Source organism: Balaenoptera ricei, chromosome 13 (assembly GCF_028023285.1).
Source record: "Balaenoptera ricei isolate mBalRic1 chromosome 13, mBalRic1.hap2, whole genome shotgun sequence".
Taxonomy (NCBI): Eukaryota; Metazoa; Chordata; class Mammalia; order Artiodactyla; family Balaenopteridae; genus Balaenoptera; species Balaenoptera ricei.
The window spans coordinates 82,225,249-82,511,876 of record NC_082651.1 but is presented as its reverse complement, the minus strand read 5'-3'; the positions used below and the strand labels follow the sequence as shown (position 1 = coordinate 82,511,876).

The window sequence follows — 286,628 nt, the reverse complement described above, 5'->3', positions numbered from 1 at the left end:
GCCAAAGCCAAAGGCTCCAGCACCCACTTTCAGCGCAGCTTTCTAAGTCTGACTAGAGACTGGTAGGTGGCAATGTCATGAACTATGGACTCAAAAAGAGAAGTCACATTGAGCGAAGGTGCAACAACCTCCTCCTGGTAGAAAACAAGTCTTAAGCCCTATTTAAGTCTGGCCTCCACTTCTGAGTAGGATGTATTATGTCTCATGAGGCCTGTTTTCTTGCTGCAAAACTGGAAAACAAAAAATCAATTGCAAAATCACATTTGTAAAGACACTGGAGAGCTGTGGAAGCAACAAAGGTTATATGAACAGAATTCCAGAGAGGGAAGAGCCTGTCCAATGTGAACTGATGATTGCTGGACATTGTCTTTCCTGGGGGTACATGATGCTTTTGGGCGTGGGCTGAAGATTGGACTTGGCTCAAGCAGAAGGATGCTACTGAGGGAAAGTGAAATGATCAGAGTTTTTGGTGGTCACACAACAAGTCAGTACTAGAAGAAACCAAACGCAAAGCTAGTTTTCCCGCATGGAACATTTGTGAAGTTCTAAGGTGGTGCAAGAGGCTGGAAGCTAGAGTGAAATCTCTTACAGTGTCATAATGTTTAGCACATGCAGTACTTGTATAGAAAAGAGGGACATGCCAAAAACATGCACCTGATTTTTCGCTTGAGGCAGAGCCTGATACCAAACTTGCTGGAGGCAGGAGACAAAGACTCAAAAAAGCCAAAGGCTGTTTTCACACAGCTATGAAAACAGACACCTACCAGGTTCTCAATCAAAAGCTTGTAAGAGCCACAATGGAGCGAGAGGTGGCTGAGGTTGAAAAGCCGATCTTGTGCCGTCTTATGGTGTGTAGGGAACAAAATCCCAGTAGAGGGAGAAGCCTGCAACAATATGCAACCATTCTCCCCCTTAAGACATTTGCCCTACTTTCAGCCTCCATGGAGGAGGAAGAAAATGAACTAAGCCCCAAACTTCTGAATGACAAAAGTGCACAGGGTCCACAAAAGTCATAATGTAATGCTGGAATTATGGAAGAATACTGGAGAGCAGTTGCTACACAAAAGGAGAGCTCCAGAGATCTACAGAGGGGCCCCTTGAAACTCAGGCGAAGTATCATCTGCACATGCATGAAAGGAAACTACCTGAGGCCAGGGAAAGAACCAACATAAAGGCATGAAAAGAAGCAAGAAAAAACATGGCCTAAAGCTAGGAGACAAACTGACCGATAGAAACAGATGCAGAAATGAAAAGATAGGATAAGCAGACACAATGTTAGGAAGGTTACTGTAAATTCATGCCATATGTTAAAGAAGGCAGAGGAAAACAGAAACATAATGAAGAGAAATTGAAGATGTAACAGTGACTCAAATATTACTTCTAAATATGAGAAAAAAACAGTACCTGAAACAAAAAATATAGGCAATTGGATTAATAGCAAATTATACTGTGAAGAAAAAAAGATCAGGAAACTTGAATACATGGCAAGAGAAATATAAACAGACTGAAAAAGAAAAACAGAGCTTCATTTTGGGACAATATCAAGTGATCTAAAATGTGTGAGACTGAAGTCTCAGGAAAGGGGTAGGGGACTAAGGAGACAAAAGACTTGTACTCTGAAAACTATAAGACACTGATGAAAGAAATCAAAGATGACACAAACAGATGGGAAGATATACCATGTTCTTGGATAGGAAGAATCAGTACTGTCAAAATGACTATACTACCCAAGGCAATCTACAGATTCAATGCAATCCCTATCAAATTTTCACAGAACTACAACAAAAAAATCTTACAATTTGTATGGAGACACAAAAGACCCCAAATAGCCAAAGCAATCTTGAGAAAGAAAAACAGAGCTGGAGGAATCAGGCTCCCTAACTTCAGACCATACTACAAAGCTATAATCATCAAAATAGTATGGTTCTGGCACAAAAATAGAAATATAGATCAATAGAACAGGATAGAAAGCCCAGAAATAAACCCACGCACCCATGGTCAATTAATGTACTACAAAGGATGCAAGACTATACAATGGTGGAAAGACAGTCTCTTCAACAAATGGTGCCGGGGAAACTGGACAGTTACATGTAAAAAAAATGAAATTAGAACACTCTTTAACACCATACACAAAAATAAACTCAAAATGGATAAAAGACCCAAATGTAAGACTGGATACTATAAAACTTAGAGTAAAACATAGGCAGAACACTCTTTTACATAAATCACAGTAATATCTTTTCCGATCCATCTCCTAGACTAATGGAAATAAAAACAAAAATAAACAGATGGGACCTAATCAAACTCAAAAACTTTTGCACAGAAAAAGAAACCATAAACAAAACGAAAAAACCCACAGAATGGGAGAAAATATTTGCAAATGATGTGACCGACAAGGGATTAATCTCCAAAATTTACTAACAGCTCATGCGGCTCAATATCAAAAAACCAAACAACCCAATCAAAAAATGGGCAGAAGACCTAAATAGACATTCCTCCAAAGAAGACATACAGATGGCCAAGAGGCACATGAAAAGATGCTCAACATAGCTAATTATTAGAGAAATGCAAATCACGACTACAATGAAATATCATCTCACACCAAGCAGAATGGCCATCATCAAAAAATCTACAAACAATAAATGCTGGAGAGGGTGTGGAGAAAAGGGAACCCTCCTACACTGTTGGCGGGAACGTAAATTGGTACAGCCACTATGGAGAACAGTATGGAGGTTCCTTAAAAAACTAAAAATAGAGTTACCATATGATCCAGCAATCCCATTCCTGGGCATATATCCAGAGAAAACCATGGTTCAAAAGATACATGCACCCCCAGTGTTCACCACAGCACTGTTTATAATAGCCAAGACATGGAAGCAGCCTAAATGTCCATTGACAGATGAATGGATAAAGAAGATGTGGTACATATATACAATGGAATATTACTTAGCCATTTAAAAGAAGGAAATAATGTCATTTGCAACAACATGGGTGGACCTGGAGATTATCACACTAAATGAAGTAAATCAGGGAAAGACAAGTATCATATGATATTGCTTGTATTCAGAATCTAAAAAAAAAAAATTTGATACAAATGAACTTATTTACAAAACAGAAACAGACTCACAGATATAGAGAATGAACTTATGGTTACCAGCGGGGATGGGAGGGTGGGAGGGATAGATGAGGAGTTTGGGATTGACATGTACACACTGCTATATTTAAAATAGATAACCAACAAGGACCTACTGTATAGCACATGGAACCTTGCTCAATATTCTGTAATAACCTAAATGGGAAAAGAATTTGAAAAAGAATAGATACATGTATATGTATAACTGAATCACTTTGCTGTATACCTGAAACTAACACAACATTGTTAATCAACTATATTCCAATATAAAATAAAAATTAAAAAAAAATCACCCTGAACAACAACAACAACAAAGAAAAGAAAAGCAGTAGGGGAGATGGAAAAATATTTAAAGAAACAGCCAAAAAGTTTCCAATTTTGATGAAAACTCCAAGCCCACTATCTAAGAAGCTCAATGAATCCCATGCACAGCAAACATTTAAAACACACACACACACACCAAGGCACATCATAAATAAATTGCTAAAATCAGTAATAAAGGGAAAACCTGAGAGCAGTTTGGGGAGGATTGGGGTAGGAGTGGAGAAGACACATTATATACGGATGACCAAAGATAAAAAATGACAACAGACTTTTCCTCAGAAATTATGCAAGTGACAACACAATGTAGATATCTATAAAGTACCAAAAGGAAAACAATGGAAATCTGGGATTCTATACCTATCAAAAATACCTTTCGAAAATGAAGACTTTTTCAAACAAATCAAAAAGTGAGAGAATTAACTGCCTACACTACACTACACTGACCTACACTATAGAGCATGTTAAAGGAAGTTCTTCAGGTTGGAGGAAAATCAAGCCAGATGGGAACTTGGATCTGTACAAAGAATAAAGAGCACCAAAAATGATAAATATATGAGTAAACAGAAAAGAATCTTGTCTCATTTTTTAAATCTCTTTAAAAGATAATTGTTTAAAACAAAAATAGTAATATGCTAAGGAATGTATAATACATGCAGAAGTATAACAAGAATAGCAACAGAATGGGGGGAAATGAAAGTATACCCTTTTAAGGTTCCTACCTTACATGTGAAATGATATATCAAGAGAGATTACATGTTAAAGATGTATACTGGACTTCCCTGGTGGCACAGTGGTTAAGAATCCGCCTGCCAACGCAGGGGATATGGGTTCAAGCCCTGGTCCGGGAAGATCCCACATGCCGCGGAGCAGCTAAGCCCATGTGCCACAACTACTGAGCCTGCGCTCTAGAGCCCGCGAGCCACAACTACTGAGCCCGTGTGCCACAACTAATGAAGCCCATGCTCTGCAACAAGAGAAGCCACCCCAATGAGAAGCCAGAGCACTGCAACGAACAGTAGCCCCCGCTAGCCACAACAGTAGCCCCAAGCTCGCGCGCAACAACAAAGACCCAACGCAGCCAAAAATAAATAAATAAAAATAAATAAATTAAAAAAAAAAAAGATGTATGCTGTAAACCCTAGAGCAACCATTAAAAGGGTAAAGCAAAGTAAAAGTCCAATAGTGAAGATAAAAAATGATTAATCCGGGGGGAATTCCCTGGCAGTCTCGTGTTTAGGACTCTGCGCTTCCACTGCAGGGCAGATGGGTTCAATCCCTGGTCGGGGAACTAAGATCCCCCATGCCACATGGCACGGCCCAAAAAAAAAAAAAAAAAAAAAGATTAATCCAGAGGAAAGCAGAAAGAAGAAAAAAGGAACAAAGAACAGATGGGACATATAGAAAACAAGCAGTACTGAACGAAGCCGAAATGCCAGAACCATGGTGGTACGGTAGAGGAAATATTAAAAGGCTTAAGGAAACTGGAACGTTAGCGTGGATTTATCATGCTGGACCTGCTCAGCACCCCTGGAAGGGTCAGAGGACACGCCTTTCACCACAACCAAGAGAAATCAATTTAGGAGGGGAGTCCCAGCATCCTTGAAGAGCTCTGTGGTTGCTCCTCTCTGTAGGTCAGAAATTACAGTGGCAACTGCTACCATCAACTAGGATCCCTAAATGCAGTGGGGATAATGGGATTCTGGGGTGGCAGGGGCCAAGGAGCAACACTCAATTGCCGAAAGCAAATGGGGCATGGTTACCAAAATGGATTGCAGAGCCAAAGTAAATAGTAATCAGAATAGTTTGACTTGTGGAGACCTATGGCGTTGGCTAGCTGATCATGGCATTCCTAGGAAAGAAACAGATGATGGGTGGCCCACTGGATTCAGAAGAATTCTAGGTCTAGTAAACGTAAGAATAACGTGAATTACCAAAGAGAGTCATTGGACATCCCTGGTGGCACAGTGGTTAAGAATCCGCCTGCCAATGCAGGGAACATGGGTTCAAGCCCTGGTCCAGGAAGATGCCACATGCCGCGGAGCACCTAAGCCCGTGCGCCACAACTACTGAGCCTGCACTCTAGAGCCTGCGAGCCACATCTACTGAAGCCCGCACGCCTAGAGCCCGTGCTCCTCAACAAGGGAAGCCACCGCAATGAGAAGCCCAAGCACCGCAACAAAGAGTAGCCCCCACTCCCACAACTAGACAAAGCCCGTGCGCAGCAACGAAGACCCAACGCAGCCAAAAATAAATAAAATAAGTAAATTTTGTTTAAAAACGAAAGGAAAGAGAAAGTCGTCGCCCTCATCAATTCTCAGAAATGAGCCAGTTTAAAGACCCAGAACCTCTTGAATAAAGGGGAGGTTGTAGCTCCTTGAGGGAATTATACTGTTAATCTTCCCTAAAGGGACTCTATGGTCATTTACCTTGAGGAAAGGGAAATAATCAGACTTTTGGGGGATTACTGGACACTGGCTCGGAACTGACAGTAATTCCAAAAGACTCAAAATGTTATTGTGATCCACCAGACACGGCAGGGGTTTATAAGGTCATGTGATAAAAGGATTATTAGCTCAGTTCTATCTCAGTGGGCCTAGTGGGTTCCTGAACTCATCCTTTGGTTACTTCCAGAATGCATGATTGAAATAGATATCCTCAGCAACTAGCTCCTTGACCTGTGGAATAAGGACTACTATAGTGGGAGAGGCCAAGTGAAAGCCACTAAAACTGCCTCTACCCAGAAAAATAGTAAAATAAAAGTAATACTGCATTCCTGGAGGGACTACAGAGACTGGTGCCACCATTAAGGACTTGAAAGATGCAGGAGTGGTGATTCCCACTGCATCCTCATTCAATTTACGTATTTTTGGCCTGTGCAGAAACCAGATGGCTCCTGCAGAATGACAGTGGACTACGCTAAACTTAATCAGGTGGTAACGGCAACTGCAGCTGGTATTCCAGATGCAATTTCATTGCTCGAGCAAGTTAACACATCTCCTTTTATCTCTTGTGTATTTGCTGATCTGGAAAGTGCTTTTTTCCTTGATAGCTGGTAGTAAAGACTACCAGAAGCAGTTTGCTTTCAGCTGGAAAGGCCTGCAATATACCCTTACTGTCTTACCTCAGGAGTGATCAATTCTACATCCATAAGTCATAATTTAGCCCACAGGGACCTTGATTGCCTTTTCCTTCCACAAGATACCATGCCAGTTCATTACATTGATGATATTATGCTGAATGGACCTGCTGAGCTGGAAGTACCAACTACTCTAGACATATCCATCTTAGTGAAATTTCTAGGGGTCCAGTGGTATGGGGCATGCTGAGACATTCCTTCTAAGGTGAAGGATAAGTTGTTGCATCTGGCCCCTCCTACCACAAAAAACAGGCACACCTAGTGGATTTTGGAGGCAACATCTTTTTTGGATGTGCTACTCTAGCCCTTTTACTGAGTAACTCGAAGGCTGCTAGTTTTGAGTTGGGCTCAGGACAAGAATAGCTGTTCTGCTCTTTAGACCATACGATTCAGACCTGAAGGCGCTTGAAGCATCAGTGGTAGACAGAGATGCTGCCTGGAGTCGTTGGCAGGCCCTATAGGCGAATCGGAGTACAGATCCTTAGGAATTTGGAGCAAAGCCCTACCATCCTCTGTTAATAATTACTATCCTGCTGAGAAACAGCTTTTGGCTTCCTACTGGGCCTTAGTGGAGACTCTAAGCTTAACCATGGGCCAACAGGTTACTATGTGATCTGAGCTGCCTGTCATGAAATGGATGTTGTCTAACCCACTAAGCCATAAAGTTGGGTGTGTGCAACAGCACTCCATTATCAAATGGAAGTGGTATAAATGAGACTGGGCTTGAGCAGACCCTAAAGGTACAAGCTGCATGAGGAAGTGGCCAAAATACCCTTACTCCTCTTTCTCTCTCTCAGCCTGCACCTATGGCCTCATGGACGTTCCCTATGACCAGCTGACTGGGAAAGAGAAAACTCAGCAAAGAATGTGAAAATATTTGTGTTTTATGTGAATGGTCAACAAGGGGTGATCTCAAAGAGGATTTTAATGATCGAGCGGAAAAGATAACCCATCCTGTGGATACCAGTCAGCCTCTTTCCCCAGTCATCCCTGTCACTGCCCAATGGGCTCATGAACAAAGTGGCCATGATGGCAGGGATGGAAGCTGTGCGTGGGCTTAGCAACAACTACTCACCAAGGCCAACCTGGGTACAATCACTGTTCGGTGCCCAATCAGCAGCAGAGACCAACACTGATTGTCTCATACCAGGATTCTCCCAAGGTGACCAACATTCTGGCAGACTGACTACACTGCACTGCTTTCGTCATGGAAAGGGCAGCACTCTGTTCTTACTGGAATAGACACTTATTGCAGGTATGAATTTGCCTTCCTGGCATGCAATGCATCTGCCAAAACTACCATTTGTGGACTTATGGAATGCCTTATCCACCATCACGGTATCCCACACAACACTGCTTCTGATCAAGCAACTCACCTCACAGTAAATGGAGTGTGGCAATGGGCCATGCTCATGAAATGCACTGATCTCACCATGTGCCCCATCACTGTGAAGCAGTTGGATTGACAGAATGGTGGAATAGACTTTTAAAGACTCAGAGCACTAGGTAGGTGGTAATACTTTGTAAGGCTAGGGCAGTATCATCTAGGATCCTGTATAGGCTCTAAATCAACCTCCAATATACGGTGTCGTTTCTTCCATAGCAAGGATTCACGGGTCCAGGAATCCAGAAGTACATATAGAGATGGCTCTGCTACTACCCCTAGTGATCTACCAACAAAAAATGTGCTTCTGTCCTACAACCTTAGGTTCTGCTGGTCTAGAGGATTTAGTTCCAAAGTCCATCAGGAGACATAACAATGATTCTACTGAACTGGAAGATGAGACTGCCATCTGGCCACTTTGGGCTCTTCATGCCTCTGAAACAGGCAGAGAAGGGATTACTGTACTGGCTGGGGTGATTAATCCTGATTACCAGGGGAAGTTGGGTTGCTACTACAATGAAGGTAAGGGAGAGTATGTCTCAAATATGGGAGACCTCTTGGGGTGTCTCTTAGGGCTACTGTGACCTACAATTAGTTAGTGGAAAATTACAACAACCCAATTCATGCAGGACTGCTAGTGGCCCAGACCTTTTAGGAATGAAGGTCACCCTACCAGACAAAGAACCATGACCAGCTGATGTACTTCCTAAGGGCAAAGGAAATATGGAATGAGTAGTAGAAATAGGTAATTATAAATACCTGTTATGGCCACATGACTATTTGCAGAAATTGAGGGGTCCAGCCCCTAGCCAAAAACCTATGTGATATTTCAGGTCCAAGCATAGGCAATTACAGGCCTCGCAGGCCTCATGGAGAAAGCTGTCCTTCCCATACCAGACTTGGTGCCCAGCCAACGCACTGCAGTCTTTAATGGGAGTTGCAGTCAATGACTCAGGTCTCCCTGACTGGCTATGCTCTTACACACATTTTCATTCCGAGCCCATGTGCCTTCATTCCTAAGTCTCTTTATATGGGACCTTCAACCGAGGTCTTCTTCAGGTACCTCTGCTAAGGCCTCCTTACTGGGGGAGTAAAGAGAAACCTTAAAGACATTTTCCCTCACTCTGACTCAATTCTTTTCCACTCCTAGCTCTCACTATATTAAACAGCAAAATCACAAACAAAAAGCACAAAATGAGGAAAACGTGGCAGTAAATAAACCATGGAAAGGACACTTGGTTGGTTTTATAAAAGCTGAAATGAGAAGGCAGACAGTGCCTTGTTTGACTTCAGCTGGGAACATGTGCGTTGGGAGACTTGAATCTTTTGCCACTCTGTACGTGTCCATGAATGACTGCAAAAGAACCACGAGTATTACTTTTGGGGTTATGACACATGTTAGTGAGTAGGCAAATTCACAGACAGGGAACCTCAAATAATAAGGACCAACTACATACTTTGATCACAGCAGAATTCAACTAGAAATCAATAACAGAAAGATATCTGAAACATCCCCAAATATTTGGAAATTAAACAACACACTTCTAAATTATACATGGGCCAAAGAAGAAATCACTAGAGAAATCTGAAAATATTTGACCTTCATGGAATTGAAAACATAACATTAAAACATGCAGATAAAGCAATGCCAAGAAGAAAATGTATAGTTTTTTTTTTTTTTTTTTTTTTTTGGCTGTGTTGCATGGCTTGCAGGATCTTAGTTTCCCGACCAGGGATTGAACCCAGGCCCCAGCAGTGAAAGCACCAAGTCCTAACACTGAACCGCCACAGAATTCCCAATGTATAGCTTTAATGCTTATGTTAGAAAAGAAGAAAGGCCTAAAATCAATGAAAGAAACTAGAAACTAGTTTCTAGTAAGAAACTAGAAAAAGAAGAGCAAATTAAATCCAAAAGCAAGGAGAAAGAAATAAATAATAAGACAGCTGAAATCAATAAAACAGCAAACAAAACCAATGGAATTAAAAGCTGATTCTTAGAAAAGATCAATAAAACTGATAAATTTCTAGCCAGACTCATCAGGGAAAAAAGAGAAGACACAAATTAGCAATATCAGGAATGAAAGAGGAGCATCATTATAGAGTGTAAAGATATGAAAAGAATAATAATAAAGTGTTATGAACAACTTTTTTTTTTTTTAACTTTTTAAAAAATATTTATTTATTTATTTGGTTGTGCCGGGTCTTAGTTGCAGCAGGCAGGCTCCTTAGTTGTGGCATGCCAACTCTTAGTTGCAGCATGCATGTGGGATCTAGTTCCCTGACTAGGGATCGAACCCAGGCCCCCTGCATTGGGAGTGTGGAGTCTTATCCACTGCGACCCTGAACAACTTTATTGAAATAAATTTGGTAAGTTAAATGAACAACTTTATTGAAATAAATTTGTCAAGTTAAATGAAATGGACAAAATCTTTGCAAAACAAACAACTACAGCTCACTCAAGAAATGGTGAACCTGGGGCTTCCCTGGTGGTGCAGTGGTTAAGAATCTGCCTGCCAATGCAGGGGACATGGGTTCGAGGCCTGGTCCGGGAAGATCTCACATGCCATGGAGCAACTAAGCCCGTGCGCCACAACTACTGCACCTGCGAGCCACAACTACTGAACCCACACGCCACAACTACGGAAGCCCGCACGCCTAGAGCCCGTGATCCACAACAAGAGACGCCACCACAATGAGAGGCCTGGGCACCTCAACGAAGAGTAGCCCCCACTCACTGCAACTAGAGAAAGCCCGTGCGCAGCAACGAAGACCTAACACAGCAAAAAAAATTAATTAAATAAATAAATTTTTTTTTTAAATTAAAAAGAAAAAAATAGAAAAGAAATGGTGAACCTGCACTACTATGTATAGAATGGATAGCTAACAAGGACCTGCTGCTGTGTAGCACAGGGAACTCTACTCAATGCTCTGTGGTGACCTGTATGGGAAGAGAATCTAAAAAAGAGTGCATATAAGTATATGTATGGTGATTTGCTTTGCTGTGCACCCAAAGCTAACACAACATTGTATATCAACTATACTCCAATTAAAAAAAAAAAAAGGGGGCTTCCCTGGTGGCGCAGCGGTTGGGAATCTGCCTGCCGATGCAGGGGACACGGGTTCGAGCCCTGGTCTGGGAAGATCCCACATGCCGTGGAGCAACTGGGCCTGTGAGCCACAGCTGCTGAGCCTGCGCGTCTGGAGCTTGTGCTCTGCAACGAGAGGCCGCGACAGTGAGAGACCCGCGCACCGCGATGAGGAGTGGCCCCCGCTTGCCGCAACTACAGAGAGCCCTCGCACAGAAGCGAAGACCCAACGCAGCCAAAAATAAATATAAATAAATAAAAATTAAAAAAAAGAAAAGAATGGTAATATGTCTCATACAGAATAAGCTCTCAATACATTAAAAAAAAAAAAAAAAAAAGGAAAGAAAGAAAAGAGAAATAGTGAACCTGGGAATTCCCTGGCGGTCCAGTGGTTAGGACTTGGTGATTTCATGGCCAGGGGCCTGGGTTCAATCCCTGGTGAGGGAACTAAGATCCTGCAAGCCGCGTGGCAAGGCCAAAAAGAAAAAAGAAAAAAGAAATAGTCAACCTGAATAGCCTCATATCTACTAAGGAAATTGAATTCATAGGTTATAACCTTCCCAAGAAGCAAAACTCCAAGTCCATATAACTTCACTGGTGAATTTTATCAAGGATTTAAGGAAAAAATAATCCCAATTCTACACAAAATCTTCGAGAAAATTGAAGAGGAAGAAGTATTTCCAACTCATTTTATGAAGTCAGAATTACCCAGATATCAACACCAGGCAAAAATATCACAAGGAAAAAAATATTATCCCTGAGACCATTATCTCTCATGACCAGACATAAAAATCCTTCACAAAATTTTAGCTGATTCAACCGGCACTTTATAAAAAGGATAATACATCACAACCAAGTGAAGTTTATTCCAGGAATGAATTCAATAGTCAAAAATCAATGTAAATGACTTTACTTAATAAACTAAAAGGACAAACCCAAACAATCATCTCATTAGATGCAGAAAAAGCAATATAGTTCTCAGCAAACTATAAATAAGGTACATCTGCAATCTGATAAAGGGTATATATGAAAAACCTACGTAACATTATACACCCTACAGCATCAGTGTGAATGTCTCTCTTAAGATTGGAACAAGTTAATAATATCTGCTTTCACTTCAAATCAATATTGTACTAAAGATCTTAGCCACTGCAGTAAGTCAAGAAAAAGAAACACCAACCAGGTGGGAAAGGAAGAAGCCAAAATGTCTTTATTTGTAGACAACATGATTATTTATGTAGAAAATCCTTAGGAATCTACAGAAAAAGCTAGTAGAACTAATAAATTTAGCAAAATCACAGAATACAAGGTCCACATACGAAAATCATTTGTATCTATATATGTTAGTAATTAATGAGAAATTAAAGTTAAAAAAGTATAATGGTACAAAAGCATGAAATACTTAGGTACAAATTTAACAAAATGTGTGCAAGGTATGTTCAATGAAAAGTATAAAACACTACTGGGAGAAACTAAAGATGACCTAAGTAAACAGAAAGTTATATTATGTTCATAATGAAAACACTCAGTATTTTTAAAATGTCAATTCTCCCCAAATTGATACATTGATTCAATGGAATCCGAATCAAGATCTTAGCAGGGGCTTCCCTGGTGGCGCAGTGGTTAAGAATCTGCCTGCCAGTGCAGGGGACACGGGTTCGAGCCCTGGTCTGGGAAGATCCCACATGCTGCGGAGCTACTAGGCCCATGAGCCACAACTACTGAGCCTGCACGCCTGGAGCCTGTGCTCAGCAACAAGAGAGGCCGCGATAGTGAGAGGCCCGCACACCGCGATGAAGAGTGGCCCCCGCTTGCCGCAACTAGAGAAAGCCCTCGCACAGAAACAAAGACCGAACACAGCCAAAAACAAATTAAAAAAAAAAAAAAAAAAAGGTCTTAGCAGATGTTTTTGTAGGTATGGATGAGATGATTTAAAATTCATATGTAAATGCAAAGAAACTAGAATAGGCAAAATGATATTGAAAGAAGAGAAGCAAGGTGGAGGGTGGGGTCACACTATCTGATATCAAGATTTACTACAAAACACAATATTCAAGACAGTGTGATACTGGCTTAAGTAAAGACATATAAATAATTGGAAATAGGAAACCTAGATATAGACCCAAACACAGAGGGTCAACTAATTTTCCACCAAAGTGTCAAGGTGTCAATGGGAAAGAAGAGTCTTCTCAACAAATTGTGCCAGGACATTTTGGATATTCATAATCACACAACAACAACAACAACAACAACTCAATCTGTACCTCACACCATACATAAACATTAACTTGAAGTAGCACAGACCAAAACGTAAGAGCTAAACTACAAAACTTTCAGAAGAAAGCATAGGAGAAAATCTTTGTAATCTTGTTAGGAAAAGATTTCTAAAACACCAGTACCATGATCCATAAAAGAAGACTTTGATACACTGGACTTCATCAAAATTAAGAATTTCTACTCTTAGATAATGAAAAGACAAGCCACAGACAGGGAGAAAACATTTGCAAATTACAAATCTCATAAAGGACTTATATCCTGATATATAAAGAACTCTGAAAACTCAGTAATAAGAAAAACAGCTAAATCAAACAAAATGGGCAAAACATTTGAACACTTTATCAGAAGATATACAGAAGGCAAATAAATGCATGAAATAAGTTCGGTATCTTTGGTCTTTAGGGAAATACAAATTAAACCCCAATGAGATATTACTACACTCCTATTGAAATGTTTAAAACTAAAAAGACTGAGCGTGCAAAGTGGTTGTAACTAGAACTCTGATACACTGCTGGTAAGAATGTAAAATGGTATAACCGCTTTGGAAAAACAGTTTGACAGGTTCTTAAAAGCTAAGCACATCTATCATATGGTCCAGCCAATCCACTCTTCAGTATTTGTCCAAAAGAAATGAAATATTTGTCCACATAAAGACTTGTCAATGAATGTTCATAGCAGCTTTATTCAGAATAGCCCCAAATTGGAAACACCTCAAATGTCTATCATTTGGTGAATGGATAAACAAATTATGGTTTATCTATACAATGGAATGACATTCAGAAACAAGAAGGAATACATTGCTGACATATAACAACATGGGTGAATCTCAAAAGCAGTATGCTAAATGAAAGACACAAAAAGCTACATACTAGAAATGTTCTATTGTATGATTGTGGTGGTGTTTACATAGCTATATACGATAGTCAAAATGCAAACTGTACGTTAAACACTGGTAAATTTATTATCATCTAAATAACATCTCAATAATGCTGATTTTTAAGAAATGTAAGAGGGTGATGAACATACATCTGGAATAGTGGTTTCCTTGGATGAGAAGAGGCAAGGAAATTGTATGGGAGGAAGCAGCACATTAGTAGATGTCAATTATTAATATCCTTAGGTTGGTTGTTTCATACATGTTTATTATATTATTAAAACAGACACAAAAAACTGAAGAATAGTTATCATGGATAATGATACAGGTAATTTAAGAACCAAAAATAATGACTCGATTCAATCCTGTACTCCTGATGTCCCAATTATAAATAACGTAAAATAGAAATCGGGGTGATGTTGAAAATGATTTCGTATTAGCTATCTTTAGAAAACTTCACTCTTCAGAATAATGACTCATTTCTTAAGTGTTTGGGTTTCACTATAACCAATATTCAAGATATTAACTCTTTAAGAAAATAAATAACTTCATAAGGCTCAATTCTGAAGCATGTTAGCACTTACCCAGCGGTTCCACCAGCTGGTCAACGAGTCCCATTTTCTTTGCTCTGTCTGCACGAATGCCTCTACCAGTCAGCATCATGTCAAAAGCAGCAGGCACACCCACCTAACAAGCAAGGATTAGAGCAAAGGTGGAAAAAAATCAGAGTGGCAATTACAATTTACAAATCATCCAACTGAGCAAAATAAATATTAAAATGAGAAAAGTCAAACCAGATTTTTGTTATATATCCATCAATGAAATTTTATACACTGATACAGATTTAGGTAAAGTTTAGTTTTAGAAACCTCCGCCTGAAGTTAAAAATGTCTTTATATCTCTTCTTTTAATTCAATATGTAGGATTTCTGTCTTATGGATTGATAAAGTGGAGAAAAAAATGTCATGTTTCCTAAAATTGTACATTTATGTCATTCTGAGTTTCTTCTGTATCATTTGTAAAATATTTAAAATTCCTATACTGGAATTAGTAGAGACTGAGAAATCTCATAGTTTTTTTTTTGTTTTTAAATTTTTATTTATTTATTTATCGCTGTGTTGGGTCTTCATTTCTGTGCGAGGGCTTTCTCCAGTTGCAGCAAGCGGGGGCCACTCTTCATCGCGGTGCTTGGGCCTCTCACTATCGCGGCCTCTCCCGTTGCGGAGCACAGGCTCCAGACGCGCAGGCTCAGTAGTTGTGGCCCACGGGCCCAGCCGCTCCATGGCATGTGGGATCCTCCCAGACCAGGGCTCGAACCCCTGTCCCCTGCACTGGCAGGCAGACTCTCAACCACTGCGCCACCAGGGAAGCCCATCTCATAGTTTTGACAATGTCTTTAGAAAGGATCTTAGACTTAACAAAAAGAGAACTCAACTAGGGCTTTGTATGTAGGTGCTAAAAGAACAGCTTCTAGCAACATTCAAGAACCAACTATAACAAAACAAAAGAAACAGCAATATTTTCTATACACATATAGGCTTATTCATTCTTTCAGTAAACCCTCTTGGCAATTCCTATGAAGGAATGCACACTATTTATTATCAGAAAACAAGTACCATAAACTTTCCCGTTTTTCTATGTCCAACTCATATCAACTTCTCTGCAAAGAGTATTTCTGCTGAGTGTTGTTTTCCCTGAAGAATCCACAGTGCCAGAGGCTATGAGGTTTAGAGGGCCCTCAAGTTTGATGTTAAGATTGCTCTGCAGCCTCCAGGTCTGACTGTCCTTCCCTTCTTAAGAATTCAAAAGCCTGACGGGCCCCTTTTGGGTCTATAGAATAAAACAGTGAGATCATCCAAATCAGGGGAAAGGTCTGCCTCTTAACAGTTATCATGAAATAAGATCCAGGGATTTGAAAACGTGGTAAGATCGCACTGTGCAGAGAAGGAACAAATTAAACTGTAAGTTCCAGAAAGCAAGACATGTATCTTATTTATCTCTTCCCTTCTTCAGGGACTAACAAAGGACCCTGATCAATCATTTTGATCACGGAATTGAAAAAATAAATAAAAAGTAGAATTGAAAAAATAAACAAATATCAGGAATAAAATGTTATTTATCCCATATATTCACGTTGTATTTGGTTTCTAAATTTTTTTTAAAAATTTATTTGTTTATTTATTTATTTTTGACTGCGTTGGGACTTTGTTGCTGAGTGCGGGCTTTCTCTAGTTGCAGCGAGCGGGGGCTGCTCTTTGTTGTGGTGCGCAGGCTTCTCACTGCGGTGGCTTCTCTTGTTGCGGAGCACGGGCTCTAGGTGCGCGGGCTTCAGTAGTTGTGGCACGTGGGCTCAGTAGTTGTGACTCGCAGGCTCTAGAGCGCAGGCTCAGTAGTTGTGGCATGCAGGCTTAGTAGTTGTGACTCGCAGGCTCTAGAGTGCAGGCTCAGTAGTTGTGGTGCACGGGCTTAGTTGCTCCGCGGCATGTGGGATCTTCCCGGACCAGGGCTTGAACCTGTGTCCCCTGCACTGGCAGGCAGATTCTTAACCACTGCGCCACCAGGCAAGTCCAGTTTCTAAATTTTACAATGAATACCCATATGATACCTTTTGTACAGAGGAAATAGCTCTACAGGGGCACATAGGACCAAGGTTCTCAAGTTCACAGGGGTATCTTAAACTCACCATTTTGGGTAGCCTTTGTGTGCCTCCCGCTCCTGGTAGGATTCCCAGCAAGACTTCAGGGGAACCCAGTACTGTTTTCTTATCTTTTGTTGCTATTCTGTATTGGCATGAAATGGCAAGCTTCAAACAAATGAAAGAAAATTAGAGTGTTAAAAAATGTAACTTTGTAACATCTTAGGATATGTGAGGGTCTAAAGATTACTCATAAAGCAGGAATGTGCCCCCAGAATAAACTGAAATTCCTTAGGCTGGCATTTGATGCTTTCTACAATTTACCTTTCTGGCCTTACTTCATACCTTTCCCCTAAGTTATTAACCTCTTTTTGGGTTGCAGATCTCCTTGAAAATCTGCTGAAAGGTATGGAAGCTCTCAAAAGAAAAATGCACACACAATTATATATGCACCCCAGGTTAAGAAGCCCTGTACGATGTAAAGACTCTTCAATCAAGCAGGCCTACTTATGGTGCCCTAATTAGGCTTTGTTTATCCTTGTCTTTGCTCACACCATGCCACATGTGGAATGTTTTCCCACTACTTTCTGGTTAATCAAATTCTGCCTATCTTTTAGGACCAGACACTGGTTTCCTTAATTAACACATGTGAAAGTGTCTAGTATAGAACTCAGCATGTGATAAATGTTCAATAAATGTTATTTTCTTTTCCCCTCCTTCTTTCTTACATGCTCCAGTTTGGTAAGCACCTCTTCTCTCAAACCTTGTGTTATTTACCATCTTTACTACTCACAAAACACTTGACATACATTATGTGTTATGTGTCTCAACCAGACTTCAGTAGCTCAAGAGCATGAATCACACTTCTGAATCTTTGCCTTGCAAACTTGAACAAGGTTTTTTAGAATTGATAGGGACCTTAGAGATCTAGTTCAAAATCTTCTCAATTTGTAAAGGAAAACATGACACTTTGGTTCACTTGCTCTGTGCCATGAGACTAAGGATAAAAACCTATCCAGAAATTTGATAACTAAAAACAAAGCTGATTCTCCCTCAACAACTTTTTTTAAGGCAAAATAGTAGCCTAAAGGTTTGCAGCTGGTGAATCCCAACAATGAGCTGGACCGTTGTCTCAATGACTTTGGAATAAATCTGTACCTCAAGTCCTCCTCCTAAGCAGGATCCATTGATGGCAGCCACAATAGGCTTTGTGGACTTCTCAACTTTCTCAAACATTTTCTGTGCTTCCTGTGATATTTGTGTTACCTCTTGAGGGGTCGTGCAAGCAGTTAACATGCTGCAGTAAACATGAGAGAAGAGAACCAAAAAAAAACCAAAGGTAAAACCATAACCTATTTTGTTCAATACTTTATCCACCATATCCTTATCCTATCATATATCAATATTTGGTAGTGAATCTTCAAACACTCAGAAGTTTAAGAATGATTTTGCCTCAGACAGCACTAATATCAGTGACATCATCTCTCTATAAAGAGTGTTAAATTTCTGGATTCAGAGAACATGAAACAAAACATGTTGAATAATTTATGTTTGTTTTGGTAACAAATCATTAGATTACAAAGCTCTGTACATGAGAAAATCATCTTCTGGTAAATATTTTCACAAGCAGATTAAACATTTTCACTATCAGGTAGCTTTCGGATTAAACATCAATCAAAATGACAGAAAAAAAGGCTTCTATTACAATAATGTTGTCCTCAATGTCCTTTAATTTCAGTTTGTTTCTGAACACATTTAAGCTGTGGGTTCTTTACTTTTGACCAAAGATAACTAATTTTCTGTCATTTTATATGCTGGGAGTTGTTCAGCTAGCCTCACACAAGCTATAAGTATTTTCCTATGGATTTAGGTAGCTACTACCAGGTACATCAGTGTCTTACTAGGCTTAAATAACCAAGCTAGAAGAAAAAGCACTTGATGGAGATAACTTTGCTTTTTCTAAAAAATAAACATAAACAAACAGAATATTTATGAATTTCTAATTACTATACATAAAAAAAGAAGGGTATACAATATTGAACAAAGTTTAAAAATATACAAACACCATAAATACAAATTACTAAGCCAATAATGCTGGCTATCATTGCCTAAACTGCAAAGAGTAATATAACAAATATAACAAATACCCATATTTTGACAGAATTAACAACCATTAACATTTTAACCCAGTAAACTAATATTAAGGTATTATCTCTCCTCCTTACTTTTGCTTTAAAGAATTTTAAAGAAGTTATATATATGTACATTATATCACTGAAAAAAAAAAGAAAATATTAGCTGTATTGGTAAAGTAGCCTTTGACCTCCTGAAGTTCTACCAGCCAATTCATTTACCCTGAAACAACCATTTTTGTATGTTTGTAGTGTATTCTTCAAACCAACTACATATTTGTATCCATAAATAATACAGAGAAGTATTTCATGTATGGTTTTAAAATGTTTATATAAACTATATACAGTATCAAACATGCTGCAACTTCCTTTTTTTTTAAACTTAACATTATGTTTTTGAGTTCTACCATTATGCTGTAGATCTAGTTAGTTCCTTTGAATTGTTTCTGTAGTATTTTATCTTGTGAATATTCCACATTTACTTATCTATTTCCCTCATGACTGATGTTTAGCTTGTTTCAAATTCTTCACTATTTTAAACTACACAGGACTGAACATCCCTATGCATGCATGGGTCCTTAAAACCAAAGGGTGGGATTTCTTTAGCATATATACGTAGAAGAGGTATCACTTGATTATATGATACGTGCATTTTCAGTTTTACTAAATTTTATCAAATTACTCTCCAAATTGGCTATACCAATTTGCATTCCTACTAGTAATATTTAACTTTCTAATTTTCCCAAGTCCTTGCTAATATGATATTTTCAAACTTTTAAATGTTTGCTGGTCTGGTGGATGAAAAAAAAGGGCATCTCATTGTTAGTTTATTTTCATTCTACTCAAATATTGCTCCTTGAACTACTACTTCAACTTCTTTAAAGAAAGGCTGTATTCAGTCTTATAAGGTTTAAGCAACAAGTCCCTCTTTTTTATTAACTTTATTATACTCATGAAAATAACTTTAAAAAAACTTGCAGAGAAAATTTACTTCTACCTTCTTTTAAAAAGAGAAATGATTAGGCCTAAAAAATATACCATTAGCCAAGATAAAAGATGACTTCAAATTTCCTAAAACTTACTTGAGATCAGCACCTGCAATGAAGCACCCTGGCTTTGATGAGATAAGGACAGCACTTCTGATTTGATTGCTAGACCAGACTTCATTCATTACTTCTATGAACTCTGAATGCAGTTCTTGACCCAGAGTATTCACCTATCAAAGGGAAATACATATAAATGTAAGGGTTTAAATTCGAAGTAACAGATGTGCAAATCACCATCAAATGCTATTTTGATTATAGGAAATACGTTTATCCAGGAGAAATATACAGTTAAAAGAAAGAGACAGGTGGGCTTCCCTGGTGGCGCAGTGGTTGGGAATCTGCCTGCCAATGCAGGGGACACGGGTTCGAGCCCTGGTCTGGGAAGATCCCACATGCCGCGGAGTGACTGGGCCCGTGAGCCACAACTGCTGAGCCTGCGCGTCTGGAGCCTGCGCTCCGCAACAAGAGAGGCCGCGATACTGAGAGGCCCGCGCACCGCGATGAGGAGTAGCCCCCGCTTGCCGCAACTGGAGAAAGCCCTAGCACAGAAACGAAGACCCAACATAGCAACCAATCAATCAATTAAATAAATAAATCTTTAAAAAAAAAAAAAAAAAAAAAAAAAAAAAAAAAAAAAAAGAAAAAAAAGAAAGAGACAGGGAAACAAACAAACAAACAACCCAGCAGCTGTCTATTCAGGTGCTTTGGCCAACTGTAAGCATCCCTCCCTCTAAAAATAGTTCTACTTAAAGGAGGAACTTGTATTCCTGAGGAGGTCATATTCCTAAGTTTCAATCATATGCAGGCTATAATTAAGTCTACAAACATTTATCAGCATGGAAAAAATTTGTATAATGTTAAGGAAAAAAAGAAATCAAAATTAGACAGATAGTATGATCTTAATTTTTAGAATATTATTTGTTGAAACTGGATTAAATGTTAAAAGTGGTTATCTTTGGGTTTGGAGTATGAATGATTGTTATTCTCCTCTTTATTGCTTTAAAATGTCCTACTATAGGCATGTGTTATTTTTGTGTTCAGGAAAAATGGTCAACTTACAAAAAATATCTTAAGTTTGAATCATTGCTCAGTAAATGCTAAGATTTACTCTAGCGAGGGGGACTGGCTCTTACTTTCCTTAATTTGTGATAGTTGTTAATTGCTTCCATCTAGGTCCTCCTACTTCATTGAGGCCTCTGGTAATAAGATTTCTGAAATATGAAATCTTTACACCAACTTTAGGTGAGGGAAAAGCATGAGCTCCTGCAATAAAGCTCTTCTTGGCAAAAGACTGGATTAATGCTGCATGCTTTTTTGAAGTTGCCAAAAACAAATGAAGTTCCACTTTGAACAGAACTTGATTTCTAACATATGAACTGCACCGAGTCATTCAGGTCCCGTAGGAAACTAAACGACATTTAATCCAGCCAACTTACTATGAATAATGACTTATGTCAGGCAGGTTAAGGAAGCTGATTTAATAACCTCATAGTTAAGATGGGTAGGTCAGTTTTAATTCTTATAAACAAAGCTTATACTTTGCTTCTTATCTAATAAACCACCTTATCATTCTACAGTGTAACAAAAGGCTAGTTTTATTAATCCTTGATGTTAATCTGACACCTAAAGTCAACTAGGAGGAATTCTTAAACAAGGACCTCTGCTGCAGAAAACTGCATTCCTTGGGCAATTTCTCAAACTCTAACTATCAAAACTGTAAGTTCATGTGATAAGATTACTGCCAAATTGGTGGATTTATTTCTTTGCCATTCAGGACTGGATTAATGAATGTAGTGAGTAGAAATAAACTGCAGCAAGTTAAATTAGGTACCTTTGAATTGGGTGAGTTAATTCGAATAACTGCTACGTCCCCTTTGACTCCATAGTTAATATGGGTTCTGGCTAAAAAGAGAAGGAAAATTTATTTATAAACATGTTTATTGCTAAATAAGTATAAAAAGCAATGTAAGCATATCAACGAGAAGTTAAACTTACTCAGCAAAGCAGAGGACTTTGTAAAGTTGCGGCAAATATAACCTGTAAGAAAAAGGTATTTCAAAATTAATTATTTTACAAAACAGAATTTCCATAGTACCTGCTATACATAACAAAGCTGGACTTTATAACAACCACAACAAAACAAAGTGTTCTAAGCCATTATTGTGACCACTGCTGTATCTTTTTGTTTCAATTATCAGGTCAAATGATTATCTGGATACTAAATGTGGTAGGTGGAAGAATGGCCTCTCAAGGATGCCCATGTCCCCAGAAACCGAGTATGTTAGGTTATATGGCAAAGGGAAATAAAGGCTGCAAATGGAATTAAGGTGGCTAATTAACTGACCTTAATACAGGGCGATTAGCCTGGATTATTCAGGTACACCCCATGAAATTACAAAGGAGGAGAAAAGGCAAAAGAACCAGAGATGGCAGCATGAGAACTCATTTTGCTGGCTTTGAAGAAGTCAAGGAATGCAGGCAGCCTCTGGAAGCTAGAAAAGGCAACGAAATGGATTTTCCCTTAGAGCATCCAGAATGAACACAGCCCTGCCAACACCTTTGATTTTAACCCAGTAAGACTCATTTCTGACATCCATAACTGTAAGATAATAAAGTTCTATTGTTTCAATAGTTTGTGGAAATTTAGGGCCACAATAGGAAACAAATACACTAAGAAATAAGTAATCTACATAATGTTAGTTCCAAATGTATTCCAAATATATCTCAAGCATGTTCTCTAGCCAGGTCCTCTTGCATTTCTATGGAGAGATGGACTTTCCAGTGTCATGAAAAATAAAATCAAGGGGCTTTAGAGGCTCCATGTTTCTCTCTATCTTGCAGTTCTTTAAAGGAGGGGAAGCGAAGGCACAGAAAAAAGCAGCTTTATACTGCTTTCAAAGGCAAAACAACATACTATTAAAAAAAAAAAAAACTGTAGATGGCACCAGAACCAGAGTGGGGTGATCGCTGGTTCTGTCTGCATTTTTTTTTCTTTAAGCAGTCCAAGTCAGCCCTCATGGTGCAAAGACAAAGGACCCGAGAGTCCAAAGCCTTGGGTTCGACCACCAAGTTTATTATTTACTAGTTGTATGACCATGTACAAGTCTCTCAGAGCATTTCAGTGTCCTTATAAAGATAGAGTAAAAGTGATGTAATGATTATAAAAGTACCTATAAGTCAAAGTCCTACACCAAAGTAAATTAAGATAAGAGAAGCCAGACATCTCCTCAATCTCCAGTGCCTCTACTTCACTAATGATATACTTCCCTTTGCTTTTCCATCATTTGAGATCTGTGTCATCTGTATTTGTGACTCTTCCTTCTTTATATCTGTATCATGGCTCTACAAAGCCTTATCTTGAGATTCTGTCTACAAGGATCTTTGCCTTCCCTGCCCAAATTTTTATCTTTATTACTCATTGTTTTGTTCTCTAATCGCTGCATCTGTAGCAGGTGTTTCCCCCAACTAAACTGTAATCTCCTCCAACATCATCTTATAGTCATTTATCCCACAACAAAAATCTAGTGTGGCCTAGAGTGAACAGAAAGACAAAAATCCCTGTCTTTGTGGAGGAGGTGAAAACAGGCCTGGCATAGAAAGGAGTTTCCCTATAAAGTAGAAATTCTGTGGGAGGGGAGCCAGATAATAGGCAATTCTAGCTAGAACAGGGTAAACTGAATTAGTGACAAGGAACTGATCAGGAATGCAGGGTGGGAGAAGATGGGGTGGAAAGACAGATAAAAAACAAGAAACATAAATATGGAAATAAATATGTTAGAAGATAAGTGCCTAAGGAAAAAAGAAAACAGAGCAGGTGAAGGGGCTTGGACGTGGGTTGTAATTCTGAAGACCAAATATTTGAGACAACAGGTTTGAGCTCATTAGCTTATAAACCATAAACTCTCATCTACTAACCTACCTTCCCCCCCCCCATATAGACATACACAAAACCTCCTCTAAATCAATAGAGACAAGAAACAAAGAGAAAAACAGCAAATGTACAAACATGTCTGGAAAACAATTTCAAACCACAGTCAACTAAATCAAGTTGAAGTACACGGTAGCTTTGCTTTCGGAATCCAGCCTTACTCACTTCCTAATTAGGAGAGCTTACTTTACAGCAGCGGTCCCAAACCTTTTGGGCACCAGGGACCGGTTTCATGGAAGACAATTTTTCTACCGACTGGTGGGGGCGTGGGGTGGGGGATGGTTCAGGCGGTACCGGCCTGCAGCCCCGGGGGTTGGGGACCCCTGCTGTAGAGCAGCTGGGTGAACTTTAGCCTATGTTTCCTGTGCCAGCAAAAGAGAGAGAAACCTCTGGCCTACTTTGTAATCATTTAAATAATTTAACTTGAGAAGATACTTACAAGACGGAAGACTACAGCAGTGCAGAGAGCTGGATTATGCTAACACAAATTTCAAATATGAAAGTGTTACTTTGGTTGTAACAATCAACAGCTTTTCTCAATATTCAGTACCGGGGGAAGGGACAGGATTAAAGAAGTGAGAGTCAAATTTAAATATACACCGTCTACTAAGGTATTTGTCTCCAGTTCATTTTCTGTGAAATTATTCTACCACTTAGGTAATCAGGAATTTGGATTTAGAGTAAGAGTGGGAATTAAACAAGATATTTTGGTCAAGGTGTGATTTTCATTTGATAGTCATACTAAGAATTATAGCACTCAGGCAGGAATGGGTTAAAACTTCAAGAAATACAAAGCAGCATCAAGAGATTTTAATCATCCATCATTAAACGTCATAATCTCATTAAATGCTTGGCAATGCCGTGGCATAGACTTTCAGTTAGGGGTAGGGTTAGGGTTAGTCTGTTGAGTATAAATGGCAATCCAGGTGTGCAGGTAATTTTAAATTCACTTTCTAGACTTTTTTTCAAAATTTATACATTGCTACTAAAAGGAGCAATAGCTATAATAAGCCATATTTTTTTAATTTTTAAAATTAATTTTTATTGGAGTATAGTTGATTTACCATGTTGTGTTAGTTTCTGCTGTACAGCAAAGTGAATCAGCTATACATATACCTATATCCACTCTTTTTTAGATTCTATTCCCATATAGGTCATTACAGAGTATTGAGTAGACTTTCCCTGTGCTATACAGTAGGTTCTTATTAGTTATCTATTTTATATATGGTAGTGCATATATGTCAATCCCAGTCTCCCAATTTATCCCTCCCTCCCCAAGCCATATTTTCTTATAGGTTAAAACACAATGCAAAATATATACACACATGTGTGTATATATATTTCTATAAAAAAACATAGAAAAACTAGGCTTGTAACCTTTTATGACATGTAAAATGTAAAAATTACTTTAAAAAAGTCTCAGATCTGTATCAATAGAATCATAGTTCTTCAGGGCAGGAAAGAGTTGTAACAGCTAACGTTTATTAACGTTAATAGTAGCACTTACTCCACGAAAAACTGCTTTACACCTAAAATAACTCCTTTAAAGCTCACAAGGTGGTATTATTCCCCATTTCACAAATGAGAAAACAGACATAAATTATTTGCCCAAGGTCACCAAAGGGTAAGGTCACCAGAGGGTAAAAGGCAGAGCTAGATTCAAACCCAGAAGTCAGACTCCAAATTTAATGCTTTTAATTGCATTACCTTAAAATCAATGGAGGGAAAGCTCAAAAATATACATTTGATATTTTTAAAGTGTTAAACCAAAAATGTGGAAAATAGACAAACTGTTAGGTCACATGACCAAATGCTAACAGTAGGTATGTGAGTAGTAAGGGAATGGGTGATTCTTTTTTTCTTAATCCCTGTCCCCAGTCTTTACAGCATTTCAATTTTCTGTAATCTTATGATTGACGCGCGCGCACACACACACAAAGCAGTCCTGTGGAGACTAAAAACACTGGTCGAAATAAGAAAGCAGAAGAGATTCAATCATTCGAAATTAGTCCCTTACAGTAAAGGGAGATTCCAGGCACTCTTCCAAAAACAGCATACGGTATTACCCCGGGGGTTCAGAAGGAGGAAGGCATATTATAAATTATACTTCTAATTAAGTAACCGATATTAAGTACAACATGCAATAAAAAGTCACATTTCACCTTAAAGATTTGAGATGGAAGGAAAATGCTTGATTTTCCAGTCACCCACTTTAACTCTTTCACTGCCAGTTTGAAGACAAAAAGACAATATAGCTAATGCAAGCTAACTGGGTATCGTCAGAAACAAGAGTAGAAATAGTTGTAAAATTATCTAACATCTTGCTCCTTAAGAAAGAGGGTATCTGCGTATTTTTTTAAAAAAATGCTTCTTCTAGCAAATTGCAGAACCTGCCCCTTGAAAATCTATATATTATACGTTCATAGTGGGATTACTGGAACTGCAAGAGTTGCGCTTCCTATTGAAGTGCGGTAATAGGTACAAAAAAAGGTTTTATGGAAAAGGGGCAGGGAATGGCAGTAATTTGCAAGGCTGGTAAATTTCACACAAGAAGGTTTTAAGATGCCTCTTGTTACAGGCAAGGTGCAATGGAGCCACAAAGATGTGACAGACTGGCCTGTCCTAGTCCTCCTACTCCTCCCAATCTCGTAGGAACAGGCTCAAGGCCATCATTAAAGGAAATAAGAGGAGACCAGCGGAAAGTGCCAGACCGGGAGGACAGGGCTCAGAAACGTTAGGGCTTATGGAGCCCGAAATCGCTGCAGGACTCATGAGAGAGGAAATGTCAGTCCCTGCGCCAGGGAACAAGAGACCGGAACCCAGAGCAGCATCCCTCCCCCTTATCCAAGGCTGGGACCCTGGGCCGGGGCAGGGAGGTGGCAGCGATGGGGAGACGAGGCTCCGGGGAAGCTCGGGTCTCCGTAGGAGGTCTGCCCGGGGCTGTTGGGCGCCCTCAACCAGGCCTCACCTGGGCAGCGGAGCATCCTGGAGGGAGTAAAGCGGCTGAGGCTGCCAACTGCCCGGGAGGCCACCATCTTGAGCAGGAAAGGACGAAAGTGGACGGCGCTTCAAGTCGTGGGAGCCAAGCAGAGGACTTTTCTTTCCGTAGCCTGGCTCTGGCCAGGCGCCCGATGTACTGCCTGACTAACACCGCTATGGCGAGCTGCCGCCGGTTCCTTAACCTCGCCCTTCGCTTCTGGCTAACGGGGCGGAAAGGACACCTTCTCCGCGGGGAGGAAGGCAGGCCAGGGAGGAGGGGGACAGAGTTCCGGATTTTCCAGTCAGGCAGCCGGAGGGCAGCCCGGAAGGCCTGCGAAGCCCGCGGAGCCGGTGGGAAGGGTGAAGGGTCCTTTCTAGGCAGGGCCCGCCCCTTGGTCCAGTCGAGTCCAGTCGCTCGGGTCCAAACCTTGCCGGCAGCAGGAGTCTGAGCCCCCGCGAGCTAAGGTGAGGAGGCGCGTGCGCTCGGCTTTCCGCCTGGCCTTTCCCCGGCGAGGTCCGCACTTCCTTTCCCACCTGCTACGCCCGCGGCCGCCTCCTCTCCCTGGGGCAGTGGAGTTCGAGGGAGCGGAAGGAAGCTTCTCGATGGGGGTCTCCCGTACCAGTGCAATTTGGGCAGTAATTTGGCCTAGCCTTCGGTCTGTAGCTCAGAGCAGCGGTGTCGCCTGTGTCTTTTAATTTATCACCGCATGTTAACGAACTGTTGGCTTGTGTTTGTGTCGGTTTAAAGCGCTGGCCTGTGTTCCAGTGTTGTTGTTTCACCTGCTTTGCCTGGAGCCAGGCCGGCGGCAGTAGAGATTCGGTACAGGGCTCGGGGTTTACCCCTTTTATGTTATCGAGGGTGGGTCTCGGTCGTGTGGCTTTTTCGGGACTCGAATGTGGGAGGAGCTGAGACATGCCTGTCTCCCGCTCCGAGATCCAGGGCTCAAGATTATTTTCTAATCCAGAGGGGACCCGGAGATCATCTGGTCATTCATCCCCTTCACTTTATCAGTGAAGCCCATGAATCAGGGTGAGTGAGTTTACCCATGGCCACAGGTGGTAGAAATAGGACTAGAGGTCTGCTAACTTCTAGTCAAGGGCTCTGCATTGCCTGAAAGCTGTTTTTGTGCTGGAAAGGTAGGCTTGAGTCCTGGAAACAAGTGATTGACTACAAAAACTAATGTTGAGGGCCCTCTAGGCCCTTTCACCACCATCTCATTTAATCTTCACGATCCCAAAATTGTTATTTGCATTTTGTAGGTGAAGTTTGGGAGGCTCGGAGATTATGTAAATTTTCTGGTAGGTGGCAGAGCCAGGATTCGGCCATAAATTTAAGTCTCACTGTTCACCAGATTGACTGTTCCGCAGGAGAGGGAGAAGGAAGAGGCAGGGAGAAATGGCAGGGAAGTTGAGACTGAATTGAGGAGTATGGAAAGAAAGAAGAGAGGTTTCTGTTTAAAGTTCAAGTCAAATAGTGAATCCCCCATCACTGTGAGCACCTTAAGCAGAAACTGCATGAGCAGTGATCTCTTAATTTGCAGAAAGGATTCTTGATGACCTCCAAAGGCCCTCCATCTCACAAGGTTTTTACAGTTCAAAGCTTGCCTCCTGCCCACATAATGTTCTTTCTGCATCTAATTCGGTGTAGCACTTACTGTTTAGATCAAGAGTGGCAAACTTTTTCTGTAAAGGGCCAGATAGTAAATAGTTTAGGTTTCACAACCCACATTGATCTCTGTCACATATTCTTTGTTTTGTTTTGCTCTACAACCTTTTAAAAATGTAAAATCTATTGTTAGCTAGAGGCCCATGGGTTGAAGTTTGCCATCCCCTGATTTAGGTCACCCTTTTGGCTCTTGACTTTTTTGTTTCCTGTATTCTGAACAAAATCAAGTTCCATCAAGGGCAGAAATGTTATGCTTCTCACTGTGTCTTACATAAAGGGGAACTAAATACATTTATACCATCACCCACTAGAATTAATAGCAAACACATGTATAACCCTTACTATGTATCAGGCACTGTTCTAAGTGCCATATATATATACACCTCACAACAACCTATGAAGTAGGTACTTTAATTATCTACAGTTTACAGGTTCATCTTACAGATGAATTATTTACATCTCACTCCTAAAACAGAGAAAGAAAATGGCCTTTGGAGGTCATCAGGAATCCTTTTTGCAAGTTAAGTAGCTTGCTTAAGGTCATACAACTAGGGTACAGCCAGGATTTGGATTGGGCGGTTTGCCTTTAGTGTTTGTGCTCTTAAGGATATTGTGGATTGTGTCTTAATGATACTGTAATAATGAGCTGTTAGAGCCACTCCATCTTGCTTTCATTACTTGTTTAGTCCCTTCTTCATGTTACTTGCTCCCAGGTTCCTGCAACTTCATGCATCTTTCTATAGTTTCACACCCTACTCAAGCCTACCCAGGCTCCCCAAATCCTTGAGTCAAAATGTATTTCCTAAAGCTTAAAGCAGATGACAATAACTAGGTCATATTTTGCTTAGTCCTTCTTTCTTTTGAAATCTGTCTCTACTTTTTATTAATTTTTGATGGGATGTATATTCTATTTAATTTTTTTTCCAGAAACTACAGGAAGTCTAAAGAAAATAAACATACCAATAACTCCACCACCCAAAGATAACTACTGTTAACATTTGCTGTGTATTTTTCTGGACTTTTTAAATACATTTTAATGTTTTTATCTATCTATAAAGATATTAGTATAGGCAGATTTTCTATAAAACTAGAATTATACTGTACATTAAAAATAAGATGCTCATTGTAAAAAAAATTTTAAGAAGACAGAAGAATATAAAATGAAAGTCCCTCTTTATCTCTTCCATATATAGATTCAGCTTTATGGATTTTTGTCTCTTTCTGTCATAAAATGGAGTCTTACTGTATATATATTATTCTGCAGCCTGCTTTTTCATTTAGTATATGTTGTGGACATCTTTCCATGTCAGTATATACATGTATGTCGTTATGTTTCATTTTTCTTTACAAACTGCTGAACAGTATTCCATGGTATGTTTGTAATACTATAATTTATTTAACCGTTTCCTGATATGTGCATCTACATCTTGAGTATTTCTATTGGCTAGAGATCTATGATTGCTACATATACAACTTGAATATTTCTGTTGCTTAAAGACCAATAAGAAGAATTACTAGGCTCAGAAATTCATAATTCAGAATCTGAGAGAGAACTAAAAATTGCCTTCCAAAAAGGCCTTACCAATTATACTTTTATCAACTGTACATGGAAGTGCTTAAATAGTTCCATTCTCGCTAGAATTGTGTGCTAACCATATTCTTAATTTTTGCCACTTAATAACCCCAAAATGACCTTGTTTTAATTAAAAAAATTTTTTATTGTTAGTGAGGTTGAACATTTAAATTTTTATTTATTTGACATTTTTATTTCTTCTGCGAATTGCTCATTTGCTCATTTTTCCTTTTGGTCATGTTTCAGGAAGGAGCCTTTCAGCTGCAAATAACAGAAAATTAAACTTAAATTGGCTTAATAAAGGGGATTTGTTGACTCACAGAACAGAAAAGCACAGTGGGAGGGTGGGTTTCAGATATGATTCAATCAGGGCTCTAGTTTCTTTTTTCTGAATTTTCAGCTGTGTCCTCCTTTGAGACCAGCTCTACCTTTACACTAGCTTTTATCATGTTTGCAAACTGCTCTAGCCATGCCAAGCCTCAGAAGGAAAGATGTGTGTTCCATCTGCCATTCCAGGCAGAAGACTTGAATGTCAGACTGACTAAGACCATCCCTAAATCGATACCAGTGGTCAAGGCAATACCATGCACGATTATTTTACGCCTTGGTTGCGTGAACCAAAGAGAATGAGATTATTCTGATTGGCTTAAACCCTGGAGTTGAGCTGGATTCAGTCCCATGTAAACCACATGTGGCAACTGCATAATGGGGTGAAATGGATATTGGGGTGAAAACCACAGATTCCATTATAGATTGTTTCTCTTTTTCCTGTAATTTGTAGAAGTTCTTTATGGAGTATGGGATTTAACCCTTTGTTTTCCATGTTACAAATATTTTCTCTGAATCTATTGTTTGCCTTTTAACTTTAGTGTCTTTTGCTATGTAGATATTTTAAATGCTTCTTTAATCAGTTCTTTTAGTTATTCTTTTCCATTATGGCCTCTGAGTTTTATACCATATGTTGGAAGCCTTTCCCCAAGATTATAAAAATATTCTCTGATATATTCTTGTAGTAAGTTAGAAAAATATATATTTAGATTAATGCATCTGTAATTTGTACTTATAGTGTGAGCTATGGATCTAATTTTTTTTCAAATGGTTAGCCATTTTCCCAACAAATCTATTGAGTAATTCATCTTTCTCCCACTTATTTGAAATGTTATCTTTATTACATACTAAATTCTCATACACATGAGTATGCTTCTGAACTTGCTACATCCTGTTCTGTTGATTAGTTTAATTTATTCCTGTGCCAGATTGAACTGTTTAATTACTGGTACTTTATAGAAAGTTTTGATATCTGTTAGAGCAAGGTCCCCCTTTTTTTCAATCAATATTTTCTTGACTAGTTTCATGAATTTTATTTCAAGAGGAACTTTACTTATGGGGATTTATATTCCAGACTCAAGTGGCATCAAATGTAGCTTCTGGAAAAGTGGTGCCCATTGCATGGGCCAATTTGTGTCTCCCTGGTCAGAGTCCCTTGAGTATACCTAGGCTGGTAAGCCTAGAGGTTGGACTCCTCCATCTCTTTCCAATCCATATATTTGGTAAATGTGATTTTTTTTTTTTCTTTTTGGAAGCCACAGGGCATCTCTTTTTAGTCAACGAAGACCTAAGAAAAGTTAAACAAGGCTTTTATATTGGCTGTTGCTGTGTAACAAATTACTCCAAAATTTAGCAGCTTAAAACAGTAAAAACTTATCTCATACAGTTTCTGAGGGTCAGGAATTTGGGGGCAAATTAGCTGGGTCGTTCTGACCTCGACTTTCTCATGAGGTTGCAGTCAGAATGCTGGCCAGGGCTGTAGTCATCTGAAAGCTTGTCTGTGCTAGAGGATTCACTTCCAAGCTCAGTCACATGGCTGTTGGCAGGAGGCGTCAGTTCCTCATCACCAGAGCCTCTTCATCGGGCTGCTCCTGAGGTGCCAGCTGGCTTCCCCTAGATCGAGTGATGTGAGAGACAGACCAAGACAGGAGCTGCAGGATCTCTTAACAGCCTAATCTCAAAAGTGACATCTCATCATTTCTGATGTATTCTTTTGTTTACACAGACCAACTATATAAATAAGAATTCAGGGAAGTGGAATTACTGATCAAAAGTTAGGTGCAGTTGTAGTTTTTTGACAGTTACAGTAGTTGCCAAATTGCCCTCCATAGTGATGCATCTGTGGAGGTGCATCAATTTACACCCTCAGCAGCAGTATATGAGAGAGCCTGTGTGCGCAGACTACCACATAATGAATATCAGACCTTTAAGTCAAATATTATACCTCTGTGCAGTTTTAATTTGTATTTCCCTTATGAATGAGATTGAACATCTTTTCATGTATCTAAGAGCCATTTGTATTGATATTTCTATTTCTGTGAACAGTTTGTTCATATCCTTTGCCAGTTTTTTTCTTACTGATTTGTAGGAACTCATTTTTGGGAATTTAGGGAAGTATTTAATATATTTTATATATTTTTTAATATAGAGGGGTTTATATTTTTATTATTTTGAAATAATATCAAGCTTATAAAAAAGTAGCAAGTGCAGTGTACAAACTTTTTTCTTACAGCAGTTAAGATGTGATACTGCACTCTCTCTGAATACTTTAGTGTGTATCCCCTTCAAATACAAACATTCCACAAGGCATTCTGCATAATCACAATACAACCATCAAAATCAGGAAGTTCACATTGGTGGCTTCATGATCATGTCCAGCAGTCTCTACTCCTTTGGCCCTAGAGAAAAGCATAAACTCTGGACTAGACTATCTGGCTTCAAATCACAGCTCTGCCTCTTACTAGTCTTTCAATCCCTGTATGCCTCCGTTTCTCATCTCTTACAAAGGGTGTAATAATCATGCGTACTTCATAGGTCCTTGTGAGGACTGGATGGGTTAATGCTTAGATTAGTTGTTTGCATACTATGTCAGTACAGCTATTATATTATTAGAGGAAGGGTAGTTGGTAATAGAGTAAATTTTAAAGTATTTTATAGTAGTCATGGATGAGATATCGGAGATCATAGCCTACACTCTAAGCTACAAATTGTTCAAATAACCCAGAAAGTCTTTTTGTTCTTCTCTTTTTAGATTGAAGAATGACTTCCCTCTTGACTTACACTTTAAAAAATCTTCCCAGTACATCACAATGGGCCCTCAGATTTTGTAAGTTTCATTTGTTCTTTCTTTTTAAGATTAGATTTGGTTGTGTAAGCATCTTGCACAGACATGGAATTGTACTGCTTTTTGTAAACACTTTATTTTGTCTTCCAGCTATGAGACCTCTGAGCTGTTCCTCCCAGTTACGAGCTGCCGCAGGTACAGTAATTTGTAAAAAAAAAAAAAAAAAAAGGTCTGATTTAAGAGTTAGATTCTAGAATCTAAATTTGTGAATTTTGAATAAAAACCAAAACTAGTTTGCTAACTCTCCCTTTTTATGAGCAACATGAACATCACTGTTGCCTTTAAATTAAAACAACATAGGACCAATCAGTAACGATAGTACATGGTGTAGGGTGGGCTCGAGGATGTTGACAGGAGGCTGCTTTCTGGGATGTGGAGCTTGATGGAGTCACGGAGGTTCCATGAACCTTACTGGTCAGTTTAATCAATCAGCTACTGGCTGTCAGTCCTAGAGATGATTAGCTTACAAACACTCTGGAGACTGCTGTGGAGCCAAAAGGTAACTTTTTAAACTTTCAGTGACAGGCTTCTCTGTTAATGAATATCTTCTTAGCCCATGTGCAAGGGGATGCATACATGAAATAGGTGTGACTGTAGAACCAGTTAATAACAGAAGGTTGTTTAGTCAATATGAAATGAAAAAGGAAGGAAATTTGTTGATTTTATATGGTCTTTTAGACCCTTGGTAAAGTCTTCTTCACTGTTGAATACATACTTTTGCAGAACCTACTGTAGGTATGTATCTTCACTGGCCAGTGCTAAAAACGCCCAGACAGGTTCTCCTTGCCTGGGTCCTGTATTGACTATGACTTCTGATTTTGGTTTTATTATGGTGTTTCTACTTGAATAATAACTTAATAGAAAAAGCATCTTACTAGGATTCAGAAGACCTCTGCTCTGTTCCAGTTCTACTTCTTTCTGGGCAGTTTGGCCTTGAACCGATCACTTTACTTCCCTGTGCTTTAGTTTCTTTATCTAAAAAAGAATAATAATTTTAGTCTTGTTAACCTCAAGTAGTTATGAAGATATCTCACAGCACTTTGAAAACTGTAAACTCAATATAAGTACAAGATGGGAATTCCCTGGAGGTCCAATGGTTAGGACTCTCTGCTTCCACTGCAGGGGGTATGGGTTCGGTCTCTGGTTGGGGAATTAAGATCCCACATATCGCGTGGCTCGGCCAAAAAAAAAAAAAAATATATATATATATATATATATGTACAAGATGATATTTTTATATTGTTTTACGTAAGTATATTGTCACAGTCTTGCCTAATCTCACCTAGAAAAGTTTCACGTTGTCATGTCACAAATATATTTTCTGTGGCCTCTAAATTCTAATTAGAATATAGATTTGTATAGGCTCACAAAGAATAATTCCTTTCTATCTCATTTCACCTTTTCCCTAATTCTAATGTTCACCCAGGACTTTGCAGTCAGACAAATAGATCTGATTTTTTGCCAACCGGAAGAAGGTCACATTGAATACCAACAGAGGGAAGGCATTTTTCTGGCATACAGAGTATTCTTCTTTATATTGCTCTTAAAGTGTTTTGTGTTTCTGTCTCCCCAGCTGTGTTGTGAGCCCTTCTGAGACTTAAGCATTTTAGAGTCCCTGGTGTCTAACACTGTCCTAGCGATTTGTGTTAACGTTGATGGTGATAGTGGTGCAAGAGGGCACATGATAAGACAAAGGAATGTGACCAGCTGATTTGAGGGGAGGGAGTGGGAATGTACCCCTGCTGAACAGGTTTTAGGTTGCAATAATTTTGTAACTAATTCCTCTTGAATTTCATGTGAATATGCTTGATGGTGCTGTTAGGATGAAGGAATTAGAATAGAGGGATACAGGTTTATTGATGTTTCCAGTCATCAGATTGACTGGAAATGTGTCTGATGGAAATTTTGACTTATTCAATGGCTATATATACTATGCATCTTCCTTGACTTACAATAGGGTTACATCCTGACAAATCCATCATAAGTTGAAAATATTGTAAGTCAGGACTTCCCTGGTGGCGCAGTGGTTAAGAATCCGCCTGCCAATGCAGGGGACACACGTTTGATCCTTGGTCCGGGAAGATCCCACCTGCCGCAGAGCAGCTAAGCCTGTGCGCCACAACTACTGAGCCTGCGCTCTAGAGCCCGCAAACCACAACTACTGAGCCTGCGTGCCACAACTACTGAAGCCCATGCACCTAGAGCCTGTGCTCTGCAACAAGAGAAGCCACTGCAATGAGAAGCCTGCACACCACAACAAAGAGTAGCCCCCGCTTGTCACTAGAGAAACGCCCATGCTCAGCAACGAAGACCCAATGCAGCCAAAAATAAATAAATAAATGAATAAGATTGTTAAAAAAAAAAAAAAGAATGTATTGTAAGTCAAAAATGCATTTAGTACATCTAATCTACCAAACATCATAGCTTAGCCTAGCCTATCTTAAACGTGCTCAGAACACGTTGGGCAAAATCATCTAACACAGGCCTATTTTATAATAAAGTATTGAATGTCATGTAATTTATTGAATATTGTACTGAAAGTGAAAGACAGAATGGTTGTATGAGTATAGAATGGTTGTAAGTGTATTGGTTGTTTACCCCTGTGATTGTGTGACTGGGAGCTATGGCTCACTGCTGCCCAGCATCATGAGAGAGTATCATACCACTTATTGCAGCCTGGGAAAAAAATGAAAATTCAGAATTCAAAGTATGGTTTCTACTGAATGTGTATTGCTTTTGCACCATCCTAAAGTTAAAAATTCGTAAGTTGAACCATGGAAAGTCAAGGACCATCTGTTTATCTATATATCTATATCCACAGACATATATATATATAAAACAATGGTATAGCACATGGCATGTCTTCTCTCTGCTTTGACTGATTTTTTTTTTTTTTAATGAAGGGTTTTTTTGTTTATTTATTTATTTACTTATTTATTTATGGCTGCGTTGGGTCTTCGTTGCTGTGCGCGGGCTTTTCTCTGGTTGTGGCAAGCGGGGGCTACTCTTCATTGCGGCACGTGGGCTTCTCACTGTGGTGGCTTCTCGTTGCGGAGCACAGGCTCTAGGCACGTGGGCTTCAAAAGTTGTGGCATGTGGGCTCAGTAGTTGTGGCTCACGGGCTCTAAGCGCAGGCCCAGTAGTTGTGGCACACGGGCTTAGTTGCTCCGTGGCATGTGGGATCTTCCTGGGCCAGGGATCGAACCCGTGTCCCCTGCATTGGCAGGCGGATTCTCAACCACTGCGCCACCAGGGAAGCCCTCTGCTTTGATTTTAATTGTGTATGTGAAATACAGAATGTATATGTCAGCCATAGAATCCTAGGTTTGGAGTTGGGAGGAGTGCTTGAGGTCATCTAATCTAGCTCCCATATTTGCAAATAAGAAATTTTTGGCAGAGCAGGGACTAGAACCCAGACATTTTAACCCCCTTTTCAGATTCTTATACTACATTGCTACTGAGTGCCCATAGCACTGTGGAATATATAAAAAAGAGCCTTTGAGAAAATTCTGATGTGATTAGCAGCCAGTGTGCACATGAAACAGAATTAGAGTCCTTTGGGTGACTGTTCAATATATAATGAATATTATTTTTAAATGTGACTTCTAGTATTACTTTAATTACTTTATAATATGCTAAATTGTGTGGCCAATTTTTGCCCCATAGGTTGCCACAGAAGTTAAGAGGCAGGAACTACAGGTAGCTGTAGTTATCAGGGAAGGCTTTATTTAGGAGGTGGAATGTGAACTAGGCCTTAAGGGTAAGTAAGGATTAAATGGACAGAAAGGAGCCACTCAGATGGGAGGGTATATGAATGAAGGCAAGGGGTGTGAAATGAAGTCAAGGCTGTGAGGGTCTGGGGGCTTGCTCATCTTGCTACATGTTGAGAAGTGGTGGAGAACGTTTTTGGATCATTCAGTTGGAACCAAGTAAAGCAAGGAATTTGTTAGAAGAGTTAGGAATTTGAATTTTATCTGAAAGTGTGTAAAAGGAACACGCGGTCAGTTCTTAAAAAGTGGAATGATGGGGCTTCCCTGGTGGCGCAGTGGTTGAGAATCTGCCTGCCAATGCAGGGGACACGGGTTCGTGCCCTGGTCTGGGAAGATCCCACATGCCATGGAGCAACTAGGCCCGTAAGCCACAACTACTGAGCCTGCGTGTCTGGAGCCTGTGCTCCGCAGCAAGAGAGGCCGCGACAGTGAGAGGCCCGCACACCGCGATGAAGAGTGGCTCCTGCTTGCCACAACTAGAGAAAGCCCTCGTACAGAAACGAAGACCCAACACAGCCAAAAATAAATAAATAAATAAATTTATTAAAAAAGTGGAATGATGTGATGGTATGTCATCTGACTTTTCCTCTCATCACTTTATTCTCTCCAAGGTCAGTCACAAGTAATCTGCAGATCTTCAAACTTAGTGGCCTTTTTTCAGTCCTCATTCTCCTTGAGTGTTGAAATATTTGACCATCCTCTGCTCCTTGACACTCTCCTGCCTTTGCTTTCATGCACTGTTTTCTCCTCAGTCTCCTACTACCTCTGAAGTTTACCCTCTGTCCCACATTTTCTCTCTGCCCTCTAAATGTGGGGAGATCACAAAACCAAGTGTCTTTTATTGTGACTAAGGGGCCCACTCAAGTTAAGGATAAGAGGGCTTGAGGACTACAGCTAGGGAGGCATTAGGAACCAAGCAGCTCTAGGGGCAGCCGCTTTGTCTCAGTCATGGCCACATGGTGTGTCACTTTCCTGGCCTTCCTGCTTCTCTTTATATTCTTCTTCACTCCTCTTGCTGGCTTCTTTGCTCACTCAGGGTTTTTGCTGCCCCATAACGCTTACTTAAAAATAATTTCAGTTTATTATCACCCTGGTTCTTCCTCATGGCATCTTTTCAGCTTCAACTAATTGGTATTTTTCTCCATGCTTTGCTTAGATTCCTGTGAGAGAGACTTAGATGCAGCTTATCACTTGTAGGTAGATGACATGGGTTACTGGTTGGCCACTCTATGGATTGACTTCAGGTAGTCAGGTAGTACCCACCCTGAATCTAACCAGCTTTGGGTGTGGGCTTAGGGACATGACGTCTATGATTGCCCCTTTGCAGGGACTCTAAGCAGGGCAGCTCCATTTAGAGGGGGCTATGGGTGAGCAGGCACTGCAAAATATGTCTCTGCTTTTCTTCTGGTTTTTTTTTTTTTTTTTTGAGGGTAGAAAGTGAGATTTATTGAGTACACTGCAAGGGAGCAGCGGGCGAGACCAAGAGGGGGTCTTCCCTGGGGGAAGAGAAACTGGGCTTCTTTTTGGTCCCTTTTGGTCACCCTTGGGTTAATGTTCTACCCATATGGTGGTTAGGGCTGCGTGTGTCATAGCTCAATCTTCCTGGTATACCAACTGCTTGCGACCGTTGGTAATTTCCATTGGGGGAGGGTGTGATTGTCTTATCTTGAAAGGACCTCCCCAGCCTAAGATGGCTGTTCTGTTGTTAAGCTCCACATTTCCCCCTAACAGATCAGCAAAGTCAAATCACTGACATCTGGGTGACAATATCATCTCATGCTACTTCTGCTGAGAAGGGGCGATGTGGGGTCCCGGTTGGCTTTGCTGATCGGCCATGGGGCTGTGGGATAGTGTGTGAATAGAAATTTGGGGAGGCCTGTTCAAGAGTAGTCAACTATATTGATTCTAGAGGTTGGAGTCCTTGTCTTGTCACCATTTGTGGCTTGATGGAATGAAATCGTTTTTGTAGTGACTCACTTGAAGTACCTGGAAATGTTGGTGGATCAGGATGGACGGTCCTCAAGGGAGGATGGAAAGAGAAGGGGAATCTCACAGCATGCCTGGATTCGCCAAGCCGCTGCTGCCGACTGCACCAGGCGTTGGAAGTGAGGAGTACCCAGGCTAGGGCCAAAGGACACTGCCACCCCATTAGGCAGGGACGGTTGGTCGGTATGGGACTGGGTTTTAGGTCCGCTGAAGAGTTGCCTTGGCCAGGATGCGCAATCCCCGAGTCTCCAGGGACCTCAGACCATCGACAGTGTTGAAGAGGAGAAAAGACCATTTCCAGAATGTACCCCTTAGGACGACAGCAAGTTGGAGTCTCGTCCTGGAGGCCTTTGGGTCCCACCAAGGAGTAGACGTGGCCATTTGCCCCGAGTCAGTAGGCCGATCACTACCTGTTGGAAGACGGATCAGAAAACGCAGAGAGAGGAGAGAGCGGTCTGGTCCCTGTACGGGCCATCAAAATGCCACAGAGTGCGGCGATGGGGCTGGCAACATGGGTGGTAAAAGAATTTACCAAGCCAGAAGTGAGGGTAGAAAGCGAGATTTATTGAGTACAACGTAAGGGAGTGGCAGGCAAGACCAAGGGGGCATCTGCCTCTTCTGTATTCTAAAATGCATATATATCATGGCTCTCCCAGCTACACCTCACTTCTCTTTGGAGCTTTAGTTTTGCATTTCTAGCTCTCTGTCAAATGGACATATCCACCTGGGTGTCTCTCCATCACCTCAAAGTTAGCATGTTTAAAATTGAGGTCACTTTTCTTCCAAAACCAGTTCTTACTCTGTGTAGAATAGCTAGGTTTTCTTAGTCTCTAAGCTTCCTTTATAATCCTGTTTTCCTTTCTTTCCATATCTGTTTGGTCACCAAAATACATAGTCTTCCTTTATAAAATCTCTTGTATTGGTCCCTTCCTTTCCATTCACAATGATACTGCCTTTATTTTGGCCGTTAGCACCACATGCTTGTTTTTGCTACAGACTCCTTGATAATCTCCACGTGACTTTATCTCCTTCACCAACCAGTTAGAGCTGTGAGGAGAATCTTTGTACCCCATTTTATCATGACTCTTAGCTTTCACTACTATTTTCTTTAAGTTGGTTGTAGATATTTATCATAAATAGCTCTCTGTGACATAAGTGTGTGTCGTAAGGTGATTGTTAAAATTTTATTCCCAATTCTTTAGGATTTTTCTCTTTCTCTGGTAATGAAGGAGTGATGATAGGAGATGAATTTCAACATTAACAGCAATAAGAAAAGAATGAGACACATGTAGATACAGAGATCTTCCAGCTATATTGTTAAGTCAGAAAAGTAAACATAATACACAAGTGTGTGTATGTACATGCATAAAAAGAAAAAAAGTGGTAAAGTATATACACCAGATTAGCAGTATCTACCTCTGGGAAGGAAATTACATGGCAGCAGAGGACATAAAGAGGGAACTTTAGTTTTACTCTCCATATTTTAGTTATGTTTATTTTTCTTTTAACCACTAGGATATGTTCATGTTTTATTTTTTAATTAAAACATTAGAAAAGTTTGCTCTCTTTTTTAAAAATTTATTTTATATGTTTATTTTTGGCTGCGTTGGGTCTTTGTTGCTGCTCACGGGCTTTCTCTAGTTGCGGTGAGTGGGGGCTACTCTTTGTTGCGGTGCATGGGCTTCTCATTGCGGTGGCTTCTCTTATTGCAGAGCACGGGCTTCAGTAATTGTGGCTTGTGGGCTGTAGGCGCGCGGGCTCAGTAGTTGTGGTGCACGGGCTTAGTTGCTTCGCAGCATGTGAGATCTTCCCGGACCAGGGCTCGAACCCATGTTCCCTGCATTGGCAGGCGGATTCCTAACCACTGCGCCACCAGGGAAGCCCCAAGGTTGCTCTTTTGATGTTAGAAAATAACTAGACAAATTGAGCCAGAATTCAGGAAGCATGCTGGGTTTTTGTAGAATGGCAGTAGTCACCAACCAAATGCCTTTATTTCTACATAGAAAAGCAAGAATATTAAGCTATATGAAGACTAAACGATATCAGTCATTGTAACTTCTAATATTAAGGGCAGACTTAATTGGTTGCTTTCAGTGGAATAGATTGTCAAACATTTGATTAAAAAAAAACAAAAAACAATTTGTTAATGGCATAAACAACCTTATCATTAGGTATAATCTCTGTATTTACCTTAAGTATTTTTTTGAAATTTGTAAATGCTAGTTAATTTCTTAATCCTTTTTTTTTTTTTAGTTCAAGTGGTTTGGTAAATGACAAATGCAGCTTGGCATTGAATGATATAATTCTTCTTAGAATGTCTGTCTTTAAAAATGTAAAAAGTCATTTGTCTTCGTATATTTTATTTTATTTTTTTAAGATTTTTTTGATGTGGACCATTTTTAAAGTGTTTATCAAATTTGTTACAATACTGCTTCTGTTTTATGTTTTTGGTTTTTTTTTGTCCCCGAGGCATGTGGGATCATAGCTCCCTGACCAGGGATCAAACCCGCACCCCCTGCATTGGAAGGTGAAGTCTTAACCACTGGACTGCCAGGGAAATCCCTGACTTCATATATTTTAGTTAATTGTTCTTTGAACTTTCTCTGAAAGCTGTCCAGACGAAATCGAAGCAAACCTTAGCCAAACCCAACGTAAGGAACATTGTGGTGGTGGATGGTGTCCGCACTCCATTTTTGCTGTCAGGCACTTCGTAAGTATGAAATGATTTTGTTACATGTTCTTTCTTTCTGTCTTTTTCTTTTTTCTCTCCAGCTGTATTGAGGTGTGGTTAACAAATAAAAACTGTATATATTTAGGTTGTACACAGTGATTTTTTTTTAAGGTATTCAATGTGATGTTTATATATATATATATATATATATATATATATATATATATATATATATATATACACATACATACATACATATTGTGAAATGATTACCACAGTTGAGTTAACTAACACATCCACCACCCCATGTACTTTATTTATTCCTTTTTTTAAGGCACTTTCAAAAGGGATCTTTGTCAGTATAACCCAGTAGGTAATACTATTGCTAGTGGACTAATATATGAAAAACATTTTCATGAAATTAATACAGAATAAGTCAAGCCAGTGGTGAAATAATGTGACAAAATTTGTTTTTTATTCTTTCTCCTGAGTAAGCCTCATGTAGTGTTAGATTGAACCAGTCATATTTTAAAAACCTAGTGTGGGACCAGATAGTTTGCTTCTAACAGAGATATCCTTTCCTTATCTGAAGATAAGTACTGTATGTTGTTTCTGTGCCTCTTCAGAAGTTTGGATATGGAGAATGTGGGCCCATGGGCATTCTGAAGGGCCTTTAATCTATGGCTTTGGTTTCCTGGAAATTATCAGAATTGGAGTTGATGGACTGGTCCAAACCCTGGTACAGCACAACCCCAAATATATGGAATAAGTGTGATCCTAGGGGGCTTCCCTGGTGGCGCAGTGGTTAAGAATCCGCCTGCCAGTGCAGGGGACACGGGTTCGAGCCCTGGTCTGGGAAGATCCCACATGCCGCGGAGCAACTAAGCCCGTGAGCAACTAAGCCCGTGAGCTACAGCTACTGAGCCTGCGCGTCTGGAGCCTGTGCTCTGCAACGGGAGAGGCCGCGACACTGACAGGCCCGCGCACTGCGATGAAGAGTGGCCCCTGCTCTCCACAACTGGAGAAAACCCTCGCACAGAAATGAAGACCCAACACAACCAAAAATAAATATAATAAATAAATTAATTAATTAATTAAAAAAAAAAAAAAAAAAAGAATGATCCTAGGGCTTCCCTGGTAGTGCAGTGGTTGAGAATCCGCCTGCCAATGCAGGGGACACGGGTTCGAGCCCTGGTCTGGGAAGATCCCACATGCCGCGGAGCAACTAGGCCCGTGAGCCACAACTACTGAGCCTGCACGTCTGGAGCCTGTGCTCCGCAACAAGAGAGGCCGCGATAGTGAGAGGCCCGCGCACCGCGATGAAGAGTGGCCCTCACTCGCCGCAACTAGAGAAAGCCCTCGCACAGAAACGAAGACCCAACATAGCCAAAAATAAATAAATTAATTAATTAATTTAAAAAAAAAAAAAAACATTGCTAGGGAATGTCAGGCATCTGCTAAAAATAACGAGACCTTTCTGTACTAATATGGGAAGAACTTGAAGATATGTTAGGTGTAAAAAGCAAGGTTCAGAGCAGTGTGTATAATGCCACCGTTTGTGGAAGATACAGACCTGTGTGTGTGTGCGCGCGCATACATACACAAACGTTCGTTTTTAAACGATAGTTTAGAACCTAGAGAGTATTTTCTTATATAAGTGAATGCTGGTGAAGTTTCTTCATTCACCCTCTTCTCTCAGTATAGTATTATAACTTTCCTGTACTGACACAACAGCAGTAAGAGTGAGAATCTGAAGCTTTAGCAGCAGAGAAGTGATGAGAGGGGATCCTCCTTGTACTCCGCAGTAACAGGGTAGGAAAAGAAAGTTCCATCAAGAGAAGAAAGTTCTTGGCTAGGAAGACCATTTTTTTGTAAGGGCTGTTTGTATACTGTGTAGAAGTTTGATTCCAACTGTTTTACTAGCTGTTAAAAAAAATATAAACACGCTCAACTATATTATTTACTTACATTATTTAAACATTTGCTTTGATAATTGGTATTTGCGTGAAGTTTGAGATATTCAGCACATTAGCATAGGGTTTATTCCTTTTGTTGTGTTTTATTATTGTGTTTTAGTTTAATTTAGGATCCTAATTGAGAAAGAAGATAAAGTTCATGAGTAATTTAGTGACACAGAGAAGAGCGTTGAGTAATGTAAGAAAATACAGTTAATAGAGAAGAAAGAATAAAAATTTTAAGGCAATATTCATGTATAGAACAAAAGTGACCAAAAAATAATATAGAAGGAAGAATTTATAGAGAAGACAAATAGTTAAGTCATATTATTAATCTTATGATTGAGGCGACAAATGAGTCTTCTATAATAGTAGATCATTTTCTAGGTAGAAAAAGATCTTTTTCTGTTTAATTTGAAGAAGCTTTGCTTTCAACTTGAGTGATATTTGAAAGACCAGGTTTTTCTCAGAGGTAGAAAGCGCTTTGGAAGCACTCCTAGAAGTACTCCAGCAGTGACATTTGGGAGTCTATCAGGCATCCTGGTAGAGAGGGGTATAGGAGCATGAGAATAAAGATTGTAAAATGCTAACTAATTATGGTTCAGACATTTTTTAATTGATACACAACTTTTTCCCAAGTTATTCTGCTCTAAATTTGAGGGAACTGGTTTTACCTGTGAAAGATTTTTAAAAGTACTGATGATTCTTCTGTGATTCAGAGTAAAAATAAAAACATTTTTGGATTTTTTAGGTTATAATTTTTAGGAATTTAAAGAATGAATATTCTTATATAATCCAATGGTTAAATCTTTGACTTAAAGGGAATTTAGTTTTTAAATTTAAATAGACACACAGAGTTCACATCCACATCTTGGTTTCTAAATACTCATTCTTCAGTAGAAGGAACCAGGCTTCCTAGACGAATGACTAGGTCTGGGCCAAAAAAAAATACAAGATGCACCTGGAGCATTTCGGAGTGCCAGAAAGTAAAGAAGTGCTTTAAAAAAATGGAGCATGTCAATAGGACACAGGACTGGGAATTCCCTGGCAGTCCAGTGGTTAGGACTTGGTGCTTCCATTGCCAGGGGCCCGGGTTCAATCCCTGGTCAGGCAACTAAGATCTTGCAAGCCATGCGGCTCCGCCAAAAAAAAAAAAAGAGGACCAACCTAAAATAACTTTCAATGACAAAACCTGGAACAATTTAATTAATAAGTTATGATGGTATTATACCATAACCCAAAGAATACATCAGATATCTGTGAGTTCAATCTGATATAAATAAATGATTGACTAAAAAATAAAAGAGAAAGGACAAATCTTTCTTAAAGAAAAATTTCGGTTAATAAATACAGAAGGAATGAGGAAAATAAATAAATAAATCACCATTAGAACACCACAGGAATAATTGCTGCAACCAAGATCTACGAATGAATGCTAAAATTAGTGGGTGAGAAATGTTAAGAAGAAACAAGATAACTGCATAGCCTCAACTCTCTCCCCTCAAGTATTTATTAACTACTGTGATGATTTTAACATATGTCCATAATTTCTTTGTTACTTTTTCCACTAGGAAGTAGAGCTTAATTCTTCTCCCCTTGAGTAAGGGCCAGAGTAGTGACTCATTTCTAAAAAATTGAGTTCAGAAAACTCAAAATAGTGAAAAATAGTGAAGAAAACCATACTTTAACCAAGTGGTCAAGTTAACATCACCAGTAATAAGTCATGTTGCTGTCACGTACACTCTGATAAGAAGCAATGGGAAGGCACTTTTACCTCTGTGATACACTTCCCTCAAATCCATAACCCCCGTCTTCCAAGTGTCAAGGTCAAGAAAGATAAGGGAAGACTGAGAAACTGTCACTGATTGGAGGAGATTAAGGAAGCATGACAACAAAATGCATAGAAGCATGACAACAAAATGCATAGATTAAGGAAGCATGACAACAAAATGCATAATGCCCTTTTACTGGAACAGACCAGTAAAAGGGCATTAGTGGAAAAACTGGTGAGGTCCAGATAAAGTTAGTAGCTTAGTGAATTGTATTGTGCCAGTATTAATTTCTTAGTTTTGACAAGTACATCATGGTTATGTAAGATTAGCTTTAGAGGAAGCAGGGTAAAGAGTATACAGGAACTCTGTTCTATCTGTCCAATTCTTTGTAAACCTCAAATTACTTCAAAACAAAATTTTCTTAAAAGTCCTAATGTATTGCTCATGTCCCTTGAGACATCACAAAATAAATAATGAATTTTTTAAAAATAAAATAAAGGAGAACTTAAAAGGTGGGGTTTAAATAAAAATATTTTATTAAATAAAATATTAAATGTTAAATATTTAACATGTGTCATGCTGAACAGTAAGACAGTGGGCAAGATTCTTGTTCGTTCTTAGCCAGCTCAAAAGGAGTCAAGGCTTGCCAGATTTTTAAGGATGACAAATAGCAAAGTCACACTATTTCTTCATTTGGAATGATGTTAAGTGCATTTATAGCAGCATATGTTAGATTATTTCTTTAGGTATTTCAAACAGAATGAAAAACATTTTTTATTAAAGCTCTAGGCTTTTGGTTTAAATTATTTTCTTTCCCCAGATATAAAGACCTGATGCCACATGATTTGGCTAGAGCAGCACTTTCGTAAGTAAATGCAGTTTCATTTTAGTTCTTATTTCATTAAAAGTACTTTTCTCCAGTTTTTACACTTGAAATAGCATGTTTAATAGAATTTCCATATCTAAGATATGTTAACTTTTATGTGGTGAGAAAAAACACTTAGTAGATTTTACAAGATTCATTTATTCTTCATTTTAGCCGTATGTGCTACACAAATTCAAGCAGCTGGTGAATGTCAGCGACCTTTATTTTGTAGGCTTGACTATTTCTTGGCATTGACAGTATTCCTTAATGAGTACTGTAGCTAGCTGCCGGTTGTAAACAATGTAGGACTAGGTTGATCAGGCTAGTCCTACATTGATCAGGCTAAATACAATACATATATTTGATGATTATCTTAGAAACGTCATACTGTACGAGGATAGCTGAACAAATTATGTAAATACAGAGGCAGAACCTGTGTATACAGAGGACCAACTGTACTATGCCATTTTATTTAAGGGACATGAGCATCCTCAGATTTTGGTATCCCTGGTGGGATGGGGATGTGGTTATTTATCTAGAAAAAAGCCTAGAATGAGACCTGAAGGTTCCTGTGCAAACCAAATAAAAATGTAAAATTAGATGTGGTTGCATGAGATTGAGATGGAAGAATAATTTGATGAGAGTCAACATGTAAGGCATTATCATTCATTGATGCTTTGCCTTTGTGTCTTCAAGCAGCTACAGGTCTTTCATAGTTTGAAAAAACCCTTCTTTGCACCTTTCTGCCCATCTTGTTCTGTTTGTTCTCTTCCTGCCAGCCTTTAAGAATGAATGAAAGCAGCAGTTGCTTTTCTTTTCTTACTATCCATTTATTCTCCTTAATCCCATAATTGCTTCCATTCCCATTGCTCTACAGTAACTATACTTTGGAATCTTCTCTTAATAATGACTGTGTAATCACTAAATGCACCATTTTTTTCTCAGACCTCAATGACTTTGTCTTCTATAGCATTTGACACTGTCAGCTGTACTTGAAACTGTCTTCCTTTGACTTCATGTTACACCATTACGATTTTCCTTCCATTTTCTGACTGATTCTTTTCTACTTCTTAAAAAACTGGATCCCTTCTTCTATCTCTTTTTTAAAGGTATTTTGTAAGTTTTAGTCCTTAGAACTTTGCATTTCTCTGTATGCATGCTTTTCCCTAAAAATCTCATCTACTTAATCTTTATTTTTTTATGTAGAGGACTTGCAGATCTCTAAATCTGACCTCTTTTCTTAGGTATCTCAAGCTCAGTGTGTAAAAAATAAAAATTATCTTTTCCCTGAAGCCAGCTTACTTTCCTGTTCCTGATAATGGTGCTATTTCTGATTATGGTCCCAGGCTGGAGATTTACAGGTTTTTCCTCAACTTTCTGAATTAAAAAATGTCAACTATACAATAAAATTGAAAGTGAACCCCTAAATACCCCTCACTTAGCATTAATAAGTGTTATCATTTTGCCATGTTTTCTATAGCTTATGGTTTGAAGCATTTGACATTGTTTCAGGCATCTTGATACTTCAGCCTTAAATTCTTCAGCTAGTACTCCTAAGAATGAGGACCTTCTCTGTTATCCACAATACCATTACCATAGCTAGGATGATAATGATTGTATGATAACTTCTAATATCCAGTTCATAGTCACATCCCCCTCACCTGTTCCAAGAATGTCCTTTCTTTTAATTTTTTTTTTTTCCAAACCAGGACCTGGTCAAAGTTCATATTACAAATGAACATGTCTCTTTGGTCTCTTTTAATTTAGGACATCCCTCCACTCCACCCCCGATGACAGTGACTTTTTGAAAAGACCAGGCCAGCTGGCCTGTAGAATGTCCCACATTCTGGGTGTTTCTTCGTAGTAATATTTAACTTTCCTCTGAATTTCCTATAAACTGGAAGTTAGATCTCTAAGCTTGATTAGATTCAGGTTAAACATTTTTTGGTAAGAATGCTTCATAGGTAAAGTGCATGGGTATTGCATCATGTTAAGAGGCGCATGATGTGTAATGTTAAATCTAACCACTCGGTCATGGTGATCAGACCACTAGATCTCTTGATTATAAAGGTGTATTTTTTTCCTTTGCAATTAGTAAGTCACCTGTAAAGTGATATCTTAACAGCATGTAAACATCTTGTTCCCCAACAACCTTTGACCAAATGGTCTTAGCATTCATTGATAATTTTTGCCTGGATTAGCTATTACATTAGAGATTACAAAATTATGACTTTGATCATTCTTTTATTCCTTCTATATTTATTGGTTGGTATTTTTCTGTGAAGATCAGCTTTCCTTTTTTTTTTTTTAAGTGATGTGGACTTACGAATTTTTATTTATTAATTGTGTTAAAGCCAAGCTTGGTCACTGTTCTTTTTGAAGCTCAGATTATCCCATAGTTTATCTGTGGGAGTTCCTTCAAGTTGGCTCCTATGGCCCTTTTGTTTGTTAGTATAATATTGTTTTTTGAGTGTAATTTGCATACAATAAAATGCACATATTTTTAAGTATATAGTTTGATGAATTTTGTCAAATGTGTACACCCTTGTTCCTGTTTTTGCTATGGTCCCACTAATCTTTGAGTGCTTTCTTATTTTTGGCACAAAAAAGATCAGAGAGGTTCATTTTGTACTTTTCTTGCCTTAGACCTGGCCTCAGTCGTTTTTTAAAAAGTTAATACCTTTAGGGCTTCCCTGGTGTCACAGTGGTTAAGAACCCGCCTGCCAATGCAGGGGACACGGGTTCGAGCCCTGGTCCGGGAAGATCCCACATGCTGCGGAGCAACAAGTCTCGTGTGCCACAACTACTGAGTCTGTGCTCTAGAGCCCGCGAGCCACAACTACTGAAGCCCGCGAGCCACAACTACTGAAACCCACGTGCCTAGAGCCCATGCTCTGCAACAAGAGAAGCCACCACAATGAGAAGCCTGCGCACCACAACGAACAGTAGCCCCCGCTCGCCGCAACTAGAGAAAGCCTGCACACAGCAACAGAGACCCAATGCAACCAAAAATAATTAATTAATTAATTTTTTAAAAAAGTTAATACCTTTGCTAGTAAATGGCATTTAGAAACCAAGTCTGAGTTCAAGATGTGCTCATTCCTACTGGAGTGTTATTGCTTCTAGTCTCTATCAGTGATCAGAACTAGAAAAATATATGTTATTTAAATTGTGTTTATATTGATATTTCAAATTTAAATTTAACATAACTGGGATTTTACTCTTTAATTTTCTGTTTGTTTCTCTTTTCTTCTTTTTTTAAAGAAATATATATATTTTTTTAATTAATTAATTAATTTATTTATTTATGGCTGTGTTGGGTCTTCGTTTCTGTGCGAGGGCTCTCTCTAGTTGCGGCGAGCGGGGGCCACTCTTCATTGCGGTGCGCGGGCCTCTCATCGCGGCCTCTCTTGTTGCGGAGCACAGGCTCCAGGCGCACAGGCTCAGTAGTTGTGGCTCACGGGCCTAGTTGCTCCGCGGCATGTGGGATCTTCCCAGACCAGGGCTCGAACCCGTGTCCCCTGCATTGGCAGGCAGATTCTCAACCACTGCGCCACCAGGGAAGCCCAAGAAATATTTTTTTATTTATTTGGTTGCACCAGGTCTTAGTTGCAGCAGGTGGGCTCCTTAGTTGTTGCATGCAAAAACTCTTGGTTGCAGCATGCATGTGGGATCTAGTTCCCTGACCAGGGATCGAACCCGGGCCCGCTGCATTGGGAGCTCGGAGTCCTAACCACTGCACCACCAGGGGAGCCCCCTCTTTGATTTTTGACTGAAAACTTTGGTTTATGTATCTGTTTTATCCTATTTCAAATTTTTTTTTAAATTTTTTTATTGGGGTATAGTTGATTTATAATCTTATATTAGTTTCAGGGGTACAACATAGTGATTTAAAATTTTTATAGATTATATTCCAAATTATTTATGATTCTTCCTATTTAACTTCTCATTGCCAATTGAGCATCAAAGGTTGACTTTTTAAATTAGACTTTAATTTATTTGATAAGGTGCCACATGCTTGTCAAATTAAGGAAAAGATACAATCTCTACTCTTAAATCCAAAGTTAACCTTTTAACCAAAGTTAACTGTAGTGCTTTATGTGATGATCTATGGCACTATCTTGAATGTATGAAATGTTTCTTTGCTTTGGACTTCTGCTGGCAGGGGTTTGTTGCATCGGACCAGTGTCCCAAAGGATGTTGTTGATTATATCATCTTCGGCACAGTTATACAGGAAGTGAAAACAAGCAATGTGGCTAGAGAGGTGAGTAAAACAAACTTTGTATTGTTTAAAGATTGATAGGAGAATCAATTTGAGTTTTAATTAATAAAATTTACTCTTTAAAAGTTTTTAAAATTCATTAAAGTTATATTTGACTTAAATGTGATTTTACTACTTGAATTATTTTATATTTAAAAGAAATATAGTATAAATCAAATGACGTACACTATACTAGAATATATTTATACTATATATCAAATCAATTATTTAAGCTGGTTTGGGATATTTTAGTTTGTTTTCTCTTAGGAAAATAGAGATTATGGCAAAGTATGGCTGATGTGACTTTTAGTAATGCTAGATATTGTGGCCTCTAACTTAAAATTTCAACATTTTACAAAGAACTTATTTCATAACACGGTTTTTATTGGAGGTAGCCTTGCTTATTCATTTGTTCCCTTTGACTAGATGACACATAGGGCAGTTTCTTTTTTAACTATTTCACAGGCGTTTACTTTTACCCTAGTTGGCAAAGCTCCATGTAGTGTTTATTGGGCAGCTGAGATAATGACAGGCGTTGGAACTTCTGCAGCATGTTCTACAGGCATTTCATGATGAATAGTCCAAAAACATTTTCTGGGCTTTGTTTCAATTCAAAAGTGGCTATTTGGGTAAAGTTGGCTCCAAAGCACATTTCATTGTGCTAATAAGCATTTTCTTTATTTCTGGTTTGTGCTTGCCATATTATTGTGTTCAGTATAGTTGGAAGGGCAGTAACTTTCACCACTGTCAGCCAAGAGAAGGGGAAATGAGCAGAACTGAAAGTATTTGTTTTGTCCCCCCTTTTTACTCATCAGTATATGTTAAGACTGCTGAAGGCTTGGTGTTACCGAAGTCCGCCATAATCACCTACTGTATATTGTAGGGAGACAGGAAAGAATTAAGAACAGGAAGAGGGTTTTTTTTCCCGTCCTGATTTTTTTGTTTTTCCCTGGACCTTCACCCTTCTAAATGTATCAAATATGACAATTTCATGAGTATATCAACATTTTCAACTTTTATATTCTGAAAAAAACAAAGTGACTCTTATAAGAGCACTTAAAAAGTAAATATTAAATCTGTTTCAATTTTCTCTATATTTCTATTCTATCCCAACACTAAAGCCATAATTTTTTTTCTGGAAATTTTATATCCGTATGCAAATCTCAGCTATTGATTGACATGTGGTAGATTCCCTCTCCCAGCCCTGTACTAATACTAAAGGCTAAATTGAGGGGATATGTTATAAGTATGTCTCTCTATAGTTGTTTTATAACCTAAAGGCTACTGTGACTTCCAGCTAGAAAACTTTAAGCACCTGTTGTCTGTATTAATAGTGTAATAATGAAATCCTGAAAGGCTTCTGCTGCTGAGTTCCCATGAACCTGACTTCACTGAAGGGCCTCAGCATACTTCCCTGCTCTCCAACTTAACTAAGAGGCATTTTCCTCCTTTCCCCTCATTGTACTATCTAGAGCCTAAGCTTGCCTTGAGAGCTATTCAGACTTTAAATAGAAACATGTAGACAAGGTTCACCAGCAACCACTTCTATTTAAAGTTTCTTCAGTCTTGAGAGTCATCTGGGGCCAGGGGTGTGACACAGGCCAGAGAGGACCACGTGAGGATCAGGCCATTACAACCTCAGTGCCCTTTACACTTGCCCCACTGGGAAGCTCTCCTCCCCTTCCCCTTGGAGACTTGCCTCTCTCTTCCTTTTGGGTTGGTTTACATCGAGAGGCTGAGGTGCAGCTGCCAGCGGGTAGTTTTCAACAAAGTGTTGGGCTCTTAGTATCAGGCCTCACTGGAAAGACCACAGTAAGGTCATGTTGCATGTACACTACTGTAACGCATTTCTGTCCCTATGGATTATGGTGAATGGTGGTAAATGCAGTAACTAGTATAGGTAGTATAAGTATGAAGATAAAAATCAGTTAAGAAACAACACCCTTTAATCTCAGCTTTGGAAAAATGTTAACCTTACCAAATTATGGAAAATCTTGTATTCTGAGGATAAATAGTTTGAGAAAAAGGCCACTAAAAATTAATTCCCTTAATAGGAACCAGAATTTCATAGTAAATGATGGTGGGGGTAAGTATTTTATTTTTGCACCTATGCATTAGTTCTTTACAGAAACAAAAATGGAATCAGGCATTCATTGTTTCTTGGGCAGCATAATTTACTCAATAAATAGTATAATAAAATAATAGATGTCCTTATGTCCATTTTTAGATTAAAGGAGGGCCTCAGTTTTTCTCAAGGCCCCTCAAATTACTCTCTTTTGAAGCACCTCTTGTGTCATCATCCTGACCAGTTTTCTCGTTTCCAGTTGTTAACTGGTCTAACCCTTATTTGTCAGAGGCTCACTTGAGGCTCAGGCAGTTTTCCAAAATTTCTTTCATCAACTTGAACTCTTGCATGTTTGGCGTGTTTTCCAATTCCTCTTTGCGTTGGATCACGGTGTGCTGTCTGAAATATCAGGCAGTCAGTGAAAGTAGAGACGCGTGTGAGCAAGCAGGGACCTGTGTGGGAATCTGTTCATGAGGGGTCAGTTCTTCAGAAATTATTTTCATGTCATGAAATTACTTTCATTTCACTTTGCTTTACTACTAAGCCTTATAACTGCAGGAACATAGGTCATGAGAACCCCACACCATGATATAGGTCATCATTCCCTCAACTGTATGTAGCAGGTTTACTTTAGGTTTACTTGCAAATTTAAACAAGTTAAAATCAAATTACATATTAATGTCCTTAAAGCTCTGAGAAAAGCATTGCTAAGAAATTAGGTGAATTGCGAGACTGTTGTAGGCTTGAATACCACACTAGGAAATGGCTACAAGGAACTTGGCAGAGTGCTTGTCAGTTAATGGCTAGACGAAAAATTAGTAAACCATTTCTGTGATGTGCTTAGTTTTATTTTAAATATTACTCTATGGATTATTGAACTCAAATCCTTTCCTGATTTACCATACAGTGAAGTATTGCTTAAAGCACCATTTACATGTAGCACTGCCTTCATAAGTGATCATTTCATTCACTCTGTTTCCTGAAGGCTGCCCTCGGAGCTGGCTTCTCTGATAAGACTCCTGCTCACACTGTCACCATGGCTTGCATCTCTTCCAACCAAGCCATGACCACAGGTATGTTTTTTTGACCGCAGAAGGTACATGTTGGTTCTCCTTTGTCTTTTATATGATCATTAAAAACTACTCTAAACAGAAATAAATGATCTCTGTGTGTTTCAAAAAATAAGGTAATGTTTAAATTTTTTGATTTTTGACAGTAGTTCTCAGCCCTTTTTCCTGCCCTCCGTACCTGAGGACCACAACCATTCTTGTAGTTTTTCCATTCGTAGTGTGGCTGGCTATCTCAGGGATTATTTGTTGGAGGGATACTTCTAGATTTGAGGCATGAGAAGTTTATAACCTGCTAGATTTTAGTTAGGTGATTCTAATATGATACTCCCCCACGAAGATTGTGGCCTTCCTCCCTCTACCATTGTCACAGTGATAAGTCACTGCTTTAGATGATACAACTCTTTTCCTCTACTTTTCCCTCACATCTAGGCATTTTTTTAATTAGTTAGAAATTCTCCTAAAAAACTTAGCAAATCTATGGGACATTTTGTAGCATCAACCCTTATTGTGAAAAGACAGGAAACGTGAAAGATATGGTCATGATGTGCTCTCTTAGTGACATCAAGGCCAGGTTGCCACCTAAGGGGTGGCAGGGGATGAAGCCAGAGGCAGGGATGGGGGCATTCTCCAGTCCACGCAGCATGGGTCTGGGTAGAGCGACACAGTACTTGCCAGTGGCCATAAAGAGGGAAAGGGGCTGCCTTCTATCTAAAAGCCAGAATTTCTCTAGCTTCTAGTAGAAATTGAAATTCTCTTTATAGGAAAAAAGTCATTATGGAAACTTAAGCTGGGAGCATATAAAATATGCCAAAAGTTCTGGTTTAGAGTACGATTTGTTTGAGAGTTGGTCCAGTGGATACTTCCGAAAGTTGATGTCCGTACAGCCTGAATGAAACTTGTTTTTCTCCAGTGCATTGAATGTATTTTTAGTCATTTAAAAACCTTACCCTAATCCCTCTGAAGAGGTAAAAACCTTAATTACACATGTTGTACAATGCTAGTAACTATCATACAATTTTTAAATCAAGAAGCCTAAATGTAAAAAAAGGAAAAACAGCTTAAATTACCAGTGGCCTGTTTATCTATACAAGAGATGCTCATGTACCTGTGCCCTGTGCCCTGTAGCTGTCAGCTTGATTGCTTCCGGCCAGTGTGATGTGGTTGTGGCAGGCGGTGTAGAGTTAATGTCTGACGTCCCTATTCGCCATTCAAGGAAAATGAGGAAGATGATGCTGGATCTCAGTAAGGCCAAGACTCTGGGTCAGCGACTGTCTTTAATCTCTAAATTCAGATTGAATTTCCTGTCACCCGAGGTGAGACTTGTGAACGCTTACGTAAAGACTTGTGTTGCCGAAGCATCCCATTGCAGAGATTTAGACTTAGGGAAGACAGCATGCGTTCAGTTATGCTCTAGCAGTTGCAGATTCTGTTAGTTACAGGGAGAGGTTAATTATTTGGTCCAGATGGAAAGAAAGAAAAAATAGTGGTTCGAAGATTTGAATTTGTAAGCCCTTTTTAGAGATGCCCTGCTCAGAAAGAACTTCCCTTGTCTTGGTCTTGATTGATAGTAGACTTTAACTTTCCTAAATAACCCTAGGTGTGGTATAGCACCCGTTAACAGTGTGCCTGGTCCTGAATATCTCCTTTCCCAGCTTCCAGCAGTGGCCGAGTTCTCCACCAATGAGACCATGGGCCACTCTGCAGACCGACTGGCTGCCGCCTTCGCTATTTCTCGGCTGGAACAGGATGAGTATGCACTGCGCTCACACAGCCTGGCCAGAAAGGCACAGGATGAAGGACTCCTTTCTGATGTCGTGCCCTTCAAAGTACCAGGTAAAACAGTTTGCTTAACTTTGTAGAGGAGAATGCTCTTAATGCTCTTGATATTTGTTAGGGAGTTCTGAATTTCTTCCAAAACTCCAAAGACCCCGAGTGACTTTCCAGTAAATATGATGGTTCTCTTTCCAAAACACTCAGCCTTTATTCTTAAACATGGACTCAAGTTTCAATCCTTGTTGTAACAGTAGGTAAACATTTTTTTTTTAAAGATTTTATTTTATTATTTACTTAGGTATTTATTTTCGGCTGTGTTGGGTCTTAGTTGCAGCACGCGGGATCTTTGTTGAGGCATGCGGGCTCCTCGTTGCGGCGCGCAGGCTTATCTCTAGTTGTGGCATGTGGGTTTTTTCTCTCTAGTTGTGGTGCACGGGCTCCAGGGTGTGTGGGCTCTGTAGTTGTGGTGCGCGGGTTCCAGAGCGCGTGGGCCCCGTAGTTTGCGGCACACAGGCTCTCTCGTTGAGGCGCGCGAGCTCAGTAGTTGTGGTGCGCAGGCTTAGTTGCCCCAAGGCACGTGGGATCTTAGTTCCCTGACCAGGGCTGGAACGTGCGTCCCCTTCATTAGAAGGTGGATTCTTTACCACTTGACCACCAGGGAAGTCCCTGGTAAAACTTTTAAAAAGAGAAGTTTTTATGTCTCCTTTAGATCTTGCAGATATGTTTTAGTTCTTATGTGCATGCCTGTTTTTAAAATTCTTCATTCATATCTCTTCTGTATAGAAGAGCCAAATGTGAATGAATATCTTAAGAAAATAGGGTATCCTTTCTAATGTTAAATCATTTAGATTATTTCCCAGAAGTCTTAAGAATTTATTTTCAAATTTGGTAATATCTTGATAACTATAAAAGGCTTTCTTTTTAGTGAATATCTGTGGTTTACATTTTATTTGTTCTTGTAATTTTTAAGGTGTATTTCTCTGGAGAAGATATATAATGCTTGTTGTGCCTTAGAGTTAAAAACTTCATATTTTTATAGGAAAAGATACAGTTACTCAAGATAATGGCATTCGTCCTTCCTCCCTGGAGCAAATGGCCAAACTAAAACCTGCATTCGTCAAGCCCTATGGCACAGTGACAGCTGCAAATTCTTCTTTTCTGGTAACTATGTGTGCTATATGTGTTTACTAGTGATCTTTTATATTTGTGTACTCTCAATAGAAAAGCCTGAAATAGAGGTATTTGTGTGTATTATGAATAGAGACTTAAAAATATACTTCCTCATTACAAAGATAATATTAAAATAGAATTATAGCTTTTAAAGCCATAGAAGTCTCCTGACCCAGTCACCATTCTGATACAAAAAGCTGTTCTTTTCAGGCACTTCAGCAGTCAAAAAACTGACTGCCTGTGCTAGGCACTGGAGATAAAAAGAACAGTTTATTGTAATGTAGTGAGAAAGTGCTGTGAAGACTATAAGCATAGGCTCTTGGGGAAGATACATAGATGGGTGAGTCAAAGAGGCTTCTTAGAGGAGGTGACCCTTGCTCAGAGAATCTTGAAGGACGAGTACAAGCCAATTCAAGTAGTGTATGAACGGCATTCTAGGCAAAAGGAAAAGCAAATGCAAAATCAGGAGTTACGAGAGCAAGTACCTCTCTGGGGAAAAGCTTGGTTGGAACATAGGATATGAATTCAGGGAGTCATGTAAGACTTGGCAAGTAGGCAGAGAGAGTGACAAGATACTTCTCCTAGCTCTGATTGTTAGAAAATTATATTTTATGCCGGCCCCCAAATTACTTTCCTATAAGCATCATGGAATAAATCTACCCTCGTTTTCTGTTGTTGTTATTTTACTTATATGCAGGTAGCTTCATGTCCTTGCTTGGGTTTTTTTTCTTCTCCTCAATTGAATGTCCCTGCTGATTCTGCTTCTGCTTGGGAGATGTGGTTTTCCTTCTCCTACTACCTTGGGTGTAGTCTTCTGGATATAGTTCATCTGGTCAATGTTTCTTTTACAGTGTAACTCCTCTATCCAGATATACAGTCTAGAAACATAGGCAAATGTTTGACATATTTGACTTTGGTAAATGATGATTTAATGCCTGCTCTTGAGCTCGGGCAAGGGTGCCTGAAGTGGTTCCAACACGATGGTGTACCACTCTGTAAAGCCTGAGTGGTGAAGGGCTGGTTAGGTGATTATTTCCAAAACCAAGTTGGATGATAGGGCCATATGGTATGGGTTACACTCTTGGCAGATCTGAACCCCCTTGATTACTTGTGGGGTGTGCAAAAGGTTCAGGTTTATTCATCAAAAATCAGAAACACGAATCATCAGAGGTAATGCATCACAAATACATGGATTTTCAGAGATTTTGTTAACGCACCACATTCACTGCAATTTTGCACAACTGCACATTGAATATATTATTGATGTGATATCATTATGTATAGTCACCTGTGTTTCCAGACTTTATGCCCGCCTATCAATAGTGGCTACATAGCCTCTTCAAAATTACTGAGTTATAAAAATATGGTCTGATGTGGTAGAAATTGTTTTGATTTTGCAAATTCTAGAGAGTAGTTTCCTTTCCTTTGGAATTTTGGATTTTTTTTTTTTTTTTGAGCTCTTTCTTTTGAAGCAATGGTAAAGGGCTTCTGTGAGTGGTACTTCTTTGTCCCCCAACTTCTCAGTTGTCAGTTGGAAAAAAGCATGTGGGGTAGGTCCAGAGAGGGAAGGCCATGGTTCTTATGTTCTCAGCTATCTACCTATTTCTTCTTCTCCCATTTTTATAGTCTATAAATAGAAGAAAATCACCTCGAAGCCACAGGCAGGAAGCAGCTGGGAAACAGTCCAGAAAATGTAAAAACAAATCAATAAACAAGAGATTTTTTTGGAGATTGTTTTAATTCATAAAATTCCTTATATTCTGCACTAAAAGCAAAAAACTTTTAGTTTATCATGAACACATATTTCTAGAGTTACCTATTCTCCTCATCCATTTTGATAATTACGGTACTTTCTGAATAGGCTCTTCTACCCTCGTCTTCCAAAAGTGGGTCGGTGTGTGTGTTTGAATTGTGACTTAACGATGGATAAAATGAAAAGGTTTTGTTATATAGAGGCACTGTATAAGTGTCACTGGTTGGTAGATTTAGGAACAGGGCATAGAAGGTGGCTGAAGAAAGACCACCAGAGAGGCTGCAGAATTTAACATTTTTGTTCCGGTCAACATTTCAGACCGATGGTGCATCTGCAGTGCTGATTTTGGCAGAGGAAAAAGCTCTGGCCATGGGTTATAAGCCGAAGGCATATTTGAGGTAAAGTAAGTGTTCAAATAAATTGCCTCTGGTTTCTTTATTTTAGTGCTAGAGCTAACTCCTCTATTTTTTTACCTAGGGATTTCATGTACGTGTCTCAGGATCCAAAAGATCAGCTTTTACTTGGGTAGGTAGCAGTGTATATCCTAGGATTATAATGAAAAATATTTGGTTACCAATGTTTCTTACATAGATTTTAAAGTACATTAAGCCCTGAGTTCATAATTGGCTTGTGAGTTGGGTTTTTAAAATAATAATAATCTTTTATGTTGCTTTATCATTTTATAGTTTTGGAGTCTTTTCTACTTTTTCCTATACTTTTCTACTTATAATTACAATATATATACAATTTTGTGTTCTTGTTTTACATTAAGATGTCATAAGCATTTTTTTCATATTGCCACACACTCTGCAACAGTCTTCAGAATAGCTTTTTATAAAAGCCTCCTAATGTTTAGACTCCTCTCCCTCCCTCACGAGGCTCTACCCTCACTAGCCTCCATTATGTCCTTTAACTAGCCACGCCCCTTCTGATGCTCTGCCTTTTGAACTCTGTGTTCTTCTAGCTCTTCACATTATTAAGTTGTCCTTCTCGTTAATTGTTTACTTGCTTATTATCTATTTCTCTGAGTCCAGAATATCAACTGCAAAGGACAGAGGCCATGTCTGTTCAGTTTAATATTGTATCACCAACACTTAATATTTGTACAGTAGAATCAGTGAGTGAGTGGAAGACACTGATAATTATGTAGAACTCAGTTTGGGGAATATGAAGGAGCTCTCAGGTTAAAAATTAAAGTTTTAATATTGTATCACTTATTTTTTTCTTTTCAGACCAACATATGCTACTCCAAAAGTTTTAGAAAAGGCAGGATTAACAATGAATGATATTGATGCTTTTGAATTTCATGAAGCTTTCTCAGTAAGTCACTTTAAAGACACATATCAAAGGACTATAATCATTTAATATGAGTAAAACAAGAGTGGAGCTTTATATTTGAAGTACTGACTTACACTGCTGGGAGGGGCATGATGGGAGGAACCCAGGGCTACACACACAGTGCTGAAAAACATACCTTTTGAAGCTATCACTTTGAGGCCCTTCAAAAGTACCAGATTGTTTCTTTAGGAAATATTCACTGAAAACTGATTTAAAGATTTGCTTAGCTTTAAAGTTAGACAAACTCAAAGAACGCCTTGAGGGACATTACTAACAAGGTCCTTATTGAGTTATTTTCCTTTCTAGGGTCAGATTTTGGCTAATTTGAAAGCCATGGATTCTGATTGGTTTGCACAAAACTACATGGGTAGAAAAGCCAAGGTAAGTTTCTGGTTAAAAATATGCTCGAGGAACTTCCCTGGTGGTCCAGTGGTTAAGACTCTGCACTTCCACTGCAGGGGGCGCAGGTTCGATCCCTGGTTGGGGAACTAAGATCCTGCAAGCCGTGCAGCATAGCCAAAAAAAAGTTTGAATTTCCAAAGCACTTTAATATTTGGAGCTTTAATACCTGCTAATAAAAATATGAAGAGGAAAACTGCTGCTTCTTATGAAGAATTTTGTGTTTCATTACATATATTTATTTCTTAGTTGAAAAATACCTCCTGGAAATTCTTTAGAAAAAAATAAAAGCAAGGATAAAGAAGATGTGGCACATATATACAATGGAATATTACTCAGCCATAAAAAGAAACAAAATTGAGTTATTTGTAGTGAGGTGGATGGACCTAGAGTCTGTCATACAGAGTGAAGTAAATCAGAAAGAGAAAAACAAATATCATATGCTAACACATACATATGGAATCTGAAAAAAAAAATGGTTCTGAAGAACCTAGGGACAGGACAGGAATAAAGATGCAGGCGTAGAGAATGGACTTGAGGACATGGGGAGGGGAAAGGGTAAGCTGGGACGAAGTGAGAGAGTGGCATGGACATATATACACTACCAAATGTAAAATAGATAGCTAGTGGGAAGCAGCAGCACAGCACAGGGAGATCAGCTCGGTGCTTTGTGTCCACCTAGAGGGGTGGGATAGGGAGGGTGGGAGGGAGACGCAAGAGGGAGGAGATGTGGGGATATATGTATACACAAAGCTGACTCACTTTGTTCTACAGCAGAAACTAACACACCATTGTAAAGCAATTATACTCCAATAAAGATGTTAAAAAACAAAAAATAAAATAAAAGCAAAATTTTAGGTTGTCTTTGTTCATCCATTCTGATGTTAGATGAAAAATAAATGGGCCCTTGGCTTTCAGAATTGATTTAGAATTTCTTTCTTTTGCAGTAAAATAACTTGTGATTTGTCTTTAAGTTAGTTACTTCCCTTTATTGCCATTACTACCTGTTAACTACGAGCCTGGCCTGATTCTTAAGTAAACTCATCTTTATATTTGTGTCTATTTTTGTGGGAGCCAGGTTGGATCGCCTCCTTTGGAGAAGTTTAACATCTGGGGTGGATCACTCTCCCTGGGGCACCCGTTTGGAGCCACTGGCTGTCGGTTGGTCATGGCAGCTGCCAACAGATTACAGAAGGAAGGAGGCCAGTATGGGTTGGTTGCCGCCTGTGCAGCTGGAGGGCAGGTATGTCACAGAAGCTTCATAGGAGCTTCCAGAAAGTCATTTTCTTGGAAACAAAACAAATTCATCCAAGAATGTTTGATTTAGCTTAATTTGAAACAGTCTTAGAGCGATTTTTCTGATGACAGACAACCGGGAAAAAAGCAGCCCATTTTTGTGGGGAGGGAGTACAACTTTAATTCTGATAGTACTTTGAAAGGAAGAATCTATTTAAATCCAAGTTATTTTTTTTCCCTAAAATAATGTTTGTGTTTTTTGTTTATAAAAGTTATATATGCTCCTTATGGAAATTATGAAAATACAAAAAGTATTTAGAAAATAAAATTATAATCACTTATAATCCCCTCATCAGACACTATCATTATTCACACTTTGATATATTTTCTTCTTTAATAATAAAATTTTATTCATTTATCTAGTCACCATGAGACCTTATCCATAAAATCTCTCCAAGTCTTTCTTGAGAACTGAACTATACCTTAATGGAGAATTAATTTGCCTCTGGATAACCCTTTGCTATTTAGCTGAGGAAAATTATGTTTTTCTACAGATTTTTTTTCTATCTGCTTTACTTGTGTTACTGACAAAACTTCCTACCTGCTATAGCATTTCACTGTGGGAATAAAATCCAAAAGGAAGGCTGGTTGTAATCTTTTTTTTTTCCCAACCCTGATGGAAACAGATTTGATTTTTCTCCAGATAACAGAAACTATCTGTTGCCGACCAAGATGAATAAGATATGTAAAAGTATAAACATCTTACATTTAAAAGCCTTTATTTATGGCTTTTTCTCAGAGACTTTGAAAAAGCAAGGAATCAGTTATTTTTAGGTTGGAATATTTTAGACTTCACAATCAGAAGTATTTTCTAATCTGTGTAACTTCATTTACAGAAAACCATGGTAAATCGGGACTGGAGCCCTCCCTCGTACCTTTCTATGCCAAGTTTAAATGAGGGAGGTACCTAGTGCATAGCATTGTACATAGTGCATAGTCCACAGAGGTTAATGTCCTTTGGTTTTGAGTGTTTGTTCCCTAATTTTTTAACCTAGCACATAGAGGATTAATAACACAATACTAGATGCTTTTGTGGATGAACAAAGAATAATATCCAGTATTATTATTTACCTCTAGAAGTTTACAGTATAGTGAAGAAGGAGATGATGCATCTTAGAAACTAGATTAAACTTGGCATTGTTTCTTCAAGAGCCAAATGAGTGTTACAAACATGATTAGATCAAAGGAGGAATCCATCATTGTGGATCAGGATTTCTCAGCTTTGGCACTAGTAACATTTTGGGCCAGATAATTCTTTGTTGGGGGTGAGGGGACTGCGCTGTGTGTTGTAGGGTGTTTAACATGGTCTCTACCCACTAGATAACAGTAGCAAACCACCCCCCTCACTCCCCACCCCCCCCAACCCCCTGCCATGCACACACAGTTGGGACAACCAGAAATATCTCCAGACATTGCTAAATGTCCTCTGGGGAGAGGAGGGAGCAAAATCACTGCCGTTGAGAACCACTGATCTAGTGCAATATAAAAGATTTGGAACATGAAAACAACACAGTTGAAATAAAACAGGAAGAGGAATATTCTACCTTATTATGGGCCCTTCTAGGACAACCCCAAGTCAGTCAAACCTTCCTGTCCATGTTCTTTTGTTTGCTTGTGCCTGTATCAAGGTATTTAGCAGTTTGTTTTGAAGTACAGTGTATATTAGATTGAGGATACAGACCATATAGCAAAACTTCGTACCCACACAGTGTTCAGCTTGGTGCCTTATAAATAATAGTTGCTTAATATTTGTGGGGATTGAATTGAAGCTAGAAGCAGGGAGATTAGTTAGGCTATTAACTAGTTTGATAGCAGTCCAAAAGGTAGAATGACTATGATTATCAGATAGGATTTAGACTCATGAAATCATTAATTTCTATACTAGGTTTAAACTAGGGAGATAACTTGGATATAGCACTGTGCCTAGTACTAGGAAAGGAATTTTCTACCTTTTTACCTTTGTGGGACCTCAAATCATCATCTTGACCTGCATAGAGTAGTAAAGAAGAGACCAGGTTTTGGAATCATCTGGTTTCAAGTCCTGGCCCTGTTACTTAATAGCTTTGTGGATTTGGATGAGTAACTTAACCTCTCAAAGCCTCAGTTTTCTTATCTAGGAGAGAGAGAAGGCTGTTGTTGGAGTCACTGTATTGCGTTTATTTTTATGCAGCTAAAAAAGCCCCTCTGGCTTATTTTAATAGTAACCACTTACAGAGCATCTACTAGGAGTCAGACTCTTCTAGTTAGACTCTGATACACATGTGTATACATGTATGTGTGTGTGTGTGTATACATACACACATTGTATGCTATCTGATGCTCACAAAAACACTTTGAAGTGGGCACCATGAACCCCATTTAGAGAGCAAGTTGAGGTTCAGAATGGCTAATAACTTTCCCAAGATCACACAGTGTTTGAATGGCAGAGCCAGGATTAAGTTCCAAAGCCTATATTTTTCCCATTGTTCTATGCTGCCTCTGTACTGGCTGGATTCATTGCATTTGACTGCTCTAATTGAACTTTTTTTTCCTTTACAGGGCCATGCTATGATAGTGGAAGCTTATCCAAAATAATAGATCAAGAAGAGGTGACCTGGAGTTTCTGTGCAACACTCACCCTAGGCAATGCCATTTCAATGCACTACTCAGTGACATCTATAGTTCCTAGCTCCTCTTAGGAAAACAAAATTTGTGGCCTTCTGTTAAGTACTTTGCAGTTAAGCCTTTCCAGTGTTCTGAGCTTTCCAATAATCACGGCTTATTACTCTTTCAGGAATTTCTTAGTTACCAGAATCTCTCAACAGTGATAAGTTTAAGCAATTGTGTTTGGTCTTTATTTTTATGAAAGACTGAATGAGTGGTTGCAATTTTGGAAAGAATTTAGCTGAGATTTGGAATCACCTTTGTAACATTGGCAAATTATAGCTCATTCCTATTTGTGACCTAAAGATAAATGTTTTCTATAAAATACAAACCAATGTGCCTAAATTTAACTTAATTATGGAAAGGTAATTCAGAATCTAAACATCACTGAAAATTTACAGTAAATGTTTAGATATATAAATACCATGTTGGTTAACCTTAATAAAGTAGAGAAGTATCAGAGAACCATTTGCCTTGTTTTATTAGAGGTAAAAGGTGGTTCTCTTGGCTTAGGGACAGATTTTGCCTTGGATTACTCATTTGTAACTTCTAACCATTTTAGTCAACCATGAAGCTGCTAGGAACATAAAGAAGGTCCTGCTTTAGAATAACACCATTTTTTCCCCAGTGCCCAATTGAAATAAATTTATTTTACTGTTTGGAGATGTTTCTGTTTGCCGGGTTTAATGAAATGTAAAGAAATTTCAAAAATTTGGTCAACATACTAAAAATTCTCTGAGTTTTTTGACAACCAAACTGCATTAAATAACATGTATGGTAGTGCATTGCAGAAGCAAAAGTCTCAGTTGCAACCATTCATGTGAATTTCATTTAGGCCTATGAAAGTTACTGGCAATCAGAATCATACTCTAGTTCAGGGACAGATTGGGCAAGGGAGCAAGTGCTAACCTCTTAAAAGGTTATTTGAGAGTCCCAGCTTTATTTCCCCATGATTTCATTGGTGAATTACACCTAATGTGAGTTTTTAATACTGCAAACCATTATATTTACATATCACAAGTATTAACTCTAGATAAGTTAAATATAAAAGATAAAAAACTTTTTAAAATTTAGAAAAAAAATACCACTATGACCCTTAGGTTGGAGCGGGGAGAATTTCTTAAATAAGACATTTAAAGTGTTATCATAAAAGAAAAGATCTATAAATTTGCCTATGTTGAAATAAGAACCTTTGTTCTTTATATGATAGAGTGGAAAGACAAGCCACAAATGGGGTGAAGATACAGATGTAACTTACAAAGGATGTGCATATATATATCTTTTATATATATGTACATATATATATCTTATCAAAAATATATCTTTTATGTCTCTATCATATCATGCATATGATCAATACCTTACAAGATATATATGATATAGATATATTTTACAAAGGATCCAGGGTGTATACAGAATTCCTGCCAATCAAAAAGAAGAAAGATAGGGACTTCCCTGGTGATCCAGTGGTTAAGACTCTGGGCTTCCACTGCAGGGGGCTCGGGTTCAGTTCCTGGTCAGGGAGCTAAGATCCCACATGCCGTGCGGTGAGGCCAAAAAAAAAAGAAGAAAGATAACTTGGTAAAATATGGCAAAAGATAATAACAGGTATTTTTTTAGAAAATAATGTACAAATGCAGAATAAACATGAAAAGATGCTCATTAGTAATCAAGAAAAACCAAACCAAGATCATGATGAGGTATTATTTTATACCTACTAGACTGACAAAAATGAACAGGACTGAGAATACCAAGCGTTAGTGAGGATGTAGAACAGTAGGAACTTTTTATACACTGCTGGTGAGAATGTAGATTGATACAACCACTTTGGAAAACAGTCTGGCATTATCTTGTACATTTGAATATGACACATGGTTTATAATCCAGCTTTTCCACTCTAGGGTATATTTCCTGGAGAAACTTGTACCTGAGTACCAGAAGACATGTACAAGAGTGTTGATAGCAGCATCGCTCTCTAATAGCAATATATTGTAAATAACGAATGTTCATCCACAGCAAAGTTTTAAAAATAAGCAAAACTAAGCACATTTCTAGGATGCCTACGTACGAGGTGAAAATATTTTCCAAAACAGTTAAGAAAAAAGAGAAATCTTACAGAAGAATGCCAAATAATATGTGTAGACCCCAGGCTCCAGGAGGTGGAACAAGCCCTTCCCCTCTTGAGTGTGGGCTGGACTTAATGACTCAATTTCAGTAAGTAGAGTGTGAAGGCAGAAAACAAGACAACCTCACAGTGGAGAAACCTGGCAAACACTAGTTTAACCAAATGACCAAGGTTGTTATCGGTGCTGTCATGTGGATATCACAGACCTCCTGGTATGAGGTAATCAAAAGGGCCCTTCACCTTAGTGGTATTCTTTCCAAGTACTCATAACCTAGTCGATTCATGAGAAAACGTCAGCAAAACTAAATTGAGGGACATTCTACAAAATACTTGACCAGTACTCAAAACTATCAAAGTCATGAAAAATAAAAGAATACTGAGAAACCGTCACAGACCAGAGGAGGCAAAAGAGACATGAGAACTAAATGTAATGTAGTATCCTGGGTTGGATTCTAAAACAGAATAAGGACACTAATAAAAAAAAAACTGGTGAAATCTGGGGTTTAGTTAATAGTTTAAAAAGGAGCCCAGATGTAAATTCACATACAGTTGAATTATTTTCGAGGAGAGTGCCAAGACTAGTGTGGTAAGGACAGTCTTTTCAACAAATGGTGTTGGGAAAATTGTATATCCACATGCAAAATAATGAAGTTGGACCCCTGCATTACACCATATACAGAAATTAACTCAAAACAGATCAAAGACCTAAACATAAAAGCTAAAATGATAAAACTCTTGGAAGGAAATGGGGAAAGCTTCATGATACTGGATTTGGCAATGATTTCTTGGATATGACACCAAAAGAAAAGGAAAGAGAAAAAAATCGGAGTTCATAAAAATTAAAAACTTCTGTACATCAAAGGACACAGTGAAAACGCATCCTATGGAATTGGGGAAAATATAAATCATATAAGGGGTTAATATCCAGAATATGTAAAGAACTACAACTCAAGAGCTAGAAAACCCAATTTTAAAATGAGCAAAAGGGCTTCCCTGGTGGTGCAGTGGTTGAGGGTCCGCCTGCCAGTGCAGGGGACATGGGTTTGATCCCTGGTCTGGGAGGATCCCACATGCTGCAGAGCAGCTAGGCCCATGCGCCGCAACTGCTGAGCCTGTGCTCTAGGGCCCATGAGCCACAACTACTGAGCTCACGTGCCACAGCTGCTGAAGCCCACATGCCTAGAGCCCGTGCTCCACAACGAGAGGAGCTGCCACAATGAGAAGCCTGTGAACCACAATGAAGAGTGGCCCCCACTCGCCGCAACCAGAGAAAAGCCCACGCGCAGCAACAAAGAGCCAAAGCAGCCAGAAAAAATAAAATAATAAAATAAATTTATTTAAAAAAAAGCAAATAATTTGAATAGATATTTCTCTAAAGAAGATATACAATGACCAATGAGCACATGAAAAGATGTTCAGCATCACTGTTGAGGAAATGCAAATCAAAACTACAGTGAGCTGCTACTTCACACCCAATAGGATGGCTGTTATTAAAAAACCTGAAAATGACAAGTGTTGGTGAGGATATGGAGAAATTGAAACCTTTGTGCACTGTTGATGGGAATGTAAAATTGTGCAGATGTGATGGGAAATAGTATAGCAGGTCCTCAAAAAATTAAAGGCATTGGGTTGGCCAAAAGGTTCGTTCGGTTTTTTTCTGTAAGATGGCTCTAGTAGCACTTAGTTGTCTTTAACTTCATTAAAAACAATTTTGTTAGATTGTACATGACAGCTGTCACATCAGCATGCATTTAAAAAAAGACAATCAAAATCGGTGAATTTTTGTGTAGCCATTTTAGTATTGAAGATAGAAGAAAACAACATTTTCTGCATATTATGCTTATTTCAGGAAAGGTAAAAACACAACTGAAATGCCAAAAAAAAAAAAAAGATTTGTGCAGTGTATGGAGAAGGTGCTGTGACTGATCAAACATGTCAAAAGTGGTTTGAGAAGTTTCGTGCTGGAGTTTCTTGCTGGACGATGCTCCATGGTCGGGTAGACCAGTTGAAGTTGATAGCGATCAAATTGAGACATTAATTAAATCGAGAAATTAATTGAGAACAATCAATACCACGTGGGAGATAGCTGACATACTCAAAATATCCAAATCAAGCGTTGAAAATCATTTGCACAAGTTTGATTATGTTAATCACTTTGATGTTTGGGTGTCACATAAGTTAAGCGAGAAAAACCTTCTTGACCACATTTCCACATGGGATTTTCTACTTAAACGTAATGAAAACATTCTGTTTTCATCAATAAAACAAATTGTGACGAGTTACGAAAAGTGGATACTGTACAATAATATGGAACGGAAGAGATTGTCAGGCAACCAAAATGAACCACCAACAACCACACCAAAGGCCAGTCTTCATCCAAAGAATGAGATGTTGTTTTTATGGTGGGATTGGAAGAGAGTCCTCTATTATGAGCTCCTTCTGGAAAACCAAACGATTAATTCCAACAAGTACTTCTCCCATTTAGACCAACTGAAAACAGCACTTGACAAAAAGCGTCCAGAATTAGTCAACAGAAAACGCATAATCATCCATCAGGGTAATGCAAGACTGCATGTTTCTTTGATGACCAGGCGAAAACTGTTACAGCTTGGCTGGGAAGTTCTGATTCATCCGCTGTATTCACCAGACATTGCACCTTCAGATTTCCATTTATTTCAGTCTTTACAAAATTCTCTTAATGGAAAAAATTTCAATTCCCTGGAAGACTGTAAAAGGCACCTGGAACAGTTCTTTGCTCAAAAAGATAAAAAGTTTTGGGAAGATGGAATTGTGAAGTTGCCTGAAAAATAGCAGAAGGTAGTGGAACAAAAGGGTGAATACGTTGCTCAATAAAGTTCTTGGTGAAAATGAAAAAATGTGTCTTTTATTTTTACTTAAAAACCAAAGACACTTTTTGGCCAACCCAATAGAATTACCATATGATCCAGCAATTCCAGGTCTAGTATATATACAAAAGCATTGAAAGCAGGGTCTCAGAAATATTTATACACCCATGTTCATAACAGCATTATTCACAATAACTAAAACTTGGAAACAACTCAGGTGTTCACTGATGGATCAATGGATAAAATGTGTGTATACATGCAATAGATACTATGTAGCCTTAAAAAGGAAGGAAATCCTGTCACATGCTACAACATGGATGAACCTTGAGGATATTATGCTAAGTAAAACAAGCCAGTCACAAAAAGACAAATACTGTATGATTCTACTTGTCCCAGGTATTTAAAACAGTCAAATTCATAAAGACAGTAGAATGGTGGTTGCCAGGGCTTTGGGGAGGGGGGATGTGGCATTGTTTAATGGATACAGGATTTCTGTTTTGGAAGATGAAAAGAATTCTGAAGATTGGTTGCACTACAATGTGAATGTACTTAACACTACTGAACTGTATACTTAAAAATCATTAAAATGATAACATTTTATGTGTATTTTACCACAATTAAAAAAAATTTTTTTAAGGTAAGGGAAAACGTTCAGAACAGAAGTTACCTCTAGGTAAGGGGCAGTGGAATTGGATTGGAGAGGAGCACACAGGTTAAAGTTATGTACTCTTTCAAAACATTTTATATGTATAGAGAGAGCCACGTTATTTTCATTAGCATGACTGCTACAAAAGATCATCCTTGGCTGTGGTGATTATAGACGCCTTCTTGATGTTTGTTCTTAAATATCTTAAACTGGTTATGTTTTTAAAGATCCCAACTTAAAAGTGTCTCTCTTTTCATTGTAAAACTTTAATTAGACCCTCTGTTCCACCAAATAACCAATTGAGAGTGGAGCCTTTATTTGCCCTCATCTTCTTTCATTCAAACTTCAAAAGGTTGGCTCCCCAACTTCTCCCCCACCCTCTCCCCACCACTCTTCCCTGCCGCTAGCTGTTTGCTTCTCCGCCTGTCTTCTCCCCCATCCTTTCTCAGTTTTGTTTATTTCTCCAGGCCTCTGAAGTTCCGGTCTTTCTTGAGGAGTAAAAGGCAGTAGCAGGGTCTCCCGGGCTTTCTCAGATTTTAATGGATGACTCAGAGTCCTTGTGCCTATATCCGCTGTGGTTTGGGGGGACTCTGAACTGGTTTATTGTGCTTGCTCAATGAAGAGGGATCATTGATGGAGAGGAAATGGGAGAATGTGGGGATTGGAGGACAAAAATAGTGAGTAGACATATTATTCTGAAAATAAATAGATTATTGTGAAAGAGAAGACGCATTTAGACATGTTGGCAGTGTTTGTACTCAATGTCGTACTCAAATTGGAGCCCTTATCCCTTCCACACTTAAAGAACCATCAGTGATCAATTGATTCCCAAAGCAGAACTCCAAATAGGGAGTTCACAGCTTCCCCAGGAATGCCTAATATAGTCTGTCCTTCTGTACAAACTTAAATTCCAGGGCGTATTTTGTTTGTGTTTCTTTGCTTGTCAAGATTCTATTTTTAAATATGCAAAATGTTTAGGAAAAAAAAATTTTTTTTAATTTATTTTATTTTTGGCTGCGTTGGGTCTTCATTGCTGTGCACGGGCTTTCTCTAGTTGCGTCGAGCGGGGGCTACTCTTCGTTGTGGTGCGCAGGCTTCTCATTGCAGTGGTTTCTCTTGTTGTGGAGCATGGGCTCTAGGCACACTGGCTTTAGTAGTTGTGGCACTCGGGCTCAGTAGTTGTGGCTCGCAGGCTCAGTAGTTGTGGCAAACGGGCTTAGTTGCTCCGCGGCATGTGGGATCGTCCCGGACCAGGGCTCGAACCTGTGTCCCCTGCGTTGGCAGGCGGATTCTTAACCACTGTGCCACGAAGAAGCCCCTAGGAAAACTTTTTGAAAACCATTTTTTTTCCAATATAAAAATACATGCTCATCGTAAAAAATTCAAACAATGTAGAGTAGAAGAAGAAAATGAAAAATCAAGTAGAGATACCCACTGTTTATATTTTGATATCTCTCCTTTTTAATGTGTACATATTTATGTGGACATATAGAACATAATTGCCTGGTATAATGGTGTTCTGGAACCCTTTTGTTTTACTTAGCTATGTAGCATTTTTTCATAGTAGTGGGTGTAGCTATATGTCATCATTTTTAATGACCACATAGCATTCCTTTGTATGGATATATCCTAGTTTGTTTTACCAAGTGCCTCTTTTTTGAGGATGTAAACACGCTAGAGTGCACACCCTTTGTACATTTATCTGTTCACTTGTTTACTTATTTCTTTAAGCCTTCTTTTTAGAAATGGAATTGCTGCTATATCTCACCTTCTTGTATTTACCTCCACAGCATTCTTTTTCATTCCTTTTTTTTTTTTTTATGGTGAGAGCCAAGTGAACAAAGGCTTAATGTCATTTCGTTTATCCATTCTCAAGTGTGCTTTTAGCAGCAGAGCATGCACTGAGTATGTGCAGTCATTTGAGAAGGAAAACGAGAACACATATATCTACAGAAGCATACTCAGGAAAGGAATCTGCTGTTTCTATTCTATATTACTTGAATTTTTCAAAAAAAATTTTTATAATTAAAACAAGACTGTAAATTGTTAATAAAATGAAAGTGTATATATACACTAATGTATAAAATAGATAACTAATAAGAACCTGCTGTATAAAAAATAAATTAATTTAATTTAAAAATAAATAAATATCTTAAAAAGTGAAAGTGGCATTGAGACCTGACTCTGTTGCCAGGGAAACCAGCAAGGCAAAGCCCCCTCGGGATTCCAGTAGCTGCTGCTTCCTGTGAGGGCTGGAACAAGTATGAGGCACAGAGACATTGCAGTTGTCCTGGTGAGTTGGTATGTTCTATTTGAAAGCATGATTGAATCCATTTAGAGAAGTACTTGAGCTGATTTATACACAATTAAAATATTCACACAAATCCTTCAGTGGGGATATAGTGTATGTAAGAAAAATATTTTCAGTGGCATGTGGTTAGCATATCACTTTTCTATTTCAAAAGAAAACATCCTCATTCCACTTTATAAAAATATCCATGAATTTTTAAATTAACAAACATTCGTCAGATTTTTTTCATTTATTTAGTTTAAAAAATTTTTAGAGTCCTGTCAGCATCCTCTTGTGGATTCCATAAGATAATTCAGCTAGATATCTTGGTGTCCTCTAAAGGCTTTTCTTAAATATTTCTTCTCTGTATCTAGTCTTAGCTTGATCCTGTCATTTTTTAAATGTCAGTGTTTGTTATCTTTTCTCCTTAATTCTTGGCAGTCTGTGTTATCTTTCTCTCTACTTTAAAATTTATACCGCATTCTTACAAATGTGCTCATATCAGTGACTTTTTGTATGCATGCATACGTCTATGAAACTTACATTTTATAGTAATGTATTTTATAGAGATTAAAGAAAGAGGGACCTATTAACTTCACCTTTTCCTAAATTTTGAAAAGAAATGAATCAAATTCTCCCCTTGGCCTCCAATGTTTAGAAGATCAGAGTTCCTGTCAATTAAGCCATCCTTTCTTTGTAGCTATAGAGAAGAAATAATCAGACAAGAAATCACTGAATAGTTAAAATAAGATCATTTTTATCAAATATATCTGTAACATGAACTGTTGATTAGTTAGAAACTGGTTGAGACAGTTTTACTTGTAATTATTTTGAACTTGGATATCTGTTGATTATTTTTACAGCAAAGGCAGCCTTATTCATTAGGTAGCTTTAGCTAGTTTTTCATACTTTTCTTGCTTGGATAGTCACAGGTGGGGAACAGGTAGGCTGCCAGAGAGATGAGTGTGACTAATGAAAACAGAAGCCTATCTTTCCCAAGGGCTGAGCTCTGGGAGGCAGAAAGAGTTCAGAGGATTGGCCAGGACCCATCCCTGGATTCAAGGACACACCCTCGACACCCTTGAAGGAACACGGCTCTGCCTGTGGGTCACTCAGAGCTTCTGTCTTCCCCGTGAAAAAGCTCGCCCTAAAGCCTCGCCCTAAAGCGTCTGCAAGCTACCCTCTCCTCTGGACACCGGACCCACCAATGGCAGTTCCTTCAAAACAATGGTTTTTCAGGGTAATTAAAAATTCGATAGTGTGAAAAGGAGTTTTCAGAGTGAACTGAGTCAAGGGTTGGTGGTGGTGACACTCCCTTCAGCTTTCTGGGAAAAGCAGTGGGAGCTACACCATCTGCTTTCTGAGGCCTCCACCTTCTTCAGCCCCTCTAGAAATGTCTACTTGGAGAAGTCTTTTTTCCACCCTTTAGGTTGGGACAGGTATATGAAGAGGAGTTTTCTTTTTAGAGCTTTGCTGGAAAGCGCTTTGTACACTCGGCCTCACCCCACGCTGCTCACACTGCTTCCGAGAACGCTTCTTTCTCACCTGGCATCTTAACTTCCTCCTTTGCTGTGTTCTGGGATGTAGGTTTCATTTGTGGCCTAGGAAGGGGTGGAAAGGCCCAACTGCAGGGCAATTATTATTATTGCCAGCTCTCCTTTGACGAGGTTGTATCCATTTTTACATTTTCACCTGCCCTCCTGCCTGAGCAGCAAAAATCCTAGGAACTTTGCTCCCAGCTACAGTGACTCCCATGCATTCCGATCCTACCTTTTCCCTTCAAATGCTAACTGGAGGCAGATTTTCAGGGAGAAACAAGGGACAATCCAGAGTCACAAGAAGTCCAGGTTATAATCAGGAGCCCAAGAACCTGAATGTGTCCTCTGCCTGGGGTGCTTTCTCTGTTGTTGGAGAGCTTGCCCTAAAACCCCAGTCTTCTCTTGGCTTCTAGCTGTGCCCATCTCCTCTGGGGAAGGCTATGGAACATCTACTTCTGACCAGCTCTCAGCGGGGAGAAGTGAGATTTTGAAGCCAGCAACTCACCAGGGAGCTGGGGGGCTGCGTGCGGCAGAAGTGTTTGCGTAATGCCTCTTGCACCTGCAGGAGAGGTGAATGCCGTTATGCCAGCCAGCGTCCCGGCCTTCGGATGCGAGTCAGGCCTGCGGAGGCAGACAGACTCACCTTCCTGTCCATGAGGGAACCAAACAATAAGATGAAGACACCCTGAAAAGAGGGAAATGGGGATCCATTAGTCAAGGAGAAAGGAATCAGCTGAAATCAACTCTTTCCTTCAACATCTGTCCTCTTGTCTAATTCAGATCCTGAGGCTTCCCATCTCAGTTTTTCTGTACATCAGCACCACTTGGCACAAAGGATCCATTTCAGGTGCTTTTTTTTTTTTTTTTTTTTTTAATTTTTACAAGAGATAAATAGAGTGACACCAAGCATTGTACATGGATGACCACAACAAAAGCAACAATGATTGCAATTACCAAACATGAAACACACTCATACTATGTCATAATATTGACATTCAGTCCAGTAATCCTCCACTGTAACAGCTCCTTTACTTTGCAGTGAAAATTGATTTGTATATTCTTTGCCTCTGAGTCCTTGTGGGATTTTTTTTTTTTTTAATTCAAACAGAAAGTCACAAAAATTATACTCATCCTCATCAGTTCACTCAGTCCCATGTAATTAATTATTTTTTTTCATCTTGATCTTTTGTTAGCACTTTTATGAGTTCATCAGTTTTCCATTAGAGTTCTGAAAATGCTTATTCATTCAGTTCAGCAGTACAGTTACCAGAAACCTGTACTTGTCAGAGTCTTTTCCATGAATTTCTTGAAGATGAAACCCTTTTATAGGAACATATTTGCAAAAGCATCAGAGTACATTCAGAACTGTCTGTAAATGACAAAAGACTTAAAAATGACCACAGTTAAAGATTTGATGAAAGTTCATAATAATGCAGTTCACAAGAAAATTAGTTATTTCTGAGATATACATTTTAAAGTAATAACTAGGATTATGACTTATAACATTATACCAGAACATATAAGATTTTTAGAAATTTCATGTAATGTCTGAAACATTTATATTAACATATTTCCATACAAATAACCCAATGAAAGTTTAGTATTAGTTGTTTTGTTTGTTTGTTTTTTTATACTGCAGGTTCTTATTAGTCATCAATTTTATACACATCAGTGTATACATGTCAATCCCAATCGCCCAATTCAGCACACCACCATCCCCACCCCACTGCAGTTTTCCCCCCTTGGTGTCCATATGTCCGTTCTCTACATCTGTGTCTCAACTTCTGCCCTGCAAACTGGCTCATCTGTACCATTTTTCTAGGTTCCACATACATGCGTTAATATACGATATTTGTTTTTCTCTTTGTGACTTACTTCACTCTGTATGACAGTCTCTAGATCCATCCACGTCTCAACAAATGACTCAATTTTGTTCCTTTTTATGGCTGAGTAATATTCCATTGTATATATGTACCACACCGTCTTTATCCATTCGTCTGTTGATGGGCATTTAGGTTGCTTCCATGACCTGGCTATTGTAAATAGTGCTGCAATGAACATTCGGGTGCATGTGTCTTTTTGAATTACGGTTTTCTCTGGGTATATGCCCAGTAGTGGGATTGCTGGGTCATATGGTAATTCTATTTTTAGTTTTTTAAGGAACCTCCATATTGTTCTCCATAGTGGCTGTATCAATTTACATTCCCACCAACAGTGCAAGAGGGTTCCCTTTTCTCCACACCCTCTCCAGCATTTGTTGTTTGTAGATTTTCTGATGATGCCCATTCTAACTGGTGTGAGGTGATACCTCATTGTAGTTTTGATTTGCATTTCTCTAATAATTAGTGATGTTGAGCATCTTTTCATGTGCTTCGTGCCCGTCTGTATGTCTAGAAATGTCTATTTAGGTCTTCTGCCCATTTTTGGGTTGGGGTGTTTGTTTCTTTAATATTGAGCTGCATGAGCTGTTTATATACTTTGGAGATTAATCCTTTGTCCGTTGATTCGTTTGCAAATATTTTCTCCCATTCTGAGGGTTGTCTTTTCGTCTTGTTTATGGTTTCCTTTGCTGTGCAAAAGCTTTGAAGTTTCATTAGGTCCCATTTGTTTATTTTTGTTTTTATTTCCATTACTCTAGGAGGTGGATCAAAAAAGATCTTGCTGTGATTTATGTCAAAGAGTGTTCTTCCTATGTTTTCCTCTAAGAGTTTTATAGTGTCCAGTCTTACATTTAGGTCTCGAATCCATTTTGAGTTTATTTTTGTGTATGGTGTTAGGGAGTATTCTAATTTCATTCTTTTACATGTAGCTGTCCAGTTTTCCCAGCACCACTTATTGAAGAGACTGTCTTTTCTCCATTGTATATCTTTGCCTCCTTTGCCATAGATTAGTTGACCATAGGTGCGTGGGTTAATCTCTGGGCTTTCTATCTTTTCCCATTGATCTATGTTTCTGTTTTTGTGCCAGTACCATATTGTCTTGATTACTGTAGCTTTGTAGTATAGTCTGAAGTCAGGGAGTCTGATTCCTACAGCTCCGTTTTTTTCCCTCAAGACTGCTTTGGCTATTCGGGGTCTTTTGTGTCTCCATACAAATTTTAAGATGATTTGTTCTAGCTCCATAAAAAATGCCATTGGTAATTTGATAGGGATTGCATTGAATTTGTAGATTGCTTTGGGTAGTATAGTCATTTTCACAATGTTGATTCTTCCAATCCAAGAACATGGTATATCTCTCCATCTGTTGGTATCATCTTTAATTTCTTTCATCAGTGTCTTATAGTTTTCTGCATACAGGTCTTTTGTCTCCCTAGGTAGGTTTATTCCTAGGTATTTTATTCTTTTTGTTGCAATGGTAAATGGGAGTATTTCCATCATTTCTCTTTCAGATTTTTCATCATTAGTGTATAGGAATGCAAGAGATTTCTGTGCATTAATTTTGTATCCTCCAACTTTACCATATTCATTAATTAGCTCTAGCAGTTTTCTGGTGGCAGTTTTAGGATTCTCTGTGTATAGTATCATGTCATCTGCAAACAGTGACAGTTTTACTTCTTCTTTTCCAATTTGTATTCCTTTTATTTCTTTTTCTTCTCTGATTGCCGTGGCTAGGACTTCCAGAACTATGTTGAATAGTAGTGGTGAGAGTGGACATCCTTGTCTCGTTCCTGATCTTAGAGGAAATGCTTTCACCATTGAGAATGATGTTTGCTGTGGGTTTGTCATATATGGCCTTTATTATATTGAGGTAGGTTCCCTGTTTGCCCACTTTCTGGAGAGTTTTTATCATAAATGGGTGTTGAATTTTGTCAAAAGCTTTTTCTGCATCTATTGAGACGATCATATGGTTTTTATTCTTCAATTTGTTAATATGGTGTATCACATTGATTGATTTGCGTATATTGAAGAATCCTTGCATCCCTGGGATAAATCCCACTTGATCGTGGTGTATGATCCTTTTAATGTGTTGTTGGATTCTGTTTGCTAGTATTTTGTTGAGGATTTTTGCATCTATATTCATCAGTGATATTGGTCTGTAATTTTCTTTTTTTGTAGTGTCTTTGTCTGGTTTTGGTATCAGGGTGATGGTGGCCTCATAGAATGAGTTTGGGAGTGTTCCTTCCTCTGCAATTTTTTGGAAGAGTTTGAGAAGGATAGGTGTTAGCTCTTCTCTAAATGTTTGGTAGAATTCACCTGTGAAGCCATCTGGTCCTGGACTTTTGTTTGTTGGAAGATTTTTAATCACAGTTTCAATTTCATTACTTGTGATTGGTCTGTTCATATTTTCTGTTTCTTCCTGGTTCAGTCTTGGAAGATTATACCTTTCTAAGAATTTGTCCATTTCTTCCAGGTTGTCCATTTTCTTGGCATAAAGTTGCTTGTAGTAGTCTCTTAGGATGCTTTGTATTTCTACGGTGTCTGTTGTAACTTCTCCTTTTTCATTTCTGATTTTATTGATTTGAGTCCTCTCCCTCTTTTTCTTGATGAGTCTGGCTAATGGCTTATCAATTTTGTTTATCTTCTCAAAGAACCAGCTTTTAGTTTTATTGATCTTTGCTATTGTTTTCTTTGTTTCTATTTCATTTATTTCCGCTCTGATCTTTATGATTTCTTACCTTCTGCTAACTTTGGATTTTGTTTGTTCTTCTTTCTTTAGTTTCTTTAGGTGTAAGGTTAGATTGTTTACTTGAGATTTTTCTTGTTTCTTGAGGTAGGCTTGTATAGCTATAAACTTCCCTCTTAGAACTGCTTTTGCTGCATTCCATAGGTTTTGGGTCGTCGTGTTTTCATTGTCATTTGTCTCTGGGTATTTTTTGATTTCCTCTTTGATTTCTTCAGTGATCTCTTGGTTATTTAGTAACGTATTGTTTAGCCTCCATGTGTTTGTGTTTTTTACGGTTTTTTCCCTGTAATTCATTTCTAATCTCATAGCGTTGTGGTCAGAAAAGATGCTTGATATGATTTCAATTTTCTTAAATTTACTGAGGCTTGATTTGTGACCCAGGATGTGATCTATCCTGGAGAATGTTCCATGCGCACTTGAGGAGAACGTGTAATCTGCTGTTTTTGGATGGAATGTCCTATATATATCAATTAAATCTATCTGGTCTATTGTGTCATTTAAAGCTTCTGTTTCCTTATTTATTTTCATTTTGGATGATCTGTCCATTGGTGTAAGTGAGGTGTTAAAGTCCCCCACTATTATTGTGTTACTGTCAATTTCCTCTTTTATAGCTGTTAGCAGTTGCCTTATGTATTGAGGTGCTCCTGTGTTGGGTGCATATATATTTATAATCGTTATATCTTCTTCTTGGATTGATCCCTTGATCATTATGTAGTGTCCTTCCTTGTCTCTTGTAACATTCTTTATTTTAAAGTCTATTTTATCTGATATGAGTATAGCTACTCCAGCTTTCTTTTGATTTCCATTTGCATGGAATATCTTTTTCCATCCCCTCACTTTCAGTCTGTATGTGTCCCTAGGTCTAAAGTGGGTCTCTTGTAGACAGCATATATATGGGTCTTATTTTTGTATCCATTCAGCAAACCTGTGTCTTTTGATTGGAGCATTTAATCCATTCACGTTTAAGGTAATTATCGATATGTATGTTCCTATGACCATTTTCATAATTGTTTTGGGTTTGTTTTTGTAGGTCCTTTTCTTTTCTTGTGTTTCCCACTTAGAGAAGTTCCTTTAGCATTTGTTGTAGAGCTGGTTTGGTGGTGCTGAATTCTCTTAGCTTTTGCTTGTCTGTAAAGCTTTTGATTTCTCCATCAAATCTAAATGAGATCCTTGCCGGGTAGAGTAATCTTGGTTGTAGGTTCTTCCCTTTCATCACTTTAAGTATATCATGCCACTCCCTTCTGGCTTGTAGAGTTTCTGCTGAGAAATCAGCTGTTAACCTTATGGGAGTTCCCTTGTATGTTATTTGTCGTTTTTCCCTTGCTGCTTTCAATAATTTTTCTTTGTCTTTAATTTTTGCCACTTTGATTACTATGTGCCTCGGCGTGTTTCTCCTTGGGTGTATCCTGTATGGGACTCTCTGCGCTTCCTGGACTTGGGTGGCTATTTCCTTTCCCATGTTAGGGAAGTTTTCAACTATAATCTCTTCAAATATTTTCTCTGGTCCTTTCTCTCTCTCTTCTCCTTCTGGGACCCCTATAATGTGAATGTTGTGGCGTTTAATGTTGTCCCAGAAGTCTCTTAGGCTGTCTTCATTTCTTTTCATTCTTTTTTCTTTAGTCTGTTCCGCAGCAGTGAATTCCACCATTCTGTCTTCCAGGTCACTTATCCGTTCTTCTGCCTCAGTTATTCTGCTATTGATTCCTTCTAGTGTAGTTTTCATTTCAGTTATTGTATTGGTCATTTCTGTTTGTTTGTTCTTTAATTCTTCTAGGTCTTTGTTAATCATTTCTTGCATCTTCTCAATCTTTGCCTCCATTCTTATTCCGAGGTCCTGGATCATCTTCACTATCATTATTCTGAATTCTTTTTCTGGAAGGTTGCCTATCTCCACTTCATTTAGTTGTTTTTCTGGGGTTTTATCTTGTTCCTTCATCTGGTATATAGCCCTCTGCCTTTTCATCTTGTCTATCTTTCTGTAAATGTGGTTTTTGGTCCACAGGCTGCAGGATTGTAGTTTTTCTTGCTTCTGCTGTCTGCCCTCTGGTGGTTGAGGCTATCTAAGAGGCTTGATGGGAGGCTCTGGGGGTGGGTAGAGCTGACTGTTGCTGTGGAGGTCAGAGCTCCATAAAACTTTAATCCACTTGACTGTTGATGGGTGGGGCTGGGTTCCCTCCCTGTTGGTTGTTTTGCCCGAGGCAACCCAACACTGGAGCCTACCTGGGCTCTTTGGTGGGGCTAATGGCAGACTCTGGGAGGGCTCACGCCAAGGAGCACTTCCCAGAACCTCTGCTGCCAGTGTCCTTGTCCCCACGGTGAGCCACAGCCACCCCCCGCCTCTGCAGGAGACCCCCAACACCAGCAGGTAGTTCTGGTTCAGTCTCCCCCAGGGTCACTGCTCCTTCCCCTGGGTCCTGATGCGCACACTACTTTGTGTGTGCCCTCCAAGAGTGGGGTCTCTGTTTCCCCCAGTCCTGTCAAAGTCCTGCAATCAATTCCCACTAGGCTTCAAAGTCTGATTCTCTAGGAATTCCTCCTCCCATTGCCGGACCCCCAGGTTGGGAAGCCTGATGTGGGGCTCAGAACCTTCACTCCAGTGGGTGGACTTCTGTGGTATAAGTGTTCGCCAGTCTGTGAGTCACCCACCCAGCAGTTATGGGATTTGATTTTACTCTGATTGCGCCCCTCCTACTGTCTCACTGTGGCTTCTCCTCTGTCCTTGGACGTGGGGTATCCTCCTTGGTGAAGTCCAGTGTCTTCCTGTCAATGATTGTTCAGCAATTAGTTGTGATTCTGGTGCTCTCACAAGAGGGAGTGAGAGCACGTCCTTCTACTCTGCCATCTTGGTTAATCCTCCAATATCTCAGGTGCTTTTCTTTTTTTTAAAAATTTTTTTCTTTTATTGATTGATTGATTGGCTGTGTTGGGTCTTCATTGCTGCACGCAGGCTCAGTAGTTGTGGCACACGGACTTCGTTGCTCCGTGGCATGTGGGATCTTACCGGACCAGGGATCGAACCTGTGTCCCCTGCATTGGCAGGCGGATTCTTAACCACTGTGCCACCAGGGAAGCCCCTCAGGTGCTTTTCTTACTGGTATGGTTACAAAGCAGATGGATATCAAAGAATAGGGTACTGACAATTCCCTAACTTCAATGGCAAATCCAGATATTTTACAGATAAGAAAGCCAAAACTCAAAGAGGTTTATCCAAAGTTACATAGCTAGTCAGTGGAGGAACTGGGATCCAAACTTAAACCTTTTAAATCCCTGAGCCTATATTTCTTCTGCTCTACCATGACATCTCCTTGAGAAGAGACTGGGAGTGACTTAAGCCGTCTAACAGGGCAAAAAGCACAGCTGCCACCACCTTATCACCCACCTGGGAGGTGCTGAGAACTGTGAAGACGTAGTGAGGGACTATGGAGACTTCCTCTAGCAGAGTGGTCAGACCCAGCCCCCAGGTGAGGCCAAAGATGGGTGTGAGAACGAGCAGAGCTTTGATCACCCCCAGGAGGGCTTGGTGCTTCTCCACCTGGGGTCCCTCTGACAGCAAAGGTCTCAGCAGCTTCAGCACAGCCACGGTGAGTACCAGCCCATTCACACCCACGATGGCCAGCACTGGACCCACGAGGGTGTAGAGCGCTCCTCCCTTCTTGTCCAACCAGCATGCCCCCTCCCCCAGGTATTGCCCTCGGGGTAAGTAGAGGCCCAGGGCGACACCTGCAAACCCCATCGGGTACAGATAGCCAAGGAACACCATCAGGGAGAATCCTTGGTGCTTGGACAGCTGATGGAAGACGAAGAGCAGCTGGTGGGCCAACATCAGGGCCTGAGCCAGCATCCAGAAAAAGGTGGCCAGGTAGAGGAAATGACAGAGGAAGGCAGTGGCCAGGCAGAGCGGACTGTGGGGTCCTGGAGGAAGCAGTGGGGCTCCTAGGAAGCAGGTGTCTGCGGCCAGCAGGCAGAGCACCATGTTGAGCAGGGCCATGTGGCATAAATAGGCAACTTTGTTCCGCACCACGAATCTCCACACCAGCCTGTACACGCCCAGGCACACGAGCAGTGCCAGAATGGAGGCCCCCAAGCCCACTTGACTCAGCATCTCCAGGGTGGGGTTTTTTGGAACCGTGTGTCCAGACATGAGGATGGAGAAGGCAGTGACGTGCCGGCAGATACACTGAGTGGTGGGGCTGGCACTGGCTGCCTGCACCTGGCACCCTGCCTCAGACCAGCCTCCCTTGCCCTGGAAGGGATCATGGTCCCAGAAGACACAGTGGGGACTGCCATCTGTGTCCCCAAAGTCCATGATGACCTCTCCCTGGTTGAAGACCTGGCCACCTGCCATGATGGAGATGGCGAGGACCAGCCCAGGAGTGGCGTAGATGGAGTCCCCCAGCCCTTGTCCATAGTTCGAGGGCAGAAGGTGGTCCAGTTTTCGCAGCACCAGGCTAGTAACACTGACGTTGGTTCCATTATGGCCCAGTGGGGCCAGTGAGTGCCTGGGAATCTGCGCCTGCAGCGGGGGCTGAGTAGGGAAGGAGACTCTGTAGTCGGCAGGAAATGTGGGCCTGAGGAGCTGGCTCTGCAGCTGCACGTTGGGCAAGACGAAGGAGAAGGGCTGATCCTGTGGGCACAGGCTGAGTGCCAGAGTCTCCACAGCCAGCAGGAGATTGGAGCCCACCGAGGGCTTCTGGGCCCAGGCCGGGGTCCACAGAGAACTGGAGTCCATGTCAAGGACCTTATCTGTGGTTTTCAGGAGCGCCTGCAGCACCCAACAGAGAGACGAGGCCTAGCTGCCAGAGCCCGCAGCACTGAGCCAGGGGCACTGGGAACTACAGACCCCAAACCCACCCTTCCTAGTCCAGCACGAGACCCAAGGCTGGGGAGAAAGAGGGAGAGGAAGACAGGCTTGCGAAGGGAGGCTTTCTGGACAGGAAGAATGGAGGGCTGTTCAGCTAACCGCTGGGGCATCTTCAAGTATGTGGCTCCTGACGCACATCCCACCCCTCCGTCTGACGACCCTTCTCTCCCTTCCATCCCTTGAGGCCACCCAGGTCCTAAGGGGACCCCTACAGGTCCGTAAAGCTAGGAATGGTGCCCAGAGGTAGAGGGCACGCGTTCTGAAGTAGAGGGCCACCTGCACGTCTGCACCCCCATGTGATGCATATTCCCAGACACAGAGGGTGTGCAGTGTCATTGTCCCTGATTATTCTTTTGGTTGCAGCTTCTGGGTCACCAACTGATGCCTATACTGAGAGCTGGTTTCGGTGAGTCCAGCAAAGCCAAGTACGTTTGAGTATCTCCACATAGGTACCTTGTGTGTGGGCATGGGGGGATTCACGTCATATCCACATATCTGCATGTGCATGAACGCCTCTTAACTCCTGTCTCCACACCCCTCCCTGCCTTCTCTGACCTCCCATGTGTTCCCAGCATCAGGCCTCCTCCACACACCGTGGCCTTGGAGACTGGTATCCAAGAGGAGAAATGGACCAGAGGAGCAGACACTTGGACTCTAGAAGAGTCTGCCATCTGACAGCCCATGGTGATGTCAGAGGGACAGAAATGCCCAGAGGTGAAGAGCTTCCAACCCACACTACCCAGCTGGCCCCTGATGTGGCTCAAGGATCTCACCTCCAGGGCACTGCCGTTGAGCTGTATTCTGACATCTGCCACCACCTTGGCCAGGATTGTCATGGTGCCCACCAGTGCCAATGAGTCGGTGGGTGAGGTCACCACCACTGCCTGCTCCGGCAGCTGAGCCAAGATCTGTGGCACCTCGTCCACAGGCCAGCCCTGGCCTGCCCTCAGCAGCTGAGACAGATAAGACAGCAGGGGGGTGGGCGTGGGCGAGCCCTCAAGAGGGAGGGGCCACCTCCCCCCAAGTCCAGCTCCTTTCTCCCCACATCCGCGCCCTGTCCCAGGGGAGCAGGAAGCAGAGAGGGGAGCGAGCCATGTGGAAGAAACTGACACCAAGTTTTGTGGAGCAGACCCTTCTTGGGATTAACGATTGGGACCTGCACCCTCCCCACCATGAGAGCGCTGGCCACTCTGAGGGGCCCACACCTGCTTCCTGGCTCTGCCAGGGCTCCAGTTCAGAGAACCTGAATACCCTTCGGGCTGGGTCTCTGGGGGAAAGGACTCTAAAGTTGGGTCCTGAGTGAGGAAGGGATAGGTCATGGAGGATGGGGCACGTGGGCAGCAGGGTCAGAAGCTTTACCTGGGCTCTAAGAAGCAAGGCCAGGAGCCCCGTGTCCGTGCAGCTGCTGTGGATGGGCCCCCAGACCCCCTCAGGCCTACAAGGCCTCTTCACCATGCCCCTCCTCTTCCCGGGACACGGGGCCTGGGCCACATGGCCAGCCTTGGTGACGTTCCAGGCAACAGCTGAAGAGTCCTCAGGGCAGGTGGTGTCTCCATCTGAAAATGACACCAGGGAAGGCTCAGCAACCCCGTCTAGCCCGAGCCTTTCCCTGGGCAGAAACCCATGCAGTGTGTGGGGTCTGGCCCTGTTGCCCAGCGCAGGGAGACATCAGGAAGCAGCTCCCAGGACGAGCAGGTGAGAGGTCAGCCACCTGGACCCCAAGCCCCAAGTACCCTGGATGACGGTGACAGAGACGGCAGCCCTGAGAGGGCTCAGTCCCGGGCTCTGCAGGTCACAAGTGTACGTAGTGTCGGCTGCAGGGCAGCGCTGAACAGCCAGCACAAGGCACTGGGAGCCCGGCGGGTTGAATAAGGAGGCTGAGGGGGAGACAAGGGAAGGGAACGGTCACTGGGCCAGGGACACACCGAGGCCCCAGGGGTCCGAGAGGTGCCTTGGCAGTCTTTCTAGCAATTTCAGAAGCGGATGAAGCAGTGGAGGTGAGCTGAATGGTACGTGGGCATCAAACTACTGAAGGAAGAGCTTGGATTTGGGGGGAAGGGGACCCTGGGCATCTCTTACTAGTTCCAGGCCCTGAAGCCACAGTGAACTCGTTTGTAAAATGGGACCATCATCAAATGAACCTCACAGAATAATATCGTGTGAGTTCACGGAGATCGTGTGAATGAAAGCATTATGCAAAAGTTGTCTACACACGTGTGCTTATTGTTGTATGAACAGAATTGAGGTAAAAACAGATTTGGACTTGGACCCCGAACGCCCAGGTTGAACTGCAGCCTCTGCTTCCAGGGAGCTGGAGAGCCAGCTGCCTGGGGGCAACTAGCTGCCCCCTCTCCCCTGAGCCCTGCCAAGCAGCCCCTTTCCATACCTTCGTTGCCATCTCTGGGGCTCCAGGAAGCTGTGTAGCTCAGGTGGGCACTGGGGATGCAGCAGCGCAGCCGGAAGCCAGGGGAGGTGGCACAGGAGACGGAGAGCTGGTCTGGGAGCCCAGCCACGTCTGTCACCTGCAGGGGCACCCTCACCATCTGGTGCAGCTCCCACCTGAATCCCCGGGCCTCAAAGCAGCATATGTACTCACCTGCAGACACACCTGCTGCACCTCCCGGCCGCTTGGCCCCCACCTGCGCCACAGGGTCTCTGCTGCTTCCCCAGCCACACCCTAGGTCTGCCCTCTTCATCCAGCCTCAGCTTAACCCCAGCAGGAAAGATCCCTGTCCCCCAAAGGATTTCTAGGAGGAAGACGAGTTCCTGACCCTTTGTTATTAGCCTGCAGCCATGCATCCTAAGGTGAACCTCTCTGCCCCCAGTAGATGCCCTTCCTGCACCACCTACTGCCATTTCAACATCGTGAAGAAAAGCCTGCATCTGTTCTCAGTTGAAATTGAGACCACGCTTTCAGCGTTCTCTCATTATAATTCTCCACATCAATGGGCCTCTTAGCCTTAGTTTCCCCAGAGTGAATAAATGGAGATAAGGGAAAAGAAGAGAAGAAAAGACAAGAAGGAAGGAGAGGGAGGAGGAGGAGATGGAGGGGAGCAGAGGAAAAAGGGAAAAAAAGAAGGGGAGGAGAGAGGAGGAGGGAAGGACAGGTGGGCTACCTGCCCATTTATGGGAGATGTTGACAATGCTGAGGACAGCCCAGTCCCGGCTGGAGGTCAAGGACACACGTGTCCCTGCCTGCAGGAGGATGGGGCTGGGGCTCCCTGTGGGCCACAGGAACCAGTTCAGGTTGGTGGTCTCCTGGCTTGTGAGGAGGGTCAGGTTCAGGGTGTCGCCAGGCGTCTGCAGCCAGGAGTTGAGGCTCAGGGCCGCGGGGACTGCAGGAGGCAAAAGATAGGACCCCCGGGGCAGGAACTTGTGGCCCTCGAGGCAGCTAAGCTCTCCCTCCTTCCCCATCTTCTGAAGCCCATCCCTCCTCCCTCCCTCCTCACCTAACATTTTCTGTTCTCTTTTGTCCCTGGAGGAGTGTGGCTGCCGCCATCCAGCCTGGAAGACCCTAACTGCCAGTGGGGAGCAAACGGGGAAGCTTTTTGGCCTAGGTCTCCCCCTCCCCCAGGGAGGGAGCTTCCTCTCTTTGTCCACCTGCCTCGGAGCCCTGTTGTTCATTAGTCTCCCTCCTCCTGTCCCGAGCGCAGGGCCTGTGATCTGCTATGATGCCTGGCATTTTCTCTCACCCAGAGGAGCCACTGGGCTTGGACCAGCTGGCAGAGATACAGGGGTCAGAGAGGAAAAAACAGAGAGGGTTCCTTTCACTCAGGGCCATTTTTTCACGTTCCCAACCCTCCTCACCAGGTGGCAGCAGCTGGCAGTACCCGGCTTCAGCAGGGCCGAAGACAAGGCAGCCACAAGGCTGGTGCTTGAGGGGGGTTTGGCAGGGACGGTGATGGGAGCAGACGCTGGCGTTCCACTGGTACCCAGAGAGGCAAGCACAGTAGCTACACCCCTTGTGGGAGACACTGCACTCTGTGACAGAGGGAAGGGGGATAAGAAGTGAGCAGGCTGTCTGGGAAAGCCCAACGCCTGATGTTTGTGAGGCTGTAAGGCTGGGTATCGGGGACAATCCCAAAGTCACAGGCACTGCCTTCTCAGCCTGAGTTCAAAGCAGCGGCGCGTGTGGGGCAAAGGCATCAGAGGTGGCAGTGGAGAAGCCCGGGCCTGTGGTCATCTGCCCCTTAGGCCTCTGCCAAAGTTTAGAAGATGGGACGTGGAGCAGGAAGGGGAGGTCTGTGTGATGCGAGGTGCTCCTTGCACTCTGAACCCCCTTCCCATGCAAGCAGCTAAGAGCCACTGAGAAGCAGGGGTCAGTAGAATTCCCGCCACCCCACCTGCTGTGAGGCTGAGGCCGGTGAGAGTTACTGGGGCAGAGGAAACCAAGGCGGGGCGGGGAGAGTCAGGGGCCTGGAGAGTGCCGCCGGCCGGTGCTCACTTGAAAAGTACAGCTGTACATAGACGGAGACCGGACCGATTCTGCAGGAGAGAGGGGACAGCTGGAGAGGAGAGGCAGCTACGGGCCTGTGCCCTTTGGGCCCCATACCTCGCTGTCCCCGCCAGGAAGCGGAGCACGTCCCACCTCCCATAGCCTGTCCAGGTGCAGACAGGACCCAGGAAGGTGGTCACTGCTCATGCAGCTACAGTGCCTTCACATGTGCCATCTCATATCACCCTCCCGACGACCCCCTTACCTGGGCAAGACTCTCTAAGAGGAAGGATTTTCTCAAGGCCTCACAGCTAGAGAACTGCGTTCAGACCTGTGTGACCAGCGCTAGACCCAGTCTCTCTCTTAACCCCACTGCCCCCTGGCTGTGCCCTCTTCCAGACCTTTCTTTCTTTCTTTGCCTCGTTCCAGGCTCCCCGTCCCCCTCCCCCCTCCTCCTCCTGTCTCTCCACTCACCACCTGCTCCACTTTCTTGGTCCAATTGCTGCCCTGATTCCCCTCCAGCCTGACCCTGGCCCTGGAACAGAGCACAGGGGAGAGACCTCTGAGGACAGCTGACTCCGCATTTCTCCCGGGGACACCTTCTTCCCCAAGCCGCTCTGGGGCCGGCCTGGCTAATCTGGTAGGACTTGGTCTCTTTGAAGCTCCTCTTTTTTGCCTGGAATCAAGCGGGCACATCAGGAGGGGAAAGCAGGCTTCTGGCAGGAGGTGCAGGGATGCAGCCCCAGGGATCCCGCCCAGGCCTGCAAAGCCCACCTGAACCCAGGAGCCAGGCACAGCCTGGAGAGTCAACATGCTTTGCTTAATTCCTTCCTGAATGTACCCGTCCCCGGGCCTCCAGGCTAATTGAAGCGGCTGGGTCTGGAGCTCCAGAGGGGGGTGGGGGCGCTGGGCAGAGCTGCCTGGGGCCCAGAGGCTTGGGGGCTTTATTCCCTCATAGGCATTGCCATGAGGGTGAACAGCAGGCAATACCTTAGTCTCTGGTGCCTGTAAATTATTTCCTCACCAACTCCTCCCTCTCTCAAAATTCTGGGTGGGTGAGGAGATCAGTGTAAAAACAGATATTGATCTAGATAAGGACGTGGCTAGAGATAGAGATATCCACCTCGGAGAAAACACAAATCATAAAGTGCTAAACTAACTCTGCTGCCTTTCCTCAGATTCTCTCCTGTCCTCTACGCCAATGGTTCCCAAGTTTGGAAAGTTTTTATTTTCATTTTTAAATTGCAAGCCTGACTGGAAGAGCCTTTATCCAAAGTGCAGCAGGCATCGCTGGTGTTCACGGGAATTCAAATGAAGAAACAAAAGCTATCCCCACACCCTGAAAAATAAGGCTGAACTCTCGGAGATCTTATAACAAACCAGCCTCTTTTAAAAATACATTACTTCCTCTCCCTCCAGCCCTCTCGCCTCCACCCATCCTTTCATCCCACATCTTGCTGCCTCTCACACCCAGAGGCCCCTGTCGTTACCTCTGCAGACCTTCCCTCGGTCTTCCCTCACCCCAGTCTTACTCACAGGCTGGGACTCTCGGGCAAGTGGTGACCTCACCAGAGGGAGAGTCATGGCCAGGAGCAGCACAGGGGCAGCGGAGCAGACCATGGCTCAGTGAAGCAGTCTTCAAGAGGCCTCCCGCTGCTGCATGATGCAAATTTCCTCCGAGAAGAGCTGGCAGGGCTGTGCACAGATGGGATGGGAGGGAAGAGTGTAAGGGAGCCAGAGGAATTTACAGAGGAAGTGCTACAGCCTGTGGGACCACCTGGAGCCCACATGCCCCAGTGAGAGCGGCCTGCCCAGGTTCCCTGCTGGAGTCTGGGCCAAGGACTCAGTGAGCAGGAGAGGACTTGGGGGCCCTAGGTCACAACCAATCATGTATCAAGCCAGGTACAGTCACATCCCCAAAGATCTGGGAAATCTGGATTGTTCTGGAACTCCCAGGAAGCTGGGTCATTGATCAAAGAGCCAAGGTTAGAAAAGGCAAATATTAGAGCTGATTGCTATCCTAAAATAATTTCAAGATAGACTGGAGTCTTAAATGTAACAAAGAATCTGGAAAAATACCAGGATAAATTATCAAAATAACTTGAAGTGAGGAAGGCTTTTCTAAACACAACACAAAACCCAGAAGCCAGAAAGGAAATAAATTAGACTGTATACAAAGTTTTAAATTTGGGATGAAAAGAATGTTGGGTTAAAAAGGCAAAAGACAACATATTTGTAGGACGGTGATTGAATAAAGGGCTAATCTTAACACAGGAATTTTTTATCTTACACATCATTGAGAAAATGGGCAAAAATAGGAAAAGGTGTTGCCGAAATATCGGCTTCCCTGTGCACCAAGGCCGAACAGAAATACGGAGACAGGGATTTTGGAGGAAGAGAGAGATGGCTTTATTTTTCTGCCAGGGAGAAGGGAAGACACAGCAGGCTAGCGCGGCTAGGGCCTCAAGAACTGTGCCTCCACTCCTTGGGAAACAGGGAAGATTTTATATGTGGGGCTCGAAGTCCGGAGTATATGATAAGGATCAAAGGTCTTGCATTCTTCCTTCCCTTTGCATTATTTCACAACAGTCATAGCTGGCGTCAGGCTGCCTGGTAATTGGGGTCCGGCAGTCTGGTAATTGTGTCCGTTTGCCTCTGGTTTATCGGCCCGGTGACTTTGTTTCTGCAATGCAAAAACTATAGGGGGTGATTTGTTACCAGGGGCGTATAGAATGTAAGTGCCAGGACATAATAGGGAGTGAGAAGCACGGGATATAACTCACACAGAGTTAGGGGTGATAGGTGCCGAATGTAAATTACATAGTGTCAGGCAGTGAGGTTAGCTTTGTAAAGTACAAATCTAGTTACTACAAATTAGTGACAGTTAAAGTAAACCAAGGAGTGATTAACTCTTTCAGGCCAGGTTATGTTTCCTCCCTAGCCTGTTCAGGGTTCCCTTTATTTTCCTTGTTCTCAGAGGAGGGAAAACTTCATTTCTATTTTTGCTGCAACACAGGCAGTTTACTGAAAAAGAAATATCAATAGTTTGATAAACATATAAAAACATCCAACTTAAGATATAAGAAATGCAAATTGAAATAAGAAAATATTCTTTGTTACCTACCAATTTTCAAAAGACAAGATATTGATAATCTTCAGTGTTGACAAAAGTGTACTTATACAAAATATGTATATAAGGATGTTCAAAGCAGAGTTGTTTGTGATAGCAAATGAGTTAAACAACCCAAATGTCCAAAAGGGATAGGTTAAGTAAATTATGGCATTTCCAAACAACAGAACATTTTTATGGGAAAAAAAGTAAAATAGCTCTATTTGGAGTGAACCCCAATATATATGGTGAAATTTAAAGTGTATATTATACTCTCCTTTATGTAAAAAAAAGGGAATCTATATTAGATACTTGTGCTTTTTTACTTGGAATATTTCTGGAAGAATACATCAGAAATTTGGCAATAGTTGTTGCTTCCGGGGAATGAGACTACGAGTCTGAATGGGTCTGTGTGCTGCTTGATATACACATTTTCTAACCACAGGCGTGCTTTTTTTTTTTTTTTTTTTTTTAAAAAATATTGTTGGATGATAGATGATGCTTCAGTTTTTTTTTTTTTTTTTTTTTTAAAGACTATTTTTCAAGGGGATGATTTTTTTTTTTTTTAATAGCTACTTTATTATTTATTTATTTATTTTTGTTTGTGTTTGGGTCTTCGGTTCGTGCGAGGGCTTTCTCTAGTTGCGGCAAGCGGGGGCCACTCTTCATCGCGGTGCGGGGACCGCTCTTCATTGCGGTGCGCGGGCCTTTTCACTATCGCGGCCCCTCCCGTTGCGGGGCACAGGCTCCAGACGCGCAGGCTCAGTAGTTGTGGCTCACGGGTCCAGCTGCTCCGTGGCATGTGGGATCTTCCCAGACCAGGGCTCGAACCCGTGTCCCCTGCATTAGCAGGCAGATTCTCAACCACTGCGCCACCAGGGAAGCCCGCTTTTTTTTTTTAAATAAAAAAAGAAAGGTGGGAATTCTCTGGTGGTCCAGTGATTAGGACGTGGTGCTTTCACTGTGGGGCCCGGGTTCAATCCCTGGTTGGGGAACTAAGATCACACATGTCACGCAGTGAAGCCAAATTAAAAAAAAAAAAAAAAAAGGGGAAAAAAAAAGAGCTGATTTACACACACACACACACACACACACACACACAAAGCACCTAGGGTAGAAATCTAGCCTCAATACATTTCCACTTTCACCACCACCCCTGGCTAAGGTCACTGCTGAAAGAACAGCAAACAAACATATAGAGCACATGCATGCATGGGAGCAAAGACTCTGTAAATAATTGATTTCCGAAAACATGAAAATGGTGAAGAATCTGTTTTGAGAACCACAGAGAGAAGACACAGGTGCTTGGGGTGGGGCGCCATCAGCAAGTTGGAAACTGTCTACTGCAGCTGCAGGTGGTCTCAGATGGACACCAACAGCATCTGCTACCATCGCCAAAGGGGGTCAGTCAGAGAGCCAAGTGGACCTGGGCAGTGCTCAACAGGGGCTCTTGAGGACCAGGAATGACAGAAGAAAGAGGTGGGATTGAGGCCCCTGGAGGTGAGCTGCTTCTGTGCTGGGCAGAGACTGAGCAGTGGTAGCCTCCAGTTAGGAGACGCAAGGACAGACTGCTTGGAGAGAAGACGCTCCACCTAGAAGCAGAAACACCGAAGGAAAAAGTGACTCAGAGAACATTAGAAAGTTGATGGAGCTGCAGCTGGAGAAACCCCTAAGGATTCTACTCCCAAAACATAATTTTTCTTAATTGATACCCTATTCACCTTAACCCCTTTGAGTTCATGACAAGTGAGAAGAACAAGAGAGATAACATCTTCCTGATTCAATGCAAGTTGAGGTGTCCAAGGTATATAAAACAATGAACAGAACTAAGGAAGTGAGTTTTCTTATACAATATTTTTAGACCTTTCCTGTAACTTTAGAGAAGTTTGAATCGTTTCTGCATGTACAAAAAAATGCCCAGAAAGAGACTGGAAGGAGATGCTGCAGATAAACAAAGTGTCTGTTGTGTTGACCTCAGTGCTCCCCAGGGCCTAGCACCATTCACCACAGGCCTTAAGTAATATTTATATTCAATGAATCAATCAATAGATAAAAGACACCAAGCCATTAACAGTAGTTGTCACTAAATGGTAGGATTTGGTATGTTTTTTCTATTTTTCTGTGTTTTTAAATTTTGTATTCTCTAATGGTAAAATATCTTAATAAAAAAATCAAATCTTACAGTCTCAACTTCTTTCTTATGGACCAACCAGGTACAGAGTCCTTCAGTTTTGCCCAGGTGTCACTGGTTGTCAGGAAGCACCCACAGGCTTAGACCTAGGGTGGGATTCAGACAAACAGATACTTATTGCTGCCACCTGCTTACTCCCAAATCCAAGGTCAACCATAAGGTTATTGGCCTTTATCCCTCTATATACAGAATGATAATTTGAAACTAGGGAAGCCCCCTAGTTTTTTTCCCCCCCCCCTCCAGACTTGATTAAAAACTAACTTGTGAATTTTCTTTTTAAAAACATCTTACCATGGTAACTTGTAGAAGCATGGTGCAGTGGAAAAGTTATTCAACTAGAAGTTTGATGACCTGTTCTCTTATTCCAGTTTTACCATAAACTTTCGGGCAAGTTTTCCCAAAAACTTGCCCAAATGTAATTCTTCTGTTGTTCTGTTCTGTACAATTAGAACAACTACCCAGCCACGGGTGCAGGGTTGTTAGGATGATCTAGTGAGATGTCAAACTGCTTTGAGTTTATGAATATAAGGCTTTATCATTGTTTAAAAATAAAAACCCAATCAGTATCTTTTTACAAGCTTCCTTGGGAAGTCTTGCCTATTTTTATGTCTTTAATAACTTATATTGGAGTTATTAACTATATTAGTCCTTAACTAACTCCCAATTTTCTAGATATCTCCATTTATCTGACTCCGTCTTACTTATGACTAAGTAAAACAGGAATTGTAGGAATTATACCATTTCCCCCACACCCCACCCCAGGTTATATTAGGAAGTTGATAACATTGTTCTAGCACAAATATCTTTTATGATTATCATTCTGGAAGGCAAAAAGCCTGACCTTGAGTGTATGAGATATAGAAGAGAGGAACTTCAATGGATGAGGAGGCAGACCAAGGAAGCAAGCAATAACAAACTGTGCTCAGTATTGTGGTGCAGAAGGAAGAGACAGCATGGGGTATAGAAGGGACTAGCCAGGCCAATATGAAGTGGTCCCTGGCAGCTCTGGGCTGCCTTAGGGATAAATGCGCCCTCGAATGGAATTCAGGAAAGAGGAGACGGAAGGTGATTCACTTGCAAAGGCAAACTTGTTTACACGACAATTTTCTCTTCCTGGGTGAGAGTACCTGGTAAAAGGTACCTGGTAAAAGGATTCACGGGGTTTTGGAAAAATAATATCTTATATTTGTATGGGCTTAATTTAACAGGCTTATGCCATACCACTTCACGTGCTCTATGAAATAACTATAAGGTAGGAGAAGAATTATGAGCACTTAACAGATCAGTTGATTTCACCTTAGAGAAGTTAAATGATATAGTTTAATTAAATTTCAGAGATAAATAGGATCTTAGAGATTTAGTCTAATGCCCACTCTTTAAAAAAGAGAACATGTTATGTGACTTCCCTGGTGGCACAGTGGTCAAGAATCCACCTGCCAATTCAGGGGACACGGGTTCGAGCCCTGGTTCGGGAAGATCCCACATGCCGCGGAGCAACTAAGCCCATGCACCACAACTACTGAGCCTGCGCTCTAGAGCCTGCGAGCCACAACCACTGAAGCCGGCGCGCCTAGAGCCCATGCTCCACAGCAAGAGAAGCCACCACAATGAGAAGCCTGCGCACCGTGACAAAGAGTAGCCCCCACTCGCCGCAACTAGAGAAAGCCCGTGTGCGACAACGAAGACCCAACGCAGCCAATAAATAAATAAATAAATAAATAAATAAATAAATAAATACTCAATGTGATTTAAAAAAAAAAAGAGAGAGAACACATTTAGGTGAAGTAAGCTGTCTAGGATCACACAGCCAGTATGTAACAGATGTCAAAGTATAAACAAAGTTCTGTGTTATGTTTCAGTTTAGAAATTCTCAGACTGACTCATAATTGATTCAAACTTGTTACAATCTTCTGCAGCAGAGAGGCAGCAAATTGTAACTGCTTTCACAAAATTAAAAGCTGCTCTTTTTAAAACACTGCTTTTGAAGAAAATGTTAGAGAGGTAGGAAAAAATTTTACAAAATCAGAAATGTCACTTTGAATTTGCTTACATCTGAAGTGATTAACAATAACTGCAGTTTATGAGCTACTATTAGGTTCATGTACTCAAGTCACATTTTATGGCTTTTCACAATTAACTAAATATCTTTTACAAGTATGAAGTTTATATGCCAGATCCGTAAGCCCAGGTCTTATATTAAAAATCATTTAGGGCTTCCCTGGTGGCGCAGTGGTTAAGAATTCGCCTGCCACTGCAGGCGACAGGGGTTCGAGCTCTGGTCCGGGAAGATCCCACATTCAGCGGAGCAACTAAGCCTGGGCGCCACAACTACTGAGCCTGCGCTCTAGAGCCCGCCTGCCTAGCGCTTGTGTTCCACAACATGAGAGGCCACCGCGATGAGAGGCCCGCACACTGCAACGAAGAGTACCCCCAGCTCCACACAACTAGAGAAGCCTGTGTGCAGCAACAAAGACCCAACGCAGCCAAAAATAAAATAAAGTGGATTTCTATTAAAAAAAATAAATAAATAAAAATCATACTTTTTTTTTTTTTCCTCTTCATATCGATTAAAAGAAACACATAAGGGCTTCCCTGGTGGCGCAGTGGTTGAGAATCTGCCTGCTAATGCAGGGGACACGGGTCCGAGCCCTGGTCTGGGAAGAGCCCACATGCCGCGGAGCAACTGGGCCCGTGAGCCACAATTACTGAGCCTGCGCGTCTGGAGCCTGTGCTCCGCAACGAGAGAGGCCACGATAGTGAGAGGCCCGCGCGCCGCGATGAAGAGTGGCCCCCACTTGCCGCAACTAGAGAAAGCCCTCGCACAGAAACGAAGACCCAACACAGCCAAAAATAAATAAATAAAATTAAAAAAAAAAAAACACATAATAGAGGAAATCTATAGTGTATTACTTGGGAGAACAGCTTCAGTCTGATTAACAGATTTGTCTAAAATTCCAATTCAGTTTTCTTATTAATACACAGAGAGGATTTAAATACAGTACCTGCACAAAGAAAATACTTTTATAAGGAGGTGGTTTCATAGTTTTCCTTTCATTAGAGCCAACTTCCTTCTTAAAGGGAGGTTCGCATTTCCAATGTCCTTCTCAAAGCTGGGCACTTCACAGTGTATCAGAGATCTTTGCTCACTCATTCAACAGAATGTATTGACCATGTACCATTTGCAAGCTGCTAGGCTACGGGACATGGGGAAAATTAGGTTGTATAAGATACAAATCCTCCCCTTAGGGCAAGTGAGGGAAAATAACACCCAAATTTATTGCTCATCTACCATGTACCAAGTATGATGATAGATGTTTTATATCTATTACCTCGTAAGAATCTTTATTTATTTATTTACTTTTGTCTGTGTTGGGTCTTCGTTGCTGTGCGGTCTTTAGTTGCAGCGAGCGGGGGCTGCTTTTTGTTGTGGTGCACGGGCTTAGGTGCTCCGCGGCATGTGGGATCTTCCTGGACAAGGGCTCGAACCCGTGTCCCCTGCATTGGCAGACGGATTCTTAACCACTGCGCCACCAGGGAAGTCCCTACCTCGTGAGAATCTTAAAGTTTAGAAGCTAAGACATATGCAGAAACAATAATATACTTGACATATATTGAGTCCTCAATTAGTATTTGTTGAATGAATGAATGCAAAGAATATGAGATCTCAAAATAATTGCCCTTGTTTCAGAGTCCCAGAGAGACTGAGAGGCTCCCTTATGTGGTGGCTTTCCATACCAGAGAACAAGTTTGGGTTGACCATTTCCGAGCTGTGTAATTAAGTGATCCTGGTCAGGTTAGGTAGTCTGAATTTTGATTTCCTAATCTGCAAAGTGGGTAAAATGCCTTCCGTTTCTCACGGTGTTGTTATAGGGGTTGGTGATAAGCTATGTAAATTTCCCCATCTAGAAGGCGATCAATAAATGGTAGCAACTATTACCATTATTCAATTTTATTATTAGACTGATACACACTAGCCATAGATCTAGTGTTCTTTCTATAATTGTCTCCAGTTATGTAAACTCACTTCTTGCAAATGCATTTAAGGACCCCTTAGAGACTCAGGGATCAGTGTTTCTATCTGGTCGGGAGACACTGGCAATCTTCATTTGGAACAGAGCAATAAATAGAGTGGAGTGTGTCCAAGGTTCACAAACAACGCTGTCCCTAGGAACTTGTCTCCAAAGCTCTTTCACGCCCCTTTACCGACTGCAAAAAGCCTCTCACTGGCTTCTCTACAGCAAATTACGTTCACTAAGCTACTGCGTGCAGCGCACTGTGCCAGGAGCTGGAAGCGGGCTGGGCACAGACGCTTTGTCTGCTTTTACTTCACGGCTTGGGGGAACTAAGCCCTCTTTCCTGAGGTACTGCTGAACTGATTCGCAAGCAATCACTCTACCGCCCCCCCAAGACTAAAAAGGTATCCCCAAATCTCTACACAGGCACAGACGCCACATCACCCCCGGCACACCCCAGAGACGAAGAGCAAGGCCTCCTGGGAAACTGACCTTTCACCTCCCCTCTTGCCTTACCTCAACTCACCAATTTTGACGCTAGCTAATAAAGCGACGAGGAAGCCTAGAAGGCGGAACTTAGTGGCTTCCGATCCACGCTGATTGGACTGCGACGGCGCGAAGGGGGAACCGCGTGAGCCTGCTAGCTACCCACCCTCGGTGGGCGGGGAGAAGTGGGGGCTGCGCTTGCGTGCTGGGAGGCGGCGGAAGTGGCCGGGGTGGCTACGCGTGCGCGGTGGGCGGAGCACGGTTTTTCCAGCTCTTTTGCCAGCCCAGGTCTTCCCAGTTTTGCCAAGCTGGTGCGGTGCTCGTGTTTCCCCATCTCGTCGTGGAGCGTCGCTGCCGAGTGGGCGCTAGTGTTCGCGTCGTCATGGCTGGTTACGAATACGTGAGCCCGGAGCAGCTGGCCGGCTTTGATAAATACAAGGTAGCGCGGGCCCCGCGGACGCCCCTCGCCCTGCTGGTCCCGGCCTCTCCTAGGCGCCTAAGGGGCCGGCGCGGTCCGTGTCACCTTGTGCCGCGTGGCTCCGGGCAGGCTGGCGGGAGTTTCTCCGTGGGTCTTGCCGTGTGCTGGGGCTTTGGGGTCGGGGAGCGTGGGAGCATCCTAGGCCCGCCGCTCCGACTCGGTACCCTCCCGGGGGATTGCCTTTTCCTTAGGAGACCGGTCGACGAGAGTGGAGCGAGAGAATTCCCTTCGCTTCTTTACTTCGTTATTATTATTATTTTTAGTCCCCTGAGAGGTGATGCAGTTCCCTTCTGTGGTGTCTTGTCTTCATTTTAATGAAGAAGTTTCTACTCGGCTCTCTTGCATTCAACTTCGGAGATGGAGAGAATCATTTGGCAGATGAGGCCCGGGGAGGGAGCGTGACTGCTGGGGCCAAACTGCAGATGCGCTCGCTTCCACTCCCAGGAAAGAGGCGCCTGGGCGGCCAGTGAAGTACGTGTGCACAGGCAGGAACTGGAACCGTGTAGTGGAAAGAGCGCGGGCTTTGCAGTACATATAAACCTGATACCGAACCTGATGCCAGAATCTAATTTCTTCTATTGACTTTGGGCCAAATAATAGTCTCTACGGTGCAGAATGATTATGAGCATTGGAGAACCGCCTGGTACATAATGGGCCTCCAGTAAATGCTGGTTGTTCACTTTCCTTCACGTACGGTTCTTCTCTACGACTCCCTTATCAGTGAATGACTCCACTATCCGTCCAGTCAGTTGCCCAAGCCCCACATCTGGGCAGTAACCTTTCATCCTTGCTACCTGTGTCGCTTTCACTACTGAGTCCTCTACCCCACCCACCAGCCGGTGAATCACCAGGTCCTGTATGTTCTGTCATTTTTAGCCTAAAGTAGAAAGATGGTTCCATTACCACTCTCCCCACATATACTTTAATCTTTTAATTTTAGAATGGTTCTAGAATATTTTAGAATAGATTTACAGAAAAATTGTGAAGATCGTACATACAGAGTTCCCATATACTCCACACCCGGTTTTCCCTGTTATTAACATCTTATGGTACGTTTGTCACAATTAATGAACCGATATTTACACATTATTATTAACCTATGCGCATACTTTATTCAGATCGCCTTAGTTTTCACCTAATGTTCTTTTTCTGTTCTGGGATCTCATCCAGAATACCACATCACAGTTACTCATCATGTCTCAAGGCTCCTCTTGGCTATGACAATTTCTCAGACTTTTCTTGTTTTTGATAACCTTGACAGTTTTGAGGAGTTCTGGTCAGGTATTGTGTAGAATGTCCCTCAATTGGGATTTGTCTGATGTTTTTCTCATGATTAGACAAGGGTCATGGGGTTTTGGGAGGAAGACCACAGGGTTGAAGTGCCTTTCTCATTGTAAGAAGAATACATGTCATCATGTCATCGGCATGACTTATCGCTGTTGATGTTGACTTTGATCACCTTGCTGAGGTAGTGTTTGTCAAGTTTCTCTTTGAAAGGAAGTCAGTACGCGCAGCCCTCACTTAAGGAGTGGAGAGTTACGCTTCACCTCCTTGAGGGCAGAGTGTTGACATAATTTATTTGGACTTCTGCGTGGAAGATTTATCTTTTCTTCCCAATGTATATTTATTCAATGATTTATTTATATCAGTATGAATTCATGGATATTTATTTTATACTTTGGGTTATAATCCAATACTACTTGATATGGTTGCTTACACACATCCACTTTTGCCCTTCCAGTTCTTTCTTTATGCTTCGTAGTGATCTTTTAAAAAAATGTGCATCTGGTCACATCACTCCTTTGCTTAAAATCCTCCATTGTCTTCCCTTTGCTCTTGGAATGAAGTCCAAGAATCCAGAACATGATCTGCATGGCTCTGAATGATCTGGCCCTTGTCTGTGTCATCAGCTTCACGTCATGCCACTCACTGTCTACCCCTCCCAACGTTAGTAGCCATCTCTCCCGTCTCCTTTTTTTCAGATCTTCAAGTAATGTTGTTATGTCTGCCAGGAATGTAGCTCCCCATTTATGTTCATCTTCACATCTTAAATATTCCTCAGAGAAGCATTCCCTGAGTATCTCGTTCCCCTTAAGTGTGCTCTCACAGTACCCTCTGCTCCTTTATGGAGTTAGTTCTTTAGGTGTCTCCCCATTAGAACGCAGTAGCCAAGTGGTTAGGCTCGCCTCACGGATCACCATGGCCTGAGCACAGTGCTTCTGTGCATAGGCATCCAGTAGACATTTGTGGAATGAGTGAATAACTGAGAAGAGTCACAGTGGATCTTGTCAAACTGGAATTGGAATAACTGTAAGGGACCTTATAAGGTCACATAGTACATTCCTCTGCTTTCAAGCAATATTGTGCCATACCATTTTGAACTGAGGTGCTGACTTGTCTGAAAATTTTAAGTCGAAATTTAACCCAGTGCAGGGCTTTCACTAAAGAAGGTTATTAACCTAGATACCTCTTGTTTTCCCTTAAGCTCTACCACCTTTCTGTTACCTCTTCTGCACTGTAAATATTGACATATAAACTTTTTCTTCCTTACTAGGATCTGGCTTTCTGATAGGTGCCAATAGACTAGCTGTTTCATTTGCAGCAGTGTCTGTAATAGGGAATCTTCTTTTTTTTTTTTAATAAGCTGTCTTTCCTAGATTTATATTTCCGACTAGATAGGTGTCCTAATTTATAGAAAATTTTAGTGTGATTTTTCCGTTCCTATTTTTCCCTCTTCCGTTATCTGACTCACTTCCTGTGTCTGACAGCAGATTTCCTATCATGTTGGAAAACAAAGGTCAATTTAGCCAGCATCCAACGTTCACTAAAATGTAGTTTATTGATGTTATTTTAGTTATAATGAGGCTTCCTTTAAAAAACTGGGGGTGGGGGGGTGTGGCACAAATTTATAACCTAAACTTCTTCTTGTAGAAGGTTCTTTACTCAGTACTGTGTTCATATTAAAAAAATATGAATCCAAAGGTCCAAAGGAAAAAAGTCTGTGTGGTCAGTTTAACTGGAACATGAATTGCACCTAGAGACCTTTTCTTCCTGAAGATCACCCATTCCCATTATGTGGGCTTCGACAGTGAGTGCTTTGTAAATGCTTATCGCATTAAAATAGCTTTTGAGGAAGATCATCCCATAAATGGGTAAAGACCCAAAACACTCAAAAGAGATTTTTGTTCCCTGATGTGACCCTGTATGTTAAAGCAAAGAGTTGTAGAGAAAAATTGGTACTATAAAAGCAGCTGGTGGAAGAATTACTTTTGAACCAGTTTAATTTCTTTATCTTCCCTAGAGGTACATCTGAGGAGCTACAGTTGGAAACCTGGCAGTTATTCAGAATAACTCCTGAAAGGAGCACACACATAGAGTAGTAATTAGGTTTCTGTAGTAAGAAACTGTTAAGACAATTGATTTTGAGTATAGAAGAAAGCATGGGATGGATTCTGTGTTATATGCTCTCTAAACACTTATGTTTTTCATTGTGTTACCCCAGCCTTATCAAACAGTTGAGTAATTAGTTGAGTGTCTGCCCTCTCTGTTAGGCTATGAGCTCTGGGAGGGCACATCCCACAGCTCTCTTGTTCAATGTGACCAAGGTCTGGCATATGAACAGAGTAGGCATTTGACAAATATTTGTTGAAGGAATGCAAGTGTAAAAGAATAAAAACCATCTTGGAAGTATGGTAAAATGGAGCTGTGCATCTCCTGGAAATTGGAAGGATACTTTTGTATTTTGAATGTGAAGATGTCGAAAGTTTAACTACCATAGTTCTCTGTTGCTTATTAATGTACTTTCAGACAGTTATGTTGAGGGATTTCACTCTCATGAGGCTTATCATTCCTTCTCTCTTCTTATCCTATCTTTAGTTGGAGGATTTTGCCACTTAACTAAGGGTGAAACTTCTATTGTGGTATACCTAATCTGACCTAAGGAAGGCTTAGTTTTAATTGATAGTGTAGCAGCTAGTTTCAAATTGTATCATTTTGCTTTAGAGAGGAAGTGTTCTGTGAAATATCTTGTTTGGTTTCAAGAATATAATTTTATGATGAATTGGTTTCCGCTATTATAGTAGTTAATTAACTTGACTGTCAGCAATAGCCTGATTACAGGAATTGTGATAATTGTGAATTTAGGTGGGAAGGAGAGGCTGCATACATCTTGATGGTAATGCTAAAGAACTGGAATCTGGCCTGCACCCTTACTGATTCATGCAGTTTGATTTTGTTTATTCAGTAAGCATTTACTGAGGGCCTGCTCTGGGTCAGACATGGCACTGGGGCTGCAAAGTTAAGCTAAGCTAGAATTCCTGACTTCAAGGGACTCAGTTTGGTGGCATATGGGCAAGGAAATAAACAAATATAAATAGTTAATAAATACAGTTAGGTAAGTGTTGGGTGCTGTGGGAGAGAAGGAAGCAGCTCCAGGCAGTAAGGGTTAAAGCTGAGAAAGGCTTCAGAGAGGGGATGGAGGGGAAGGCAGAGCTCAGTCTAGAGGATGAAGCTGAGTAGGCCCCAGTTCTTACCGGGTGAACAGGGGAGAAGAGGCATCCCAGAACTGGAGAGCAGTGGGGTGAGTGCACAAGGGTCGAGGCCTGAGAGTATTTTCTGGGAACCATAAGATGTTAGGTGTTGGGACTTGGTGGTGGAGTGTCAAGAGAAGAGACTGGAGAGGGAGGTGGGGTCCCCTCAGAGGGGGATGATTTGATGTAAAGGATTTCTGGATTTTACCCTGTAGATCATTGTTTCTGTGGTCCAAGGACTATTGGCATTAGAATCACCTGGGGAAAGTGTTTAGCCAATTTCTAGGTCCATTTTGGGAGGTTCAGATCGGGTAGGTCGCTGTGATATTCATGTTAGACACATACCTCAGATGGTTCTTAGGTACATGGTAATGCTATAGGTTTGGGGAGCCACTTACAAATTTTAAACAGGATCAGATTTTAATTTTAGGAAGCTCACCCCGGCAACTAGAAAATGAATGGAGAGCAGTGGAGGTGGGGGTGATCTGGAGACCTTTTAGGATCCTCCCGGGTAAAACTAAGTCAGAAATGAGGAAGGCCTGAATCAAAGCGGTGGGGATAGAAGGGGAGATGGGAATCTAAAGAAGGAGGTCAAAACTGGTTAACCTGCCCACTGAATTTGGCCAGCAGATATGTTTAATTTGGCTCACACCTACTTTGTTTCAAAAATTAGTATCTTTCCCATAAAAGCCCAGATTTCTGGATTCTCTTGAAAAACTAAAATAGTGGATAACATAGGCCCTGAACTTCTTCCTGACAAGGATCTCCTGAAGCTGAATAGTGCTTGCCCTCTTCAAAAAGGGTGTTTGCTCTCTAGTGTGCCATTTCCCCACCCGTCCCTGTGCTCCACGCAGGTCTGCTTTGTTCAGTTTACCTGCCTGATCCCTGTGTACATTTGATTGTGATCCTTGATTTAAGATTTTAAATTGACAGGACACGGTAACTGACTAGCTGGAAGGGGTGAAGGTAAAAGATGCGGAGGATCTGGGATGACTCAGGTTCTATAGGATGACTGGGTGGATAGAGGCAGCAGTCACTGAGGTAGGGGTTTTGTGAAGCATTAACTCTTTGGTAATAATGGCACCCAGCATTTGTTGAGTCTAAGAGTTAATCCTCTTGATATTTCAGTGAGGAGGTATTTTATTACTATCTCATCAGTAACCTAACTCATACGAGAATTGGTCCTTACAGAACAGAAGCAAAATTATAATTTAAATGATGAATGATGCTGAATCTGGCAGAATAACAGTAATCTTTTGAACAGGGCACTTCTCTTGGACAGGACAATGGGGTAGACTTCTCTTGGAAGGTGTGGTTTTTGGACTTGGAATTAAAACAAAGAAAATGTCATGTTCTAGAGAAATATCATTTGTGGATGAAATGTCCCCCATTAGAGGACTCTTTCTGTAACGATTTCAAAGACTAGAACACTTTTCCTCCAGAGTCACAGGGTAAACATGAGAAATTCCTGATCTTTTGATTTTCACTTGTTATGACTGCAGGCCGACTACGATATAATGTGTTAATTATGGCATTAGCTAGATATGTTACAGTTAACTCAAGCATAACTTATCTTTAGTTGTGCCTTGGTCTCCTTGAGTAGATGTGGGAAACTGGCCTCTCCCACTTGTAAGTACATTAGTAAGGCTTGAAAAGTATTATAGTCGTCTTAGATATAGATTTACAAATGTCTCATAGAAAGAATTATTTTTGAAGTTGGTAGAGACAGAGGAATCTTTCAGAAGGAGTGAGAGAAAAATGGATGGGAAACTTATGCAGAGTGAGAGAGAGAGCAAGAGAGATTGTTAGGTAGAAGTTTACTCCATTTCTAGGTGCTATTTGGAAGAAACATCTTGAATTGGTTCTTAAACTACTTTCTGAAATATCAGTTCACTGCTGATGGCTTGCTTTTGTAACTGCTGTAATTCTTAAATGTCAAGAACTTCTCCGCTGAGTAAGAATTTGCCCGGTGCATAAGGGAGAGAGGGGAAAGATGTTTCAGTCAGAGAGTCTGATGGGAATCAAGGCACAGAGCCTGGGAGGACCATGCTAAATTAGAGGCACAAGGAAGTGGAAGGTGTGTGAGGGACCAGGCCGAGCCTAGTGAGCTCAATGAGGGGAAGTTGCAATGGCAAGAGCAACGTCATTGTAAATACCCAATAGTGATAATGATAATGATGGCAAACATTTATATAGCATTTACTATATGCCAGGCATTCTTTAAGTGCTTTACATATATTGTCTCATTTAATATTCACAAGTGCTTTGTGAGGTAGAGGTACTATTATTTTCCCCGTTTTACTGAGACACAGTGTTTAAGTAACTTGCTCAAGGTCCCACAGGTGAGATTTGAACCCAGGCATTCTGCGTCTGGAGTCCATGTTCTTCATGCTGTGTTGCCTCTCAATTCTAAGAATGACGTATAAACTCTGCTTTGTAGTTACTGGGTGTTTTGTGCAAAAGATATAAACATTAGAATAAAGACCTTCAGTGACGTGCTTAATTGGATTTGTATCTAATGTTTACAGATGGGGAAAATGTACAGTGAAAAAGGAAGAACTGACTTTGTTTTTTCTTCCCCCAGTTTTAAATTATTCGTAGGGACAAGTGGGCTTGTATTTGCTAGTCTTATATTTAGTTGACTATTAAGAACATTTCATTCACTATTAGCTCTAATTGCAGTAAATGGCTTTTGATTAAATAATTAGCTTTGGGACTGATATTGAGTTAAATAGAACCCACATCCTGGCTTTGCGATCTTGAGCATAACTTAGTCTCTCTAACCAGGTTTCCTCATCTGTGAAATGGGGTAGTACCTGCCTCATAGGATCATTGTCAAAATTGAATGAGTTAATATTTGTAAAGTGCCTGGCACTTAGTGATGTGTTAGTGTTAAGTAAATAAAAAATAAAACTTGACATTTGTGCTTCTCTGCTTGTGAACATTAACTGTCATATAACATATACACACATACTCACACCCGAGGAGGTTATACCAAGAGAAAAAGGATGTTTCAGCAAAGGAAGAGTAAGTAAATTTTTTCAAATACCACTTTGCTATTTATGAATCTGCAGTACTCCCACATATTTATCATGTGTTTGATGTCGAGATTCCTCAGCAAGGATTTCAAGTCCCTTCACTAAATGACCCCTCCTTTTGTCTTATCTTCTCATGTCTCGTTAGTTTATTATATGTTGTTTAAGTCTAGCAAGCAAACGTTTGTCATCAGGACATGCTTGTTCTTGTCTCACTGCTCTAGTTCTTCTCCAGTCGTCTCTCACCACCTTCTCTCCTCTGACGCGTTAGCAGGTATAAATGACAGTATTCACGGAAATGGGATCTCATTGTCCACTGAGTCATGTTCTCTGTGGGTGTAGTTCTTAAAGTCTTGTATTGATTAAAAATACTTTAAGAAACTTTAAATTTCTGTCTTAGGGTTAATATAATGCCCCCCCCTTTATTTTCATTTTCAGTTCGATTTGGTGTTTTTCTTTCTTGGTAGATTATTACTAGCACAGTGCCTTGCCTTTAGTGAATTTTATTATACCTTGTCTCTTGCTCGCAGTGCAGTATTTGAAGTTGCCATCAGGAGGTTTAGGTGTTGACCACTAAGCTGATGGTGCGGCTTTACCTTCAGCTGAGGAGTTTGCAGGTGTCATTCACCTTCGTTTTCACCAGAGCCGTGGCCCTCAGACTTGAGGGTGCCTCAGAATCAACTGGAGCGTTTGTTAAAAGACAGATTGCTGGGCCCTACCCCCAGGCTGTCTGATTCTGTATATTTAGGGTAGGGCCCAAGAATTTGCACTCAGTTTGGCAACTACATTTTGAGAAGCACCTCATCAGAGAAGTATTCCATTATATTGAAGAGCAGTTAATAAAACCAAGAAACGGATGTAAAGAAGTAAGAAGCTATATTACCGTAATGTTCATATATTAGCCCTCAAGTATCAGGTAGTCTTGATTTTGTGGATAGGAGCCTCAAAGTATCTCTTACTAGAAAAGAGGATGATGCAGTGCTTTCAGTATTGGATGTTAGTTTTCTATCGCTGGATAACAAATTACCACAGACTTGGTGCATAAAACAACACACATTTATTGTCTCACAGTTTCTGTGAGTCAGGGCACCAGTTACCTGGCTCCTCTGCTTGAGGTCTCGCCAGCCTGCAGTGAAGGTGTCAGCTGGCTGTGCTCTCATCTGGAGTTTGGGGTCCTCATCCAGGCTCATGTGGTTGTTGGCAGAATTCAGTTCTTTCCAGTTGTAGGGCTGAGGCTCTCGGCTCCTAGTAGTTGCCCACTTTTCTGGCCACATGGCCTTCACCATAGGCAGTTCATAACATTGCTGTTTGCTTCTTCAAGGTCAATGGGAGACTCTTCTCCAAACTGTTAAGATGGAGTCTTAGGTAATGAACTATATCATGGAAGTGACATCTCATCACCTTTGCCGTATAATGTTCTCTCAATCAAGGCAGTGACATCGATCACCTTCACTATATTCTGTTCGTTAGAAGCAAGTTACAGGTTCCACCCTCAGGGGAATGACTGAACCATCAGTAGGAGGGGATTGATTATACAAGGGCTTGACTCACTGGGGATTACCTTAGGATGTGTCCGCCACAAATTGGAAGACAGAAAAATGTGTATTGGAGGATATTATGTTAATAACAATTTCAGTATATTGGATCTAGGTAGCTCATGATTGTATTTGAGCCAGGAGGGGGAAGTCTGGATTAAAGCAAAGTGATCCATTTCACAGAAATGTTCCAAGATGATTCATAAAGGATTTACGGTTTAGACCTTCCTGTTTATTAGCTGTTAATCCCTGAATTTTATAGTTTCTTCATCTGTAAAATAGGGAGGAATAATCTACCTTATCTATTTTACAATATCAAATAAGAGAACAAATGTAATTGTACTTTGGAAACTATAAAACATACAAATGTAGACATGGTGTTATTAATAGGGGGAGAGTAAGAGCAACTTCCCCTTGTGAAGTGAAAAGTTGCTGTAGACTAGTTCCCAGGGGAAAAGAGTTCCTCTCATCAGTGATGGAGTCACTCTATACTGCCATTTAAGTAAACATGCAGAGTAGTTCATGCATTTATTCATTCATATGTGCAAACATTCAGATATGTTTACTGAACTCCTACTATGTGCCAGGTGCAGAAGGGATCAGGTTGGGAAGCTTTCTCCATTTTCTTAACTGCTTCTTTAAATACCAGTGCTCAGTGAGTCCCACGTTTGTATGTGAAGGTAGCTCTTTTTTTTTTTTTTTTTTAAATTTTTATTTATTTATTTATTTATTTTAAGGCTGTGTTGGGTCTTCGTTTCTGTGCGAGGGCTTTCTCTAGTTGCGGCAAGTGGGGTCCACTCTTCATCGCGGTGCGCGGGCCTCTCACTATCGCAGCCTCTCTTGTTGCGGAGCACAGGCTCCAGACGCGCAGGCTCAGTAATTGTGGCTCACGGGCTTAGTTGCTCCGCGGCATGTGGGATCTTCCCAGACCAGGGCTCGAACCCGTGTCCCCTGCATTGGCAGGCAGATTCTCAACCACTGCGCCACCAGGGAAGCCCGAAGGTAGCTCTTTTGACTGCCTTGATATTTGTTGCGTGAATAACAATTTTTAATAATTGGGATCTTTTGTTTTATGTTTTTTGCTTAAGTGACTGGCCCAGAGGCTTGGCATGCCATTGCTAAAGAACTCTTCTCCAGGAGTGGTAGAGCACATGTTGGCCACAACGGATCCTGCCCCTGTAAAGACTTACACCTAAACATGATTGAGTCATGAGACCCGTCAGCAAGGGACTGACCTCCATACCATACCAGTACCACACCAGACACTGAGCTTCACTGTGCAGGGGGAGAGAAGAGAGTTGACCTTTCTTTTCTCTCTCCTGAGTTCTTAAGAAAGGTTGATAATGTATTTCTTTCATTATGTCTGGAAAGTTGGTATGAGCAATAAATAACTTCATACAGTGAACCCAGTTGTGAACTAAAATTGGTTCTTTGTGACTATCCTGCCTTTTATTCCTAAAAACATGGATGATTTGGAACTCAAGAATTTGGGGAATAATTTTTAAAAGTCAGAAACATCATTTTGAGTTTGCTTACATCTGAAATGATTAACAGTAAGTGCTGTTTATAAACTATTATTAGCTTGTACTCAATCCGTACTTTATGGATTTCCGTGGTTAACTAAAATATGTTTTATAAGTGTAAAGTTTATATTTCAAATGGGTAAAGACAGGCTTTGAATTAAAAATCATTTGATAGTTGGAGACTTATCCTCCTTATATTGATTAGAAGACAAAGCAAGGGAAACCTGCATCTGTTTATAGATGTTAGAGTATTACCATCTATATTAGTATTAGATGGGATACTAGCCTCAGTCTAATTAATAAGTTGTCCGAAGCTCTGTATTTAGTGCAAGGGTGTGTCAGTTCAGTCAGTTTTCTTATCAGTATGTAGAAGGGATTTAAAGTACATGTATAAGGGAAATACTTTTAGGTCCAAGGAAGTGCTTCCATAGTTTTCCTTTTGTTAGAGCCAATTTCCTTCTTAAATTAAGAGGAGGCACATTTCTAATGTCCTTCTCAAAAATGGGCACTTTATAGCATATTTTGGAAGTAATTTAGAGTCATTGTACTGCTCCTGGCCTAACCCGTAATCGTCTCTTGCCTGGTATACTGTAACAGTCTCATAACTATTTTGCACTTTTGCCCCCCTCCAGTCCATTTTCTACACTGTAAACAGTGGGATCCTTTAATAATATAAATCAGGATATGCACTGGGCTTACGATAAAATAAAACTCACTGTGGACCTTTGGGTGGTATCTGCCCATGTCTCCAGTGTCATTTCATACCACTCTTCCTTGCTCACTCACTACGCTGTAGCTCCATTGGCCTTCCTCCACTTTGTGGTCCTTCCACATTTTGTTCTCTGCTTAGAAGGCATCTTGGCATGCACGCCCCCCTCCCAACACCTATAAACCACACACACACACACACACACACACGCACACTGCCACACATATATTCTTTATTTTCTTTCTCTTTTTTAAGGTATAAATTATATACAAACGCACAGATCTTAAGTACACAATTTGATGAATTTTGTATATGTATGTAACCACCACCATGATAAAGAATTATTTTTAGCACCTCGGAGGGCCCCCATTTAGTCCCTCTCACCAGACTGCTATTATGACCTCTTTTTGCCATAAATTAATTTTGTCTGATTTTGAACTTCATATAAATGGAATCTCCAACAGCATGTTCTCTTTAGCATCTCCCTTGTTTGACTCACTGTTCTGTCTCGTACATGCTTTACCTGTCTTCTCATCTTGTAGGACTCAGCGTAAGTGTCCCCTCCCCTGAAAAGCTTTCTCCGAGCACCCTGCCTAGGCACATTCCCAGCCCCCTGGTCCTCTGGTACAACACCTTGTTTATTGCCTTCACAGTATTGATCACATCTTGTGATTACGACTTGTTTTCTTGCTTAGCATCCGTCTCACCCTAGACTGGACTTGGTGAACACAGGAAACTTTTTGGTCTTGTTCACCATTCTCTTTCTGGTGGCCTAGCACAGTGCCTGACACAATCATAGGCACTCAGTCACAATTATTTGTTGACTTTACTGAATGAATGAATGAAGAATGAGCTCTGCTTTATTTCCTGACTTGTACTGAAGTTAAAAAAAAAAAAAGTCTTGAAACTTTCTAGTATTTGACAGAGTATTATCTAAGATAATTCTGGATTTCACTAAGACTTTATGAAAATCTTTTCTTGTGGGTGATGTAGACTAATTGCCATAGATGACAGTATGGAATTCTGTACCCCAATAAAAATGATTAATGTATTAATAGCAATCTTGAGGGGAATGTTTAGAAGTTCTACCTTGATCAGCATTTTTACAGAGACTTAGGTGAAGGCATTGCTAGCATGACAGCTTTACATGCTGCGAGTTTGGGGGGCATAGCTGGTACCTTGGATAACTGAGTCTGACCCTGAGGAGATCGGAGGAGATAGAAAGATGAGTGGACTCTAGCAAGATGAAATGTTAAAATGGTAAATGTAGGGTCTTAACACTTAGTTTCTAACAGTCAGCTTCATATTAACGCAGAGAAAGGTGGCTTTGCAGTCTGTATAAGAAAGGCCTGAGGGGGTAAGGTGGCTGTGAAGGTGTGTTAAGTCTGCAGTATGACTTTGTTGCCTCACGACATTAATACTGTGTTGAGCATCTGTTAAGAGAAATAAGTTGTTGAGGAAGAAGAGCTTATAGTCATGTTCTCCTTTGTGCTTATGCACCACTTGAAATGTTCCTTTTGCCCTGGATCACACTTTTATTTTGGTTTAACAACAAAATGGATTGTCTGGAGCACTTGTCGTCAAACTAAAGCCCCCGGACACCTGTTTTGTGAATAAAGTTTTATTGGAACACAGCATGCCTCTTTGTTTTCTTATTTTCTGTGACTTCTTTCTGCTTCAGTGGCAGTGTTGGGTATTGTTACAGAGACCATATGGCCTGCAAAGCCTAAAATATTTGCTCTCTGGCATTTTCCAGAAAAAGCTTTCCAACCTCTGGTCTAGAGAATTAGACCTAGGTGATGAAGAGAGTGAAACTTTGGCAAGAGAGTAACAGCAAAAGGAACATGAGATTTTTTAACCAGGTGAAGAGAAGATTTAGGTGTGACAGGGAGAGCCATCTTCAAATGTTTGAAGCATTATTGTTTGGAAAAAAATTGGACCCTTGTCTGCTTAGCTTTGTTAGGGAAATTCAAAACATGATAGGAAATATGGGGCGAGGGGAAGATTTTGTTAGCATATAGAAAAGTTGTTTTAACATTGGATTGGGCTATTTCTAGAAGTAATGAGTTTTTTGGTAACCAGAGGCATTTAAAAAGAGGCCAGGGGCTTCCCTGGTGGTCGAGTGGTTGGGACTCCACGCTTCCACTGCAGGGCACGCTGGTTTGATCCCTGGTTGGGGAACTAAGATCCGCGTGCGCAGCACAGCCAAAAATTAAAACAATAAATAAATAAAGAGGCCAGGGACTTCCCTCGTGACGCAGTGGTTAAGAATCCGCCTGCCAATGCAGGGGACACGGGTTCGAGCCCTGGTCCGGGAAGATCCCACATGCCACGGAGCAACTAAGCCCGTGCGCCACAACTGCTGGCCTGCGCTCTAGAGCCCGTGAGCCACAACTGCTGAAGCCCGTGTGCCACAACTACTGAGCCCACGTGCCTAGAACCCGTGCTCCACAACAAGAGAAGCCACCACAATGAGAAGCCCGTGCACCGCAACGAAGAGTAGCCCCCACTCGCCGCAACTAGAGAAAGCCCCGCGCACAGCAACAAAGACCCAACGCAGCCAAAAATAAATAAATAAACTAAATTAAAGAAAAAAATAAAGAGGCCAGATGACTGTTTTACCTATTCACATAGGTGAGGGGCAGGCACGTGAGAACTAGATATCTCCTGAACGCTTGTGGTTCTGAGATTTTCCTTGGAATGATTCTCAAACTCAGGTTGTGGTTCTCAAGCCTTTCTCCAGGGCACTGGATTAGTCTGGCCCAACAGATTGTAGATCAAGCAAGTCCTGCAGGCCTTAAACAGGGGATTATTACCTTGTTCAGATATTCTGGTGTATACCAAAACATCATTCCAATAGAAAATAATATATTTAACAGGCATTAACTAAATCTAGTTTAGCTCCTTTAAAAGTTTACATTTTACTTATTTTTTCAGGCATGTGGAAGGTGTGACTCATTCTTCTTTCCTCCTATTGATTCACAAGACAGTTTCAAGTTTCTTTGTTTATACCAAGTGATATGTGACCTTGAAAAATACTCAAGTGTGTAAGGCTAGAGCACAGAGTGCTCTTTAGGTTTACTGTTTGCTACCTTTTGTAATCTCATATTAGATTTCCTTGCTATACTTGAGCTTATCAGCTATTTTTATTAAATGTAAAAAATGCAGTTAGGCAAACTGACCTTTTTGTATTGAGTTCTATAATCTTTTCTTCTTCTACTGGTCTCCTGAAATAGAAATTTAGAGTTAAAACTTCAGAATTTGGGGACTTTCCTGGTGGTGCAGGGGTTAAGAATCCGCCTGCCAATGCAGGGGACACGGGTTCGATCCCTGGTCCAGGAAGATCCCACATGCCACGGAGCAACTAAGCCCGTGCACCACAACTACTGAGCCTGTGCTTTAGAGCCTGCGAGCCACAACTACTGAAGCCCACGCGCCTAGAGCCTGTGCTCCGCAACAAGAGAAGCCTCTGCAATGAGAAGCCTGCGCACCACAACGAAGAGTAGCCCCCGTTCGCCGCAACTAGAGAAAGCCCGCGTGCAACAACGAAGACCCAACACAGCCAAAAAAAAAAAAAAAAAAAAAGGTGAAATGTTATAATAGTGGAAATAAAGAGATTTAAAAAAGAGAAAAAACTTCAGAATTTAAAAAGAGGAGCTTTTCAAATCAAAATACCATGAGTAAGTGATCTTCTTTTAGATCTAAATTCAAATTATGGAAAGCGGCTGAATGAGAGTCATTCAGCAAACATTTGAATTAAGAGCATTGTACCTTGTACATCGAATTAACTATTCGTGTGATGTCTTAAATTGTTTTCTTCTGATTTGGACTTCTTACAACTTTTGTACTTTGCAGTAGATGGTGGACTTGAAATGTGTGGTTTTCCAGTTTATCTGACCTGCTGGCTACGTCATGTGGGTCTGGGTTCAGACTTCGGTGAAATGGAGGAGGCCATGGCCTTCCCGCCTTGTCATTGGCAGCTTTTCAGGGTTCATATTGGTTGCATGTCCTCAGGTCTGAAAACTTAAGTTCAGGCAGTTCTCTCAATTGGGGACTCCTTCATTCTACAGAGGTTCAGGTGTCATGGTATCTGTTATGTGGAAAAGCTTTGCGGGCTGTAGAGAACCATGCACGTAGAAGTTGATTTTAGCGAGAACAGTAATACTCATTTAAGTAGGCTCCAGCTGAGAGTCTGGATGCAGCTGCAGAGCTTCTCACTCTGGCCAGTGTTCTCCTTCGCCATTTTCTTCCCACTGTCTGTCTCAGATCTTTTGTCCAGGATATCGCATTTCGTCAGAATGAGTTGGAGAAACGGAGGCACTCAGACATGGATTCTGTTGAGTAAACATTTGACTTACTAGCTAACTCTCTTTGCTAGCAGTATTTTAAATTATTTCTATTTATTTCCTTTTTTGCTCCATCACATTTTTAAATCTTGAAACACTGATGAGAAATATTTCCTGCATATCCATAAAACATTCAGGAAGAAAATTTGATCTTTAATTATGATTTTTTAAAAAATCAGTTGCTCAGATGCTTACTACTATTTTATTTGGGTTGGCCTTAACGGAAAAACCCGAACGAACTTTTTGGCCAACCCAATATATTCATACTAAACAAATACAAAACACAGTTGAAACTTTTTTCAGGCATTTGACTAGTATGACAGCTTGTTGAATTAGGTAATATTCCCACTCCCTGAGGGTGAGAATTAAGTTGTCCCTTACCCATTTTGTATCCCTTCTTCCCCACACCTAGTGGATGCTTCCTACATGCCAGGCACTCCAGTGTGTGTGTGTGTTTGTGTGTGTGTGTGTGTGTGTGTCTCTGATGAATAAGTCATCAACATGACTCTTAAAGTATTACATAATTACATACAGATATTTTGTTAAAATTTTCTTTGAAGTTTTACTAAATAGCTCAACAATTGGGGAATACACTTGAACACCCTAACCTGTTGTTTTCTGCCTTTGCTTATTTAAGCAATCCATTTTCCAGCTGTAAAGGGATCTGTCATTCCTTTGGTGCTCAAAACACAGTAATGGTACCTAATGCTTATATAGCACTAACTGTGGGCTAGGTACTGCTCTAAGCACTTCCTGTATATTATCAGTTTATCTAATCCTTATGGCAATCCTTTGAGGTAAAGGCTGTGATCCTCATTTTACAGGTGAAGCAACTAAGGCAGAGAGGTTAAGTAACTTACCCAAGGTTGTACCATTAATAAGTGCATTAGTAATGGTGTCAAGGGTAAAACAGCTAGATTCCCATTAGTTGAGAGGGATGAAGGAGGTTGAGAAAGTCAGTGTGTGAATGCACACAGTGTGCTCATTATCCTGCAAATAGGTGAGCACTTGAAAGCAATATAAAATTTTCTGCTGCAACATTGTAATATTATAAAAGTTGATTTGAGTAAAAAATTGTCTGGCTGTGCTTGGCCATCTTTGCCCCATTCATATTGCTTTTCCAGTTCTGTTATTTAGAAGAGGACATCGTATAACTAGATACATTCTCTAGATTTATTTTTACTGTTATTTTCTTTTTAAAAAATATTTATTTATTTATTTTGGGCTGTGTTGGGTCTTCGCTGCTGCATGCGGGCTTTCTCTAGTTGCGGTGAGCGGGGTCTACTCGTTTGTCGCGGTGTGTGGGCTTCTCACTGCGGTGGCTTCTCTTGTTGCGGAGCACAGGCTCTAGGTGCGCAGGCTTCAGTAGTTGTGGCTCGCGGGCTCTAAAGCACAGGCTCAGCAGTTGTGGTGCACGGGCTTAGTTGCTCCGTGGCATGTGGGATCTTCCTGGACCAGGGATCGAACCAGTGTCCCTTGCATTGGCAGGCGGCGGATTCTTAACCACTGCACCACCAGGGAAGTCCTTGTACTATTATTTTCATTTGAGAAATATTGTTCTAAATACTTGCTGGTATGCAAGGATTAACTCTGAATATTTTTTTTCATTTCTTAACAGTACAGTGCTGTGGATACCAATCCACTCTCTCTGTATGTCATGCATCCATTTTGGAACACTGTAGTAAAGGTAAGATGATTAATAAGCATGTACTTAGGTTTTAGTAAGTTTTAAATATTTTAAACTATTTTGTGGAGTATTACAGGCCAACTGTCAGTTCAATAAGACGTTTAGAGAAACTGCCTCTCCCATCCTCCTTTCCTTTAGTCACACCTTTTGATTTATCTCATCGTTGAAGTATAAGCTTATACTCTAGATCTATTATATTTATAAAATGCTTCTTAAATTTTTCTAAAATAAATATAATGTTATGATTATAAAAGTTTGTTGATTATAGAATTATTTAAAATATAGAAAATAGACTTATTTCTATTAACTGATTACGGTTTATAATTTGATATATATAATTCCTGTATATATGGTCTTTCAAATTTATAGTTTTTGTTTTGACAAATTTGCATGTTGTGGTATGTAGTGGACAGAGAGATTTCTCTACTTTAATTATTTTGTAATTATTTTGAAAAAAATAGGTATTTCCTACTTGGCTGGCTCCAAATCTGATAACCTTTTCTGGCTTTCTGCTGGTTGTGTTCAATTTTCTGCTTATGGCATACTTTGATCCTGACTTTTATGCTTCAGGTAAGATTATTACTTTAATATAAAATCTTAAATGTCTAAATAGCAAAAAATGAGATATGGTTATTTTCTGATTCTATTAAGATGCTTGCATTTCTGAAAAATTTTGAATATTAGAAGGGTTGTAAGATGTTAGAATTGGGTGTAAAAGCTAAGTTGTGTTTTCACAATCTGTTATGTATGTTTCTAATAAGTTCTAGAAACCAATTTGGCTATTGAATTTAGATATGCTGTCTAAAAAGCAATGAGGTTTTTGTAAATAAAGAGTAATGGGATTTATAAGAAGACGGAAAATTAGGACTCTGAAGTTTTGCCTGAAAATGAATATAAGCAAGGCCCAGCATACCTACCAGTTCCAGAAATATCCCTTCCCCTTTTCTAGGTATGGAATAAAAATCCCCCTTTTCTAAAGGCAATGTGATCTCTCTTTCCCTCTGCTCTGCCCTTGTACGTACCTTTAATAACTCCCAGTTTCCTCTGAAAATGGTTGTTAGACCTTAGATATTTATTGACAGAAGTCTGGGCCCTTACTGAGGAGGGGAGGCAAAATGCACCTTTGGAGGCAGTTTTCAGCCTATTCCCAACATCTTCTTTCAGACCCACTGCTATCTTACTTCCTCCCACACCCCAGCTTCTGCCCCGGCTGGACAAGAGAATCTGGAGCACATCTGGGATGAGGGGGCATATGTAGGAAACAGTTTATTCTTATTGCTCAGCTGGTGGATGGAGTTGAGAGGAATAGAAAGATGGAGGTAGATGAGTATTTTTTGCATTCTAAGTTAGAAGATATTTTCCAATAAGAATACTTATAAATGATGTAGTCAGGAGTTTTAGTACTATAATTCCGGGGTCCCCAGCCCCTGGGCCGCGGTCCGGTACCGGTCCTCGGCCTGTTAGCAACAGGGCTGCACAGCAGGAGGTGAGCAAAGGTCGGGCAAGCGAAGCTTCATCTGCCGCTCGCCCTGCTCGCATTAACCGCCTGAAACACCAGCACCGCCCCCCTCCCCCGTCCATGGGAAAATTGTCTCCCACGATACCGGTCCCTGGTGCCAAAAAGGTTGGGGACCGCTGCTATAATTCATCTGTGTTGTGGGTTCAGCAGACGTTTGTGCACTGACCTAGAGAAATTAACAATCACTGACAACATTGTTTTTGTAGGAGAATTTGGAGTTTTAAACACTTAATGACTTGATATTATAGGAATTATGAATATTGAAACTCTGCCTATGCCTGACTTTATCAACTGAAAATTTTAGCCATAGCTTCTGTATATGTAATAAAATGGTAATTGAAGATCATTACCATTACCATGCTTAAATTTCATTAAGCATGGTTTTGATATTGTGGGGTTTTTTAAAATTGTATTTTAATCCTCAGAACAGCCTCAAAAGTTTATCTTTGAAACTAGAAATCGTATTTTCTCTGACTAAATAAGACTATTTACTTAGTTACTAAGAGAACTAAAAATACGTAAATATATGTATTTCTCCAAGTCGTACAACTTGAAGGGCCAGATTAACCATCTAGTCCCAGTATACTTGGGGAGTGGAAGCCAGGAAGGTGAAGTGGTATATTCAGGGCCACACTGCTGGTCGGTTACGGAGCCAGGACTAGAACCCAGACCTGAATCTCACTTGTTTTATCTTACGGGGGGGAAAAGTGAGGTCCAAACATTTCAGAACGATTTTGTTGCCAGAATCATCCAGTTGAGGTAATTTACCTATACACACATCAAAAGGTCTTTTGTTCAGCTAATTAATCATTTAGTGAGAGAGTGTAAGTTGAAAGCTTAATACGTGTTTGTAGTATAATCATAAACAACAAGGATCAGATTAAACACAAGCATTTTTTGAATTCCAAAAACATTATTTTTCATTCTAGGCACATAAGTAATTTTCAAGTGAAGATAGTCAGTCTCGAGTTATGATTAAAGCTCAAAACAAATGCCTATTGTTTATGAGGGGTTGGACAGTTACTTTGGTTTTGTCAGAGTTTGCTGATACATTCTAACATTTACCTAGTTCTGCATTCGAGGTATATTGTAAAGTACTTCAGCTTCTATTTAATAAATAGAAACACTTCTCCTTGGCAGTATGGGCTACGGTAAGAACAGTTGTACTTAGACTGTGTTACAATCTGAGTTGCTTTCCTTTACAGCACCAGGTCACACGCACGTACCTGACTGGGTTTGGATTGTAGTGGGCATCCTCAACTTCGTAGCCTACACTCTAGGTAAGAAATTGGCAAATAGTCAGTGCCTGGTGCAGCTGTCAGCAAGGATAGCCACCAAACATTTTCTCCTATGCTGAATTCATTTTAACTAGGGTTTATTAATATCCTGTTCAATTTGATAAATACGTTCTTGAGTTTCTCTGTGAAAAATATTGTCATTTGCTGGGAATTCAAAGAATAAGATAGGAGTTGGCAAACTACCACCTGTACGCCAGATCTGGCCTGTTGCCTGTTGTTGTAAGTGAAGTTTTATTGGAACACAGCTATGCTCATTCCTTTACATGTCTGTGGCTGCTTTCCTACAGCAGAGACATAGTTGAGTAGTTGTAACAGAGGCCATTTGGCCCACAGTGCCTAAACTATTTACAGTTTGGCCCTTTACAAGAAATATTTCCCAACCCTGGAATAAGACATCATTTTTGCCATGAGTTTGGGAAGCAGTACTGACATATCAAATAACTGCAGAATACTGAGAGAGATGCTGTAATAGAGCATAGTGGGAGAACAAATATAGAAGTGATCAATTCTCATTTGGTGGAGGGGGAGTGGTCAGGGAAGTCCACTGGGCCAGGCTACACCGTGTATTCTGCCAAGTGTGCGTTTCGTTGGGATCATCTGCGTGACTTGTCCTGCATTCTCCTATTCTTCCCTGCTTTATTTTTCTCCATAGCACTTAAAACCATATGACCCCCTTGTATGTTGTCTGCTCTAAAATGTAAGTTCCTTGAGGGTGGGTACTTTATCTTGCTCGCTGTGTACCCAGTGTTAAGAACAGTGCCTGCTCCATAGGAGGTACTCAGTATGTGGTTTTTAAATGAATGTGAAGTAGCAGACCCTGACTTTAAGTTGCTTAGGTCTCTTCAGATAAAAATGACTTGTATTCATAAAACCAGGGTAATTTGGTACAGGATTAAATGCTGACGTGGTGGATGACCAGAGCTGCAAGAGTTTGGGGAAGGAAGAGAATGAAATCAAGAAGAATTAGGCAAAAACTTAGTTAAAAGATCTACATTTAGACAGAGGCTTTTGTGCATTTGTTATTAAAGATGAGTTGGTTTTAATGGGACTTCCCTGGAGGTCCAATGGTTGAGACTCCGCGCTTCCACTGCAGCGGGCACGGGAACTAAGATCCCACATGCCGCGCGGTGTGGCCAAAAAAAAAAAAAAAAATTTTTTTTTTGCTATAGGATTTGGTTGCCAAGGACTGCAGGAGGAATAGGGAAAAGGAAAGGGTGGCCTGTGTGCTCTGACTTTTTTTAAATTTTTATTTATTTATTTATTTATGGCTGTGTTGGGTCTTCGTTTCTGTGCGAGGGCCTTCCCCAGTTGCGGCAAGCGGGGGCCACTCTTCATCGCGGTGCGCGGGCCTCTCACTATCGCGGCCTCTCTCGTTGCGGAGCACAGGCTCCAGACGCGCAGGCTCAGTAGTTGTGGCTCACGGGCCTAGTTGCTCCGTGGCATGTGGGATCTTCCCAGACCAGGACCCGAATCCATGTCCCCCGCATTGGCAGGCAGACTCTCAACCACTGCGCCACTAGGGAAGCCCTGTGCTCTGACTTTTAACAGCATGTCGTAAGAGTCTTTTTTATTTATTTATTTATTTATTTATTTATTGGCTGCGTTGGTCTTTGTTGCAGTGCGTGAGCTTCTCACTGAGGTGGCTTCTCTTTTTTTTTAAAATTAATTTATTTTTTAAATTTTTGGCTGCATTGGGTCTTTGTTGCTGCATGCGGGCTTTCTCTAGTTGCGGTGAGCGGGGGCTACTCTTTGTTGCAGTGCGCGGGCTTCTCATTGCGGTGGCTTCTCTTGTTGCGGAGCACAGCCCCTAAGTGCGCAGGCTTCAGCAGTTATGGCACATGGGTTCAGTAGTTGAGGCGCACAGGCTTAGTTGCTCCACAGCATGTGGGATCCTCCGGGACCAGGGCTCGAACCTGTGTCCCCTGCACTGGCAGGTGGATTCCTAACCACTGCACCACCAGGCAAGTCCCGAGGTGGCTTCTCTTGTTGTGGAGCACAGGCTCTAGGTGCACAGGCTTCAGTAGTTGTGGCACACAGGCTCAGTAGTTGTGGCTCGCGGGCTCTAGAGCGCAGGCTCAGTAGTTGTGGCGCATGGGCTTAGTTGCTCCGCGGCATGTGGGATCTTCCCGAACCAGGGCTCAAACCTGTGTCCCCTGCATTGGCAGGCGGATTCTTAACCACTGCACCACTGGGGAAGTCCCCGTAAGAGTCTTTTGAAATACTGTACCATCTACCTGTTTCAGGTCTCCACAATTCTGGCAAAAATCCTGATCTAACCTGAACTGTTTGTTGCAAAACCTGCCTTGAAGCAACAATTTATAATCTTCATTTATACTACTAGTGTGATTATTCTTACACTTTGCTGCAGAAATATCAGTGTGTTTGATCACAGGGTGCTGCTGTAGGTTCTGCTGGTGGTTTTTTCATAATATATAGGTTATGCGCTGAATTGCCTTTCTTACGAAAAAACGTTGTGAGACTTATCTAGACCCCAGACTTATGGGGCTAGAATGGGTTCAGTGAGAAGACGTACAAAACCTAGTTAATATGTAGTTCATGAATATAATATTTGTAATAACTGCACAGAAGTTGCACTGAGAATAGGAAATTAAGTCAGCAAATAATAAGAAAAGACTTTTAGGATATATTTTAACTACTTGGGGGCAGAAAAGTTCCCAATCCTATATAACAGAGATCTACAGTGTTTGGGCAAGAGTTTGAGATTCATCCTTTCATATATTCCTTCAACAATATTTTTAAAGACCCTCTTTGACACAGACTGAGCTAGGCACTGGGGATAATACTGCTGTGAGCAAGATAAACACAGTAATGATAAGGAATTTTTAATTCCTTGAATCTGAATCTTTACAATTAGTCTAATTCTGATGCACTTAATTAACAAAACTGTTTGTTTGGAGGAGGAAGTTTTATAATTCAGACTCTTCTTCCTTTTTAACTAGGTTGTACCATTCTCTCTTCCTCTTCCCCTCTTCTTCCCCGCCCCCGCCCAGGCTCCTCTGTTTTTGCCCCTGTATGAAGGTGTTCCAGTGTGCTTTCTCTTTCTCCTTCCTTATTCCCTTGGTAATCCTGATCCTTAACACTGTTGAGTTGACTCCCGTGTTAGTATCTAGCCCTTATCTATCTTCTGATAGATAGATCAGTAAGTACCCTTAGGCTGAGTTGCTTGACATTACCATGTGGATGTCCTGCCAACACTTCAATTTCAACATCTAAAACTGTACTCAGATCTTTTCTATCCGTCTTGCTCCTTCAGATTTTCTTATTTCTGTTAATACTGCCACTCTCTTAGTTACACAGACGGGAGATTTTGGAGGTGGTCTTCTTGTCCTTCGGCCTCACCTCTCCTCTTTTGTTGCATTGTCATTTTTATTTTCTTAATATCTCTCCCGCCTCCAGCTTTTTATTCCCACTGCATTCCATCTCAATTTAGGCTTACTAATTAGGGTTCCTCTCCCAGCCTGTCCTTCACACTGATTATCAAGTGGATCTTCCTGAAGCACTTCATTGCTTTTACTCTTTGTAATCCTCAGATAATTTTAGTAGCTCCTCAGACTCTCTAATACCTTTAAACTGGCTCAAACCTCCCTTCTAGCCTCTTTAGACTGCCCTCTTCACATACTAGTTTATACTGCCCTCTTCACATACCAGTTTAGACTGCCCTCTTCACATACCAGTTTAGACTGCCCTCTTCACATGCCAGTTTAGACTGCCCTCTTCACATGCCAGTTTAGACTGCCCTCTTCACATGCCAGTTTAGACTGCCCTCTTCACAGGCCAGTTTAGACTGCCCTCTTCACAGGCCAGTTTAGACTGCCCTCTTCACAGGCCAGTTTCTGGTCAAATTAAACTACTTGGCATTCTCTGCACACACATGTGCTTTTCCATCTCGGTGTTTTTGCCGATAGCACTCCCTTCTCTTGAAATGACACACTCCTTTATCTCCTATCTACTGAAATCCAACTCATTCTTTAGGTCCCCACTCAGATTTCATCTTGTCAGGAAAACCAGTCTAGCTTATTTTAGCCTGAAGAGAACTCGTCCCTTTTCTGTACTCTTCTCTGGTTTGTGATACATCATATCTGTAACTGTCATGTTTTGTCTCCTTTCTCAATTGTAAACTCTTTGGGGGCACAAACTTAGTTTATTCTATTCTAAGATTTTTATAGTCTTCACAGCATCAAGAATAGTGCTTCGCAGGGAACTCTCCTCAATACCCTGTAATGACCTATATGGGAAAAGAATCTAAGAAAGAGTGGATATATGTACATGTGTAACTGATTCACTTTGCTGTACAGCAGACTAACACAGCATTGTAAATCAACTATACCCCAATAAAAATTAATTTAAAAAATAGTGCATTGTACAGTTTCAATAAATTTTTTTTGAATATTATTTATTTTTTTATACAGCAGGTTCTTATTAATTATCCATTTTATACATATTAGTGTATATATGTCAATCCCAATCTCCCAATTTATTCAGTAAATTCAATTTATTCAATAAATTTATTCTTATATTTACTCAACACGTACTGTGTTGCAAAGCCTTTTTGGAAAGCACTTAAAATTATGGAGGTGGTCCATCTGTAAAGAAGTAACTGTGATATCAAACAAGATGAAACAGGTGTTATGACTGAAGTAACTGAGTGTATTTGGATCCTAGAGCAAGGAATAGTTAGATAAATTATAATGAACAACTATTGAATATTCTCTGGAGGGTTAAGAATTTGCAGCTAGTGGAATAACTCAGTTAGTTGTTAGGCAGATTTGGAGGAATTCAGAGCCCAACTAGAATGCTTCTTCCTCAGATCTAAAATAGACACCATTCAGTGTGATTTAACATTTTAATTTTTAGATCAAGCTTTGAGAAATTACAGATTTTATTTCTGAAATCCTTGCATTGCAGGAATTAAAGGTTGGATTTTTATAGTACTGTCTGATAGTTATAATTTAGTTAATCAACATTCCTATGATATGCTCGTCTGTTTTGTTTTGTTTCTCTCCATTTTATTAAAGAAGACTTTCTCCAGACTGGTGCAGTTGTTGACCTGTTCCTGTGGTAATGTGTTTTTGTTGCAGATGGTGTGGATGGAAAGCAAGCCCGTAGAACCAATTCCAGCACCCCGTTAGGGGAGCTTTGTGACCATGGCCTGGATAGTTGGTCATGTGTTTACTTCGTTGTAACTGTGTATTCCATTTTTGGACGAGGATCATCTGGTGTCAGTGTTTTTGTTCTTTATCTCCTGCTATGGGTAGTTTTATTTTCTTTCATCCTGTCCCACTGGGAGAAGTATAACACAGGGATTCTTTTCCTGCCATGGGGATATGACGTTAGCCAGGTGGTAAGTATGGGTTCTTCCTTAAATTTTCAACATTGCCATGAATTTTGGGGAAAGTTTTTGTTATTCCTTCTTTATTGACCTTTTACTTTTTTGGTTAGAACTGATGGGTGCTTTAACATTTTTTTCCTTTTTATTTTATATTATTTTTACTTATTTATGGAAAATTTCCAATATGTACAAAAGTAGAGAGAATAGTATAGTGAACCCTTATGTACCTGTTACTTAGCTTGAGCAGTTAACACTTGGCCAGTCTAGTTTCACATGTACTCTTCCTCACCCTCCTTCCAATTACGTTAAAGGAAAATCCTGGCATTATGTGATAAATATTTTGCTATATATCTCTAAGTGGTAAGAGTTCTTTTTAAAAAACATAACTACAATGCCATTATTACACCAAAAAATGAACTGTTTCTTAACAAACATTCATTGAAACTGTTGATTTTATAAAGAAAGTTATGCGCTTATAATTAAATTGTTGGCTTTTTGTCTGCATTGCCAACTTTTCAGTGAGTAGAGAGATTTGTTTTCCTCTTACTTTATAGGCTTGCTATTAACTCTCCCTGCCTTAGAATCCCAGCTTTTTGTGTTGCCATTTTGCCCGTCTACACCTAAGGCTTCAGTAAAGAATCAGAAGTTGGAGTGTGTTTGAAGAAAGTGATTGGGTGGGCAAATTGGAACATCGTGTGGCTAAACCAATTTACGAGGTGCCTTATGAGGCCAGTTGTTTGCATTGTCTAGAAGTTAGTTATTTTATGGTGTTGTTGGCTGAAAAAACTATTTTTAAAGGCAAGAAGACTTGCCACCATATCAAATTTAAGCATACTTCTTGCTTTTACTAAAACTGTTTACTAGACTTAATGCTGCATAAAGCGTGATTGACTCCCTGATCTTTCCAGCTGTTAATGCTCTGTATACTTTTGTCTGCATTTTCCTTCCAGACTATTTCTTTTGTCTACATAGTGACTGCGATTGTGGGAGTTGAGGCCTGGTATGAACCTTTCCTGTTTAATTTCTTATATAGAGACCTATTCACTGCAATGATCATTGGTAAGAAGCTCCATGTTGAAGCCTGTTGTAACATCGCTTTGTTATCAAAGCCAGTGTTTGATTATAACCAGCAGCACCTCCCCGCCCGCCTGCACGCCCTGCAGCAAAAGCAGAACCCCGCAACCCTGCAGGGCTTCAGCCAGACCCTTAAGGAAAATAAGGTTGCTTTGTTTTGCTTTGTTTTTTTTTTTTTTCCACACACACACACACTGTATTTTATTTTTACAAGAGATAAATAGACTGACACCAAGCATTGTACATGGATGACCACAACAAAAGCAACAATGATTGCAATTACCAAACATGAAACACACTCATACTATGTCATAATATTGACATTCAGTCCAGTAATCCTCCACTGTAACAGCTCCTTTACTTTGCAGTGAAAATTGATTTGTATATTCTTTGCCTCTGAGTCCTTGTGGGATTTTTTTTTTTTTTTAAATTCAAACAGAAAGTCACAGAAATTATACTCATCCTCATCAGTTCACTCAGTCCCATGTAATTCATTTTTTTTTTCATCTTGATCTTTTGTTAGCACTTTTATGAGTTCATCAGTTTTCCATTAGAGTTCTGAAAATGCTTATTCATTCAGTTCAGCAGTACAGTCAGTTACCAGAAACCTGTACTTGTCAGAGTCTTTTCCATGAATTTCTTGAAGATGAAACCCTTTTATAGGAACATATTTGCAAAAGCATCAGAGTACACCCAGAACTGTCTGTAAATGACAAAAGACTTAAAAATGACCACGGTTAAAGATTTGATGAAAGTTCATAATAATGCAGTTGACAAGAAAATTAGTTATTTCTGAGATATACATTTTAAAGTAATAACTAGGATTATGACATTATACCAGAACATATAAGATTTTTAGAAATTTCATGTAATGTCTGAAACATTTATATTAACATATTTCCATACAAATAACCCAATGAAAGTTTAGTATTAGTTGTTTTGTTTGTTTGTTTGTTTTGCTTTGTTTTGTTTTTGTTCAGCACCAAGGTATTTCTAATCAGAAGGCAATACCGAAATAGATCACACAAACCCTGTAAACTAACTATTCAAATTAATCTAGACTGTATTGGAGGATCCACGTTTAGTTGGACGTTCGGTATTGATTTCAATACTTATCTCAAAACTGAAGATTGTTAGTTTGAGGAAATAGAATGACGAAACACAGAGTTTACTTTACAATACATCCACTCCAAAAATTGAGCTTCTGTTCCTCTCAGAAACCCTTTTTCTTAAGCCTTTGAATGCTAGGTAAAGGTTTTGATCATGGTAATGTTTCCTTTTTGATTTTAGCCAAAGGGAATATCTACAGGATGATTGAGTGGGGGAGAGTGTTTTTATGGAGAGAGGCAAAGGGGAAGAGGAATCTGGGTTGTTATTTGGGGCACCAGGAGTGACACTAAGACCTTTGTAGTGTAAAAGAAAAAAACTTGTTGGCTGTTGCTCTGTTCTCTTATCTAAAAATTAATCCTCCCTCCGTCTGTCTGTGAACCTTGGTTACAGAACGGGAATTGAAGGCTTAGAAACAGCTGAGAAGATGGTGCATTAAGCACTGGCTTTCAGAAAAGGAGTAGTTTGGGGATTTTCTGTGGCTCTGGACTGCAGATATTTTAGGAACCCTGCTGTAATCTAACAAATGTTCATTTTTGGGTGCCTGTATAAACTGATTTCTTTACCTTGAAAAGGCTAGCTATTTTTCATCTCCAGCTGTCATTCATGAGTGAATCTTTTGATTTATGCACCTTGTCCTGTGGCAGGTTTGCTGCATTTTACATTTAAATGTTTATTTAAAGATAAAATGGAATCTCTGACATAGGAGATATATTTTTGAATGTTAAGTGGGTACTTTAATAGGCATATAAGTTTCTTTGTAATTTATAATTTTTGGCAGCAATACTTATTAGGTAATGGTACTTCCTATTGCATCACATTAGGGGGCACACGATAGCTAGTTGTCTTTCTGTCTGTGGTATCAGTAATGACTAGAGGGATGAGGTATTGTACATCTGTTCCATCTCTTCCCAAGTTCTGCCTCAACTCTTCACCTAGTGGTACTAACAGTCGCTGATGATCATTGCTTAGGAATCCATTCATTCAGTGGATAGCCAGGGAATAAAGTTTGTTTTTTGGTAAAGTACCTCATAAATTCATACTGATAATTCCAAATCATATTTGATGATACAGATCTTTTACTTAACCTAGTTGATCTTATATTTGTATATCCTTTAAACTCTGACAAAAGTCTTTGCTTTCAACGACACAAAATAATTATTCATTTGTGTTATTCCATAAAATACCCACAACAGTCTGAGAATGTAGTTCCAAAATCAGCGACATATGATTACTGGAAATCGTTGAAGATTTTGGTTTTTTGCAGTTCCATTTGCCCTATGGTTTATCCCACTAGAGAATGCCCAGTCAGGTTATTATAGTCTAAAGTTCCCATTCTGTGGTTATGCCACCATCTGTGGATATGTACATTTAAGTTAGTTTCATTTTACTTTTGATATTTATGGATTACTTTTTCTTTTAAAATTTATTTTTCCTTTATAATTATGTAGTGTATTCACATGATTACAAAGTCAAATCTATATATAAAACAAGATATATTCAAAGAAGTCTAGTCTATCACTACCCTAGTCTTTTCTTCCCTCATAGTTAACTATTCTTAGTTTTTAATTTTTTGGTTTATCTTTTCATTGTTTCTTTCTTAATATAAGTAAGTGTGTGGGGGGGGTTTTATCACCCCCTTTCATAGATAAATGGTAGCATACTGTACATATTTTACTACACGTGCTTCTTTTTTTTTTCCCCTCCACATAATAGTATATCTTAGAGATCACTGCATAGTGATGTTTAGGGATCTTCCTCATTTCTTCTTACAGCTGCCTGGTACAGTACTTCATTGTGTGGATGTACCATTGTTTATTCAAACAACCTTCTACTGATGGACATTTGTGTTACTTCCGGTCTTTTGCTGTTGTACAAATTGCTGCAATAAATCGTCTTGTACATATATATGTCTGTTCATATTTTTCCCAGGGTATTTTAGAAGAGATCTCTAGAAGTAGAATTGTTAGTAAGGACAAATGTATGCAATTTCACTAAATATTCCCATATTCCCTTCCATATGTTATCTGATTTTTGAATTCCCATCAGCCATGAAAGTACTTGTTTATTTAGTTTTACCAATGTAGTATGTTGTCAAACTTTTGGATATTTGCCAGTCTGTGATAGGTAAGAAATGATATATCTGTATAGTTTTAATTTGCATTTCTCTTATTATGGATGAACTTTTCTAGTGTTTGAGAGCCATTTATATTTCTTTTTTCTTTGTATCTCGAGTCAATTTTTGCATTACGATTGTTAACCACTTCCTTTACTTTTAGAAGCTCTTTATCTATTAGGTATATTAATCTTTGTTTTGATATAAATGACATTTTCCCCCTTGTTTGTTGTCTTTTTTACTTTCGTGAAAGTATTTTTTGTCTTGTTGGTTTTTATTGAAGTTTTTATTTAAGCCTGGAAATACGAGGAACCAAAATATTTGTTGTGACCATGTTATCCTTGGTGTTCATCTCATTCTGATCAATCCTTTTTTATGAATTCTATTCTGATTTCTCTATAGCTATTGTTTCTTATATTATGAAGTCTAGGCCTTCCTATGGTAATAAGAAAAGCAGGTCTACATATGTAGGGGTTCTATCACTATCATTATATAGAGTTTTAATAGACAAGTATTTAACAATTAAATATTCTTTATAGAAAGTACATGGAGTGTTATTTAGAGGAGAAATAGAAGATACAGTGTTTCTCTTTGGCAACCTATATAGAGCTCAGGCTTTCTACAGTCTTACTGCACTTAATTAAGATAAAGCTATTTTAGGATGTTTTAAACTAAAAAACTCTTGATACCAAATCTTTTGCATGTTTCTCTCAGCCTATTTTCAACACCTCAAAGCTACAGATGATTCTGGGTTAATTCATTTAGCCCTGGCTCCCTAACAGTGTGCTCCCCAGCTTGACATGGAATGAGCTGCTAAAAATTTCTGAGGACATTGAGGACATCTTGTCTTCTCTTCCACTCCCTCTAAGATCTTTTAACTCAGGGAACTTTGTTCCATTTGGGCTTGAAAGTAGTAGAGTAATTCATCTTTTGAGATGAGATTTCTGTTCGGTGAATTCTAGTTTTTTCATCTTTCTTTTAATAAATTTGTTTATTTATTTATTTATTTTTGGCTGCATTGGGTTTTCGTTGCTGCGCACAGGCTTTCTCTAGTTGCGGCAAGCGGGGGCTACTCTTTGTTGTGGCACGCAGGCTTCTCATTGCAGTGGCTTCTGTTGTTGCGGAGCACGGGCTCCAGGCACGCGGGCTTCAGTAGTTGTGGCTCGCAGGCTCTAGAGCGCAGGCTCAGTAGTTGTGGCGCATGGGCTTAGTTGCTCCACGGCATGTGGGACCTTCCCAGAGCAGGGATGGAACCCATGTCCCCTGCATTGGCAGGCAGATTCTTAATGACTATGCCAGCAGGGAAGCCCCTTTTCATCTGTTTTTAGCAAGATGCCTTAGGAATTGTTTTGAAGGAGTGTTCTTCTCTCTTTGATTCTTAAGGTCACAGCTGCATTGACCACTGCCCCCGGCCCCCCAAGCCAAGTTTAGTCACCAGGAGTCCAGAATGGGCTAATATGTTGAGTGACAAGGAAATATCCAAATGAAGTGTCCAGAAAGTTGCCACATATATTGATTTGGAGTTTGAAACAGAGAAAGATTAGAACTTTACATCTCTATAGATCACAGAATCAGATTCAGGGGTCACTAGAAAATCATTTAAACCATCCTCATGGTACAGCTGTGGAATCTGGAGCTCAGAGAGATTGTCTGATTTGCCCAAGAGTACATAATTAGATTTTGGAGTCATCTGCAGGTAGCTTATCGTTAAAGCTGAAGAGAAGATTCTCTGAGGGAGTGTACATGCACAGTCAAACATCCAGTTAGGAATATGCAGGAGGTAGCTTACCAAAAAGGGACACCAAATGTAATGGTTGGATGGCTAACAGGAGTATTGGGTGAATGGAATCACAAAGGCCAAGGGAGGAAAGAATTGCAGTTAGTGGATAGTCAGCGGAGTCATCTTACTTAGAAGTCAGGAATGAAGAAAGGATACTGAATTTGACTATTAGGAGAGCTTGATAAATTTCAAGAAGTACAGTTTCTGCAGAGGGGAGGCAGAATGAATGAGTGCTGAGGAAATGAAGACAACAGGAAAGTTTGGTGAGTGATAGGAAATAGCAGAGTAAGATAAGTAGATAGTAAGAGCAGCAGAAGCAATGGTAAGGCTTCTTGGGAAGGCCGTCCTTTTTAGGTTTCAGGGGAAAGAATTAGTGTATAGGGTAGGGGGAGAAATTAAGAATGCTAGGGAGGTAAAGATAAGTGTAAAGCAAGCAGCAGGATTTATTAATTGTCCCCTCTTCCAATACATAACTTATACTGGCTGTGCAATTTACTATATACCAGGTACTGTTCCAGGTGTCTTTGCATGTAATAACTCATTAAATTCTCAAAACCCTATGGGGTTGATACTACTATTATCTCTATTTTATAAAAGAGGAAACTGAGGCACTGAAAAGTTAATTTGCCTGAAGTCACATGACCAGTTGGTAGCACAGCTGAGATTCATCCCACTCTGGCTCCTTGAGTCTCTGCTCTGAATCACCAAACCGTACTGCCGCTCTTCCAGTTGTAAATGCTGTTCAAAAATGTATTTAATTTCATTACAGAAGTAATCCTGAACCTGAAAATTATCAGGTCTAAAAATATTACATAGTTTGTATGTATTTGATTATTATAAAAATGACTCTTGAATAATAATTCATGATAATTTAAATATTCTTCCCTTTAGGTTGTGCATTATGCGTGACTCTTCCAATGAGTTTATTAAACTTTTTCAGGTAAGTATTTTATTTTTTAATTGGGCAAGAAATATGAAAATCTTTAGAAATTGTTATTTAGGTGAATTTTAGGATTTCTTTCTTTTGGAATCTGGGCATTTTGAAAAGGTCATGAAACCTGTATTTTGAATCTAGAATGAGGTTAGGATAATTTGTCTGTGGTGGCTTGCGTAGTCAGTTCAACCATAGCCCAGAACTACTAGTTTTTTGGTAAGAGTTTTGGGCTCACCAAACAGTCTTCTAATTTGTCATTTTTTTGTGAGTGAATCAGGAGGGAGTATGTTCCTGTCAAATATTGATAGGTTTACGTTCTTTTTAGAAATTGATTATAAGTTTTTAGAAATTGATTATGTGTAAGTTTAGTTAGCATGATCATACAATAAAACTTTTCAACTTGTGTAGTTGAGGACCAAATCCTGGACCTATGCCGCCTCTTCTCAAAGAGCGCCATATGGAATTCCGGCCGGAGGAGTGTGTAGGGGTTGGGAGGGGAGTTGCCCTGGTGGAGTCGCATCTCTGATCTATGCACTTCTCCACTTTGGCTCAGCCACGCTGAGTTCATTTATGTGACCTGAATGCATTTTGTTCTTTCATTCCTCAGTACTTTTGCTCCCTCTCTTTCCTCTACTCCTGTTTCCTCTACTTGGAACACTTTCTTGTACTTCCCACTTCATCCTTCAGTGCTCAAATCTGTCTTGCACAGTCCTATCCATGTCAAGCCAAGCTCTATGAATCTACCCTCTTTACGGCCACTGGCAGTCATTCATAGACGCCATAAAATTTAAAGCTCTGAAGGCCTTAGAGGTGATTTGAGTCATGTCTTCCTCTTCTTCTAAAGTTGAGGTCCTGTCCTGATTGGGCAGTATTTTGCCTAAGGTTATGTAATTAGTGGCAGAACCGGGATGAGGATTGAGGGTTCAGTTCAGATGAGCAAACATATATGAGAGTACCACCTGTGTGCCCAGAGCCACTAAGATATGCTGTAGACCATCTCATTTCAGAGTCTTTCACTCTTAAGTTGTGTATCATAGTAGCACCATGGTATTTATTTTTCCTAGGAAAAATAGGAAATTTTTCCTATTATATTCTAATAGGAAAAATATTTATTTTTCCTATTAGAATATAATCTCATAGGACACAGTCCAAGTTTTATTCATCTTTACATTCCAGAGGGAAAAGTGAGACTAGGGGTCAGAAGACTTCCATTCTAGTCCTGGCCCTGCCACTTGGTAGCAAGTTATGTAAATTTAAATTCTCACATCCTCACTTAACCTGTCTCTAAAATGGGATTAATAATGTTGGTTCTACCTATGCCATGGGGTTATTGTGAATAAAAATAAGAGAATAAGTGTGAAAGTACTTTGAAAACTATGAAATACAAGTACAGTGTTTTTATATGTAATAATGTTCTTTGTATTACTTGATTTTTTTTTCAGAAGCTATAAAAATAACACCTTGAAACACAATTCAGTCTATGAAGCTATGGTTCCCTTCTTTTCTCCATGTTTGCTATTCATTTTGTCTACAGCATGGATCCTCCGGTCACCTTCAGATATTTTAGAGTTACATCCTAGAGTATTCTACTTAATGGTTGGAACAGCCTTTGCCAATATCACAGTAAGATTTTTTCTTTTAAAAATCATCATACATATAAGAAATATTTGACAGAATTCAATAGTTTGAGAAACCTTATATAGTATTAGAATAAGCAGATTTTAATTTAAATATCTTAAATCAGAAATTTGAAAGCATAATAACCTCAAAGACAGAACACGCTGAAAGTTTTTTTTTTTTTTTCACACACACACACACTGTATTTTATTTTTACAAGAGATAAATAGACTGACACCAAGCATTGTACATGGATGACCACAACAAAAGCAACAATGATTGCAATTACCAAACATGAAACACACTCATACTATGTCATAATATTGACATTCAGTCCAGTAATCCTCCACTGTAACAGCTCCTTTACTTTGCAGTGAAAATTGATTTGTATATTCTTTGCCTCTGAGTCCTTGTTGGATTTTTTTTTTTTTTAATTCAGACAGAAAGTTACAAAAATTATACTCATCCTCATCAGTTCACTCAGTCCCATGTAATTAATTTTGAAAGTTATTTTATTTTTTTGTTTGAAACCAATAGGATTTGGGAACTGCTATAGTATTTTGGAACCATGGCATAATTTAAATTTTTTGTTTTGGTTGCCTGTTGAAGAATTCATGGAATAATTCCCTTCAGACTCTAAATATTATTTATAGTGTGGTTGAAATGGCAGCAGATCTAACGATTAATTTAGGGAGCTTGGAAGGGGTTTTTGAGAGAGGAAACATAGACACACACACACACACACACACACACACACACACACGTTTTTTAATCAACTGATTTTTAAATTAATAACATAGAATTAAAAACTTTGTAATAAATACTACATACGTTAAAAAATCCCTTTCTCTGCTATGGCCCAGCAAGAGGGCAGACAGGGAGGAAAGATCAGGAGGACTTGAGAAAAGACCCTGTTAGTCCTGATAGCCAGGAAGCCTGTGCTCTAGCTCAGGCCAGGTCCTTAATAAGTTTTTATTTTTTAACTTAGCCACTGAGTTTATGTTTCCATGTGTGTAACTTGTGTTTACTATCCCAAGTCATATTGATTTCATAGGGTTTAAAGATCTGAAAACATTAATGCATTGTATAAAATGTATCTCTGAAGGAATAAAACTATATTTGAGTAAGGTGTTGAAAGTAAAGAGAGCCAAAGAGGTTCTGAGGTGTTGTATGATAACATGACTGAATTGGAGGTAGCATCTCCTCATCACCATGAAGAAATTTAGGTGTGTGGTACTGTGGGGGGGTTGTTCTGAGAAAATTGTTGTCGTATATCGTAGGATCTTAAAATTGGGAGAAATTTCTTTTATCCAAACTGTTACCCAGTAGAAGAGTGCCTTCTGTAGCATCCTTACTAAGTTATCTTCCAGTCTCTTCTGACACACGGTCTGAGGGTCCACGGGTTTGGAGGTTGGGGTAGAGGTCCAGTTGGGCTCCTGAGCAGTTGAGAATTACTGAACTTGATAATAATGTAATGTACAGGTACTTGAATGCTTTTTAAATGTTGGAGTGACTCGTGCTTTGCTAATTAAATTTTCATTCTCTCTCTCTTTTTTTTTTAATAACTTCAAGTGTCATCTGATTGTTTGTCAAATGAGCAGTACCCGGTGCCCAACTTTGAATTGGTTTCTGGTTCCTCTCTTCTTGGTTGTCATAGTGGTAAATGTAGGAGTAGCCTCTTACATTGAGAGCGTTCTCCTGTTTACATTAACAACTGCTTTCACTCTGGCCCACATCCATTATGGAGTACGAGTGGTGAGTAATCTAGAGCAAAATTGGTTCCATTTGATTCTTAAATAGTGGAACGGAGGTGAGGGAGAATTTCAGAAGAAACTTGCTTATTATAGTAGCTGGAAGAATTTTGGGATATTCTCTAAATTTTGGATAATATCCAGGTATGTGATGCCAAATATCGTTTCTGTAATGAGTATGTCGTAGTAACTACAAATAACTTCAAAGCTAGATAATTATTGTGAGGAATTAGTTCTTGTTTTTAAGTGAGACAAAATGTAAACCATTTTCTTGGTAAAGAATTATAAACTCTTTTGTGCTTTTAATTATATATAGGACAAAATCATCTTATTTGTTGTTTATCTGTTTCTATGCTTGCTTCTTTAGCTTCAGGGGCATTTTTATAAGGGGAAGTATAGAAGAGAGTAGATTTAAGAAGTATTCTGCAAACTTTAATATTCTCTTCTAAAATAAGAAACGGGTTTCAGGACAAATGGACTAAGATAGGTATAATAAAATGAAAATCAGAACCATGCAGTTTAGTTTCTTTTTCCTCACACTGTAACATTCTTTTCTAATTATTTTACATATCTTAGCATGGTCTCATAACTGTGATTTTGAATTGCTGTACAGTATTCCATCGAGGAGATTACTTAATAATTATCAGTTTACTTAACCATGACTCAGTTATTTTAATCATTTAGGTTGTTTCCAGATTTTCACTATTATAAATAAAGTTGAAGTGAACTGTCTAGAATAATATTTTTTTTCCTTCACTTTCTTTTTTTCTGAGGATAATTTCATAGCAATCGGGTCATGTGATAGGGTATTCATATTTCTGTGGCTTTAAAAATACTTCTATTTGGTATGTTTGTTTTGAAAGGAACCCTGCTGTGAATCAGTTTGAGAAACAAAATGTCTTTACTTCTGTATTGTCAGACATGTTTTTAAAACGGAGGCACCTGTCATGCTTGATAACAACTTCTTATACCTTGCATATGTTTCTTGCCTTAGTGTTTCTCCCCAAAGTAGCCCACATTTGTTGGAACAAAATAGATGAAAACAACCATGATAAGTCTATGAATTGTGACATGAAGACATAATCATTTATGTTTTTGTTTGTGCAAATTTAACGTTATATGCTTTATATCAACACTCTGAGGTCTTTATTCTGATATTTCATCAGTCATATGCATGAAGTAGAGCACAGTTACCAGTGTCTTTCATAATTGTTTTAACTTATTATAACCCTCAGAAGCATATCTCTAGAAAACCATATACACACGCCAAACCAAACCAAAACACATTTAAATTACAAAGGCAGTACATTTTCATTGTTAAAAATCTGGAAAATAAATATAAGCTCAGGCTAACTGAAATAAAATTCCAGGAGCGTCTTTTTTTGGTCTGTCTTTTCTGCTCTCTTAACACTTCTACAACTTCTGACCAGAAGGTGAAACTTGCTAGACCACACAAAAACATTCACTTGAACTATTGAAATGTAAATATTAAGAAGAAAAATGGAAATAAGAAGGATTAAATAAACCATATTTGCTAACTGGCACATTACCTTGCTTTTGCCTATCCACTAGGGATACCCTAACTAATATGGCTTAAACTGTCAAAAATTTACAGATATAGTTTTATACTGTTTCATCAGATTAGGAATGATTACCTAGAAGTGTTACAACAAGGTGAGCATTGACTCTAACCATATATGTAAATATTTGACCTGATAGATACTATAAGTCAACTAACCCTATAATTTTTCAGTAGATTTGAATGTAAGGCTGTGTGGTCTGGAGGGTTCTGGAAAGACTAGGTTTTGGAATTGGGCAGACCCAAGTTTAAGTCCTAACTCTCCCAGGGTAGTTCTAGTACTCATTTAGCCAGCTAGCTCTACAGCTATCCTAGTCCAGAAAAACCTCTTCATTTCTGATGATTTTTGCCATGCCAGTAAATTGTTGTCTCCAGAGGGTGAATTCTGTATGCTTTTTAAAAAAAATTACGTATGTATTTGTCATTGCCTCATGTTCTGGTTTTCTATAGGTAAAGCAGCTGAGCAGCCATTTTCAGATTTACCCCTTCTCATTGAGGAAACCAAACTCGGATTGACTAGGAATGGAAGAAAAGAATATTGGCCTGTAATCTACAGAGAGAAGTACTGTAAATAAGATGCTTGTAAATATTTCATCCATCACCATTGAACTAAATTGATCTGCTTAACAGACATGGGAACTCAGTGTGTGTGGTACTTGGACAGCAGGAGTGATACATGTGATCTGAACTTGTGGAATTTTGGACCTACTAACTCCCAGCTTCTTTTATTTTGTTTTTTATAAAGCCATGTGATATTTTGGTTAAACATAATATACGTTAGACCAGCGAAATGTTCCTAGCAATTTTAGCTTCAGGAGTCCGTAATGTTTTGGTTCATACAGAGTTAAAGATGCCTTGGTTTTTATTTTTAAAACCCCCAAATTTGTTTAGGAACACTGATAACATTCAGAAGACCCAATATGTTTTCATATTTGGTACTTAGTAGTAGGTCTTTAGCTGTGGAAGCGATCAGTAGCCCAAATCCAACATAAGGAAAAGATAAGAGCAAGTCACCTTCAGCAAGAGATGCCAAATGATTACAAAACAATATACAGTTGCCAAATACTGGTTTCTCTTTCCCATGGAAATGCCTTTTGTCCTCATGTACTAAGAGAGCTAATATATATATATACATATATATATATATGTATATATATATATATATATATATATATATATATTTAGATTCTCTAGTATTCTGGCTCTCTTTGTTATGGAACGGATCTTGATAAATGGTTTAATTTTCTTTTAAAGAAAAATATTCTCTTGAGACTTAGTAGAGAATGGACTGTAATTGTAGCTCACTCATTGGCATGGTTCATTGTTTAAATGTGGCATTATTTCCCCCTCAGCTGCAAGTCGCTGAGATTTGGTGCCTATGAACTATGATCGTATGAATGCATGTGACAGTCCCAGTCTTACAATAATTACTTGTGAGGAACACAGATAAGCTTCCTTATAAGAAAAATTTTCTTAGGAGTTAGGAATCTCATGAACCTCACTATGAAATTACTACTGTGAACCTCACTACGAAATTAGTTTTCTGATTTAATTTGTCCTTCCTCTCTCCCGCTGTCTTTTTCTGTGGAAGAGAGTGCTGTGTTTTTTATTTCGTACAGGATAAAGAAATAGAAATTCTCTCTTCCCCAACTTGCTCACTTCCCCAGTTGAAGACAATTTTTGATATATATGCCTTACTGAGTATGTGCTCCCTTTATGTGACTTGGAGTAATTTTTGAGGTTTACTGACAAACATAAAAATCTCTTTGACTTTAATATGGTTGTTTTATGATCACACCTTTTTGTGAATGTGGATATTCTATTTCTTTTTTTATTTTGTCTCCATTTAATTTGGTGGTGATGAAATTTACTGGCTGATTTTCTTTTATTTTCCACTGAATGAATTTTGTGCTTGAATGAAGAGTGTATCTTAAACCCTTTTTTTTGGATGGATTGCACTTGGATAAAATAGGCACCACTGTGTTGATATGTAATTAAATCCATAATCATTATTTATCTGTGAATGTGACCTTCGTCAAATTTAATTATAGTGTATTCCTCTTTTGGATTTTAGTCTGTTGCTTTGTAAAAATAACTATGTAATTGATATTTCAGTTTTTAAATTTGTAAAGTCTAATCATTGTCATTCAGGTTATTAGAAATGAGGCATCAAGGAGCTAACACATGGTTCTGTACTCATTTTAAAAAATTGTAAAGGTTGAGGTATATTTGGTGACTTTATCTGAGACAAAAATGAACACTGAAAATAGGTGAGAAATTGATGAAGGGAAATATGGGTAGTGATTTCATGTTTGCTAATAAATTGCCATCATGGAGGTCAGAGAATGAACTAATTAAGTAAAAGTAACTATTTTTTGTATACCTTGTTCTGTGTCATCTGTAAAATTGAACTGGATAAAGTGTTAATTTGGGCCTGGAACAAAGCTTTGTTTTAAGGTTCTGAGCTAATCATTTTATTGTTTTGTTGACCTTGTATACAAAAATGAGGTTAATCTGTATTATAAAAGAACGGATAAATATTTATAAAATGACAGATGTGGACCACAGGCTTTCTTTACCATGTACAGTATAGTAAAAACAACAACAACAACAACAAAACCCTTTACTTCTGGCATAGGGTCATGTCCTGTAATTTTGGGGCTGTTTTACCTCAAAGTGTGTTTCTGCTCTTTTTCTGTTGCATCAGGTTTATTTGAAAATTGTTTTGTGCCTATACGTTATAACATATTTCCCAATGGTGGTTAAGAATTATGCTATAGTCAGTTTTATTGGCATCGTTTGATGAAAGAAAGATGGCTGTCAAGAACATGAAAGATGAAAAGTGAGTAATTAACTGTTTCAGAATACTGTGGACTTGTGAATCTTTAGTGTACTGTTGACTCTTTTTCTTGGTTTAGTCTGCTGTCTTGAAGTGCATCATGAAAGCCCCCATTTGTTATGTAGTGATACAGCAGCCGAAGCAGGACTTCATTACAAAGAGCTCTTGTGAATTTACGTCATTGCCAATTATCATAACATTTCCGAAGTATAAAATATATTTTAGGCTTATGCATGATATTTTGGAGTGCGTTCACACCCCAGCCTTTCTCCCAGCATACACTGAGCTGCCTTTTGGGGAGCAGTGGCATGATTGGTCATACATGCATGTTTTCTGTACATTTCAGAATAGAGTGCCTTAGCCAGGCCAGAGGTTTGCTTTGTGTTTCTTCTGACCAAAATTACCTAGACCTGTAAGAAGTTTCTTTCCAGGTTATGGTATGAAAAATGTCCTTTATGCTTGTCAGAAAGTAATTCCCCTGTATTTGAGGGGGGCATGGGATAGAAAAATCTTAAAAAATACCTGAGTATGTTAATGCTGCCTTTTATGATCCTTCAATAGCATTCATGATCCTAGTGTAACGTACAGTTTAAAATTGCCACAATTTAACCAACATTCCTCCCTTAATGTATAATAGACATAGTTTATGGATTCTAGTCTTAAGGGGAATAGAGTGAATAACTTCCACATAAAGAACTAAATAGTCTTCCCTGGCATTTTAATAATATCATGGTTAAATTACTTTTAATTGTAATTTTAAAAAGAAGGTTCAATGCTGATTATGGCCTAGAATGTTATAGTACTATTACCAACATTTCATTTTTTTTTTAGTATAGAGCTGTTGGGAAGAGGAGTGTATGTCTAGGGTTGCCCAAATTCTAAATAGTTACCAAAAGAATATTGGTCATGACCTAGAGCCTGGGCATTGGGGGAACATGCAAAGGAGAAAGCAGGCATAGTATCCACTTTAAGGGGAAGAAGAGGTCACTTTAGTGCCCAATGATCCTTCTGCAGTGCACAGTTTAAAATTGTCACAACTTAGTCATTCCTCTACTAACTTCAAGTTCAAATGTGAATTTGAAAGACTCCTAAGTGTTCAGTTTTCAAAGAATTATTTTATTTTGTAGTCAGTCCAAAAACATTTGGAATGTACCTTGCTTTCCAAAGCAGACTTTGATTCTCTAAGTTATGGAGGATAAAAAGATAATCTGAAGGTGTTTGAATCAAAGGCTACTTTTCCCCTTTATATTTTAACAAGAAGCCTATTTGTAACTCGTCCTGTTCATTCTTCACCTGGGTTTTTAACTAGCCACTGTCTAGGACAGAGACGCCCACTTGCTCTTTCGCCCCTAGATCTCGCCACATTCACATCTCCTCGATTGCCTTATCTCTCTTGACTAGTCAAGGACTGGGAACATGCCAGAGGGAACAAAGTAAACCTGATGGACTAGAACATTTGATGTCGGGTCCCCAAATAAGCCAAAAACACATACAGACATCTTTGATTGTGTTGATTCTTATGTTCAGAGTGGCCTTTATCTTGACCTCAGTTCTGGACTTGCCTGAGCACTCTATAGGAAATTTGTGAAGTCAGACTAGAATTTTCTTTGTCCTATGAGGTGTCCTTGTAAGGCAGCATGCCCATTCTTGAACACCCTGTGGGTGAATAACCTTAAGTGAGCTGCCAGTACTTGAACCTTCCAGGAAGAATTTTAACTAGTATGCTGCATTCGAAGCACTTTGACATGTACATTTTAAGTGACAGTTTTAACAGTAAAACGGTGTTAAATTAATCACTGTGAAACTTGAAAGTGTGATGCCCTGTACATTTTAGGAAGCTTAAGTAAATTTCTGATTTTCCTTTATTAATTATGTAACCCATGTGATTTGTATATTTTACTTTTCATCTTTGACGGTGGTGCAAATGACTGACTTATTGGCAGGCAGTTACTTTAGGGTATATGGTAAATCATGGTTGTCTAAACTTCCAGAGAAAGTGGCAATGTGTTTACTTTTTCCTTTGTGTGAAGCCATGGGAATTGGATTTACTGGCTAATTTATTTCCAGGGTTTCTACAGTGCAAAATAAATGTAACCTTTTAAACATGCTAGTAATGCTTTTCTTTTTAATAAAAATGCAAGAGATAGTAATCTAGCTGATTGATTGTTTTTAAGCAGAGACCTGCTCTTCTTACAGACAGATCTTAAATGAGCTAATATTTTGGGTAGCAAAAGAAGTTTTGCCATCTGTAGCCTTTTTCACAGGTGGCCTGAGTGAGGGGGTTGTGTTGCATTTGGTCAGAAAGGCCCACTCCCCAGAATTGGCAAATGGCACATGGAGTGATTCTAGAATAATTTAACAAAGCCTTGTCTTGAGGAGAGTCCATTTGGACACAACATAAGTATTGTCTCCCACAGGCCATTCACACTGTCTTGCTCTTCATAGAATCCTTCTTAGAAAGCCAGGTTCAATCAGAGTAGTGTTATTTTGAAAGCATGTGAATTGGATCATGGCCACGGAGCACCTAATGCTACATTGTAATTAGAGACAGTAGTGTAGACACAAGGAGTGGCTAAATGCTGTGGATGCCTTATGGCTCTTAGGCTAAGGGCTTCTCTTGAGAAGTTTCTATGGGTAATAATTAGAATAGGAATTGATTCTGGCTTTTTATTGAAACATACACAATTTACCCTGAATTCTAGATTCTGATATTCTTGAGAAGCACTTTTTAATCTCTGAAGAGTAAGTTCTTGACCAGAAGCATGTTCAGTTTAGTACTTGATGTTACTAATCAGGTTATAGGAGGGTCCTGTTTTATTTTACGAGATCTATGAATGCTGCATTGTGAATCTGTTTGAATTACTGGTATCATTCAGTATCAGACTTAGTTTAATAAGTACTAATTAAGACTGCCCACAATGTGAACATTTTTTGTAGGTTATTTTGTTTATATAACTTATCCCATTAGAGCAGCCATTCAGGAGACAAAGACCCAGCTACATGTAATCATTTCCTCTTTCTGGAATGTGCCAAGAAAGCAGAATTCAGTATTAAACTCCAAATTTCAGTTTTGTTTTTTAAAGTAGCATTTCCTGTGGGTAAAGGGGAAGGCAGCGAACAACTGCTGAGGTGTAAACTCCCTGCTGCCTGCCTTCTCCCTTTCCCTTCCCATCTAACAGAATAGATTAAGTTTGTAACCAGTTGTAGGAAATGAAATCGATACTTTTCTGAGTAAGGTTTCATGCCCTGTGACTAAGAATAGGGGGCAGGAATCCTGGCGGAATCAATTATTGATTTGTTTAGCTTGGTCCTGTTGCAGGTTGCTTTCTGTAGTATTCTGATTCCATCCCTTCTCAGGTACCTAGAAACAATACCACTTAAGTAACTGGAATGTGTTTGCTACAAGTGGAATATATTAGAGAAGATGAAAGGCGTGCGAAGTCTTATTTTCCCTTCCAAGTAGTTTAACTGAACATGTTAGTAACTGGTCTGTCTAGCACTTGCTGTGTTCATAGCAAATAATGTAGCATTTATTTTATCTGGTTATGTGTGGTGTGTGTATATATGCATATTTAATATGTACACATATTCTCTGTGCATATATATGTATGATATATTCGTATATACATGCAGTCTACTCTTGATTATCAGCAAGACGGTAAGCATTCACTAGACTGTTTCTTCATGTTGACTAAATCTGCATGTAGCCCATAACTCCGTGAAGCCTCTTCCTTATCTGGAGCCATAGTCTTTCCTACTTTCCATTCATCTCAGTCCCCAAGAAAGGCCCTTGACATATGTCACTTTCCCCTTCCCTTTCACCAGGGATTGTGTGAGCCAGAAAGCTTTTGAGAAAGATGGTTGCTTCCACCAGAGTTGAGGCTTCTGGGTCTGAATGATGATGGGGCCCATTCCTGGCCAGAAGGCAGCCCCTGGAGCAGTTGTGCTCTTGGGCTTGATGGGGGGAAAAATCTAGCTCTTATGGGAAATGGGGCTTCACAATTTGCTTAAATTCCTTAGCTGGGATGTTGTGAAGTCTTAGATAATTCGATGTGCAACTAGAGTACAACTGTGCATTTCACCATTAGTATTGTGTCGTCGGTGATCCTGTTGCTAGCCCAGATAATCAAGACCTTGACTGTTTCTTGCCACTGGATTCTGGAAGCCTTGCCCTTTCAACTGGATTTGTGTTTATTTCTGCTGCTGTGAAACACAAAAGTAATGCAGTAGGTTTTAACTTAAAATTGTTTAATTCTGTTACTGATAAATATTTATTGTAATAAAAGTAAAGAGAAAATGATTTTTAAATCCTTTTAATTGTTTTCAGATTGTCTTCTTTGTTTTTCCTTGGTAGGTGCAAAAGGGGAGGGGAGCTATGGGGAGAAAAATAACGTCCAGTCACTTGTCTCAGAGAGTCATTGATTAATTTAGAGCAAAATATTAAAAGGTTTTGTTTTGTTTGATCAGCTCCTGGGTGTTCTACAGTCCTGTGACTTGTTTCAGAGAGCAGAGTACCAGGAAGATGGCAGTAACGGCTTTTCATAATATACTGCTCTTGGCTCTCCCAGAACTGGGCACTGGGCAATATTTATTGTTCTCACAGTAACTGGATCACACTTACATTAGCTTGTAAGGTGGTTGTTTCATACTCAAAAACATCTTCCCATAGAAAGAGTGTTAATGTATGCTGTTAATTTTCCAGGCTAATTCCACAAGAACTTAATAATCCACACTTAATACACCTAAACTTTAGTATATGAACAAACCATAAGCTCTTATAAAAACTCATATTTTCTAACATGGCTTCTGAGGAGAATATTTCCTATTGTTTTAACATCAGAATTGGTCTCCCAGTTCTGGCAGTGGGCATTTAAAATTTTTTTCTGTAACAGGTTTAAAGAAGGTGAGGGAGGAAATGTCCCATATTTTAACCCAGGCTAATTCTCTGGCTTATGTGCTCTTAACCCCCTGCTCTCCCAACTTCTTGGTCGCAGTAGCAGTTATCCCCTCCCTTATAAATGCAAACCTCAGACACCTAGCACGGGCCTGACACTCAGCAGGGGTAACCAGCTTGGGTTTAGCTACTGATAAACTTAAAAAAATTACTGATGTAATTTTGACCCCATGGGGCTATAGCCTAGACCTATTATCTCTCAAGGATAGTTCTTTTAAGTGGGAATGCCTACTCAGTGCATATGCTTATTTAAACTATTGCTACTGGCAAACTGTCTTCCTAAAGGGTGTCTTTCCAGCAGTGAATGAGAGTGTCTTTTTTTCCACATCTATGAAAAAGGTTTGTTATTTATATAATTGAGGCTGTCTGTGACAGCAGCAAAGACCTCCCAGCTGGCTGGGAAATGTCTGGAGAGAGCCAGGAAAGGAGGCTGGCCTGGGGTATTGTTATGGTTGGGAGGTAGGGCCAGGATGAGGGTACCCAGCACACACAGTAAGAACCTCCCACCAAAGGAGAGAGCACCCAGGGTTTTTTGTTTTTGTTTTTTTTAAGTCAGCTGCCCAGATGTGGAGCAAAGGGGGAAAAAGGCATGAGGCTTAAAAGCTCAAACAGCAAAAAAGGGAGTCAGATTCCTTATCACAAAAAATGTCTGGCTTTAGGCCAAGCAGCTTATTGATCGCTCTTTATGAGTCTTTATGGTACCTTTGCTCTCTCTCCCATCTCTTGTGTGACAGCCGATTCCCACTGACTTTCTTGTTGTATCCTACTCCCAGCCGTAGACATGCACACACACTTGTACTTGTGTCTCTTCTCACAGGTGGTGGAGACATGAACCAGAACCTAGAGGAGTTAGGGGTCAGAACTATATCTTGCCCCTGATTCCTCAGCCCCTAGGGAAGGTTAAAGCTGGAGGTCACAACTAAAGGAGAGAGATTTGGTAGAGGGCCCTGAGGCCCGAAGCAAACTCGTTCCCCTCCCCCGCCCTCCAGACTCCTCACCCCAGCTAGATATGGGACAAGGATCCAGGCAGGTGTTGGACTCTTGACTGCTCCAAGATTTTGGCACTCCTAAATCTCCCTACCACTTGTACACTTGGAAAAATTTAAAAAAGAAAACTCCGATCCCTCCTCCAGCCCCGCACCGCCCCCCCGTGCCCCGCCCCCAGTCAGACCGCCCACAAACCACCACCGCCTCCCCGGGGCTCTCCGCGCTGGTGGTGACGGGGCCCGTGGCCGTGGCTGCTTTTGCTCTGGGCGCCCGGATATGGGGCCGCCGCCGCTGCCGGAACAGAGACGCAGGGAATCCACTCTACAGCAATGCCCTATACCAGCCCCGGAGGGCCCCAAGGAAGAGTGAGGCATGGCCCGTGGAAGGGAAGGTGCTGGACATCCCCAGCAAGAATCAGAAGGGCCAAAGCTTCTATTCGATCTCTTTCCCCCGGACCCCCACCCCCAAGCGGCATCTGGCTCCCAAATCTTGCCCCAGCCCCAGGCCCAGTCACCCCATCTCTGCAATTGGAGTCTCTCCTGGACCAGGCTCCTCTGGGCAGCCAAGGCCAAGAGGGTTCCTTGAAGTGAGGAGAGGAATCAGAACCCCCAGAGACCCAGAGAGGACCCCCCCCCCCAGCGGCTGCGTAAAGATGTGACTTATTCCAAGAGCATCACGGAGTCCAGCAGTTCATCCTGAGACCCACCCCCCCCCCCTCATTTCTATGAGGCTGCACCTCTCCCTTGCCCCCAGAACACCCAGTAAAGGCTCATGAAGAAAGCAAAAAAGGAAAAAAGAAAAAAAACTCCATTTGCCTCTGGGTAGGTCTTATTCACAACGCGATTATCTTCTTTGGCCTCACAATTGCCTGTGATTTGAGTAGGCAGGCAGTACAGCTGAGAAAACGGTCAAGAAGTTGTGGCATACCTAAGGTTGCAGGGCCGGTCTAGGACTAGGACCTGCATTTTCTTACTACTGCAGTGCCCTTTCCCGGGTTAACCTCAGGCCAGTGGGATAAGATTCTGCCAAATGTTATCCAGCTTGTTTTCGAAAGGATTTTAATTCTCAGTAAGAACACTATGAATTTTTCGCTGGCAATGCGACACACACACAAAAACGCCCAGGAAATAGTGCCTCTCAAGGGACTCCTCAAAAGTTTAATTGTGCTTCTGTGCTCTTAACTTTCACTCCCCCCGACCCCTGCCTTCCGTACCATTTTCCTCTGCTCTCCTTTTCCTCTTTCTGTAAGTATGTGATTGCAAGTGGTGATGGTGGGATTGTCCTAGGTTTCAGCCCTACTGAAAACCGCTACCGAAGACAATTCCTTGATGGATATATTCTAGAGAACATAAGGGCCGAATGCACAAAGTATCAATAGGAGCTCAAAAATGAATGGATGCCGAGTAGATGGATACAGTATACTTTAGTTCAAACTTTCCGAGCGATCCTACTATTCTATCCGCTCCATGAGGAAAGGACAACGCTTGTATCCTCAGCGCTAGCACAGTGATTGGCATAGAGTAGGCACTCAATTATATTTGATGAATATGATTTTGAGGAATATTTATTTGATGAATGAAGAATCAATCATCAGGGTCAGTAAGTGACGAATCACAACTTGGTGCAGCTCTTAAATCTTCCAGCCTCCGTTAATACCCCCGGGCCTTCGTGGGGATTACCCCAATTGCAGGAGAAAGGAATAAAGCACCAAGCTGGGATATAGCTTTCGGAACACCAGTGGGCGGAGCCTGAGGGGATGCGCGCGCAACCACGCCAGCTGCGGATTAGGTGACTGTTTTTCCCTGGCAACGGCTTGTTGTTAGCAACGGCTTGTTGTTAGCAACAAGGCGGTAGTCCGGCTGCGGTCCAGGCAGAGCTGCCTGGGGGCGGGAGGCACCTGCCATGAATCCGCCGGGATCCCTGGGGGTCCTGGAGGAGAAGGAGGAGGAGCATTTAGCCACCCCGGTTATCGGGCCCTCGATACATTCTGATAACCCTCAGGAGAGGATCCAGGCCCGGCGCCTCCGCATCGCGGCGCGCCTGGAAGCTCGGAGGCGGTGAGCTGGGTTTGGGCGGGTCCCGCCAAGGAGCGCCCAGGGTGCGGTGACGCGGTACGGGGATGAGGGGGTGGCTTCTCCGGGCCGGAGCCCCTGCGGTGAGGGGGCGGCGTGCCCTACGTATGAGCCGGCCTTGTTTCTTGATAAGATAGAAAACATTTCTACCAGAAGGTTCAAACAAAGCATGGGATATTAAAACATTGAACACACTAGTAAAGTCAAAGACGGAAATCATAATCCCTCCAGCATGTTCATTGAGAGCCTGCTGCGCCAGGCACTGTGGGCCATACGCTGAAGAGGCGGGCTCCACGACCTGCCCGCCGAGGTCTTTCTTTCCTCCTTGCCTCCCAGCCTGCCTTCCTTCCACAAGTAGTTATGGAGTGGACCTCGGCTATCACTTCTGCTGGTCTCAGTGGCTTATCTGGGTGTGTGACACAAACCCCTTTTCCTGCAGGCTCTGAGGCTGATAACCACGCCGTTCTCAGGCCGGGGTTGCCGCACCTGTCCGTTCACAGACGGAGTGGCCTTGTCTTAAGGGGGTACAAAGGAGAACCTGCGTGACCCCCTGAACACCCTCTCAGTGTGACAGCACTTATACCTGGTCCTGCTGGTCAGGGTCAGCTGCCCTGCCAAGATGGTGCTTCTCTTCTTGTCTGCTGGCCTTTGGACACAAGGGCCCTAAAGTGATGTGGCTGGGTTCCAATAAAACTTTACTAAAAAACACTGAAATCTGAATTTCATATAATGTTCATGTGTCACAAATATCCCTCATATTTAGATCTTTTTTTCCCTAAATTAATAAATTTCATATTTTAGAGCAGTTTTAGGTTCACAGAAAAGTCAAGTGGAAAGTACAGAGATTTCCCATATACCCCCTAGCCCTAACACATGTATAACCTCCTCCACTATCAACCTTCCCCACCAGAGTGGTACATTTGCTACAATTGATGGATCTTGATAGATATATAATGACACGTTTCCACCATTACAGTATTGTACAGAATAGCTTCAGTGCCCTAAAAACCCTCTGCGCTCTGCCTATTCATCTTGATCTTTAAAAAAAAAAAATTTGAAAATGTAAAAATCATTCTTCACTTGTACGCCATACAAAAACAGGTGGGTCAGATTTGACCCATAGGCCAGTGTTTGCCAACCCTGATGTAATAGATCAATGTGCTGTTCTGTGGGATATTCAGATGGTCCTGATCTATTCAGACTATATTTTGACAGATCAGGAGAGTTAACATGGCTCTGTGAGTGAGAGGCCTATGTGAGTATACATTATCTGTTCCATGTAAATGTGAACTTCCTGATCCTTTTTCCTGATTGAGGTAGAAAATAATGCATTTGGCCCAATCAGTGGCTACATTCCATGTACCTAAGGCCACAGTAACCTGCTCTAGCAAAGACACCCGACCTGCATGTCAGCTGCGATTAGGACTGCGGCTTGGGTGAGCTTGCAGTAATTGACAGTTATTATCTTGGATCCATCCAGTTTTTGCAGGGACCAGACCAGTGAATTAAATGGAGATTTGATAGGCACCACCACTCCCAAATCCTTGAGATCCTTAAGGGTGACACTAATCCCCACCATCCCCCCCGGTTGACAATAGTGCTTTTTTATGCACTTGGGTGAAGTTTCGGCATGTCCATTTGACCTTCCACATGGTGATAGCTCTTACCCACAGGCCAAGGACCTAGTGTGAGAATTTCTCAAATTTCTAAGTATGTTAAGTTCACTCTGGTTGCTCTTTGGGGAATGGTTTGGAGGAGCCAGAAGTGAAAGTAAGGAGTCCAGTTAGGAAGCAGTTGTATTTGTCCAGGTGAGAGATGAAGTTGGTCTGAACTAGTTAGTGGCAGTGGTTTGAAGAGAAAGCAGATGCACTCCAGACATATTTTGGAATTGAAATTGACTGGATTTACTGATTGATTGGACATGCTGATGAAAGGCAGGGGAGAAGCTAGAATGGCTTGAACAGCTGGGTAGATAGATGGTAGTACCTTTTATTGAGATGGTAAAGACAGTGATGGGGGCAGTAAGGCAGGAGTTGAAAATCAAAGGTTTGGTTTTGTCCATATTAAGGGAAGTCGAATTTTGTAAGACATTAAAATTGAGATGTCCACTAGGCAGTTGGGTATGGGTCTTAAACTCAGAAGAGATCTGGATTAGAGGTACCAGTGCAAAGAGTCAGCAGCGTTATGATTGTATTTTAAACCATAGGAATGAATTAAATTACACTGGGAAAGAGGATTAAAACGGATGAGAAAAGCATTCATGGCTAAGTCCTAAGGAAGCCCAGCATTTAGAAGTTGATGGAAGAGGAAACGCTGACAAGGAGAATAAGATAGAATGGCCAGTTGAGGCTGGTGGAAAAACAAACAAGTGAGGTGCAGTAGCGTACCTAATGAATTTTTTTTTTTTTAATTCACGTTCGTATTTATTTATTTATTTATTTATGACTGTGTTGGGTCTTCGTTTCTGTGCGAGGGCTCTCTCTAGTTGTGGCAAGTGGGGAGCACTCTTCATCGCGGTGCGCAGGCCTCTCACCATCGCGGCCTCTCTTGTTGTGGAGCACAGGCTCCAGACGCGCAGGCTCAGTAATTGTGGCTCACGGGCCCAGTTGCTCCGCGGCATGTGGGATCTTCCCAGACCAGGGCTCGAACCCGTGTCCCCTGCATTGGCAGGCAGATTCTCAACCACTGCGCCACCAGGGAAGCCCCGTACCTAATGAATTTGACGCCTGGAGCAGGTAATTTCTAAAACACAGATAATAACAATAGCCTGAAAAGAAAAGCAGAAAGTGAACATTTTCTTTTATTGAACTTTGTTATATTACCATGCCAGTAATTTTTAAAAAATAAAATTTACAATGCAAAATGAGAAAGAAGTAATGGATGAATACTTTTATATATGTTTTTAAAAATTATTTATTTATTTTTGGCTGCGTTGGGTCTTCGTTGCGGTGGGCAGGCTTCTCATTGCGGTGGCTTCTCTTGCTGCAGAGCTCGGGCTCTAGGCGCGTGGGCTTCAATAGTTGTGGCTTGTGGGCTCTAGAGCACAGGCTCAGTAGTTGTGGCACACGGGCTTAGTTGCTCCGTGGCATGTGGGATCGTCCCGGATCAGGGCTCGAACCCGTGTCCCCTGCGTTGGCAGGTTGATTCTTAACCACTGCCCCACGAGGGAAGTCCCAATGAATACTTTTAAATTACATGTGGGGAATTCCCTGGTGGTCCAGTGGTTAGGACTCTGCGCTTTCACTGCCGAGGGCCTGGGTTCGATCCCTGGTTGGGGAACTAAGATCCCACAACATGGCCAAAAGAAAAATTACATGTGTTTTGGGGAAAAAAAGGAAGAAAAAAGCATATGAAGAAATGTTCCCAAAGGAGTGAATTCGCAAGACTTAGAGAACGAGTTGTGTATAGAATGACAGAATAGAAGTAACTCAGGTTCAGTTTCTTCATGTTTCTAATAACTGGGCTAGTGTTGTTTATGTCAAATCCCTAATCTGCTGGGATATATAGTACCTGGGGGGTTGTGGACGTGCCCTGCGCTGAAGTGAGCTGGGACAGTTCTGAACCATTTCAAATGTGCTCTCAAAACACATGCACGTAGCTGAGTCTGTGTGTCAGAGACCAACTGTATAATTGCAAGTTCTACAAATTAACTTCCTTCTTCAAGGATAAGAAATAGAAAGGTGCTATATTGACGCTTACATATATATTATTAAAAAACAACAGTAGGGATTTCCCTGGTGGCACAGTGGTTAAGAATCCGCCTGCCAATGCAGGGGGCACGGGTTCAATCCCTGGTCCGGGAAGATCCCACATGCAGCAGAGCAACTAAGCCCGTGTGCCACAACTACTGGGCCTGTGCTCTAGAGCCCACGTGCTGCAACTACTGAGCCCACATGCCACAACTACTGAAGCCCGCATTCCTAAAGCCTGTGCCCTGCAACAAGAGAAACCACTGCTCGCCACAACTAGAGAAAGCCCGAGTGCAGCAACTAAGACCCAATGCAGCCAAAAATAAATAAAAAATTTTTAAAAACCCACATAAATTAAAAAAAAAAAGATTTAAAAATCAACAGTACTGCAGCAATTTTTTGGAACTTAGATTAACAAAAGATTTTTCAGAAAGGAGTGTTTTACGAATTGTTTTGTTGCTGGCACAGGGTGATAATAAAAAACAGACTGACTTTAGTCAGTTGTGTTGTTTTAAAATTAGCCTTGGGCTCCTTGATTGCCTATGGTGCCCACCGCCCTAACTGCCTAGGCCTTGGTGGGTCAATGAGGTGTAGTTTTAGAGGGGAAGCTGTTAACAGAATCAAATGTCATATGAAGATAAAGAATAAGATTAATGGCTAAAGCACCCAAAACTCTCAATCTCTAGTTTTTCAGTTGACATTTCAAATTCCTGAGAGATGTCACTTCTGAGTCAAGATGGTGGATAGAACACATGCATTTACCTAGGATCTCTATCAAAAATGAGATTTCAAGGGATTAAGTAAAAATGATATAAACCCACAAAGTCAAGCAAAACAGGGGGACTCAATAGCAACAACATTTTGGAAGCTGGGACGTATATAGACAGATGGTAAATGGCTTAGCAGATTCAAGAATATGGAAATATAAACTAGTAGTGAGGAAAACTGAGAGCCCCCTTGATTTCCTCTGCAATAAATCTCCAAAAGGCAGCATCAGGTTTATCTGGATAGGGGTGAAGAGGGAACTAAAATAAGGAGAATTGATTGGAAAATTAATAGATGTCAAGAACCTTTCTCCCACTTTGCACAGTTGACCGGAGGTTTGGAGAAAGTAAAATGGAGGATGCATGATTTGGGGGATGCTGGCAGAGAGGAGGCAAGGACATGGTACTAAAAGCAAGGGGATTCCATGGACACGTGCACAGTGGAGCTGAGCGCCTCCACCTCCCCGTTCCTGGAATGCGGGCAGGACCTGCCCGTTGCAGGCAGGAGACTGGAGAAATCTCTCTGCAGAATCTGACCGGCCCAGAAGGAGGGACTTAAAGACACTGAAATCAAGTTTGCCCAGGAAATGGTTCAGGTAGATTGTCCTGCACTGAAGTTCACAGCTGTTATACCACACCCTTGCACTCAGCACTTTCATAAGATTTTTCGTCTTAGCATGGAAAGGTAGCCAAGGATTTCGAGATGTCTGAAGAAAGTCTTTACGGTGAAAGGTAGACACCAAAATGAATAAACAGAAAAAAGCAACTTAGAGGAAATTGAGACCATGTAGGAAGAAAACAACAAAACACAACGAAAAGACTATCTTTAAGTACACTTGAAACTTATATAATGTTATATACCAATTTTACTTCAATTAAAAAAGAAAGACAGGGACTTCTGTGGCAGTCCAGTGGTTAAGACTCCACGCTTCCAATGCAGGGTTCGATCCCTGGTCGGGGAACTAAGATCTCGCATGCTGTGCAGCACCGCCGAAAAATTTAAAAAAAGAGAAAAGAAAGAAAAAAGGAAAAAATGACAGTCATTAAGATCCTCAGAAGAAGATATACAGATCACCAACAAACACATGAAAGAATGCTCAACATCGCTAATCATTAGAGAAATGCAAATCAAAACTACAATGAGGTACACCTCACACCAGTCAGAATGGCCGTCATCAAAAAATCTACAAACAATAAATGCTGGAGAGGGTGTGGAGAAAAGGGAACCCTCTTGCACTGTTGGTGGGAATGTAAATTGATACAGCCACTATGGAGAACAGTATGGAGGTTCCTTAAAAAACTAAAAATAGAACTACCATACTACCCAGCAATCCCACTACTGGGCATACACCCTGAGAAAACCATAATTCAAAAAGAGTCATGTACCACAATGTTCATTGCAGCTCTATTTACAAGAGCCAGGACATGGAAGCAACCTAAGTGTCCATCGACAGATGAATGGATAAAGAAGATGTGGCCTATATATACAATGGAATATTACTCAGCCATAAAAGGAAATGAAACTGAGTTATTTGTAGTGAGGTGGATGGACCTTGAGTCTGTCATACAGAGTGAAGTAAGTCAGAAAGAGAAAAACAAATACTGTATGCTAACACATATGTATAGAATCTTAAAAAAAAAAAAAAATGGTTCTGAAGAACCTAGGAGCAGGACAGGAATAAAGATGCCGGCGTAGATAATGGACTTGAGGACATGGGGAGGGGGAAGGGTAAGCTGGGACGAAGTGAGAGAGTGGCATTGACATATATACACTACCAAATGTGAAATAGCTAGCTAGTGGGAAGCAGCTGCATAGCACAGGGAGATCAGCTTGGTGCTTTGTGACCACTTAGAGGGGTGGGACAGGGAGAGAGGGAGGGAGATGCAAGAGGCAGAGGATATGGGGATATATGTATATGTATAGCTGATTCACTTTGTTATACAGCAGAAACTAACACAACAATGTAAAGCAATTATACTCCAATAAAGATGTTAAAAAAAGAAAAAAAGAATCCGCCTGTTAATGCGGTAGACACAGGTTCGATCCCTGGTCCGGGAAGATCCCACATGCCGTGGAGCAACTAAGCCTGTGTGCCACAACTACTGAGCCTGTGCTCTAGAGCCCGTGCACCACAACTACTGAAGCCTGCGCACCTAGAGCCTGTGCTCCGCAACAAGAGAAGCCACCGGAATGAGAAGCCCGCACACCGCAATGAAGACCCAACGCAGCCAAAAATAAATAAAATTAAAAAAAAAAAAGGATCCTCAGAGAAAAAAGAAAAGATAATTGCAAACTTGAAACAAGAATAGGATGCTATTAAAATAATCTAGAGATCAAAACAGAGCTCTTGGAAATTAAAAATAAGGTCGAAATGGGAAACAGTAGAAGGGTTGGGAAGTAAAGATAATGGAATTGCCTGGGAGATAGAACAAAAAGGAAAAAAGATAGAAACTAGTAGAGAAAAAGATTTTTTAAAAATTAGAGGACTAGTCCAGGAGATCTAGTATCTCCTTTCTAGATCCAGAAAGAAAGGAGAGAGTAAACAGAAGGGTGGAAATGATCACTGAAAGAATTTAAGAACATTTCTCAGAACTGAAGATCATGAGTACCCTGGTTGAAAGGGACCACCTGCCAGCACAATGAATGAAAGTAGACCCACCCCAGGCACACCACTGAGCATGTTCAGAACACCAAGAACCAAAAGAAGGGCCCTACAAGCTTCCAGAGTGAACAACGATGCCAACAGTAATGACAACTCTCACGTACAAAGAAAGAATTAAGAAACAGGATGACATCTGGTTTCGTAAATAGCCACAGTGGACACCAGAAGACAATGAGCAATGCCCTCAAAGTTCTGAAGAAAAATGATTTTCAACCTGGAGCTCTAAACCCAGCCAAACAATCAATTACGTTTCAATTTTGTAAGTCCTGAGAAAGGTCTCTGACTTGTCTGGAGGTATGGTTATTCAAGATGGCAGCTCCCATTGAGACCATATGGGTGGCAGTGGTGGGGAAGCAGTTTCCCAAAAGAGGGATCCAGCTCAAACCTGAGGAGAGAGAAGTCTGGGATGGCAACTTTAGGGAATATGATAGGTCAGCACCGACCAAGAGAAATACAATACATAAATTAGCATCCACATTAAAAAAATAGAACAGGTGAAATTAAATTTTGTAATTTATTTTGTTGAACTCACTATATAAAAATATTATTTTAACATGTAATCAGTATAAATCATATTGAGATATTTTGCATTTTTTTGTTGAAAGTCTTCAAAATCCATCTAGTTCATATTTTACACTCATAGCACATTTCAGTTTGGATCAGCCACATTTCAAGTGCTCAGTAGCCACATGTGGTTAGTGGCTATTGGACAGTGCGGTGCTAGGCAGTCAGAAATGATCAGTAAAAGGCAGCAATGGGATTAAAGCTGAAACTAGATGATAAGAATGTGTAGCATAGTTATTTTTCTTTCTGAAGCACAGGTCTTTGCTCCCGGAAGTAGTTGGAAGGATTATTTAGACAGAGGTGGTAATTAATTGGTGGTCAAAGTAGAAAGTCAGGTGAATGAGTGTGTTTTGGATGGTGATGAGAACCATTAGCTTGGCAATATCTGAAGCCCTGAGTAGAATGAAACAAATCGTTTTCTCGGTAAGGGCAATGAGTAGGTTCAATAAGAGTATGGAAGTGAATGAAATGACAAGAAAAAAGAGTTTCAGTTGGACTGGGAGTGGGGTGAGGGGTGCTAACTCAATTCCAGCTCTCAAAAATGGTGTAGCACGATGTAGGGCTGTGCTGACCTTTAAACAAAGGGAAGGGAGATGGAAGTCAGGGAGAGAAAAAGTCAAGAAAGAATGAAGAGTCAAGAAAGCGATTTGCTTGTTTCACCATGGTTGAAGCCATAAGATGACGGTTTCATTTTTCTTAAGGCAGAACTGGGAATCCTCATGGCCGCTGTGTGCCAGAGGAGAGAGCGGACCTCCACGATGTAAGTGGGGTGGGTATTGGTGGGGTCATTCCCCCATGCCTCCTCCAAAGAAGCCCAGAATCTGGAACCTTATCTTTCCCCCGTCATCTTTGGTCTTATTTTCTGATTAACACATACACACATATGTGCTATTTATAAAATTCATGCAATAGAAAAATGTAGAAACTATAAGTCCTCAGTAAAGTTCTCTTTCCTTAAATAATTACTGTCATCTGTTTGTCATAAATCCTTCCAAGATTTTTCCTGTGCATATGTATATAAGCCTATTTTAAGAAGAAAATCTATATTATACTTTACATATTGTTCTACAGCTGGCTCTTTTTACTTACATATTGTGGACATCTTTCTGTGCTGCTAGATAGCACATCATTTTTTTTTTTAATAGGCTACAATATATTTTCTTGTGTTGTTGTCTCACAAGTTATTTAAACAGGCAACTATTAATATGTATGTAGAATGTTTCCACATTCCTGCTAGTAGAGAGAGTGCTGCAGTAATCATTCTTGTGCATATTTCTTTGTGAACTTGTGAAAGCTTTCTGTGGAAAGTTCGTAAAGGTTCAGTCAGACAGGAGGCCCGTGTAAGTTTTGGAAAAGTCTTGGCCAAATTACCTTTTGGATGGGTTGTGACCTTTCACATTCCCAACCATGGAGTATGAACCAATGGTCACCCACACCCTCTGCCCCACCAGATACTATCAACTTTTAAATCTTTTCTCTTGATAGGAGAATGAGGATACCTCACAGGGTTTTCAATTTCATTTCTCTGGTAATATGTGAAGTTGAACATATCTTCAAATGTCTATTGCCATTTGTATTTCTTCTGTAAACTGCTTGTTCACATCCTTTGCCAATTTTCCTATTTGGTATTTTGTCTTTTAAAAAAATTAATTTAACTTTTCAAAATTTAAGTATAGTTGATTTACAATGTTGTGTTAATGGTATTTTGTCTTTTCTGTACGGATTTGAAGGATCCCATTCTATTTTAGAGCAGAAGTTTGTCAAATATCTTTTACCAGTTTATCCCTTGACTTTCAAGGATAAAATGTTTAATTTTTTTTGGCCACAACACATGGCTTGTGGGATCTTAGTTCCCCCACCAGGGATTGAACCGCAGCCCAAGGCAGTGAAAGGGCTGAGTCCTAACCATTGGACCACCAGGGAACTCCCAAAATGTTTAAATTTTAGGAAGTAAAACCTTTCACTCTTTTTTTTTTTCTAACTTTGATCTTACTCTAATAGAGGTTCTCGCCTGTATTTAATTCTAGTGTTTTTACGATTGTGTTTTTTTAGTATTCAAATTTTTATCCATATAGAACATATTTTTGTATATACTGTGATGTACTATGAAATTTTAAAATATAGACTCTAAGTACTAGAAGTAACTTCAGTTTCTCTACTGTTTTCCATCACAGGGAAGCGCTTGGAGAATATTTAGACGGCAAGGAGAGTGAGGAAGATCAAAGCAAGAGCTACAAACAGAAAGAAGAAAGCAGACTGGTAGGAACTGGGGAGTAAATGGGTCGCGAGTGTCCTGTAGGACTGGGGCTTTGCTCTTCCTGTGCTGTGCTTTTGGGGGGCTGCAATGCCAAGCCCCGCCCCTCCCCTCTTCTTCCCTCCTGTCCTCTCCCCTCCCCCTTTCCCCTCTCCTTTCCTCAGGCTGCCTTCACAGACTTCAAGACCATCTCACGTCCCAACTCTTCCACGAATTCCTCCTCGGTGCAGGTTGAACTCTTTAACTTCCCGTCTGTACCATTCATTTCATTTTAGATACTTTTCTGCCTTGTATGACTTTTCGAAGATGTGTGTGCGTGCGGTGTCCTCAGTGGAACTGTAAGTTCTAGAAGAGCGAGGGCCTCTTGGTGTAGCTGTGGAGTAGGGCAGAGCTTGTACCCAATAAACTCTAAAAGGAAGTCTTTGATCGCTCTCCCGTGGCGATGACAGGGCTCCTGAGACATGAATAAAGGACTTGGAGCGAGAGGCGCAGGAGGGATAAACAGTAGTTCAAAGCAGCGCGCCGGAACTGGCACAGTGCCGCGTTTACTTAATTAATTGCATGCACAGTGACACCGTGGGCGTTGAGATATGGGAAGGAGCTCACGGAGACGGCCTGGTCAGGGAAGGTTCCACGGAGAAAAGTGGGATTTGAGCTGGGTCTTAGAAAAGTTAAATGGGATTTATAGAAGTGGAGAAGAGAGATCACTGCTAGCAGAAATTGAAGTGTATTTACTGGGAGAAAAAAATATTCAAATTACTGAAATATTATTATAGAGCATAGAGGTATCTAGCAATAATTGAATAACCTGTGCTGTACTGGATCAAGGATAAAATATTTTATTGTAGTGGAAAGAATATTGAACTATTATGGATTCTTGTTCCAGATCACCTCTTTATACTTAGGGTACTTCATCTAAAGGTTGGTGATCTCTGAGTGTTTCTGTGTAGGATAAAAAGGGTATTATATAAAATCTTGAAAAGACTGTTGTAGTAGATACTGCTATAATCCTGAAAATACTGATATACAGTTCATTATATTTTCAATTTTAGAGTGTAAAATTGAGTGTAAAACCAGAGAGATAATGTTGTTTTCATCAGCAGCTTTCCCAGGTTCCTTTCACTTAGGACTTAAATCGGGAAGAGTGTTGGCATTGAAGAGAAATGTATAAAGAAAATGCTACCTTTCTCAATATCAAGGTATTAACAACCAGTTCTGCCCTAAGACCTGGGCAGGAGGGGCCCCTGTCCTGAACCTTATCAATCATTTTTTAAAATGATAATTCTTTTTGTTTCCTGTTTAATCTTGATCTACTCCAACTTTATAAAGATATTCTTCCATGTTTTCTTCTAGAAGCCTCATCGTTCTACTGTTTACATTTTGGTCTACAATCTAGACCAAAATGGATCTGGAATCCATTTTTGTGTGTGGTGTAAAAGTAGGGCTCAAGGTTCATTGTTTTCTAAATGGATCTTTAATTAACCCAGCACCATTTAGAGAGATCATCCTTTCCCCTTTGCTTTGCAATGCACCTTTGTTGCAAATCAGGTGAGCATACTTGTTTGTTTCTAGATTCTCTATTCTGTTCCATTGGTCAGTTGTCTTTATGCCAATTCCACACTATTTTAATTACTGTAGCTGCATGACAGGCCTTGATATCTGGTAGGGTAAGTCCTCCAACTTTGTGCTTCTTCAAGATGATCTTGGCTGTTCTTGACCCTTTGTATTTCCATATAAATTTTAGAATTAGCTTCTCAATTTTCACCAAAAAAAAGCAGCTGGGATTTTAATTGAGATTGGATTGAATCTATAGATCAATTTGGGAAAAAATTAATATCTTACCAATATAGAGATTTATAATCTGTGAGGATAAATTATCCCTCCTTTTATTTAAGTATTCTTTAATTTCCCTCAGCAATGTTTTATACTTTTTCTTTTTTTAATTATTATTTATTTTTGGCTGCATTGGGTCTTCACTGCTGCGTGCGGGCTTTCTCTAGTTGCAGTGAGCGGGGTCTACTCTTCGTTGTGGTGCCTGGGCTTCTCATTGCGGTGGCTTCTTGTTGCGGAGTACAGGCCCTAGGGAGTGCGGGCTTCAGTAGTTGTGGCACGAGGGCTCAGTAGTTGTGGCGCATGGGCTTAGTTGCTCCGTGGCATGTGGGATCTTCCTGGACCAGGGATCGAACCCTTGTCCCTGTGTTGGCAGGCGGATTCTTTTTTTTTTTTTAATCAGTCACCAATTTTATACACATCACTGTATACATGTCAATCCCAATCGCCCAATTCAGCACACCACCATCCCCACCCCACCGCAGTTTTCCCCCCTTGGTGTCCATACGTTTGTTCTCTACATCTGTGTCTCAACTTCTGCCCTGCAACCCGGTTCATCTGTACCATTTTTCTAGGTTCCACATACATGCGTTAATATACGATATTTGTTTTTCTCTTTCTGACTTACTTCACTCTGTATGACAGTCTCTAGATCCAACCACGTCTCAACAAATGACTCAATTTCATTCCTTTTTATGGCTGAGTAATATTCCATTGTATATATGTACCACAACTTCTTTATCCATTCGTCTGTCAATGGGCATTTAGGTTGCTTCCATGACCTGGCTATTGTAAATAGTGCTGCAATGAACATCGGGGTGCATGTGTCTTTTTGAATTACGGTTTTCTCTGGGTATATGCCCAGCAGTGGGATTGCTGGGTCATATGGTAATTCTATTTTTAGTTTTTTAAGGAACCTCCATATTGTTCTCCATAGTGGCTGTATCAATTTACATTCCCACCAACAGTGCAAGAAGGTTCCCTTTTCTCCACACCCTCTCCAGCATTTGTTGTTTGTAGATTTTCTGATGATGTGGCAGGCGGATTCTTAACCACTGCACCACCAGGGAAGTCCCTATACTTCTTCTTGAAGTTATAATTGTTCATTGTTGATTATATAAAAGTACAATTGGTTTTTATATATTGATCTGATATCCAGCAACCTGGTCAAATTCATTTGTTAATTCTAATAGTTTACCTGTAGGTTATTTTTGTTTGTTTGTTTGTTTTACATATATAATCATCTGAAAATGACAGTTTTATCTTTTCCTGTTCAATTTTGATACCTTAAAATTTTTTTTCTTGCCTTATTGCACTAGATAGGCCCTCTAGCCCATTGAATAAAAGTGGTAATGAGGAGGGTCCTGTGTCTTGTTCTGGCCCTCCTCTGGATGCACCCCCTCAAGTGGACTTGCCTCAAGTCTACTCAGAGCCCAAGTGCCCCCATTAGATCACTCTCTGAGTGTCACAGAACTCCAAATTCCCTGCCCAAATAGTTCTGAACCCACTTTCAAGGCCTGCATGGGCCTCTTCCCAGGGTCTGTCCTGCTCAGGGCAAACAAGGCCTCAGGGATGACCAGGGGTTTAGACGGAGCTCACACGTGTGGTCTGGGAAATTCACATGACTGCATCTGAAGGACGGAGCTAGGAGTGTGAAGAGAATGGGGTGGGCTCCAGGCTGGTGGCCAGAGACTGGCTGTCCCTTAGCCACCAAGTTCTGAAAGGAACTCTGATATGTAGTCTGAATTCAAACTAGGACCTATAAATTGTTATGAAGGTGCCAAGGTAGGTGGATAGAACATATTTAGTGGTTTATTACACTGAATTATATTTTTAAATATTTCAATATATGGTATGTGGACCTTCACTTAAACTCTCACCCTGGGTCTCAAAAATGTTAGGGGTGTGTCTGTTAATCTGATGGTAACATTTTCAGTTTTACTTTGAGACTTAAATACTTGATTCCGAAATTTCTGATGTTCGCGTTGTCTGAGTAGAAAATAGAAAATTGCTCAAAACTACAGGAAAGCCATTGCTTCCTTATGCATGTAAAACCGTTTGGCACAAGTGATAAAGCTGCAGCTGTTTAAAAAAAGCCTGGAGTACCCTGGATAGCTGGGTGGAGGTTCAGTTCTGTATTCATTAAAACTGTATTTCAAAATTTCCTTAGAAGAATGAGATGAAATAGAGACTCTGATCATTTCAGTGACTCCCTGGAGCAGAGATATTTATAAGTTCCTAGCTCAGAAATGATTTGAGAGTTGAAAAATTTGTAAATTCCAAAACAGACTTGGAAAAACTCAGGCATAACCTAAGGATACTTGAACTTTTTTTGAGAGGGTTTATCATCTTGAAATCATGATATCACCAAAAGTTCAGGAGGGAAGGTACTGCATGTGATATTTACGAAGAGGAATTGAGAAGGGGGGGTACCAGTAGCAAAATTCCTGGGCCTTTGAGGGAGGGGGCAGTGCAGTCGGCTACCTTTCTCTCCTGTATTAGAACACCTATAGCAAGAGGTTCCACGTAACATTAGCTTAAACAAGGTAGAAGCTTATTTCTCTGGTTCACTTAATAAATAGTTCAGAGCAGAAATAGTCCAGGGCTGGTATGGGGGTTCCTTTGAGGTTGGGAAACTCACCTCCTTCCACCCTTGCTTAGGTTGCCTTCGTCTGCTCACCACATCATACTTTAGCATCACATGCCAGCCTGGGAGACAGAGAAAAAGGGGGCAGCAGAGGGCACACCTTTCCCCTTCAAGGCACAATTCAGAAGTGGCACATACACTTCTGCTCATGTGTTATTGGTCAGATTGCATTCTAGCTGCAAGGGAGGTTGGGAGATGTATCTATTTTGGGAGGTCAAATGCCTAGCTAAAATTTGGGTGTTCTGTTATTAAAAGAAGAGGGGGAAGTGGACATTGGAGGACAACTATTATTATGTGTCTCACATCCCCAACTGAGATTCTTAGAAAGGACCCTGGCAGTGTCAGTCACTTGGAGGCCTGCTGGGGAAAGTGCTGAGATGTACCCAGAGCGGATGCCCACGTACTCATAGGCTGGTCCCTCCTTTAACGAGAATAAACTGAAGTACATCCAGAATTGCAGAGTGCTATTGAATTGTAAGCTGTAACATCACATCACAAGTGTCCTGATGGAAACAGGTTGCTAAGTAGATGTTATGCTTTAAAGTCTTAAGGTAGTTTTTTTTTAATCTTTATTTTTTATTTTTATTTTTTAATTTATTTATTTTTGCCTGTGTCAGGTCTTAGTTGCGGCACGTGGGCTTCTCTCTAGTTGTGGCATGTGGGTTTTCTCTCTTTAGCTGTGGTGCGGGCTCCAGAGCGCATGGGCTCTGTAGTTTGCAGCACGCGGGCTCTCTAGTTCAGGCGCACGAGCTTAGTTTCTCTGCGGCATGTGGGATCTCAGTTCCCCGATCGGGGATCGAACCCACGTCCCCAGTGTTGGAAGGCAGATTCTTTACCACTGGACCACCAGGGAAGTCCCTTAAGGTAGCTTTTAATTCCTGCTTGGTTGGTTTGAACACCTACAGACAGTTGTGCAAATGTTTCTAACTTTATAAATTCTTATTTGTTTTGAGAAATTGGCTAAACTGCTGCTCTGTGGCACTGAGTTGGTGACAAATATCCAGGTAGCTGCAGATATCAGAGAGATCCACAGGAGAGTCGAGGAAGAGGAGATAAAGCGTCAGAGGTGAGGACCCCCCTGGCTCTGCAGTGAAGTATCTCCTCTCTGGGTCCTCAAATTCTCCCTGTCTTTGTCAAACCTAGTCTAGTAGAATCCACTTCTTGCCCCTTACGAATCCTCCCTCCTTCTTTCTTTCCTTCCCTCCCTCCCTCCCTCATTGCTTCCCTCCTCCTTCCTCAAGTATTACCTTCCTAATGTGTACCAAGCCCTTTGGGTACAAAGAGGAGTGGACACGGCCTCTGCTCTTGATGTTCACAGTCTAGTAGAGCCAGATGTGCAAACGCCCAACCATGATTTGTGTTAAAGGTATGTATAAGAGTCGTGGAAACACATATGAGGAGGCCTTTAATTCTCTCTGGAGAGATTAGAGAAAACTTTCCAGGCAAAGTGATATTTGAATTGGGCCATAAGGGATGAAGAGGAGTTGGAGTCAAGGAATGGGCATTTTAGGAGCAACTTGGGCAGAGGCCTGAGATTGCATGATGTTTGGGAATGGCATGAGAGTGAGGGATGTATGGGGGGTGGTGGAAGAAAAGAGACGAGGCTGAGGAGGTACATTAGGCTGTTCTGGGTTTAAGTTAATCATAGCAACCAGACCCATAAACACTACGTACAAATGTAACAGCGTGTTAAAGAATGGTAAAGACTCCATGCCTGGAAGGACAGAGGGTCAGAGGGACGATGGGGTCCCATGGCTGACCCTCAGCTCCAGGCCTTGGCAGGCAGGCTGTGGGCGCACCCATCTCCTAGGGCTCAGCTTGCCCGACGGAGGCAGGCGTAAGCTGCTTAGCAGTCAACTTCTAAGTTTTGTTTGCCCACAGAGGACCGATAGCAGCAGGAACAGAGGTTCTCATGTAATCTCTTCCTTTGGCTTGTTCTTCAATTAATTTCCTACCTATAGTCCAATTACAAGAACAGCCCATGGGGCCATTTTGCTCATCTCAGTAGGTACATACACAGTACAATTTTTTTTTGATTGATTGATTTTTATTTATGTATTTTTGGCTGCCTTGGTTCTTCGTTGCGGTGCGCAGGCTTCTCACTGAGGTGGCTTCTCTTGTCACGAAGCACGGGCTCTAGGCGTGCAGGCTTCAGTAGTTGTAGCATGCGGGCTCAGTAGTTGTGGCTCACGGGCTCTAGAGCGCAGGCTCAGTAGTTGCGGCGCTCAGGCTTAGTTGCTCCGCAGCATGTGGGATCTCCCCGGACCAGGGCTCGAACCCGTGTCCCCTGCATTGGCAGGTAGATTCTTAACCACTGCGCCACCAGAGAAGTCCCCACAGTACAATTTTAACAACAATATTTTCAGTTGTTCAACATAAGTAGTTCTCCCCACCAGCAACCTTACCAGTGTCACCAAGATATAATTTATTCTTGAAACTTCCCACTGCCTGTCATGGCCTGAACCAGGGACTGAATTGGCAGGGACAGCTGCAGAAACTCCCTGAGGGCCCCGTTGAGGAGTTAGGCTTCTCCTGCAGCCACTGAGGAAAAATGGAAGGTCGCGAGTGGCAGAGTTACAAGATAAATGTGGGTTCTGGAAAGATAATCTGACAGCTGTTTCTCATTTTTTAGAAAAAAAAGTTAATTGAATTATAAGATGTACTATGTGCCCTAGCTTGGAAGGTGGGAAGGAGAGAGGGGATCATAAGATAATTGTGTTGTGATTCTTGTCCTTAAGGGAGTTTGAACCCTCGTTTGGAGACAGTCTCATAGAAGGACAGTCTGTTAAAGTTGGGAGAGGGTCGCAGGCATATGTCCTGGCCCCTGTTCTCAGAAGGGGCCTCACATCTCAGCCTTAATACCTCCTTCTATCCAGCCCCATCCTCAGTGTTCTCCATCACATGGTTTCTTTGGAATTTCTGGAATTCTGGGAGATCATCTCTATTTTCCATTACTAATGGTGGAGTTTTCCTTTTTGTATGTTCCACTGGTCATTTATTGATAATTTGGGAGAGGAATGGCCAGACAGTTGAGGTCATGTCAACAGTAAAAAATAATGAGTGCCATTTGTTAAGTGACTACTGTGCTGGGAATAATTTTATTTAATCCTGACAACAGCCATAGGAAGGTAGTGATAAGTGGAATATTTATAAATGGAATGGAATATTTATAAATGGAATATTTCCTGCCATATCAATAAACAAAGGATGTCACAGTCATCAACGATTGCAGCCCTCCAGCGTAAGCCAGTGAGCCCTGAGGAGACTCAGGGTTGAAAAGAATACCTGCCATCTAGCAGCCATCAGACTGCAGCCACTCCCTGCAGTGAGCCCTGAGGAAACTCAGGATGTGAAAATACAGGATACTGGCCCCAGATAGCTGAGGTGCATATCAAAGGAATGATTTGAGTGAGCCCAGACTCTTGCATCTTCCCATACATAGAAAAGCGCTAAATACCTTAACTTGAGATATCTGGTTTCCTTTAACAATAATCTTTTGACATTCCCAACTACCTGCAAAACTCCTGTTTATCCTGGCTCCTCCCAGCGCCTCCTCGGAGCAGTTTCTCAGAGTTATCTGAAACTCTGTCTCCCGGGCTGCAGTCCTCATTTTGCCCCAAATAAAACTTAACTCGCAACTCTCACGTTGTGCATTTTTTAAAGTCAACAGTTGATCCTTTCATCCTCTCTATTCTACAGATGAGAAAAATGGGGCCTGCAGAAGTTAAGCAATTTCTCTAAAGTTGAGAGCCAAGTAGCAAAATCAGTATTTGAACACAAGCTATGGGACTTGTGACCAAGTGCTTAACTATTGTGTGTCACCATCTTACTCAGAAGTATGTGACAAATTGACTCTTGATCTGTGTGTGTGTGTGTGTGTGTGTGTGTGTGTGTACAGCCTTAATGTTGATCCATTTTTGTTATGTGTCACTTTGTTTATTCGGTCTCAGTTACTTAGAGTCAAGCATTAAACTAAAAGAAGATTTCTCAGAGCCCGGTTTGGTTTTCAGGCAGAGCTGGGTACCCGGGCCTGTTTTACAGACCCTAGAGAACCAGCCTGCTTTCTTGGAAGGCAGCCTCAGGAACTGGGCTGTTTGTATTTGCAGACTTGAAAAGCTGGAGAACGAGGTCAAGACCAGTCAGGACAAATTTGAAGAGATCACCATGAAGTGGGAGGAGGGCAAACAGAAGAGAATCCCCCAGGAGCTGTGGGAAATGCTCAACGCCCAGCAGGTGCACTGCGCTGGGCTGATAGAAGATAAGAACAAGCTGATCAGCGAGTTACAGCAGGCAAGAGCCTGGCCCCCGGTCCTGGCTGCCGGGGATGGAGCTGGGGGATGTTAGCTTCTCCTGAATGGAGAAAGGCGGAGGCTTTACTTCATTACCCAGAATGCGATATAGCTCAGGCAATACACTTTTTTTTTTTTTAAGAATGGAGATTTCCTTTTTTTTTTTTTTTAAATTTTATTTATTTATTTATTTATTTATGGCTGTGTTGGGTCTTCGTTTCTGTGCGAGGGCTTTCTCTAGTTGCAGCAAGTGGGGGCCACTCTTCATCGCGGTGCGTGGGCCTCTCACTATCGCGGCCTCTCTTGTTGCGGAGCACGGGCTCCAGACGCTCAGGCTCAGTAGCTGTGGCTCACGGGCCTAGTTGCTCCGCGGCATGTGGGATCCTCCCAGACCAGGGCTCGAACCCGCGTCCCCTGCATTGGCAGGCAGACTCTCAACCACTGTGCCACCAGGGAAGCCCCAATACACTTTTTCAAAATTTATTTTTTATTGAAGTATGGTTGAATTACAATGTTGTGTTAATTACTGCTGTACAGCAAAGTGACTCAGTTATACATATATATACATTCTCTTTCATGTTCTTTTCCATTATGGCTTATCACAGGATATTGAATATAGTTCCCCGTGCTATACAGTAGGACCTTGTTGTGTCAGGCAATACACTTTTAACCAGAAGAAAAAGCTTTGTACTCATTTTAGAATTATTGGCTACCTAATAGAAAGATGTCTTGTCGTAGCAAATGCTGTTTCAGGTTTTATGTGCTTAGTCAAGGAATGGAACTTAGGCTGCAGTAGATGTTTTCCCATGTTGGAACACGGGAAATTCATTGCTTGGCTGGAGCACCCTGGGCTTTCTGGGAGGCTGCAGGGAGATTTGCAGCAAGTAGTCATCGAGGGGTCTGATCCTGTGCTGCTCGTTGAGGCTTTGCCCCGAGCTGAGCCCATGGCCTCCAGACACCGTGCTTCTCCCAGGCCCTCCCAGCCTTTCCCAAGCACCTTCCCTTTGTGCAGTTATAATTCCTAGTGCGTGATGCTGATGGGAGGGGTCCCCCCCACCCCGGGGTGAGGCGTGGCTGGCAACTTCTGGCTTCTGTCTCAGTTGATGACCAACGTTTGACATGCTCTTCTCTAGGAGTTAAAAGCCAAAGATGACCAGTACGTGAAGGATTTGAAGAAACAGTCGGGTGACATCTGCCTGCTCCTGGAGAGGATGGAAGAACAGGTGAAAAATGTGATGAAAACCTTTCGCCAGGAGCTCCAACACATCGAGGTGATGGCATGCGAGAGAGCTGCCCTCTGCCCCTGGGAGGCCCCTGGGAGGAGTCCCCTGGGAGGTGGCTGCCTGTGGCCTAACCACCCAGGGAGGGCCCCCAGACGTCTTGGTCCTCTCATTGCTGTCTCTGCTGTAGCGTTTCATTCACTTACTTATTGATACATTCACTCCTCCAACAAATATGCAAGTGTCTACTAAATGGCAAGCACTGTGCCAGGGGCTGGTGATACAACCACGGACAAAGTCCTGGATGAAGCCTGTTTTCTAGCAGGAGACAGCTAGACAATAGAGATAAATTACTAAGTATATAATTTGACAGGTGTGATAAGCACTTGGAAAGAAAATAAAAGAGGGGTAAGAGGTGTGGAGGAGGGAGATTAGTGCTCCAGAAGCAACAGGCATTTGTGAGCCATTTATTTGATGTGTTTACGACAGTCAGGGATGGAGGGAGAGGAAAGGGGCGTGCGAAACAGGATCCAGGAACCAATATTCTGGATTTGAATGAAATGTTAAGGATTGAGATCGAGACAGACATTTCCAAAATGGAAGAGAGCCAAGAGGTGGGGGCCTGTCTCTTTGGAGTATTACAGACTCATTTCTGCATTCCTGAGTCTACCCCATCCCCTGTTCTGTGAGCTCCATGCTGCCTTTGCTTCATGGGAACCCCAGCCATAGCAATGCTCTAACCCGACTCCCGGCTGAAGACATGCCGGGGTTGGCCCTGTGACTGCAAGACGCTGACCTTTCCTCAGCTTCCTGCTTCGCTTATCCAGTTGACACAGGACAGCTGGCACGTTTCCTCTTACAGTCTGTGTGAAGCATAGATTTCATAACACTTTCCATGCAACTCATTCCACAGTCCTTTGGTTGCATGAAACTTGGCAAGTCTGCATTTGGATTTGACTTTGTGGGTGGCAATGTGGCGCTGGTGCTGTTGTCTGAGATTTCTTTGATGCTGTGGGACCTGCCTAATTAAAACAGACACAAGAGCCTTTTTCCTTCTTGATCGCAGAAAGCATTTGAGGTGGAGCGAGAGGAGCTGCTGACCAACAATAAGAAGAAATGGGAGCAGGCCCTGCAGGCTCACAATGCCAAAGAGGTCAAGGGGCGGCCGATGGGGGAGGCGGTGGGGTGTCAAGGGTGGTCCATAGGGTCTGGGGTGATTCCTCTTGTGGCTGAATTTGCTAGCCTTTTTGGACCTTGGGGAGGATTGCCGTGGCCAACATCCCTGACTGCACCTGCCAGTTAACCAGTGGGGACTGCAGATGGCGCCCTCTTGTGGTGGTGGTCAGTACCACCCGTGCAGCCCGCTGTGGTTTCCACAGTCCTCCCACTCTCTACTTCATTTCCTGGGTATCTCCCCCAACCATGGCTATTTGCTGCCCACAAAGCTGTTTTAAGACACATTTTAAAGGGTGTGGGGTTATCGCTTTGTTTCAGAGATGTAAAGAACAAAGAAATAATATGACCAAGATCCACTGGGTATTTTTTTTTTAGAAATACAAATGTCTGACTGCAGGGTCTGCCTTCCTCTTAGAGTTTCTGGAGTAGAACCCCGTTAGGCAATACAAGCCATAGCCTGGGAGTTCAAAGCCTTGGGGCACAGGGGTTCTGAGGGCAGACAGACTCCCTCCAGAGTCGGAACAGGGATGGGACCTGCCTTTCCCCTTGTCTCCCTGTGCCTTCAGCTGGAGTATCTTATGAACCGCATCAAGAAAGTGGAGGACCACGAGAAGCAGCTCAACGAGCAGAGGATCTGGGACTGCGAAGAGTACAACACGATCAAGATCAAGCTGGAGCAGGACGTGCAGGTGTGACTTGTTCCTCCCCCAGAGCATCTGGGCTGCTCAGCAGATGGAGAGCACCTGTGACTGTCTCTCCCTTAGCCTCCACCCATAATATTCTAGAGCTAGTCCAACCACCCATAATATTCTAGAGCTAGTCCAACCACCCATAATATTCTAGAGCTAGTCCAACCACCCATAATATTCTAGAGCTAGTCCAACCACCCATAATATTCTAGAGCTAGTCCAACCACCCATAATATTCTAGAGCTAGTCCAACCACCCATAATATTCTAGAGCTAGTCCATTGAACCAGTACTTACATGTTATCTGCTCTCTTTTAAATGATTGTATTTGAAGGAGCTCATGTACAGGATACACGTGGAGGAATGCTTTCTTTAATAAACCAGTGGAAAACTGCCAAGATGCTGAAGGGGTCTGGAAACCATGGCACGTGAGGGATCATTGAGAGAATTGTGCATTTTCGCGGGGTGAAGGGAAAATGTCCCTAGGGTCAGGTAGGCCACATGTGTCACATGGCCAGTGCTAGGACAGCCACCATCCAATGGATGTCTACCGTCTCCCAGACACTTAACACACAGTATCTCTAATCCTCACAGTCACGTGAAGGGGAGAAATCACTAATGGCATTTTATACACAAGGAAACTGAGGCTCAGAGACAAGGCTACTTATCTGGTAAATGGTAAGCCCTGGATTGAAACCCAGTTCTGTGTGCCTCAGTAGCCTGTATCCTTCCCAACATTCCAAACAGCCCCGTGACTGATGGTTGAACGTAGCAGTAAGGCAGGTTCTGACTCACCATCAGAAGGAACCTCCTCAGAGTTAGAACTGTCTAATACAGAAAAGGGTCATCCCACAGAACAAAGAGTCCTTTATCTCATAAAGTATTCAGAGGCTGAATGACTATGTCTGTCTTCAGTGTAGAAGAAGGATTCCTGCAGTGGGAAGGAGGTTAGATTTTTCTGGTTTCTAAAGTTCTTTCCAAACCTAGGATTCTGTATTTCAACATCGGTTAAAAAAAAGAAAAATCATCCCTAATTATATTTAGATGTAATGTAATTGTGTCTTAATATTCAAGCATGTTCATGTTCTATTCATTTCAGTCTTTATCTAAAAAAACATGTTAGATTAAAGCTTTTCCACATAGCCTTTGGTAGAATTTCAGGTCTTAACTCGTCCTGTAGCTTTATATAACGAGGTTAAATTAAAAAACCCCGTTAGCGAATTCCCTGGCTGTCCAGTGGTTAGGACTTGGCACTCTCACTGCCGTGGCCTTGGGTTCAGTCCCTGGTCGGGGAACCAGGATCCCGCAAGCCACAAGGCAAGGCCTAAAAAAAAACAACCCCCACCCCCAAACCCTATTAGATTACAAATATTTTTCCAGTTGAGAATTTTCTTGAGCCTTTCTTATATTAATGTCATGGAGCTGAGCATTAGACAAAGAACAGTAGAAGTCTGTAAGAAAGCAGCAGTTATCTTGATTCTACGATCATTTATATAACAAAAGTACATAGTGTTGGCCTCAAACAGTGAAATAATGGAACCTCATGTTCTTTTTTGTTTTGTTTTTCCTTTTGTGGTAAAGACCTTTAATACAAGATCTACCCTCGTAGCAAATTTTTAAATATACAGTACAGTATTGTTAATCATAAGCCCTCTGTTGTACATTTCCAGAATTCATTCATCTTGCATAACTGAAACTTTGTACCCTTTGACCAATACCTCCTCGTCTTCCCTTCCTCCAGCCCCTGGCAGCCCCTCCTAGCAAATTCTACTCTCTGCTTCTAGGAGTTTGATTATTTTAGATCCTACATGTAAGTGAGATCATGCAATATTTGTCTTTCTGTGTCTGGCTTATTTCACTTAACATAACGTCCTGCATGTCCATTTATGTTACTACAAATGGCAGGATTTCCTTTTTCTTTGAAAGGCTGAATAATATGCCATTGTATATATATACCACTTTTTAAAAATCCATTAGTCCTTCATTGGACATTTAGGTTGTTTCTATATCTTGGCTACTGTGAATAATGCTACAGTGAATGTGGGAGTGCAGATACCTCTTCAAGATCAATTTTTTTGGGTATATATCCAGAAGTGGGATTACTGGATTAAATGGTAGTTCTATTTTTAATTTTTTGAGGAACCTCCGTATTGTTTCCATAGCAGCTGCACCAATTTGCATTCCCACCAGCAGCACAGAAGGGTTCTCTTTTCTCCACATCCTTGCCAACACTTGCTGTCCTTTGTTTTTTGATAAACAGCCATGCTAATAGGTGTGAGGTGATATCTCACTGTGGTTTTGATTTGCATTTCCCTGATGATTAGTGATGAGCATCTTTTCATGTGCCTGTTGGCCACCTGCATGTCTTCTTTGGAGAAATGGCTATTCAGGTCCTTTGCCCATTTTCTCACTGAGTATTTTTTTGCTATTGAGCTGTAGGAGTGGAACCTCATGTTCTTAATCCAATGTTCAAATGCTTGAACGAAGCCAAAATATTCTGGGACATGGGGAGATTATAGAGGTTAGGGGGTAAGACCAGGGAGGTGAGGGGCAGAGAGGCAGGTAGCCTGGGAGACCTGGCTTTCCTGGCTCCCCCTGTGTGGATGGACTAACAGTGGAGTGTGGGTATGCAGGAGGCTGGCAGATGGAGATTCTCAGAGTGGGAAAGCGTGTGCTGTTCCTCTGTGTAACAGTTCCTTCCTGTGTTAGAGTTGAGTATACTGTACCACACTCCACCCTTTAGCTGGGAAAAGGTAATCAAATCAGGGATCACCCATATTGCAATATGTGGAATATTTTAGTAGACTGAACTTTATCATAGTGCCTTTGAGCTGTATTCACTAGATAGTGAAGTTAAATAACGTCGATTTTTGTCAAAAAGATAACGGCATGCAGCTCAATTCCTAACACTAATTCATAGCACTGTGTCAGTTCTAAAATATGGAACTAAAATTTTTGCAAACCACAAAAATACAAAGGATCCAATACACATAGATATGGTTTGATAGGTGAAGCATAAGAAGTAAAAATAAGGAGATGCACTTTTCAAGTGCTTACTGCTAGCAAGGTCACACTAGCAATGAATGAAGATTTTACCACTGCTGCCCACCACCCCAAAATAAAACTGCTAGAAACACTTAGTTCTTGATGCAGGAAGCAAATGGTTTTTATTTTTAGGCCTTACCTGCTCATTTAAAATTGTGAAATGGTTTAGTTCAACTTTAATACCAGAATATTCATCACAAAAAGTTAAATACAAGTTATTTATTTAACAAGTATTGTGAACTTACATGGTGCAAAGCATAAAAATAAATAAGATACAATTTCTGTCCTTAAGGAATTTACAATCTTTTGAGCAAGAAAGCAAGCTACATAAATAGTATAAATGGTATAAAAGAGTGAGCAACAGGGAAGAAAAGGGTAAGCAAGAGTGTGGGATGGAGAGTCTGCAGTTCCAAATGGAATCCAGGGGTTCCCTCCCATCCCCACGGGGTTGAGATCGGTGATAAAGAGGCTCAGTGGCGTCTTTAGAATCAGCTGAGAAGGCCAGAGGGAAAGGCTGTTCTAAATTTCCATTCTGCTGGGGCAGTACTGGCTACCGGGGGCATCAGCCTGGGGTAGGAGATGGCTCCGGAAAGCAGCTTCCTTGCTCCTACTGCCCCAGGAAAAAGAGGGGAAGGGAGGTGCGATCAACACCTGGAGTACCTGAAACTTTGAAGGATTTTCGTGGCAGGTTAGATTGTAATCTTTATAAATTTTCCCCCCAAACTAACCATGGTGTTTTGCCATTAGTCTTGGGAACACGGAGTACAACTTTGCAAAATACCTTTGGATAATTGAATAATAAGCACAAGCATTTAACAAGATCGATTACAATTTTTCTGGTATTAAAAATATCTAAACTTTATTTTATTTAACATCTTTATTGGAGTATAATTGCTTTACATTGTTGTGTTAGTTTCTGCTGTATAACAAAGTGTATCAGCTATACATATACATATATCCCCATATCTCCTCCCTCTTGCGTCTCCCTCCCTCCCATCCTCCCTATCCCACCCCTCTAGGTGGTCACAGAGCACCGAGCTGATCTCCCCGTGCGATGCAGCTGCTTCCCACTAGCTCTCTATTTTACATTTGGTAGTGTATATATGTCCATGCTACTCTCTCACTTCAGATTACAATTTTTTAATATGAAACTATATTCAGTGTATGACAATCAATCAAGGACAGCTACATATTGAGACTAAAACCTGTGACAATTAACAATAGAGTCACCGGTACTAAAATTATCACGAGCAGAAGGTGTTGCAAACAAATAACGAGTAACAGAATTCGTGTAATCGCCTGGTGTAGACGCTGAACTGCAAGAGGCAGGAGACTGCGATTAGTTCTGTAAATTCATCAACTGCACTGCCAGTCACCCCTAAGTGGCATCAGGAACGTGAAGCCCCCTGTGGTGGTCTTGGGACAGAGCGGAGGTGAAGGGAGGGCTGATCTGTGATCTGTGTGTACGTTGCATTGCTCGTTCCTCCGGGCGTCAGTTCCCTAAGAGCATTAGCAAATGTTTTCAACAAGAGGAAATAAAATCGGCGAATAAAATTCAACTGCGCGCACAAGCAGAACGCTGTGAATTAAAACAGTCAGGTGACGGATTATAATTATTATATATATATTTGTCTATAAAATCAGCTCAGCTTTAAGGTCTTTCTTTCAGGCCACATCGAGTGGCTGGTTAGCTCAGTTGGTTAGGGTGTGGTGCTAATAAGTTCCTTCAGGTCACAAAGAAAAAGACATGGCCTAATCACTTTTGTTCAGAGTTTTGTAAACTGTGTTCAGCTAGGTGAAATATTGGTGGTGGTTTCACAAAACCAACAAAAAAAGTGATGCCAGTGATATTTTTTTCCTTTCAAGATGTGTTATGTAGGAAAAATAGAGTCCATTTACATAATTCTTATTATGTAATAATCTGCCTTTCGAATGAATTTGACACGAGAATTCATATGGTAGGGCTCGCATTTATAACTCATGTGCTCTTGCTGTGTTATAAGTATAAAAACTGTTCTATGGCCCAGTAAGTTTGGGAAATTCTGTCTTAGTGACAGGGGCTGGTTGCAAAGCTCTAGGAAGAAGGAGGTCCCCGGACACGGTCAGAGCAGGCACTCAGGCACTCAGGGTCATGGGGCTCCTGGGTGCCTCCGTCCCAGCAAAGCCTAGAACTCATTTACTGTCATTCCAAATCCAGAGCAGCTCTGGAGACCCTCCTTCTCTGTGAGTGTTCACCCTTTCTCAGATTGTCGCCATCCAACAAGGAGCTTTTCTATTGGACTTCTGTGCCAAGCCACGTTGACCAGTGGCCTCCCTGGTGTCCAGGGCTGGTCACACTTGAAGCAGTGGGCTGGTTTCGTTTGGAGCATGGTGGCATAAATCATCATGACTTTGTAGGAAGAATTGCTGAGAGTCCCTTTCCCCACTTGGCACTCACAGTCATCCCTAGAAGGGTCCAGGGCCCAGAGCAGTGGCTCAGGCTGTGACCACCCCAGATAATTGCACTTGAGCTGAGGCTGTGCCTTCAGAACCTTCCATAGGCTCTTTGGGATAATATTCAAGTCAGGAATTTCTTTTTTTTAAAATTTTATTTATTTATTTATTTATCCATTTATGGCTGTGTTGGGTCTTCGTTTCTGTGCGAGGGCTTTCTCTAGTTGCGGCAAGCGGGGGCCACTCTTCATCGCGGTGCGCGGGCCTCTCACTATCGCGGCCTCTCTTGTTGCGGAGCACAGGCTCCAGACGCGCAGGCTCAGCAATTGTGACTCACGGGCCTAGTCTCTCCGCAGCATGTGAGATTTTCCCAGACCAGTGCTCCAACCCATGTCCCCTGCGTTGGCAGGCAGATTCTCAACAACTGTGCCACCAGGGAAGCCCTCAAGTCAGGAATCTCTAAATTAAACTTTAATCATGCTCAGGAGGAGTGGGGTGCGGCTCCCGACAGCTCCCTGCCCAAGGGCTGGGCCTGCCCTGCACGGTGCTGAGAGCTGATGGGGCGGGGAAGCGGGCACTTGCACACGGCCAGCGGGGCGTGAACTGTTAATTGCTTTGTGGAGAGCCTTTGAACTTCACTTCTGAGAACCTACCTTAAGGAAATAAACAAAATACCCCCAAAATTTTAAATGTAATTCTTCCCACCATTATTTTGTAATATTGAAGATTATCAAAACAATATAAATGTATTTATACATTTATAAATGTATATACTGTAGGGAAATGGTAAAACATTGTGGTATATGGTAAACATAAATATTTCCTATAGGGTAAATTAAAATATAAAAATATGCACCATTAAAATTATATTAATAAAACTTGATTGGCATGGAAAATTCTTAAGTTGTAATATTAAAGGAGAAAAGTGGGATATAAAATTGTAGGTATAGTTGAATCTCAATTATGTAAGGAACACTGGAAAGAAACAGGCCAATATGTCAACAGAAATTGCCTTTGGGAGGTGGAATTATGGGTAGTTTTTCTTTCCCCTTCTCCTATGTCTCCTTCTTTATCCTTTACTGTACTTTCTGTGTTTCCTACAATGAGCAAATATTACTTTGACAATGAGGAAAAGTTTTTACAAAGAAAAGCATGTAACTAGAAAAAAGTAAATAAAAATTTGCCTGAAAGTAGAGAAATTGAGAGGTACAATCAGTTATCATCCTGGTGACCGAGATGGTTCTTCACTGACCACCTGTTAAAGAAGAGATAGAACAGGCCTTCTGTTCTGAAGGAGATGTTCAATTCTTGTCCCATAATGGAAATTTAAAAATCTCTGGGGTAGCTAAGCAGATCCTCGTGACTAATTCCCTCAGTTACAGTGTGGGGATCACCGACTCCACATGGAAGGTGGGAATGACTCACCCTCTGATGGTGGGTGATCGCCTTTGTTCTCCTGTTTATCACCTCCTGGCCACTTCTGCTCCTTGAGGATGACCCAGAGCAGTCTGGAATCTCTTCCTTCCTCTGCTGATTCCTTGGCGAGGGTCTGTAGTCGAGTGGAGGGAGATGGGAAGGAGGCCTGAAACAGTGTGGTATGTGGCATGTCACATGGCTGCCTTACCCAGATCTGATTGTACTTAATTGCATCTTCCATTCCTGCACCTCCATTCGAGAAAGGCAGGAGCGAGCCAATGTGTATTTGCCCTGTTCCAGCCTTGCCCCTCCCTAATCCTTTTCACCAGCTGCGGAAGGATCTTTCTACCCTGAGCAACTAGTAATTCCACTCTTCCCCCTAACGTCTTAGTGGCGCTCCTTTGCCTTCAAGGATAAAGCGATAGATTCCTAGCTCTGTCAGGCCCCTGCTGCTCTGTCAGCCTCATCTCTACCATTCCCTCCCTGCTTCATACCTCATGTCCTAAACTGCTTGTGGTTTCCCCAAAGCACCTGGCTTTCCCTTGCCTCTCTAGACCTCTCTCCCCTCCACCCGAGTAACTCCTACTCATTCCCCAGGCCTCAGACACGCGAATGCCATCTTTTCAGGGACGCCTGCCCTGCCCTCAAGGCCCGGGAGAACCCTCCTCTCATTGGTCCCACACCTGTGCTTACCCTGATCTTGCTTCTTGTCACCAGTGCTTGTTCATCTGTCCCTCTCCTAGGCAGGGAAGGACTGGGCCTTTTTCACCAGTGTTCTCCCAGCAACACCTAGAAAAGCATCAGACATATAATAGGCACTCAATAAATATTTGCTGAATGAATGAATACAACTAATGATGATCCAAATAGTAAGGGTGGTTACCTCTATCCTCCTTTAAAATGAACACGGTTTGCTAAACACTGACATTGACAACCGGAAGGTCAGAGCGGGGACATTGCAGTTTTTTTGTGGCCATGTTAACTTTTATGGTTTTTCTAGTGGGGCTGCTTGTTCTCTAAAGGGTCTGGAGCAGAGCATGAGAGGTAGCTGTACTTGAACTGGGCTCTAACTCTGATCTCTCTTAGACTTTATGCAGGTAGGCTTTAGCTTGCACTTGAATGATTTGTATTTTTTCTGGTTGACCTTTAGTTTGCCTCTAATGATACATTTTCTAAGAATTCAGGTGGAGACACTTGTCCCTAAGGTTCCTCTGGTACGACTCCAGAACAAACGGCCAGGGACCCTCATGCATAATAAATTGTACCAGGGCCAATTAGGATTATTTCTTTAAACTTTAACTTTAGATTCTTGAGCAACAGCTTCAGCAAATGAAAGCAACATATCAGCTAAACCAAGAGAAGTTAGAGTACAACTTCCAGGTGCTGAAGAAGAGAGATGAAGAAAGCACAGTGATTAAATCCCAGCAGAAGAGGAAGATCAACTGGTAAGCTAGCATGCAGAGCGTCTTCGTTCTGGGCCCTTCTGTGCTGAAAAGAGGGATGGGTATGTACTCTTTCGTAGGAGTAGAAACTGTTAAAAATATAACCAATTCTTATTAAAAGAATTTTTTTTTTTTTGGGAAAACAGAATACATTCAACTGGTTCTACCCTCACCCCACCCCAAAAAGAGTTTACAGCAAAAAGTCTGTCTCCCATCCCTCCTTTATCTGGGTCCTCTGTCCCACCTCTGTGACCATTATTCATTTCTTTTGTTTTGTCCAGAATTTCCTCACGCACGTACAAGCAAACACAAATAGTCTCATCCCCTTCTGCTTTTACACAAATGATAGCATTCTATGCACACTGTTCTATGTCTTGAAGATGTTTCCATACCAGTTCGTAGAGAAGGTTCACATTATTTCTTAAGCTGCCTCGTATTCCGCTGCATAGACATGCTAGGATTTACTTGACCAGTCCCACACTGATGCACATTTCGATGGCTTCTAATCTCTTGCTGTTGCAAATAATGCCAACATAAGTACTTATGTCAATGTGTCACTTCTCATGTGTGCCCGGTTATCTGGATAATAAATTCTCAACTTGTAATTACAGAAGCAGTACATGTGCATTATAGAAAATTAGAAAATACCACAAATGAAAGTGAGATAAAAACATAAAAATACCATATTCCTCCTACCAGAGATCAAGTGTATCTCTTTATCTCCCTCTCTCTCTCTATATAGATAGATATAGATATGACATCATACTGCAACTATTGTTTTGCAATCTGCCTTTTTTTAAAGTCAGTAACCTCTACCTTTCCATTTCAGTAAATTTCATTTCATCGAAATATCTGGATCACATTCATATTTCCCTAGTTGTCCAAAGATATCCTTTACAGTAGGTTTATCCAAATTAGCATCTCATCTAGGTCCAGGCATTGCATCAGGTTGTTAAACTAAGTTCCTTAAGTCTCTCTGATCTATGAGATCCCCCGATCTCTCCACCTGCCAACCTCCTTTTTACATGATACTTATATACTTATTGTATCCTCTTCTCTTGATGTATGTGTGTGTGTGTGTGGTGTGGAGCCAGTTATTTGCTCAAACGTCTGAGCCAGTTATCTTACAGAATGTCTCATTTTCTGGATATGAAAATAGGGATGATCAGTGAGTTTTAGAAACCTTCTTATTATTTCAGAATAATGCCTAAGAGGGGAATTTTTATTTTTATTTATTTGGCCGCGTTGGGTCTTCATTGCTGCACGCAGGCTTTCTCTAGCTGCGGCGAGCGGGGGCTACTCTTCATTGCGGTGTGCGGGCTTCTCATTGCGGTGGCTTCTCTTGTTGAGGAGCACGGGCTCTAGGCACACGGGCTTCAGTAGTTGCAGCATGTGGGCTCAGTATTTGCGGCATGTGGGCCCTAGAGAGCTCAGGCTCCAGTAGTTGTGGCTCGTGGGCTCTAAAGTGCAGGCTTAGTAGTCGTGGTGCATGGGCTTACTTGTCCCACAGCCTGTGGGATCTTCCCGGACCAGGATCGAACCCGTGTCCCCTGAACTGGCAGGCGGATTCTTAACCTCTGCGCCACCAGGGAAGTCCCTAGAATTTTTAAACTGAAACTTTGTCAGTCCTCAAACCTTCCTGTTCCTGTGTAAGTGAGGCACTGACATAAGATGTCTGTTGAGGAGCGCAAAGTCTGAAGTCTGTTCTTGGGTCTAAAAACCATGCCTGTGTATTTCACGGGACAAGTTTCTATATACAGAGCTCCTATTAGCAGTGAGCCAGGCATTGGTGGCCTGATTGTGTTCATGGTGCTCTGGGCAGGTCATAGCTGTCTCTCCTGGTGCTGGAACCTTTAACCACTCCCCACTCCTGCAAGCCAGGTTCCCCTGGCACCCTGTGTGAAACTCTTCTGTAGCACTATTCACACAGTTCTGTAATTAATGTTTGTCTTTGTCTCTGGCTGGACTGATAGTGCTTTGGACTCAGACATATCCTTGTATTCATCTTGGTATTCAAACATATCCTTGGCACAAAAGAGACCTTTCATGTTTGATGAATGAATGAGTGAATGAATGAATGAGTTATTGGACTCGTTAACAGTATCAGCTCTTTCGGGATGGGGGACTCATATATCATAGGCTTGTGATGCAGTTTTACTTTTTTCCTTTCTGTTTTCCTTGTTTCAGAAGTTGAGGTAGGTTATTTAAATCTGTGAGTCAGCAGTAGGTGTGGACCCTGACAAGTGCTGTGCCCAGGAAGATTCAGTCACATTGTTGAATAAGAGGCTACCTCTTGGTGGGTTTGGGCTTATGGATTGTTTTAAATGCATTTAGTTCTGGATGATCCCATTACCTCCTGTTGTTTGCGTTTCCTTGATCACAGCTGGAGCTGTGTTTGGGGAAATATCTGGGAGGGTTCCCCCCCCTCCCGCCCCTCCCGCACCTTCCACAAGTCTGAGCCTAGATTTAGATAGTAGATAAGAGGAACATACACTGCAGCTTCTATTCAGCTGCAGACTAACTTTTTTTTTCCTCTTCAACCCAGCCTTCATGATGTACTTAACAATCTGAGATCAAAATATAACAAGCAGGTGAAGCAGTTTCAGGAGGAGAACCAGTCCCTAACCTCAGACTACAAACGCCTTGTGATGCAATTCAAGGAGATGCAGAAAGCCATGAGGTATTTCAGGGACGTGGGTCCCAAGGCTTGTGCCCTAGGATAGAGGTTGCAGGGGTAGAGCTGGTAGTGGCGGTGATTTCACCAGACTTTGATATCACCTGCTTCTTGGGAGCTGGACCAGGGCATCAGAGAATCCTTTGTGCTGTCTTTCCTGTCCCTTTACTTGCGTGTCACCTGCCTTGTTCTCACAGGTGAGAATCAGGGGCTCAGGGATTGGGCCAGGCCCAGGATTTCCCACAGCTCTGCCTCGGTTCTTGCCCTGCTGCTAATTGGGGGTGGGGACGGGGGCTGGGCTGGCACTGGAATCAGCTGGCCACGGTCAATAACTCTCCTTCACAGGCATTTCGCTCTCATTGATGACAAGCAGTTTCGGGAGATTTGGCTGATGAATGAAGAGGAGGTAAAAGATCTGATAAACAGAGCCTTTGATGTAGACAGGATCATCCATACCCATCACCTGGGGCTCCCCTGGACAGCACCTGACTTCTGGTTCCTGAAGAATGTGGGACCAATTTCTCAGCAGCAGCAGAAGTCGGCCACACAAATCTTAGAGGAAGTGCTGATGGAAGCAGGTGACTGGAACAGAGTCATAGCATCTTCGAGCTGGAGTGGAGGGGCCCTCTGAGAACATTGGGTCAACGCATTCCTTTTACAGATAAGGGAACTGAAGGCAGTTCCCTTATCTGGGGGATAAGATTTCATAGCTTAAGAGGTCCAGAGAGCATGATTGGTTGATATGACTTTTAAGTTTCCTCTAATTTATAGCTTTACCTTCTCCCCTGTATTATAAACTGGTAGTTAGATCTAGAAGCTTGATCAGATTCAAGTTCACTTTATTTTTGCTATATACACTGTTGCCTACCTCCATTGGGATAAACTGATGCCAAGTTGTCTCCCTTTGTGATGTTAGCAACCATTGATAACCATTGTCTAAGATCCATTAACTGCATTAGGGATTGCAAAACGGAGTTCTAAGTTCTATCATTCTGCCTTCATTTATTAGCTGGAACCCTTCTGAAAAGAGAATCTTCTACCCATCAGCTATTTGCTACCCTGAGATGCAGTTTGTACAGGAAAAGCAGGATAGTGCTTAGTCTTTTTTCTGTTTACTAGTCTTCAGAATAAATAGGTTAGGGCTCTAGCATCTTCTAAAGGTGACCAATGAGGTTTTATTTAAAATTTTCCTTATGAACACATGGGTTTAAACAAATGTGATGTTTCGGTTTACTACAGATATCATCCTTACTAATGCTCAACTTATTCCATCTTTGGCCAGTGGGAGTCTTTTCATGTCGGCTTCTGGGTCCTTTCGACACAACCCCAGCAGTCTTTGATAGCTTCATGGCTTTCCAGAATGACCAGATGTTCCAGGCTCACATTATGCTTTTCCTGCTTCAAGTCTGGAATCAGCCGTTCCTCCAAGGAGACTTGGTCCTTTTAAATAGGGAATGGCATTTTGAGACCATAGTCTGGGTGCTGGAGGGCTCACTGTTTTGATTGGTCATTGTTTCCAGGCCTTCTCAGTGGATGAGCCGAGGGTATAGGATTATGTTTTAAAGATAAACATAAAATAAATCATGTATTTATGATACATGATTTATTTTCTCTTTAAAACATAATCCTAATACTTCCTAATCATCAGGATGCCAGAATTTTTTACTTAACCTTATCAAAGTGTATCTCCTTTCTCCTAACTTGAAAATCCTGGTACTCAGTGCCTTCAAAATAATTACTCATATACTTTTTTACAGGACCACAAAATCGTCTCAGAATAAAAGAGCAACCCTACCACTAACAAATGATTACTAAAAAGAGTTTAAACTTTTTTTGCAGTTCTTTTTGTTCTTAGGATACAACCTACTAGGGATGTACAGACAGATTACTGTCTTTTAAAATCACTTGGAATGGTTTCTATGTGGTTATGTGGTTTCACACTTAGGTCTTTTTGTTTCATTTTAGTTTTGATTGTTAGTGATTGCTCTTTTACAATTTAATTTTGTTTTATAATTATGTAAAATATTTACATGTTTCCAAAGTCAAATGTACAAAACAAGTTATACTCAATAAAGTATAGCTTTTATCCTCTTTTGTCCCTCTCCTATAGGTAACTATTTAATAATTTATGGTTTATCCTTCTGTTACTTTTTAAAATTATAAACAAATGTGTATATCTTTATATAAACCCATTTTTAGGTAAATGAGAACATATGCTTTTCTCCACCTTGCTTTCCTCACATACAGTATATCCTGGAGATGAGTCTATACTAGGAAGAAGAAATACTCTTCATTGCTTTTTTATCTGGTGCTCTATTGTGTGGTTGGGCTATAATTATTCAAATAGTCCTCTGTTGATGGTTATTTGGGATATTTCAAGTTTTCTTTGCGTTTTTGCTATTATAATATTGCTGTAATACATAGCTTTGTGCATTTGTGTTTTCATGTTTTTGCCTGTGAATTGTTGGGATATTTCCCTAGAAGTAGGATCACTGGATCAAAGGGTAGATGCCTCTGTAATTTTTCTGGGTATTGCTCTATAGGGATGGTACCATTTTGCATTCCACCTGCAATTTGCTATCTTGTACTTTTCAAAATCTTTTCATATATATTATCTTGTTTTACCTTTTGAGCAAGTAGTAAAACCTGGGCAGTACAATGATTTTTATTACTATTTTCAGATGAGGGATGTATAGCATAAAACACTTAAAATTTTAATTAAGAAAAATTTTGGCTCTTGCTATCAGCTGCCAGTTCTTGTTGATATTATTATTCTGTGAGGCAGCTACTTTTCCTGCATTTTCATGGGCTGCTTCTAATCTTCTACAGGTTTAGAAACCATATGGTGGATGTGTTAGATTTATCTCCAAAATAATAAATAGGTTCATGGTCTCCCTACCACTTCCTGGTCAAGGCTGGATTTTGAGTATGATGTTTCCAGGTAGATGAAATTGGTAAGAGTGAGGCTTTATAAGCTGGCCAAGAGCGGCAGAATTCTCCAGATAGTCTCTTATTTCGACCCCCAACCTCCCTTTTTGTTTTCCCCGCATGATAGGCTTTCTTCAGCTAAAGAAACTTGCTAGTGCCTTAAAGAGGCCTTTTAAGGCATAAATTTTCTCAAGGAAAGCCGTTTGACTGTTCCTCAAAGTGAACCAGGCCAAAGAGTCACCTTCTCTTTCTCTCTCTCTCTCTCTCCTCTCTATGCCCCTCTGCAGAAGAGGAGGGGGCAGAGGAGGCCGCCTCAGAACCAGAGTCTTACCTGGACCTGCCGAAGCAAGTTTCAGCGAAAACTACCAGGAAGATCCTGATGCTCCTGTGTGACGAGTCGGTGAGCCTGGGCTCCTGGAGGGTGGCTTTGCCCACTTTCTGCCCGTCTCGAGGGCTGCTTTTGATGACACTGGACGGGCCAGAGGTGGTCTGGAGGCAGGAGTGGACCGGCCCTCAGGATGGTGCTGGGGGCGGCCCCTGGGCTTCGTGGGGTCGCGGAGAGGCTGTCGTGCTCCTGAGCTGGCCTGGCTGGTCAACAGGTCCTACCTTAGTGGTCAGCAAGCCCGTCCCAGGCCAGCCAACGGGCTCCTGCTGATTAAAAAAAAAAAGCCAAACAATTGCTCATCTGCGAGAGAAAGGGCCCCAGTCTCGCCTACGTGCATCCACCTGACGAGTAGCGTGGCCACAACCGACGGTGACCTTTCTCTGGGAGCTGAGTCTGCAATTACTCTGGGGATGTTAGGCCTTGGATATCTTCACTGTATATTAGCAAAACCCACTGGGCTTGGTGTAAAGGCCTCGTTGGAGCTGGTTCAGCTAGAAGTCTTATTGTACCCAAACAGAATTGGTGTTTATGCAGATTTTCATTTCCGAGATGGGAAGGAGGTGGCACGAAGATTGGCAGGCTCCAGTCTACTTGGGACAGTTGGGACAGTTCTTGGGCACGAGGGGGGGCTCCTGCCACCGAGGGCAGCTCCAGCTGAAGGCGGCGGCTGGCGGGTGCTCCCCTCCGTCCGCAGGCTTGCTGCCAGTGGCCACCCCTCCAAGGAGCCCTCCCCCCGGCGTTGTTCCCACTCCGAGCGGGCACCCAGTCTTCTCCCCCCTCACCCCCCCACTTGACGTGCACCGTGTTCTGCTCTGGTGTCTCCATCTCCCCCCGGCCCTCCTCTCCTCCAGCTCACTGCCTGCCACTGTGTCCGGTAGATGTCTGGGGACTAGCGTTTGCGTGAAGCGACGTGGGCGGGGGGGAACGGGACTGGATCGCGTCTGGACTGCGGCGGGGAGCTCAGGTGTTCGCCCCATGGCTTGCGGGCGAGGTGAGTCCGCACCCGTCTGCAGTGCGGGGAACTCAGTCCACCGTGAGGATCGGCTTTGTCTCTGGGAAGGGCTCTTAGGCATCCCGGGAAGGCCTTCCTCCGAGGGCCCTGCTGCCCAGTGTGTCAGCCCTGGGCTTCTGCTCTGTGGAGTCGTCCCTGGCTAGTTACCCAGACGGGGGATGCGGGGCCTGGGACTTGTCCTGAACCCTGTCTCTGACTGGAGATGTCATCTCCCTTCTCCTCAGGGTTTCCTCGTAGAGCGCAAGCTGCTGAGCCTTCTCCTGCCTCTGGATAAGAGCGAGTGTTACCTGCTGAAGCTGGACGCCATCTTCTCAGTGAGTCCCCCCAGGGCTGGGTGGGTGAGGGTCCTGGGGTAAAGACAGCCCCCTGGCTTTTCCAGCATTGCCTCAGCCCAGGAGTAGATGCGGGGCTCCCGGGGCTTCCCCGGCTCCCTGTCACATCCTTCCCTTCACCTGTTTTCCATGCATGAATTGGCCTCAGAGTTGCATCGATGTCTCCCATCCCACCCCTTCCTCTGTCAGTTCCTCTCTCATGGCCCGGCTCTCAGCCGTAGGCTCTCCCCTCCGCCCCTCAACTTGATGTGGGTTCAGCCCCGTTAGCATTCTCGTGCCCGCCAGGCCTGTATGGAGCTGTTCCTGACCTGACGTTGGTCCTCTGTTCTGATGTGCATGTCCAGATTCACTGAGCTTTCCGGGCTTGAATGGCCTGTACTCTGGGCCATGGCAGGCGCTGGGGCTGCTGAGGGGAGCGAGGCCCCTGCTCTCGGAGCTGAGGGCCTGTTGACTCCTGGAGCCATGGGCGGAGGGGGTGCTTTTTGACGTGGTATTTGAGCAATCATTCTATTTTTCCCTCAGGCCCTTGGAATTGAAAGTGAGGATGACTTGTACAAACTGGTAAACTTCTTCCTCAAATACCAAGCTCATCATTCACCTCCCAGCCAGGTAAGGTGACGTGTAATAAAAAAGAGAGCATTTAAAATTCTCCTGGAAGCCCCCAGAGGGCATTGCTGCCTTTGAATAATACTTCTGGAGAAATAGTGAGGGTTTTGTGTCAAGGATAGCTAACTCAGCATTTCCCTTGTTAGTATTACTTTTTGTCTTTGTAAAGGGAGGGCTGGCTGGCGATGAGATGCTGTTCTTCTACTGAGGCCCAAGGAGTCTCTTCCAGGGCCTTCCCTCAAAGCCAGGCCTCAGTCACATGAGACCTGGGCTCACCAAGTTCTGAATATTTTGATCCGTAGCACTTTCCTGCAAAGCAGGGCCCATTTTTAATACCTATCTTGATTGTAATTGACTATTTTGAGGAAGTCATCATGTTAAAAATATTATAAAATTTTAATATAAAAATTAAAACTTGAAATAAAAAATGTTTTTAGTATTGTTAGCCCCAGGGTGAGTATCCTGATATGCTTCCAGAAAGAGTTGGCTGAGTGGACAAAACACAGAAGCCATTTAAAAAAAAAAAGGACATATTTGACTGCATTAAAAAAATTCTGTAGAGCAAAAAATCACTATAAGCATAGTTAAGATACAGATGACAGTGGGGGGAAATATTTTTAATTCATATCACAGTTAAGGGCTAATTTCCTTACTATATAAAGAACTCTCATAAACCAATAAGAAAACGACCCACAAGTCAATGGAACAGACAAGGGATATGAACGAACACCTCCTAGAAGAGGCAATAAGGTAACTTTTAGGGACTAGGGCCGCGGCAGCCATCGCTCTTTGCAGTTCAGTGTCAGAGTGAGTAGGGCCAACGCCAAGCAAGGAATTGTGTTCTCTCCAATCGCAGACCCTATAAGATTTGGCTATGTCCTTCATATTTGACTGGATTTACAGTGGTTTCATCAGTATGCTACAGTTTTTAGGATTATATAAGAAAACTGGTAAATTGGTATTTCTTGGATTGAATAATGTGGGAAAAACAACATTGCTACACATGCTAAAAGATGACGGACTTGGACAACATGTCCCAAAGTTACATCCCACTTCAGAAGAACTAACCATTGCTGGCATGACCTTTACAACTTTTGATCTGGGTGGACATGTTCAAACTCGAAGAGTGTGGAAAAACTACCTTCCTGCTATCAACGGCATTGTATTTCTGGTAGATTGTGTAGACCATGAAAGGCTGTTAGAATCAAAAGAAGAACTTGATTCACTAATGACAGATGAAACTGTTGCTAATGTGCCTATACTGATTCTTGGGAATAAGATTGACAGACCTGAAGCCATCAGTGAAGAGAGGTTGTGAGAGATGTTTGGTTTATATGGTCAGACAACAGGAAAGGGCAATGTGTCTCTGAAAGAACTGAATGCCCGGCCCTTTGAAGTTTTCATGTGTAGTGTGCTCAAAAGACAAGGAAAAAAAAAAAAAAAAAAGACAAGGCTATGGAGAAGGCTTCCGCTGGATGGCGCAGTACATTGATTAACACCAGCCCTCATCGGTTCAGGGTCTCACCATTCAAGCCTACTCAGAGATTTGATCACTCAACATGCATAACATGAATTCGATAGACTTTTGTTGGTTAGAAAACAGATGTTTTTTAGATTATTAATATTTTATCAACCTAATTTGAGTTAGAATTGAAAACTGATTCTAGTAAGCTTGAATATCACAATGTTAGCTTTCTAATTCCATAAAAATAATTAGTTTCTACAGTTTATAATCTGACATTACCCCCAGCACCATTTTTAAAGAACAACTTTCCAGACTACATTTGAAGCATTTTTTACCAATATGAAACTACAAATGTAAACCATATTTAAAAGTTCATCATGTTTAATTTTTTATGTACTTTTTTGGAACTAGTTTTTAAATTTTAGATTATGTGTCCATCTATCTTAAGTGAACAGATAATAATTAGCTTATTGATGATTGCATGATGCCTTACAATTTTCATTATTTTTTCTTATGCAAACGTCATGCAATAAAGCAAACCCTAATATGTGGCATCCTTGTTGGGCAAATGTTTCATTTTAATGTGCCTTATCTGGCTAGTATGCTCTGAAATTTTGCATGTTTAATATAATCTATATGAGGGGGTATCTGGGAAAGGAGATTGCTTCAGAATATTTAGAACAATGTCTAAGTTCCTAGAGGCTTTTGCATTTTCCAGGAGACAAGTTGTGTTTGGTTGTACCTTATACCACATTTATCTCTGAATCATGTGTATTTTTATCTGTAACACTACCATTACCAGTGCTGATGGGGTCCATGTCCTAGGCCCTGTGGGATCGGCCTTCTGCAGAAAAACACAGCTTCTGGTACGACCCAAGGTTAATTTTTGGTTTGATAGGCCCATTCCAGTTGTCTGATTCTGAAGTGCTCCGGCTTACTGGCGCCCGGTTTGGCGTTCTGTGCCTCTTCACCAAAAGTAGTGACAGGCAGCAGTCTCCCCACATTTAGAGGTACTCCCCAGTCTCTTTATACTTAATGGTACTCTCCAGGGCAAACGACAAGTAGGGTCTTGTGCGCAGTTTCATCGTGGAGACCTGCATCTGAGGAAAAAGAGCCTATTCTGCTTCATTTGTCACTGAGATGTTTGGGGATTTTGCTCCTATCCTACAGCTCTTTTGCATTTTTGGCATATTTTATTTCTTGGTGGAAAGAAAATGAATCCATATATTTAATTTTATTTTTTTTTAGTTATTCTCAGCTAGCTCTCACTTTATAGCACGAAAGGCTTTTGTTTTTAGACACAGTGCTTGCCACGTGATAGTGTCTGCAAGCCTCATTGATAGACTTTCTAATAAGATTTTAGTTAGCTTTTTGAAGCATTTTAATTTCCTAAGAAATTGAGTTCTTTTTTTCCATATGTCGGAGATTCCCATAATTAGCTGAAAGACAAGTGCCAAATATTTATTTTTAAAGACTGTCAAGCTTAAGATTTCCTCTCTTTGTCATAAACCAAGGTTTTATAGTATATTTAACCAATTCCATTGAGAATAGATTGCTCCAATTCCATCAAGAGTGATTTTAATATCAGAATTAGTGTTTTCTCTAGCTACTGTCCAAATCAGAGTTACTGTAGTCCCTTCTGTCATCAATAATGTAATATATGAAGCAAATAAGGATTGAAGGACATGCCTGGAAGCAATTACCAGTTAGCTAAACCAACAAGGTCATTTCACCATGACATTTGGTTTTAGGAATTCACCTGGTCTATTTCACTTTCAGCTTCCTTCTAAACGAAAATAAAAAAGCTTTCTCCCTGCCTAGAAACATCAGTAGCACCATGGGAAAAGTAGCAAATGATATTTCAGCCTCTTGGTTTATTCTGCCAGATATGTTTAAAGTACTCATTTTTAATGTCTTGCCTAAACAGAATTAAGCCTTATTAAAAGTAACTGCTTCTTGTAGTTGGTATCTTTTCAATATTTACAGGGACATGCCTTTCTTCAAGTATTTCCTAGTATCTATTGTGATAATTGAGAAGTTAATTATTTGTGTTATAAATTGGTATAAAGGAAAAAGCTTACTGGTTTCTCTAGAGGGGATTTGCTTTCTGGTACAAAATATCTTGTTTCAGAACTCTCATTCTAGGTCTGTCAGTGGGATCAAAGGAACAAAGTCACCTTGTGGACCACAGCTAAACTGTGGATATTTTCCCAATGATGTAAGAGTCTTATGGCCTGAACCTCTGGAAATGAATCTGTACTTTCCTGCCAGCTTGAGGGAGATGGGCCTCAGTGTTCCCCAGCCATTGGGCTTACCATCTAGCTCTGAGATCTCCTCAGAGCATATACACTGAGTCACTGCTTCCTTCAGAAGAAGCAAGTTAAGAGAATACCAAGAAGCAGTAAAAGCACATGGGGAAAACATATACTCCGTATGTGCCTGTGCAAGTGTGTACATTTGCTGAGTATTTTTTGGGTAAATGGTAGTATTGGGGACATAGGTTAATTTTGTTCCTCCCACTGTAAAGTGTGAAAATGTAATTAACACTATTGTATACAAGCTAAGATTGGATTCCATATAAATCAGGAAGTGTTCAAAAGATGTTTTAAAATCTTAAGTCCAAAACTCTAAAAATAGAGGGCCTCAGCTGGCTTTTATATTTTTAAAGAAGAGATTCTTAACCTCACACCTGTTTCAATGACTGCTGTTAATTATAGTTTTGTGTAACTGTTTAAATTGATGGATTCCAGTTTATCTTCGTGAATTTTTAGATCGAAGATTATAGCATTTTTAAAAATTGGGGCACAGATATTTCCTAAAGCATATGAAAAAATATTCTTCACCATTGGCTTAGTTGACCCAGTATCCTTGAGTGCCAAAGAAGTATGAATTCAGATATTGCCTGCATAGATCTAAATTTTAGTTTTGTGTGCCTGTGTACATATACAGATTTACTGTGGTTTACAACGTATACACAGAACGTTGTTTCTTTTCTTTAGTTTTCAACTGGCTCACACTTCTGTGTGGTGCTTTCCAGCACATAAGCTACTTATAAATCATTAAAATAGAGTAATAGCTGTGATAATAGTGTTTCTTGCCTTCTGCAAAATGATTTGATTAACCCAACATTTTCACAAGTTCCATCGTTAAAAACAGAATACCTCTAGTTGACATGATTTGAGAGTTTCAGGAGACAGGTTTACATTTTCTGAAACTGTACTTGGCATGTGACTCAACGTGGCATTTCAGTCTTATTAGTCACTTACATGACTGAAGTTTGCAAGGCTTCTATTGCCAAATAAATTTTGACCAGAGTACATTGAAAATAGCTAATATAAAAGGAAGTCTCTCAGAAAATCTTGTGTTGATTTTATTTAGAGTATATTGTTTGGATTTTTTTTTTTCTGGCCATGCCATGCGGCATGCGGGATCTTAGTTCCCCGACCAGGAATCACCATGTCCCCTGCGTTGGAATCATGGAGACTGCCAGGGAAGTCCCTGTTTGGATCATTTGAAACATATGTAAAAGTTGGTGAAGCTTCAAAAAGTCTCCAAGAGAGCATGAGAAAAATAGAGATTAGCAGATATAAATTTCTGGGTGCAAAATTAATAGGGAATTAAAGGTTTTCTATAAAACTTTAAATTTTTTTTTTTTTTTTTTTTTGGTAATAGTTAAGAGTTCAGAAAACAGTATATCTTCAATTAAGGACTAAATTCTCAAAGCTCCATATTGATGTTTCTGGTCATTTCCATCATTGTCCTTTTGAAATGCAAATTAGTGCTTTTAACCAAAAAAAAAAAAAGAAAGAAAGAAAGAAAGAAAGAAAGAAAGATAAAGAGAAAAAAGAAAAGAAAGAGAACAAGCTCTTAGAAATATAGGACTGTGCCTCTATGTAAAGTGATTGGGATTTTGTTAAAACCATGTTTCTACTCCTGAACCCTGTAACCATTCCCCCTCACATACCCCCAGCCCACACCTGGATAAAAATATCCCTGAGTATAAAGGGAATCTACAGAGTCTACTGAAGATGCAGTTTTGAACTAGCTAATTTTTGTCCTCATAATTTAGAACATTAAGTAGCTAATATATTTAATACCTCTGATTGATTGTTCCAGGCTTTGACCACACTTTCAAACAGAATCCAAAGTAATCACAGTAAAGTAAGCAAATTTATTCAAAGTAAACTTTGTTTCAGGAGTGCCCCCACCCCAAATAGATTTTAGGACAGAAATGGGAAAGGTTTTTGAGTTATTTCATGCAGAATTATTATCTGTGGAAAAGCCGCACTGGAGTGGATGAATTCTTCTTCAGCGTGTATTTTAAATGAAGCAGGGGAATTAGATTTAATTTTAGTTTTAAATATTTGGGGGAAAAGGGAGGTGACAGTTCTACGGTTTTTGACATACAAGTTGTCCTTGAAATTGTTTTCATTATCAAGTATAAAGATTCACATCAGAATGGCCAACTTCACATGGGTTTCTGGATTCCCTGGAGCTGCTCCTATCCTGGACTCGTAATCAGTTGCCATACTGAGGCAAGAGCACTCAGGGTGAATGTAGTCACATAACTTTAAAAGTGATCAAAGTGTTTTCCGTGGTGAGGCCTTCAGCATTTGAGTGAATGCAGAGTATGTTGAAGTGGTAAGTCGGTGATAAGTTTTTCATCACTAACTTTGTTTGCACTTTTGTGCACCACTGCTTGCACTAGTATCTTAGTGTGAATTTTAACAATTGTTTTACAGTGTATACAGATTGTTAAGCATTAATTTATATAAAGATGTTTCTGTTTACTTTTATGTATTTTACAAAGAACAGCTATAGTAGTTGGTTAAATGTTCTTGAATTGTGTTTGTGTGTTATTTTGATTATGTTCTATTGTCTTTTCACCCCCTATGAATTTGAGTGTCAGGAATAGAAAAATAAAATGATTACCTGGTCTTTGAAAAAAAAAACTTTTAAACATATGAAAATATAATCAGGCTTTCTTGTATTAAGAGAAATACAAATTAAAAGTGCTCAAATTCCATTTTCATCTGTCAGGTTGGCAAAAATCTGCAAGTTTGATAACACATAGTGATGGCTGAGATTTGGGGAACAGTCATGCTCATAATTTGCTGGTGTGAGTGTAAATTGTTGCAGACTCTGTGGAGGACAGCTTGGCAGGATTGATTACAAAACCGTATAGTACACTTCACCCTGTGATTCCTCTTCTAGGATGTTAGTCTATTGATATACTCGATACAGTTGAAACGATGTGTTTATCATAGCTTATTCATCGCAGCACTGTTTGAAATGACAAAAGATTGGAAATGACCTAAATTTTCATCATTAAGGAATTGATTAATATATGGTGCATCTACACAATGGAATACTATGCAGCTGTAAAAAAAAGAACAAGAAAGTTATGTATTTATGTGAAAAGCTAAGGTTTATTGGTATGTGGAACTCTACTATGTATGTAGTAGAGTATCATTCATGTAAAAATGGGAAGAAAAAGTGAAAGTGTGTGTGTGCTTATATGTATATATATTTCTTTGGAAGGATACGTAAGAAACTGATAACATTGGTTTGCGCGTGGGAAGTAAACTGAATGAACTGCAAGGCAGGAGTAGGAGGACTTTTTAAAATTAAAAAGTTAAAATTTAATTTGTATTATGAGTCAAGAGGATATTTTTATCATATAAGCTTTATGAATATCGATAAAATGAACACCTGTTAACTGAATTTAGAAATAGAACATTATCACTGTTGTGTGTGTGTGTTTTTTTTTTTTTTTAATTCTGCTGCATCACATGGCATGCAGGATCTTAGTTCCCTGACCAGGGATCGAACCAGGGTCCCCGCAGTGAAAGCACTGAGTCCTAACCACTGGACCACCAGGGAATTCCCACATTATCACTGTTTTGAAGCTCCCTATGTGCCTCTCCCTGGTCCCATCTTCCTTCTTCCCCATTCTTTTTCCTCACTATTTCTTTCTTTGTGTAAATGCCTCCCTCTGCATCTTTTCCTTAACTTCTGTAACTTTCTGTAAACTTTTCTCCTTTTTTCCTCTTTCTGTCCTCATACACTCATGCTTGCGTACCTCCAGCCATGGTTACCCTTGCACCTTTGTCCAGATCAACCCCTGGCATCTGTGTCTCCCCTACAGGAGCGAACAAGCCTCGTATCACCACTGGAGAAGCTGGACACCCAGGGAGAGAAGGAGGGAAGCCTTGTGGACCGAGAGCCACAGGAGAAGCAGCCCCCGCCTTCTCCCCGGCTCATCCACCCCAACGATGTTCTCAAGATTCTGGAGGCCTTTGTCACGGGTCTGAGGAAACCCAGGTGGGCTCTGTTGCTGGAGGGCTTGCCTGAGAACTGGGGAAGCTGGATGGGATGGGGGCCCAACAGATGCCAGGGATGGGAGAAGAGGCTGCTGAGCCAGAACTTGGGGGGAGTGAGTAGAAGGATGTCTGGAAGGAGGGTGAGAGGAATCCACGGACATTACAATGAAAGAAGTGGGTGTAGAAGCGATTTGCATGTTTTCAGTCATCATTCATTCATTCAACGAACATCTGTTGGGATCTGCTGTGTGTGAAGGCCCCGTGGGGAGAACACTTTGTGATCAGAGCAATGGTCAAAGCATATGGAGGTGTCATGTTGCTCAGGAGAAGTGGTCACCTCCATCTGGCATATCAGAGAGGGCTTTAGGAGGAAATGGCACCAGAACTGGGTTTTCCTCGGTGGACAAAGTGGGTGGCGAAGGGCATTTTAGGATGTCACAGCACAGGGAAAGGCCTGGTTCAAGAATCATGACAAAGAGGTATGGCTGGAGTGTCAAGGATCTGAGGAGTGGGACCGGCTTGGGTCGAGGAGCCAGGCCAGATCTTGAGAGCCTTAGCCAAATTGCCCAAGGTCTTGGTCTTTACCCTGTAGTGGACCGGAGCCAGAAAAGGATCTTAAGCCATGGGGGAGCCCTGAGTAGACTTGCATTTTAGAAAGATCACGTTGGCGGCAGGGAGGGGGCTGCTGCTGGATGCAAGGACAGGGGTAGGAAGGTTTGTCCAGGTGGGAGGGAACAGCCTGGATAAAGCCTATCCTAGAGGGGATGGAGAGGAGATACATTTTGAGAGCTGCTTTGCTACATTTGTGGAAGAAATAGGCAGAGTAATAAGCTATAAAGCCAGTGAGGTAAACTGATGGAGAGAAAGCGGGTGGATGAAACTCCAGTGATGCTTTCACAAAGGTGACAATGGCACCAGGAATCAGGAACATTGATGATAAGCGCGTGTTCTTTCTGAGAATCTTCCACGAGCTGATGAACTTGTATAGCTGGGTGGGAAGGTGACAGGTGGAAAGGCAGTAGGTCTGTGAGGTGCAGGCACTGTGATGGGCCCTGCTTGGGGGCCTGGATGATGCCAGGCGGAGAGGATGGTACCAGCGCTCTCAACCTTCAGGGACTTTCGGGCACCAGTGAAGCTGCTGAAGGTTGTGCGAGACGACTCAAAGGACTCCGAGTACTGGAAGGCCCTGACCACGGTTATCCCTGCCACCACCCTGAACCTCTGGGATGCTCTCTACACAGCCTTGGAGAAGTACCAGTACGTGTGTATGTCATGGCCCAGGAGGAGGAGGGAGCCGGGCAGACAGGTAGGAGAAGGATGCTGCTTGGAGCGGCCACATTTGGCGCCTCCCTGTCCCGTGAACTCTTGGAGAGAAAAGCTGCCAAAGGGCAACTCCTGTCAGGGGGCGGTAGTGTTGGGGGAGGAGCCCTCTGGCCCCGCCCTCCCTGTTCTGTTCCCGCTGGCCTGGCTCGTTCAGGGCGGGAGGGCTGCTCTGGTGGGCGAGACTTCTGGGGTCCTCTTCCACCTCCAACCAGATAGAAATGCAGAGCCCCTGGCCCTTACTTGATAGAGCATGGAGGATTCAATGGGCCGCTAACCGATTTTTCTGCCCAAAGCCTCGTTCTGACCCAGAGGGCCGAGCTGCTGATAGAAAACAGTTCTCTGGAGCGGCAGAACACAGAGCTCCAGCAGCTGCTGCAACAGTATCTAGATTCCAAGGTGGGTGACGAGCCCCTCCAGGGAGGCGAGGCGGGACGCTGGGAGAGGCCCTGGGACAGGAGGAGATACTAGGAAGTGAGGCGTCACCCCTGCCCCCACCCTGCCGCGAGGCGTGGGAGCTTTGAGATGCGGGCTGTACTAGTGTCCCTTTGATGCCCATCGTTTTCAGCACCGGCTGCTTGCTGGACGGCTCTTAGAGGCAGTGCTGGCCTCCCAGCTTACAGAGCCCTTCCACATGAATTTCCTTCTTTGGTCCCTAACAACCAGTCTGTGAGGCAGATAGGGCGGAAGTGATTCTCCCCCTTTTTCACAAAAAGGAGAATCGAAACTCAGCGCCTCTGTAACTTGCCCAGAGGGCAGACTCTTCCCTCTCTGCCAGCCCTGGGTGTCTGGCCTAGGATGTGACATGGGGAGGGGAGGTTCCAACTGGGGCAGATATGCACTGGCCCCCACTCGTGCCTGCTCCAGTGACAGTCGGGGCAACTTCCCCATGGCTTGGCAGGAGGAAGGATCTCCCCGTCCGCTCCACAGGGAAGAGTCCATTGGCAACACAGTTGCTGGCTCTGCTCTGCTCCTGTGGGATCCTCCACATGGTGCTTAAGGTCGTAACACGGGGCTGAGCGCAGGTCCTCCGTCGTCAGCCCAGGCCAGCCACACGCCCACGCACTGGGGATGTGTGGCCCGTGAGGTCTCAGGCCCCAGGCCACACCTGAGGGGGGGATGTGGTGAGCTGGGGGGTCACGATGGCCTCTTGGCCCGAGACAGGACTCAGATGTTTGGGAACCGTATGGTCCATACTTCCTTCAAGGCGACTGTGGGCAAGAGGATGGGGAGGAGGGGGGAAGCACAGGGCCAGACTGGGGCTAGGGTGGGCAGGTGAAGAGGGGAGGGGAGGGTTCAAGAGAATGGATCAGAGGGGAAGGTTAAGAACATTACCGGAGCCTGACGAGCTGGAGCAGAAGCCAGACGAGGAGCCCAGGTCTTGGCTTTGGAGGAAGGCAGGCTGCGGGCTTTCCCAGGCAGCCAGAAGTGTTTGGGGGAGGAGGTGCTCCCAGGGATTTGGAGGCCTGTGGCAGGGGGACCCTGGGGGAATTGTCATGACCTTTACTCTTTTCCAGATAAACTCTGAACTGCAAGTTCCTCCGACTCAGGTGTTCCGAGTCCCCACAAAATAGAGCCAGACCTCGAAAGGCTGTCATGTTAGGGCCGACACTGGTATTGGCGTTGGTGCCAGAGGTGGCATCTCCTGGGGAGCTGCCTGGGCCCACTCCCTGGGTTTTCCAGAGCTGCTGTTGTCGGGCCTGTCAAGATAAGGTGACAAGGAGAGTTACTTGTATCCTGCAGGCATGATTAAAGCCTTTAAAAAGTTGTGTCTGAATCTCTTTAAAGAGGTCAGGTGAGACACGGGCCCCTATCCCCACCTCTGTGTCACGAGGGGACTTTGTCCCCAGCCTCAGATTGTGGTTTGACAACAGGCTTGTAGCTGTGGGACAGGGCCCGTGGCACGGGGCTCCCTTCTTGCTTTTGGGGGAAGTTGGTGTCTGCAGGTGGTGGCTGGAGCTTTGGGCCATTTCGGGGTCTGTGCCTGCAGACTGTCCTTGGGCCTGCAGGACCCTTTAGTGAGCTTTTGGGGCCCCTGGGTCCAGCCTGCGGTGCTCCCTGGGCTGTGGTGTGAGGCTCTTCCTGTGGGCAGCCTGGGCAGACGGCCCTGTACCTTAGGCCCACCTTGAACCCTGGGCCACAAGGCCCCCCAAAGGGTTAGGGGCCCATCCTGTACTGAGTTTGCCAGCCAACCCTGCACCCCGGCCCCCATCAGTCCCCCCACTTGGACAACTGCAGCCTTGTCAGCTCAGTGTTTGATTTCTTTTATTAAGAGAAAAATCACCACTCGAGAAAGGAAAAACAGCCAAGAGAAACCCAGCTCACGCAGGCAGGGGGGCAGCACTTCAAGCAAACTCCAGGCAGCCCCTGGAGGGCTGGAAGGGTGAGCCCTGAAGGGGCCAGGCGGGTAAGGGGGCACGGGCGTCCAGGCGTGGACGTCCAGGCTTGCGAGCGCTAGCCTGGGCTGAGGAAGCTCTGGAAAGCCATCAGGACCCACAGGCTGGGCAGGGACTGGGCTTGTGCACCCAGGGCTGTGGCTGCCTGGGCCGAGTGGAGCGGCCGGGAAAGCAGCCAGCCCGCAGGATTAGTGCGAAGGATCTGGCGCACTTCTGCAGAGCCAAGACTGCTAGTGTCGGCTGCCCTTGCAAGATTATGTCTGGGGGAGGGGAGGGTGATACTTTTTGCTCATTAACTCTTTTGAAAGCCCTGGGCACTGGCCCATGACGTGATTCTCGATTCTCAGTTAATTTTGTTAACGCTTTCAAGCTCTACTGGAAGGCCTGGGGGGGATTTGGGGTGGCTTCCTCTGGAGCCTCAGCAAGGTGGGGCAGGCCCCCACCCCTTCCCACACTCCCCACCCTGCAGGCAGGGACCAGAGGGGAGGGACCCGGCCAGCAGCAGACTTGAGGTGGTGAGGACAGGCAGGGAGGGGGGGTGTCACCAGCCCAGACAGCAGGACGAAGGCCCCTGGGACCTGAGGCCTCCATGCCAGAGGAGGGGCAAACGCCCAGGCCCAGGAGGGGAGCGCAGGGAGGCCCCGGGGCCTTTACGCCCCTAGGAGCTTCTTGACCATGTAGCCGGGGAGGCTGTAGAGGAAGAGGGCCAGCATGAGCAGCCCCAGCAGTGCCAGCACGATCTTGATGATGAGCCACTTGTACCGCGTGCAGATGAGGTACTTGATGGACTTGAGGGGGTTGAGGAACCAGACAAAGGCCGTGTCGGGCCGGCTGGGGGAGGGAGAGTCTTGGTCAGTTGGTGGCATCTCCAAGGCACCCCATCCCCTCAGCCCTACTAGACCCCAAGAGTACTGAGTCCCCAAAGTACTGAGTGCTGGAGGGAGGGTTTGAGCCCACCTCTGAGCACCAGGTTTGCTGCCTGCATTCCCTGTCCTCTTTGCAGGACCCTCTGGTGCCCCATCTCCTCCCGCGGCCTAGACGGCATTTCTGGCAGCTGGGCAGCTATCACACCTCCCGCACCCTCGCAGTGATGGCAGGTCAATGCTTGAAGAGGCGGCCGCGGCACTGCAGGCAGTTCCGATTATTAGAAAGCTCCCCTATTGAGCGGTTCCTTGTATACAGTTCAGTGCTGCCCCATGTTCTCAGTGAGATCGGTGTTTCTCAACCTCTCCCCCTTTCTGCTTCTGTCCCCACCAGGTCCTGCCAGGGGTGTGAGGGGCCCCGGTGGGGCGTACACCACCCTCACCCCGACCTGCCCACCGTCAGGGCTGGATCGCTATTCTACCTTCTGCAGGGCCGCCTAGCCCAGAAGGGCTTGTTGAGCTTACATTCTGTTGACTGTGTTACAAAAACAACAGGTTCTATAAAATGTCAAGATGGAAAATCAAAGTATTGAATATGCTTCTTCAAATTCTTCCTGCTCCTGGAGGACATGGACCACACCCTCCAGAGCCTTTCAGCGCAGATGGGGCTGCAGAACAGGGGTGTGGGCGCAGGGCACCTGGTCTCTGGTCCCAGCGGTGACAGGCAAGTTAGGCACCTCTTCGAGCCTCAGATTCCTCACTTGTGCCACGGGGTTAATAGTAGACCCCCACCTCCGGGGTTGGTAAAAGGGTGACATGAGAAAGTGCATGGGATGCTCTCAGCCCAGCGCCTGGCACCGAGCTGTGCTCCTCATGTGCTTGTTACTAAGATGTTTGAATGGGATGGAGATACTCACTGTCCTGCAGGGCAGGAAAGGGCTCGGGGTTGGGAGGAGGATACTGGCAGACACTATTCAGGACTTGGTGGCTAATCCCAGCCAAAGCCTTTCCCCTTTCCCGTCCATAGCTCAACTTCTTTCTGCCAGTGGAACTGGGTTAGAGTCTGTCCCGATTGTCGCTGGGAGAGGGAGTGGTGTAGTGCGAAGGACACTGGATTGGCAGTTTGAAAACTGAGGCTGAATCCTAGCTCTACCCTGATGGCTAGGTGACCTTGGGCAATTTACTTTTCCTCTCTGGCCTAATACGTGAACATGCAAGACAGTTATTTGCAGTTCTGAGTCTATGATACTGTTTGAAAGCTTAAAAGTTGCTGTCTGTATCCTTATGTGTGCACTTGTGGGCATACTTGTGTGTGCACTTGAGTGTGTGTGTGTGTGTGTGTTCCACATGCTGCCCAGCTCATAAGCCCTAGGTCCAGGAGGAAGGGAGGAGTACCAGACCCAGTAGGATGCTGGGCTCAGGCCCCAAGGGTCTTCTTGGCCAGGTAGCCAGGCACAGAGTAGAGGAAAAGGGCGACGAGGAGGAGCCGCAGTGCGGGCAGCAGCAGGTTGAGGAGCAGCCAGCGACACATGGGCCGCAGGAAGAAGTGGGCACACGTGAGAGGGTTCAAGCACCAGAAGAAACTCGTGTCGGGCCGGCTGGAGCAGCAAGGGGAGCAGAGGCAGCACGGAGGAAGGACACAGAAGATGAGGGCTGGGGTGTGGTGAGGGCCCCGGCCAAGATGGGGGCCGACCCTTGGCTGAGTTCCTAGTTCCAGGCACCCCACCAGCCATGAAGGCTGCCTGGGGCCCCAGAGTCCACCACTGCAGCTGTTTGTCTTTGGCAAAAACGAGGAAGAGCGTTTGACTCAGCTAAGTGGGGCCTTCCCTGGGAGAGGTGCCGCTTTCCCGTACTCGTAGCCCATGCTCTGGCTCAGAGGGAGGTGTGGATTTTGGGGAGAAGGGGAGGAGGAAGGAAGCTCCCCTGCAATGAGGCTGTGGCCTAGGAAGGGACGGAGAGGGCAGAGGTGCCCTCAGAGTGGAGGGCAAGAAGACCAGAAGGTTCTGGCACCTCCTTCCTGTTCCAGTGCCCCTAGGGACTAGCGTGGCAGGGGCCTGGCCGGCAGAGCACTCACTTGGGTTTCTCCAGGGGGTCAGGTTCATTGCGGGCCAGGCCCACTGGATTCTTCTCCGCCTCCTCGGCAGTGAGTAGATGCAACTCTGCCTCCACCTTGCCCTGCAGAGAGGAACAGAATGGTCCCGGTGCCCGGGTTAGGTGCCAGGCCCCCAGCGCCCTGGCCTGGCCCAGCCCTGCCCCCTGCCCAGCAGTAGTGGTGCCCACCGTGAGCTCAAACTCATCATTCTCATTGCGGGCCAGGAGGGGCCACCAGCCTTTGACACGCTTCTGCTTGAAGATGGAAACCAGGGGCACGTCCACCTCCCCCGTGGCCATCTCCATGCTGCACTGCTTGGCCGTCTTCGCGCCCCGCGGGAACCGGTTCAGGTCCAGCTCGATGGCCCCTGTGGCGACCTGAGAGTCAGCTCTGACATCCGGTACTATTGACCGCACCCCCAAACCTGGGCCGGGCTCACCCTGCCCCTGCCTCCCCCTCCCCTGCCCGCTCTGCTCCGGTCCCAGCCTTGCACCCAGGAAGTCGTCGGCGGAGAAGTGGTCGGCGTCCCAGATCTGCAGGGTGAGCCGCGCGGGGATTTTGTATTCAGTCTCGTCCCAGGAGAACATGGACTCCTTCTTGGAGATGACAATCTTTTCCTCGGCAGCCAGGTAGTCGAAGGGGAACAGGTAGCGCCAGTTGAAGTTGCCCTCGCCCGTGAGGGAGTGGTAGTGGACGTCCGTGTCCTGCTTGTCCTCCTGCTGGCCCTTCAGCCACCTGTGGAGCATCGTCGCCTGCTCCAGACTTGTGGCCACACCTGGGGGGGCTCTCTCCACCCACAGCCCCCCTGTCCTCTCCCTCCTCTCCTGCCTCGCAGGAAGGTGGGCTCACCCAGCTCAGCCCCCTCCCAGCCGGGGAACCGCTCACCCACCCCCGCACGAAAATGTCACTGGACTTCTCCCCAGTGAAAAAGTCATCATCCTCCAGGACCACTTCATCTGTGTTCCACACGATGACCCGTAGCTCGTACCTGGGCAGGGGGAGGGGCTGATTAGCAGCCTGCGGGGGGGTTTCTCCAGGGTCTTGGGGCTAGGATGGGGCTGGAGATGAGACGACAGGGACAAGTCCTGGGGACTTGGGGTGGGCATGGGGCCTGGGTCAGGCTGGGGCTGAGGGAGCAGATGTGGGGAGAAGCTGAGGGGATGGGGAGACATGGGGGCACCTGGCTGAGAGAAGAGGGTCCCCCAGCCAGCATGGCTCTTATGAGGAGAGCCGGGTTGGGGGAGAGCCAGTTGGGCTGGAATGCCAGGGCCCAGAGCACACTCTGGGCAGGGAGGCGGACTCAGGCCTCGGAAAGGCTGCCCAGGCTGCAGGCGAGGGCGTGGGGGGTGCAGGGGGGTGCGGGCGTGGCTGAAGTGAGGCTTGGAGAGTCAAGAGCAAGATCCCCCATCTCCAGGGGCCGGAAGCTCCACTCCAGCTCTAATAAAAGTTCACACTTAAGCCCAGCAGCTGGCTGTGGACCACCGTGGAACCTGATTTCCTTTACATCCTTGTCCCCAAAGGGGATTTTCCCCTTGAAGTGTAATTGTCATGATAAATGAGGTAGTTATGTCTCAACCTTTAGGAGTGAGGTTGAGTCAGCTACTAAAAATTGACTGGATTGTGGCTCTTGGAGTTCTGTCCTAGACTGCAAGTCCTGGAGACATAACGGGTTGGGGTGTCCCCTGGTGGCGGGCCCTGGAACAGCAGACTCAGGGTCCCACCTGGAGACTATGCCAGCTAGAATGGGCTGTATAATTTGCGGGGTCCAGTGCAAAATGGAAACGTGGGTCCTTTGTTAAAAATCATTAAGAATTTTAAGACTGCCGTCTTGAAATAAGCGTGGGGTCCTGTGCAACTTCATAGGCCTATGCACTTGGCCCTGATTGCAGGCGCTGAGGCCAGTGCTGGCAGTGACTGCAGCCACTTTACAGATGGGAAAACTGAGGACCAGGCAGGCAAAGTGACCTGGCCAGTGTCAACTAGGAGAGACAGGTGGCATAGCTCCTGACCCAGTACTCCCCACTATCCCACCCTCCCGCCTCTTCCGGGCACTCGCCCTGTGCATCTCATCAGCAGATGCTTTAAATAAAACTTGGTAGAGCTGAATAACAGCCTGGAGTGGGGACTGTCAGGGAGCAGAGCAGGCTCTCAGGGCTTCTGTGTCTTGTGGGTGTGTGTGTGGGAACCCACGGGGACGCTGTGTGTGTGCACGCACGTGGAGGAGTGGGTCTGTGAGGACAAAGTCTGCCGGAGCGTGCCGGTGTGAACTCATGGCCCTCGCTGACTTTGCCATGGAGGTGTGGCCCCTGCTGCAGCAAAGGGGGCCTGGCCAGGGCAGGCCCCACAGCCCTCTTGATGGGTTGCTCTGTTCCCCCAACAAGGCCACACGGGACTGACTAGGGAGACCTGGGCCTGGAGCCTCCTACAGGAAGGATGCCTTTGGGGAGCAGGGAGGCAGGGGTGCTGGGCCCGAGCAGCTCACTTCTTGGGCTTCCGGGGGGAGATGTCCAGAGGCGTCCCGGGGGCCGGCATGTCCATGGGAAACATGTCCACCCACAGCTCCAGGCGGCCCTGAGGAGGGAGGTGTGGCAGGTCTCACGGACTCCTCCCTCTGCCCAGCAAGGCCAGCTCTCCTCTCCCTCCCAACCTTTGTTCTGTCAGGACCCATTTCATCAGTTTTCATCCTTGGATGCCAGCAGTTCTTATGACATCACCAATAGCCAGTGGCAGCTTCTGAGGGAGATACCCTAGGTCTCCATCTGAGCTGATGTAATTCTCACACAAAGTTAAGACTTGAACCCTGGAAGTTATGGCAAAGGGCCATGGTGTGTGCATATGAGGGGAACGCAGTGAATAGCATGAGGATCTGTTTTTACGGACCCAGGTTGGGACTCCCTGATCCCAAATACCAAAGAACCTCAGATCCCGGCCAGGCCAGTCACCTGCTCGATGCCCGGCTTGTCAGGGTTGAGCAGCGGCCGTGTCTCCACATGTTCCGGCACCAGGCGGCAGCCCACGCGGGGGATGTCCTCCCAGTACCTCAGGGCCAACAGTGCCACGTGCTCTTCCGTGGGCTTCCTCTGCCCTGTGGGTACCGGTGGAGAGCTCACACACGAGCTCAGCAGAACAAGAGACCTGTGCTGGGCCAGGGACTCAGGGGCACAGAGAGGCCCCATCTCCAGTTTACTGTTGGGAAACTGAGGCACAGAGGGAGATGTGGATTGCCCAAGCTCTCAGCTGCCTCATGGGCCCAGAAAAGCCTGTGTCCTTGGGTTTCCTCTGCTTGGGAGAACTTGACCAGAGAATTCTGGGCTATGAGGTCAGGGAAGAGAAAAACCTACATCCTGTCCCAGCACCCTGGAGATGGTTGGCACTGGTTTCCTCGCAGAGATACCTGCTGATTTTCTGGGAGATGCCAGGGGGCCAAAAGTGTGGGGAGAGCCAGACCGACCTGGGTCTATGCCCTCACTCTGCCTTGTAAGAACTGAGTGGCCTTGGGCCAGTCACTGAAACCCTTTGGGTCTCGATTTCCTCATCTGCAGAATGGGGAGAACCTCCCTACCCTACAGGGATGCTGGGGGAGAGAGTGAAGGGGACAAATGGGCAAGCGCTGTGTGGGATGGGGAGAAAGGGTGGAGGCTGGGCAGACAGGAGGGGGACACTGGGGTGATGAGCGGATGGGTGGTCCCACCACAGGGAAGTGTGGGTCCTTCCTTGGCCTCTGACACCCCCGTAGCTTTGTCCAGCATCCTGTTACCGTTCTCGTCCTCGATCTCGGAGGGCCCTGTGAAGACGCGGTTGGACACCTTCACTCTCCCAGGGGGCCCGAAGTGGGGGCCGTCCACTTTGCCCTCCTTGCAGAGGCGGCTCAGGATCTGGCTGGGCTTCATGGGGTCCCGCCAGATATTGTAGCCGTGTCTGTTGGAGGAGACACATGGGCTGGGTGGGGCTCAGGGTGCGGCTGGACCATCCCCAGGTGGTAGATGGTCCTGGCCAGTTTTCTTAGGTTGGCCGTTGCTCCGTGTCAGCAAGTGAGCCCTGCCCTGCGCTCTAGGATCAGCTGACACACCAGGGCTGCTGCAGGCTGATCCCTCCTGCCCTGGGCTCCGGCCCACGTCTTCAGTGTCCCAGGGATGAGTATCCAGTCTCCCCCAGGGCAGCCCGCACCATGCCCCCACTGTGTCCACTCCAACGGAACTTCAAAGACTCCCTGAGGAAACTGATAACACAAGAGGCTAAGGGGCTTGCCCAGGGTCACGCAGCCTGGCAGTGGCACAGGGCGGCCAGATCCTCAGCGCACTCTTCCTAGTGCACTTCTGCCTCTCCTCCCAGCCTGCTTTTCTCTCCTCATCCTGCTTCCTCTGTCCTGGAATCCCCTGTCTCTCTCCCTGTCTTGCAATCTGCAGTCCTGGCCCCTGAAGGCTGAGCCCAGAACCTGTCGGGGTGGAGGCCTGGCTGGGACAGAAACCATAATATGTCCACCTTCCCGAATCCCACGGTCTGCATCTTGTTCTTGGAGTCAAGGTGCAGTAGGTGTGCCCTGCCCCGCCCTGCCCCACGCACGTGGAGTAGGTCTGGGCGATGCCACAGGTGGCGCGGTGCTTGCTGTAGAAGCGGTTCTCCAGGTCGATCTTGGTTTCCCCAATGAGGTCATCGGTGCCTACCAGATCCCAGTCGTATACGGCTACCGTCAGCAAGGATTCCATGGGGAAGGAGGCCTCAATGTCAAAGGACCTTGTGGGACAGGGTTGGGAGAAGGGTTGAGGGTTGGGCTGGGGTAGGGTGGAGTAGGAGGTGGTCTGCTCTGGGGAAGTCGGGGCAGGGTGGAAGTGGGACACCAGGAGGCCTTACTTCCCAAAGACGGGGTTGAGCTGCTTGGAGATGTAGTTCTCCTTGTCACGGATGTCAGTCTTGCCTAGCCGGATGGCGATGTAGGGGTCGGCTTTGCCATTGATGTCTGCGGGGTGCAGGTCCGTGGCCTGGGATGGGAGGGGTGCTCCTGAGCAGGGTCTGGGCACCTTCATCTTCCAGTGTCCCTGTCCCTCTCCCTGATGGTCTCATGACAGTGAGGGGCAGGAGCACGGACCAGAGACTTGCTGTGTGACCCTGGGCAAGTCCCTGACCCTCTCTGGGCCTTGGCTTCCTCCTCTATAAAGGATGGCACTAGACCAGCTGACCTCCCTGGTGTCTTCCAGTTGGGGGCTGTCAGTCTGTAGCTGCTTCAGCCCTTCCTGGGCAGGAGGACTGGGAGCCTGGGGAAAGGATGTGAGGGGACTCTCACCCGGACCACGTAGACCCGGACCAGCACGTTGATGGGGTCATTGCTGGGGATGCCCTGGAACATGCCATAGGTGGGGTCATAGCCGGCTTCCCGGGACACATCCTCTGGGAGTGGCACTTTGTACACGCAGAGGGAGCCCTGGGGCGAGGCAAGCGTGGGTCAGGGTGCAGGTTCCCATGGCACAGGCGGGAGTGGCATTCAAAATAGCACTGAGGGTCTGCACCCTGCTGCGGTGGGGCCTTAACCCTTTAGTTGCTGGGGTACAGAGAGTCAGGGATTCTGCAGGGAGTGGCCAGAGTGGGGGGGGCAACTCTGAGGGGGGTGGAGTGGGGAAGTGGGTTTAGGGCAGATGATCTTTATCAATCAGCATGGAAGTATTTTCATACTTTATCAACCGGGTTGGCTGACAGTTCCACCTGGCTGTCAGCCCCGGGCTTGGGGTGGGGAGAAGAGCTGGTGGTGGGGCTCAGGACTTAGGGCCCACTTGTGCTCCCTGCCTGACCTTGAAGCGGCCCACGATGCGCTCCTCCTCAGTCGCGCCATCCTCGTCGTCCCCCGTCTTGCCCCGAAGCAGGTTGAACGTGTACAGCCAGTCCTCGAAGCTGTCGAACTCTGACTCCAGCGCCTTGGGGTACACCTGAGCCAGGCCGGGCTGTCAGGGGGCGAGGCCGGTCCACTGGCCTCTGTCTTGCCCCCGGTGTGACCCTACCTTCTGGCTAGGTCTGCTCCCAGACCCTCACCTTGAGTTCATCAATCTTGGGTTTCTTCTTCTCAGGGGCCTCAGACCCTTGGCCTGGGCCTGGGCTCTGGGTTCTCTTCTTCCTCTCCTCCTTTGCAGCCCTTGCCTTCTCCTTGCCCTTCATCGGCCCCTTCAGGCCTGGCCAGAAACAGACAAGGAGGCAGAAATGATCTGGCAGGAAGGCCTGGGTTGGAGACCCAGCTCTGTCGCTTTGCTAATTTAACTTGCAGGTCTCTGTGTGCTCATCTGTAGAAAATGCAGACAATGCTCCCTGGCATGCCCGCCTCACGTGGGAGCAGGGCACCAGTCTGCCAGGAATGTGCAAAGACTGTTGTGTGCCCTTTGACAGAGAGGGGCATGGAAGGAGCTTGGGTCTGGTGCCAGCTCACTGTGCTCTCTGGCCTCAGTCTACTTGTCTTTAACATTAAGAGGATTGTTCTGTACCAGCATTTCCCAAACAGCATTCAATGGAACACTAGGTGTAGGTGTTCTTGGAATGCTTTAAAAGAAAAGATATATATATATATATATATATATGTAAAATAAGCTGGGGAAATATTTTATTATGTCTTCCTTCTAGAGATTTATAATAGCATTTGTATATTAAAGGCACTGAAAAGTCCTGCACCAAGGGACCTGTTTAACCCATTTGACCCCAGAACACTCTTCCCTTCAGAAGACCCATTAATAGTGTTCCATGGAAAAGGTCTGGAAAATGCTGAATGGGGTGAGCTCTGAGATCCCTTCCAGCTCTGATGTTCTGTGACTCTAAATGTCTGTCCCTCACTGTGGCTACTGAACTGGTCAGAGTAAAAGCCACTCTAGATAAGGGTCTCAGCCTGCTCTCTGGTGCCCAGGGATGCCTGGTGATATCTGCTGTTGGCTGCTGCAGCTGGGAGGGCCCATGGGAAGGGGAAAGAGAAGCAGCTGGTGTGACAAGCAGGGGAGCCACCCATCCAGGGGGCCAGGAGGGAGAGGCAGAGATCCAGGGCTCCAGGGCTCACCCTCAGTGTTGTCCATCTCCTCCTTCTCCTCCAAATCAGTTCCTGAGGCCTCTTGCTGTCGAAGTTGCTGCCAAAAGATGAGGTGAGGAGGAGGGAAGGTGGGTTTCCTAGGGAGGGGTTTGTTGAACCCACGCTGTGGTCTTAGACCAGTCTTAAATGCTTAGAGGCAGAAACTCTTTTCCATTGGGTTTCAAACCCATGATGTGCTTAAGTGGGTTAAAAAAAAGTTTATGATGTGTACAATGTGACTTAACTGTACTTAGGGGTTATGATTCTTTAATTGTGTATGATTGAAAAATATGTGCTCTTTAATGTTGCTTCTTAGTGGTATTATTATTTTAATGTAGAAAAGTATAACTGAATAAGATAATGTGCCTTATTTTCTTCAGTCAGTACACACTGTACACTAAATCATCAGGTTTCACCCAAGGTGTCACCGCCACCTGTTGGCAGCCTGTGCAAATTACAGGAATAGACTTGAGGAGACAATGGGCAGCCTCTTGGAGCTCCAGCCTGGCCAACTTGAATTCAGGAGGTGTTGGTGGGAGAAGATACTACTAGGTGTCCCCCAGTTATCTGCTCTCCTGCTCTCTAAAAGTTTTTGGCACACAGCTACCTAGCTAAAGATTACATTTCCCAGCCCCCCTTGCAGCTAAGTGTGGCTATGGGACTAGATTCTAGCCAGTGTGAGCTGAAGTGATATGTGCAGCTTCTAGGCTGGACCCTTAAAAGGAAAGGAGTATGCGTCCCCTTCTTCTCTTTACCCTTCCCGTGGACTAGTATTAGGACGTGATGGCAAGCCATCTCTAACCACACAGATGCCAGTAACAAGATGGCAGGGTCTTGGTCCCTGACCCCACTGAATCACCATACCAACCTTCTTCTTGTTCACATCAATCTAACTTGCTACAGCAGTTTAACCTGTGCTCTAACATGGATGGTAAACATCACACACAACTCGGGTCATAGAAAGGGCCTGGGGAGAGAATGTGGCTGGATCAGCTTGCTTGAGGAAACACAACCATGGGCACACGTCCATCCTGGTCAGTCGGTCAGTCAAGAAGTGCCCTGAGCTAGGCTGGCAGTGTGGAGGGAGAGAGACAAACAAGGAAGAGGAGACATGAGCCTTCTGGAACTTGCAATCTGGCTCAGCAGACAGAACCCATGTGCACACAATAGGGGAAGAACATTTCACAGCCACAGTGACGGAGGCATGTAAAATAAAACAGCTGTGTATTATTATGTAAAATAATAGTAGCTGTGCAAATACTCCTGAGAAGTTGTTGTTCTCTTTGGCGTCTGAGCGCATATTTCTCCTCTTCCTCAAAGGTCACCTCCTCTGTGAAGCCTTTCCTGATGCCCCCAGGCACTGAATTGCCTTTGTTATCACATGGTAGTGTATCTGCTTACGTGTCCATTTCGCATGTCCAGTAAATACTCAGGGCAGGTAGCCAATCTTATCTTTTGGCTCCTGTAGCCCCTAGGTTGGTGTCTGACTCATCATATATACTCAAGAGATATTTGTGGAAGAAATGAATGAGGACTAGAGAAAACCAAGGCAGGGAAGGTAGACTGGACCTCCATCCTGGAAAAGGGTGAGCTAGAACTTCGAGGCTGTGAGACAGCCTGCCACAAGCTCATGTCGATGGAGTGGGGGAGCCAGCTCTGGTGTGGGTGGGGAAGAAGCTGGATAGGAGGGTCTGATGTGGAGCTGGGGTCCCCTCTCCCAGCCCAGTCCCTCCTTGGCCCCCTGCCCAGGCCGAGGCCTCACCTCTTTCATGGTATCGATGGAGGCAAAGTACTTGGACCACCAGTCCAGCATGCTCTCATCTGGCTCCTCCTCCTCCGGTTCTTCCGAGCTGCCCTTCTTCTTCTTCTTCTTCCTCTCTTTCTCCTCATCAGCCTGCAGGGTTGGCTAGGTCTAGAGTCCTGCATACATCCCCGCACCCTGGCCATTCCCGGAGCCCTGAACAATCCGGGGGTCCCCCATTCATTCCGACCATCTGCTCCAGGAAAGCCCTGGGCTCCAGGAGGCTCTGTGGGGCTACCGACATCAAAGGGGCAGGGCCTTGTTTTATGGATGTCACGGCCCAGAGAGGGTCATGACCAGCCAGCATGAGCCCCCAGCCAAGGCAGGATTGTCTCTCAGGGGCCCTGCAGCCCAAACAGCTCTCTCCCTCTGCCTCTTTGGAGGGGTGAGATGGCCGGGGCATCAGGGGCTACGGGGTGGCTCGGTCCCTGATGCTGTCTTCCTTGGCCTGATACCCTATGTAGTATAGGGTCTTCTCTCCCCAGAGCCCCCCGCTGGTCCCTACACTCACCACATCCACCTTGATGACGGCATCAGAAGTCTGCAGAAAGGAACCAAGGAGACAGGGACAGACTTAGTCACTGGGGCCGGAAGTGGTAGGTAGCGGCTGGCCAGGGAGGGTGGAGGAGAGGGTGCTCACGCAGGGATGTTCCCTGTGTCGTGAGCGCTGTGCTCACATGGCCAGTTCTGGGTCTGTGGAAGGTCTGCCTCGAAGATGTGTCCTCAGACCTTCCAGGGTGGTGGTCTGCAAACTTGGCTGCACGTTAGAATTACTGGGGGCTTTTAAAAATCATCAGTTGCAGGGCTCCACTGAGTCCAAATGGGGGTACTGGGCACCAGGAGAGTTGTAAACTCCCCAGATGACTGCAGTGGGCAGTCAGAGTCAAGAGGGGAGGCTGACACGGCATGAGGCTGGAGGTCAGTAATGTTGGCTGGATGAAGGACAAGTGCCTTAAAAAGTAAGTGGACACAAAATTACACAGCTGAAGAGGAACCTGGTGAAAAGGGCCCCACCAGAGTCCAGGGCCTGTGGGATGATGGGGCAGCTCAGGTCTGTGCCGCCCTCTTGGTTCGCTGATGGCCTGAAACCAGGGGGCTTCCCTACCCCGCCCCTGCCTCCAGGAGGAACAGGCTTCTCAGGGAGGAGCTCAGGAAGCTGGGAGCCCAGGGGGATGTGGCATCTCCCGGTGTAGCCCCAGAGCCCCTGGCAGTGCCATCCCAGGCCTGCAGGCCAGGCCCCGGGCCTCGACTCCTCCCCTTTTCCATGAGCCACGCCCCGTGCTAACTCAGCCTGCTGGCTGGGACTCTCTGGGGACCAGGATGGTGAGGTAAGGAAGGATCCTTTCAGACCCGACTCAGATCTCAGAGGCTAGGAGACGCCCCTGGGTCGTGTGAACCACATGCAGTCAGGAACGGGACTTGGAGAATGTGCTGGGAAGGAAGCCTGCTTCCCGCCCCTCTGTCCTGTCTGGATTCAGGATGGCCTGTTCCAGGCCAGCCTCCATCCCGCCGTCCCCTGCTGACGCCATGTCCGCATCCGAACACCGAGGTGACAGGTCTCCCTCTGGCAGACAAAGAGTCCCAGTCCCAAAGCCAGGAGGAATAAGGCGCTTCCACCTGGAAATCCTGCCCCAACCCATGCCTTGGGAGAGTTGTTTGTAAATGGCTGGGAGGGAAAACCAGGGACCCTCTGGAGAGAACACTGGTGCTTGCACAAGGAATCCATTGCCTATGGTGTTGTTTGTTGGAATAAAAATAATTGCAGGCTATTACTTCACACGGTTACTGCTCTGTCTCTCATACGTGTGTACCACGTGTTCATGCACATGTGCACACACACACGCAAAACTGAGAGTCTCGCCTTACAGGACAGTATAGGATGGGGCTGTGTGCACATGCAGTCAGGGTTAGCCCTGGCCCATCGCACGCCAAAGGAGGAGCGACTTAATGTGTCGTCTTGTGTGTGGGGTGGCCCGGCTCTGGGGAAGTGCCACCCGCAGTTGCACGTCCCCAGCCAGCGTGGGGCTGACCCCAGGCGCCTTACCGCATCCAGCTTCACCACGGTCTCCAGCTTCTTGACAGGCACCTCTGGCTCCATGTTCACCACGACCTCCCCTGTGGGGTGAGAAGAGGGGCCCGCACTGTACAGCACACGGCGGCCCTGGAGGAGCCTTCCTGGACAGAGAGATGGACAGACAGACAAGGAGGAGCAGCAGTAACGGTGAGAGTCAGGGCTGGCTGGAAGGACCGGAGGCCTAAAGCTGATTCTAGAGCTTTCCGAGGGAGAGGGAGGGATAAGATGGGCATAAGGAGAGGGAGGAGGTGAGCCAGAGAGGAGGGTGAGCCGTGCTGAGTGACACAGTGGAGGCCGGGGGGCGGGGGAATCGGGGGGTTGGGACGGGGAGGGCCTGGGTCTTCTCCAGGAACCGGCTGAGGACCATCTGCCCTCAGGCCCTCTAAGGACCCCTGGGCTCTGGCCTTTCTGGCGCTAGAGCTGGGGGCCACCCTGTGCAGCCTTCCTTGGTGCCCAGGGCGGGACCTCCCTCCTGGCCTCCCCCGCCCACTTAGGGATGGCCCAGGAGGAAACCAGGTGGGCTGGATTGTGAGCTGGAGGCCCTGCCCTGGGCCCAGAAGCGCCATACCCGAGGTGTTCCAGCTGGGGGCTGAGCGGTCCGGGGGCCGGTAGATGAAGCGCCGCAGGGAGCTGACGGTGTGGGAGCCGACCAGGGTGTAGCGGCCGAAGGCCCGGCAGTCCACCACGCGGATGTTCAAGGGCGGGTGCAGGAGCTCGTTCTCCGGGAGGTCCTGGGGGTGGGGCAGGGACCCCGAGCTCAGAGAAGGGGCAGAGGCACCCAGCTCTGCCCAGGCAGGTCCCGGCCCACACTCACCACTTCAAACCACTTGACGAGGGTGTTGAAGTTGGGGTTCTTCTTGTAATTGTGGATCAGGGACGACTGCACTCCCTTCCCCGCGCACTCGATGTCTACCCGCGGCCGGTCCACCTGGGCCAGGTTCACCCGCTTCAGGTCCCGCAGGCCCCAGAACAGCACCTGCGTGGGGGTGCGGTGGGGGGGAGAGGACAGCCCCTCAGTCAAGGGCACCAGCTGCGGGCGGGCAGGGCCACCTGAGGAAGAACCGGGCTGTGGGTGGACCGTGCGTCAGGAGGGGCAGGGCTGGGAGAGCCGAGGAGGGGCAGGTGTCCTGAAGGCGCTGTGGGGTGAGGGTGGGTGTGGGGGGCCGATGGGAGGGCCGGGAAGGGTCCTGGACCGTGGCAGTGTGACTCAGCACAAAAGGGGCAGGCGCCGGATGGTCGTGAGCCTGGGTCTGCTACTGGCCCCTGGGTGTGAAGTTGGGCCAGTCACTTCCCCTCCTGGGCCTTCAGTGTCCTTATTTGAAAAACGGAGCGTGGCCTGAGGTTGCTGAAGACCCCTGGAGTTTGATGCCAACAGTGTAATGCACGCATACGACCCTCATGGAGAGAGAGTGAGGGGGGCCAGGGAGCAGAGCACAGCAGGGCCTGTTCAGGGCGGGGCTGGGAGGGGCCGGATGCGGTCCTCACACACCTCTATCCGGTACTTGCTGAGCACGGGCCGGATGCCCATAGGCACAGGCATGATGGGACCTCGGTCCACGTCCACTGGGCCATTGATGGGCGGCAGGTCGGCCTTCCCTGCTGGTCCAATCTGGGGAATGGGGGACATAGTGTCACACCCTGGGGAGCCCGGGGAGAGGGCTCTCTCTCCCCATGAGTTATTTGGCATGTGATCTGGGGAGACAGGGAAGGCTGAACAGCCCAGGTCCCCAAGAACCACACCCCCAGCTTCCTGTCCGACTGGCCTCACAGCAGGATGGGGAGGAGGAAGGCCCCTGGCCCAGCCCCCTCTTTCCAGCAGCCCCACCTGCAGCAGCTCGAAGGCGGCCAGCAGGTCCCCGGCCGTGGCGTTGCCGCGGTAGATCTGGTAGTACTCGAGCTGGGGCGGGAAGCGGGGCGGGCAGTATGCCTCGTCGGCCATCTTCACCAGGGGCTTGGCAAAGGTCCGGCCTATGAAGTCGGCTTTGCCCTGACGTGACAAACAGCCAAGGTGGCCTCTTGGTGCTTGAACTGACCAAGCATGTTCACACCTGGGATCTCATTCAGTCCTCACCATGGTCCCATGTAGTTGCAGGTGTGATCACCCCATTTTACAGATGGGGGAAACCAAGTCTCGGGCTAGCTCCAGGCCATGCTGGCAATGAATGGCAGATGCAGGACTCAGGACTAGAAACAGCTGCTCCTACCCCTAGTCCAGAGCTCACTCGGGGCACCCCGGTAGCTGAGGTGGCTTGTAGTAAGCGGCTCCCCATCTCTGGAGGGGTCACCCTAATCCCCCACTCCCTTACTCCAGAGCTCCCATGGAGAGCTATGAGGCTGTTACTGACTGTGGTAGGTGTGGGCAGGGGTTGGGGGGCCCCTCAAATGGGGGAAGGCTGGGGACAGCAGGCTTTCCTGGCACATCTGGGTCTGAGCTTTGCTGGGAGGTGGGACGCCCTGGCCTGTCTCCTCCCTGAGGCCCCAGAGGCCCAAAGCATTGGGAAGGGGTCAGGCTGCAGTGACAGGGCAGGAGACACCCGGGGTCTCCTGGAGGGGCTGGTCAGCTGCCCAGACTCCCAGCTTCCCCGGCAAGCACCCTGGCCAAGGGGCTCTGCGGGTGGGCTGTGGAGGTGGCCGCTAATGCAGGTAGAGTGCGGGGGAGGAGGCGTGGTCCCTGGTGCCAGAGCCCACCCATACCATGGTGTCCTGGTCGTAGATTTCGATGACAATGATGGGGGGGTCGTCCCGCAACTCATGAGCTTCGCCATAGAGCTCCAGGTTGTCGAACACCAGCATCTGGTCCCAGGTGGGGCACAGGGTCTCATTCAGCACCTGCAGCATGGGGGGGGCACAGGTAAGTGATGGTGGGTGGGCAACACCTGAAGAGGAGTCACCCCCAGTCACTGTGGTTTCCAGGGGACGTGGGAGCAGGAGTGCCATGCTCCTTGACTCTTCTGGGAATCTCAAAATGAAGGCTGATATGAGGCCTGCTCCTGACCCTCTCTCCCAGCTGCCCGCCAGTGTCTTCCCTGTCTTCTGTGTGGAATGTGACTGCGATTAAAGCCTTCACCAGTGTGGCCTGGGCCTGCAGTCATCTGCCAGGCTTTCCTCTAAGGATCTGGGGTACTGGCTGGTCTGTTTCTCCAGGTCCCATAGGCTCACAGGCCCCCTCCGGTGCTCTCAAAGCCAGAGCCACGCCCTCCTACCCCAGGGCCCTCACCTCTGTGCACTGACTCTGGTTGATGAAGAAGACACGGGCGAAGGGGTCCGAGAGGCCACTGCTGTCGGCGGCAAAGAGGCTGCGCGCCTGGTACATGTGGGCACGGAGCTGGAAGGCCTGCTTCTCTGTGGGGGGAGCAGGCTGAGGCTCAGGGAACAGGCCACCCGCCGGTGCCCTCCCGCCCAGGCCCGGGAGTCCTCGCTCACTGGTGTAGAGCAGGCTGATGGGTGGGAAGGCGTGCAGGCCCGGGCTCTGGGCCGCCCTGACCTCCTCGAAGCCGCAGGGCAGGCCGCACAGAAAGTCCTTGCGCTGCTTGCTGAGGCCCAGCCACAGGTAGAGCTCCAGCTTGGCCTGCACCGTCCAGCCCGCCGAGCCGAAGCCCCGCTTCCCTGGCAGCTGCGGGTGGGTGCAGGGTCAGCTGCTGGAGCCCACGGCATGAGGAAGGGGCAGGAGGCTGGAGGAGGCTATGGGCGGAGGGGCTCTTGCCTTCCGCAGCCGTCCCGCTGGGCTGTGTGGTGCGGAACACAGTGCAGAGGGGCATGGGGGGGACCCCCCCACCCCTTTCCTATTCTCTCCAGCTCTTCTTTGAGCACCCTGTCAGCTCTGGCCAGCCAGACCCAGGGGTGGGGGTACTGCTCCCTCCAAGGGGAGTTTGACCCCTTGAAAAAGCGCCGACCCCAGCCCCTCCACCCCCAATCTTGCTCCCCTTCCAGCACCTTGAGGAAGAGCGTCTTGACCTTGGCGCAGTCCTTGCCCAGCTCCTCTTCCACGGTGGAGAAGAGCAGGTCCTTGGAGGGCACCCGGGCGTAGGCGATGCGCTTGTTGTTGCTCATCATCCAGATGAAGACGTCGGGGACGCTGTGCTGAGGCTGGGGTGGGGGCAGAGTGGTGGCCAGTAAGGGAGAGATCCTGCCTCTTGGCTCGGCCTGAACCCACAGAGGAAAGGACCCCGGCGCTGGGTCCTTCTCCTCCCACCGATCCAGCGGGAAGAACACGGGACAGGGTGAAAGGCTTGGTCTCTCCTATCCCCCAATGGCTGTCAGAATGGGAGGGGCCTCCTGGATGGTCTGGCCCAACCCCTCCTGTGCAGCCCCCCTTCCGCCACCTTGGGTCACTCTGGTTTGGGGCTGGCAGGGGGCACACCTCGTCTGCCAGGAAGCGCAGCTTGTGCAGGAAGTTCTGGCACAGCCTCAGCTTGTCCCGCACCGTGTGCCACTTCACCTGTGCCCGCAGGGTCTTGGCCTGCTGCCCCATGCTCTCCTGCCAGGGTCGGGGGTGTAAGTGGGGCTCAGGTCATGACGCATGATGGAGGGTCTGGCCCTGGGGGCTGTGACCTCAGAGACAGATGTCCCCCACCTCGGGTTCCCTTTTCACCTCCAGACCCTCCCTCCGTCCCCGGTGTGGTCCAGCCGCGTCCTCACCAGCTCCTGCATGCAGGACTTGAGGCGCTCCCGGTCCAGCCTGGTGCGGGACCAGTGGCCCTGGTCCTTGTCCGCGAGGGAGAGGAAACGGCTGGGAGGGGGAGAAGCAGGGCTTAGCAGAGCCCACCCGCCAGCAGGAGGCCTGCAGATGCCTCCTTCTCTGCAAACCCCCCACTTCTGACCCCCGACTGGCAGCCCTGCCACTTACTAGCAGCCACAGCTCAGCTCCTCCAGGACGCCCCGCAGTCGGCGCTCAGGGTAGGACTTTTCCGTTTTGATCATCTCCTGCACATCATTCAGGCCTTCTTCCTGTGAACCAGGGGTGTGAGCCACAGCCCCCCCTCAGCCTCCCCAAATGTTTCCCCCGTTCATCAGGGGGATGAGGGGCTAGCGCCCTAGGACCTCCCACGAGCGCCATCTCCGGACTGTCTCGCCATCACAAGGAAACCCAAATTTTCCAGGTTCTGTTTTCAGAACCTGAAGGAAGAAGCCACCTCTGGGCCATGAGTCTGTGGTCCTGGTGGACCCACAGGGGTCGGACAGAACTCAGGGCTAGATGTAGGGGGTGGGGGAGTGCAGGCCAGAGACAGAGGGGTTGGCCAGTCACCTCCAGGGAAACCCGGGGCTGGATGGGCCAGGGTTCCCAGACTCCACTCCGGGCCGCCCTCAGGCTCTCCACCGCTGCTGGGACTTGGGCGGGGACAGGAGCACAGGTTCTACTGGGGCCACTCTGCTGTTCCTCCCCCAACCCCACGGCGTGCTGCGGGGCAGACAGGACTCGCGTGTTGCCGGGCAGCTGTCCAAGCTGGGCGAGGCCCTCTGAAGCACACGCCCTCCGCCTTTCCCCTCCCCGCCGTGGCCTGGCCCTGACCAGCTTGTCTGCGACGTGGTCCATGATGTTGGCATTGTAGAGGCGGCGGCGCTGGTCCGGCCACCAGCTCTTGATGTAGATGCAGGGCTTGCGCTCCAAGTAGGGCAGATGGAAGTAGTTCCTGGGGCGGGAGCAGGTGGGAGGTTGAGGACTGGACACCCAGGGAGGCGGTGGTGGGGCGGGGCCAGGCCATGAGAGGATGGGAGGCAGCGGGCAGGGCTCCCAGGACCCTCTGTCCTGGCCGGCTCACCTGTCGGTGATCTGGGGCCGCATGGGTGGGCTGGAGGAGACTGAGGGCAGGTCCCCACCCTCGTCAGTCTCGTCGTCACTCGACTTCTGGATCAGATCCACTTCCTCCTCGTCCCCAGGCTCCTTCCGAGGCCGAGGCCGAGACCGCTGGGGTCGAGACAGGCCATCGACTTCGTTCCCATAGTTGCCTGGAGGCAGAAGGGGGCACCGAGGGCCTAGAGTCCTTTCCCCACCAGGCCCCACCCTGCCCTCCAGTCCAGGGGTCTGTGGGAGGGAAGAGGGAGAGTCAGGGAATGGGGCTGGTGCTCACAGGTCTGTGCCAGCTCAGACACGATAGAACACTGGCCAGAGGAAGGGGCCATGTCCTACACTCCTGCAGAGGTCTCACTAGGAGCCCTGATGACCGCTGAGCTCAAGGTCCAGCCCAGGACGTGTATTCCCACTCTCTCCTCTCCAGTCCCATGAGGGCCTCGCTCCCTTCTGCAGGGAGGGCTTCTTTCCTCCTCGTGTCCCTAACACAGCCTAGCCCTTAGGTGGAGCTAAGGCCGACCCTGTGGGGCGCATGTTCTCAGGTGCAGTCGCTGTATGTGGTGTGGGTGCCTGAGGACACACGAGGGAAGTGGTCAAAGTGGTCAAAGTTCCCCGCCCCGCCCCCCCCCCCCCCCGGGCTGTGGAGCGGGGCCTGGCAGTTACCACCCAGCAGCCCCCCGTCCTGCGAGCCCAGCTCTCACCTATAGTGACCTCAAAGGTGATGGGCTTGTCTCCGTTTTTCCGGTCGATCATTGAGGCCTCCAGGAGGGCTCCAAATAGAAAGAATTCTTCCATTTTCCCCACGCAGCTCTGTGGAGAAGGCGGTTCAAACCCTCCGGAAAGCTTAACGGGGTGGGGGCTGGGCCTGGGGCCAGGCCTCCTCCTACGTCTTACAGACAGGCCCTTGGGGCTAATGGTGGGGACATCCTACCCGGCTGTGGAGCTAGGAGCCCCGACACTGAAGGCCCAGTTCCTGCGGCCCTCCAGCCTGTCCCTGGAGGAAGGGCTGCTATGTCCAGCGCAAGGACAGCCTTGGCCAGGAACAAGGCAGAGACAAGGCTCCACCTTGGGACCTCCGGGGAGAGCACAGGCACAGGCAGTGGAAGGGGACAGAGGTCCTACTGCTTTCTGGGGAGGGAGGCCCCATCCCAAGGTCTGGGCCCCTGAGGCAGGCAGGAGGGACACTGGCAGAGGCCAGGCGCAGGCTGCCGTGGTGGGAAGGGGGTTGAGCACAGCGCCCTGGGGCCTCACCTCGGAGACGGGTGTGGCCTGTTCCACCTGCACCTCCGTGGAGCTGGTGAGCTCAGGGTTGGAAGTGTCCAGGATCTCCACCGCCAGGCCCAGCATGAGGCGGGCGCGGAAAGACACGCCCTCCCCCAGGCCCTCGTTCAGGTCCTGGTGCTCGTCCAGCAGCGTGTAGTTGCGTGTGGAGCCATACATGTTCACCCAGGCGGGGCCCAGCGTGGGCAGGAAGCCTGCGGGCCGGGGGCAGAGGGTCGAGGGGCTCACTCGAGTGGAGGGACCTATTTTGGGGGCTCCTGGCCTGTACCTCCTGGTTGCTGAGCTGAGGACCTCGTGTCTCGCTCGGGGAAATGTCTGAGGCGGCAGAGGGCCTGCGGGCAGCGAGGCTCACCGGGGCTGTGGGGAGAGCGGTGTCTGCTGCGCGGGGCTGGCTGTGGGGTGGCCTTGTCACTTGCATGGGGCACTTCTGTGTGTCTGCTTATTCTCTGCGGGAGCCTGAGCTGGCCGTGCCGCTCCGCATACACACACGTCCATTTCTGTGGAGCAAGACCACGCCCCCTGCTTCCCGGTGCCTGTGGCGGGGGCCGTCTATGACCTACTTGAAGGACCGATGCCCCAGCTCCTCAGCAAGGCCTTTGCCTTCTGTGCAGACCTGTGTGCCACTAGGGTCCCACCTGCCTCTGCAGACCCCTGCCCTCTCTCCGAAGGCCCTTACTCTTCGCCTGTGCCTGTTAAACGCTCTTCCTCCACGAAGTACCCCCAATTCCTAGTCCCAACTATTTTTTCTCCCATTAGGATTTGTTATGTCTCATGTGTAGCACGGATTCAATTCTGCCTTATGAGTTTTGTTTGGTTTCTGTTCTGCCTAGTTTATAAAGAACATTATAGCATTTAAAAAACTGAGATATTCTTCCTATAACATAAAATTCACCATTTTAAAGTATGCATTTCAGTGGTTTTTCGTGCATTCACTATGTTGTGCCACCATCCAGGACATTTCCATCCTCCTCAGAAGAAACCCCATACCTTTCAGTGGTTCGTCCCAGTTCCCCTTCCCCCCAGCTCCTGGCAACCACTCGTCTACTTCCTGTCTCTATGCATTTGCCTATTCCGGACATTTCATACAAATGGAATCATACAATCTGTAGTCTTTTGTGTCTTCTGTCTCAGGTTTTGAGCATTTGGTAGCACACCCGTCTCCCTCATCCCCAGGGGAGCACCATGAAGACCGGATGCATTCCTCCTTGTTCTGTATCCCTGGTACTCAGCTCAGTGCTCTGGTCCTACAAGTCTGTAGATAGGTACTATGGCAGCAGTACATGCATATATGTAATACGTATGTATATATACACGTATATAATTACTATTATTCTCATTTTACAGATGGGAAAACAGGTATGAAGGTCACGCAGCTTCTAACTGTCAGAGCTGGAGTTCAAATCCAGGCAGCTTGGCTCAGGCGGGCCCAGGCACCTCTGTGCAGACATGAACCATGAGTTTCCACCCTTCCCTGGAGGCAGGGGCTGTTGGCAATGCCCTGACCATGCCTGGCACCTTTCAGGCAGAGGTACGGGATGGTGGTGGTGTATGGGGGGTGGTCTCATTTACGCTACCCCTTTAGCCCCACGTCCCACCCCCAGTCTCCTGCTGCTGACCTTTGTCTCCGTCGTTGGAAATCTTGCGCAGGTCAATGAAGTGGGTGCCGATGGCCACGTCGTTGACCTTGTCTGAGTCCCGGATCTGTACCTTCATGCGCTTGCAGAGCGGGGGGAACAGGTCTGTAAAGACCACCTGCTCATTCCACAGTGGCTCATAGCTGCTCTTCTGCACTGAAGTCTTGCCCTGGTGGGAGGGAGCGAGGGTTAGGGTTTGTGTACGTGCATGAGTGTGCATGTGTGTCTGTGTGTGAGTGTGTATATGTGTGCTATGTGTGTGCATGTGGTGTGTGTGTGTGTACTTATCTCCTCATCCTTCCCCACCCCAGCCTCTCTGGCTCTTCTCCCTCTCAGTGCCCCCCTCCCCTCAGCTCTTGGTGACCTGGGGGCAGTGAGGAATCCCTAAGGCCCAGCCTGGCCTCACCCCCCAGCCCCTCTGAGCTAGAGCTCCCCTCATCTCTCTCTCCTCACTTCTAGAGGTGACTCACCAAGGTGATCAAAGGCCAGTCTCGCGGCTTCTGATTTTGCCTCACGTCCGTCCCCAGGATCCCACACCCAACCCCTTGCACCTCTGGTGCCTGTCACCCCAAGCCCCAGCCTCCTGCACCCCAATACCTTCTGGCCGGCAAAGAAGACTTGCACGTAGGGGTCGACCAGGTCCTTGTTCTCACCAATGAAAGCCTTCTTCATGTTGGCCATGAGGCTTGTGTTCATGCGGGGCAGCCCCTCTGCTCGGTAAATCTTCACGTAGAACCGGGCCCACTGGCGTTCGGGGGGCACCCCCTCAGGGAGCAGCAAGTTCCTGCCGGCACATACAGCTAGGGCTGGGCACCCCGACTCCTGCCCCAGCATCTACATACCCCTGGGGGCCGGGACAACAGGTGAAGGACGGCTGAGAAGGCCCACACTAGGACTAAAGATGCTGGAGTTTAGGGCACCTGCTCTCTCGTGATCCTGGGCAAACCTCCCCATCTCTCTGAGCCTCAGTTTACTCACCTTTAAGATGGGAATAATATGGTATTCCCTCTCAGAATATGATAAGGCTCAAATAGGTTAAAATATATGAGTACTTTATAAACTGTAGTGTGGGAGACCACTCTTAATAATATTATCCAGTTTTCTCAGCTGTGTGTCACATCTTTCATCTCCTACACAAAAACCTCACAACTGGCCCCCACTCTCCCTCCTTGGCCCATGGAAGGCATGATTCATTGGATCCTGCACTTTTTCTCACTGAATCCAGATGAGGTCCCAGAATATTTCTCAACAACCACTGTCAGCTGCCTGGAATTGGTACAGAAAACAAATCTCTTTGCTCTCCTGGGTGTAGACTCAAGACCCAGCAGCTCTGGGACTCCGCTCTTTTCTTCCAAGTTTCTCACAGTCAGAAGCCTGGATGTCAAATGACTGTCACTCTTGACTGTCCTCTGTGAACCCCTGCCTGCCCTGCCTCAGTCCTTTCTGCCCCATGAGGAGAGTCCCCGGACACCGAGGCTGGCCGGGCCTCAGTCCTTCCAGGGAGAGATGGGCCATCTGGGCATGGGGGTAGGGAGATGGAGGGTGAGATGCACCCTGGGGGCTCCCTTGGTGTTCCAGGAAGGGCTGGGCCGGGTCTCCAGGGGCTGGGGGAGGATGGGAGCCTCACCCCTCAATGTCATCCTCGTCCGTCTCGTTGGCCTTGTGGGGCGTCTTGATGTTGTCCCCCTTTCCCATCACAGCGACGTCGCACTTCACGTAGCCCTTCAGCCCCGCGGAGATGTCGTCGGGGTCCGACAGGATGGCCCACTTGTGGTGGAACTGGTGCTCTGCAGTGGCGAGGAGCAGGGGCTGCACCTGCTGGCCTACCCAGGGTGGCACCTGTCCTTGGGGCAGGCCTCGGAGCCCAGGTCATCAGGTCTCGGGGCCCTGGGGCCACAGCTTTGCCTGCCTCTCGGCCAGGGAGACAGAGGTCCCCGAGCAAGGGTGGCTGAGGCAAGGCCCCGCCCCTGGTCATGCACCCAGGCGTGTGGTGTGGCTTTGGAGGAGCCTCCTAATTGGTTTCTCTGCCTGCAGCCCTCCTGCCCCCAACCCATGCAGTCAACCACCATGCAGCTGCCAGACAGAGGCCTCAGAGAGGCCCTCCCTCTCTCACTCCCCATTTCAAACCCACCTGAGGCTCCCCAGTACTTGGGGGAAAGACCACAGACCTCAGCATCCCCTGTAGGGTCTCCTGATACAGCTCTCCCCAGCTCGCAGTGTTCACCCTCTGCCCGCCCCCCCGTGCTCCTGCAAGCAAAGCTGTTTACCCCTCTCTGAATAATTCATATTGCTGTTTCATACCCCCATGCCTTTGTGGCTGCTGTTCTTTGAGCTTGGAATGCCCCCATCCCTTCTGTCCCCCACCCCAACCCTCCACCTCCCTATTCACACTTCTAATCATTTTGTTCATGTGTCTCCTCTTCCATGCAGCCTTCCCTGACTTCCTCAGAAGAGCTGATCCTGGCCCCTTTCCATATGCACATCTCCTAACTCACTATCACTGTGATTATCTACTTATTGTCTGTCTCCAATTTCAGCCTGAAAGCCTCCTAGAGACAGGGACCGGTAGTGTCACCCCAATACTCCCAGGAATTAGGACAGTGTGGAGGAAAGGACAGATGTCAAGAGAGCAGGCCACTCTAGGACGGATCTGCCCCTTCAGGTTGACTTTAAAGCTGATTGTAGGCGTAGCCTGCACGAAGGGCACATCTTCTTCCTTGATTTTGTGTGGACACTGGAATCTCCAGGGACTCAGAAGTTTCCTCTTCCCCTCCCTCCTCTTTCAACTTCTACTATAGTTCAGGCCTGTTGCCAGCAAGCCTCTCTGTCCCCATTCGGTTCTGTGAGATGTGTTCAGGACTGTGTGCAGAAATCAGCCTGTTTGGGGATAGGCCAGGCCAACTGTGTCTCCGGAGAGATAATGCCATTGCAGAGTCCAAAGAGACAGACTGGGACGGTGAGAGGGGAGTAAGCCATGTGTGTGAGGGGTCACTGGAGGCCGTCAGCTGAACTGGCGCATCTCAGGAGGAGGGGGCCATGTCCTAGGCTACCCCAGAGCTTCAAGGGTCTTGCCAGAGTGGATGTTTGTGGGATGGATACATGAACAGATAGATAGCCAGATGGCTGGATGGGGAGTTGGATAGTAGAAGACGGGTGGTAGGGTGCCTGGCTGGCCTAAAAGCTAGATGGATAGAGGGATGGATGGATGGCAGATGGATAAATGGATAGAAGGATGGATTAACATACAGACAGGCGAGTAGGTAGATATGTGGGTGGGTGAAAGAATGTATGTGTGGATGGACAGATGTGTGAATGAATAGTTAGATGAACTGGGGAAATTTAGTAAGGAAAGAGAATAAGACTCAGGAGGGACATAAAATTTGTCTTCAGAGTTAAAGGCTATTTGAAGAGGGAATGGATTTCTTCTTTCTGTTCCTTCAGAGAGAGATTGGACTAGATGTTTTTAAGGTCTCTTCAAGCTTGAATGATCTATGATTTTGTGATTTTTATGTGTATAATCTTGGGTTTTCAGCTTAGATTTTCCGGTCTGAGTCATAGTTATAATGTGCACCAGCCAAGTGTCTACTAGGTTGAACATAAGGAATCGCCAATTTGTTCAACCTAATAGTTTAGTGGCACCTCTGAGACACAACTTCTTTTAGCCTCATTTATCTCGTCTGTAGAATGGGAAGGAATGCTAATGTCTCCCTCACTGTTTTGTGAGGGTCAAATGTGATTGTCTGGGTGAAATTGTATTGTCACTGTCAGAGGGGCTAATGGGGTCCTTACTGCACCCAAGTGGCGGGTTCACTTCAGGGCATGGGTGGGGCCCAGTGCCAGCTTGTCTGCCCGTGGTTCCCAAGCTGGCCCTGTGGTGAGTGTTGTCTGTCAGGCTGAGGCACCTTCTCTGTCTGGTCCAACCCTCACCAGCCCTCTGGGCCACGCCTTGGGATTCCCTCACTAACCCCACGCAGTGCTGGCTTATGGGTTCCCCCAGAGCTGCTGAGCAGATAGCCCACGCGGCTGTTCTCAGGCAGCCTGGGTCCCTGGACGGATGGTCAGTGAAGGTGTTTTCAGGGCACAGAGTCCCTCAGAGACTGCCCCCCGCACTGGGTGTTGGGAACAGCGTGGCTCAGTAGGGACTCTGGAGTCACACGGCCTGACCTCACTGTAGACCAGCTGGGTGACCAGGGAAGCCCCGGCGCTCCTCTGGCGCCCAGGCCTCCCAGCTGTAAAAGGGGGCCATGCTGCCGCCTCTGCAGGCCTCCCGTGAGCCCCGCCGACTGGGCGCAGGTGGTCACTGCGACTGATGCAGGCTGGGCACCCCATCGCTCTGCATACCTGAAGACTGTGTGCACTCACAGCCTCACCTGAGCCCAGCAGCCTGGCCAGGCTGAGCCCAGGGCCCGCCAGGGTGGGAGGGACCGCGTGTCCCGGGCTCCCGGAGCTGACAGGCTGTGCAGCTACTCACCCGGTTGGGAGTACACGGTCCCCACGTCCATCTTGAAGGAACCCACCAGGGTGCCACTGCGCAGCAGGTTCTTGGAGTGAATCACCTTCCAGGCAGAACCACCAGTCACCAGTCAGGCGGCATGGGGCTGAGGCTTTCCGTGGGGCGGGGAAGGGCTGACTGATAGTGGTGCCATGTCACTCTTTCTGGGGATGTGAGCTTCAGGTGAAGCAGGAGGGCGTCTGGCAGGGCAGGACAGCCTCTCTGAGGCTTAGTATCAGCCTCTTCTGCCTCGCCTGTGCTTTGCTGGCCTCCAGGTACGGGTGAGCTGGTTGTACACTATACAGAAGGATCTGGCTAATGGGGTGAGAGGGGCCCACATCCAGCCTGTGCCCCACTTGCCCAGCTGTGTGTCTGGGTGCGGTCTGCCTTTTTATGGTTGGCCCGCCCAGAGGGGGTGCCCTTTTCAAGTCTGCACAAAGGTGCAGTTTGATCTAAGAGCCCCGCCTGCCAGGGACTGCTCCCCACTCACCGAGATCTTGATGATCTTGTCGAACATGACGTCAGGAGAGACATGGAAGTCGAAGACGAAGTACTGGAGGGGGGAAGGACCCAGACTTGCTGTCACTTGGAGGGCAGAGGCTAAATGCCGGGCACCTCCCTCCTGAAAGTGCCTGTCTGCACCCCGGCCATTTCCCTTGAGCCCCAAAGTTTGGACGAGCAGGAGGGGCAACCACTGGTCCCCCCTGACCCCGGAGAAGCTGGGAGTCGTGTGGTCTTGAGCAACACATCTTCTGAACCTCAGCTTCCTGAGCTGTCAAACGGGGGTAATGATGCCCCCCCTTAGAGTCTTGTTATGAGGCTTGATGAGATACGTGTAAGATACTGTAAGATGCGCTGTGGTTATATGGGTCCCACAGACATCACCATTAAACCACAATGCTGCCTAGAAGATGCACCCCAAGTTTGGAGGTGTTTAAATGTAAACTAAGCTGAGCCTTAGAATTTAGAACTGATGAACTTAATCTGCTGTAAATGTAACTGCCGTGGGCGCGAGCTGTCCTCTCTGCCTGGGAGCTGCCACTCACAGCTGCAGCGCCCACCCATCTGTCCCGGCCTTGGTGTGCGGGTGCTGGGAGAGAGGGTGCAGACGGTGAGCAGAAGGGCCACTGTTTTGGTGAACTTGTGGGCAGGGAGATGGAGAAAGGTTGCCGAAGAGCTTGGAGCAAATGAGAATCTGCTCCTGGCTGCTGGAGGCTCACACTAGAGCATTGTGGGTAACAGTGCCAGCTTTAGAGCCAGGAAGACTGAGCTTTCACTGTTGCTCCAATCACCTCCCTTCCTGAGCCTCAGTTTACACCTCTGTGACGTGGGGATAACGAGCCAGGGCCGCCATGTGGAACTGCTCCGGGGTAGCATTCACGGGGTTGCTGGGAGGCGTGGTTCGGAATCTAAATGAGATGACCCGGGTCAAGCATTCAACCCAGGCATGCACACGGCCATTGCACAATAAATACCAACTGCTACGGAGCACTATGCCCGGATGATGCTGGTCACGGGGGACTGAAGCTCTGGAGAGGTGGGTGGTACAGGCATCTAGACACGCAGATGGTAACCGATGCCTTGAGGCTGGGGAGATACCCAGGGAGAGAAGGAAGGAGAATAGGAAAGAAGCAGGCCCAGGACAGGGCTCCAAGAAGCAGCAGCACTTCAGCAGTGGGCACAGGGAGTGATGCCAAGAAAGGCAGTGAGGAGAGGAGCTGGAGAGAGGGGAAGGCAGGAGAGTGGCAGGAGAGGTCCCCAGGACAGGGGGCGGCGAGAGGATGGAAGGACCGGGGCAGTCAAGGGAGAGGGAGCAATGGTGGATGTTGAACTTAGGGACAGTGAGGTCCTTGATGTCTGGAAAAGGGCAGTTTCAGGAAAGATGGGGGGCAGAAATGACTGCAGAGATTAAGGTGAGGAAGTGGTGGTCACTAGGAGGTATGTGGGACTGAGGAAAGGCATAGCTAGTTGGATAGATAGATAGATGGATGCATGGATAGGTAGATGGATAGATAGATGATAGGCTTCTAGTTCCTGTCCTTGATCATAATGGTTCTTCATAGTTGTGCTTAGAATATGCTAGAGTGAAATGCCTTATAGACAAAAGAGGAGCCAAAAGAAAAGCAAAGGCAGAGGTGGTGATGTTGAGTGGATGATATAATGGTAGATTCTTTGGGATGCAGAAAGAGAAGGATTCAAGGCAATGGGGAGAGGTGGTTTTAGGCAGAAGGAAGATGACGGTGTCTGGGACCGGATGTACCGAGAAGAGGTCTTGGCCTGGTCTGTGGATTGTCAGGTTGTTCTGGGGACAGGGGTGATGGTTATGAGCCTCCCTTCATAGGAAGACAAGTCCAGAGCCAGGCAGGAGGGTCAAGGTCAAGGCCAGGTGCCGCAGAGCTGTGTCAGCCCCAGGAGAGCGAGCTAACTAAGCTAGAACTCTGAGCTGTCTGTGGTCATATTCCTTGTATTTCCTGAACATATTTCCCTTTTGTAATTACTTAGAAATCTAAGTGATGTTGGTTGTTCTCACTTCCCTTTATTGTGTTTAGTGGAACCAAAGGTAGGTTCCCATCAACTCAGAGGATTAGCGGAAAGCAGCACACCCCTGGGACCAGGGGGATAGTATAAAAGGAAGAGAAGAAAAGGGAAAGAAAATTCTAGCTTTGGGGCTGGGACGAATCATGGGAAGATAGTTTAGAGCACCGGTTCTCAACCGGGGGCGAGTTTAACCCTCGGGAGGCATTTGACAATGTCTAGAAACCTTCTTGGTTGCTACATCTGGGTGGAGGATTGCTATTGGAGGGTTGCTTCTATCTAGTGGGTAGAGGCCAGGGATGCTGCTCAATACCCTACAAGGCACAGGACAGTCGCCTACAACAAAGAATCACCTGGTCCAAAGTAGCCACAGGGCTGAGTCTGAGAAACTCTGGTTTAGAGGAAACAGAAATCGAATAAATCAGAATTACTTGGGTTTGTGAAAAAGAACAAAAATATGATCAGGTGTAAATTTAAGATGATCCAAAGATGAGTGGAATAAATAGTTTTAGTGGCTATAAATGTAGAGTTTGGAAAATGGAACTATTAAGTGTGCTGTTTGCACCCGCTCTGTGGCCAGGCTTGAGCTTGGTGCAGAGCAGATGCCCAGCGGATGTCTGTTTCTTCGTTTGGGTAAGTATCCATTCAGCAAAGTGTTACCAAAGCCCTCTAGGTACATGGCAGGCCCTGGGCTGGGCTACAGAGATGCAGGAGACTGGGAGCCTCCCAGGTTAGATGTGAAGAACCAACTGCAACTTGGGGTTGTCATTGTCAGAGAGAGGAATGCCCTGACCTCTGACCTAGAGAGTGCAGGGAAGGCTACTCAGTGCAAGGACATTTGAGCTGGGCTCTGCAGGGTGAGTAGGAGTTTGCTGAGGAGCCACAAAGTGGGGAGAACAGCTCTGTTTCCTTGGGAAGGAGGAAACCATTTGAATGAAACATGAGGCATTTGGCCCTGCTGCAAGGTGAGCCCTCCCATCAGGCAAACATGGCTTCACCACTATCAAATAACTGTGGAAGGCCATGGGGGCCCTGTCTCCACATCTGTTAGGGAAAAATAGACGTTATCTAGGCCGGAGGTTTTTCCAGTCAGGGATGTGTCCTGACATAAGGTCAGAGGTGTCGAGCCTGAATTTCCTGACTCCTGGGACGGTTGCCGCATGGAGCTGAGGGGGGTCCTGAACAGCAGTGTCCCAGCCCTGTGGCCCTGCAGGAAACCAGCTGTGAGAATGGGGTCCATTTGTGGTCATTGAGGAGACCTCGGCCAGGCTCTGGCTTTAGCCTGGGTCTCTGTGAAGGGCAGAGGTGTGCCTGGGTTTTCCTCCTGAAGGCCCACGACTGGGGCCGCCCACAGTTTCCCAAGCGATGCCCTCCCCCAAGCAGCAGACAGCACCCTCAGCCCTCACCACCCCCAGGACGGACACCGAAACACAGGATGCAGATGCCGCGTTTGGCCAGGGTGCCCAGCTGACTTCTGGCTTAGTCTGATGTGTGCTCAGGGACCTGAGGGGCATCCTTCCCCAGAGCTGATTAAGATGGGTCCCTCCCTGGAGCCCAGAGTCACGATGCTGTGTCTGGGGTGGCCATCCAAGGTGGCAGACAGAGCGCTGGGCAGAGGCAGGGCAGTCTGGGCCCTGCTCTGTCTACAGTACTCTCTATGATCTTGGCCCTTTTCATATTGTGGCCTCAGTCTCCTCCTCTGTAAGATGGAGAGATTGAACTAGAAGGTCTCTGAGGTCCTTTAACCTCGATGTGGCCTCAAACAGCTGCAACAAACAGTGGGTACCGGGCCTTTTATCCCTCACTCCCCAAGCATCACGGCCAGTGGTCTGGAAGGACCCCGAAGAGGTTCAGGCGCCCATGACGGCAGCTGAGCAGAGAGCGTGCGCACAGAGAACCCGACTCTGGCACGTAGCACCCGGGCCAGGTCTTTCTCCAGGAGCTTCAGTGTCCCTTGTGTAAGATGGGATTGATGGTGACAACTTCTGACAGTGTGAGAGTCAGAAGAGATGATGCACCAAAAACGTTTACAAGAGTGCCCGGCATGCAGCAAGTGCTCATTAATGGTGCCAGTGCCACCACGGGCTGGGGCTGGAAGGAGGTGGCCCTGCCCCGGGGCTCTGGCCTGGGAAGCATCTGGGACCAGGCCTCAAGGGGTGCGAGGTTCACTCACAGGCACTGCTGCGAGCAGCACAGGAGGACCTGGGGTGCTATTCCTTTCACAGGGTGGCCCCTGGCCAGACCTGAGTCTGGCTGGGATCTGGACTGGGGTTCAGAGGGGGCAGCACTGCATGTCATCAGGCTGGGGGTTGTAACGGGCGGGCCAAGGTCACGCTGGCTGGTAGCCCTTTGTGTCCCTTGCCTCCCAGCTTCTCCTGTTGGGCCCCATGGGGCCGGGGCCCAGCCTCTGCCACAGTTCGGAGGCCCCTTCCCCACCTGGGGCCCCGGGCGCTGACCTCGTTGTAGTAGGGGCAGTTAGTGGACTCCTTCATGGAGGTGAACTTCTTGTCGTCGCCCACCTCCACGCACACCACGGGGTCCATGTTCAAGCCCACCAGCTGCCGAGCCTCGATCACCGTGACGCTGACCTGCGGGCAGGCAAGAGGGGGAACGAGCAGGAAAGCGGGTGAGGTTGGATCTGGTCCTGCAGGAATCGGGGCCTGGGCAGCGGGCTGGAAGGTGCCGGGAGCCAGCACCGGATTTGGGTGCCAGTCTGCCTGCCGCACATCCGCTGGTGATCCTGGGCTCTTTCCCCCACAAAGCCTCGCTGTCCTCATTTACAAAGAAGGGACGTGGCTAGATCACCTCCAAGTAGGTGTGCAGCAGAATTACCAGGTGGGAGGGGAAGGATGGTGGGTAAAGACCCTGAGGCCCCTGGCCACACTCCAGACCAACCCAGTCCAGTCTTGGGGGAGGGGTGGAAGGAGTGGCGTCCAGCATCCATATTTTTAAAGCTCCCGGGTGATTCCACGTGCTTCAAGTTCTCCCCGGCATCAATGGCCCTGCCTCACCGAGGGCTGCAAACCTACCTCCCAGGTTTTGTGCACTCCGGGATTAAGCTTTCTAAGTCTCCATTAACATGCATTTAATTTTCTGCTCCAGCATTTCTCATTTTAAGCCTGCAGGCCTCTGACATCTTTTTTATTTCTGGAATTTGGCACCCTTTCTACATTCCTGGCTCCTCTTCTTTTGTTTAATTTCTTTGAATGCCCAGTGGGGCTTTGGTGCCCACCTGAGCACACCTTTTTTGCCTTGATACTTGCATGTTGTGTGCATTCTGTATCTTTTTCAGTGGCGTCCACCTTTCTGGAATCTTATTTCTATACTGGGAAGCCCTTTTTCAGTTGTTTATCCATTCAACAAAAATTTGCATATATATGTATATATATATATATATATAGAGAGAGAGAGAGAGGTAGAGACGTGCGTGTGTGTGTGTGTGTTCGTGTATGTGTTTGTGCACATACTTTTCCTGAACTCTCATTGTAAGCCATCAGTTCTTGCTTTGGATCTGGAGGTGTCAGTGGCCATGGGGGGGCCATGATAAATAGGAAGAGGCACAGACTCGGGGTTGCTGGAATGACATTGAGCCTCAGTTTTCTCAGCTATGAGTGGAAGACACTACCTGTCTGTAAGTTTGTGTGAGGGTTGAATGAGATAGTGTGCATAAAAGTGCTTCATAAACAGTAGACAGGTCTAGGAAATGTGAGCTCTTGTTATAAATGGCTTCTCAAATAGAATTTACTTTCAGTTAAGTGGCTGGTGTCCCAAACAGATAGGGTCGTGTGTGACGTTTAATATTGTTTCATTTAAGTCTCTTGAACTTGCATTTTAACAAAATAGCTTATGTTGAGCTAGTATTAGCATTTGCCTCAGCACTCTTCTTATGAAACTGTATGAGTTGCTTTTTACCATTCTCATCTTGGAGAGTTGGTATTTTAATTGCTGTGCTTTGATGCAACTACTAAATATGATTTTACTCAAGAGAATCATTCTCCCTTTTCATGAAAAAGAATAGCCATGAAAATTATCATCCACTGCGTCCATCAGATATTTATATATCTTATAAATATCCGGAAGGCCAAGAAAAATCCACACAACAAAACTAGCGATGTTAAAAAAATAAAAACCCTGATGACAACGAGAACATTACCAAGCAAGTATATAGAACCGGAAACTGAACATTTACTAATTGAAGTAATACTTGAACTATGAAAACAAGCATTTCTATGTGGAATGAGGTTCCAAAGGGAACGGAACTGAGAATCTGGAGCTCTGAAGGAGTTCAATAATCACTGTTTCTTCAGGGAGCTAAAAGGGAAATAGAGCCAGCTCTGAGAAGTTTACTGTGAAGAGAGTAAACAGACACTAGAAGTCCTTCCAGAACATTCTTTGCGTAGTAGTTTATAGAGCTTTAAGCTCTATGAAACTTTATACCAAAGATTTTTTTAAGAGCTAATTTTTTCCCCAAAGCTAACCCATCCCTTTTCCTCCATTAAAAAAAAAAAAAAAAGATTTTCTGTAAATCAAGACTGGGAAGTAGACAAACACAGTTTTGGCATAATAAGGTAGTAAAGATATGCCATCAGGAGATTAACTTTTGCAGTGTGAGAGGTTGGCTGGTTTTTATGTTTTTCACCTAGAGACTCAGTCGTAATGATAACCTTTTTGCCCCCTGCTCCTTTTCAGGACCCAGAGTTCCCACCTTCTTCCACTGAGCAGAGCCAGTAATGGTGGACGACCCTAGCTGGAAGCTCTGACACCAGGCAGGAAGCAGGTAGGGAGGGGAGGACACAGGGCTGAAAGGAGAAAGGGGTGGGGCAAGGGGAGGAGGCTCCAGTGCGTGCTCTTTGCAGGCTGAAGGGTGGCCTGAGGGGTACCCTGGGAGTGCACAAAGGAGGTCGCGGCCTGGCGTTGGTGGGGGAGGGGAATGCCAGTCCTGATCCCGCCCCCCCCCCACCCCCCCGGTGCTCTATGGAGGAGAATGTATCATTTGGACTTGAAATTTAAAAAAACAAAACAATAAACTCTGAAGAAGAGGATTTCAGTCATCAGCAGAGGACTCCATCTTTCCATGATGGAAGAGGGGGAGGCAAATAGAGCCACTAAGGGACCAACTGACCAGCTGACCAGGGAAACTCTTTTGGTGACTGACTATTCCATCTTCTCCTTCCAAGATAAGGGACATAATCCTCAGGTGACTTCATGAAACTCATCGCAAGGAACACTGCTGAGTGTAAATCTATACCTCTGTCCTGGGAGAACCCAAGAGTCATGGTGCTTTGTGACCTGCTTCTAAGGGGTCTGATTGGGCTGCAAGAACATTGCTGGGAGCTGGAGGTGAGAGGTGGTGGACCCCTTAGTACTGCTCTTCTGAAACATCCTTTATGTTCCCTCGTCTCCAGGTGACAGAGATGTGACATGACCAGTTGTGCATTTTGAGAATATCACTCCAGTGGTGGTGTAGAGCATGGAGTGGAGGGGGCAATATGAGAGCAGGGAGATCAGATAGGAAGTGGCCGCCATATTGCACTTGAGCTGGATAAATGACGTGGAGGTGAAAACTGGAGAGATGTTTGGAGGTGAAAATGTATATGGTCTTGGTGGCAGGAAGAGAGGGTAGAGGAGAGACTCAAGACTCTGTGACCCGCCAAGAACATCCCTGCCAAGTGCCAAGCTCCAAGCTTTGCCCACTCTGATGGGGAAACTGCATATTCACAGGGAGGAAGCTGCAGCTTCTTGCTTTTGAGATGCCAATAATCAGGAAAGGGTTTTCGCATTACATGCATTCTAAACAGAAGAAACAAAGGGCCTGAGTACACCATGGTCTTTTCACCTTGGGACCTCCTTTCAGTGCTACCCAATCTTTAGGATGGTTCTGAGCCCTGAGGATCCTTCCTGAATCTGAGTTCAGCTAAGTGCCTCTGGCTGAGGTCTTTCTAACTCAGCAAAGCCAAGTTCTCCAAGAGAGTGAAGTCCTTCTGATAGGTTTTCTTGCTTTATACGTTGTACTTATTGAAAGCAAGAATAATTCCACATTTGCATCCTCACAACTCTCTCTCCAAGTGTGTTAACACTTACAGTTGAGATGTGAATCAACCTGTCAGGGAATACTGTGTTACCAGGTCCAATACAACTGTTTTGTTCAGTTCAGAATGTTTACAAAGTCTTTGGAGGCTGACTGTCTGGTCCATTTAATAAAAGTCTCTGTTAGGAAGCGGTTTGAAAGAGCTTTTGAAAACATGCAGTAGGTAGTAAGCTAAAGATGAACAGGGACCAGAGGGAGAGACTGTTCAAAAGGCTTAATTAGAAAGAAATTAGTTGCTCTGATTATGCGGTAGGACACCCTCAAGTTTGAACCCTGTTTCTAGCTTTGAATAACTGTGTGACCTGGGGCAAGCTCCTTACCCACCCTGGGCCTCAGTTTCTCGCCTATGAAATACAGTAATACTTATATTTGAGTGGTTGTTAAGATTACATTAACTTAAGTGGAAAACATACCTACCTAGTCTAGTGCCTGGCACATAGTAAACCTTCAAAAAAATAACAGTTACATTAGCAGCAACAATAACGATGGCACCATTTTCTATGTGTCTTTACATGGCGGGCTCGTGACACTGCAGATTGAACGGTATCTGACTATGGGGTCTTTGTTCTTTGGAAGTTTTTCTCTTCTCAGAACACAGAGGAGCAAAGCCTTGAGCCGAGCGTCCTGGAAAAGCCCTCAGAAGTGTTAGGACATTCTGTGCTTGGGTTTTGGCAGAGAGGTGAGGAGGTGACATTCCCAAACCTCCAAGGAGCCCAGTGGTGTGAGGTTGTCTGAAACCACAGGGGCAGGTCCGCTTGACACTGCCTGGGGCTATTTTTCAAGCCCCTGGGAAGATGGTCACCGACTGGATGAAAACAAACCGAAGCAAGGATTCAGAGAGACAAGGTGCATCCTTGAGGAAATATGACCAGATGTACCTGATACAAAGAAAGCTGGTGTCAAGTCCTCAATATTATCACCTGAGTGAGGTGAGGTGGGCTGTCCTTAAAGAAGGGAGCATGGGGCCTGGGAAATGGGTATCAAAGATAAAGCCCTAACCCGGGAGAGGGGTTTGCTCTGATTCTGGGGCCTGGCGCTGGACCTAGGCAGGAAGTGCAGTGGCAGTCAGGTGAGGTCTCCTGAAGGCTCTGCCCTCCCGACCAGCCAGCACACTCACTCAATCCTAGGAACGCCCAGCAGTCTTTTCACCTACATCTGGGTCTTGATAGCTCCTAATGAAGGGTCCAGAGGAATTCGTGGTCCTTGGGCCCTTCTTGTTCGCAGTTTATAAATAAGTACTAGGTACTTCCGGCTTGTACATTAGCCTATCGTGAGTTATGTTAGTGTAACTCAGTCTCTCAGGCTCCGATCAACTCTGGGAAAAGAGACAAAATTGAGGGTGTGGCCCTGCAAAGCTGAGGATGAGGCCCCAGGCTGGGAGGGCTGCACTGGGTCCTGCTGTTCACGTGGCCCTCTCCCCGCAGTTCCCAGCCATGCTCATGCCCCATCCTGCCTGCACTGTGGCCACATTAGCAATCTTATAGCTGCAAATCTCTCCCTATCTCAGCCATTTGGTCTCCAGTTTTAGAAACATACAAATAAAAAAATTAAGTGTTAATCTCAGAAAATACAGAGAAGCAAAAAGAAGAAAAAAACACCCATATTCTCAGCATCTATAGATAGCCAGGATTGACATTTCTTCCAGCATCAAAATAATACAAAGCAACAATTTAAAAAAACACACCAAAATATCTTTCTTCAGAGACACTTATTTAAAAAAAGTTTTTTTTGGATGCTCTTTGGTCTTTTTATGGTTTTTCCAGGTCCCTCTCACTTTATAAAGATGGTTACAAAATCCTAGGAGCGCTTTGACCAGCATAAGCAGAGTTCTCAAGCTGCTCTTTGGGTTTGTACTTCTCTACTTATGACACTGCTGTGAGTGCTTTCCAGGAACAAGCTTACTTTGGTAACATATATTCAGCTTGTGGTTCTCTATGACCCTCAGATCCATGCCTTCAGAGTCTATAACGCACATCTGGCCAGAACCCCCCACTAGAGAGAGTCGGAAAGGCATGAGGCCTCTAGCTGCCCCACCTACCTGGTAATCCATGGGCCGCCCGGCACTTGGCTCCATCTTAATGTCTGGCTTGGATCTGAGGAGGGGAATGTACTGTCAGGCTGGGCGTAAGGGGACTGTTTGCAGGGGAGGAGGGCACTGGCAGTGGTTAGACCTTGGAGAAGGGCAGAAGGACAGAATCATGATCTTCAAACACTCCAGGACTGCCAAACAGAATGGGGATCAGTTGGTCTCAGAGGCTCCAATACAGAGGACTAACCAATGGCAGAAGTGATAGGTAGACAGACATTAGGTCAACAGGTTCAAGTGTGGGCTGGGCAGCTCCGTGATTTCCCTTTGCCCGGATGTGTTTAATGATCTGGGAACAGGCTCCTGCCTTTGCAGGGTGAGAGGTGAGGGAGACATCCAGGAAAAGAAGAAAGGGGCAGGGTTAGGAAGGAGCTGTCCATGGGCCCTGATTCTTCCCCACCCAAATTCCAAACATAGCAAGCTGGGTCCTGCCTGACCTGGTGAAGGTAACTGGGGCTGTGGGGTTCCTGCCAACTCACCGCTTGTTGGAGACGTTGGTGGTGAGAGCTGTGACGGAAGCTAGTGACATGGAGTCAGGATCCAGCCCATCCCCCAGCCGAATGGCCAGACGGTCAAGGTTCTCCATCTCCAGTACTGCCGGTTCATCTGGGGAAGAGGGAGGGCCAGTTAGGTGGGCTGGATGGTGGGAGAGTGACTGTATTTCCCTTTCTGCTTTGCCATCCAGGGAGCTGAGTCAAATTCCAGGTTTACTTGGTAGCATCTGCTTAGAATGTTATGGTCTGCATATCTGCGGTGTTTCTGGCCTAATCGTGATCTCTGATTTTAACTGAAATTGCACCTGGTCTTGCTTTTTACTTTTAATTGAATGTAACTCACTTATGCAAGCACTGAATATCCTTCGTGGAAGAAGGTCAGGAATAAAATAATCCATACTTATGTACCTCCTGTGCCAGTAGCTACCATTTACTGAGTGGCTATTATGTGCCAGGCACAATGCCAGGCACGTTATACATATATCTTTAGTCCTCATAATCCTCATAGTCACAGCCTGGCAAGATAGGCACTATTCTCATGTAACCAGATGAAGAAACTGAGGCTTAGGAAGGAACTTATCCATGTAAAACAGCTGATGGAATTCAGAACCTAACCCTGTACTGATGTGTATTAATCCAATGAGATGAAGGAATGACGATTCTGAGAAGCCACCCAAGGATGGTGGGTTTGAGTCTCAGCCGGCAGCTCTACCCTCTCCAATCGAGGAAGGCAAAAGGCACAGCTGGAATTCGCATGGGGGCAAAAGACAAAGAGAGAGATTCTGGGGCCAGTGGGCCACACAGGGGATGCTGGGAGGGAAGCCAGGAGCCCTGAGGATGGGTGTGTGATCTACAGACCTGGGTTAGAAAGCTACACACAGCTCCCCTAATACACTCCATTTCTCCCCTGTCTTCCAACTGTACTCCCTGCCTCCTCTTAAATAGCTGTCTTGCGCCCTCCCCAGCCTGCTGCTCCGGTGGCACCAGTGCCACAGGCCACTCCAGTCTTCCAAGACCCACCCTGCCTGTCCCCCCCAGGGCCGTCCCTGCAGCCTCGTGAGAGGTCACGGGGAAAAGGCAGGAGAGCGAGTCCTGCCACGGAGCAAGCATTCTCAGGACTCTGATTTTCCCCCAGAAACAGGGAATTGGCCAAATAACTTTCTTTTTTTTTTTTTTGTTATTCCCGCCTCTAATTAAAAATCTCTATGCTTCTGTGCGGAGAAGAAAGAATGAGAGCAAAGACGGCAGGATGAGCCCAATAGACTGAGGGGCTCTGCTGCTCAGTTCTAGACTGCAGGAAATGCGCTACCCACCTTCAGCCCTCGGAGCGCCCCCTTCCGGAGGACCACTCTCAGAACCCGGCTTCTCCGTCAGCCAATGAGAGGCCAGGCCCCTCCCAGGTGGATCCGCCGGCCAATAGCAGGAGAGCCCGTTGGGGCGCTGCCCGCGGAGAGGAGGGGTTTGGTCACCGGAGGGGAGAGAGGGGCCGCCTGGACCGTGGGCAGGGGCACGCGTCCATACCTTGTCTTTGGGGTTCCTCTTTGTGAGGCCGGTTCTTGCCGAGCTTCATGGCGGAAAACACGCTCCTCCCGGCTCTGTGAGAGGGCCGCCAGAATGAGGTGGAAGGAGATAGACGCCGGGAGGAAGACACACAGACATAGAAGAGCAAAACCCGAAAGAACACGTAAGGGAAAGGGAGATCCAAGCTCCAGCCCCTCACCTGCCGGTTCCAAGATATATTGGGGGCCAAATTTCCCAAGTTGGGAGCCGTGAGGGGGAATTGGGGCAGAGGGAACCCCACCACTTCCTCCTTCCCCATGTCTTCACACCACTCAGGAGCAGGTCGGGGTCGGCGACCAGTAAAGGCGGCCTTCAGGTGGAAAGAACCGTTTCAACTGGAGCCCCTCGGGGTCCTGATCCCAGCCCCCTCAGTCCAGTCTTAGAGCTCTGAGCTCTGCCAGTGCCGCCAAGTTCATCCTCCCCGACCGTGCACCCCACCTCGGCTGAGTGGAAAGAAAACCAGACAACCAGAGAGAAAGCGTCAGAACAGAAGGGCAGAAACGGGACTCAGAGGCGCAGAGGCTGGTGAGCAGGTAGGAAGTGCGGTTGAAACTAGCTGCTTAGTTCTCAGATGGCTCTGGTGCTCGAAGCCGGCCTTGTCTTTCCCAACCTCTCTGTGCCTTTGGATTCTCCTTGGTCCCCAGTGAAAAGAAGGAGATGGGCCCTTTCCCGTCTCTATCTTTGGTCCTGGCTTTGCCCCTTCTACCTGTCCCCTCTCACCACAGAACCTCCCCCCCAACCAACCCCCAGGAACGTATGGCAGACTCCATAGTTCCTACCTCTTCCTCTGGTTGGTGTTGCCTTGTGCCCCCAGGAGAAGGGCCTTGCAGTCAGGGGGGCTGAGGGAAGGGGGCAGGGGGTCCTCACTGTCCCCTCAGTGATGTCCCCGCAGCTGAGCTTGTGATCCCTGGTCCAGGAGGGACCAGGAGTAGGATTAACAGGCAGTAAAGTGCAGTATTCCATTACCCCATCAATACTGCATGAGCTGGACACCTGACTCCGTCCACTTCCCATTCTCCCTCCTCCTGGCTGTGCCCCTGTCATCCTGGGCCCCATCCCTAGGCGGGGTGGGGTGCAGATTCCAACCCTGAGCTCACCTACAGCAGCAGAGCCCACCCATCTTTGGGTCAGGCATCTCCTTGTGGAGGTTTGGCTATGGTTCCCCGAGAACACCTGCTCTTTTTTTTTTTTTAACATATTTAAAAAATAATTTAATCTCCACAGCAAGCTTTGAGGAGGATACTATTGATCACAGTTTAGAGTTGAGGTTTGAAGCAGTTAGAAAAGCTTTATTCCATTGACCACATCTTATTATCTGTAATGAAGAACCCCTGTTCTTTATGCTGGGTCATGTGAGATTGGAGAAAACCTTTCTGTCCTTGTAGAGATGGCCTAGAAATCTCAAGCCCCTCCTCCCCTCAACCTGGCCCTATCCTAGCTCTAGGCCTTTTCTTTACTCTTCATATACCTGGCAAGACATGAAGAGGAATGTGTCTGTGTCCCAGTGAGAGAGCGACTGAGGACCACCTCTTTCATGTGGCACCAGCTCACAGTTTAAGAAACACTGGCATCTTCATGATTTCCTAAAAAGGCACGAGGCGGATGAAAGAAGGCTGATCTCTTCACACTATCCAGCATCATGTTATCCAGGACATATCAACAGGAGGAAAGGGAAAGAAGGCACTCTAAAAAAAGAAAACTGATGCCTTTGGAGTTATCTTTAAAAGTTTCTCCCCAACAAGAGATTATATAACCTTTCTTGAGCCACTAATCTGGGCCAAAGTCTTTTCCAGATGTTTGCTCATTTCATCTTCATAGCAGTCCTGGGAGGGACATATGCTTCTCCTCGTTCAACCCATGAAAAACCTGAGGTTCAGAGAGCTGGGATTGAAGCTACCACCTCCCAGGCTGGCAATACTTCCACTGCATCCTCGCTGCTGTGGGATTGCACTTCTCTGGGGGTGTGAATCCCGTCCTGACCATTTGGAACTTTGGCAGAAAGTCTCCATGGGGCCAGCGCAACTTGCAGATGGGGACGTCATCTGTGAAGAGTCCCATGGACCGGGCCCATACTTACAGAGAGGAGGCTCATTCAAAGTAATGTAAGCATCAAGCCATTTTGGGAAGAGAAGGCTACAAATATTAAATTACTGGTGACCTAACACTGCACCAATCAATGAGCCCATTAAAAACAGTCGTATGGTGGTGAGAAAGGAACCATCCCACCTGGCTTACAACGAACCATCCTGTGAGATTTCTCCCTGCTTGGTGGCCTTGAGGGCAGGGGTGCCGGCCATACTCTGACTCTTGCAACAGGAAGTGAGCCTAGTGTGGGCCCTCCCTCTGCTTCCTGTCCAAGCGTTTGGGTTTCCTTTCCTCCCAGCCTTGCTGCTCTCCTGCCTTACCCAGGAGGGCCCTGTGCTGACCGTGTACAATCACTTCTCAGCCATTCCTGGGCTGTGTCATCCTTAGAGTCCCCAGCCCCAGTCCGTGTGTGACTTACACGCTGCCATCACACAGTCTGTTCCAGCCACACAACCCCAGTCCCATCCCACCCATCCCCCCCCCCCCCCCCCAATGTCCCTGAGGAAAGTGCTCTGAGATGGTAGGTCAAAGCCATGTATGGGGTCAGAGCAGGCCCTGCCTGCAGAAGCCAGCCACTCTGCATTCTGATACTGGATCTGGTCCTGCTGCCTGAGGCCCAGAGGGGGTTTGGGTAGCAGGGAATTGCGGATTTCTGATGCTGGTCCCAAGGACCCATCCAAGTGGAAAATGGCCTGGGGCTTCCCTTGGGCAGTTATGGCCCTTGAATTTGAAAGTCACTCTAGTCCTTAAAACAAACATATTTGGAAGCAAAGATTGAGACTTTAAAAAATCAATACTTATCTGACCATTGTCTACCAGACCCTGAAGCAATTCAAAGGAGAAACCTCTCTCCCCAGACCCTGCGTGATTTTAACCATCTCAAGTGGATAAGTTCATTGGTGGGATTCCTGTGTGCCTGGGATTATCTCAGAATGGTGACATCCCTTTATAGAAAAATGCATACTATGTAGGGCAAGTGTAATTCCCAGAATTCTTACTGTAGGCTCTGCACCTATTCATTTCTCTTCAGAGGCTAGCTCTTCATTCCTGTGAACTGTGGGCAGCAGAGCATGATGTCATCGGCTATCACTGCCCTTTGTAATTTTCTACTTGATGACACATCAGAATTCACTGCGCATCAGTTGCCCATCATGCCTGCTTCTCTTGGCAAAGGGTAAAGGTTATTTCTGAAATAAATGTTAACTTAATCAGGGAATTTTGAAGATTATCCACTTGTATTAAAGACTTAGATTTCAAAAAAGGTAAATTGTTGATTAGGTTACTGATGTACTGATGTTTCTTTGTTTTAAATTCTGCATTTGGTCTAGATGGTTCTCCAGTTACTAAAGGTATAATATGGACAGAAACAGACAAAGAAAACAAGCCAATAATCAACTTGGTGAAAAACCACTTTGCAACCAAGTGGCTCCGTATTCGTGGCTGTCTGAAAGCCTGAGAAGCCGGAGCCGGGGAGGTGGGCCGCTCAGGACCCTCTGAGGGCTTATGATCACATTTGGGCTTCCCCATTGCTGGATTCATGACAGTCAGAATGATATGCACACACAATTTAGATAGCTATTTCTCTCTAGAGAGAAGTCTAGTTAGTTCACTCATTTTAAACTCTTTTTTCATTTATGGACCTAACGATTTCTTTGCTGGTTCCATGGCTAAGAATGTCTTTGTGGTTGGGTAATGCACCTGGGGTCCTAGGGGAGAGCTTGGAACTATCCAATGATGACTTGGAAACATTCGCCAAATTAAATTTAGTGAGCTGGGTCTCAGTCAGGTCTCTGTGTTACTGTGGAGGTTGTGACTTAGAGGGGTGGGACTGGAAATGAACCGCAGGCCATGGCTGCCTGGGGCTTCTGCCCTCCAACTGCCTGCAGTGGAAACTGTCACGGCTCATTAGCTCAGGCCTCAGGTAATTGGGAGAAACAAACTCCTACCTAAGAGACACAGGGTTTATGGTTCTCTCTTTCCTCTTGTTTCTCCTCAGGAGAGCTAGAAACTAACCAGTTTTGTCCCACAATAACCCTTCAGAGATTTAAAACTGCTCCCACAGCCTTTCTTCTTCAGGCTAAAGAATTTCAGCTTGTTTAATCTCTTCTTAGAAATCCCATTTTCCTACCCTTTCAATCATCCTAAGGCTCTACACATTAAAATAAGAATGAATGCCAGTTTACTCATCTCATCTGTGAATTGGACATGGCAGGACATTAGGATGGGTTTGTGCAAGGGAACCAGCATTTACTGTGGGCCTACTACATGCTCGCACTGTGAGGCACCCCTTAGTACAGTTGTGTCCAAAGGGATCAGGCCAGCCTGAATCCCTTGGGGGTCTGGCCCAGGACAGACTGGGGAGCTGGAAATCAAGAAGGGTCTTAGAGCATCACCGATCTCAGACAGAGAGCCTGGGAGACCGGCAGGTTGGTTGTGTCTCATACGGGCCTTTTATGTCTAACTGTCCATGCAAAAACCTGACCCTGAGCCCTCTCCCTAAGTGGGACCCCCAGCTCAGCAGTCTGATGTCATCTCCCACACCCCCCAAGATCCTGTTCCCTGGCTCCCTCTCCAAGTCCGGCACATGCTCTCTGCCTGAGGCTTCTTCCCTTGCTTGTAACCTGGCAAACTCTCCGATCCTGCAGGTCTCTGGGCCCGAATTTCCCCTCACGGTGCCATTGCCTTGTTGTCATGCTTTTTGCTCGTGTATAACAAGCGGGAGCTGGAACTCAATATGCTGTTGTTAAACGAGACTGGGAGTCCCCGGGATCTTAATGCAAGCAGATGCCCCAAGCCCACACCAGTGCGCATCACTTCAGACCCCTATACAAATAATCCTGCTGTCGCCGTGATATTGTCTTGTCGACTAATTTTTAACTTATTGGGACCACAGTTTTGAGCAAATCTCTTAACATCTCTGGGGCTCAGTTTCCCTATCTGGAAAATAAAGACCACATTCCTGGCTTTTCAGCTCTTGTTGATGTGTTCGGAGAATTAAATTTAGAATATAGTCAAGTGCTGTAAACTTACTGGGCCTATTGGAAACCCTGGGTTGGGAGTTAAATTCTCTGGGTTTTAGTCCCAGCTCTGCTCCTCTTCTGGAGTCGCTTGCTTCTGGGGCTCAGCTTTGTCATCTGTAAGAATGGGTGTTGGAGCAGAGGCCGCTCCAGTGTGGTCAGCCCTGACTGCCACTGCCCTTGTGAATTCCCTGTGATGCTAGAAGGTCCTTGAGATGATGCAAGCTCTGGGGAGGCTGAAAGACGCACTTGTCACCCCCCGACCTTGAGACTTTCCAATACCTTGTGGCGGCCCCTCCCATCTGGAGTCCCCTGGGGAATGGAGATGGTGAAGACCACCAGAGAGGGGTCATCTCTCCTTAGCTTTCTGGGCTCCATGCTCCGGCCACATCCTGTGGCCACCCGGTGCCCACAGTTTGTCCTTCTTGGGCCTCCAGCACTGTGTGTCCACCAGCCCAGCCCTGCCTTGGCTCTGTGGGAGAGCCATTGGCATCTTGGGCCGTCCCCACTCCCTCCCTCACAGGGAAAGCTCGGGGCCTGCCCACAGGCATGGGGGATGGAACAGGGAAGTGGAGGAGGAATCAAGACACTGAAAGGAGGGAGGAGGGAGTGGAAACCAGAAGGCCTGCACCCACCCTGACACCTCCCCGTGCCTCGCCCCCATGGCCAGATGGAGAGACCTCCCTCGCCCTGCCATCACCCGGTGCTGGCTCCACCACTGCTCCGGGCCCCCCGCCATCTGTACCCTGTGCTGAGGACCCTTCCCTCTCACGAGCTGCATGGGCTCCACCCTGGCCTCGGCCACCTACTTGTGCTCGCCATCTCTGCCTCCCTTGGTCTTCTGTCTGCCTTTGCTGAGTCGGGGGAAGAAATGAGGAGACAAGGGGATGTGTGTGAGAGGGTGTGAACCAGAGACACTCGCAGACTTAGCCCCTGGCCCTGCTGACCCCCACGCTCCCCAGGGGCCTCCTTGTCCCGGAGAGCCCTCACCCCACAGCCTCTCACTTAAGCAAGCCTAAGCCTGCTGGGTAGGGGCCCTATGGCCCAGGCTCTGCCCTGGGGAGGAGGGGAACTGTGGTCCTGATTCTTGGGGAGGAGCTCACAGGAGTGGGGCTGGTGGCCACTGTCTCACTGACCCCAAGCCTAGGAGAACCTGGGGCCCTGGGGAGGGAGGAGGCCTCAGGGTCCCCGTTGATCTTCTCCCCCAGGTTAGGGTCTGGTGATTTCTGAATGTGGGTTGCAGGTTCCACAGGGAACACAGGGTTAGATGAGCCTGGCTACCGTCCAGGCCTGGGCCACCCTGCTCTCCTTGCCACGCCTGATCCCCTCCAATAGAGTGGGGGGCTCCCAGCTCTGAGGGCCTCGGAGAAGAAAGGTGGGCCAGGGAGGTTCTGGGCCTGTAGTTGTAAGTGAGCTACTGCTCCAGGGCTCAGAGCAGGGCTCCTCCTCCTCCTTAGGGAGGCTTCCAGAAAGCCCTTCTGGAATGTTCTCTCAGTGCTTCCCTGATGCTGTGGCAATGAGGATGAGGGAAAGGAAGTGAATAACAATTAGCAATTTTTTCCTCTCCTCACACCCTGTCCTGGCACAGACCTTGCCCAGGTAGGCATGCCTCCAATCCCTCACAGCTCAGGTCCTGAAGGCCCAGTGGATCACAGCTGTCCTTTCCATCTGGCCAGCTGGCCAGTTTGTACTTCCTTTCGAAGGAGTTAACATCAGCGAGGTCTCTGGCTACCGCAATTGGCTGAGACCACCGAGCAGAGAACAGAGAAGGGGAGACTGTCTCAGCAGCCCTGCTCTGGCCCCGGGCCTGGCTGGGGGTCTGGCCAGGCCTGGGACCCCACTGGGACCCGCTGAGAGCTGCGTGGGCTCCAATGATCTTTCGAGAATGAAGGCCGAACGGGAGATTTACTGGCCCCAACCCCACATGAATCCAAGTGGGGCTGCCTTTCTCTGAATTATTGATCCAGGTTTCGAGGGAAATTTGTTTTTTTGTCTATTATTTTTTAAAGAACTGGGTGACCCTGAAAAGTTTGAAAATCTTTGCAGTAGAGGAACTGGAAGGGGAAGTGTATCACCTGAGAGTGGGCAAGGGTGGGTCAGGAAGGTGGAATTTGTGTATCTAAATGATAACATCTGACCCTTTTTCTCTTTCCCTTTGGGGGTTTGCTCTGAAATGGCAGAGAGGTGTCAGGTTGGCCCAGCGGGGGCCCCCTCGGGCACACAGCAGGCCAGAGAACAGTGTGTACCTGCAACCTGGCAGCCAGCGCCTGGCACACGCGTGCCCTACCCCTCCTCACGCGCTCCAGGCCCCTGGGCCGGCTAAGAGGCTGCACACAGGTCCACACACTCAGTGTGGAAATGCAAAAGGGAAAAGACCCTCTTTCTGTGAAAAAATAATACTCTTGTGATTTTACTACAAGCACTGTTATGACTGCAACTAACATTAATAACTGCACAGCCCTGCGGTGAGAACTTAAACATGCCTTGACATATTGATGCCAGCCGTCTCACAAGGTGGTATCATTATCCTATTTTCCAAACGGGGGAGCTGAGACTCTGCCTGCCCTTAGTCACTCAGCCGCAAGGGGTGGGGATGAGAGGTTTGACCTCACGGTCATCCTTGTTGCTAGGGGACCTCTCCGTGAAGCCCTGGTTGGGCCTGACTTTCCTCCTAGAGTCTACATTGTGTTTTTAAGTGTCCCAGCCTGGCCAGGTAAGTTCTGTTCCTCAGCCAACACACACACACACACACACACACACACACACACACACACACCCATACATACACTCTCTCTCTCTCTCTCTGCCACAGTTTCACTCACCTCTTCCTCAAGCTCCCACCCCCATCACTCTGTGTGCACGGTTAGAAGGAGCCATGGAGGCTGGCGGGGGGTGTGTGTGTGAACGAATCAATATGGCAGCCTCTGGGGGACTGAGGGTTTTCCGGGATCTTAGTGCTTCACGGCGTGAGGCCTCACTTGAGCACTCAGACCCGGGCAGGGGGTGAAGAGGACCCCCACCTCAGGTGAAGCGGCTGAGTTTGGGAGGAGTCTCCTGAGCACTGCTTCACCCCAGATCTCAGCATGGCCTTGACCCCGGCTCCTGCAGGCTGCTTGGGAGCGGCTGAAGCTCTGGAGCTCAGCCTGGTGGAGGGAGGTGGGGGAGGGTCTGTGGGCACCCCGCACTCTGGGGGTGAGGCTGGGTGTGTTGACCCCATACACCACGTCTCTGCATACCCCAGGGCACATGCCCCATGCACATCTCTGTCAGAGCCCCCAGGCATGCACACAAGCCCGTCTGTCCCCTGGCCCCAGGCATAGGAGGGAGGTACCTTCTTCTATGGGTCTCCACTGGAGTAGAAGAATGATCCAGAAGGAGAACAAGAAATGTGGCCCGCTCCCTCCCTTCCCCCAGGATGAGACCCCGCAGAGAGAAGCCCAGCAGGGACACCAGGAAGGGGGTTTGGGCAGAAGGAGGGCTGGAGGGCCAGGCAGGTGGAGAAAATGAGGAGGAGAGTCGCGGAATACAGGGAGTGGAATACAGGGAATCCGAGAAGCCCAAAGTCTCTGAAGTGCAGTTGTGAGATTAAGGCTGGGTTCCCTTGTTTGTCCTTTCTAACAGGGGGTCCTTTGCCCAGAACCTGGTGGTGTGTGCAGCTCCCTGGTGTCATGGAGCGAGAGAACGTATGTGCAGGTAAGCGTGAGAAACCCCCCCGGGCATGTGTGTGTGTTCAGGGCCAAAGTCTCCTCTCTCTTCAGACAACAGGGCAGATGTACACTGACACGCAGGGACCCGGAACCCTGATTTTGTGCTTCTGAGAGCAAAGTGCGCACGGGGTTAGTAGTTCATTCCTTCTCTGCAACACTGACAGCTGGGGGGGCGAGGGAGTCCTGTGAGCGAGTGAGACCCCAGCCCGGGCCCGAGCGGCAGTGAAGCTCCGGCTGTGGGCAGCTTTGTTGGCAGAGCCCTTGGAGTAGGGTGGGGTGGGCCAGAGCTGAGAGGGATCTTGGGCCAAAAGGTCAGATGCTGCTCAGGGTAGAACAGGTTGTGGTGGGGTAACATGGAGACTGCGGAGAGGGAGAAGGAAGGAAGGGGACACTGGCTGAGCACCGGCCACGGGCCAGCACTGTGGTGGGCAGCTCACGTGTATTATCTCATTTGACCCTAACACTCCTGTGAGGCATCAGCACCCCCATCTTACAGGTGGTAAAGTGGGGCTCCAAAGGGCAGAGCTGGGATTTGAGCCCTGTGCTCTCCATGGCACCGCACTGCCTCCTGGGGCACTCCTGGGCATATTGTGCAAAGAGCCGGCTGAAATCAGAGGCTGCTGATTTGGAGGCAGGGCCTACAGAAGCAGCCAGAGTGGCTCAGAGGGCCTGACTAGGGCCTGGCCCTGCTGGAACCATGGGAGGAGACCGGCCAGGGCCTGGGCCTGATGGAACCATGGGAGGAGACCGACCAGGGCCTGGGCCTGATGGAACCATGAGAGGAGAGGGTTAATGGGAGGGTGGGTGGTGGTGGGTTGGGGGCTGGGGGACTGCTCAGGCAGAGCTGCCAGTAGACATTCCCTGAGGTCCAATGGGAGGAACTTCCGGGAAGATACTTAAGGCCTTGGAAGTGTAGAGGAATGTCTGCAGAGCCCCTTCCAGGGGGTGGTGAGGGCAGATGGCAGGAGCCCAGCCGGGGGGACCTAGGCCCTGCAGGGAGACCTCCCCACATCAGCCTCCTCTGCCCTGCACGGAATGGATGCCTCATGCCACCAGTCCTGCGCCTGAGGCTGCTTCCTGCCCCTCACTCCACCAGCCCCCCGACCCCTCCAGCAAGCACCCCACCCAGCCACATCACACAGGGAGGAATGGATTCCCACACCAGATGCCTGTGGATCCAGAAAAGCAGGTGAGAGACCGTTGCTTACTAGCAATGAAGTTTTCTTGTTGGGAAAACAACACAGAGGCACCCTGTAGATTGGGCACCTTGACCTACAAAGCGATGTGCCTTCCCAGGAGGGGCTGGAGGGCAGGGAGCAGATGTGGGCGAAGGAGGACTTGACTTGGAGTCAGAGCCTGGGCACATCCAACCCTTCCTTCTCCCTGTTCCTTCATTGGCCAAATGTTTTCTGGAGGGCCCTCTGGCCCAGAAGACAATGGCTTCCTCCCAGACCCCAGAGCTGACGGGCCTGGCTGGCTGGCACTTACGTGAGGAGGGTGAGACATAACACCTATGGCTGCGAGGCCAAATCCGGGTTCCCCTTGGAACCGTGCATTCCTTGACCCAGAACTCATTGGCCCATGAAGGCAGCTAGAATTAAACCACAGGAGAAGCCCAGATTCTCTAAACCAGCTCTACCTTCTCCTCACCCCTCTGCCCTCCCCCCGCCCCCAGCCTGCTGGGTGCATGGCCAGGCCTGGCCAGAGAACGTGTGGCAGTGGCACCACCCCGAGGCGCTCTCAGGGTCTGGGTTGGCAGCCCCAGCGCAGCTGGGAATCTGCGCACACACCCACCCAGCCCCTCCAAAGCAGGCCGTGGACCCCGGAAGACAAGGAGCTCTGACTGCGGTCGTCATCCTCTCCCCATTCCCAAACCCTGGGATAAAACTTCTCCTGCTCCTGCTTCCTGCTGCTGCTGGGGAGGTGGGAAAGCCAGGCTATAATGTGAGGGAGGATAGAGGCACCCTCTCCATCTCCGTATTCCTGGGGCCCAGGACGGTCTGCAGGTCCAGGACCAAAGCCCCTCATGCTTGACTGCATCGTCTCACTGTTCCCTCCATCAACACCCTGGCCCACTTGTGTGGGATGAGAGAGAGGACCTGGCTGGGCATTGCCTGAGCTGCAGCGACCCCAGACAGGGCTGCCCTCTTGGCTTCCATAGCTCCAGAGAGCTGTTCTCCACGCGTGCTACCCACGGGACCTGGAGAATCCCTGGGTCCCTCAGGATGTCAGAGTTGGAGGGCAACCAGGATGCTCAACCCATTCCTGTTACTAACCCGGAGGGGCTAATGACTTTTCCAAAGTCAGTTAGTTAGTGGCAGTCAGGATGCGACTTAATGGGACTTAGCTCTCCTGATTTGGAGCCAGCGTTCCTTTCCCTGCAATTGATGGCTCTCACATGGCGTCCAATCTGTCCCCAGAAAGCCCTTTCTTAAAGCCCACGTGTAGCGCAGACAAGCTCTTTTCTCTACGGGGACAGAGGATGGGGACCAGATGGTACCCTTAGTGCCAGCATCCCCACACTCCCCACTGCGTCCCCGCTCCTCTTTTCACCATTTCCAGCCCGATTCCTAACCCTCTGCATTGTCCAAGAGCCTGTTCATCACCAGCCCTTACGTGGGGTAGTACTTGGCACCCCAGTTACAGCCTGACCCTCCATTATCCCTCAGCTTTCCCGGCAGCAGGGTGGGGGTTCCCATTTTCCTGAGCCCCCTTGTAAGGGTAGGAGTGACTGGCCAAGGGTCACGAGGCTGGTAAGAGGCAGAACTGGGACTCAGACCTGTGTCTCCTGAGGCCAGATTACACGCTGTCTCTATGATACCCAGCCTGGAGTCTAAGGAGAACGGTCTCCAAGCTGGCCTGGGCGATGCCACCCACCTCACGGCTGACCTGGAGTCACAGGTCCGGCAAAATTTGCCACAGGCATGGTTCCTTTGGATTTACTATGATTACTCCCCACCTGGCTCCCAGGGTCTGAAGCTTGTATATGTCTGGGGGGGGGGGGGGCGGAGGGGGGCGGGAGTGGTTCAAGGGCAAAGAAGGAAAATATATTTATACAATAAAAGTATAAAATTCAGTTACCCTAATTTAGCATCTATGTTTTTTCAGAACAAGTACTGAATCAATTTTACTTGGAAAGGACAGGGTGGAAGGAGATGGGAGGGAGATGTTTCCAATGGGAGGGGAGCATACCCCCCTCTCCAAACCCACCCCCATCCTTCAGATGCACCGCTGACTTACCTGTGTTTTACACATTATTCTCAGTGACCTAAGAACCTGCGGACAGTGTTTTACCTAGAGTTTGTCTCTCTGGGCTCTGAGAGTAATACAGTTGCGTTTCCTTTTTTTGTAAAAATAGTGCATTTGGAACAAGTAGGCCTGGACACAGCATCCTGTCCTCTGTGTGTGACTGGACAGTTGAAGGTGTGAATCCTGGACACCTAGGGTGTTGGGATGCGGTCTTCTCAACAGAATAGAGGCCAGGTCCCGACCAGGACCGTTGGCTTCACTCTGGCAGGAAGCAGCCTCCCTCTCTTGGGCCTTCCCCGGCTGCCTGGGGCTGGTCTGGCACTGCTGGGTCTTGGGCCAGAGAGATCAGGGCCTCCTCCTGTCTGCTCTTCCCATTCTTTGAGGAGGCAGGAGGTCTAGCCTCTTCCACCCATGTTAGAGCCCACCCTCCCAGAACTTTGCCTCCCTCCGGGTAGCGGGGAGGCCTGGCCCCTCAGCCTGATCGCAGACACCCTGCTGCCTCCCCAGTGAGTTCTGGAGTCGGGGTGCAGGGGATGCTGCAGAAACACTTCCCCTCCTCGCGTATGTCTCTCCAGCAACTCAGGTCTGTGCTCCGAGCCCAGGCCTCGAGGGGCCTTCCAGGGGAGCAGGCCCCAGGCATCCTCCCTGTGTCTTTGGGGGCAGAGGGCCCAGCCCGTTACCTCCGGAAGCTCTTCTCGCCCGGCGGCCGAGAACTGGGGCGGGAGCCAGGGAGCAGCCCATCTGTCTCCTGGCTGTCCTTCTCTTCCTCGTGAAGGGACTCATCCCCCAGGAAGTCCCCATCATCCCAGGAGCCCACCGTGCCGTCTGTGGCCTGATACCGGACCTCCACGCACAGGCTGGTCTGGAGGGAGAGATGGGCGGTGAGCGGCTGGGACGGCAATAACAGTCATAATCCCGTGTCCTCCGCTGCTCTGTGATTTTACAAGGTGCTTTCACGCCCTTAACTTACTGGAGGAAGGCAAGCTGGGTACTATCCTCCCCCCACTTTCCCGTTTTGCAGATGAGAAAACAGAGGCTCAGAAAGACTGACAACTGAATGGGCTGTGGCTCCAGATCCTGCTGCACGTGGCTCTCCTCCTCCCTGGTGCCCGAGGTGGGGGGCCCACCTCGGGCAGCTGAGCCTGGGCTGGGGGTGGGCCGAGTCCACTGGACACATAATCAAGAGCATCCTCCAGTGTCCCCGTGGTGTAGGTCACTCTCTCGTCCTCAGAACCAGGGCTGCCTGCGGGGACCAGGGGTGGCCTGTCTGAAATCAGCTGACTTCCCCTCGCTCCTGATGCTCTCTCGGGATTTGATGACATGAGCTGAGAATGTCCTTCAGGAGAGGAGCCCAGGCCCTGGACACCCTCAAAGGCGTGAGGTCAGCACTTCTTCCTGCTCACCTGACACCCACCCTCCTAATCTGGAGAGGATGGGAGCTCGAGGTCACCATGGGATTTTCTCTGTGTCCTTGGGCCACAAAGCAAGAAGCCTTCTCTTAGCTCTAGCTTCTCCCCAGTGCGCAGAGAAGACTCATCCTAGTCCCTTCCTCAGCCCGTGTGGGTGCTAGGAAATCTTCTAGACATGCTTTCCCTTCCTCCAGGTCAGGGGTTGGCTTGCTCCAGGACCACTAGGCATGTGGTCCTCTGAATGCCCAGGCTTCGATTTCCCCAGGGAAGAAGTGTCTTGAGCCACCAAGGCACCGTGGGAATTTCTGCCCCACCCTTGGCACTCCTCAGAGAGGGTTCCTTCCATTCTGGCTCCCTGTGGCTGCAGTCCTGCTTCTGAGGCTATTCTGCTGGCTACTACATAGGGTCATATGCGGGCCCAGGGTTGGGGAATCATGGTACAGCCCCATTTTACATATGGATAAACTGAGGCCAGGAAATAATAGCTACTGATCTTACTTTATATATTTATTGAGCACTTACTATATGCTTAACTGTTGCAAGCACTTTCTGTGCATTCCCATTTAATCCTCAGAGCAGTCCTGTGAAGTCGATACTGTAATTTTGCTCACTTTGCAGATGGTATGCAGCCAGCCCACAGTTAGTGGGTGGCCTAATGAATGTTTGTACCCAAGGGCTGTGTTCCTCACCACTAGGCTCAACTGCCCAGTGGTGGGCATCGATGAGCTCATGGGGACAGATGCGTCAGAGCAGAGCCTGGGGTCTGGGCGTCCCGATTGGTTTATTTCCTTCCTTTGTTTGAACATGTATTAAATGCCTACAGACTGTGCGTCATTAGTACATGTGTGTTCCTGTTGGAAGTGCTGGGATGGGATGTGACAGATGAAATAGAAAGAGGGTCCCTGCCTTCACAGAAAGGCTAGTCTTAGATGCCAAGGCAGGCATGCAGAGTGAAGGTCATGCCCAGGAGTGGCCAGCAGGGCTCAGACTGGCTTTCAGATGACGAGAGACAGGTCTTTAGTGATTCCTGAGCTGGGTCCAGATGGAAAGGCCCCTGGGGAGAGAAGGGAGGGCATCCCCCCATCGCCTTCTCTTGTACTCTCACTGCAGGAAGGACTGCAGTGTCCACCTTGGGGCCCTGTCACGCCCCAAGGGCTCTGGCCATGGCTGCCAGGCTGAGGGGCTCCAGCAGAGTCTGACCTGAGTCTCCTCCTCACACCTCATCTCCCCGCCCACAAGGAGTGCTCCCCAGACCACACTATGTGCCGGGGCAGGGAGGCCAGCAGGCCCCCAGGTGACCCGTAATAGGCAGGCCCAGGGACTCTCTGGGCACCCTCACCTGGATGATCGCATTGTTGTCGTCAATCAGCATGTCGGTCACCTCCACGTGGCCCTCCTCCACCACCTTCTGCAGCACCATGCGGAAGGTCCCGATCAGCCTGTGAACGGCAGAGGGGGCGTGGTCTTCATGGTTTCACATGAAGAGGCCAGAACGAGGGGCAAGGCTGACATCCCGAGAGGCTGTGACTGGCCGGCAAGGGGACGAGAGGGCTGGCTCAGGCTCCCGGCTGGGGGTGGAGAAGGTGGCCCAGGAGCTGGGGCTGGCCAGGGTGGCATGTCCAGGAGGGTCTGTGGCCCCCAACAACTGTGTGTGGTTGTACGTAGGACAGCCGTTTCCCTGGGAGAGCTTGAGGGCAGTGAGCACCCGGGGGGACGTTCACAGACGGGTCAGTGTGTCCTGGGGAACCTCGTGCTCCTCGGGTACAGGCGGTTGGGGTTGCGGAGCCCCTGCGGAGCAGCTTCCAGATGCCCAGCATGGAGGCTGTGGGGAAGGACCAGAGGCTCCCGGACACACAGATAGCTCCTCCCCCTTCCGCCTCCCTAATCACTACCGAGGTCTCTACCCCTCACCGGCACCACTGGCTCGTTCGTCCTCTGTTGAGTCGTAGTGGTGCCCACACACACCTGCATTCTGCAGGCTCCTTGGGCAAGAACCCATCTGACTGTGGGATCCCCATCCGCCCAGCTGCCTAGAGGGGATCAGCAGGGCAGTGTTGCGACGAGCACAGACCTGGAGTCGGAGAGACGGGATCGGAAACCCAGCCCGGACACTTTCTAGAGGGTTACCTGCTTCCCGGGCAGCTGACCTGGGCTCTCTCAGTCCCAGATTTCTCCTAAGATGAGCTAATAACCCCTGCTTCACAGAGTAGCTGTTTAGAGGACTAACAGAGATCCTCTGTGCCAAGTTCTTAGCAGAGCGCCTAGCACATAGTCAGCACTCCAGGAGCTGTCTGGTCGTTATCAAGGGGGTGACGTTATAGCCTGAGCCTTTCCAGGGAAGCAGCTGTTTCCTATTTCCAGACTCTATTTGATATTTCTGGCTCACAGGAGGTCTCACAATCTACTGGCTGAATTAATGAACAACAGTGGGGGCCCCATAAATGCTGACTGAGTTGACCTGCATGCCGTTTCATCCCATGGTTTGAAGGTTATTGCTCTAGGAGAGAACAGGGTACTGAGAGGTTCTCACACGGTGATTCCACATGGGGTAGATCGAAACATACACACCACTTCTGGTTGAAGGGACAAAAGCAGAGGGGGGCATTCACGGGGTGTGAGACAGGAGGGGACCTTGGGATCATCTGGTGTTGCCCTTGGCTTATAGGGGAGGAAGGTGAGGCCGAGAAAACAGGAAGGGATGCAGTTAATTTAATGGCCGCTCCGGATGAGGTGAGGTATCAGGTGGATTCTGACTTTACCGGACATGTTTGATGTCTGCATCCTCCTGAGGGCCATGGAGGGCAGACACTGTTTTTAAAAAGCCTCCCGTCTGTGTGAGGGGAGAAAGTGGTGGGAGCAGCCACAGTGAATGAATGCTTCTCTCCGGGGTTCAGAGCTCCATCTGTCAGCTCGCCCCATCCTCCCTATGGGTGAAACTGTTCATACCATTCCTCCACTCTAAAGCCTACCCTACCTAGGCTTCCAGGCTCTTCTCAGACTAGCCCCTTGGAAGCTGCCTCCCCCGCTGCATCCTGCCCTCTCCCCAGCTTGGGCTGAAGTGCTGGGCTGCGGTCAGGAGACCTAGAGCCGCTGCCCCTGGGTGTCAACTTTGTCTTTATAAAATGAGGGTGGTGGGCTCTTAGCTTCTGTCCTGTGTAGCCCTTCTAACAGTAGACTCTAGGCATGAACGTATATACTGGGTTTTTTGCAGCTTCATCTCTTTAGGGTCTAAATCTGTGGTTCTAAACTTCAGCATGAACAGAATCAGTGGGAGGGCCTGCTAAAACACAGATGACTGGGACCCACCCACCCACCGTTGTGCTGGCAACTGTTTAACAGCTGGCTGGGGGAGGGGAAGGGCAGTCCTGACTTGCAGCTTTTGCTCATTTCCATGGTGTAAATACCCCCACCAAGGCCAATTTCAAGCTTCCAGTGTGAAGCCACTGAGCACGGAGTTGGGAGAGATGTGTACCATCTGCTCTTGGGAGCCGGCCCCCGCCCCAGGGGGTCTGACTCAGCAGGCGAGGTGGGGCCCCAGAATGGGTATTTCTGACGAGTGTCCAGGTGATGCTGATGATGGTGCTTGGGGAGCACACTTTGAGAATCCCTGTTCTACCACGGCCCCTTGCTGACTGGAACTTCAGGCCCTTTTAGCTCCACTAAGGCCTGTTGAGCACCTGCTGAGCCCTGGGTGCGCGGGCACAACTTTCCCTAGAAGATACCCAGGGATCAGTAGAGATGCTGCAGTGTGACAAGACACCCCCAGGGGGCAGGATGGAGCTATTCCCCAACAAGTGCTCAGAGAAGGCTCTGGCCACCTTCCAGGCTTAAACAAGTTTTCAGACCTTTAGACTTGCGAGGGTTCTAAGAGGAAAGCTTGTCCAGCATTCCGTCAAGGAGAAGTCCCTTAGTATAGCTGATTCACTTTGTTATAAAGCAGAAACTGACACACCGTTGTAAAGCAATTATACTGCAATAAAGATGTTAAATTAAAAAAAAAAAAAGAAGTCCCTTAAACCTCCTCCCTGACACACACTCCCAGCTCCTGCTAGACGCCAGGTGATGGGGACCTCACTACACCCCGGCTGCTGTCACTGCCCACCCATCCACCTCTGCTTCAATCACACAGTAAGCTGAGATCCGCCTTCTGGCAAATTCCCCCCTCCTCATGCCCTGGTCCAAGCCCTGTTCACACACAGACTAAATGCCATCCCTAATGGGAGGCAATGTAGACAGCAGAAAGAGCCTGGGCTCTGGAGTCAGACAGAGGTGGGTTTGCCCAGCAGGGTCTTAGAGGGTTTCTACCACCTGGCAGCTGTGTGACTTGGGCTGGTTCTCCAACCTCTCTGAGCCTTGCTTTTTTTCCACCTCCGCAAAGGAGGTGATACCACTTGCTTCACTGGGTGGTGGTGAGTACACTCAAGTGAAAGTCCTCTAATACCGCCACACTCAGATGTCACATGTCGCAGTGGGGCACGGGGTGGGGCGGTGTTTGCCATCTGGAGGGCCCATACAGCACTGGTCTCCTGCACAGCGTGGGCTCTGGGGGCAGATGCGCAGCCTCACAGAGCCAGAGCAAGCCTGCGGCCCAGAAGATGGGGCTGGGGTCCTGGGAGCTAGCAAGGCCAGAGGACTGAATTCACCATACCCACAGGGGGTGGCTTGTGGGGCTTTAACTCTTAATAGTTACCCGCTGCTTCCCCCAAACAAAAATAAAAAATAGTGTTCTTTGAAATGGACAACAGATGTGATCTCAGTCTTATGTTAAGGATAAAGAAAAACATCCGTCAACAGAGGAATGGATAAAGAAGATTTGGTACATATATACAATGGAATATTACTCAGCCATAAAAAGAACAAAATAATGCCATTTGCAGCAACATGGATGGACCTAGAGATTGTCATACTGAGTGAAGTAAGTCAGACACAGAAGGACAGATATCATATGATATCGCTTACACGTGGAATCTAAAAAAAAAAGGGTACAGGGCTTCCCTGGTGGCGCAGTGGTTGAGAATCTGCCTGCCAATGCAGGGGACACGGGTTCGAGCCCTGGTCTGGGAAGATCCCACATGCCGCAGAGCGGCTGGGCCCGTGAGCCACAATTACTGAGCCTGCGCATCTGGAGCCTGTGCTCCGCAACAAGAGAGGCCGCGATAGTGAGGGGCCCGCGCACCGCAGTGAAGAGTGACCCCTGCTCGCCGCAACTGGAGAAAGCCCTCGCACAGAAACGAAGACCCAAGACAGCCATAAATAAATAAATAAATAAATAAAATTAAAAAAAAAAAAAAAAAGGGTACAAATGAACTTATTTACAAAAGAGAAGTAGAGTCATGGATGTAGAAAACAAACTTACAGTTACCAGGGGATAAGGTGGGGGGAGGGATAAATTGGCAGATTGGGATTGACATATACACACTCCTCTGTATAAAATATATAACGAATAAGAACCTACTGTATGGCACAGAGAACTCTACTCAATACTCTGTAATGGCCTATATGGGAAAAGAATCTAAGAAAAAAAAAAAGAGTGGCTATATGTATATATATAAAACTGACTCACTTTGCTGTACACCTGAACCTAACACAACATTGTAAATCAATTGTACTCCAATAAAAACTTTAAAAAAATAAAGAAAAACATTTTTTATAAAACTTTACCCTTTTTGCACATCTGTAACGTACCGTCTAAGCAAAACCAGGGTGCTTGCTATGAAAACACAACTTCAAAACAAGTGCCCGCATGCTGCTTCCAACAGAGCGTTGCCCCTCAACCCCCTTCCATAGATGTTCTCTGGGGAAGGAGCTGGTGCAGGAAGGAAGGAAGCCTTGGGTCTGGCCTGCCTGGTGACCCCGGAGACCACGTCCTGCCCCGATCCCAGCTGCCCTTTGTCCAGCCTGGCTGGAAGCTCAGCGGGCTCTGCCTATTGCCCCTGCTCCTCCCAGTGGGTCAGCGTGGAGGAGCTGCCTGGGAGGTGGGCCCTCCGGATGGCAACCCCCGACTCTGGAGGCTGCGCTGGCCCCCACGGAGCGGCTGGGCAGGCTGAGTAGGGGCAGGATTCTCGGGTAGTTAGCCAGCAGCGAGGGGGGCCCACAGACTGACCACAGTAGAGCTGCAACCCGGCACCAGGGCCTGTCAATAATTCATTGCTTTCCTCTGGGAGCTGGTGTCAAGTGCCTGAGGCCTCACCAGGCCTCCACTGCTCTCCTGGCTCCTGAATTATTCAGGAGCCCCAGGAGACTGGTGCCTGGGTCAGGCCAGCCCCCATGAAGGGTCCTGGACAGGCAGAGGGGGTGGCACAAGATCCTCTGGACCCAACACCACGTCCTCACAGGGAAGCCCAAGGCTCTTGAAAAAAGGACCTCATTCAAGGTGGGCGGAGCAGACCTGGGGTCTCCTGGCCTGGGTGAGGGGTCAGCTTCTATGCTGCCCTCTGCTTCTAGAATAAGTCCCTTTCTCTGCGGTGGGTGGTGGTGGGATCAGGCCCACAGGCTCTAAATCTCACGCCAGCCTCCTTTACCTCAGTTTCCCCAAATGTACCAGTCATGTGACTGGGTTCCTGGAGAGCCCTGAGCTCTTCAGAGAAGAAGGGCCACTCGAACTCCTGTGCCCAGATCCTCCTACCCTGTACGCCCTCTCCTCCTGACATTTACTCATTCACTCATTCCACAAAGTAAGGGGGGGCCTGCTGGGTGCCGGCCACTGTCCCGAGCAGCGGGTGTGGCTTTGCTGGTTGCCGTGCCCGGTGCAGCCCCCAAAGGCTCCCCAGAGGCTCAGCTGCCCCATCAGAAGGAGCCTGGTGACTGAGCTGGGCCATGGTGGGGACAGAGGGAAAACACTAGGTGACCCTTTTCTTTGGCTCTGGGAAATAGAGCCCAGACTCCAGGGTGGGAGACTGAGGCCCACCTGACTCCAAGCACCTGCCCTCCCTTTCCGACCCCTGAGCTGGCCTGTGTCAGGTGGGCCCTGCGTTGTCCACGAGACCACCACTCCTCCCCACCCCAGCTCTGCAGCCAACTGTGCCCTGGACCTTCTCCAGGCTTCCAAGGAAACAGCAGGACCCACTTCCACCAGGTCCAGGTCTCCCCTTGTGGGGTTTCCTGCCTTTTCCTGGGTTGGGGCAGGGAGGGCCGGGAGAGAGAAAGAAGGAGTATCAGAGTAGGGAATCCCCTCTTCTGTCTCCTTCTTGCTGGCATTTTAGAACAACTCATCGAAGCCTTATATTCCAGCATACTCACTGTTACCGTAGTTGATTTCCTAAACAATTTACCAGATACTTCTGATTTGTTTATAGCACGAGTTTTGATGTTTTCAAGCATTTTAGGGATTGGTCCAGCAGCTTTCATTTAAATGATTTAGCAATCTCTTCCACATCCTTGGTTTCCTCCATCACTGTTCACATAGCCTGGTTTCTGGGAGTTTGAGGATTAGGAAGGGGAGAAAGGAGACCAGGCTCCATGAAGGTGGGCACCTCGCCATCACAGTAGGCATTTAGTAAACATGGGGATTGAATGAATGAATGAACATCTATCTCATTTAATTTTCACAGCTTCCCTTTGAGGTAAGTACTTATCTTCTTTACACATGCAAACATTGAACTCAGAGAGGTCATGCAACCTGCCCAGGGTCACACAGTAGATGACTGAGCTGGGATCTGAGAGCAGGCTCTCCTGACTCCTAAACCACTGCACCAAACTGCCTCGGAGCTGCCAGTCCTCCACAGGTGTGACAAGTTCACTCTCAAGGCTACAGATAGATGATCTGTTGGTGGGTATTACCACCTTCTCTGATGGGTAACTGTTGCCCAGCGTGGTGTAAGGGGGAAAACTTGAGGAAGGAAACAGGAAGCTGTGCTGGGACTGGGGACAGAGAGAGTGAACTTGGCCAACAAGGATTGGGAGGGCTAGGGGATTCTGAGGGCAACATGAGGGAGCGGGGGTTTGGGGGGGGTTGGGGGCAGGTCTTTGAAGGGCAATCCAGGCCCGAGTGCGGGTCCCCTTTTAAACTCAAAGGAGGGGGCAGCCCAAGGAACAGGGCAGGGCCCCCCGCCCCTCGGGGCCCCGCCTCTCGTGCCCCGCCCCTCACTTACTTGTTGCTGAAGACTTTGCTGTAGTTGAAGATCTGAATCTCGAGCATCTCATTGCTGTCGATGCTGCTGGCCACCTGCCACCGGAAGGTCTGGGGAGAGAGGGACAGCTGTGGCCTTGGGTGGAAATGACAGGGAGGGGTGTGGGGAGTGGGAGGGGGACCCCTGGTAAGATAGCCCCTCACATCAGCCCAATGCTTCACAGGAATTGGAAGACCAGACGGAAACCTGGTGGAGCAATAAACCCTTCTGGACTGGACTTTGAATAACCGAAAATAACCAGAAAGCTCTGGGGTCTGCTCAAGATGCCGCTGAGAGATGCTAAACAAGGGGGATTTGACAGAGCAGGTGGAAGGCAGTGACTTTTTAAGTTTCATTTATATACCCCACCAAATTCAGAATGCACAAGAGGCTAGTAATAAATAATAACAATAGTAATAGTAATAATAGCTGCCATTTGTGGGTCTGAACTTTTCATTATGTGGGTCTGAATACTTCAGATGCATTAATTCGTTTAGTCTTTACAACCACCCAAGAGGCTGGTAACGTGGTCTCCGTTCTAGAGACAGAGGAACTAGGGTTCAGGGAAGTAACAGGACGCTGTTTTTAGTGGCCCAGCAGGTGCTGGGGAGGCTTCTGAGGGCCCACGCGGCAAGCGTGCTGCTTCAGAGCAATTCTTCATTCTCCACTGAGGACTTGGGGGCTGCGGGAGCACCGAGCCAGCCTGGAAGATCACGGCCGAGTGTGGGCAGGGCCTGTCATGGCCTTCATGTCCCCTCTCTCTGGGGCTGGCCAAGGCCCAGGGGGAACACTGACACCTCCACGGTCAGCTGGAGCGGGCAGGTGAGGGGGGAAGAAGCAGAGGAGGGAGGGGGGCCTGGGGTGCGGAGGGAGAGGGCTTTGAGAGGGGCGTGGGGGGGGACTTTGGAGGCCTTGGACGCAGAAGGAAGAAGAGGGGGAGGGGGGCCTGGGAGGCAGCCTGGCCACCCACAGGCCCCATTAAGCTGCTCTGTTCCTGCCATCTGGAGGTCTCCAGCTCAGCAAGGGTATGGTTTTCTTAATGAAGTTGCCATTATCGGGCTGAAGGGAAATAAACTAGCGTGCGAAGGGCGAACTCATTAGCCACCGTGCAGAGGGAGGAGGGTCTGGGGGGGGCACCAAGATTTCGGTTTTCTTAGAACCAAGGGGAAAGGGGTGTTTGAGCCACCTGAGGGTCTGTGCGTGGGATTTTGGCACTTGAAGGAGGGAAGGAGTAGGAGAAAAAGGAGCTGTGGAAATGGCACAGTTAGAGGCGGGTGGTGTTGAAGAGTGACATAATTAGGTGAACACAAAGGAACCGGGAAACGCGAAGTCCTTTCGAGGAAAAGGGGCCCAGAGAGGGAAGCGGCTTGTGGTCTCTTCTTGCCCATCGCCAGGCCCTCCTGACTTGCCCAGTGGTCGGGGTGCAGTTTACTGGGTCACCAGGGCCGACAGGATAAGAAGGCCACCGTCATGGACCAGTTTACTGAGCAGAGAGGAGGGGAGTCAGCAAGGGCTGGGAGGGGCACCTGGGGGGGCCCTGACTGGGGATGAGACTCCAGAGGAAGCCCACACGGGGGCGCCCTTTCAGAAATTTTTCAGCTGAGGGAGCACATTTAGCATTTCCAGGAAGGAGCCTCAGTCGAGCCCAGCCAACCCACAGAAGCATGAGAAACACGAAAACGTTGATAATTTGTCAGTGAGCTTTGGGGTGGTTTGTTACGCAGCCCTAGATGACTGTGACAGTCCTCCGTGCTACCTGTGTCTCTCCCTAGGAGTCAGCCGCATGTCAGGGAGGCCTGTCATCAGTGGCAGAGCTGGCTCCCTGCCCAGCCCTTGCCTCTCCACATACCAGCCCCCTCCCTTCCCGCTGTCCCCAGAACTCCTGGGATAGCTTGCCTGTCCCACTCAGCAGTTCGGAGCCTGAGCAGAGCCGACAGGCCCAGTCTCGTCTTGTTTACTGGGGTCTCCCTGCACCCAGCACGGGGCCTGCCACGTGGTAGGCACTCAGCAAATCGACCTCCAATGGTTGCCTCCACTGCAGTGCTGCTCTTTGCTGGCCTGATGGCGAGGCCGAGCTGATTCCCCTCTCCACACTCCTCCTCCTCCTCTGGAAAGCGAGGGTGACGTCACAGTACTGCTTCTTGGGGTTATCGCGAGGCTGGTGAAGCACTAGCGCAGAACCCAGCGCAAGTAAGAGCCTGATCAACATGGCGCTTTATTACAGTGAATTCTACTGCGTTGCTGTTATTTCCAGGAGCCGGGGCAAGGTCTGGCATCCTTGGGGATGGACACTGAAGGGATTGCAGGGGGCTGCTGGGGACAGAGAGCCTCTCTCCAGCCTGAGGCAGCACCAGCATGATTCTCTTCCTGCAGCCACAGCAGCTGAGGGTTGTGTCTTCTGCCTCTGGAGATGCCCTGAAATCAGTGGCCTAGCGATCGGGCCAAGGGATCCCGCACATCATCTAGGATCCCGCCCCGTGTCGGCCTCCAAACATGCCAGGGGACTCAGGTAGCAGCTGAGCCAAACATAGCTACTCAAGTTGTCATGAGCCAGCAAGCCCCACGCAGGAGCACATGTTTGCTGAGCACCTCCTGTGTGCCGGGCTCTGTGTGGGGAGGCAGGGGTGTCTCTCAGGAGCTCCTGCGTAGTTCTGAAGACAGACACAGACCTGAAATTGCAGCCTGGGATAGGGACATTGACAGAGTAAGGTGGCCAGCATTAGGGGCAGAGGGAGGGAAGAGGACCTCTGTCTGAAGGGGGTCTCAGGAGCACCGGGAGTGTGGAGCTGTGACCCAGTTCACCAGCTCTAAGCTTGGCCGTGACCTGGCAGGTGCTGGCCAGGGTGGCGGAGTTCTGCATCCTATCAGCCCCAGCTATCTAAGACTCCACGGAAAGGTTTCCCTGATGTAGGCTGGAGAATGACCTGGGTTATCCTGGGCTTCATCAACTGGGTTTGAAACCATCCTAAATCAGCAAGGCAATGTCCTTAAAGAGACAGCCCTCTAAATTTTGGGGGGAAAATTTGAGGATGTGTTGCAAAGTTTTAGGGTGCAATGGAAAGAGACTGTCTTGGGAAGTTAAAGACCCAAGACTCAAATTGGGTTTTTTCCTTTGTTCATTCTTTCACTCGGCAATATTCCCCTGAGCCCTGTGCTGGGTGCCAGGCCATTCACGAACCAGACAGGTATGTTCCTGACCCATGTTGCTCACAGCCCATGTCTTCCAGGTACAAGTGAAGTGGGAAGATGAGCTCTGACCCTCTACCGCCCAGGCTGATGACCTCTCCCTCCTCTGGGCTCAGAAGGCCCATAGTCCATGTTTCCTGTTCTGGGTCCATCTCCCCACGGGACTGAGCCCCTTGAGGGCAGGACTGAGCCTTGTCCGCTTTGCAAGTGGCCATAGGCTCTGGAGTTAGACTAGGGTTCAAATCCTGATGCGCTACTCATTGCCTGGGGTGGTGCCCACCCAGTGCATTGCAATGAGTTATGAGGCTTGCGTAAGCTCTCAGCCCATCCTGCTGTGTACCAAGCACTCAGTACCTCGCAGCTGCTCTTATTCCTACAATTACTATTGTTATTCTGGTCTCTGCTGGGAGGTCTGGTCCACAAGAGCCTGGTTAAGGCCAAACCAAGCTGGCTTGGAGTAGGCTGGTTGTGGCCATCCCCCCACCCCACCACCAGGGGCCTCTGCTGGCTGCTGGCCTGGCACGAAGGCTGTCTCTCTCCGTCTCTGTCTCTCTCTCTCTCTCTCACTCTCTCTCGTTAGCTTCTCCATAGCTGTAGGTTAAATGCACGATCTCAAGTTCCAGCCTCTGGGAAAGGAGACACCAGGTCCAGGCTTTGTTTCCACCATTGTTGTACAGAGCACTGTCTTTCTGCCATGTCCACCCCCCAACCGCCTCAGGTTCCTCGGCCCTGCCTGCAGCGGCCCCTCCCATCCTTGTCTGAGTAGAAGAGGGAGAGACATTTGTTTTCATGTCTTTTATTTCATTTTCAGCCATGCAACATTTCTGTGAGGCAGACAGAGCAAAGAGTCTGACCCCATTTTTCAGAAGGGGAATCTGAGGCCTGGAGAGGTTGAGTGGCCAACCCAAGGGCACAGAGCTCATTAACACCTCAGTGGGGACTGTAGCCCAGGTCTCGTGACTCCTAGGCCAATGTGCTTTGTACCTCACTGAACTGGTTCCCAAAGGCCCTGGGCACAGTAAGGGTGAGAAAAAAGACTTGCTGGGAAGCTAGGAGACCTTTGGAGGTTTTGTAAGGGGCAGCTGAGGTTTCTTTTCCAAGTTTATTCTGGAACCACTGACAGGCTGGTTCTTTCAGGAGCCAGCCGGGAAAGTTTAGGACTTGTCCGCCCGAGGCTGGGGAGACAGGTATAAGTATGGGTGCAGTTCCAGGCTCTCTTTGGAGAGTTCCCCGGGCCCTTCCTGAGCAGGAGCTGGGACGGTTGCCTCCACTGCTTTGTGGCATGTACCCTGCTGACCAGGGGCTGCCAGGCTGCAAGCTGCTCCTTAGAAGGAGAAATGGAGACAAGGGTGTGGAGAGACCCCAGCAAGACCTTGCAGGAGTGTCGGGGGTCAGGCCAAGCAGCTTTCTACTGCTGCATCCAGAGGGGGCTTAGTATCTAAGAACCCTGGCTTTGCCGCTTACAGCTGTCACCTTGGGAAGGATACGTAGTCTCTGAGCCCGAGTTTCATCACTGTAGTTGCTGTGGAGACTGGATGGAAGAGGCCTTGCTCAGGACGCAGCATGGTGCTGCTGTGGGAAACTGCTGCCATGATCTTCCCACGGGGCTGCCCAGTGTGACAGGCAAGTCCATGTCCCCTGGGAGGGCCTGAGCCCTGCAGGTCACTTAGCATCCTTGCCCCGTTCCACCAAGTGCTCGTGTGTGTATAAATTTCCCCGGGTGGGAGCTACTTCTCCCCGCCTCACGGCTGCTCTCCGATCCTGGCATGTGCTTGTGCCCATAACTCCCTGGCTTCCACGCCTTCCTGGTCTCTCTGCACTGACCCGGAGGCTCCCTGTGCCCAAGTTCCTGCAGGGATCCTTGTGTATTGTTGCACCTGCCTCTCCCTCTGGGGCATCTCTACCTGGGCCTGGCACACATCAGGTGCTCAGAACGTGGTCCCGTGCTCGGGGCGGCAGGACTGACTCGCCCCCCGCCCCGTGCTGGGCGGCACTGGGAAGAGGAAGGACACGGTGATTAACTTGGAATGTCATGTATACCCATGGCTCAGGTGTCCCAGGGTGCAGTTAATGGAAAAGAGTGACAGTGCCCTTATAAGGGGCATCAGGTTGCTCACGGGCTGGAGGTCTGGGTAGACATGTCCCCTGGGATACTTGGTGAGAAGGAGGGAGTCGATGCTGTGCCTGGCTGACTGGGGGCAGACGCCCAGGGAGGCAGGGCTGAGCGATTGAGCCAGGCGGCCTGCATCCTCACCCAGCCAGGCCCTCCAGCTCGGGGCCCTGACTGAGGAGGTGGTGCGGAGGGGAAGGAACAGGCAGGTTGTGCGGTGGGGCTCATCTGAGGCTGAGACACCAGGCTTAGTACCGGCAATGGTTCCATTGTCACGACAATCTCTCATTTTGTTCATGGTTTTACAAAGAGATTTCATACCCATCACCTGCCCCATTTGACAAGTGTGGTAGCTGAGGCTTAGAAACTGAGGCTGAAAGTCATACAGCCAGGAGGCGGAGAAGGCAAGAACAGAACTCTCACCGGGGAGGGTACAGCTTGGGGGCTGTGATGGTCAGTGGTGGCCTGAGCCCAGGTGAGAAGGTTGAGGCCTTGCTCCCCTGTGCCTACAGCTCTGGCCCTACGGACACAGCTGTACCGCGTGGGATGGGCCCAGAGTGAGGAGGAGACAGCAGTTCTCAGTGGCCCCTGAAGGCTGGTCAGCTAAATGCTAGCCTCAAAGGGAACAGGCTGTCATGAGGCCCTTTCCAGCCCAGACAGAGCCAGACGTGAGGGGCAAGGCCCAGGAAAGATGGGGTAAGCTCTTCTGGGGTCAAGCAGAGCTGCAGCTTTGTGCCAAGATGGTGACTTAGGACTCTGCTGCCTCTCACCCCAAAGTCAACCCCGTAGGAGCTACAGAAGCAAGAGGGGAATATGGATTCTAGGAAGTACCAAACAAACATGCAAGCAGGTATGAGAAACCCAGGGGGACCAAAGGCTGTGTGAACTGACATGAGCTGGGGAGTATGGCGGCTGCTCAGCTTGTGGGGGAGGGGTGAGTGGAAGCAGCAGTGGGAGAACAGGTTGGAGGACATCTTTGCAAGTTCTGCTCTCATCACTCCCTGGCACTACCTTGGGGCAATGGTTGCCTGCTCCTTTACTGATAAAACTGTGACAAAAACCCTACCGGGATGAGGTTTAATAAAAATAGATGCTGATAAACCAGCTGTCTCATACTTTCTCTCATTGAACCCCCAGAGCCGGTTTATTAAAAATCTCGACTGCTTTCTGTCAACCATGTCTCGCCTTTAAGGCTTAGAGATGAGACCCTGACTCTGTTTCTGTGGTGACTGGGCCCCCCTGGTGCTCACGCCCACCCTTCAGCCCCTAGAGGCTGACACAGCAGCCTTTGATGGTTGCTCAGTACTCATTACCAGACAGAGTAGCTGATACCAGGGGAGCTCAAACAGGGCAAAGTAAAGAGACTGGGAGAGTATCTCTCCTATAAAAAAAAAAGACAACAGACTGAACTGTATACACCAACTGGAACAGGATCATTAGAACGAATGGACCATAAAACTATATAACAGCAATATAAAACAAGTTCAAGGAATCATAAGAAAAAAGAACAAATTAGTAAATTGGAAGATCAATTTGAAGAACTCCCTCAGAAGACAGCAGCAAAGGATTAATCAACAAAAACCAGAAAAGCTAAGAAATGTCAGCTAGAAGTAGTACTGACATCTGATCATAGGAGCTGCAGAGGCAAGAACAATATAAAAACTGAATGTTTGAAAAAAATAATAGAGATAGAATTTTCTATAATAAATGAAAGATGAAAGGCCTTAGATTTGAAAGAGCTCACAAAATAGTGCAAAAAAGGAAAGATCAGGAAACCCACAATTAGACACATTATAATAAAATTTAAGAATATCAAAGATAAAGGACTTCTATTTGAAGTTGTGAAGGAAAGAACTTCGAGCTTAGAATTTTATATCTGATGAAACTCTCATTCAAATTTGAAGAAATAAGAAACATTCTCAGATTTACAAAGCTTTAGAAGGATTGCCACATAAAGATTCAAATGAAAAATACTTTTGGAGGAGGTACTCAAATAAGAAGAAAAACAATTCCAAGAGATGCTTCAAGAGATATGAGAAATAAAGGTGATTAAGTATCTTGGTAAAGACTATCGTTGTCTTTAAAAAGAACAAAGAAGGCTAGCACAAATAAAGGAAAAAGAGAACACACCTTCTTAAGAACCTAGAATTAAAATTCTAATCTAGTCAATATCCGCATGAGGATGTGGGCTGAGTTGGGGAAATCAAAGAGGCACAAGTGAGTATTAAGGTACTTGTCATGTTAGGAGAAATTATAATTACTTATTTATTTGAGCTCTCAATAGGAGAACATAAACATAAGTATGGAAGGCTGACTACCTACCTTGAAAACAAAACCAGAATACATAGCTTTTCAACTAACAAAAGAAACTCAATCTATCCAACTGAAAGCTGGAAAATAGGAAAAAAAAGAAAGAAAGTACAGTAAATGGAAAATATAAAATAAGATGGTGATAGAAATAAGCCTTATAATAATAGAAATTACAGTAGAGGCAAATGGGTAAAACCAATCAATTAAAACAGAGAGACTCTCACATTGGGTAAGAAAACAAGACCTAATAATCCATGCCTTAAGAAGACACACTTGATTTTAAAAACGGAATTATTGAAGATAAGAACATGAAAAAAGATATACCAAGAAATTAAAAGGATCGAAACAGATATACCAGGCAAACGAACCAAAATTGGCTGAGATAGCAATCTTAATATCTGACAAAATGGAAATTAATGCAAAAAACAACATAAGAGACAAAGAAGGATATTAAGTGCCAGTTGAGGGAAAAATAAGCAAGATGATATAGCCATCATGAACATAAAGGCAACTAGTAACAGTTTCAAAACACATCAAGCAACAACTGACAGAACTGCAGGGAGAAATATATAAATCAACAGTTGTAGCAGTAGATTTTATTACAGTCATTATTGAAACTGATAGATCAAGCAGAGAAAAATAAACAGAACATTTGAAGAATTAAATAATATAAATAATAAGCTTGAGCTTATATAATATCAAGCTTATATTGAGCTACAGATAGAACCCCACACTAAACAAATTCCTTTTAAGCAGAGGGAGCATTTATGACCATGAATTAGGTCATAAGAGAAGTCTCAGTAAATTCCAAAGGATCAATACCATACAGACTCTGTTCTTTGATCATAATGCAATAAAACTAGAAATGAATAAAATAAGGAGCTATAATTTCATACATGTATTTGGAAACTAAATAACATATTATTGTATAACTCTTGGGTTTAGAAGAAAATCATAAAGGAATGTAAGAAAAGTTTAAACCTGAATAATAGTGAAAACACTATATATAAACATTTGTAGGATACAGTTAAAACTGTATATAGAGCAAAATTTACAGCTTCAAATACATTTATTAAGAAACAAGAAAAGTTAAAAATAATAGGCTTAGCACTCAAGAAGTTAGGAAAAGAGCCATAGAGTAGAATAAAATAAACAGAAAAGAAATAATTAAGAAAAGGGCAGAAATCAATGAAATGGAGAGCCACAGTAGGGGAGATTAATGAAGCCAAAAGCTGGTTCTTTACAGAGACTAATAAGATAAACAAATCTTTAGCAAGACTGACCAAGAAAAACAGAGAGAAGATACAAATAAATGAAATATGGAATAAAAAGGGGGAAATAACTTTAGGCACAAAAAAGATTTTAAAACAATCTTAAAACAGTATGATCAAATGTGCACTAATAAATTTGAAAACCCAGATGAAATGTAAAAATGCCTAGAAAAATGTAAAAATCCAAAATTGGTTCAAGAAGACATACAGAAAGTGAAAAGGGAGTCAAAGAAACTTCAAAAAAAACCAAACTTCAAACAAACTTCAAAAAAAAAAAGAGTAAAGAACTTGCCTCATCAGATATTAAGACATTTTTAAAAAGCCATATTAATTAACACAGTGTGGTAAGTTCAAGAATAGACAGATAGACTAAAGGAATAGAATAGAAGACTCAGACATAGACTTCAACATACAATAAATGGAAGAGGTGATTGCTTGCTTTGCAAGCTGATGTTAGCAAAAATGGTTCCCTTTATAGAGAAAAATAAAACTGGACCCCTATCAAAAACCACATACAAGATAAAAGATACAACTATAAAATCAGAAAATGTAGGAAAATATATTTGTAACCAAGAAGAGTATATAGACTTCTTCAACAAAACTTGGAAACACGCCAGGATTAAGAATTTCTAGTCAATGAGGGGCACCAGGGACAAAGTTAATAGATAGATGGTAGACTGGGAGAGGATATTTCAATATCTTAAACCAACAAGGAGTGGGTATCTAGAACATACAAAGAGCTCTTGCAAACCAATAAGAAAAGAGCTATAACAATAGGAAAAAAGGGCCAAGAATATGGACAGGCAATTTAAAGAAGAGGAACCTTTAAATGTATCTTTAAAACAATGAGGTATCATTGTTAGCCTGGTGAGAATCAGAGAGCTGTATAACACCAGGTGTACATGAGGATGTGGAAAACAGGCACTGTTAGTGTAAACCATGACAGTCCTGGGTCAAATTAAGTGTATGCATAGCCTATGAGCTAGCAATTCCTGGCCCTGGTGTATATCCCAGATAAATACTTACAGAAGCCCAAAGGGCATATGCATAAGAATATCCATAGCATCTCTGGTGGTGGGGAGTTGGAGGCAAGCTAGGAGTTCCTCATGGGGGGTGGGTGCACAGGCGAAATGGGTAGGGTGATTAACTCACCCTGGGTTGACCATGACTTTTCTGCTTTTAGCCCTGAAAATCTGTGTCCCAGGAACCCCCTAAATCTCAGGCAAGTCCCAGGATGGTTGGTCAACCTAATGTGTGTTGGATGTGTCCCATGGAGTACTGTAGAAACAACAGATTAGCATAGCAATGGATGGAATTTAAAAATGGTGCTCACTGAAACAAAAGGAAATATTTAACATGACACCATGCAGGTAAACATAAATTATATGCTTATGAGATAACAATACCAATTTTGTAAGAACACACAGGAAGTTAAAAGATACACACATTAAGCACATTAGAATGGTTGTCTGTGGAGGGAAAGAATACGGAGATAAAAGAGAATGCGTGCATCCATCCATCCCTACCTACACACTGAAAAACAAGAGGGGACCTTGTAGGGACCAACGAGACAACGTGCCATAAACGGAGGCAAATGATTTTCTCAACCCTCTGAGCCTGAGGTTCAAAAGAACAAAAAAGCTTCCTGCGGAGCCACAGGAAGCCCACTAGCTGTTGGAGAGGAAGGGGTGAGGTCCGTGTGCGACTGTATTTGTTGGAAGGTGGGTTAGCCTGGCCCTCCATGTGCTCGGGGAACAGGGAAGCCCCTCCAGGCCTGTTGGATGGGCCCAGCTGGCCCTTCTCTGTGCCAGACGCTCTGCACGGGGCTCTCCTCTACAGAGGTCCCTGAGAGGGGTCCTGGGTGGAGGGGACAGGAAGGCTCCTCCCCAGCTCCCACCACTGCCTCCTCCCAGGAAGCAAAGAGCTCTGGGCAGGCTGCCCCCCAGGGTGTGGGAGCAGCAGGCCCCCAGTAGGCAGGGAGTTGCTGGTTCCCCTCTGGGCTGGTGCTGCCCCAAGGGCATCCTACCTCTGCGAAGTCAGCCACATCCTCACAGTTCTCCAGGACCCGGGAGTAGAAGGATTGCCCTGGTGGGGAATAGAGGAAATTATAGTCAGAACTCCCTGGACAGTAAGCTGTTTATTTAAAAGCTCCCAAATTCAATTCTTATATATATGAATGGACGACGATCTCAAACCATTTAGAAGTGGTTATCAGTGGGCAGGGGGAGTGAGAAGATATTGAAAGCAGCATGCTTTGATTTTTTTATTGTATACACTTGAGTTCGACATTTTTCGATGACTGTGCTTCACTTTGGTAATTGAAAAAAAGAATGCTTTTAAATACCCACCAGCCTAAACCAATGGACCATTCACTGAAGGGCTACCTCCAGGTTGAACTCAGTCTCATTCTGAGGGTTAGTTTGGGTTGTCACCGGCGGGCAGGCTGGGGACCCAGGAGAGGGGTGGGGGAGTACGGTGTGCTCTTCTCCACCTGGAAACACCGGGAGATCTGGCAGGACCAGCGCCTGGCCAGGGAGGCACTGGAGTGAGTCGCCCTGATGCTCCTTGGTGTTGGGGGTCCATCCCCCTGGGAACCACCTCTCTCCTCTGGCCTTGGTGGCCTCACCTGTATTATAAGAGGATTGGTGCGGGGATATCCAGGGCTTGCCTGGTTTTTAGAATTTAGAAGCAAGTCCTAGTTCAGTATGAAGCTGACAAGGAGGAGGCCAGGGGTTTGATGCCAGAGTCAGGTGGATGGTCTGAGGAAGGGGGTGTGTGTGTGTGTGTGTGTGTGTCTGTATTTGGAAGATGGGGGCACATGGGGAGGGGTTGCCACCAAGATAATGAGGAAGAAGCTATAAAGTGAAAGCTAGAGACACAGAAAATAGATGTGGAGTAGACAGATGGGAAAGAAAGATTCTTTAGCACTAGCCAGGGACAAAACAAAACAAGACAAAAAACTAAAAAGAAAAATCTCAACGACAAATCCCAAGGCAGCCAGGGGAGGAGAGGAAAGCATGAGGGATGGTGCCTGAGCCTCTTTTAATTTTTCCCCCAGGCAACATGCAATACAAATTGAGAATCAGGTGAGCATATCTGTGCACTGGGGCTTCCCCAAGGAAAGCCTGAATAATCAAAGGCCCTTTCATCCTGGGAAACCGTAATGAGCTTGGATATGGCTGTGTTCAAGTTTCCCGGAGTGAAACTGAGCAACCCAGCCAGAGGGGAGGGAGGGAGGGACAGTCCAAGATGGTATCACAGGGTTCAAATATGCATGAAGCCACTGGAGCTCAAACCTTCCCCTGCTTGTGTATTTCCTACAGCCTTGTTGGAAAAGATGTAAAATACTGTGAAATCAGCCATTGCAAAATTTATACATCAGGGCTCTGTTCTGAAAAGCAGTAAAACCTCATTGCCTCAGGCCCTGGGGATTTAAATGTGGTGAATATTGTCAAACAGGATGAGCTAAATTTTACCTCTAGATATTAAAAAAAAAAAGGTTTGCTGAAAAAAAAAATCAAACCGGGGCTTCCCTGGTGGTGCAGTGGTTGAGAATCTGCCTGCCAATTCAGGGGACACGGGTTCGAGCCCTGGTCTGGGAAGATCCCACATGCCGCAGAGCAGCTGGGCCCGTGAGCCACAATTACTGAGCCTGCGCGTCTGGAGCCTGTGCTCCGCAACAAGAGAGGCGGCGATAGTGAGAGGCCCGCGCACCGCCATGAAGAGTGGCCCCCGCTTGCCGCAACTAGAGAAAGCCCTCGCAGAGAAACGGAGACCCAACACAGCCATAAATAAATAAAATAAATTTAAAAAAAATCAAACCAATGGCGCAGAACGGTGGAAAGGACAACTTATTAAGAAAACAGAATGTCCTTAAGCATTTTTGGACAGCCACTTTTTAGGAGGATTTGTACAAACGGTGACAGGGATCATTCCAGTGGTCCTTTTCTATTCATTAGGGCAGAGCCAGGGGACCTCTGTCACCCCTTCCAAATTATCAGTGGGGATTACTCACCCCATCTCTCGTTTCAAGTTCGTTTCCACTTAACATCTACTCTACTCAATACCAGTCTTGTTGACATTTCAGCTCCACATTAAATGACTTTCAGACAAAACCATTTAAAATCCCAATATCCAATCACCTTTGTTGCCACTGAGATTGAGAATAAGTCTTGAGAGAAAGGAAATAGCCTGTTCCCTGCTGTGGAGAGGCTTTTGTGGATAGACTGAGCAGGAGATTAAGCGGGGAAAATTGAACAGTATCCTTCGTTCCTTCGGAGGCTCATGGGATAGCTGAGCTCTTTGGTCTGAAATAAAATCCTCCTTGAGTCGATAAATGAAGTTTGAATAGCAGACTCTGTGATCACACTGTTATAAGTGCCATGACATCAGATATACCCAAATGGAGGGATCCAGAAGTCCAAAGCTTAATCGAAGTCAGTTGTATGTTGTTTGCCATTTTACAGTATCCATATGGCTACTACTCCCCTAAATGATGTTCTTGTCTCATGCAGGATAGAGTGCTAGCTTTCATGTGATGTGACTTAAGGGTACAACACGTCCCCATCCGCACCAAACAGCTCTCTCTTCCAGACAGTTTACCTTGCTAGAGCCAGACCTTGAGAACAGGCAAGCGTATAGGGACTGGGCTGTGAGCCGGTGTACATTCGCTCATTCCCACACGCCAAGAGGGTCTTCTATTTCTGCTGGGTCAGCACAGACATTTGGCCGTGGAGGAGGGTGGGCCAGCAGTTGTACAAAGATAATTAGAATCGGGATGCTGCCTGAAGAATCTTATTACGATCCAGAAGGGGGACAGGTCAAGCATGTAAAAGGCTAGTACGTAAGGCAAAATTTGGTTGTTGGCATGCAAAAAAAGTATAAATAAATTGAGAACACAGGAAAAAGAGAAGTGACCTCAACTTAGCAGATCAAAGCAGGTGTTATAGAGCCATGGGCATTTACATTGGAAGTTCAGATGGAATCTAGAAATGCAGAGACACTGGGGGGAAGAGAGAGAGACGACGCGACATCAGGCAGAGAAAGATGTGAGCAAAGGTTTGAAAGGATGAAGCAGAGAATGGAGCCCGGAAGGAGTGGGACACAGGACAAGTGCGTTCTGATGGTGAAGGGAAGAATGAAAAGTGCCTCCCCTCGGGGAGCAGCCCCCCGAAGGAAGACCTGGACTGGGGGGTCCTAAGAGGGCACAGGGTGGGGGGAGTGGACCATTAAGGGGAAAGACAGTGTCCTGAGGACAAGCTTCAGGGACATGATGATTTTGCCCAGGACCTAGCCCTCTGGGCTGTATCAGTACCTGACATTACTCTTTTCCTAGTGTGAGCTGAGAAATAGTGCAAAGCACCCTGCTTGTGACTCAGACCCGTCACTATTATTTCTTTGCGTTACTTAACATTAGCCAGACCTCACTGTCTGCAGTGCCTGGGACGGCCTGTATGGAGGGTGGCCTGGCAATCAGCCGTTCCCTGCTGCAATGCTGTGACGTCCCCAGCATCTGCTCTCCCCCTGTTCCTCCACAGCACCTCAAGAGGGTGGCCCTGCAGTTTTCATTCCCCCCCAGTTCCAATCAGCCTGTTCCTTTTCGAAGGCCAGTTACTCCCACAAGTGTGGGGAAGCAGGCCCCAGGCATCCCTGTGTGCAGAAAAAAAGCCAGGCTTAGTCAGGTTTGGGGCCTGCTGCTGCGGCTCAGGCTGGGAGGCCTGGGGCTGGCTATTCCATCCCCGGGGTCTCAGAGTCATCAACTCTAAACTGGCGGCAATTATCCCAGACGAGCCTACATCCTGGAACCACTGTGAGGGTCAGCAAGAGACTGTTTCTGTGAAAGGCTGAGTAAAGCATCAAGCCCCTTACAAGCACAAGGGGCCACGGGACAGTGGTTAAGGCTTGTGGGCCAGGCTGCCTGAGTTCAAAGCCCAGCTCCATCACTTGCGGACCTTGTGCTCTTGAAGAAGTTAACTGGTCTTTGTGTTAGTTTCCTCATCCATAAAATGGAGAAAATGATAGTGCTTATACACCTGGTACGTAGCTCATTACCCAATTAAAAGATGGCTATTATTCTACTAAAGAGTCCTGTTTTTTCTTTTGACATTTAAGTTGTATCTTAAATATAAAAATGGTTTCCTCTATTACGGATCACATTTTGTAGCTTATTTTTAGTAGTATATAATCAGGAACAATTTTCTACCTCATCTTGTATAATATTTTTTAAAGTTTAGTTATTTTACGTATGATTAGCTCTTTTTTTAACCAGGTAAAACTTACATTCACAAATCTTAAGTGCACAACTCAGTGAGTTTTGATAAATGCATATATTGTACTTGTGTAATCACCATACAATAAAGACACGTCAATCAAGAACTTTCCTGGGCTTCCCTGGTGGTGCAGTGGTTAAGAATCTGCCTGCCAATGCAGGGGACACAGGTTCAAGCCCTGGTCGGGGAAGATCCCACATGCCACGGAGCAACTAAGCCCGTGCGCCACAACTACTGAGCCTGCGCTCTAGAGCCTGCGAGCCACAACTACTGAGCCCATGTGTCACAACTACTGAAGCCCGTGCACCTAGAGCCTGTGCTCTGTAGTAAGAGAAGCCACCGCAATGAGAAGTTCATGCACCACAACGAAAAGTTGTGCCCCTGCTCGCCGCAACTAAGGAAAGCCCACACAGCAAATAAGACCCAGTGCAGCCAAAAATAAATAAATAAAACTTTAAAAAAAGAACATTCCTATTCCTCAAGATGTTCCCTCATCCCCCATTTTCCATAAGTCTCTACCCCTCATAGGTAAACCACTGCTCTGATTTCTAACTCTTGATTTTAAACTTTGTGTAAATGGTGGTAGCATACAGAATGTACTTTTGTGTATCTGGCTTCTTGAAGTCAATGTAATGCTTTTGTGATTCATCTACATGGTTGTATATATCAGTAATTCATTTAATTGTATTGTTGAGCAATTTCAGTTGTATGAATAGACTGCAATTTGCTGATCCATCTTCTTGTTCATACTTTTGGGATTGCTTTCATTGTCAGGCTGTTGCGAGTAAAGATGCTGTGAACATTCTTGCAAAAGTTTTTTGTTGACCTATCATTTCATTTCTTTTGGGGAAATACCTAAAAGCACAATCACTGGCTCAGAGCATAGGTGTATGTTTAACTTTAGAAGAAACTGTCAAACACTTTTCCAAAGTGATTATACTATTTTACGATCCCATCCACAATGTAAAAGAAATGTTCTATATCCTCACCAACATTTGGTTATTGTCAGACTTTTACGTTTCCGTGCATGTGATATCGTATTTCATTCTGGTTTTTGAGTTTCATTTCTCTGATGACTAATGATGTTGGTCACATTTTCATGTGTTTATTGGCCATTTCTATATCTATATCATAAGCAAGGCAAGGTTGTCCACTCCCACCTCATGTTTTATACAACATTGTACTGGAGTTCTAGCCAGTCATTATTTTTCCAATTTTAAACTAACCTTCCATTCCTGGGATAAAGCTCACTTGTCATGATGTGTTACCCCTTTCATATATTGCTACTCAACTGACTAATATTTTGGTAAGGATTTTTACATCTTTGTTCATGAGGGATATTGGGCTCTAATTTTCTTTTTGTATAAGGTCTTTATCAGATTATGGTATCATAAAATGAATTATGAAGTGTTCTTCCTTCTCTATTTTCTGAGAGTTTGTGTAAGATTAGCATTATCTCTCCCTTAAATAATTTCTAGAATTTACCAGTGAAGCTGTCTAGACCTGAAGTTTTCTTTACGGAAAAGCAGTTTATCACCACCACCACTGCCATCATCATCATCATTATCATTGTTATTACAAACTTGATTGTATTGATTTCTTTAATAGATACTGGGCTCTTTAGGTTTTCCATTTCTTTTTGTGTCGGTTTTGGTCAGTTGTTTTTCAAGGGATTTGTTCCTTTCATCTGCGCTGTAGAAATTTATTGACATAAAATTATTCATAATATTCCTTCAGTTCCCTTTTAATGTAACGATATCCCCTCTTTCAGTCCTGATATTGGTAATTTGTGTTTTCTTGTTTTTTCTTGTTCAGTCTTGCTACACTTTACCTATTTTTTTTTGTTTTGTTTTGTTTTTAAATTTATTTATTTTATTTATTTATTTTTGGCTGTGTTGGGTCTTCATTGCCGCGCGGGCTTTCTCTAGTTGCGGCGAGCAGGGGCTTCTCTTCATTGCGGTGTGTGGGCTTCTCATTGCGACGGCTTCTCTTGTTGCGGAGCACCGGCTCTAGGAACGCGGGCTTCAGTAGTTGTGGCACGTGGGCTCAGTAGTTGTGGCTCACGGGCTCTAGAGCACAGGCTCAGTAGTTGTGGCGCACGGGCTTAGTTGCTCCGTGGCATGTGGGATCTTCCCAGACCAGGGCTCGAACCCGTATCACCTGCATTGGCAGGCGGATTCTTAACCACTGCGCCACCAGGGAAGCTCCACTTTACCTATTTTATTAATTTTTTTTAAAGAACAAACTTTTGGCTTTGTTAGTTTTCTCTGTTGTTTGTTTTCTATTTCTTTCCTTTTATTATCCTTGGATTTAATATTTTAGATTGTATTTATTTTTATTTATTGAAACATAATTCAAAAACCATAAAGCTCACCCACTTAAAGTGTATGATTCAGTGAGATTTAGTATATTCACAAGGTTGTGCAACCATCATCACTAATTCCAGAATATTTTCATCACCTCAAATGAAACCCCATACTCATTAGCAGTCACTCCCTATTCTCTCCTTCCAGCCCCTGGCAACAACTAATCCATTTTCTGTCTCTATAGATTTTTCTATTCTGGCCTTTTCATACAAATGGAACCATATGATATGTGGTTTTTGTGCCTGGCTTATTACACTTAGCATAATGTTTTTAGGATTTGGGTTTAATTTTCTTTTCTTTTTTTTTTCTTTGTCTACGTTGGGTCTTCGTTGCTGTGCACGGGCTTTGTCTAGTTGTGGTGAGCAAGGGCTACTCTTTGTTGCAGTGTGCAGGCTTCTCATTGTGGTGGCTTCTCTCATTGCGGAGCACGGGCTCTAGGCGTGCGGGCTTCAGTAGCTGTGGCACGCGGGCTCAGTAGTTGTGGCACATAGGCTTAGTTGCTTCGTGGCATGTGGGATCTTCCCGGACCAGGGCTCGAACCTGTGTCCCCTGCATGGCAGGCGGATTCTTTTTTTTTTTTTTTTTTTTATGTGACTGCATCATGGTGTAAGGGAAGAGGCAGTGGTTTTAAATTTATTTATTTATTTTTATTTTTGGCTGTGCTGGGTCTTCGTTTCTGTGTGAGGGCTTTCTCTAGTTGTGGCGAGCAGGGGCCACTCTTCATCACGGTGCTCAGGCCTCTCACTATCGCAGCCTCTCTTGTTGCGGAGCACAGGCTCCAGACGCGCAGGCTCAGTAGCTGTGGCTCATAGGCCCAGCTGCTCCGCGGCATGTGGGATCTTCCCAGACCAGGGCTCGAACCTGTGTCCCCTGCAATGGCAGGCAGATTCTCAACCATTGCGCCACCAGGGAAGCCCCAGGTGGATTCTTAACCACTGCATCACCAGGGAAGTCCCTACTTTGCTTTTCTTTTAGCAGCTTCTTAAGGCAGAAACCTAGATCATTGATTGTAGGCATTTTTCTTTTCTGCTCTAAGTATTTAAAACGAAATGTTGATATGTAGTATTTTCATTAACATCCAGTTAGAAATATTTTATAATTTTGCTTTTGTTTTCTCTTTGACCTTAGGTTATTTAGAAGAGTATTGTTTAATTTCCAAATATTTGGAGCTTTTAAAGATCTCTTATTGTTATTCATTTCTAATTGAATTCCAGTGGGGTCAGAGAATATACTCTGTAAGATGTCAGTCTTTTGAAATGTATTGAGACTTGTTTAATTACCCAGCATATGGTCTGTCTTGGTAAGTGTTCCATGTGCATATGAGAAGAATGTGTATTTTTCAGTTTTGGGGTGAAATGTTCCAGAAATGCCAATTAGGACAATGTGGTTGATGATGTTGTCAAATCTATGTCCCTAATGATTTTATTGTTTAGTTGTTTGTGATTCTCTCTTGTAATAACACTTTTTCCCCCTGTGAGGAACACATACTATTCAATTTTATAATGACAGTTCATGGGACAGCAGAATGAAGGAATTCAATTGAAAAAGAGTTGTCCAGGAAAACAGCTATTCCTTACGTTCCTTAACCAGTGTGCTCGCCAAAGATCACCAGCATCTCAGAGATCCAGATTTGGGTTCTGTAGAGTCACTGGGCATCCCACAGGGGAAGCTGTCCCTTCCTTTTCCCCCACTTCTCAGCTAGATGGAGGCCCCATCTATCTCTCATCTGTTGCTTTCCACAAATCTTATTCAAATATCATTTCTTACCTCCACTCACTTATTTCCCCTTCCCTCACCCTGTTAACAACCAGGGATACAGTAGACACTCAGTCTTAGGTGAGGGATTCATCTGAGAGGCAGGGACAGGGCAGGAATTATAAACTCCATCTCTCTGGCTCAGCTCAAACCTGTACTTCCTTCCAGGTGCTGCCTCAAAATGATTTTGCCATGTAACTAACTGATGGCGCTGTTTCTCATCTTTCAGACCCAGGCACTGAGGCATAGAGAGAGTGTGATGTTTCTACTCGAGCCTAGGAAAGCACGAGCCACACTCTCAGCAACTGTTGCATCTTAGGTTCTCCTCCTCTGTGACAGATGGAGGAGCTCGTGGTCTCAGTGATCCATGAGCTGTGCAGAGTACCTTCTCCGTGTCAGGCACTGGGAATATAATGAAGCATGATGGGAGCGTGACTCTTTTTACATCCTTAAATGGGGTAAAAAAATATTGTTAAAACTGCAGTCCTCAAAGAATATACAAATCAATTTTCACTGCAAAGTAAAGGAGCTGTTACAGTGGAGGATTACTGGACTGAATGTCAATATTATGACATAGTATGAGTGTGTTTCATGTTTGGTAATTGCAATCATTGTTGCTTTTGTTGTGGTCATCCATGTACAATGCTTGGTGTCAGTCTATTTATCTCTTGTAAAAATAAAATACAGTGTGTGTGTGTGTGTGTGTGTGTGTGTGTGTGTGAGAAAAAAAAAATAATCCTTAAAAAAAAAAACAAAAAAAACCTGTAGTCCTGACTTTATCTTAAACCTTGGCTTTTAAAGAAAAGCCAGTGAGTGAAAACTGACTTCCAGCTAAGTTGATGAGCCCTGCTGTTTTGAAAAATAAAATAGAAGCAAAGACTGTTGAGCCAGCCTCTCAGGGGTGGATCCGTCCAGGTAGGAAGCAGACAAGAGGCCAAAGGTAAAGATGATCATGTGATATTCTCCGTCTCAGGAGACCTTTCTGGAACTGCCAGTGGAAGAAACAGATCACTGCCGGGTGCTTCCGGGCTCAGGGGCTGCAGGGTCCCCTGCTGCTAGCTGCTTGGCCGCTCCTGCCACACCTGCAGGCCACGCTGCTTCCTGTTGCTTCTGTTTCAGATTTGTTCGGTGCCAGGCACTGTGCTGGTCCCAGGGAACCTGGTGAGGTGCCTGCCCTGGAGGAGCCCACCTGGATGGTGATGGCTCCAGGTGTTTTTCACCCTATCATCTCCATGTCTGGCAGAATTTGGGGTGTCAGCAACTGACAGGAGTCCAAAGGAGAACTCCTGCCCCCCCGCAAGATCCCTGGGTCCATGGGATCCCCAGGGTCACAATCTACTCTCTTTCTGTCTCTCTAGAAGGCTGCAGCATGAGGGGCCCTAATTAGAATAATCCTTACATTTTACAGTACTTTACAGTTTGTAGAGCCTTTCATGTATGTCAACTTTCTCGTTTGATCCCAAAGCAGCCCCGTAAGAACCAGGCATACCTCGCCTTCTCCTAGGTCTTCACTTACCACCTGGCCTCCCAAACCACTGGATTCCAACCACTTTCCTGGGTACTCAGGGTACCAAGGCAAATTTCGGGCTTCCTGGGGGACATTCTTACTAGAATGACCTACGGGCACCCCCCAAACCTGCTCTTCCTTGTATGCGCCCCGGCTTCACTGGTGGCTTCACTGCCCACCCAGGTACTCAAGTATGAAATCCAGCGGCACCCTCGTCCTACCTTCTTGCTCACTCCCAATCCCAGAGCTGCCTCCTCCTCTGAACGGATGTCACCCCTTCTCTCCAAACCCACAGCCCCCCTTTTGAGGCACAACCCTCTGCCTGTACCACTGCCCCTCCCTGGCCTCCTGGCCTGAGGTCCTGAGCTCCAGATCCCCAAATCGGATCTTCCCACCCCATCCTCTTGCCAAGAGCTTTGGTGACTCCCACTCAATTACAAGGCAAAGTTCAAACTCCAGAGTGTGACACTGAAGACCCTCTGTGTTTGAGCCCAGACTCCCCTCCACCCCATTCCTACCCCAGGCCCTGCCAGCACTCCGTGCTCCCCAAGCCCTTGACACGGCTCCACACCATCACATCTGTCCTGATAGTAGCCCCTCTGCCTGGAATGGGGCCTTTCATGAGTTTTGTCTCTGCCAAAATGCTATCCTCTCTCAAGGGTGTTTCAATATCAGCCCATCCCCTGCTCAGTAAGATCTCCTCTCTGGGTCTGTGCACTTTTCCAGCTTCATCCCATTGACTCACCCGCTCAGGGCAGCTTCTGGAGCTCCTGGTCTGAGCGGGCTTCTCTTGCCTCGTGCTGCCTTGCACCTGTACCTCTCTTTCCAGAACACTCATCCCACTCACAGTGACTTGTGCAATGACTGGCTTCCCCTTGAGGGCAGGGGTCTTGTCTGTCTCATTGACTGCTGTCACCCCATTGCCTGGAATAGCACTTAGCTCATAACTGGTCCTTGATGAATATTATTACCTGGATGAATGAAGGAGTGAATGAATGATTAAATACTTGACTTACAAAACACATTAAAATATAGCTTTTAATGAATTGGGAAAGAGTTTATGACATTAATGAAATAATCAGAAACTTGATCACTGAATACTTGATAGTGTTAAGGATTTATTATTTTTTTTAGGAGTGATATAATATGTGGGTTTTTTTTATTTTGAGCCCTTGATTTTTACAGCTATATACTAAATATTTACAGAGGAAATGGTGTGGTGTTTGGGATTTACTTCCAAATTACTTGGGGGTGGGAGTAGGAAGGGGTACAAATGAAACAAGATTGGCCATGAGTTGACAGCTGTTAAGACTGCATGGGGAGAACTTGGGGGCATTTATACTAGTCTCCCTACTCGAGTATATATTTCAGATTTTCCATTCTAAAAAGTTAATAATAAAAAAAAAGATCAAACCCAGGGATGGGAGTAGGCGGAAGGGATATAGCTTTTATGTTATCAGTAAAGGTGGGTAAGATAACCAAGACTTTGCAATTCAGGGAAATTATTTGCAAGTCTGTTCTTGAGCACATTGCCTCCCAGCAGCATTTTTGCTGAGGGCCGTTTGTAGCAGAAGACAGTTATATGATCATCTCCATATCATGAAAACACACCTGTCTCATCAAAGCAGGAGAAGCTTGGGGAACATTCAGCATGCTCTGCTGCTCTCCGAGGTCTGCAGCTGCTTGCTCTGGCCCGGGGGAAGAGGATATTTACCTCCTAAGGCTTTAGGCACAGAAGATCCACTCTCCCGGTGACGAGGGGCCTGGGAGTGTTCGGAAGAGTGAAGGCTGTGGCGTAAATCCCTCGGGCACCGCAAAAGCGCAGAGCTGTGTCCACAGCCAGCCGTGCACTGCAGAAGCTGTCCTAAGGGTTCCCTCTATCTGCCGCCTTCACTGGGGCAACACCCGCCCCACATCCTCCCAGAGAGGAGGTGCTGGGCGGGGCTGGAGTGCACAGGCAGGTCCAGGCATCCCAGGAGCATCTCAGGGCTGGGACACAGGGGTACTCTGCCTCCTTCACCACGGGTGGTAGAGAAGTCTCTGGATAGAAATCTTATTTCTCACCAAGGCGGAGAGTTCCCCCATTTTAATGGGAAAATAAATCTAATTTGGAGCCTGAGGTGGTCCCTGCAGCAGCCAGGAGTAGGGGAATCTTGTCCTCAGTGCCCAGGCGGGGGCCCCAACCCCTTCCCAGCACGCAGTCACCCACCCGGCCGTGCGCTCCTTTCCAGGCTCTCTAACCTCCATCTACTACTTGCAGCCTCTGCTGCAGCCAAACCTAGTGGCTTCCTGGCCATCGTATTTAAGTGGCATTCCCCTCCTCTGGCCTCTGGTCCTGTCAGTCCCTCACCCAGAATGGCCTTGCCTCCGCCAGCAACCCTTCCTCTCCCCTCCTTCCGCATCTCCACGTGTGCGAGCAGCTATTCAAGACCCAGCTTAAGGGCTTCCTCCCCGCCTCCTCTACCCCTTCCTCTGCCTTCTCACGAAGCCTTCCCTGATCTCTGCAGCTGGGAGCAAGCGGTCATCCTCTGAACGTGTTGCAGTTTACACCCCGCCCCTAAGAGCGCCTTGGCCCCGTGTCTGGCAGTGTTTCTCCATTAGGTCTGCGCACGTATCTTCTCCCCTATCAGATTGTGAGAGCCTGGTTCCTTTAAGCCCCACCCTGTACCTTGTGCTCTAGGCAGCAATGCTCAGAAAGAGCATGTGCCATGAAGGGGGAGGGGCGGGGGAGCTGTGTAGCCTTTCTTGCTTCCCACCTGAGGACCACAGCTGGACTCCCCAACATTTGCTAGAAGATGAAGTCAGCCTCCCTCTGGGGCCCTGAAAGATCCCCTGGGTTGGGAGGTCAATGGAGGGAGCTAGGGCCAGGATTCTTGATTCCTCCACTTCCGGATCCCCTTTGGATAGACAGCTGGGGGCGGGGACATTCACAGTTGAGGACACTGAGCCAAAGAGTGACCGTGTCAGAGAGGAAGAAGGATTTAAACCCACTAACAAGTGAGTACCTCAAAGACATGCCGTTTCGTATTCATTCTGATGACTTGGCCCAGGGCTCAGCATAGGGCTCAATTAGGAGAGCTAAGATCAGATCCCTGTCTTCAAGGCGCTTGGAGGTTAGTACAGCATACAAACTGGGGCAGTTTCTGAACTACAAAGTGCCCTAGCTGAGGGGTGGAAGGAGCGTGTACGCAGTACTGCAAGGGAGGGCGAGGGCTCCACAGAGGAGGTGACGGCTGAGCTGGGCCTTGAAGGGTGCACAGAATTAACGGGAGTTCTCAAGGTGGAGATGGCAGAAGAAATATGATGTCTCGAGGCTTGGAGGTATAGAAGACTTGGCATCTTCGGGGAATGGCAGGAAGTTCAGTGTAGTGAGAACCCAGTGGGTGGTGTGGGGAGGGAACAAAGAGGAAAAGTCAGCTGGGCCAAGGGGGGAGCCTTGATAAAGCAAACCTCTGTGCCAATTACCAGGTCAGGCGAATTATGTGGAGATCAGAGCCAGCCTCCAGAGATCACCCATCTCACCCATTGAGTCCCCAAAGCTGGTATTTTGGCAAGAAAACTCAAGGATGGAGAGTAAAGGAAGATCAGGAGGCTGGCCCCAGACAGTCTGTCACTTGGTTCCCTGACAGCCCAGGGACCCATGACTGGGGGTTTGGATGGGGCTGAGAAGTGGGCAGAAGGTTGGACTAGAGGATCTTAGAGGCCCTTCCCACTCTGCCTTCCGTGACTCTATGATGGATGCTGGGAATTATTTCAGGAGTTGAAAAAGGACAGCTTAAGCTAACACTTCCTCCCTTTGAGTAGTGACCTGCAGGCAAGATGGCTCCTTCCCAGACAGCCCACTCTGGATTCTGGCTGCAGCCCTCTGCGTTAAATGAGGACCATGGTCTCCATCTTGCTTATGGGAAGCGGAGGCCCCGAGGCCCTGTGGTCCACATGAATGACAGGGACTGGGGTCCAGGCCTTCTGGTGTCTCCTGTCTGACTCAATGGGCTGTGACTCCTGCAGGTTAGGGGCTGTGTCTTCTTTCCCCCCAGGGTTCCAGGCCTGTCCACAGATATCAGCACATTCAGTGAACAAACGAATGAGGGCAGGACCAGAGGACCAGGTTAAGAGTGGCTGTTGGAGCAGTAAGAACCAAGAGCTACAGATGGAGCTGGCCAGTGTGCGCTGAGCCGAAGGGTAGGTGGCCAGCTGACCCGGGATGGCAGGGAGAAGAGGGGTGGCCGGGGACAAAGCTGGAGCATGCCCAGCCTGCATGGGACCAGGGGTCTCAGGGGTGGTCTGCCCCAGGCCTGGGTTCCTGTGGAACATCTTAGCTGGGGGTCCCTATAGAGCAGAGGCCAGGCCAATTTGCTTGCTCCTGGCACAGGTCGGGAACCCCTCAGGCGTGCACTCCTCCCCGCTTTATATCTCGCATGGTGCCCTCTCTCCTCACTCCTGGCTGACAGAAGGAAGCTGGGCTGGAGAGATGATGACTCAAAAGCCAGCAGCTGCCCCAAGTAGAAGTGAAACAGTTGTCTCACAAACACATCGGTCATTTAAATGCTCTTTCCTCAAAACTCTTTCATACCTATTTTTTTCACTGAAGCAACCTGATGAAGTGAATGTTATCATTGTACCCATTTTACTGGTGAGTAAACTGAGGGTCAGAGAGGTGAAGTAAGTGGAAGAACCCAGGTAGGACCCAGGGCTTTTGACCCCATATCTACAGATTTCTCTACCACAACCCCATAGGGCTCTTTCCTAAGTGTCCTGTATCACGCAGCACAGAAAGTCAAGCTTTATTTCAACCAATTGATCTGGTCTACCTGGGCCACGAGTAACTCACCTGGTGCTCCCTCACCCCACCTGGCATTGAGCTTCACTCAAGGGATTCGGGGAGCTCAGGGCCAGCATCTCCCTGTGATCGTTCACTGGCTTCTCATTTCTCCCTGCAGGGTACTTGCTTGGACACCAGTGGTTGTGTGTGCAGGAGACGCTCTGGAACATTCTAGAGTGAGTCTGTTCCCTCTGAATTGTAGTTAGTGTTGGTCTTTTGGGGCATCTATAGTTGTCAACTGCTGGCAGCAGCAGGTGAATGGCTGGGGCATCTCTGGTTCTTGCAAAGGACTCTTTCTGGAAACCTGCTTGCCATCTGCCTGTTCCTGCTGCCCAACCCCCTCCGCAGGAGCTCTGCCTACGGTCACCTGCTGCAGATGCAGAGCTTGGAAGTGGATTTCTCCATTCAGTCCAGAGGGCACGGGTTGCAAATAGGCTAATTCCTGTGTGGTCCACTGAGGCTAGAGGACTAGCCCCACTGCCCAAAGAAACAGGTGGGCATCCGATAGACAAGGTGCTCAACCCCAGTTCACCAGGAGGGGATAAAGAGGCTTTCAGGGTGGAGCAACCAGGGCTGGGATGAGGTCTTGTGAAGTGGGGCCACTGTGCTTCGGTCCCTCCACTAAGGCCATACAGATCTCTTTACACCTTGGTTTTTCTGCCTGCAAATGGGACTGGTTTGTGCAGCCTGGGACTGTTCTGTCATGGCAGCAACAACATGGCGACCTGTAGCTAAAGACCCAAATACTGTGCTATCTGCCCACCACGGGGACACGTGTCACAGATGAAAGGACACACTTGCTTTTTCTAAAGGCAGCACGAGCTGGCAGGTGGCACGTGGAGATCCAGGGTGCTGCAGAGAAAGCAGTCTGGGCGGGTGTGGGAAGCAACAGGCAGCCGAGCCCCCATTCCTCTCCCTCCTGCTTGCACGCACACCGCGATCCCCTCCACCTCTGCCTGTCCCTACGCACAACAGGCCACAGTGTGGACAACCCAGGGCCTCGTGCCCAGAGCTGGCCCGATTGAGGGGGTGACGTGGGTGCCCCGGCGGCTGCTGGAGAGGTCCTGAGAGGGCTGCCCCATGGTCTCACCTCTCCCTCCTGGCGCAGGTGCAGACGTGTGTCCAGCCTGGGCCCTGATGCTCAGTTTGCCCTTTAATCTGGTGGGTTCTCTCAGCTCCTCCCCTACTCTCCCACCCCGCCCCCACCCTCAGACCCCTCTCTGGGGAGAAAGGGCCATGTCTAGTGAGGAGCACCCTGGCCTTTGGTCAAAGGCTGCCAGACATGCCCCTGGCCCAGGGGGCTGGGCTGTGGCCAGACAGAGGCAGAGGTGTGTGGGTAAAAAGCAGAGGGAAGCCTGGCCTTGTCTTTCCCTGCTCAAAACCTTCAGGGGCTGCCCACTTTCCCCGGGGTGAAGGCAGCCTTGCCTCCTCGGCTCTACCTGTCTCTCCTGCCTCAGCTCGCACCTACCCTGGGATCCAGGCTTATGGAGCATCTGTCTGTTCCCGTGTCCCAGCTCCTCTCCTGATCTTGGGCATCCTGTCCCCTCTGTCTGCTCTGTTCTTACCTCTTCACCTTGCTCCTTTCTGCTGTTCCCTTGGGTTTCAGCTGAGGTGTCACCTCCTCTTGGAAGCCTTCCCTGACCACCCTGCCCCCAGCCTGGGTCAGGGTGCTGCTTCTGTAGCTTGCACCCTACATTCGTCCCCATCCTCATCGTATCACACACCTGTCCCTATTGTCTGCCCACTGGTCCTCCTGTCCCAGTGGATGTGGGCTCATTGAGGGCAGGGCCTGGGCCATGCCCAGCCCCTGGCCTTGGCACAGAGATCATAGTAAATGGTCACTGGATGTGTGAGAGGGAAGGAGGCTAGGAAGAGAACCAACAGAGAGGGAGGCTGGTGGGGCTCATAGGATCCCTGACCACAGATAGACCTGCGAGAAGCCAACAGTATCCCCATCATGCTGGTTTCTAGGAGCCCCCCGGGTCTTCCAGGCTGTAGACCCCACCCCCACTCTGTGCCCAAGGAAATCAACCTGCAGGAGGGAGAGGGAGAGGAGGAGGGGGCCCAGGGAGACTCCGCAGCGCTGGGTCCCTCAGCCCTGGGTGCCCCTGAGCCCTGGGGTGGGGGTCCTCACTTTTGCCTCCCCAGGACCTCCTGCAGGCAGAGGACTCCACAACCCTCTGGTTGGCACATTGGCAAGTGCAGGGAGAGACACGCGTGCAGACATGGAAACGTGGGGGACCCTGATTTTCAAGAAATCACAATGGTTAGTCAGGCCAGGGGCAGATGGCTACCCGTGAGAAGCCTCATCGCACCAACCCTGCTAGAACTTTTCCAATCCATCCTCCCCTCCCTGCCCTATCCCGTCAGCCCAGAGCTGGGGTCCCCATAAGACAGGAGAGTCCCTACCTCGGAAAGTCACTTTGGCGATCCGGTCGCCCCTGCCCCGCAGCTTGGAGACCGTCTTGAGGTGGAGGAGCAGAGCCATGCTGGTGCGGGAGCCTGGGTACCGCCAGGCGGGAGCAGCTGGGGAAGGAGCGAGCTCTGCGGATGGAAGGCGCTCGGCACAGATGCCTCCCTCCTCTCCCACACCGCCTCCTCTCCCCTCCGATGCTGCCCACAGAGACCAAGGCAACCAAGCCGAGCCGCTCCTTCCAGCGACTCACAGCCCGGCCAACCCCCACCCCTCCAAGTTGTCAGCCCAGCGTGTGCGTGTCTGTGCGTGTGTGTATCTGTGCGTGTGTGTGCGCGTGTGTGTGTCGTGCGCCCGTGCGCAGCCTAGCAGGGCAGACAGTCTGAATTCATTATTCAGCAGCCGCCTGCTCCCAGATAAAGGACGGCCCAGCTTCAGGTGTCTTCTCGCAGCTCCTGGGGCAGAGCTGCCTGCCCTCCCCTCCACAGGGCCTGCCAGGCAAGCTCTTCTGCCACCAGGAGTGGGAAGATGGGAGTGGGCATGAGCGCGGTGGGCTGGGTGTGGGGCGGCAGCCCTCCCACAGGGGAGAAGGAACTTTATGATCTGCGTGCACAGGAAGGTGAGCTGTCGCACTGGTGTTTCAGGGTGCCTCCCCCCCAGTCAAGCTGGCCAGCGGGCTGCTGGTGCCCACCAGGCTCAGGGGGCCTGCATGCTCTGGATGGGTCACACTGTGCTAGGTAGAAATCCCAGCCCAGGGCCCTTCAGCTGGAAAATCAGCACCTACTGGATAACATCAAGGCTGTGCCTGGTGGCCGGTGCCTCAGAAATGGGAGCCCTAAGAGGACAAGGGAACGTACTTTCCCACCTGCTCTCATGGAGATTAGGACCCCAAGAGGCCGGGTCCTGACTCCCTGGGATCTGGGAGGATGGAGGTGCTGCTTGGGGGGCGCTCAGGGGCCAGGCTAATCGTGATTGGAGATGCCTGACTGCGAAGGCCTCAGAGGCTTTACAGGGAAAAAAATCCATCTCCTCCCTAGGCCCTCTGGATGTTCTCTCGTGAAGGGGGTGAGTTTCATGAGGCCTCCTAGGGACCTGTGCATCTTTAGGAGAAAGCCCCTGAACTTGTCCTAGGCAAAGCCTGGAACTTTGCTGAACCTCAGTTTCCATATCTATGAAATGGTAGCAATTCCATCCGGTCAGCACACAGCACCCCTTGGCTGAGCCACTGACCCTTCTGAAACCTAAGCCAGATCCCACTTTTTAATTTCCACTCTCCTGACTATTACCCATTTGGGTAACTCTTAGTATAACACTTATTCACTGAATGTGTACTGAACTTCTAGTACCAGGTGCTGGGGACTCAGAGATGAACATGATAAGTACTAGCCCTCAAGCAGAAGAGGCAAACGGACTAGAACACAGGCACACAGAACCCAGGACGAAGGGTCCATGGGTGGATCAGCTTGGAATCCATGAATGGGGAGAGGGAGTGGGCACCGGACCTTGTCTGGGGATGGGGGTCTTTAGGACCACCTTCCTGGAGTTGT

General features: G+C 45.2%; 6 protein-coding genes and 1 pseudogene across 17 annotated transcripts in view; 4 read left to right on the top strand and 3 right to left on the bottom strand.

The window, feature by feature from the left end:
• HADHA (hydroxyacyl-CoA dehydrogenase trifunctional multienzyme complex subunit alpha) overlaps positions 1-27,514 on the bottom strand; it is a 48,314-nt gene extending 20,800 nt beyond the window's left edge. The window contains exons 1-7 of the mRNA XM_059893439.1: positions 26,924-27,514; positions 22,023-22,064; positions 21,859-21,929; positions 20,064-20,197; positions 18,008-18,146; positions 16,898-17,017; positions 14,799-14,901 (exon numbers count right to left, since the gene is read on the bottom strand). Of these exons, the coding sequence (XP_059749422.1) occupies positions 14,799-14,901; positions 16,898-17,017; positions 18,008-18,146; positions 20,064-20,197; positions 21,859-21,929; positions 22,023-22,064; positions 26,924-26,990 (676 nt within the window). The 5' untranslated portion in view covers positions 26,991-27,514. The remainder of the gene's footprint in view (positions 1-14,798; positions 14,902-16,897; positions 17,018-18,007; positions 18,147-20,063; positions 20,198-21,858; positions 21,930-22,022; positions 22,065-26,923) is intronic.
• On the top strand, positions 27,192-64,796 carry HADHB (hydroxyacyl-CoA dehydrogenase trifunctional multienzyme complex subunit beta). Of its 3 annotated transcripts, XM_059893442.1 has the most exons (16): positions 27,198-27,399; positions 33,253-33,327; positions 33,436-33,480; positions 41,712-41,811; positions 46,320-46,364; positions 50,530-50,629; positions 53,677-53,764; positions 54,887-55,074; positions 55,414-55,594; positions 56,574-56,695; positions 58,776-58,855; positions 58,935-58,982; positions 59,690-59,777; positions 60,102-60,176; positions 61,273-61,437; positions 64,029-64,796. In XM_059893442.1, exons 2-16 carry the CDS (start codon positions 33,261-33,263, stop codon positions 64,062-64,064), a joined length of 1,428 nt encoding a protein of 475 aa, XP_059749425.1. In that variant the 5' UTR covers positions 27,198-27,399; positions 33,253-33,260; the 3' UTR covers positions 64,065-64,796. The 3 variants fall into 3 exon arrangements, with proteins under 3 accessions (XP_059749423.1, XP_059749425.1, XP_059749424.1); XM_059893440.1 differs by lacking the exon at positions 64,029-64,796 and having other exon boundaries at positions 27,192-27,399; positions 61,273-61,536; XM_059893441.1 differs by lacking the exons at positions 27,198-27,399; positions 64,029-64,796 and adding an exon at positions 27,897-27,964 and having other exon boundaries at positions 61,273-61,536.
• Positions 64,797-72,835: 8,039 nt separating this feature from the next.
• On the bottom strand, positions 72,836-89,117 carry ADGRF3 (adhesion G protein-coupled receptor F3). Its single transcript, XM_059893432.1, is given in 14 exon segments — positions 72,836-74,055; positions 74,057-74,137; positions 74,222-74,263; positions 81,581-82,963; positions 83,836-84,015; positions 84,422-84,618; positions 84,796-84,939; positions 85,449-85,658; positions 86,179-86,397; positions 86,870-87,043; positions 87,406-87,457; positions 87,460-87,547; positions 87,968-88,173; positions 89,034-89,117. Coding segments are annotated over 14 exon segments (3,243 nt in total). The 3' UTR covers positions 72,836-73,872.
• Positions 89,118-97,527: 8,410 nt separating this feature from the next.
• SELENOI (selenoprotein I) lies at positions 97,528-142,419 on the top strand. Of its 2 annotated transcripts, XM_059893430.1 has the most exons (10): positions 97,528-97,735; positions 115,070-115,138; positions 115,600-115,708; positions 117,863-117,937; positions 123,055-123,317; positions 124,256-124,364; positions 130,274-130,322; positions 131,759-131,939; positions 133,506-133,688; positions 135,714-142,419. In XM_059893430.1, the coding sequence occupies exons 1-10, from the start codon at positions 97,679-97,681 to the stop codon at positions 135,810-135,812; spliced, it is 1,194 nt and encodes a 397-aa protein (XP_059749413.1). In that variant the 5' UTR covers positions 97,528-97,678; the 3' UTR covers positions 135,813-142,419. The 2 variants fall into 2 exon arrangements, with proteins under 2 accessions (XP_059749413.1, XP_059749414.1); XM_059893431.1 differs by lacking the exons at positions 133,506-133,688; positions 135,714-142,419 and having other exon boundaries at positions 124,256-124,305; positions 131,759-131,839.
• A 3,482-nt stretch (positions 142,420-145,901) lies between these two features.
• Positions 145,902-197,125, top strand: DRC1 (dynein regulatory complex subunit 1). Of its 7 annotated transcripts, none has more exons than XM_059893424.1 (17): positions 145,902-146,100; positions 155,970-156,054; positions 161,480-161,592; positions 164,633-164,816; positions 165,949-166,038; positions 167,102-167,188; positions 167,778-167,900; positions 176,099-176,238; positions 178,781-178,915; positions 179,255-179,487; positions 182,125-182,237; positions 183,459-183,548; positions 184,089-184,175; positions 191,786-191,961; positions 193,074-193,266; positions 193,577-193,679; positions 196,934-197,125. In XM_059893424.1, the coding sequence occupies exons 1-17, from the start codon at positions 145,946-145,948 to the stop codon at positions 197,038-197,040; spliced, it is 2,214 nt and encodes a 737-aa protein (XP_059749407.1). In that variant the 5' UTR covers positions 145,902-145,945; the 3' UTR covers positions 197,041-197,125. The 7 variants fall into 7 exon arrangements, with proteins under 7 accessions (XP_059749407.1, XP_059749410.1, XP_059749406.1 ...); XM_059893427.1 differs by having other exon boundaries at positions 165,949-166,086; positions 193,074-193,217; XM_059893423.1 differs by having other exon boundaries at positions 165,949-166,086.
• LOC132347081 (GTP-binding protein SAR1b-like) lies at positions 184,921-185,668 on the top strand (annotated as a pseudogene).
• OTOF (otoferlin) lies at positions 196,298-285,156 on the bottom strand. Of its 3 annotated transcripts, XM_059893421.1 has the most exons (47): positions 285,078-285,156; positions 267,976-268,034; positions 257,055-257,143; positions 250,304-250,403; positions 248,236-248,417; positions 241,409-241,453; positions 235,459-235,532; positions 233,923-234,049; positions 233,396-233,450; positions 227,726-227,857; positions 223,225-223,287; positions 222,714-222,798; positions 219,870-220,029; positions 218,840-219,026; positions 218,225-218,411; positions 216,579-216,802; positions 216,029-216,137; positions 215,299-215,485; positions 215,049-215,169; positions 214,386-214,486; positions 214,178-214,268; positions 213,900-214,016; positions 213,473-213,625; positions 212,963-213,152; positions 212,757-212,881; positions 212,234-212,368; positions 211,365-211,526; positions 211,029-211,148; positions 210,354-210,515; positions 210,108-210,270; positions 209,510-209,580; positions 207,977-208,006; positions 207,427-207,558; positions 205,656-205,722; positions 204,653-204,789; positions 204,415-204,549; positions 203,913-204,050; positions 203,483-203,610; positions 203,195-203,365; positions 202,389-202,549; positions 201,574-201,716; positions 201,114-201,202; positions 199,521-199,619; positions 199,125-199,366; positions 198,820-198,998; positions 198,614-198,714; positions 196,298-196,507 (listed from the first exon to the last, which is right to left on the bottom strand). In XM_059893421.1, exons 1-47 carry the CDS (start codon positions 285,154-285,156, stop codon positions 196,327-196,329), a joined length of 5,988 nt encoding a protein of 1,995 aa, XP_059749404.1. In that variant the 3' UTR covers positions 196,298-196,326. The 3 variants fall into 3 exon arrangements, with proteins under 3 accessions (XP_059749404.1, XP_059749403.1, XP_059749405.1); XM_059893420.1 differs by lacking the exon at positions 241,409-241,453 and having other exon boundaries at positions 209,510-209,640; XM_059893422.1 differs by lacking the exon at positions 241,409-241,453.
• Between the last annotated feature and the right edge of the window lie 1,472 nt (positions 285,157-286,628).

Coding starts and splice junctions, on each gene's coding strand:
- OTOF (XM_059893420.1), bottom strand. CDS start 285,156: ATGGCTCTGCTCCTCCACCTCAAGACGGTCTCCAAGCTGCGGGGCAGG. Junction 213,626..213,899: donor TGCGCTTCCTGGCAGACGAG/GTGTGCCCCCTG, acceptor CCCCCACCCCAG/CCTCAGCACAGCGTCCCCGA. Junction 198,999..199,124: donor CTCCGCCGACGACTTCCTGG/GTGCAAGGCTGG, acceptor AGGTCGCCACAG/GGGCCATCGAGCTGGACCTG.
- DRC1 (XM_059893423.1), top strand. CDS start 145,946: ATGAATCCGCCGGGATCCCTGGGGGTCCTGGAGGAGAAGGAGGAGGAG. Junction 146,101..155,969: donor CGCCTGGAAGCTCGGAGGCG/GTGAGCTGGGTT, acceptor TTTCCATCACAG/GGAAGCGCTTGGAGAATATT. Junction 193,680..196,933: donor AACAGTATCTAGATTCCAAG/GTGGGTGACGAG, acceptor TGTCCCCACCAG/GTCCTGCCAGGGGTGTGAGG.
- SELENOI (XM_059893431.1), top strand. CDS start 97,679: ATGGCTGGTTACGAATACGTGAGCCCGGAGCAGCTGGCCGGCTTTGAT. Junction 115,139..115,599: donor TTTGGAACACTGTAGTAAAG/GTAAGATGATTA, acceptor TGAAAAAAATAG/GTATTTCCTACTTGGCTGGC. Junction 124,306..130,273: donor ATTGTGGGAGTTGAGGCCTG/GTATGAACCTTT, acceptor TCTTCCCTTTAG/GTTGTGCATTATGCGTGACT.
- HADHB (XM_059893440.1), top strand. CDS start 33,261: ATGACTTCCCTCTTGACTTACACTTTAAAAAATCTTCCCAGTACATCA. Junction 55,595..56,573: donor CGTGCCCTTCAAAGTACCAG/GTAAAACAGTTT, acceptor ATATTTTTATAG/GAAAAGATACAGTTACTCAA. Junction 56,696..58,775: donor CTGCAAATTCTTCTTTTCTG/GTAACTATGTGT, acceptor TCAACATTTCAG/ACCGATGGTGCATCTGCAGT.